Here is a 235,656-nt window from a genome sequence, read left to right as displayed (position 1 = left end):
TTGACTCCGTAGAGAAACAAGAAAAATGAAGTAGTAGCAGGTTGTTGTTTTTTTAATTCAAATATTTTTTTGTCAGTTTGAAATATCATCAAAGCTATGGAAAACATTTGTTTGATTTAAAAAAACACAACAAAAGGGTCAGAGATGTTTCTGTTGTTGATGTCGCGATACATTCTGAGTGGAAGTTTTAGTTTGAAAGTGAAATATTGCCATATCCGGACTTCATCTGCTTCAATCATTTGATATACTCCCTCTTCCGTGAGGCTCATTGCTCCGCCATACGTTTGAAAACAGCTGTGAACTACACTACCCATGATGCTCTACAATGGTAACGGAAGACAGCGCACATCTTGATGTTGTCTTTCTGCAGTTCACCACATCAATAGACCCTACATAGCCCGCGGTACCACACAAAGCCACCGTGGCGCCAGTTAAATTGTTCCTCTTTGTAATGTTTGGTCGTAAATCAGTACAACACAAAACAGGAAATGATTAAAGTAGAGTCAGAGGCCAGTCAATCAAGATGTTTGTAGCTGGATGATTATGAGTGTTTCGCTTTGGTGTGTAAGCAAAAGAACATTTTAGCTAAACTGTTTTATGAGTTCATACAACATTTGAATAATACTGTAATTATTTAGAAGTAATCGAATATTTTGTACCACATAATATTCCACTGCACACATTTTCTTTTTAAGACACTTGAGGTTTTGTCTTCAGACCCACAGCTATAATGGTTATATGGGCATCTTAAAATCCGAGCACATATAGTTTGTGACCTTCATAAATTCCTGTCTGGGCCCAAACATATGGCAAAGGTCAAAGGTTTGATTTCCATTGGTACTAAAGGGACCAATAAAGCAAAAAAGGAACTACTGGCTTAAAACAATTTAAAATGAAATGGATTCATTCTGAATATGCAAAAGAAGAACCTAATGGTCCTTCTTGACATTCGTGTCCATCATTATGCTTTGTTTGAAGAAAGGGGTCGGAGGTCAGCCTTGGTTGTCTGCTATCAAGATCACTACAACCACCCCAACATAAAAGAGCTTTTCCACAAAAATGATTGAGATCATCTTGATATAACCTCAGGAAAACCTTGAAACAAGGATGGTTGTAACAAAGAAAATAAAGAACAAGTATAGTGAAATAAAAAATGTACGTACATACATACTAAATGAAATTTAAAACATTATTAGTTTTTTTTTTTAAAATAAATTCAATAAATTGAATTTGGAATCATGAGACATTAAAAAACTATTTAAGAGACTGCTTTCATGTGCCCAAAATTATAATCTGGCCCTAGGCTTTGATTTTGACACTGTGAGTTAGAGTCTGTGCTTCCAAGGGTTGTTCCAGAATTGGAGGACAATTTAGGCAGTCTTTTTTAAAATGGACTAAATTTTAATTACATTTGGTTTTAATATTTTAAACAGTAATACACCAGGATATAAACTCGATTATGTGCAACCCGTTTTTCTGTGGGTTTTTGTTTTGGTTTGTTTTTTTGGAGGGAATGGGGTGGGGGTTGTACAACAGACTTCAATTAGCTCGACTCCACACATTTTACAACTTTTTGCTATTTGCTCCCCACTCCAGGCAGAGGTGGAGCCTGACTGCCCTGTTCAGCCCACTTTCTCACTTTATCGCCACAATCACACATGCAACAGCACTGACACATATGTTCATACTTGTCACACACCGAACCTATAAATCACTTTTCGAACGCAACCTGAATTAGTGGTGAGAGGAGAATCAGCTATGGCCAGATCAAAAGGGCAAGTATATGCATGTTGCGCATTGATGCTGGTGTTCTGCATCATTGTCGTGTCAGTGTGCATTTATCAACGTGGGAAACGCAAGTGTCCACAAGATTCCTTCTTCCACGCTGCAGTGGCTGCAGACTCTGGGACATGTTCACGAATTGGACGGTAAGAGAAATTTTTGTTTACTTTCCGAATGGGTCTGACTGACCAAGAAGTGGACCGAGACTGAGCTGATTGTGGCATTTAGGGCAGGGGTATACTGCGCAGCCATCAATTCAAATGTAAGCGGCATTACTTGCTCAGAAGACGACTTCTATGAGCAAATGATCATTCTCTCACAAGCTACCGCTCCTAAAAAAACGGTCATTAAATAACTAATACCCAAACTGTCAAACAATAACACTGAATGACAGCTAAGCATAAGAAGCCAGATAATTACATGCCTAAGGACAAAACTAAACACAAGAATGTAGTGAAACGTTGTTCTTGACAGCATGCTTGTGACACACACACTGGAAAGAAAGTGGAGTTGTTGTAATCTTTAAAAGCCCTCTGATTTCAAACTCTCAAATGTGGACTAGTTAAACTTTTGTGTGGTTTTAGTAAAGCCAGACCAACAGATTGGACTGCCTGACAAAGTTTTTAATCAAACATTAACAAATGCTTAATTGTCACCTGCGCAATGGAGCAGGGCGACCAACTGCAGCTTGGACCAGAGTTTATTGAAGGGAAAATGGTGGTGGAGGACAGGATGGGGGTGAACAAACGGGTAGGAGAACATGGCAACGTACGGCCAGCATCGGACCTCGTCCTAGCGGCACCGGACCCGCGATCCTCATCACCTGACCCCGCACCGACTGCCGTATGCTTCTGCGCGTGGCTCTTACTCATGCCACTGCGCGTGGCTCTGACTCCCTCTATGTCGCGGTTCTTACTCACTCTATGGCGCTGTGCGCGGTCCTGACTCCCTTATGGCGCAGCCCGTAACTCTGACGTCCCGTATGCTGCTGCGCGCGGCTCTGACTCATGCTGCTTCGCGGCTCTGACTCCCTCTATGCCACTGTGCGCAGTTCTGACTCTCTGTATGCTGCTGCGCGCGGTTCTCACTCCCGGTATGCCGCTGCCCGCGGTTCTGATCCCTGTATGCCGTTGCCCGCGGTTCGGACTCAGACACTGCCGTTGCCGCCAGTTCGGACCCTGCGTCTTCCCACGTCTGGTTCCCATCCGTTTCTGCTGCCCATGTTCTCCTCCGTGTTTGTTCCCCTCATCCTGTCCTCCACCATCCTTTTCCCGTCAATAAACCCTGGTCCAGTTTGGTTGGTTGGTCTCTGTGTGCCCTGCGATTGGCTGGCAACCCGTTCAGGGTGTCCCCCGCCTACTGCCCAATGACCGCTGGGATAGGCTCCAGCACGCCCGCGACCCCCGTGGGGACAAAACGGTTCAGAAAATGGATGGATGGTTTTCAGACCGCTACTAGTATGAGCTCTGAAATGTTGAGTAGTCACCAATACCAATTTTAAATGCCGATACCACTTGTATTTTTTATACATAAATGTTTTTCGTTCAGGTGCAGTGTGATGGTTATGTTTCAGGGACATGCTTCAAAAAGGGGGTTCAGCAGTAGATGGCGCCATCGCTGCTCTGCTCTGCACATCTCTCCTGAACCCTCAGAGTATGGGCCTTGGGGGCGGATCCATATTCACAGTGATGGACAGCACCGGTGACAAGTCACATTCACTCACGAGTCCAAGTTCAAATTGGCCTAACTCAGAACTGAAAGAGATGAAAACAACTCTTGTTTCTTCTTATCCAAGGCAAAGTAAAAATCATCAATTCCAGAGAGCGTGTTCCTGAGAAGTTTAACGCTGACACGTTGAAGTCATGTCCCGATCCTCACCATTTTGTGTCAGGTAGCCAGTCCATTTTTGTTGAACACTTTTGTTGAGCACCATCAGTAGATACGCATTTCAGATTCTTTACAGACGAGGTGGAGATGGACAATTTAGTTATCACACAGGAATAACTTTGAACTCTTCTGAATGTAGTGATTCCAAGTCCTTTCTCTGCTGTATAAACATTTCTCTAATCTTCATTAAGTAGGGGTGAGCAAAGTGTTGACTGCGGGCCAAATACACATCTGTTCTCTAATTCAGTCCATGAAGTATTTACATAAGACAATGTCCTGTTATATTTGTTGAAATAGTCTGGCCGTACTTTTGCTACTCCCAAAAATTAGTCTTCATATATTATATCCATCCATATACTATATATATAATATCCGTCCAACCATCTGCGGATGAGGAAAAGCGGTTCACATAATGGATGAATCAGTCCCTCAAATATATAATATCCCTCAAAAGGTGACGACAGACAAAGTCCCACATGCCAAGAAGAAATATGTGACGCGGGTGTGTGGCCTTTTGATATTGAGCTGAAAGAGGCCCAGGGGTTCTTTGCTCAGAAGTTCTCCTGTGGTGCCTCTGTCACGGCCGAGGACAAGGGAGATTTCACCGACATCTTGTCTTTAAATAATTCATTATATAAAATACGAGTAAAAGAAACATTTGTAATATATTTAATATGAATAATAACATTTAAAATAAAATATGAAGGATTTTTTTAATAACAAATACAAACTTAAAACACCTTTTAGTTATTATTTTAGGAACCAAATTTTAAACAAATGGACTGGGCCATCTGTACATTTTTATAAATTAAATTTGACTCTTGAACACAAATATTTGCCCACCTCTGACATAGAGTGTGATTGTGTCCAGGACATACTGCGGTCTAGTCATAGAAAGTGAGCCAAGCCCACGTGGACAGTGGAAAAACAATCGTGTCAAATCATGGTTGTAGTTTGCAGTGCTGATGCTAAATGTTGTGGCTGATTATTGCATGCATTGTATTTCAGTTGCTCCTGATCCAGGTCACCTGTGGATTGCAATCCCAGGAGAACTCCGTGGTTATGAAGAAGCGCACAGGCTTTATGGCAAGTTGCCTTGGGCAACCCTCTTCCAGCCGAGCATTCAGCTGGCCAGACGGGGGTTTCCTATTCCACAGATCCTTGGTGAATACCTGCCTGTTACCAACAAGTCACAGCTACTGCGGTACGACATGCCCCAACATTCAGCAGCAATCGCACATTTACACACTTGACACTTGGATGCGATCCAGAACGAAACCTTCCATCAATTTTGTCCTGATGTACCGTTACAATCAAGAGTTTTATTTATGTTTTTTATTATTGACCATTGTGCTCGCCAATATTACTACCATTTCACCAGTTATACAAAAGGTAAAGTGGTAACTGAATGCAGTCTTTTGTACCGCTTTATTTCTTTTATTTAGTCGAAACATCTCCCATCGTCTTAGGTTGTGCAGCTGTACCTACTAAATGTACAAATGTGTCAAACTCAAGGCCCGGGGTCCAGATACGGCCCACCACATCTTTGTATGTGGCCCGCGAAGACAAATTGTGCATGGACTTCATGTGTCAATACTAAAATTACAAACTGTCTTCACTTTTAAAAAATAGAGAAGTTGCTAGCAATTTCTATTACAATTCATCTTTTTATGTTTTTACTAGTCTGTGATTTCAAAACTTGTTATTCATCAGTTTGTTGCGTAGCCTGTACTGTCTATGGAAGACGCTGACAGTCATAACGGCCCTCCAAAGGAAACTATGACTACGATGTGGCCCGCGACAAAAATGACTTTGACACCCCTGCTTTATTCATTGTCTGCATAAAGAGTACTACTGTATTTATCCTCTAGTGAGCTTTTCTCTGATAAACATGGAAACCTGCTGAAAATAGGAGATTTGGTGAAATTTGAGACACTAGCCAACACACTGGAGACAATTGCAAATCTCGGAGCAGATGCTTTCTACACTGGAAAAATAGCCGAAGATTTAATCCGAGACGTACAGGAGGCAGGTATTGTTGGATGAATTCAGTCATGATTTGTTTTCCAACCCTTTATGTTTGGCAGACACAATGATGTCATTACAAATGAGCAAATATAATTGAGGAATTCAAATGCAAAAGCAGAAAGTTGCCATTTCAACAAAAAGTAGAGCCACGGCTGCAAGCATGCTGCCTATAACAGCATCTTTCAATGCTTTATTTCCTAACCCTGCAAAATGTAAACGTAGGTAAAAACCGTCGCAAAAAAAGGATTAACCGCCAATGGCTTGTAGAAAAAAATTGAGAAAGAAGGGAAAGACAAAAAATAGCGACTGCTTTCATCATTTACTTTAAAGAGCTGGCTCTAATGAACCATTTTGTTTATGACAGGCACTAATCCTGGCTGCCGCAGGAAATCATATTAAGCGGGACCTGTCCTGCTTAGAACAAAAAAAAAAAAAAAAAAACAGTGGTGGGGGAATGTTTACGTGGTTTTGAAACTGCGTGGTTTTTTTTTGTTTTTTTTTAAATCTGTGGTATACCATCAAACCAGTACCCGTAATCTAGTGGTTGGAGAAATTCTGAAGGATAGCAAGAACAAAAAAAGATAACTGCAGTCTTTTCAGTGATTTGTACCTTCTTTTAAAAGATTAGGGTTAAGGTGCAATATGAATTATTATTATTATTATTATTATTATTAAATTCATAGAGTTGTTTGATTTTGAAATTAACTGACATCAAGGACTTCTTTTCAATAACAGCTAGATTCCCCCCTAAATTAGCCTCCTAATTGATCAATAGAAAACCCTACATAAACATTTTAATCATTGACTTGGACCTACATATACAAATAAGAAACCTTAAAACCTTTGCTCAAGTGAGAAAAAATGGAGATGTCTGCTTTTGCGTTTGAGGTCTTCACTTGCTTTTAAAGCAGTACAGCGAATACGATCCCTGAGTGTGGGCTGCCTTTATCATTTCCAAATTACCATTTTTTTGCCCAGGAGGGTCGCTGACTTTGCAGGACTTGGCATCCTACAGAGCAACAGTGAGCGATGCATGGACTATTCCTATGGGAGAATACCAGATGTATATTGCTCCACCCCCTGGAGCTGGAAACATCCTTAGCCTCGTCCTCAACATCATGAAAGGTTGCTTCAGCATCCAAACCACAGGGGTATTCCAGTTTGCAGGTTAAACGGAAACTCGGAGGAAATTGACCCTAAAATGAAGGAAAGTCCAGATTGTCCATTTCAAAGAGCTGTGGTAACTGACGCAGTGAAACTACCCTGCACGTTTGCAGGTTTTGTCTTAAAGGCTGAATTCTTAAGTGTCCTCCTACCATCAGCAAACATTACTTGTCCGTTTCTCCACAATCCCGTCAATACTGAAGCGAAATTACATTTAAAATTATACACTGCCACATATATTACATGCATAACATATATTGCTAATCTCAAAATTTGGACTCAGTTAGATGCACAATTTAAACATTTATTTATGTATTTATTTGCTTGCGGGATGTTTGTGTCAATGCAGAGCATCCCTCTTGAAGTTTATCTTAACGCCTTTTGTAATCCTGTAGAAAAATAATCTTTTCCTTTTAGGTTGTCTCGTTAGATGTTGCCACAGCATATCATTCTTTTCCATTAAGCCCATCTTCCGGTTGTTCACCTTCTTTCCACACTCAACATTGCTCTGGCCTTAAATATTTAAAGACCTCCACCCTTGCTATCCCTTCTTCCTTAGCCTCACTCTTCTTCCTGCTAATCTTTTTCTTCCACTACTCATCCCAGAATTTCTCTTTCTCTTCTAATTCACATTCCACATTCCATTAAATATCCTCAATTTTTTATTTCATCCTCATCACTCAATCTGACTCTCTTCACCTCCATTCTAAACTATTGATACATGTGAATGATACTTGTTCCATGTTCTACCAGTATCCAGGGTGAATCGACATAGTTGGGGTGGATCGGTGATGTCTTTTACCTCAACGTGAGAGTGATTTAACTAATTGCGTTTAACTGTCCTGGAACTGACTGGTACTCTGGTTTAAATGAGGAGTGAGTTAAATCTGCTTTCTGGAATAACCCTCTCACTGTATCTAATTTTGAATCACATACTGACTTAAATATACTGTGCATCATATTCATGAAGGCTTTACTCACATTAACAGTTGAGATTGAACTGAATTGATGTGTGAGGAATTTTCTTTTTTTTCTTCAGGATATGATCTGACTCCGGCATCCCTGAGAGGTGAACAAAAGACATTGTTTTATCACCGTTATGTTGAAGCTTTCAAGTTTGCTAACGGATTAAAGAAACATAACCGCGATCTTGTCAGTTCAGAAGTAAGTTCATACAATGAACCTTTTACAATATATAAAGTACAGTCTTTATTAGTCAGAATTGATTGAGTCACAGTTAAGCTGTCCCTAATGGGACAAGATGAAAGCCTCAACATAATAATGATAATAATATTATACATTTGTATTGTATCTTCTAAGGGACACATTGACACTTAACAACTCTTAATAACTCATAGCCACCAGTCCCAGACTAAAAACATCCTATCACTGTTTAACTGTGACCAATTGAATCTAGTTCAGCAATCTGATGATAATAATAATAATAATAATAATAATGACAAAAAAGTCCTTCACAACTATGAAATCAAAACGGTAAGTAATACACTTGATGTTATAACTCAGTATATCAAGTAATAAAATCTTCATAGAAATTACAAAATAAAATCCTGTCCACACATTCTGTGCTGCCATTAATAAGGTTTCTCATCATAAACAGTCAGATTAATAAAAAAGAAATAATCCCCACATTTTTAAATAATTAGGTTTTCTTTTTGGGTGGGAAATTTTCCATGTATCAAATTTTATCATTTATATTTTTCCGCACTGCATTTCATTGGTAATGAATTAAATTCAAATTCTGGCTATTTGTGGGCTGGTCCGGCCCCAATCCCCCATGAGTAGCGATGGTCAACTGTAAAGTAAATAGACAAGTTTTTGAATAGCTCTTCATCTTCTGATCAGATCGGTTATCAGTTTGTTTGGTTTTTACACTCACTGATGGGTGATCGGCTCCAAAATCCTGATCATGTAAAGCCAACAATGAACAGGAAAAAAAAAAAAAACACTGTAAAAAACATGACAGCATTTTACATGTGCACTTTTATAACCTTAGTTTTCTGAGATGAAGATTAAAGGTACATATGCAGTATGATGGGATGACAAAGAATGCAGCAGTAGAGCATGTGTATCCAAGAACTTATTGATCCAAAGTCAAAATGGGATGGGTTTCATCCAAAGCCATGGCTAATGAAAACCAGCCAGTGCTGACGTAACTCCCCACAAAGGAAGGCCGCCCAACAGTGAAGCGCAACGTAGGGCACACAAAAGAAGACACACAGCTTCAAGTATGGTTCTTGTGACTCATGCAAAATGTTCCATCTGTCTTACAGCTGACAAAGAAATTCACAGAGGACAGCATCGCAGATCATATTCGCAGTTTAATAGATGACAAAATGTCCCATGAGCTGCAGTATTACAACACGACGCCATATCTGGACAGCGTGGGGACCACACACGTGTCAGTGCTGGCCCAAGACGGATCCGCTGTATCCGTCACCAGCAGCATCAACCACATGTCAGTATTATCCGCCAAATTTCATGCGTTGTCTACCTGTGAACGGTTACTTCATTTGCTTTACAGATTTGGCTCAAGAGTCTTGTCTCCAAGCACCGGAGTCCTCCTCAACAGCCATCTGTGTGATTTCTGCGGAATAGCTGACAGATTATTTGCAGGTAGGCCAGAGTGGTGTAGTCTGCCTGAGAAGAATAAGATGTATAAAAAATGTTCGGAAATAAATGTGGCTATTTTTGTACAATATTAACATGTTCAAAGCTTTCTATTTTGGGCACATGTTGATACCAAGTGTTTTGCTTTTTTTTTTTTTCTGCCTCCTGTTGTGATGTTTTAATTGTAAACCAACCACAAAAAGTTGCCAGTAATGGAAAAACTAGATATGCAGTTGAAGAGACAAAATTGTCGTTGTGCTCATGGATCACTTCAACATAAAGAGAACCCCGAGATTGTAACCAGGGATCCTGTAACGAAGGATTTGCAAAAAATCACATATTGGTCATCCGTATCTGTCAGTAAAAAAGAAATCTGATATGTGCACTTAGTATATTTGTATTGTGTTTTCAGATCTGCAGTATAAATTCAAGCAAAAAGAAAAATAGAATAATGGGCTGTGGAGCAGAAATGGAACTTACTAAAAGCATTTATACGGCTAGGCCAACAATGAATATTTGACAGAGGCTATAAATATCCCTCCTGCACTGTTGAGCAGCTGTGATTCAGAAGATTCAAAAGACCCCTGCTGATTACATTTCTAACCTTTCCTCATGCATTTTCATATTGATGAGTCTGAATAGTGACTGCCGAGGCTTTTGTTCTGTTGGCAGGGGAGCATCCTCCTTCATCCATGGCTCCTACTGTGTTCAAGTCTAAGTCAAAGATGCTGGTTATTGGATCAACTGGTGGCTCTATGATCACCACTGGAATGGCCTCAGTGCGTGTCCATGCTAAGTCACTTTTGTCACATCATGTTCTTTGTTCACAAGTTTGGCATCTGGCAGACACATAAATAATCCTGTTTCCCTTTCAGGCAATCATAAACAGCCTTTGGTTTGGAAAGAGCCTTAAGGAGGCCATTGCCACTCCAATTCTTTTTGTTAACTCTGAAAATGCAGTGCAGTTTGAATTCAACTTTGATAAGGTAAGGAACTGAACAGAGGTGTCAAATCCAGGTTGAGAAAGAAAAAAACCTGCCACATTGGCTTTAACCGCAAGTGCTTCGAATCACCCGAGTCGGCCGTGTTGCATTCCGTCTGAATCTTTTTGCATTGTTTTTCAGAGTGTAATCGAGGAATTGAAAGCTCTGGGACAAAAACAAAAACCTATGAAGAAGTTGTTCACTGTGCTTAATGCTGTGGAGAAGGAGGGTAGATGTATCCGTGCAGTGTCTGATTCAAGGAAACTGGGTGAAGCAGCTGGTTACTGATGGAATGATTTGTGGAGCTAAATTAATGCAACCTAATGAATGTTACCTTGTAAATACAACCAAACCAGAATATGTAGTATATTCAAAACTGAAGAAGAAAAAAAAACTAATTATTTTGATGGAGGTAGTGGTTCTCCACCTTTTTTTTTTTTTTTTAAATTACATAGTGGCATAAAATAAATTGATACTACTATTTCAACATTGGACAATTGCACTATATTGCAGCTACACACCTTTTTGTCAAAATTTCAATAAAAACAAAATGCAATTACAAATTTCACAAGATTCATTGAATTATTTTAAATTTGATATATGGTGCAGAAACGAGATACGTATTCACAAATATATCACTGACCCATTTTCAGACTCTCTGTCAGTGAATCTTCTGATCTGAAACTGAAAAAAGGCCCAGACTTCAATTACTAAGTTTGGATCAGTTTGTTTATTGGTAGAATTTGGCTTTGGAAAATACAAACAACAAGGAAGAGTTTTGTGAAGACACGAAACTGAACAGTGTTCTCCCCTACTCAGACTAAAGGAACATAAAAAGTGCCGACTCTCAATATAATCACGATTTACATTTGCTAATGTAAAATCTTTTGTCACATCCAAGTTCCTTTTTAATTGTTTCAGAATACACAAGAAGGCCACTGTGCTCAATTTGATGAAATTGGAGCCAGATAGTCACAAAATAGGACAAGACACCAAATCACAAATAATTACGATAACCAGACATTTCAGTGAGACAAACATATATATTGCACATTTAGACATATAGTGTACATAAATTCTAACGGAGCAGCAATAATTACTTTGTGGAGCTTTCTAACAATCTTGAGCCATTTGGATCAGCATTGTAACGATGACAGCTTATACGACGTACATGTATAATTTAAACAACTACCCACAGACTGCTATATGGTGAAATACAAACAGAAAAGTGCATTAAAGTGCATTGCACTGGCATTGTCTGACCATTATGTGCTACTGCAAAGTTTCATCACGAGGTAACAGTCATGACATTCTAAAAGCAGGGGTCGTAACGCATATAAAGAACTACTAACGACGACAATGAATAGAACAACAGACAACTATTTCGGGGGCTGTGTGAATTCAAAAGCCTATTTTAAAACTTGGTTCAGTTGAAACGGTGGCGATGGCTACGATACGGAGGTTAAGTATTTAAGCAAGTACATACAGTAAACAATTAGTCGCAATGTTTATTCCTACTTGTTGTCATCTAAGAATGCCTTGCCCACCAAAAGTGGAAAACAACAGTGAGTGGTAATACAACAGAGTCACGATTGGTCTCTTCATTACACAAGGGCAGCATGGTCACGATTGGTCTCCTCATTACACAAGGGCAGCATGGGTATTCACAAGTAGACATTAGGAAAGTGGGGGGAAAAGTCTTGACCTAGCAGTTTTGCCAGGGTCACGTGACAGGGCGGCGGCTGTGTAGTCTGTTGAACTTGTGTCATAGCTTTTGTTGAGAGATTAACAGAGAACACACAATGTGGAGAGAGGCTCTGCCTACCGTTGATGGTCTCAGTCCCGGCCGAGAACTCGAGGGGGGATCCACTCGTTCCAAGCGGATGCGCCTCCCACTCGAAATACTGCCGAAATGCTGCTCCTCCAGCCTAGCAACTGACCCGAATCTCCTTGCTGCTACAGTCAGACGGAACTATAGAAAAAGGGTGTGAGACGGCAAGAGAGAGATGTTTCTCCAATGAATCCAGTCCTCCACTCTTTGTTCCAAAGAGCACCATCTACCAACACAGTAAGTCTGCCACAATGACCCTCGCTCCACCATCAGCTCGTGCAGGTTCATTCTGAAACGTGGTGGTATTACAAGGTGTCTGGGTGAGTGTGTGTTCTCCCTCATGCCTCAAAGGGGGACTGGGCCGGAAGGTGTGAGGTTGTTCAAGCTAAAGAAGTTTAACAGATTGCTGCGTGATACCTTTTCAGCTAGAGTTGAAAGAGCCTCCGAGACAAACACCTGATCACCTCTCACAGTAGTGAAGGGTGAAGTCTTTGGAGAGCTGCTTCTCACCTAAGCCCCATGGTTCCAGCTCAAATTTGTTCCCCACATCATCTGTGTCGTCCTCTGCATCTTCCTCTTCCTCTTCCTCCTCATAGTGGCTGGGTTCCTCGATAGACGTCTCCAGCCGGTAGCAGTAGGGTTGACCTTCGGTGTACTCGTAGATGGTAGGCAGACTGCTCTTCAGGCTACAGCGCCGGCGCAAAGCTACCAAAAGCGGTTGAGGCATGGTGAAAATATCAACATTGTTACCAAGGTCTATCCAGGCCAGGCTGGAGAACATCTTGGGGTCTTTCAGCATCTCAGTCAGGTCCTTGAGGATAGTCAGGGTTAGACGGTTCCCGTTGAGAGCAAGGGTGTTGAGTTTGGGGAGTGAAGCGAGAAGAGGGAGAAGAAACTTCAGGTTTTCATCTTGGAGCTCTGTGAAGCTGATATCCACAGCTACCACACTGTCTCTGTTGTTTTGGAGGTAGAAGGCTACTTGACGGACATCTCGGGTGGACAGAGGAATGCCTGACAAGTCCACAGTGTCATTGGACAGTTTCCTCTGCAGGGTTGTCTTAAGACTATATGGCGAAAGGAATAGAAAGAACATGATTAGAGCAAGGCCTGGTCCACTTTAAAAAGCACAAACTGAACGAGGTGTTAGTTGGGCCACTGATCTGGAAACATGGGCCTGGCTTTGTGTTGTCTTTTCCGTGTTGTGTAACAGAGTGTGTGAATGGACAGCTTGGGGCAAAAGGCTGACTAAGACTGCTGCATGGCCACTGACTAAACAGAGGAGCCAAAACATCCGCACCAGCCAAGAGCGCAACAATCGTTATAACAGAGCAAAAACATATTTTTTGTTGGAGTTTTTTTTCTTTTCCTTCTGGAGGGTCAAGCTCAGAGGATGTCAATAGATTTAACCGTGGCCATGTGAGATGTTTCTGTGATTAAGTGCAATATAAATACATGTTAGATTTGAAAGATACAATATATAAAATGTATAAAGGACACCTTAGCAATCAATCTGCTAGTTTCCAACCATTGGCTTGTAGCCCACACAGAAAATTCATTTTTTTTCTTTTTGCTATTTCATGTACATTTTGTTTGGAGAAATGGCCACTTCCATTTGAACTGGAGCTATCTCGGATTGTTGATTGCTCTTTTGAATTCTAAAAACGGCAGGCACCTCTATTAATCACTTTGCTGTCACCTTCTGTTGCGTCATAGACCACATTGACAGGGAGGGAGTGCTTTACAAATGTGCCGTGTGTGACTCACTCACATTCAAAGAAAGAAAATGTAAAAAAAAAAAACGATGAAAACATGTCATAAAAGTCAGTTCAATGTTTTTAGCACATGGACAAATTGAACCAACAAATGAACGACTGAATGAATGAATATATACACCATTGTAGGCCAACCAATTTTTACATTGCAAGCTCTTCCACTTCCTACTCTCAACTGTCTGGCCTTCACAACGCAAAAGTCCTGATGTCCATGGCCCGGTGCATACGTAAATTGGGTTTAATCACACAGCTCCCTTTCCCCACACAACTGTCTTTCAAGCTCAGCAAGCATGAAAAATGGATGGCAGCCTGTTAGAAAGCAATTTTGTATCTTTCCTTCAGATTAATCTGCAGATACGTTTTTGAATCTCTTCACAGCAACGCTGCAATGCAGTTTCTGTCAAACGATCAAACTTGAAATGAAAAGACATTATAAAACTACCGTTATTTTCGGACTATAAGTCGCGGTTTTTTTCATAGTTTGGGTGGGGGGGCGACTTATACTCAGGAGCGACTTATATATGTTTTTTTTCACAAATTTTTACTTGATCATTAACACATCACTTACTTACAAGTATAGTTGACCACTTCACATGTTATTTTTAGTATAGTTGATCACTTCACATGCTTTGATATCTTTATCTTGAACATATTCAAAACATGAAAAATAGAGAGAAAAAATCAAATAAAGTAATTAACACTTTAAAGCGCCATATCCTCTGGACATGTCCTCTGTCACCAGGATGACATAAAGGACGAGAAATTTGATCGATGGATTTAATGATTTGGAGTGACACAAATGGTTTGATAATATTGTTGTTTATGTGATAGTTATTTAAAATATAGTTTATATATCGTTGTATGGGCCTGTGGAATAATTTGAACTGCGGCGCGGCACACGGCATTGTTGACAAAGGACGATCGATGGATTTAATGAATTAGAGTGACACAGATGGTTTTATAAACGTGTTATTTATGTAATAGTTTTTTTTAAATAACTGAATGTTACGTCAGGCCCGTTCTCAGCTCCTCGTTTGTGTTTGTCACGTTAGGATACCGTATCGTTTAGCCTGTTGTTGCTCGTTCATGTCTGTTCTTGGTGTTGGATTTTGTCGAATAAATTGCCCCCCAAAATGCGACTTATACTCCGGAGCGACTTATATGTTTTTTTGCCACATTTTTGGGCATTTTATGGCTGGTGCGACTTATACTCCGGAGCGACTTATAGTCCGAAAATTACGGTATACAGAATTCAACTCACAATCTCAAGGATAGGGTATAATCACCAAATTGAATTTAAGTGAGATTAATGATGACATAATTGCTATCAGCAAAATTACTGATGCTCCGCAAAATGCTCATTTTAAATCCATTACATAACCATGTTTTATGGTTTTCAATCAACCTTATATGACATAATGAAGATATCAATCACTGTTCGGTCATGATTTGATGCGAGGGAACATTGGATTTATCATAATCGCTATCAGCAAAATTACTGATGCTCCGCAAGATGCTCATTTAAATCCATTACATAACCATGTTTTATGGTTTTCAATCAACTTTATATGACATCATGAAGATATCAATCACTGTTCGGTCATGATTTGATGCGAGGGAACATTGGATTTGTGGATTTATCAATCACATCACCTGTTACGGGAATTGTAATAAAAATATAGCGGACCGGCGGTTGAAAAAAATGGCACTCCATTTGGTTCAAACTCAAATCTCAGCAAAAAATTAATAAATAAACAACTGCCGTTTAAAAAGGCTATAACCATCAAACAATTAATAAAAATGCTCTCAACTCTAATGGCAAATGTCAAGTCAATCAGTCTTATAGTAGCCTTCCTTTGCTTTCATAACAAGTGAGTGTCTAAGATTCGAGCCTGAGGTCTTCACTGATGTCACGTCATTTCACACATGACTGATTTGTTATGACCTTATATATGACCCCTTATAATATTTCATTGCATTTCCATCGCCATGCAGTTAGAATTGAGGGAATCTATATTTTCATTGCATGCAACTTTTTCACGGACATGAGATGGCAATCCAGTCTGAAGAGATCTTTTTCGACCGGACCTGAGATTTCTTCTATATGACAAATACAAAGTGAGCTTTGAATGGATCTGAAACATGACCTTTGCACCTCAGCATTTTCCTTCACAGTACAGGAAATCTATCCCCAGTGTCATAAGATGACTTAAACATTATATATCAATAGTAGACGGAGAAGATTTTTTTTCACTATTTAATATAGCTGAAATCATTGTTGTTCTTTAGACTACAAACGATAAAATCCCCTCATATTCAGAAATGAATGTTATTAACAGTAGCTAGCAGAAGCTTTAACACAAGCAAAATACCTGAGCGACACACGCACAAAGAAAGCTTATTTGGTATTCACGATTTGCAAGAGAAGTGTTGAAGTGGTATTTTCCCCCCATTGGACAGTTTGCAAATGCATTGCGGTGCCACTTTTGAAGAGAGCTCGAGTGAATGCGACAGAGAGCGGCAGAAGCCGGCGGCTATAGACAAGCAATGCACGTAATCAAGCACTTAAAAGGAAAGATGATTGACAGCTGTGGTTACCATGGCTTCCCCATCAGGTCGGCCAGTGGCCAGTTCCGTCCTAATCCAATGTCAGCTACAGAGAGGAAAATGTCTACAGCTCGACATGGAGTCGTGCCCTGCTCTGTGTTGTGGTGGGCTGCAGATTTATGACTGTTATTACGAGTGGATGTCTGGACACAAGGGCTTACCATGCCTGGGATTTCCGTCTGGACATGCTCTGCCTCAGCCACTTTGAATGTGGGGTCAGGTGGTAGATCAGCTGTCTGCAAATTTTATCGGACGACTTTATGGTGTCGGAATCCTGGAGACCAAAATAGAAGGCATCTTATCATAAAAACAAAATCCATTAAGCCAATCCACCTGATCTCCAGCATTTTTGGACTGATCTTCCAAAAAAATTCAAGATAACCGTTACATCACAGACAATTCAGCCATGTTATGATAATAAACAGATGGTAAAATTCACCACCTTGAAGCTGCAATTTAGATTGATGCATTCCTGCTTTAGGCTAAGGAATCTTCAGTAGCTTATGCAACATCTGTTGTACTACTTCCATCTCTCAATGAGGACGGTGCTGAAGGCAACTGATTAAAGCCACTAGACTGATAAAGCTTTTTCACATTTTTACTTCAAGTGAGAAGGATCAAGAACTGTAATCAGAGCAGGAATTTGTTATACTGTACTTAAAAGAAGTTAGAGTGCAACATACTGTGATTGGTGTACTTTTGCATGGTTTTCAAGTGCTTTTTGGACATCGTGTATTAGTGTAGTCTTTTTTTAATCATCCTTATAAGCAAAAATCAAATCTATACCCTTGTTATTGCACTGGAACTTATACTTTGGTAGACTATCCGTTGATCTGTTGTCTAAGTGTCAAAGTATGAACAATGGGAAATCAATATTGGATTCTCAAAGGAAACTCTTGAACTATAATAGGAATTTTTATTGGGTATATTGCTTTATAGCAGTCCTCATATATTGGACGTGATGGGGAACGTGCTTATTTTGATGGTCTAGAAAAATGCTATAAAATCTTTCTCAAGTTAAGTGTAATTGTACACCCACTACAGCAGCAGCAGTACACTCTTATTGTCAGTGTGTGCAAGAATTCTGGTGGTGGGTTAAGGCAAGGGGGAATTTCAGGCAAATCCATTTTTTTGTCAGACTTAAAGCGGATGTCAACCTAAGATGTCAAACCTTCCTGATGAATCTAAAACTGCCAAATTTACTAAACAGTTTCTTTTTTTTAACTTGAGTCCACCAAATATTTTTAAAAAAAATATAGATGTTCAAAACATGGCATTCACTCACCTAAAGGAGGTGCCATTTTTGCTCTCTAATCGCAAGAACATGATGTACAAATTATCTCGCTCAACCGTTTTTGTTGCACTCTGATTTTCCGAACGGCAAATTTGAGCAATGTACTGAATTTCTGAACGACCGGGATAAACCAGTGCGTGGTCTGAGTGTATTTTTTGAATGAATCATTGGGTTCCGACTTTGGTCACGTGATGTTACACAAAAAGGAAGAGTGACTATTTTTCGATCGACAACAGGATGGAATGTCCAACAAGATGCGAGGTTGAAGAATTCTTATGTTTCACTCTTATTCCAGATATGGAATGTTAAGCAGAATTCCAGGTTGTTACTGTTGCGTACACATACAGTGTATTCTTAAAAATAATTCCTTAGGGTTTACTAGTGCTTTAAAAATAGTTTATTTTTCTTCAAATGTTGATCCATATTTCAATGTATATTTTTTAATAAGGCTAATAAAAATACAATGATATGCAGGGGTGTATTCAGAACAACAAATGATACTGTTGTTGAGTTAGTTACTTAGTTAGTTGGGTATGCGCAAAATGCTTTAGCTAACCTTCTTAGGATTCTGCATCTCTCGGGCCAAGCTCAGCAGCAGCTCATGCGAGATTGGATCCACCAGATTTAGGAAGGCAGCATTCTTGTACAAGATGTCATTGAGTGAAGTACCTTCCAGTCCCAGATCCTAAAAGAAAACAGAAAAACAATTAATGACATCAAAGATTAATAAATAATAAAACAGAAGCAAATACGAATTTAGCAGTGTAATTGTCAACCTCCGATCAATACGTATTGATCAGAGGTTGACAATTGCAGTACTGCATACATGAAAGTTTATAAGTATTAAATCTATTGGACACTCTTTTTTTTGTGAGGCTTTATTATGCTGGCATGGCAAATGACCAGGCCACGGACTCTTGACATTCAAGAGCCTGACCCTCTGACCTTGACCCTCCTGCACAGCACATCCTCTATGGCTGCTTATGCCGCCCTCCAATTTCTTGACACTATTCACGATGACCTATTTGATTATGCACTTTTCTGAATTCTGAAGCGAGGGGCTAGGTAGTGTGACCCACAAGGGAGAGCCAGTCACCAGGAACCTATAACTTTGAAGGGTCGGGGGATGACCATGTTTTTGGGTTTTAAGCTGTCAGTTCAGTGTGGGTAGCAAATGGGACAAAACTCGCCTTCGTCTCCTCTCAATATTTAGCTACTGCATCTCCACATGTCCATCTTAAATTACAAAATGGATGGAGGGGTCTTAACTTGTTTTCATTATACACTTGTATTGGATCTTACATCGTGGAGGTATATGCAAACTCCACCCAAAACTAATTGGAAGTATAAATGGAATGCAAGATGAATGCAATGAGTAAGGCAAGAGCAGTCAGCATGTAAAACAGGTTGTGCACTAGGCCTTGTCAACAAGTCCACCACTGCAGCCCCAATGAAGCAAATTACAATGACAAGCACTTGGGCGGCGCATGCAACTTTAATCAGAGGTAAGCCTTCGAGACACAGATACATGCCGGCACAAACAATTGTCTTTTTCGACAGCACAATGGGCATTGATTGCAAGAGACAGCTTGAAAAGTCTGCGGCGAGAGGCTGGCAGTTTCACGTTACCGGCCCTCTTCTTTTAACAAGGGCAAAAGGAGACAGACAGAACTTGGGGAGAGTTTGATTATTTAAAAAAAATACCATTTTATGACACCAACAGACTAAAACTCACAATTACCATATTCTTGAGATAGGACAGACAGAGCTCTAGTTTTGCTAAATCAATTAAGGCTGATTCACTATGAAAAGAAATGTGTTCTTTTTTATGCAATCAAACGAAATGGATTTGGAAACAAAAATAATAGTTTTATTTTTTTAAATGTGCAAGTGGAGGTAAACACCATCAGCTGGCATCAAGGACTGCATTTGATTTGAAGTTTAAGGGGACTAATTTAATAGCTATTTCAAACATATCTCAGATGAACTATATGGCTGGATTCCCGGTTGACTGCTGGCCAAATAGGCCAGCCAAAGGAAAAAAAGTGGAATGCGACCTCTGGCAGCAAAGATGGAATCCAAACACTAAACTCATTGGGCTCTATCTTCATAGCGTGTGCACGGGCACTCGGGCGTAACTACTGGTGCATCTTGATTTTCAAGCGGATGCAAGCTTCATTGAGCGTGTTTGGCAATTTATCTCCTCGGTTCAATTAAGGAAACTTGGCTATCTTCAGTGTCAAGACTTGAATGTTAATTAACACACAATTGTCTGACAAGATGAAACCAAGCGAATGATCTTACAATGGGCTCGTTTGCTCCTACGAATACTTTACACAATATGCAGAATAGTCCTTTATTAGTCCACCATTTTCATTCAAAATTACAATCACGCTTCTTGATGCTAGTGAAGCCTTTTAGTGTTGATGCTCGTTGAAGCCAACACACAAATCATGACTAGACTCAAAAGACACAAAGGCTAATTGTTTTAACGTGCTACAAGATGTCACGAAATGTTGACAGAAACAGTGTCCATAAAGGTCCAAGCGTTTGATACTTTGACGGATTATGCAGATAACATGTTTCCATTTGGTGGAGAACTCGATAAGTCACCACCAATGACAATGACTTCACATCACGACATCACTGTAGACAGCAGTATAAAAGGGTAGAGACAGCTCCATATTTCCTTGTCTGTGACCTTCTTTTCAAAGAGCGCAGGCTATTATGGAGCGTGTATAGTGCTGAAGTCTGCTCTAATGGGTATGTCAAAAATGGCCAACAAGAGTGGAAAAAAATAGGACAACACAAGAGAGGACAGGGGAGGTATGATGGTGAGGGAATTTTGGGAAACACCTGTCCTCAGTTAAAAGCAACTGGTTAAAGGCCAAGATGCATTTCTTGATTTGGATGGCAGGTTTTCCTTTTTGAAATCAACATTGCACATTTGATGAGAGTGGGTGAGAGTGAAAGTGACCGCCATGGTGAGTCACATGCTGTGTCTGCCACTTTGACCATGTGTCTACTACACCACACTCTTGTCAGTGACCTACTTTGGATAACAATAATCACATCAGGAGGTGGCTATATGTGCACAGTACCGTATTTTCCGGACTATAAGGCGCACCATTAATTCATCATGTCAGATTTTTAATCCAAATCAAACCATTCTCCATTTTATCTTTTTTATTTCAACTTCAGACGCAACAAATTACTTTATAATCACAAAATAATGATCCACAGTCTTTTTGATTCATGATTCATAGTCTTCAGCGGGCCACTTATGATTGATTTCATGATACAATGCTTTGGGCCAGTTTAAATTTAGGAATTTGGTCCATACATATAATATATATGACTATAAGGCGCGCTGTCGGCTTTTGAGAAAATGTTAGGTTTCTAGGTGCGCCTTATAGTCCGGAAAATACGGTACATCAGATGGTGACACTGGTTTCATACAGCTGGGTTTCACCTCAAATCAGAAATTTGGTTCCTCACCTCAAAACACAAAAATACACCTTACATTACCGTAAGGCCAACAACATCCATCCATTCGCGTTCTACAGCACTTGTCCTGGGGCGAGCTCCAAAAACAATATATCACTCTCATTCACTGCTATCGGTAATTGAATATCTTTCATTAAAAACACAAATCCAGTACATGTAAACAAATTACTGCAGACATGAACTCATATAGCAAAATTTAAACTGTGCTGTGCCTGCCTACAATAAACTCCACATAATCAATGAATTCTTAATGGGCATTTAAGCATGTGATCAATTCCGAGCGTGGAGTCCGATTGTAATAATAACTAAGGTCATTCTATCAATGCAACATTACAGGCCAAGACTGGTGGCCGGCCATCTGTTGCTTTTGAATTGCATCAATAACATAGCAGGCCCAAAATGGGACAGCGGCAGGCTCAGTCTGCGAAAGTCTCCCATGTGTTTCACCTCACCTTCCTCAGTAATCTGAGCACGTCGGTGGCCTGCTCCATCCTGCGATCGCGAAGCAGCTTCTGGATCTCCCTGATCCACGCCACCCGTCTTATGTAGGGGCTGTGGTTGGTCCGACGTAGCATCCCAGGTAGTTTGTCTGTCTTAAGCATGAGGGCGAAGAGGAAGTCCCCGCCTGCCCGGCCGCTTCGACTGTCGCCGTCCGCCGCGACATCGAGGAGTCTGCGTCGCTTTTTGGAGAAATTCTCATTGTCCAAGCTGTTCTGCCGACTCAGTCTGGAGCCCATGCCGAGGTTGCCTTGTTGTTATTCTTCCAAGTCAGACGGGATTAGCAGCAGGGCTGACCCATGTTCAGCAGCACCAGCAGCAGCAGCAGCCTCCTTTTTGCACGGCGTCGTGCTGGACGTCTGTCTCTCCTGCCGACAACAACAACACTTTCTCCCCCACCCTCGCTCTTTATTTTTTTTTTTTTTTTTTTTAAACGTAGATTTGTCTTGAAGTTATACTCTGACGTGGCCCACCGTCCTAAGGCGTAGGTGATGACGGCGATGATGAGGATGAAGGAGGACACGACGCTCTGGCTGCTTTATCACGAGCAGTCTGCTGTTTTTACGCTGCTGTTTAGGTTTGAGCAGCGTGGAACGTCTGACCAATCGCCGCACGCTTACCCCGATGCGTGTCCCTCCTACTTGCTTGCATCCCCCCCATCCCGCCCCGCCACCACCGTGAAATGCAATTTGAAATGGAAGGATTATGTTGTTGAAAGATTTACCGTGCGCACCCGACACAACTGTCATCACAGACAGAATAAAAAATGCTATATTATTTTACTTTTTATTTTTCCGCTTTAGTACAAAGACGAACCAAGTCCATAAACAAACATAGTGCTGCTCAACCTCTGGCTCTGAGAGGAATGAATATATGCAAGCGTCATACAGGAGATCTAAGTCCAGACTTGCCCCAGACTGGGTAACCACCACTCTTATTGCCCTGCAGATATATTTAAGTATCGTTCTGAAGCTCAACACATGGCGTCATACAGGAGACACAAGTCAAGATTTGCCCCAGACATGAGCACTCCAAATTGCCCCTAGGTGTGAGTGTGGATGGTAGTTCGTCTCTGTGTGCCCTGTGATTGGCTGGCAACCAGTTCAGGGTGTCCCCCTCCTACTGCCCGATGACTGCTGGGACCTATCCCAGCGACCCCCGAGAAGCGGTATGGAAAATGGATGGATGGAAGTTAAGTATAATCTGAAATTCTGTTCAGCTCCACGAGTCTCAGTGTATCCTTTACATACAAGTACGTCATGGAAAAGAATGAAATTAAAGCAAACTTCAGACCTAACCTTTGACACTGGTGCATGCACAAAGGCAAATGAGATTTTTGTCACTTGTAGCAAAGATGCAGAATTCCACTCGTCTACTGTGAATGATTATTAGCATGTCTGTGGCAGACTTTGAACCTGGGAGATTCAGAACAGGACCATTGTGATTAGATTCAGACGCAATCAAAGCAGCAAGAGCAGGAGCCCGCAGCAGCAGCAGCAGAACTATTAGTCTTCCCCAACAGCAGTCGCAGCAGCATGAGAGGAGAGGCAAACAGGGAATACAGAATATGAGGTGACCCACAAGGGAACGTGCTGTTGAGAAGCTTGCGTCACAAATACAGGCAGGGCTGTCTAACATATATCAATTGGTGTGAGATAAGAGCAGAATAAGCGAAATAGACCGTGACATTGCAACCATGGCTGAGAAAATAACACAACTCTTCTGCTATCATTTCACACGTATTAATGACAACCAACTTCTCTTGGCCTGTCTCGCTCACCAAATCCTGTCTGACAACGGTCTTTGTTGAATTTACATGGCAGGAAAATGGAAGCAAAGTCTCTAACTGCTGGTCTGGTGGTCCTTCTGCTGGTTATTGTGGGCCTGTTCCTCTTCATAGGAATGGGGAAGAAAAACACGACTCCCCCTCAATGCCACTTGTTCTTAAGGGCTGCTGTCGCTGCTGATGCTGGAAAGTGCTCCGAAATCGGAAGGTAATTTGGTGTTTTGTGCGCTATTTATAGTCTGTGCATGCATGCGCACACATAACGACAAACGTGTTAAATATCCGTAGGGACATTTTGAAGAAAAACGGTTCAGCGGTGGATGCCTCTATTGCTGCCTTGCTCTGTGTGGGCCTTTTTAATGCACACAGCATGGGCATTGGAGGAGGGGTCTTCTTTATCATCTACAATGCCTCTTCAGGTGAGTCTTCCTCATTATTTAGAACGCCCTAATGAAGTGGAATGAGCAAAAGGGTCCCTCGCTCACATTTCCTACTCAACAGAGAGCATAGAAACCATTGATGCAAGGGAAACAGCACCCAAGAACGCCACTGAGGACATGTTTGGAAACAACACACAACTTTCTCGTACAGGTACAATCACATTTCCACAAGGCTGTTTGCCACGCTTTATATAGGGCGATCCTTTGGTAGGATGGATGGAAATTAGAAGAAAGGACAGCCGTATGATATCCAACACACTACTAATGCTTGTACATGACAGGTGGACTGTCCATAGCCATCCCTGGGGAGATTCGCGGCTATGAGATGGCACACAGGAGACATGGCAGGCTGCCATGGAAAGAGCTGTTTGAGCCAAGCATCGTCCTGGCCCGTGAAGGCTTTCCGATAGGGAAAGCCTTGGCTCTCGCCATCTTTACAAACAAGGATTTCATTCAAGGAAATGCAAACCTGTGGTGAGGAGAAAGCATCAGCAACATAAACGGTGGCACGCTAATTCAGGGATGCTGCATTTTAACATTTCGTAGAGAACATAGTGTGTAATAACTTGCGATACCAGCATACTTGAATATTTAAAACAGCATTGAGCAAACATCCTGTAGTTTTCATTTCATATTCAACCCACACATCCAGTTTTACAAGTAGCCAAAACATGAAACTATCACGGTGGCGCCCATTGGTGGCACCGATCCTAAACTTTGGTCCAAGCTGCATTTGGTCGCCCCGCTCCATTCATCCATGACTGAAACTACATATTCTGTTCATCTTTTTGCATAACTTCCAAATACTAAACACATTCTCTTCTCCTCTCATCTTACAGTGAAGTGTTTTGTGATTCACAAAAAAACATTCTCAGGGAAAATGAGATTATAAGATTTCCAAAGCTGGCAGACACATACCAGAGAATAGCAGAAGAGGGTCCTAATGTGTTCTATAATGGCTCAATGGCACGGAGAATCGTGGATGACATCCAGGCAGCAGGTCTGGTTTAATTATCTATTCCAAATGAAAAGCATTCATGTACACAATAAAATCAAAATCAAACTAGCAAAACAAGAGGAAGGATAATTATTCATAATCAATTGAAACCTCTATCAATATTCTAGGTGGGATCATCACGTTGGATGATTTGTTGGAGTACCAGCCAGTACTGAATGAAAATCCCCTCAAGCTGAGTGTTGGGGAATACACCATGTATGTCCCAGATGCCCCCTCCAGTGGTCCAGTCTTAGCGCTCATTCTTAACATAGTGAAAGGTAGGAGCGGCCTGGCCGTGCTTTCGTGTCATCGTGCACAAGGGAAGATTTCCACGTTCCTTGCGCTCGATTATTCCTGTAATGTTTCCAAACCTGCTTTGATGACAGAAAATCAAGCTACTGCTCGAGTCAGCGCTTGAATAATACTCCAGATATAAACACTAAGTTAAATTGAATATATTGTTCACTGTTTTGACCTATGTTGAAGGAAACGCACGTAGATTCCTGATCATTCATTTGTTCATGTGATTTGATTGAACACTTTCATGACCTGCCAATTCTGTGCATGCATCTGGCTTTTGGAACACTGATAAAGTAGCCTCATTATAAGTTTTGACCAAAATGAAGTTGATTTCACTGCAGACTTTTGTCACTGTGGATGTTTTGCAGGGTACAACTTCACAAATGCGAGTGTTTCCACAGCTGAGATGAAGACCCTCACGTATCATCGCATCATTGAGGCTTTCCGTTTTGCTTACGCCAAGAGGAGCAAACTCGGGGATCCACATTTCCTCAATATCACAGATGTAAACCCCCAACTAATATCTCAAAACATTGACAGTAACCATTGTTCACTTTAGGAGAATATAGTTTCCTCAGCCGAGTAATTTTTACCAAATTGATGCTAATACAAAAATAGCACGTTGCATCATGATGGGTGAGGATGAGCATAAAATAACGAGATAAGTTTGCAAAGAAATGGCACATTTTCACTTCGTTGAAGAAAACCAAAAAAGATTCTACGGAAATACATCGACAGAGCAAACGCAGAGTTCCACCAGTCACCAGTAACTTTTAATTAACCAACATTTTTTGTTGTGGGATAATAGAGGTGATGTGCAATCAATTTATACATCAATTATTTTGATAAAATATGAAAACAAAATCTAGTTGTGTGCTCATACTAGATGTCTGTAACTGAAAATTGTTTGGTCCTTCTCAGCTTATCCAAAACATGACGTCGACCTTCTTTGCTGAAGGCATAAGGAGGAAAATTACAGATGACACCACTCATCCAGTCATTTACTATGAGCCGGATTATTTTGTCCCAGACAGCCACGGTACAGCTCATCTGTCGGTGATAGCTGAAGACGGAAGCGCCGTGGCAGCCACCAGCACCATTAATCTATAGTAAGATAATTATCTGCCTTACCAAAACCAATCCAAACATTCACTTCTGTTTGACCTACTTTACATAATCCATCAGAATTGTGGAACAACACATATAGATTCAACAAGTATGATTAATGTTGTTGATCAATCTATATGCTTGTTTGTGCTTTCAGCTTTGGTTCCAAAGTCATGTCTCGATCAACTGGAATCATCTTTAATGATGAAATGGATGATTTCAGCTCTCCATACATAACCAATGGCTTTGGAGTCCCTCCCTCGCCAAACAACTTCATCCAACCAGGTGAGACCCGTCCGTCCATCCACTTTAGGTCATAATCATGGGGTGCGTTGTTTAAGGAGGATTTAGGGTGGAATAAATATGTGTTTGTGTGTTACAGGAAAGAGACCTCTGTCCTCTATGTCCCCCACAATAATCTTTGATAAAGACAAAAGAGTTCAAATGGTTGTTGGAGCATCCGGGGGCACAAAAATTACCACGGCTACTGCCTTGGTAAGACTACTTCCATGCGGTTACATTTATTTCGTTTCTTCAAAAGCCATGTTCTTCTTTTTTCGTCCTGTGAACAGGTCATCCTGAACTCTTTGTTCTTTAAGTACAATTTGAGGAAAGCGGTGACCGAGCCGCGAGTGCACAATCAGCTCAATCCAAATTTGACAGTGGTGGAGCAAGACTTTGACAAGGTGAGAGACCATGTTCAGTTCTAAAATGGCACTCGGATTATTTTGATAGCAATACAACTAAAACAATTAAAAGAAAAGTATGACATGCTCAACACGGCATATAGAATGACGGATAATGAAATATGATGGCGGATTTTGCTCGCTTGCTAAATTTGCCGTTATTCCAATACCGCAACCACTTCCAAGCACTTGCTCAGCCACACATCTTGAGACCTACTGTGCGTGTGATACCAGAGAATCCTGGAAGGCCTAATTGAGAAGAACCATTTAACGCGGCTGCAGAGCAATCCAGATTCTGTGGTTCAGGTGGTGATGCGACAAGGAGAGCATCTCTTCGCAGAATCAGACCCCAGGAAAGGAGGATATCCTGCCGGATATTGAATATGGTTCCAGACCCTTTTATGTCTTTCTTTTTTGTTTTACTGTAAAGTAAGAAGTTGCATCTGCTATAAAATGTCTGCATTGATGTTGTTATGGGAGAGCATGGTGACGTTTTTCAATATTTGGAACAAATGAGTAACGCTTGTTTGATTTGAAGAGTATGCAAATCCATTCAAATTAGTTTCAAAACTATTTTCAGAATATGCATCTCATATCCTGATATTATATTAAATGCAGTTATACAATATGTTCAAAGTTGAAATTGAAAAGTTGTTTTAAGTGTTGAATGTTGTATAAATTACTAGCCATCTAACACTGCAAGTGTTTATAAAAACCAGACTTGCAAGCAGCTGCTTTTTATAAAATAAAGACATCTCAGGTTGTTTGCCTGTTTCATGTCTGCCGATATTTGTTATCTGTATTGTTATTCTGATTATGGAATAACCATGTTGTTTCTTTGCCCCAAGCAGAAGAATTAACTTATTTACAATAAATTGTACATGTTTTATATGCAGTTGAGTAGCTGTTAAGTTTATGTATTGTTGATTCTGAAAACAACTACATCTATTTTTATAAAACATCCATTGTTTTATGCTGTTAGCGACCAGATTTGTCATTAAATAAATACATCCAATACCCCTTTTTAGATTGTGAACAATCATTTTGTTATCTCATTTTGATTGGAAAAGTACTAAGCAAGAAGAAATTATGTTCTTAAGCACATTTTATTTTGACATTAGGGACTGTTACGGGGTAAAGCCTCAGTAACTAGCTAAGGCAGCATCGTCGCATTGGCTTGGTTTGATACGTTGTAATTGTGAGGCCTTGACTTGGAGAACAACTTTGAAGTGCATGAGCTCATTTGTTGAGATGTTTAATCAAAGAATTTCAGCACACCATCAAAAATGGTCTCATTCCATTTTGAAAGCATCGACAAACCGTGACAAAATGGCGCTTTGTTGAGCCAATTATCCACAATCATGTCATACTGTAACATGAAAATGTATATTCCCCATGTTGCAAGGATCTGCCTGCACACAAGTCATGAAAGCTGCAAACATCCCAGTCTTGAATGACCAGCATAGTCACCGGATATCTACAGTAGGTCACCCATCGAGCACGTTTAGGATGCTCTCGACACAACAAACATGTTCTTTGCAAAGCCATTGAAGATGAACGGACCATCTTTTTGACAGCCCACAATCTTCAATATGACTTACTCTAGGCGAAGGAGGCAAATGGTGGCAGCACCGGAAATTGTCACAAAGCAGACATATACCAACCCCAAGTCCAATCAAGTTCTTGTGTAAGATGTAAATAAAAACAGTTGAGTTCAATACACCACAAAGACGAAATATGTCATGTTCACACTTCTTTGTTTGCACAACACCCAGACATAGATAACAAGATCATTATTTATGAGCACTGTCGAAATGCCCTACAGCAAGGTACCATACCCGCAAATTTCTGCTTTCCTGCATGTCTGAACTGATTCTGTGTGATTCTACCGACATAAAGTATATGTTGAAAGTAGGATTCAAACAGAATTTCCCTTCAGGGATGAACAACATACCTTCTATGTTGCTTATAGCTACTCACTCAGGTCGTGGGTGTGCTGGAGCACACCCCAGCTGACTTTAGGTGAGAGGTGGGGTACACACTGGACAGCTCAAATCACAGGGAAAATCGAGACAAACCATTAACACTAACATTCACACCTTGAGATAATTCAAAGTCTTAAATAAACTTAAGGGGAATGTGGGATTCCACCTCCGACCCTCCCTGTGTGGAGTTTGCATGTTCTCCCCGTGCCTGCGTGGGTTTTCTCCGGACACTCCGGTTTCCTCCCACATCCCAAAAACATGCATGGTAGGCCGATTGAGCACTCCAAATTGCCCCTAGGTGTGAGTGCGAGTGCGGATGGTTGTTAGTCTCTGTGTGCCCTACGATTGGCTGGCAACCGGTTCAGGGTGTGCCCCGCCTATTGCCCGATGACTGCTGGGATAGGGTCCAGCACGCCCGCGACCCCCGTGGGCACAAGCGGTACAGAAAATGGATGGATGGAATGTGGGAAAATACCAGAGAAAGTGCACAAACACAGGAAGAACATGGAAACTCCACGCAGGAGGGGCCAAAGCTGTGAGGCAGATGTGCTAACAAGACTTCCACAGTGCTGCCTGAACAAACATTAAAATGAAAGGTTAACATACGTACACACATTGTTTTCCAATGACAACGTTCTGAAAAGTAGAAAGCATCTGTCATGGTGTATGTTGGTGCTGCTTGACTAATTGCTTCAAATACGTTGATCACTTGACATTTAACACGGAGCACGGCAGAGTGCAGTCACGTTAGATGACTTCAGAGCAGGAATATTTTATGCATGTCGCTTATCGACAGGATTTTGATGCTTATCAAAACTCGAAACTAACAAGCAATATTTTACTGTCTGCGAATACATTACCCACCAAAATGTCAGCCTGCTTCTTTCATTAGACATTGGAACAAAGAGACTATTTATTGCACCATTATAGCTGGGAGTTACTACAGGTAATAGAATTTTTATTTTCACTCATGGAAGTGCATGGGTGCACTAAATGAATGAAACAATAACAACATACTCAAATGAAAAGCTACCTGCTGTTAACTGCCCCCGTCTCAATGATTTGCTAACCAATATTAGTTGGACTTAAGAATCAAGACACGTCTCTAATCAGATGCTTGATTCCTGGTTCCCCCAGAATCTTGAATTAAACAAGTTCTAGACAATTATATGCTCCCAACATGGGAATAGGTCATTTTGTGTCCGAGCAAGACTGAAACTGCAAATGAGCCATTAAAACAAGGTGGTCTAATTTTTTCCATGACTGCAAACAGTGTTGTAACTCCTACACGTTCAACTGATTTGCTTGTAAACACCTCTAATTAAAAGCTAAAAGTCTGCAGTTTTGTTTCATTTCAAATCCATTGTGTTGGTGTTTAGAGCCAAAAAACTGAGCATTGTGTTAATGTCTCAGTATGTATGAGTCTGACTGTATGTGTGTAAGGCAATCCCAGAGAAGGTTGGGAAATGGTTCACTCCTTAAGTGATTGATGGGTTTAACCTGCAGGTTCTTGAGTAGTTCCATATCAGACTCAACCAAGCATCCCTTAATGGATCATGAATTTATGCACTGTAGCACAGTCATACATGAATAAAAACGAGGTAGTCCCCAAAACTGTGACCACAACATTTGAAGCAAATAATTTTTCAAAATTGGTAAGATGAAGTACCTGGAATTAAAGGTCGGCCACAGTATTTGCATTCATATAGTGTTGGTTAAGAACTCCCAGTGGTCTCCAAATCTTACAGATGAGATGAATAAAAATGACAAAACGACATCTTTATTTTTTGGGGGGGGGGGGACAATGTCTAGTCAGAGAATATAGCTGATGTTATCAGTCTTCACACAGCGAGCGTGTCAAGGATAAGTGGCAACCAGACTGTGTCTAGTTATGTCATGGCAGGTTTTCTACATTGCAAGTAGAATCACAATTTATTTCTGCGGACTCATCATCGGTATTTTCCTGGTGGACTGTGAATATTATCCGGGCCAGTGAAACAGTAAGATTACCTCCATTCATCAAAAGGCTGCAGCTAAAAATCACAGAGGAATGACAGCTCGTGACAAACGTTCACCATATCTAACAGTGTCTGCCATACCTGGGCTTACGGTTGCGGTGCAAGCTCTGAAACCATGTTATGTTTAGCATTGTGCCATTGTTCCAACCTACAAGGACACTATTTGAACACCATAGTGGTACAAGTGGAGGTATAGTTTGTTTCTATAGAAAGGTTAATGTATTTGATTTAAGCAGGAATACAACAAAAGGTGATTCACATTCTCCTTTAGTTGATATAAATAAATTGTTCAAGGTGAAGGGGCTGTGAGGAGAACCAAGCATAACGGGGCCTTGCTGCCATCTAGTGGCCAATTGAGGCTACTTTCAAAGCTCAAACGTCATTTGTCCAATGGGAGTTAGAGGCGCATAGAGAGAGACAGTGCCGGTGATTGTAGTTCCTGGTCCAATAGGCGAAAGAGCATGGCACTTTTGTTGCGTTGTAAAGTTTGTCCCAGAGAATGGTAGAGCTGAGCCTGCAGATAGTGGACCTCTCGTAGTTGGCCCTTGCAGTTCAGTTTGGAGAAATAAACTGCAGCCTCATTTAACATGTCCACCGCTGAAACCGCAACATGCAAATCTGCTGGGAGACAGTCAGCCGCTTAGGGAAAACTGTTTGGGGCATTTATTCCATACACTTGATATCAAGCTTAAGGTCCACGTACTAGTAGGCTCTGTCCTCACTCGTAGGACATTTCAGCACACTGGTAGAATAATTGTGTCTTACTAGTAAGGTTTCTATTTCCCACTACTCGTGCCACTTTGTGCCAAGTAGAATGCAATTAAATCTTAATAGTAAATGATTGTGCTGTACTAATAACACAAGGCTTAACTAATAGGTATGTGTTACACACCAGATGTCCTTGCTATGCAGCTACAGGTCCAAACACTACTATACGCTTTATTCTCAGTAGGGGCAATTTTGTATAATTGTAGAATAACAAAATATGACTAGTGAGGTAAACTAGTTGCACTAGTTGATATCTGCACACTATGAGTACTACTAGTGAAGTGTTGGATTTAAATACGAGAATTTTCTTATGTCACCAGTAGTACTTGACTAGTACTGTAGCTAGAAATGGAAAAATGACGCTTCATTTTTGTCTCACTAACCGTTTGTTGTATTTTTTGACTCCTCTAGATGGCACTGTTGGTTTAAAAAACAGGTTTAAAAAATGGCAAGTCAGTGTGCTTTCTGCCCTACGTCGTACCATCTAGAGCGCTCAATAAATACAACTGGTTCATGAAGCATCATGAAGCTTCATTTTCCTATCACTACTGGTAGCACAGTTATCAACAAGCGCAGATTTGCCCCATGAAACACGTACTAGTATGCCAAATCTGCGGCTTAAGATGGGCATCAAGGATATTGGAGGAAAAGAGAGACTAAAGGTGAAATGGGGTTGAATATTTTCTTGACAATAATCAGGTAATGGCCATCACGGATCACCTGTTTTCTGGGTTTGGTCATGTGATGTTGGCAAGCTGAGTACTGTAAAGTCATTTTCAGTTGACAGCAAATGAAAAAATGACTATCCAATGAAATGGATCAAAATAGATGGTTTTTGCTGCTTAATTCATATTCCACAAACGCAGTTTTAATTGTAGAACATATTATGGTAAAGAACATTTTTCATTTGACTTCACCTTCAAATGACTTTCAATACGGTGTGTGAGGCAGAAGAGAGACTCTCACATAGGAATTTGTGTAAGGCACAGTGTTACCTGCTTGCCCTTGTCTATTTGGCCTAAATCCAGCAACAGCCATGTGACAGCGAGCTGCCAGCAGCAGGGCGCGCCCTTTGTCCACCAGCGCTCCATGGGCCAGAACAGTCTCGATGGCTTCATGCAGGACAAGAAGAGCCTGCTCAGGTACGCCCAACATCAACTGTGATAAGGAAATAAAAACAACAGTTGTATGCTAAGATGACTACAACTTGGGGGGAAATGAGTTTGTGACCTACCTGCGTAAAGGTCAGGTGAAGGAGGGTTTCCGAGGCCAGCGACTGTAGGTGGTGCTGTCGGGCCAGAGCTAAAGCTTGGAAGAGGAGCGGAAGGGCTGTGGAGAAGCCAGAGGACTCCCAGTGGAGCTCAGCAGTGCAAAGCATAACTCTGCATGAGACAAAACACCTGGTCATTCCTCCGACAAATGTATCACAGAATTTCTAAAGATAGGAAACGTTAAAGCCACACATTCCGTTTATAATTTGCCATTGGAATAGGGTTTGTGATACAGCAGTGTCTTTCTACCTGATGATCATCTCTGTGCATTTGGTCTTCTCGCAGTGCACCTGCAATCGCTGCAAGATGCTGTAAGCCTCAGTGGTTCGATTAAGAACTTTTAGAACTTGCACTTTCCTGGCAATGACAACAAAAAAAGAATAAGACCTCCATCTGGGTAAAATAACTTGTCAATCATTCGTGCCCCTTCATGTTACCTGTAGAGACCCTCCGTTTTGTTTAAAGCAGAAATGGAAGTGACCAGTTGCTCGGCCAAATTGTATTTTCCTTCAGTCATGTGCCGCTCAAACTGGATTTTTAGATCACAAAGCATCCAGAGCTGCATTGGAGAAAAAACAAAACAAGCTGAATGCACGACATGATTTGTGGAGAAATGATTTATGGATGAAAGGACACACCTTGGCATGCTGTGTGTGAGCAGGAAACTGATCTTTCAGATGCTGGAGGATGTCTGAAACTGCGGCATACAGGCCCTGTAGCACAAGTCAAGGTAGTGTGTGAACCACTACCAGAGATACAACAGGACACAAATGACATACAGGTACAGTATACAAGCTCCACGGTGCTACCTGCTCAGCATGCAATTCAGCCAGATGGCAGAGAGCCACAGCAAAAGCCTCAGTGTTGTTCTGCTGGACCCCGTAATTGACCGGTTCCAAGCTGCTCATGTGGAGAAGCAGTTGGGCCTGCTGCAGAGCCATGGTGCTGCACATAGAATAAAATGATTCGTCTTTAAGGGTTGGAATGTCATTGAGGTCTTTAAATCATTCGTACTGTATCTGTTACATACAACATTTCAAATGTGTATGAGAGCCCTGGGTAATGTAAACCCATGAGTACAACTTGAAGTCGGTAAATCAGATTTCAACAATATGCAAACAAATTTGTGGCTTTATCACGTCAACTTATTATTCAGGAAACAATGATATGTAAACATGGACACACACACACACACACACAACTGTGCCTAACCTTTTGCCGTACATCCTCCATATGGACGTAGTCTGAGCCAGGCTGATCTCAATCAGCTCCGACAGGCTGTGCTTCCAGTGCAGGATGTCCGTGTCCTTCAACGCATCCATCAGCTTGTGCGCCGTTTTACCTTGTGTTGTCCCCTGCTGTACCAAAGACTGGATGCCCAGCGATGCCAGGTACTGTAGCAAAGAGAAGAGCTCATCATTTCTTCAGCTTGGAACAGTCTTATGGTCTTGCGCTGGATTGCAAAGGCATACATCTCATTGCTTAGACCAGAAGCCCTAACCTTTTTCATCCAGTTTTAAAAATGCTGAGTGTTCAAATCAATAATCAGCTCGTCTCAGAGGGAGCCAAGGGACATAAAACAGTGACGGCCTTTGGATAGAAGCTGATTTTTACTCTGCCTGCCCTGCATCACATGAACCAGTAGCTTCTATATGGGAGGTGGGAAAACAAACCCTAACAGTGTGGATTAGGTTCTTGACAATGCAAATCATTTCAAGCACAAAAGACTGAATTTTATGGTTCTTGTCTAACAAATGCAAATCCCCATACCATGTCTTTCTGATAAGACACTGAACCTGGGATCGTGTCATCAATCTTTGTTGACTTTTAAAAACTTTCAAACCGAAGTTATTTAAATAGGGCTGTGTTGGGTTCAGTTGCTTTCAAGTGCTGTGTTAATTGCATGTGCAGTAATCCACTGGAATAGGGACAGAGCACTGCCCCAAATAGCGAGAAAAAGAAAGTATTTAATTGTTCAGAATTTCCTATACATGCAATTGGGTGAAAATATGGAACTGTAATTACTGTAGACACTAAAAATAAACCAGCCCCAAAAAACAGCCGCTTTATTCACTTATTAACAGCACTGTTCTTTTCCAGTGGTGTTCCAGCCATCAAATTCAGCATAGGTGAGGATAATAGAGAACAAACATGGTATCTCATGACCTCAATTCTGCAGAATTTATGACTGTACGTCCTTTGTGGAAGGGCCTGGCGTGGGGGAGCTTCAGTAAGAGCTACAGACTGATAATGTTTCCGAAGGAGGAACCCATGTATGCCTACATACAATGTATACTTATTGCCAGGTCTGTATCACAAATGAGAATTGCCTTAACTGGACGAATTAAGGTTAAATATGTTTTGATTTTTCGATAGAAATTTTCACAGTACCTTTTACAGTAACGTAGATCAGTATTTTTTTTTTTACTCATTGCCGTTAGGTTAAATACCGAGTTGACCAAAATTAAATCTCCCGTGCTGGAAACTGTTAATTAAAAGTAAGCCCCCAGACACTTCTCATTTGCACTCACCGGCAGGCAGAAATGAACGGCCATTTTGACAGAATCCTCAGTTAAAACAGTGCTTTCGCATCCTTTCATCTGCTCTAGAGTGTAGAGCCAACTCTGATGCAGGGAACGAGAAGAAAGAGACGAAGAAGCTCATGTTTAACAACTGTAAAACAACAAACTGTCATGTGAAATCATAAACGTTGGTTTTACCAAACAGTGCTGCAAGCAGACATGATCGTTGGACTCTTGAGCAATTCGGATGGCCTCCTGCAGGACCAGACCAGCCTGCACGCTATGGGACAGAAAAGGGAACATTCAGATAGTCCAAAGACCTGTCTGCTGAGTTCAACTGCTCTTGTACTCACTAGTGCCCAAAGCGACAGTGAAGGCTGGCCAGGTTTAGAGTGGCATAGCGAAGATTTCTGCCGTAGCCTTCTTCCCCGTTGCTTTTCCCTTCATTCCCAGACAAGATCAGCCGGTCGAAATAATGTAAGAGACTGTGGGTGGTGAGGAAGATGTCCTGTACTCTGATGCTGTTCAGATAGTTCAAGTAGTGCTGAGGATAGGAAACATTCATGAAATCATCCAAGGGTCGAAATTGTAAGGTTGAAGAAGATGACTCTTACCGCTTCAGCAAAGTCTGGGTTGAACTTGAGCATGTTATTGAGCTCCTCTTGCAGCAATGCAGGCTTTAAGGATTTGTTCTCGTCGTTCTTGAGAAGGTACGCCTGAGGACACCGGACACGGCAGATGCGCATCACACAAATGCAAGTTCACGTCAAACAAATTGCTGAAGTGAAAAACACACCTGTCTTGCAAGAAAGTACTCTGCTTGTTTTTGTGAAAGGGGACCTCGGCTTGGAGTGTTTTCAGGCCTAAAATAACATCCGAGTAATACAAGTGAGCAGTCAGCCCCCCTCATCAAAACAAAATTGTTACTTTGAATAAAATATATAAAGACATATACTGAATTTCTCTGTCTAGTTGGTCGCCGATTGTATCCTCAGTGCTGGTGAGATCCATATCAGAGTCATCCATTGGCAGTGCCATCAAACCCACTTGGCAGTCGTTGCTGGGAAAGTAGTGCTGCAGGGACTTGTACAACTTGTACACTTGACTGAAGGAAAGCTTGTTATAGGCCAGGAGCATGTGTCTCATGAAAAGACCTAAAACACACGAGACGCAGAGATTAAGTCTTGGTAAATTTTTTACCTGATTCTTTTTTTTTTTTTTGCGCACTGCTACCCACCCACAACACTGGTTTTATACGCCTCTGAATCAAAAGCTGTGAACGGAGTGAGCAGAGTGGAAAAGAAATGTTCCATGTCCTTCAGCTCTCCATCTACAATTTCTTGCAGCCTTTGAATTTAAAAACAATACAGAAAGAATATGAGATATAGATTTCCACAGATTTTCTGCTTTGAGCAGACCTTGCTTTGACGGAATATGCGGTTTCAGGACAACACTCTTCCACAAGCTTGAGGAACTGGCCAAGAGACAGGTCCGAGCTCTGAAAGAAGCAGACTCAGTCACTCCCGGTGGTACAGACGGCAATGTGTAATTTAAGACTACCTGCTGTAGGGGTAAAATGAGCTTATTCAGGCGTCTTCTTTCCGGCAGAGTGATCGTAGACGATGTCATCTCGTACAGTAACGCCAATACAGAGATTTTATACGGAGTGACCCAGTCTTTAATCCCAAAAACATTAGCATGGACCACTCCGTTGGTCATCATGGGGTTGAAATAAAAACTTTCATGTACACTTGCCATCCTTCCAAAACTAGCCGCGGTGTCTCTGCGAAGAGAGACAAACAGATCGCTGTGGGTAGCTTGCTAGCAAGCTATCAATGCGAGTTCTTCCTAACGGTAGATCGCGTGAAAGGCATTTCACAATTATAGTTGATCGTTAACTTTAAAAATAAATCACCGCACCATTCACTTCCATCTCGGAATGTAATGCCTCTATCGCCTGGTAATAATAGTACTATAAAAGTTATTTGATTTCAAACCTTCCTCCTTCAGTCTGCTTAAACATACGTCACAGTGACGTAATTTTTTTTCAAATTTTGCACAACTTTATTTTGAGCATACTCGTTGACAGTACAAAAATACCTTATCATAATGCTTAATTGACAAATTTACATTCTAGATTTTATAAACAAATTTTGATCCGATGTACATAAAAAGATATTCTGTTTAATCAATATTTATTTTCGTCCAGTAATTGCAGTTTGAAAAGTACATGCACCAGGGCCGGTTCTAGGAATGCACATAAGAGGGGGCAGTCAGAAACGTGAGGGGGCATGTATTTTTTTTTTTACACATTTTTAACACTGTTAGTGTTTTCTTCACGGCAGTTGTTAGCTGTGTGTCCAGAGCTCAACCTGGAGAAGTGGATTGCACTCTGTCAGGCCTCTACACTAAGACCTGTCCAGCTTGGGTGTCCCACCTGAAGATTAAAGCTTCTGCTGGTATTGCTCTTAGGGTCACTGAGGCACGCAAACCCCCTGACCACAATAAGGTGGCAATCTCTCAGGGGGGGGAACATATAATATGAATTTTATATTAACTATTATTTGAGTTGTCGTTAATCATTAGTTATATCACGGGTCATTACGACGAGTTGGGTGGACTTTTTACTGCTTCTTCCAATTCCTACCGCGCTGACTGTAACTTGACACTCTCTGGCTGCGTCTTGCCTCATTTGCATACTCACAGTGATTGGATGTTTACGGAGGGGCGCGGAGTCCTGACAGCAGGCTGTGTGAGGACACACACTGCACCGACATGAGAGAAAAGAGGGGGCTGATTAACGTGTGTTTCTATCAGCGGATTTTTCACTTCTAAAAGTTTGATTCGAGGGGGCAGGACATCTATTTGAGGGGGCGTTGCCCCCTCTTGCCCCTGCGTAGAGCCGGCCCTGACATGCACACTGCATACTGCGGGTAAAATTGTGCATCACGTCAAAGTTTATTAAAGTACTTTGCTAGTATTTTGAAGGGAAAAATACATCTACTGGAAGAGCATTTAATTGTTCCATCGATTGATCAATGCAGACCTTCAGACCATCCATTTTCTGAACCGCTTAGTCCCCACGGGGGTCGCGGGAGTGCTGGAGCCTATCCCAGCTGTCATCGGGCAGTAGGCGGGGGACACCCTGAACCGGTTGCCAGCCAATCGCAGGGCACACAGAGACAAACAACCATTTGCACTCGCACTCACACCTAGGGACAATTTGGAGTCTTCAATCGGCCTACCAAGCATGTTTTTGGGATGTGGGAGGAAACCGGAGTGCCCGGAGAAAACCCACGCGGGCCCGGGGAGAACATGCAAACTCCACACAGGGAGGGTCGGAGGTGGAATCAAACCCGCACCCTCCTAACTGTTAGGCGGACGTGCTACCCAGTGCGCCACCGAGCCGCCTGACCTTCAGACCAATTAAGTAAAATTTGATAATTTCATGTGGAACCCCAAATGATCTTTCAGGCCAGACTTATGTGGTTCTGCACCTTGGTTGGGAATAACTGTCTTAGATTCAGATGTAAAAAAACAATATTGATGGATAGTAGTAACACTATACTAGATAGTATAATAAGGAAAAAAACCGAACCATTTTTAATTAAATAAGTACATCCTCAACTAAATAAAAATCTAAAATCACCAAATAATGTTAATTTCTGGACTATCTTAAAGTTGTCATACATTTTGCTTTCTGTCAAATAATCAACACTAATCAGGTCCAAAGCAGCCATAAAGTATATAGCAAGAGTTAGACAAAATTAGAATCTCATAAGAATGCCTGTGTGTATGCTCGACAGGTTTGGCGTCATGACAGGACGGTAATTATCCAGGAGATGGCACTATGGCACTGCCAACTCAATGTCTAGATTTTAATTGACTTTAATGAGCTTTACACACACGCAGGCACGCGCACACACACGCACGCACGCACGCACACACAGGCATTTATCCTTCCATTTCTCTGTGGCTGTCGAGCACACAGTCGACTAGGCTGACACCTGTCAGAGTTGACATTCTTTGCAAACTGTCTGTAAATGCTTCTGTCAATATATGAGTCACAGTGAGCTAACAGTACCAGCTGCAGTTGCTAGGGTTTGATATATTAAGGATTTTGCTAAATTGTCCCCAAAAGTCAGTGTATTTGCCCCCAAAAGGCCACAGAATATACAATCATTCACTCTTGAAAACTCTACACATGACAATCTTTGAATAACATATAAATCTTGGAATTTTAATACCTATCAAGAGGCAAACAGTATGTACTGCAATTTCTGTCTGATGTGATTAGTTTGAGACATTTTGAGTGACTTCTGTTTCAGGGTGCATTTGGATGCTTTCAGATCATCTTTAATTTTATTGTTAATTCAATCAAATGAACAACATGAGTAAATCATCACAGTGGAGCATCATAATTAAATGATACAGTAGCTTAAGATCAAGCAGTTGAGCAACATGCAATTTGCTAAGATATCATTCGGTATAAGTAATATCGAATAGCATTCACTTACCAGATTGAAGAAATTCAAGTGCTGTCCCACTCAGCAGTTGAGTCATTGTTTAGGAGTCTTGTCGCTTTTCCACTCATTGGTGGACACAGATGTTCTTTTTTTTATATCACGGGCACACTATTGTAAAATGTATTGCAAATGTCACCTTCCATTTCACCTGCCATGGTAATAAGAAAGTCCGAGAGACCACACTAACCTGCGCTGATCTTTTGCCTGGTTGGAACATGGCCTTTTTAATTAACATATTGAACTGCTCCTTTTTTCAAATGTCAACTTATCTACCTTTCCCACTTGAAGCATTTTGCATAATTCTATCATGTACGTACTTTCCACTCTTCTTGGTGCATTGTTCCTGCGGTTTGAAAATGGGCAAAACATCTGCCATTCTTTCCAAGCACTTGTTGTGTGACCTCCATCTGTAAGCGTTTGTATGCCGGCTGCTGGGCCACCTTTTAGTCATCACGATATCAACAGGATGATTGCATTCTCCTCCTGCTGCCTCTCTGCTGTTTGTATCTCAAGTGTGTTTTATAGATTAACAGAGATACTGTAAAGTTATTGTGCCTCGTGTGAGAAATGACAGACCTCTGTGTATGCTGACCCTGACTCAGCTTGCCGCTGCTTACTCAGAGACTCTAAATGGATTAAGTCGTCAGTTGGACGGCCCATCTGAGATTTTTTAATATCCAGCCTGAGGTGTATCAAGCCACCGTCTGCCAAGCGGTATCAGAGGGATTTACTTTGCTTTTATTGCATCTTTCTTTCTCCATTTTCTCATCAAGGACATGGTCATGCCCTCGCTGATTCCTTAAGGTGTGCATAGGTAAAAATAGATTCAATGAACTCCAATGCCAAAATCATCTTTTATAATGTCAATTCATAGCAGATGGGAGATGGGCCAATTAAAAGGCCTGGTTTTATGTCTTGGCAGTTTTCCATTGTTGACCAGGGTAAACCCACTCTGCTTTGGCCTCCACACAAAAGGCTGATAACGGAGAATGAAAAACAAACACTGGTGATTCTCGGTGACTTAATGGGTTTGAGAAGAGACAGGAAAAAAAGACCACAAGCTTTTTAATTTAAATGGAGAGGGGAGCACATGAGTGACATGCCCCTTTGTTTTAGAGTTTGACTCGAGATCCAGATCTTTTCGACCTTGATCTCAATCACGTCTTTCACTGTGTTGGTGCACAGCGGCTCTTCCTGAAGTCACTTTCAGGTTGGAGGAGCATCGAAATAGTCTGACAAAAAACATGTCTGTTGTTTTCTTGTTTGCAGATTTTCTCTTCTGGGAAGAGAGTTTGGTTTGCTCAGTCTGCTTATTTGCGCCTGTGTTTGTGTGCGCGCATAACCCGAGTGATGAGGAGTGGGTGTTTTCATACCATGAGGTTACATTGGAATTTTTACTGTTGTTTGTGACAGAAAAAAATATACCAAAAACATCAAACAAATAGAGACAAAAAAGTAATTACAGTTTTGAGTAGTTTGAATGTAACTTTAAAAAGTGTGGCGCATTCCTGGCTCATTACATTTATCTTTAGAAGAATACTTTATTATAGAAGTTGTGGAAATTTATTTTCTTTCATTTTTAATATAGAATAAAATGATAATTCTACAATCATCTCAACCATTCATTCATCCACACTGTTTACCCAATTTGGGCTCCTGGGCAAGCTTGATTTGAACTCTGGTGACCCCGGACTGGCCACCATGTTTATAATAATAGATTTTATTCATAACCACAGGCAACAAAGAACATTGATATTCACATTTACACCTACAGCATGTGGAATTAGTCTTCAATTAACTCAGCACACATGTTTTTGGGATGTAGGAGGAAGCGCATGCAAGCAATAATTAAACACCACAATTTGGACCGCAGTGTAAACATGCTTTTGCGAGTGTGAACATGCTTTCCTTCTGACTAGCCCTTCTAATTAAAATTGAGGAAAAGAACTAATTGACTCACATGTCTAATAAAGGCAAAATTGAGTTTACTGCTGCAAATTATGTTGAATGAATAACAAGGAATTGATCATTTCCCCCTGTTGTTAATTGCCCATCCCTACTTCACAATGACTTTCCTGGTAGCATGTACAGTTTATAATTTCCTTAGCTTTGTCGAAATAATAACATTTGATAACATGTCTATTATTTATTAGTTGTATACTGTGGTTAATTATCTTACGTTGTTTCTCCAATCAAAATACATTTGATAGACAATGTTAACAACCTCCTCAATACTAAACTTAGGAGACATTATAAAAAGTTCAGGGTGAATGTTTCAATCTATATGCTGTAGGTACTAGTAACTGAAGAAATGAGATGAGTGGTTTGATTATAGAAGCCTGAGACTCGGTCAGGGAATCACGTTGGCCTGTTTGCCAACCCTGTAAAGTGGCAGACTTTGTGGCTTTATGTTATATAACATCACAAATCCTTCTTGTTAAGATACAAGCTGCACTACGACATTGTGGCTACTCAATAAATACAGCATCTCCCGAGTTGACATAGGCTGCAGCTAAAGTGTCAGGTGTAGCTCAGATGCATTAAAGGGTCTAAAGCGAGATTGGCATGGACGCTCACAAGCAGCAGATTTCAAAGAACTCATAAATAGATCTTAAATAAAAGATGAGCACAGAAGACTTTTCTGAATGGCTACATATTTTTCACTCACCCTGCCTTCTCCTGAACGGCTTATCAAACTAGTGGCCTACTTGTTGATTGTACACTCAATGTTCCACTTTTATTTATGAAGCGCTTTCACAACAGCTATAGTGGAATCCCTTTCCAAGATTTGTGAAAGGATTTGCCTTTTTTTACTTTGTGGGGGAAAAAAACTGCAAAAAAAGCCCAGCAACAATCAACCACTTGCTTGTACTTTTAACAAATGAATGGATGAACGAACGAATGAATGAATGAACCTCAATAAGCAGCAAGCAAACGCACTCAAAATCTGAATTTGAACATTTGTCTTTGCTATGTTGAACATAGTCAAGACAAATTTCTCATCAGGTTTGAGAGTGGTGAAATTTCATTGATGATGACTAATTAATCAATCTATGCTTTATAATGAGACTGAAAAACAGATAGGTTTATAGAATTCTGCATATTACAGGAGTAGCCTCAAATCATTCATGTGGAGAAACATCACATCCTTTTCATTTGCGTGTGTTTTTCTTTTGCTCTCTGCATTCTTTTGTTTCTCAATTCAATTCATCTGGCACGTCACCTCAAGGTCAACTTTTTGTGATGCAGTAAAGTATATATACATTTCTAAACCTTAGGCATTTCCCCCCCAACATTCTTCCTGTTTCAATCCCATAATAAATGTGAATTGTCACTATTCCTAATCCATATGGATCAATAAACCCGTTCCATATGATAGATCAAATTACAGTGGTGACTTGAAATACAAGTGACCAGACTTGGTTATTTTGGAGATCCGAGCCAACGATGGAGTGATTTTTTGCTTTGGCTCGTGAGCAAAAACTTAAGATACAAGCGCTCTATAATGGCAGGTTATTTAACTCACTTCACGAGAAGCAGCAGTTTGGCAAATTTAATTGGTACATATTCTTCAAAAATGAGGCATTGAGCTGTTTATTACCTGTTTCTTCTGAAGGTTGCTGTCAGAATAAACATAACACAAAAAGGTGTGTATTTAAAACAACCTCAGCCTCCTTAATGCTACTATTCAGTAGTGACCGCCATCTTTGTGGAATTTTCTAAAAAACATACTGTGACCCTCATAAGGATAAGCACTTTAGAATAAGGAAGGATGGCTTTTGTTTCCATGAGCAATAAACCCTTTCCATGGTTTATGGTTGAGTTTTAACTAAAACATAATTAGACAGCGGGTAACTAAAGAGTTTGAAAAATTGTAGCACACCGAATGTTTGATGAAAATCTTCTGTTCAAAATGGTGCTATTCGTGCATGGCATATTTAAAATGTGTTGCTTACTTTTCCCGCAAATAAAAAGTAATTAGTTCTCAAAGTGATGAAAATGAAGCAGCCAAAAAACATGCCGCCACAAGGAAATCCTGAACAAAGGAATCTTTTGATAAAAGAAATGGAGAATGGAAAATTAGGTGCGCTTCTAAATCAGTTGAAGTCAAAGTTATTCCAATTCATACTGTACTCTTATATCTGAACAAATTAATCAGATCCAATATTCTCGCAGTATAAAAACCTCAGCTTTGACAAAGTTTTGAACTCTCAGAGAGAATTCATCACTTGCTATCGATTATATTCTTTATTATTTTGGTATTGCTGAAGAAATAAAATGCATTAACCGGAGAGCTAAGATTTTTAATATGTATGTATTTACATAGCTACTTCGTGAATAAAGGAAATCAGAAAGAGTGATTACCCCCCCCTCCTCACATATCTTTACGTTATTTACATTATTTAAAATGGCTTATCTTTGTAAATCTACAGCCTTTAAAGGAAACATATATTATGCATTTTTTCACAACGTAAAACAGGTCTCACTGTGATGAAAGGTCTTCATTGTTTGATCAAAATACAAAAAGGATAAAGAACTACAACGCACTTAGTAATCACTTGAAAGTGTGGTTGAAATTTTTTTAATTGAATCTTGGCAGGGGACGATTCGGTCCCACGTAGAGCCACTGCTCATCCCGACTATCTATAAAATGGAGAGTACGACTTTTGTTACCATGACAACCGGGGTCAGAGCTGAGGCATTGCTACTACTTGTTTTGTAACTTTTTGATTTATTATTTTGCTACATGAGCATTGTAAAGAGAAGGTCAGTGATTTGACTCCAATTTGACAATGTAGAAGTGAAGTCTATTTGCTATTGCTCATCCTTTTCTTCAGCATAACATGTCAAGAACTCACTGAATTTAAAACAGTCTTCATTAAAGCATTTCATCATGCTGTAACGACGTGAAAAAAAAACACATGCCATCTTTTTATTCTATTATATGAGACATCCTGAAGTTTGAATATATTATTCAGTTCCACAAACCCAATGCACTCTTGCATGTAGGTAAATAAGCATCTGAACAAGCTTGGTTAACAGGAAGAATTGTTTTATCTCAACCCCCGCCTCCACCCCTTATGCTACTTCCTCTCAGCTAAAATCGGTGCACCTGAATCACATTTTTCTTCCAATGAATGCTCATCCTGTTCCCATTGTCCTTATGTCAGGATGACATACTGTTTCACCTGTCCAATTTCAAGTTGACCCATCGGATATCATTGAGGTGTCCCGATAAGCGTGAACCTGTCAAAGGTATTGATGTCATGGGATATAGGTAGCGTGAAAGCTATATATCACAACAAACTTATGCTTTTATGACATGACAGGAAAGAGCACATCCCGACTGGAAGGAATGTTTATGGTTACAAATATATGCAGCTAAATCACAAATTAATTTGAGAGGTAGTTCATAATTCATGTTTTCAATGAAAAAAGTAGCACAAGGGCTTGAAAATTAAGCAACGGCTGGCTCACAGGCTCATTTGTCATGTAAATATATTTGAGTTCAGCATTCCATGCAAATTTTATTCGTAGGTATCTTGGCTTTTCAGGTACATTGCACACAGTTCTAAATAGCTTATGGTTTTAAATGTCATCCACCTGATGCAAGGTGTTTTTCCTGCAGCACCGGAATCCTGCTATTAAACAGAGTGAGGATCAACTCCTTGTGATTAACTAATTGTGCTCGCATGCGGTAATAGCATAATTAAAATGTAATACACTTGGGATCATTACTTGATGTTTGTGGATTGTAGGACAAAGAAAAAAAGGGTTGACTCTTGCAATTAAGCTCACGTTTCAAACACATAAACATTGATCTCAATGGAGTACACAAATGTGTTCTCCGCTATTTTGGTAATGTTTATCTCCGTCTGCAGTCTGCACTAAATGATCCGATGAAAGAGTGAAAGAAAAGCGTGCGGATGAGCATTAATCTGAGGGTGATACGGAGGAAGACTCATCCATCTGTATGAAGTGAATGATGCGGCACAGTCATTTCACACATTGGATGAAAGCTCTTTAATTTCTGGGCCATTAATTGGAATGATCCTTTTCTCAATAAAGTTCTCATTTTAAATTAACTTTAGCGAAGGATTTATAAGGATTTTTCCTGATAAATTCCACACGTACTCCTCCCCCAACATGGGCACGGAGCTTTAACACATGCTTCATCCATAAAAATGTAAACTTCATTGATCGCAAGGAAATTTCTCCCTTTCAACGCTGTAGTTGAGGCAAAAGGTCTCTGCCAAACTTAATGAATTCAAATGTGAATCTGGTTTTGACTTAACATACGGGTAATTAGACTAGATGCAATAACACAGCGACCTTGGAGTAACACACCTGGATAACAAGATATCAAACAGCACCATCCATCCACACTTTGAAAGCCACCACCACTGCTGCTCCCTGCTCAAACAGGCTGCTACCTTGAAGCTGAAGCTCATTAACTCTTCCAGACATTGTTATGTACTCCCTCTTTGATAACTGACAAGTGTGTGTGTGTGTGTGTGTGTGTGTGTGTGTGTGTGTGCCAGGCTGTGTGAACATCTTAACAGCATGCCATCAATTGTGTTCACTTAGAGGTGATTCAAACGTGTATCCAAGTACGGATCTATGGCGTCAAAACAAAAAAATGACCTGCTCATTATCTTGACCACATTATTCAACTATTTTAGAGCAAAAATATTTTAATACCTTTGGATAATACATACAGTATATGTTTTCTTAAAATAACAAGGTATTTTATCGATTACATCTTTTCGTCCGTCCGTCCGTCCATCCATCCATCCATCCATCCATCCATCCATCCATCCATCCATCCATCCATCCATCCATCCATCCATCCATCCATCCATCCACCCTCTTCTGCTTATCCAGGTCGGCTCATGGGTTACGGCAGCTTGGGCAGGGAAACCCACACTTTCCTCTCTCTCTCCAGCCACTTTCTCCTGCTCCTCTCAGGTCATTCCCAGGCCAGCCAGGTGGCATATGGCTTTATTTAGCTGGAATGGTGCCCATATTCTCAGTGTAAAAACAAGTATAAGTCTCGTCTAATGTGTCTGGGGCCGTCTTGCGCTCTTCTGGGCGCGCAGTCTCGCCCCCCACACACCTTTTCTTTTTTTTACCTCCTACACATACATTTATGATGGTTCAAGTGATTCTATCACATCTTTGATAACTTTGATGCTGCATTGATTGTGTTCAGGATATTGTTCTTAAACAGCCGCTCACAATTTGCAATTCCTTTAAATGATGATGAGAGAATAGTACAACTCTTCAGCATATCCAAAGTTTCATTGACTTAAGATTTATTGAATCACTTGAATATTATCTTTATTGAGAATTGTTAATCATTTTTTGTCTTTTATATTTGCATGTTTTGTTGAAAATTTGTATTAGGAATTCCACAATACATAACAAAGGCAAGCATGAAGACAAAACTCTCCCAGAATCATGTACAAAAAAAATAGATCCAAACCGTCAATAATGCCTTAGTTAGTTACATAATTAATGGAAGTCTTGATTGTCACTGTCAGAGAGATCTACTTTAAGACACAATCTGTTGATTTATTTAGTTAACCTTTATTGAATTGAAAATTGACCAAAAAGTAGCGCGAACGTCGAATAATAAGGTTAAATATACTGTTGCAATGCAGCATGGGAATGGTGGTATATATAGTGAGCAGTGGGCGAAAAGGTGGTGGATTCTTTCCAACATTTGTGTAATGGATAATCAGGAACCGAAAGTGGTCAATTAAACAGGGAGTAGAGTTCGCAGTGGTGAGTGTTAAAGGGACAAAACGAATGACAGCTATGTACATGGTGTCCTGCCTGAGAAGGATTTTTTTTTTACAAGTTTATCTACCGTAATTTTCGGACTATAAGTCGCACCGGAGTATAAGTCGCACCAGCCATAAAATGCCCAAAAAAGTGAAAAAACCCCATATATATGTATATAAGTCGCTCCTGAGTATAAGTCGCCCCCCCACCCAAACTATGAAAAAAAACCGCGACTTATAGTCCGAAAATTACGGTATATACAAGTCTATATTTCAGTAAGGTTGGGAGGACAGTCATGTTAACCAGAGGGCTGTTTAACAAATATGTTAATGAAGATTTATTGTGGTAGACTAATGGCTTTAGATCGAGAGTGTTTGTGTGTTTCAAATGTAAGTGAACAATCAAGCCCGATTTCCAGGTATTTGTAGCAAGTCATGCATTTTTGTAGGTATAGATCTGCTTATATTTAGTGATAGCTCCAGACTGGAAAGTGGATTTTGAATCTTGTCAGCATACAGGTGCCTTTAGCCTGAAAAGCTAGTGTTGGACCACATATAGAACCCTGCGGGACATCTTTGAGAAGTGGTCTGAGAGAAGGTTAAACAAAGTTGGAGGCCAATATTCCACAGTTTTTTGATTAGTATGGAATAATTAACAGAGTCAAATACCTTAACTAGATCCACAAAAATAGCAACCCAGTATTCTTTGTTGTCCATGGCACACACAATCTAATTTATTGCCTGTCTGATATACAACTGTGCATAGTTTTATAGTTATAATGGTGTTGGACTAAACAATCTGACGGCTGAATACGAATGTTAATATTTGGTTCCTCTCGTTCAGTTAAATAAAGAAAGTCAGCACATTTTTAAAATATCTCTGCTGTTGTCTCCTTTTAGAGTGGGTAATTCATTCATTTAGTTAGTCCTTGCTAATCTTTCATTCACAAATCCACACAACGATACTGTAAAAAGGATAAGCCTTCGTTGATCAATTCACCAATATGAAATAAATACATGGACATGGCTGTAATAAATTCAGACTAAAATGCAATTTATTTTGAGCTCTTTATCATCTGAATTAATCTGGTTTCTGCTCAGAGAGACCAGGTGCAATCACCGAAGGAGGTTGGAGTAAATCTGTTGCTTAATTTATTTATGTCAACTTGGCAACCTGCCAGTTGCAGCAGATGATTTCATTTATTAGCAGAGAGTGCCTGATATAACTGGATTACAATCTAAAAATTTTCTGTGAACCTCAGCGTTTGTTGAACCCAAAAGATATCCTTCTCCATATCAACGCATGATGCATATGCAGTGACTTGGTATTATTTATTATTATTATATGGGACATCGATATTGAGGCACACCTACTCTCAAAATCATTTTTATAGTAACTATTTAGGAAGTACTAGTTACATATGCTAGTTGTTTCATTTGTTTATTGGGCTGTAATTTGTTCTGCACTCACTCTTGAGAGCATTATGTCCACCAGCTTGTTGAGTCTTTGCCAGCTGTTTGTTTGTTTTGGATTTTTTTTTTGTTATTTTGGAGGGGAAAATAAAACTACTGGAAGGAATGTTGATGGGAGCATTGGGAACGAGTAAACCGTGACAATAAAATGGATTATAAAGCTGAGATACTGCAACCGTAGTGTATTTTTTTTTCTTCTTTCATAACCATTTGATTTACTGGTGACTGAAACTTTTGGGGTCCACATTGTCCATGGACTTTAAGCTCTATCCATATCATCATTAGTATACTGCTGTGATGAAATGCAGGTTCATTCATACTGTCCAAATTATGCAATTGAATAACCGCTCGATAATAAATATAAAACACAAACTGGAAAGAAATTGAGCATGCCACTCGGTGCCTCCAGAGTCCCTTCTGATGTGAACAAATCACAGTAATAGTTACATCACCAAATTTCAAGGGTGTTATTTATGTGGATGACACACAAGGACACAAACTGCTCCTGTGTTAGGAATTTCCAATTTTTTCCTCCCGCCTGAAAACGTTCACGCTCCTGAAGCCTGGGAGAGTGGACGCTGAGCGTCAATGAGATTTTATACCATGCTGTCTTAAATGTCCGGTTTGTCAGGCCCAAAGCAGACTGCTGAATTTGCACCGGATGGATTCATTGGACAAGATCGAGCTACCTCAAAATCCCTTGCGGCATAACGTATTGTTGTTGACACAGAAAGATTAGAAGCAGCTTTCTTCCTTCGGGTCTTGGGAAAAAGAGTTCTCAATGTTTCAAGTTGCAAACACCCATATTTGCTGCTTGTTTTGAAAGGCCTTATTTGTGTTGTGATAATAATATGCTCATACCCCAATAGTTTTAAAATGATCTCAAATAGTGATTTCCTGCAGCACACACACAACATAGCAAGGTTGAAGAGTATTTGCTGCAAGACTCTCCATTCTGCTAAATTATCCTGCAAATATGTTGTGGTGTTTTGTTGTCATTTTGATTAAGTTTGGGTTTTACTCTTTCTGTTTATGCCGATCTTCTTCCTCAAAATATTCTGATATTAAGACAAATTCCCTGCCTTTTTGACATAACAAAATTAGAGTTTCAGGTAAACACAGAGGAGCACGAAGGGCAAAGTCCTTGTTTTATCTTAGTGATGGGACGCTTCTCATTCATTTAAGAGATTAAGGTGGATTGATGGAAGAGAATCTTAAAGTGCCTCATCATTTGCTACCTCTCCATCTTTGAATCCTCTACTCCCATCCTACTAACCAGGAACCACAAACATATTTTCAGCCAGCTGCCAAGGCTGCAAAAGACCACAAAAGTCAGTGGCAACAAAAATAGGACCACATAGAACATCTATCCAGCAAAAAATGACAGCAAGTCATTCTTGGACCCGACCACCTACACAAGCCTCGCACTTGTGTGCTGAGTGTAAGAGTCCATCGAGACCTCGTCAAGGACTTAGCCTTCTGGAAGGACGTCAAATATAATGTTGACACTTAATGTGGTCATTTGGTGCATGTTTCGGAGTGATGGCTTTTCAATTAATACAGCTCACAAGGCAAAAATGCTCTATTAATTTTAATGTATTCTACAACGTCGATGTACCCCGTTGAGTACAAGAGACTGAAAAAGTTATGTATATGCTGCATATTACCTTTACTGACCTAAAGTTGAAATGTTCAGAACTGTACAGACATTTTTCGATTTACGATTTGTGTTGCTCCGAGTCTTGGACTTGTTCACTTATCATCCGATTGACTCACCCTTGTAACGTGTGACTCCATGGTCTTTGGAGAATGCAGAAAGATAGGAACCCAGGAGAAAAAAAATCACAGAGACACAATGGCTGAACCCAAGTCACCTTTCTGGTTAGAATGTGCCAAAGAGGCCTAATTTGTCATGTTCGATATTTTTGGTTATGTCAAAAGTTAGAGTCAGTGTCAGGTTTATTTCTGTAGTTAGCTAAGGTATAGAGGGAATGCTAGGTTTGCCTCTACTAATAAGTGGCTAAGAAGCAGAAATACGAGTGGCTGGGCAGCTCTTTGGTGGTTAGTCCCTGCAGGCGTATTTTGAAGGTGCATCTGCAGCATGCAAAACATTCGCTTTTATTGAGTTACATTGAAAATACTATAGACTATAGTATCTTAGGGAGTCAGATTTAATTGTCACTGACTAATTATTTAAGCTATGCATATACGTCCGTCTTGGCATTGTTGTAGTTGACTCTTTATAGCTGCACAAATGCTGTCATTAATAATAATAATAATAATAATAATAATAATAATAATAATGATGAATTTCTGTGACTTTATATAAACTTGTATTACGATGGTACACACTGAACTGGTTGCCTGCCAATCGCTGTGTTTGTCTGTAGTTGCAGTTCATTTTTATTAATACTGACACACCAATTAACGATGTATGAAAAAGTCACTTACTCGAGACGGATGGACAGGCGCTCTGCAGCTGGTCCTCAAGCTAGGTACTGTGCAGGTCAGCTTCATCTCTGATGCACTCAAAGCTCCTGTAATAGGCGGTGAAATTAACATTCTCTGTGCACTTCTTGATGGTGCTGTAGTTTGCGGAACTTTTACCAAATAATTAATCTGCAGCAGTCGCTATGTTGTCTGTACTTGCAAAATGAAGAAAGTGGGTCTTCTTCCCTTATTTCCTTCTTTTAATGCCATGCTACATGTGGTGCGAGTGACATGAGTGACGCTCGAATGCACAAATGAGCATCTGCGATCAAACTCACGAGACGCACGAGGCGACACTTCATTTTGATTGAACTGTGTCAGACTGGATGCCATATAGAGAGGTTTGAAATTCCTTGGCCACATATTTCCCAGGTGGGTGGCAGGAGAGTGTAAAGCAGGGGTCATCAATGTGGTGTTCTTATGCACCCACAGGTGACCCAAAAGGACCACATAAGTAGCTCGTGGGCCCGTTCCAAAAATAGCACATCAGTGATGGGACATTGTGATTTTCTAGTATTATTGTAGAAGTGATCAATGCTGTTTTAGAAATAGGGCCCAAATGTTCATTATCAAAATATTCATATTCTGCTCATTCTCTGAGTCAAATGCATTGGTGGGCTTTTCACAACAATGACCGGCTCACTCCAAATTCTCCTTTAGTTGTTACATTGCCTAATAAATTGTCGTCATTATGAACATTTTTCTCAATTTATATTTGATCAGCTCTGCTGCAATGACCAGCGTAATAGTGTACGTCGAAACATCTGCCATGTGTATGATTGCTCGTCAGAGCACCACAGTTTATGATGCTTTCAAGAGTAGCTCAGAAATCCACGGAATGACATATCATAAAGGAATTTCATTGTTTCAATGGCTGTAAAAGTGTGTGTGTATTTTAGGGGTAGAGGGGACACTGTATTCGGGAGAGCCTGGTTTGTATGCCCTGTAACAGTGCGTCTGATTCTGACAATTACCAAATTTTAGCAGTCTTAAATCGTACTTTTTGCACAGCTCATGCTAAGACACAAAGAGTCAGGAAACCGAATGAAACCATGGCAGTCTCATGAGATGACTGAATAAAAAGAAAAACTGTTTGACAGTGAGGCTTGGTTTTCTTACGTGTTTGCAGTGTTGCTTTCTGGATGCATGCTGTCAAACAGCCCACCATGAGCGATTGAAAACACTCACTGACACACAATTTTATAATCATCTCCACTCACGCTGTCTAGCCAAGGGCGAGCTCCTTTTCCTAGTCACGTCTGTATTATTCCTGCAAACATTTCCACTTTTGTGGTTGTGGTGCAATATTGGGTGAACTAGAAATTAAAGAAAATAAAATGTGCGTCTCCACCTTGGGAAATTGTGAGCAGCAGCGCGGCTCTTGCATATCTCATCATGACTATTGTGCTGGGCTCACTATTTTCTGTGTTTTATTTTGGGCTTTATTCTCAGATTTAATGCATTTGTATTGGACATTAATGAAAATATGGAACAAATCACATCCCATATTCATTGAATTCGGGACATAACATCAAATGTCCAAGTAAGGAACCATTGACAAATATGTGTATGATTTTTTTTTAATTTTAAATGGCCAACTCCCCATTTGAACTGATACATAAAAACATTTAATCAGCACACAGTCGAAATATAAACAATAACAAAACATCTTAAGCATTAACAGGCTGTTAAAAGGCATGATGGCAAATCCCACAACGGCAAGTGAATAGAACATGGTGCCTGTTATGCACTGAGGTCTTTCTAGCAAAATATTCTACTATTCTTTCATCACTTCAGCTCTGAATACGTACGTGTGTTGAGCACAATGAATCGTACAGTACAGGTCGGACCACAAAATCGCTTCCTCTCATTCCTATTGATATGTTTTTCTGCCGTCTCTAGCCAAAGCAGCCAAATGTTGTCTGAAAGATTGATGCTAGGTAATCCTTCAATTGCCTCTGAGACCAGTCTTCATTCTTTCAGACTGAGCTGGATTAGATGGTGCTAACAGGATTGCCTTGGAAACATGTTATTAATTTTCAGCCTCTAAAGCTGGATAGACACATTTGAAGCTTCATGATTGAGAAATGCCCATACTGATTTGAAGTTCTTCCTCTCTAATGTACTTAATAGTTATTCCATGGATGGGGAGGTAATTCAGTAAAATGAGAGAGACTCTCCATGAACATTAGTTCCACATGTTGGATTCACGCTGATATTTTTTTCATGTGCTAGTGTCTGTATAAGAGGATATTAGTGTGCCTCTCATCGGGAAGCCCAGCTGAGTGAAAGCCAACAGCAGGTGTGGGATTATCGTTTCCTACTGTTGTTTTTCAAGGTGAGCAGATGTATGGCTTTTGAAGTCTGATGTGAAACAAAAGCTGCTCCTATACGTCAATGTTACTGTCAGTATAAACATATTCCCGCACTGAGCACACTGTACACAATTATAAGGATGAGACATTGTAATGGCTCACACGCACGCACACACACATATTTAGGCGATAAATTAGGAAGACCAGGAGGACCAGATTCTGACCAAATGCTATTTCTCTAATATGTGCACTGATGAGAGAACTGAGAGTGAAACTTGGCTGCAGATGAAATGAAATGAAATGAACCAAACCAAACCAAAACACACCAAAATAAGAAATGGATCAGCAATCTGTCTTGTCTCTTGCAATGAGATTAAAAACACAACAACAACAACAACAACAACAACAACAACAACAACAACAACAACAACAACAACAGTAACAACACTGGATTTTCACTTGAGACCATTTCAAGCCGAAAAGGTTACCAACTGCACTACTAGGTTAAGGACGAGTATTACAGATACTTAATTTTAATATTTCACAATTGAAAAGATCAAGTCCAAGTTGTTCGAACTACACTTTTTCAATCCAACACTCATATTACCTCACAAACAAGATGGTGCACAGTTTTGCACCACGACTGAACCTTTTAAAGTTGACTCCTTCAGTGGCCTGTATTTCCCCCCTTTCAGATGAAATATTTTGAAACTGATTGATTCCCAACTTGATCCTGCTCTCTCCACCTGTAGTCAACCGCTTCCATCAAGTTGGCAGAAATGCCACCAAAGAGTTATTGATTTTTGTACCCCTCGCATAGACGGGGGACATAGACTTTACTCTCAAAGTACCAAATGCAATTCCATTATACGAACATGGTGGATACCATGGAGAAATGCAATCAACAAAAGTTTGCAAAAGGAGCAAGACATTAGGGATTTCTGCACTTTCTAGTTCATGTAGTATTTAGATATCTGCTATAGGCTGCTTCTCTGCTAGATTAATGACATTATATGAGAACGATTTATTTCTGCTCCCCGTAAGGAACCATTGAGGAGTAAGTATGATTAATAGTATAGTAAAATTATGATGTTAAATGATAGCCTCATGTTCTGGTAAAAAGGCTTTTGAGAAGAGTCAAGGAGGCTGAACTCTACACAGTACATTTATGATTTGTGAAGAATACACTAATATCCACCTCTATTTATTTCACTAAATGTTATAATGCTTTTCCATAGTATGACTATTCATGCGCTTACTGCAATAAAAAAAAGATCAATCCAATTTAATGCTAACATGTCCTCAAACTAGAATGCTAATAAGTTCAGATGATGAAAACAAAAGAAGAAAATACAACAATTTCCTGCATTGCATTTGTCTTATTATGTAAGGGGCAAACACATTAGGCCTGTATTAGTAATTTTAGGGTGGAAGATTTGAATTTAACGAACGTACATATTTCAAATTTGAAATGATAAATTCCCATTCTAGTTTAGATGAGTAAAGCATGTGATTTTGGCTTGTATAAAAAATGGAATTTAATTAGAATTTACCATATTCAAATAGTGCTTTGTACAGGTATGTTGTAAATTACTACAAAGTTAGTGTAGTAATAAACCTGAGCTTATATACTTCTAAAACACATGTTCCTGCAATGTACAGCAATCACCTAATTTAACAACCAAATTCATTTGAAGACCCAAGCAAAATAACCCCAGAGTTTTCGATGGTTCTTTCACGCTGAATGGGGGAGAAAAGCCCCGCTTCCACATGACAGGGTGTCACAGCTCAAGTCTTCCCATCAAAGTCACCTTTAGTGTCACTGCTTCATGGAAAGCTGCCCAATCATGGGCCTGCCAGGTATTAAGCATTTTTAATCTCACTTAATCTCCCGCGAGTTTCATCCAGCCTTCCTCTTCCAAGGAGTTAAAACTTTATGATTTATGGTTACGATTTTCCTCTTCCTTTCCGTTACATTTCCCTTGATGTCAGAAAGTTGCCTCAAGGTTATCATCGTTGTTATCCTGGAAGAAGCCATGGACAGTCTGCGAATCACAACTCTTGTGCAACAATTATGCCTCCCTGGTAGAAGCGGTGAAGGGATCAGAGTAAAATTTATTGGTAAGGAATCCCATTTTCAGGAGAAAACCTGCAGAGACTGTCCGAAAAAGCTTTGCTGGGTTGGATGCATGCATGTTAAAATGCTGCAGCACGCTTATGTCACCTATGTGTCAAGGTGTCAAGGCAATTGGTAATTCTTAAAATCCACTGAGATTGACAAGTAATCGTGAAACACTAAAATGACACTTTTCACAGAAGTCTGGCAGAAACTGTAGCCAACTTTGAATGCCAACAGCGGGCAAATTAATAATTGTCTGAAGAGAAAATTATTCACAGAAATAGGACAGGAAACCAGAAATTAATTGAGTTTGGAAATTTACTCCCGTGCACTACACTAAGAGTAATTGTTGGTGTGTATGGAAAGGATGAGTGCGCTTCCCTCTCTTGAATTTCCAAACGCAGCCTTTGTTCTGAACCAATTAGTAGCTCGTGCTTGAACTGTTTCCATCTGTACTGCTTGACGCCCTGGCACACCATGTCCCCCAGTTGGAGTGCTAAGAGCACACACGCTCACCCCGATTATAGGGCACTCGGAATAACCGAAGGGCACATTTCAACAATGCTTTGCGTTTATGAAGTCTAAGACTTTGCGTGAATCAGTGCGCGCTCAGAATGTACCAAAAGTGCCCTAAATTATGTTTGAAAATCAATCAATCAATAAATCAATAAATAATAAACTGTCCTAAAGTTTGGATATTATCTATCTATCTATCTATCTATCTATCTATCTATCTATCTATCTATCTATCTATCTATCTATCTATCTATCTATCTATCTATCTATCTATCTATCTATCTATCTATCTATCTATCTATCTATCTATCTATCTATCTATCTATGAATGGTGTCTTACACAGACTGAATGTTTGAGCTCTTTTCGCAAATGTTCAAAAGAATTTCGATCAGGGCCCCTTGAAAGCTCCTTCAAAAAAGTCCAATGTTTTGTTCTCAGCAATCCTTGTGTATCTGTGTTATTTTTTTCCCCTCTAGGGTTGTGGTCATTATCCTTAAGGTCATTACCACGCTTGCTATGATGGAAATTTCTGACACTGGGCAGTAGACTTTACTACAGAATAGATAGTCTTGAGTTTTAAATGTACCTTGCACCAAGTCAAGACACCTGATGGAGCAAAGCAGCTGCAGCTTCTCTTCTTTTCATTCCCTTTTTAAAATCAACATAAAACTGACTTGACAAAATCTCCCGTTTTGCCTCATTTCTCCAAACCATATTCTCCCAGCCGCTTTGCTCACGATAATAAGTAACAAGGTATTTCAGTGACAATTGTGGTTTTTATGTTTCTTTAAAAAAAGGTTACCAACAATTTTCTCCACGTGTGTTAACGCCCTGTGAGATCCTTCTGAGAGGCTGTGAGATTTATGTGTGCGGGCTGCCTGGAGGTTAACTCAGTCTCAGATGCAATTGAGAACGTGGCTATGGTGCTGGCAGGGAAGCCCAGCTTGAAATCCCTCTGAAGATGAGTAAAATTATCAGAGGAAAGGTGACCTCTCCCACACAGGTAACAAGAAAAACACATTTGAGACAGATGAGTTTTGTACATCCTAGATGTATTCCAAATGCACCGTGACGCAAGTGTGGAATATTATCGAGAGGGAACGCAGCATATTCCTCTCCAAGAAAGAAGTGCTGCTATTTCAGTCGCTGCAGTACATAATTATGATGGATGTGCATAGGTCTCGGTGGCCGTGGAGGCAGAGTCACAGCCTGCCACGTAGCTGTTGAGCTGTTAGTCAGGGCAGACAGACAAATGCACATATTGTGTGGGTGATCTCTGAAGCTGGCAGGTGTGAGAGTGCAGCTTGTGTGGGAACATCTTAATAGATTATACAATGCAAGAGACAAAGGATTTTCTTCCTCTAGCTGAGCAGAGGGTTTCTTTTCCGAATGGACTTGAATGGACTTTCAAGTGAAAATGGATTTTGTGATCTAGTTCACATAAAAGGCATTTTAAGAACACGAACAACGTGTGCTGGCAAACTCATACAAAAATCCCTCAGATGAAGAACTAGTTTGCGTAAATATTTGGGGCCGTCAGATATTTGGGACTTTTTTTCAGCTAGTGATGAATAATTTCAAAAATACTCGTCTTTATTTTTCCAACCATGTCACAGGACAGTCACCGAAAAGAAAAAAAAACATTCACCCGATGAGCAGATTTGCATTTTAAGTTACCCAAACATGCATGCTTATAAAATGTGGGAGGAAGACATGGAGGGCCACATGTAAACTCCACGTAGAAAGACCTGGAGTGGCAATCAAGAAAAACATTGACACTCACTTTTACATCTGTGAGAAATTTACAGTTTTCAATTGAACTAATATGCGTGACGCCAACATTTTAACAACATCCGTGCCTGACTTAAATTCAAGATATTGTTTCATATCTTAATCATGTGTCTGGTTTGTGTGTCACGTCTGCATGTGTGAGAGAATATGTTTCGCTTTGCCCGATGCAATTCAGACACACTAAATACAGACTACTATACAGCATTGGATTGGATATTTGTAGTGGTTGTGAAGAAAACTATTTAATAAATCAGTTTTCAGAGCCGCGCACAGTCTGCCCCTGGGCCTTACAAACAAGCAGCACACTCCAGCAAAGACAGATGAGAAAACAAACATTTAACGGTCTTAAAGGAGACCTAATATCTGCACAGTGCTTTTGGAGCGGGCTGGGGCTGAGGAAAAGTGCAATTAAAAAGAAACAATCTTTTGAAATGAATTAATTGTGTAGCTCATGTCAACACAGCAGGGACGTAGTTTAGCAAAATATTAATTAAATGAGCAAATAATTAAAATGTAATACAAGTACAATGAGGCGAAACATTATCATGCACAATGTAATTGAAGCTTAAATGACACCTTTTATTGTGTGGGGGGGGAGAAATCTAAAAGCTTTCTGTGTTTATTCTTTTTTGCCTTTTATTTTCTTTATGTGCAGGCATGCACCGGTTACATTACAGTAAGATCGAATCACATAAATGTAATTTACAATAGTCGTATTTGAATGAACTTTGACATTGTTTTTAAAATAACGTTGCTAAATGGACCCAGTTGAAAGGGTCAGAAGCATTAAAAATGTCCCACGTCTCCAATAGCATAGTTATACTCTAGCCCGTCCCCCATGAAAAAAATAAAAACAGACAGACAAACAAAAAAAGCACACACAAAGAACTTTCATCATCAGATTCCGTTCTAATAGTGGCATCCCGTTTTAATCCATCTGCTTTTCAATCCATTCTTGATTAAATGTACACACTGACTGATTAAACTTGATCAAGGGGAGACTTCTACTTAAGCTTGAGGTTCTTGATTAAATTTCATATGATGGATTCCCCAACATGTTTTTTTTTTTTTTTGGGTTTGAAAATAATATACAAGTGAACCCCCCTCAGTCATACTGACTCTTAGTCCGTTAGATCTGGTGTTATCATGGACACAGCTGGATAAAAGGTCTGTTTCTTTTTTGATGCCTATTAATGGTGCTTATGTTGACTTCATTGAGCTCATCTCCCAGGATACGAGACAAGAGGCTGTAACATTAGCCATCTCTTGCATGCGGCTCATTGAGATGCAAGGACAGTGCTGTCAGAGTAAACTGCGCCTTGGCAGAGATGTGGTTGGGCTGCCGCTGCAGGGACATGACAGCAAGTCTCAACCTCTCCCTCCCTTCTCATGGCACATGCTCCTCAGGGCACATAGCCACACCTGTGTATTCAGCTGAAAACATTCCAAAGCTAAATTCACTCTTTCCCGCTGCGCCAAGTCGGTGGGAGTTTGTGGTCAAGTGTGAGACATTAGTGCTGTTACGTCAACATCCATCTGAGGGGAAGAGGGGAGTGTGAGAAACCAATCGGGCCATCTCCTTCACATGTCCTGCACAGAATCAGTGCAGGTTATTTGCCATGTCGTGTCCTTTAGTAAACTGTGATGCCTTTTGAGATTTCCAGCCCAAATTTGTATAAAACATTCAATCGATGACTAATATAGAGTGAGGGATGGAACGGATTAAATGTCACCTGCTCGCTGTTGACAATAACTTGCAGCTATGTCTAATGACAGATTGCAGAGAGCTTTACTCGGCCTCTCTCATTCTGCTTCTCAGCTCAGCGTGATACGGCTTTCATTGTCAACTTGCAATTCGCCCAGCAACTGCCGGCATCACCATGTCTCATACGGACCTTTTCTTAGATCGGAATGGATTGCCTAGCAACCTTTTTTCTTGGTCTAACTACCTGCCTGAGCACCGAGAAGGATGGGCTCGGTGTATCATTTATTTATTTGTATGCGTTGAATCTAAATGTAAGCACAACAACATGAACGCTAACAACTATTTCTTTTTGGGTAAATACATTTTGAAAATATGTGACTACATTAAGGCATGAAGGTGCACTGGTAAGGGGCTTTTACATCATATAGAGCATTTCATGTGGATGCAATTTTGAATACTTCACGAACATGCATTTTTGCCAAATTTATTCATATTTACAAATGAGTCACGCAGAGCCAGATTCATGAAGACGCCACGAGAGTTGAGACAGTAGACTGAAATTTCAGCGACTACAACAACAAACAGACTCTCTAACATTTTCTAATGCTCATTGAAAGGAAACAACGCTTGCGATATTGCACCGATCCCAAATGTGCATCATTAATTCTGCTTTTCTTGGGTCGACATGCCTTTCCTCTTGTACTCTGTGTTCTGTACAGGAAATCTGTGGGTTGAAGAAATATAATTGTTTGTTTATTGGCTTTTCCTGATAAACATCAATCCTGCTTAAGTGTGGCAACGACATGATTACTGGGTTACAGGGCTCGGTGTCACTCTTTACTAGAAAGCGGTACCTTTCACTTTGGGAAGTAGGTTGTGGACTACAAAACGGACTTTTCAAACACAAAGATACACTTACTTACCAGCTAAGGCTCACCATCTGCTAATCACTTTTAATGTGACCTTAAAAAACACCCAAACAGTTTACATCATCCAAAATAGTTCATTGTTAATAATGATAATAATACATTTTATTTGTAAGGCGCCTTTCAAGGCACTCAAGGACGCCGTACAAAGATAAAATAGCATACACAATCAAATATAAAACCAGTATAAACAAACTATGTTAGCAATCTGCTCTTTTGTATTTTTATTGCACGTCGAAACGCGAACGGTTGTCACTTGCATGCTAATTGGGCATTCTGGGGGTGTACATTTATCGACCTTTTGAGGACAGTCTATCTCGATAGCTGCATCTAATGAGACAAACAGAGCTTTAATTCATTGGCACAATTAAAATACCAGTCACAATAGCTTTGATCCTGAAAGGCAACAAGAAATAGGTCGGTTGCTTTGAGAGTGATTTGAGCGACAGCTTTTAGAATTATAATATTGTCGAGCTCGTAAGATGCTAAAGGTGACTCTCAGGGGAAATAAAAAAAAAACTTTCATAGCTCCCTTGCATAGCGGCTGAAATAAGAGCACAACTTGATTGTGAGCCTAAATTGAAATATTAGTTTCACAAAGAGCTGATCTGACTTGTGTGTGAGTGGTTGTTTGTCTCTCTATGTGCCCTGTGGCGGACTTCGGACTGCCAACCAATCAAAGATGTAGTCTGCCATGATGACGCCGATGTCAACTGGGATACGCTTCAGCTACCCGTAAACCTGAAAGGAATGAGCAATAAGGAGCACACACTCACACACACACACATACACATACATACAGGCATAATTAACTTTACACACATGTCCAACCGTTCAATGAATTAGCCAATGGATTTTTTTGCTTCAATTAAATTGGTATTTAAACATCAAAATCATCCTCATAATGCTGTTCACATTTTGGCATCATGAAACCAAGGCAACATCGAAGAACCGATCAACAGTCGTCTACCTCCCAACTTCATTGTATACCTGCTGTACAATGACAATAAAGGCACTCTATTCTATTCTATTCTATTCTATTCTATTCTATTCTACCTCACCATTGTAAAGGCCTTAGACAGGAAATGACTAATAAGCATTAAGAGTCACAAGCTGTCTCCAAATTCATAGGCTGGGCCCTCTGAAGGAGCACTTAATTAATTTTAAGAAATCCAGCATTAGCCGAGTTCTAGCTCCCTCTTAATGTAACATACTGGTGCTGTAAAGTGCATCAAGAGTCAGTATTAGACGAACGTAAGGGGGAAAATATTGAAATCTACAAATGCATACAATTTGGTGCTGATTCAAATTTTCATTGTCAAGCCTCGGTACAAAATTGTGCTTTTATGAGTCTTGCAGAGTGCTCTCTTGATGACATCCTAAATTCCACCAAAATTCGTTCATTTGATAAAATCAATGGAGCAAAATGAGCAAACTTTCCCTTAGATTTTAGAGTGTTTACAATGTCCTGCTCAGTTTAACGGCTCCACTGAGGAAGAAAATAGTTTGTGTCTGCTTCCTAAGAATGTGCCAACCTTAAGAGTAAGAAGGACCATTATAGATAAAATGTCAAGCAAATAAACAATGCAGATGAGAATAAGATATCTCATATTGTGACACTTTCATTTTCAGAAATCCAAACCCGTGAAAGACACAGACAACACAATAATGCGTCAGCCTTCTTAAGTGGCACAGCAGTTTATTCCTTTATAAAGTTTGACAGTTCACAGCAACAGCATCTCTTGATTACCTCTAAAAATCATTTCTCAAACTCACCTGGTTCAGGCAGATTCCACACAGAAACTATCTTGTCTATGAGTCACAGAGCTGATTGGAAAGGAGCTGTGGGAGATGATTATGTCTCATTTTGTGGTTAAAAGTCAGTATGGCTCCAGAAGCACTTATTGACTGAAGTATCATGAGTCACCAGCCATTCTGCATAAATGCATTTAAACACACAAGTCTCAATGCAGCATCTGCTGCTTCTCCCTGTCCTCAATTTCTCAGCCAACACTATTCTGAACACTCCAAGTGAGTGCAGCATGCAATCTATCAGTGTCGTTAAACTGTTCAAACTGCTGTGTACGGCGATAGTTCTGGCCTCCGAGCACTAAATCCTCAAGCAGCATGATTGTATCATGTATCAGAACACTTTAGCCATTAGCAGATACTGCTTTATGGTTTTATACCAAGCATCCAGGCACTAGTTTGCATTTTGACGATGATGATTGCAGGCATGGAAATGTATTTTTTAATTTGAACTAATATCATGGGAAGCGAGGGAGAGAGACCATGTTGTTGTTATGAGACAGCCACTAACTACTCCACTTGGGAACGTTTTACCTTGGAAACGCAGGTCCTTAAAAACACAGATCATCAAAAAGTCAAATTTATTGGAACAAAATTATTCAACCTTGGAAATGCAAAAAGAAACATTTGTTACCGCTGTAGACCCATTGACAAAAATATTCACAATAAATGATTCATTTGGGAGGACTGCATTGCTTAGCCAATGAGCTGCAGCATGGTCCTGTTGCAGCAGTAAATTACATTCTGTTCAATCCAATTCCTTGATATCGTGATTTTTACATGACCCTCTTGATTCCTTAAATGCAGAGTACCAATCGCAACCACACACTACTCACTCAAACATGGAAACAACCATTGTCTTGCATGCCCAATGTGTTGGATTGCTACTTGGACAAAAAATGAAATCAAATCAATCACAATTATGTTTTATTCAGGTTCACCATTCTGAAATGCATCTCACCGGGGCAATCTGAGAGAGACAGTAGATTTACGTCTGTTGCTTTTTTGTGCGCAGCGCGGTACTTATGTTTATTAAGAAATAAGACAAATCGTCTTCACTTTCAATGACGTTACGAAGTGTTCCTCATCATGATTGAAAATGTCAGAAAGATACTTAAAAGACGTGTTTGTTCTGATCTTACTATTACGAAATGATTGTTAGCTGGAAAATGTTTTTTATCTGGTAATTGCTTTTCTATTGTCAAGGTACACAAAGCGTTTCAATGCTGTCCTGTCTGATGACGCAGCATCGGGTGTAACTGCGGCTTCGATATCTTGCTCAAGGACATTTCAAGATAGTCACAGGGGCTCCAGATCAAATGAACAACCCTCGACAGGCGAGACAACTGCTCCTGACCAAAGGGAATGAACGTTTCCTGAGGAGAAAACTTTGCATTTTTTCGAAAAGGAAGAACATGGTGATATCCAAGACAATAATTAGCATTTGATTTCATAGAAATCTCCCTTGGCACTCTGAGGTCTTTCCATGTACTCACTGACCACGACCACTTGCATACATATTTTCATACATCATCAAAGTGAGCATCATTAGTGCTATCAAGTCCAGAATTTTTGAAACATCTCTTATATTTTGTCGCATCAGATAGTGCAGGTGTATGCTAATGCTGTGTCTTTACCTCACGTAAACAGCAGAGCGGGTGCCCTTTAAATGTTCAGCGCTGCTCTTTAGTCTCAATCATCTCTGCAGCAGTCCAAATAGAAGAGGGTTGGAGTTAATGTCACTGATCATAATGAATAACACTAAGATAGTTGATTTACCACAGTTTATTTTCCATAGAATATGTAACATCCCGTAAAAAGTTCACGTATGTAGATAGTATGTGAGCACACGATAAGAACACATCTGGGCAGGAAAAATAAACATTTCATACAGGAATGCATTAAATGGATGATGAAAAGCTGGCTCGATATATGAGTGTGCAAGTGAGACAAGGTCTGCACTTGCTATTTTTTTTTTTTATACATGTTTACTTTTCTGTGCAGTTAATCTAAATGCAATGGACTTCACAAATGAAAATCAAAAGTCCGTCTACTATTTTCTGGCACGGTGTGTGGCTGTACATGTAGCACTTTTGTTCTGCTCTTTTACTTATCTACTCAATTTGATTGGTTAGTTCAATATAAATGAAAATCCTACAGGGACATGTGACTGGCAATAATCATGATAACAATATGCAAACCCAAAGAAGGCAGCAGAAAACTTGGGAATCGGCAGTTCTTCTCGTTGTTTCCCGGGCTCCGTTTTTTAGCCATTGGATTATTTTCCCTGACACAGCAGAGGTACCCAGACGAGGAGAAGTGACAAAAATACAGAATGCTTAATAGGATTAACAAATCATCAAAGTATTACCTCTAATACTCCTCAACAAGCAGAGCGGAACATTGAAAGTCAAGCTTGCTGTTCAGCCTCCTTGGCTAATTGAGGATATTGAGGCTTGGGTGGGTCCGAAGCTCATCAATCAATACAATTGTACCCTTACACTGTATTTCCATGGAGAAATATTTCATCACCATTACCCTGGGTCCTGGGTGCTCTACAGAAGATCGACTGCCTCTGTTACCATTATTACCAATTTCCTCCAACAGAGTCTGTCTTGTGTTTTGTAAAGTCTGTTGACTATTTAATAGTGTGTGCTGCTCACTGGCGGAGGGAATCGGTACGGGGGAAGGACGCTCACTGGGCCCCGTTGGTACCCGCTTGGCCTCAGAGCGTCCATCTCCTGATTGTGGGGCTCCAGGTTGACGTGCAGGTGAGCATGGCAGTAGTCCAGCACTGATGGCTCACAACCGTACGTCAGGGCTCTCAACTGCAGCGGAATCTACAAGAGTAGACAAAGCGCAAAAAGAAGAGGAGCACACACGTGAGCTTTCTAAATCAGTCCATAAGTCCTCCATTCCAACATTTTGATCCGCTCCAAGAATATTTGAAATTGGCTTCATTTGCTCATGGCACTGTGCTGTCATTAATGCAGTCTTGGCTGGTGATACGGAGCACGCCGCAAGACTTGAAATATGTGCCGCTCAAACACCAACTTTCAACTGGAATGATTTATACGTAACATGAAAGCCTTGTGCAAGAGTGCACACATACTTTTTTGCCCTCTTTTAAATGGAATCAAGGCTCCATTTAGAAGAGAGTGCTTATTATATTAGCACTTAGCTGATTCCTGCATTGGGGGTATTTAGGTTTACCTGCAAGTGAGGTCAGGCTTGTATCAATTGAATGGCACAGAGGTGTCTGCCTAATGAATGAATGAACCATTCTACTCACCTGCACACCATGACATCTAGTATAGTTTTATCTGCAAGTCTTGGGCTGCCATGAGCTTTGATGTCACACTGACCTTTTTCGTAGCAGATTTAGAGCAATCGAGGCTTCCGAATTGTTGCTCAGATGTTTTGTCTCAACTTTCAATTTTGCCATAAGTCTATGTGTGGATAATATTTAACTGTGTCATCCCATGATCATCTCATGTACGTTTCACTGCATGCTACACAAATATTCGCATGCCTTGTATGATAAGCTTCTATTTTATCCAGAGAATAAATGATATGGTCCTTTTGTAACAACATACCTAAGGGTGCCCAAGACTTTTTTCACAGTAGCGCATATGCAAATTTCATTTTAAAGCAGAGCACTGTACTGGATTATTTTATAATACAGGCACATCACAGACTATACAGCACAAAGTACATCACAGAATGATAGACAAAGGGAAACAAGCTGATAATCAGACTAGAACAACCACAGACACACAGTAATAACGTATCATATAATTTTAAAAACAACATCGGAAGCAATGTATCATTTCAGTCAGCCAGCCACTCAGTTATTAAATACATAGCAGTGTTTCCTTTTATGAAGAATGATGAATGTACCACGCATTGTATTGTTTGTTCTTTGTCCTGTATTATACTAGTACACGTCTCGAGAGGCTTTTCAAAGTCCCCTCATGTAAAAATCACTGCTCACTATCACAAATGTGCAGAGGGACATCTATTATTAAAAGTTCTGTCTCTGGATTATTTGCTCAAACCACAAAAGGATTGACTTAAAACTAATTTGATTCCCTATTCTGTCTGTATCTAGTGTTGGTCAAGATTCACAATGCCATCAGCAGTCCAATCTGGCTTTGTTTGTTCACTGCTTAAATTGGAAGATTAGTCAGAAACACCTTTTTGTCTACGTCTGAACTTTGCACACTCCTTCCGAAGGAGTAATGAAAAGTAAATACGCAGATGTAAAAAATAAGGCAAGTCTCTGCGTGTCTTTATCTGGGCTTCCTTTGTGCAAATTGCTGAGGAAACATTTAGGCTTGTTTTCTCCAATTAATGGGAACCGTAAAAGTCAAGGCTGTAAGTGGTCAAGTCGATATAAATGTGTTTGGTCGAGGCAATCGCCTTTTTCGCTTGCTCTACAACTGTAGTTGGCTATGCACTTCCAGCCTTTATCTTCTCGACATTTTGTGCCTTGTCTGTTTCGCTTCTACATTGCTAGCAAATCCAAAGGGGCCATAAAATAACCTGAGTTGACATTACTGAGACAATAAACAGTTTTCCCCCCATCACAGCTTTACACAACTGTAAATACATGACTAAAAACACATTGAAAGTTCAACTGCATTTTCATGATTATGGTTTAAAAAAACCTTCGAAAACAAAATTAGATCTGTAATGTAATTTTTTCACTTTCCCCCCAAAAAAATAAAGAGATATACACAAAATGAGTTTTTGTACAGTTTGCCATCTCTTTCCTTATTTGCATGCTTTAGCTCGTTAGCACTACTGAATAAGTACAATTGAAGCTTAAACTAGAAAACCACTGGCATGCTGTACCTGGGGTAATGTCTGGATTTTTTTTAATGAGTCAATAAAACAAAAATGATTCCATTTCCAACCTTGTACCTGTTATGTTCACTTGTGTGACACTGCCCAATGGAAAAAGTTGAGGGTTCGCACAGATGCCAGGAATGGAAGAAGTAAGCGCAGTCAAGCTGCCAAATGCTATTAGAGCGTGAGTGTACTCTATATTCAATGATCTCTTGACACTTGATTTCTTAGAGCACCTCTAACTGCGAAACATGCCCAATTCGCACTTGCTTTTCACATCTTTACCTGATCCCCTTTGCACCGACTGAGTACTCAATATTCCAGGGTCTTCTGTCGAAGCCCAAGCGATTCTCCTAACTTGTAAATCACCTTGGGTACGGATGTTTGCCAAGTGAGAGCAGGGAAATGCACCGCATATATATCGGTGACTGACTTTCAAAATGCCTCGATAGCGTTTAACATTCAATTGACTTGGGAAGTCGTTGAAAATTGGTCGACAACTCGCTTGTGTTTTCTTTTCCTCCTGTTTCTTTTAGAAATAGTAACTGTGGTTTTGTCAGTAATATCAACACTTGGATGCCATTGATTTGCCTTGATGAGGGAGCATCCTACAAAATGTCAAGGCATTTTCAATCTTTTCAAATTAAGATGAGGATCAATAAAGAAAAAAAAAACGTTTTATACCGCATGCTCTCCAATTCCCAAAGGAGATTGTTTTGTATTTCTTATAAGGCGTCCGTTCTTAAGACGACAAAACGTGTACATATCTGCAAGGCTCTTCTGCATCTTCGTGCAAGTAAAAGCCTTTTTGGCCAAGCCAGCAGAGTGTGCATTTAGCTTTTAATTAGGAATAGAGGGGAATGTTGGCTGTTATAGGAGGACCTTTCAGAGGTGAGTCATTCACTTCTACAGTTGGACAGCTGCCAACAGCTGCAAAGGGCTTAAGGATGCATGCATTCAATTTTGCCCGGGGCATAATCGACATATCCACAACTTTAATAGTTGAGGAGGATCTACCCGGTAGAGGTGTAAGGTACAAATGCATATAGGATGAAATAAAATCTCTTGCCTGCAATAGCTACAGCATCAAACAATAGTTTTTATTCCTCCTTGTAATGTGTGACAGTGATGGTTTGTGCGCAGCACCCCTGTATGGGAACCCCTACTTTGTCTGTCTACTTGGTGTCTCCTACCTGACAACAATTAGTATTTTGTTGCAGAGGATGTCGAGGGATGGTGAGTGGTGAGGGTGTGTAGGCACAATTTTCTTTCAACTTTTTCTCCTTTTTTGCACAGCTGCCCAGAGTAGCATGCTGGAGCTTTTCTTGTTTTTATTTGGGCTGGTTACCACTGGTAGCCCTATTAAGTCTTTTTTTTTTTTTTCTTTGTGGTCAATCTAGATTTTTGCCCAAGCAGGATACGACAGCCCTGGATTTGGGCTGGTCCAGTGTTGGCCCCGCTTATTTTACTCATGGTGGGGGTCTCTAGTCCTTTTTGTTTGTTGGAACTTATTTTTGCTTGGGCAATATAAAGCTGTGGCATTTTGACTTCACTCCTCTTTGTCTCTGGTGTCCTTTATGTGTTGTGGACTCTTCATGAGTCCGTAATACTCCAAATAAGTCATTCTATAGTGAGTCGTTGGCTATTAGCCAAGGTAATAAAACAGACATCGGACCCATTGTTAGGGTTGATAGATTATTTTGATCGTATGATTATGTTGGAATATAGACTATAATGATGAACCAAACTTGTCCTGTACTCACAACGCAGTAAAATAAAGTGCTTGCACCCTCTGCTTGTTAGATCAGCTGCAGAGAAAGCAATCAAAGTTGTTCTGTTTACATTAGATCGTAAAACACCCCCTGCTCTGATTTGACCAGAGGCCGGGGGGTTCACCAAACCTATCCACTCTCACCCCCACCCTGCTTCTCTCAATAAATGCTAAAAGAGCATACTGTGGTTCTTGCAAATAAGTTAGACCCATCTTTTCTATATGAGAGCAACATCCCCGAATCTTTTTCGGGTGCTGTTATATACATTCAGACTGTACAATGCCATTATATCCCCTTAAAATTTTACGACGCATGTCTTTGCTTCTGCAAATGCCCCTCACCTCCAATAAATTTTGTATTGCTGGACTTTCATTACCTGGAGGTGAAAGGTTCTCAGAAATCTTCATTATGCATTTTTTTTAAAGCACCTAAAACCTTGTTAACATAATTTTGGTACATCTTGTTGATGAAATGTATCTACGCATTGCTGGTGGGAGGAAATGCTTTCGCACGCTGGGCACTTTCCCTCATCATTTGCGATCACAACTCACCCCCGCAGGCACTTGCTACTGACATCAACATGAAGTGTCACAAGAGGCTTCCAAGACATCAATGCCACCAACGTAAGTACTCTTAAGGATGATTTCTAAATTAAGAACAGTTTTGGTACATGCAAGAGAACAGCAACTGCTTATCCACGTACTTATGGCCTTGATTTGCGCATGCATGGAAAAATGGGCAGAAACTTGACTGCTCATTCAAACAGACGTGGAAGCTGAGCTAGCAACTGGCTGGATGCACTCAACTGCATCTGCTAAACATGCAAAATTGCCATGCAGTTGATTTTGTGTGTTTTGGGGAATTATTACGGCAGACTAATTTAGCACTTGCACGTGGGCATATTCAGGCATTTGAGGGCAGACTCATTCATGGGGTCCTCCACATCCCTTTCCTGCAAAATAATCAACTACCGTGTGAATGTGAGAAAATGATCCTATTTCCTCAGCTAGATACAGTCCTTCAAATATTTATTGAGAATTGAAAGACATGTTTCACTGTAAGCTTGTTAAATATGAATCTTGTATTTTATTGCGTATACATATGGAGGAGCACTACACCACTCCGTATGTGACATTAGGTGATAATGGCACAATAAATTATTCTGAGCAAAAGTGCAACCCATTATCAGAATACCCTAATGAAGACAAAGGATTTCTGCCAAAACATGTCAGGTAAATAACAACCTATAAAACCTCTGAGATAGAAGAATTATGAGACTAAGAATACCTTGTGGAATCAGTGACACACAATGTTGTCTAATGTAATACATCATGTGCTATAATGTTCAAAATATATTTTACTGACTTTAATATTCACTATGTAATTACATCTTCTTTCAAAAGCATTTGTCAAAATAACCATAATCCCGCAGATGTGGGGATTTATCATCCCCTAATGCTGCTCATCCTTTTTTATGCTCATCAATGCACACTGAGAAACAAAAAATGTGTTTTTTTCTGGTACAGGTAGAAATAACCCTGATACTTTGCCCAAAAAGATGAGTAGATTAATTCACAATGAATATCATACAATATGTTGATAATTCAGGTGGTTCACTGCTTTTTTTTGCAGTTATGTGACGTTCAAGCTGGGACACTCGTGCACAAGGTGTTTAAATGCTTACCTCATAAATCTGTTCGTCTGTGCCTACATCTGCACATAAAGGTGAAGGGGTTTCCGGTTGAAACACCTTAATATTGTATGTTTCGAATAATACAAATCAGTTGAATCAGATTTTGCTTTCAAACTATAAAACAGGTGGCACAGTGAGCCTGAGTTAACACGTCGCATCACAGTTCAGAGGTGTGGCGTTCGATTCCGGCTCTGGCCTTCCTGTGTGGCGTTTGCATGTTACACTCTACTCTGGTAGATTCCAAAAACATGCAACTCCAAATTGTCTGGAGTTGTACTTGTGAGTGCGGATGGTTGTTCGTCTCTGTGTGCCCTGCGATTGGCTGGCAACCAGTTCAGGGTTTAGCCCGCCGAATGCCCAAAGTCAGCCGGGATAGGCTCCGGCACGCCTGCGACCCTCGTGAAGAAAAGCGGTTCAGATGAAGGATGGATGAATAGATGGATTGTTTTCTAACATGTATAAATACAGCTGTCGTCGATGCCATTCTGCTAATCTTTATGACAAGAAAAATAAAACTGCTGCACGGGCTTTTTGCCTTTGGAAGGAAACCGACATTTATCCACTTTGATCATATGCCAGAACATGTTATCACATACACAAATGCATAAAACCATCTTACATAAAATGGGTAAATTATTTCTGTCTGTTTTCCGATGCAAACATGACTGCAAAAAAGTGCAGCATAAACCGTGTTGGATTTCCTTGGCACCGTACTTATTTATCTTTGACTTTTACTATTAAAGCAATAAAATTAATCACGGAAAGTGTCACTTCTTCTCTTTAAAGTGACTATAATCACAATTTACACTCACTGGCTACAACATGCACACTCTAATGAAATCCACTACAAGAGCTGAAAGTATCATTACATGCCTAGGGAAAAAAAACTGCATACAGTGTTGATGGCACTCAGCTTCCAACCTCCTGAGATGTCAAATACTGGACCAGAATTTCTTCAAAGCCATCTGGAAGTCGTACTACATGGCCTCGCCGAACTTCTCCCATGCCTGTGGGAGCAACCTCTAGAGCTGAATTCCGCTTGGCCTTCTAGTATGTATCAGGAGTCCCACAAGCCAAAAAGGCAGGGAGGACTCCTTCAACTTGACGACATCCCTCACTGCCGGTGTCCACAAACGGGTTTGGGGATTGCAATCACAACACACACAATGCCCACTTTAAGGCCACAGCTTCAGTTGGCCGCTTCAACAATAAAAGTACAGAACATGGTCCACTAAGACGCAACCTCCCCCATCTCTCCCGGGGAAAAAAAAAAGGTGTTAAGGAATAAATAACATGTAATAGAAAGTGACGAAGAATAAATTGTTTGGACAGCCATCTTAGAGAATTTTATCATATATCGCACAAGGCCAAACCATTACATTTATCAGTCTCCTTCATTCCACAAGGGGATAATGTTGCAAATCAAAAGATAATGCAGCAAGCACAAACGTATTATGAGACTTCGACTGACAAACTCATGCTTAATGATAATACAGTACAGCATAATCACCGTTGAAACTGAATAGTCATTGTTTACCCGCTTGGCTGCCTTAGGAAAAAAGGCATTATTATTTTGTTTGACAGGCAAGATATCAAACCGTTTCTGCATACTGGTTGCACAAGGGTTTTAATAAAGACTGCAAGTGGTATGCTGAGGTGAGTATTCTGCCTTATCATGTCAATACTGGAATACTGACAGAAAGAATTTGATTTTATTTTGTAACAAATATTGTGGTTGTAGTTTACGGTGGTAAGAAACTACGCAGCATCTATCTAATGCTGTATTCTGTAGTGATGGGAAAATGAAGCTTCATATTGCTTCATGAACCCGTTTCTTTAGTCTTCTATATGGCACTGTTGGTTTAACTTTTAAGAAATGGGTTTCAGAAATGACCATTTGTGTGCTTTGAGCCTTATGTTGAACAGAGAGTGCCATCTAAAGGGCTCAATCATCTCATGAAATATTTGAAAGGTTCCTTTTACCATCACTAGATAATGTACAGCGCTGTTATTTCCGTAAAAAAGTCTCTGTAAGTGTTGACCATTATATTTATGTGAGAATTAACTAGAGTGACAATCCAAATTTATATCCTTACCACCGGGGAACATGAAGATTCTGCTGCCATTATCGCCCGAGACCCAATTACAATAATGCATCATTTATCGTTACATTCCAGACCACCACCGTAAGAGACAAAATCGGCAAAATAGTGACCAAATATTTATTACATTATTTATCTGTATTTTTAAGATTCATTCAAGGATTCAAAGAATTCTATTGCCATACCGGCATCACACGATATGGTACCAATACAAAACAAAAACACGTATAACACAATACAATGTACAAACTAACTAGATAATGTTATGGTGTTCATACATGAGGTAAATTCACAGTCTTTGCAGGAAAGAAGTATGACTTGGTAAATTGGCTACGATAGACAGTCACTTGTGGGCTTACTCGGGTGAGACAAGCAAAGTGTCGAGCAGACGTACCTCCATTTTTCAGAATTAAATAGCTGGTGGATGAGATGCATGTCATTGGAATTATGTTTTTATTTTCCTTTTTGTTTGCGATCCGAGTCCAAATGATCTACGGCTCACTACTGGGCCGCGGGACCGTCATTGGGGACCACCGCAACAAATATGTTCTCCTTAACCTTGAACTAAATTCCCAAAACATGAGTCAAATTAAATCACTTTGTTCCAAGTGGGAGCAATGGACAACGCTCTGAGAGCAAAATAGCCATAACCGTCCCATAAAATAAAACCACTTAGCCATAAATACTGAAGCATTCATTTGGAGTCTAGACATCAAAACAAAGGCAGGTTAATATTCACTCTCTTTTGCGTTCTGGTCAGATCAAATCATTAGAGGACTATCTGCATTCCAAATAAATTCATACTAGGGATGATTCACATTTTATATTTACACTTTAAGCAAGTATTTCATACGACTGCACGTGATAAACTGAGGTGGTCTATTCACGTGCTCCATGTGTTTTCTGCTGTATATACAGAACATAAATCACAACATATATTTAATATTAGCTACAGGATGCACATACAATATTCCAAGAATGGGAGGATGTTCAGATGTAAAGAGAGCTCCAACAAAGCGGCAGCAAATTGAGTCAAATTTAGAGACTAAATGGCGCCCGACACCAATTTTGTTACTTTATGTCATAAGTAAATATGTCAACTACCTTTGAAACTAGAAAATTGTTGCAGAGATGTGGTCCTTCAATCACTAATTAGAGGTATAGAAAATAGAACTGACATTTATACTGATATGACCTTTCCTCTCACGCGCACCTTGTCTGTGCTATTCAAGCTGCTCCAAATAACAGAAATATTTTGATCAGAATATTTATCAAAATGAGAACATGTAATTTAATGTCTTATTATCAGCATTTTGGAATTTAATAGAAATAGGGGCGGGAAAAGAATGGTAAACTGTTTTTTTTTTTTAATAGATATTGTACGGTTATTTGACCTTTCCCCTTTTACAAAAAGCATCTTGAATCTGTTTTAATCCAATGTAATCCCAAATAATCCTAAAGATTTTCAAGAATGATGACTGAAATGGGGTCACTGAAAAGTGCTTGCATGTACAGATGTCCATCTCCCGCTGTTGAAATATACAGTATCAAGCTATCTCTAGTTCTAGAACATGCAAACTCCACACAGGTAGACCGGAGCTAGAATCAAAACCCGCACCTCAGGACTGAGAGGTGGCTGTGCTAACCAGTGCCACACCATGCTGCCTCAGATGACAACATTATGTAAAAGAAAAAAACTTCTTTAGTGTTCTTAAATGCCTCAGGTGATTGTTTTTTTCACAATATGAGCACTGTTTACAGAGCAGGTTTTTACATACTGCCATGTTATCAACCTTGGCATTGTATATAATTGACCGTAAAAATATATTTTTTTCCTTTCCCTTTTTCTGCTGAAGTATATTTCAGACTCTAGATTTTTAGTTTTACTGATAAAGTACATGAGTTCAATCATTAACTGTATTTTTTACCAATCTTTGCCCCCCTCTTTTTCTATACCATCAAACCTGTATTAATTACTCAGTGTCAATACTTTTGCCACCTTTATAATAAGGATACAATAAAATCCCATTAGTTTAGAAGAAACACTTTTAAGTGTATAGCATTAACAATATAGTATATATTCAAGGATTCAATGATATTATTATATATATTATTATATAAATAAATTATATTCAATGATACACGTGTTCTTAAATTTGCATTCATATATATATTTTTTATTGTTATTTATTTAATTGAAATATTTTCATGCTGCATAAATGTCCCCTTGTTTAGAACTGCAAATGTTGTGTAGCCACTGCTCTCAGCACCAGAGTGCGGGCTTTTCATTCCAGTCCAGTTGCCATGGCAATAACTGAAAAGAATGGGGCTGTATGTCCAACTCTTCATGCTGTGGAAGACTGTGTGTTGAGGATGCGCTTGTATTTTATTTGTTGTACTCTTTCATTATGTGGGCACGCCGACATCAAATCTTTACTATTGACCAGATAGCACACGCTCTAACAACTACACACATCAATGTCCTGCTCTAAATCTGATCTCCTCTCAAACATCGGATTAGTCGAAGAACCAACATGCTTACGTTTGGTCACACAGTACAGCCCAGACAATGAACTACACTGGGGAGGATCAGATTTGTGTGATCCCTTTCGGACACATCGTCTACCTTGAAGGGGCCAAGAGGCCATCTATTTACTCTAGTGCCACTGTATGAAATAGCCTCTGACACTGAATAGCATTTCCATTACAGGGCTCCTCGATAGATAGAAGATAGATATAAAACATTCATTCATTCATCTTCTGAACCGCCTATCCTCACGAGGGTCCAATAATAATAATAATAATAATAATAATAATAATAGAATGATAGCATATATACATCATGATTAGTACTAAAAAATGCATGCATGTAAATGAAGCTGAACAAGTACCTTACTGATAGTTGCAGAGTGCAGCAAATGTGAGCAACAAGACTGAAGGTAAAAAATATTTTGTAGTAGTACATTTCATGGAAGCACTAACAAGAAAACCACTTTGCACCCACTAATGGGTATATTTGCTGCTGTCTTAAATATTAGAGACGAAGCAGATGGTGGCATGAAGAGCCACAGGTAACACTCAGTGCATCATTTTTTTGGCCATGCATCTCTCTCATCACTCACTCAGTATTCTAATCATTGTGGCTTTCAGCCAAACATTGTCATTGCTGTAGTGATTTTGCATGGCACTTGCAAGAGATTAGTTGTCAACAGTTTTTCCCCCTTGGATTTCCTCATTGCAATTAATTGTTAGACTGTGGGCGATGCTATTGTCCTTGTTTGTTTCATGCCTGAGCCAACTACATGATTTTTATTCTCGACAAACTGCTGGCACCTTGAAATGCATCACTACCATGGCAGATGTGATGATGGCATTTCCAAAATATGTCACATCACAATAAAGGACATGTAGTAAATCTCCAAATCAAATATAGTCGCTGTTATGCACAATATTTGGGTAAGAAATGCTTTGCAGCTTTCCTGGTCATCTCTCTGTGTTCTCATCAGAGCACAGATGACCATTTTGTTTTCAGCTAAAATGCGTTTCCATGGGTCCCTGTGCTCATCTCCTCTGTCTCCTTGTATGCCTTCCTCTGCTTAACTAGTTACTCTGCAGTCACATCAGTTTGATGGCCCACTTTATTAAGATAAATGAGTCTTATCTAGCCTGTGTGCATGTCATATAGCCTACTGTAGGTAGGTTCATCAGCTATCACCTTGAGAAGTCCGACAGCATGTCTCTGGGGGTCACCTTGGAGAACAAGTTCCCACTGCCACTGCAAATATTCGGTTAATCTGGCAAACAAGGATGTCTCAGTTAGTCCGTCTGTCTTTTTCGGACAAATCTCACCTCTACGCATTTCCGCTCTCGAAGCCCTGCAGAATTGAGAGACACTAAATGATTGCAATATCCAGTGAGCTCGATTTGATAATTCAACAATGCTCACTAGAGCAACGATAACAGGCAGATTAAAGGCTGACTATTAATCTGCTACATTCACCAATCACATTAACTCCTAAAGAGGTCTCGCCTGAAAGCCGCTGGCTTATTTTTAGCCTGGACAGTGAGGAGACTGTAAAAAGAGCAACTTGTGTCTTAGTCAGACAAAGCTGATTAAAGTTCCTGCACTAATAGAATTACATTGTTTGTTTTGTACGGTTTTAGTTGACTCTGGCCACTTTCATCAAAGCAGTTTCCTGCAGGTCACATTTTCCAGTCACCATGGTCTTGTCAGGCCGCCCCTGGTTTTGCTATTTTTTTTGCCTTTTGAAAAAAGGTTAGTAAAATAAAACAATAAAAAGACAGATTCTGGTTGCAGGAAAGGGGATTGCAGATTTACGATACAGTAAAATTTGAAAGTGGGTTGTGCAAATGCCAAAGGGAGAAAACTATTAAATTTTTGTGAGATCTGGATAAAAATGCAAATAGTTGTAGTCAATATTGCATGAATGGAACAGCCCGTCCTCCAGGATTACAATGACACCTTCTGTTAGTCATCCTCCACGTTGCCTACTAACTGACTGATTTTACGTGTTGTTAGACAAAGAGAGTTTTTCCACAGTGCTTTAGAAACGTCAATCACATCTTTTTTTTTTTTTTTCCCCCTCCCAGTGTCCCTTTGATTTGTAACATGTGACTTGTTTAATCCACATTTTTGTCCGAGTTCCTCTGAGTCACACAATCAACAACCATCAAAGATCAGCACCTGATTTTAGGAAGCCAAGAAAAAGATTGTTGGTGTTAAAAAAAAAAAGAACGCTAAAAAAACCAACAACCACTAAAATGCACCATAACATTCTGTATGGTCATGCTTTACGAACTACAGGAGAAATAGAAAGACTCTTTCCTAATTTGTAAGTACAAAATATATCCTACTGGCCATTGTTGTCACAAGGCATTGATATTCTTAGACACCCTCGTCAAGCAGTGTTCGATGCTTGCATTCTAATTCATGATTTATTTTTGTCTGACAGCTGACATATGGATGTCACCTGCCGAGTGACGATTGTCTCTTCATGCAGGAGGCATGGTGCTGGAGAACTTTGGTTCAAATAAGGCCACCGATCTCATTTCATGGGGCAATGAGATGATTATGGTGGCAGGCCACAGGGGCCTCTGAGATATTAAATGGCTTCCTCAGAACCACAATAAAGACCAACTGGATTTCAGATGAACGGGGAAAAGTGGAGGGAATGAATCGTTTAGAAAATGAGGCAGTGATGACAAAGAAAAAGAAGGATCCAAGTATTATTGAAATTGGAGGAAATTATACCCTTATTTAGACACACATAGATCGACCAGTGGCCGTGTAGAAATGATTGTCAAAGCTAATGTGCAAATTTGTGTGATGTGAAAATCCCAGTCCACTTGAACTGACTTGTCGCTGTGACAATTGACAATATGGTGGACAAATATCTAGTAACCAAATTAATTTTGATTTTGAACGTCAACTTTAAGGCAAATTGTTGAATATCTGGGTGAGAAACCGTTTTCAAGTAAAAGCTACTTTCTTTAAATGTGGAATTTACGAATCCTGTGAAATCAGGTCTTGGGTGGAATTAACATCTCAGATGTAAAAGCATTAATGATGTGAAAGCAAAGAGAAGATTGAAAAATGGTTTTTCTAGATTACACTGCTGAAGGTGATGCACCATTATTCAGAGAGATGTTATTTGGTAGGCGGTATCATTGCAGCATGCGCACACCTTTTTGAGGAAGTAAAACCTCACACCTATCTGCTTCAATTTCAAACTACACTCTGTGGAAAGTGTTGAAAATGGAAGAGGACATGGTGTTCTCAAAGATTTGAGAGTGAACTCATCCAAATTTTTGCCTATTCACCCAGAAGAGAATTTAAAGTCAGACTTGGCTCTTAACGCTCTAGTTATAGGGTAAAAGGACTGAAGTCAGGATTCTCCCAAAAAAAAGAACCTTTCTCAACCATGCTTTATTGGTCCTTCTCCTCCAGAGTTATGCTTGGACACAACATGACCTTCTCTAAACTGTCCACTCAGTGTTGAAAGCATACAATTATCTGCAAAATAAGATTAAGGGGGAACCCAGGTCAAGCTGACCGCTTGAATAATAATACTATTTGGCTATGAGGTGTGTCTCAATAATTTTGTCCACATACGCAACTCCCCCTGAAAGTTTTGTTATGCCAATTGATTTCTCCAATTCAGCAATACCAGTTGAAGTTATATTATATAGTCGTAGAGCACAGCTCCAGTAAATGGGTGGGATGCTGAGCCAAGAAATTGCTAACATTTCCTGTAATATTGCAATAGAGGAATTGTATTTAAAAGAGCAAAGAGGAGTTTCACTTTTGAGTTGCACACTCCAAATTCCTTACAACAGTCACTTCTGAAAGACCAATTAGAAGGACCCTGGAGTCTTGGCTTGACCACAATATGAGGTATGATTCGCCCATTCTTGAAGTTTATTCACTTACTCCTTCACAGGTTAAGCGATTATAGTCATAACATTTTTCATCACTTGCTGGTTTAACTCCATCACCACAAACAGCGAAAAGCATCTGCGGAGTACGTGTGTGCAGGACCCTACACATGCCTTGTTTTCATCAAGTGGCTTTCCTCAGGACGCTCTGGTCTGCTCCCCAACTCCCAACCTTTACCACCCCCGTCCTCACACTAGACCTCGAACTAACCAACTCCTCAGTGGGACTTTTTTCATCCCAGGTGAGACCTCACCACTAAGGCATTCGAAAAAGATATCGGAGCAATTTCAATTGGCTCTTATGGATGTAAACCCCCTGTAGGGATGAGCGCCGCCACCATGCAGTGAAAACTATTTTCACCCAGCAATCTTGTCCTTTCGGTCGAAGCTCATGACCACAGGAGAGAGGGGGAATTTACATCGACCGACTCGCCCTCGGCTCTCACTTAACCACAACAGTTTGCTATTATACATTCACTCCACTGCATTAACTCAAATAACCTTTAGGATAAATTGTACTTTTCAGACTAGGTTTATTGCAACAGACGTTTTTACTTTTATTTCAATACATGTGTAAAGAAAAACGCAATGTTTACCAGCCTGTGTCATAAATAATATTTTCTTACTGGTGGAGTACTTTGCTTACGACTCAGATTTTGCAATCCAGCATTTTTGACTAAGAATGTTTAAATGTCAAAACTGGAAAGCTGCACTGTTCACACAGCCTTGCCCACAATGTACTGTTTTTGAGACTAGCTGTTTGTTTTAACTTCAAATGGGACCTAATTGTGTGAGTGAATTAAGGATAACGACCTGTATGGCTTGGTACAGACAGTAGAGGTAACAGGGTGAAGGTCTTGTGGCTTGATTTTTTTTTTTTTTATCCACAGTACTGTCAGTCTACTATTGCTCTTCAAAAACTCTTTCTTCCTATAATTGCTATTTCTTTTTACTATAAGACCAAGCTTCTTGATGCAATGCAAAAAAAATTGATCTCAATTCGGTATTTCAAATTGCAAAGCTATTAGAAAGATTTTTAACATTGATCGCGCTTCCATATGTTTCATAATGTGGCTTTGCATTAATTTCAGCCGCCACACTGTTCCCATTTCCTTGTAATTGCAAACACACTTGTCTTGGTCTCCCACAATGACAATAAACATCTGCTGTCATTGTCCTGCATTCTAAATCTCATCCATGTCCAATGACTGGAGCCATTCCCAGTGTGCATTGGGTGGAAAGCAGGGGAATCACTGTGGACACACACGCACACACACACATTTGTGTGGGTGTTTTGCTTATTGTTTATCCAGCCCATGTATAATATCAACCAGGTACTTACAATAAGTGTGGGTGTAAACATGTTTAGGTGCCATTTGTTATATGTATGCTCATTGTGAAATCTATTTACATAATGAAGTGCACTTGGAATTTAGACTAGATGCGTGAAAACGGAAGTCAATGAAATTGGCAATATTCTGCACCTCTTGTGGGTTTGATCACAATATTCTCAGAAGTTACAGGAAGACAATATATGTACAAAGACAAACACCCATTTGTACTTCAATCCCAAGGCCTTCATAATTTATCAACAACAAGCATGTCCAAAGTCTGGCCCGGGAGCCTATTGCAATGCGTGTTCAAATTTCATTCATTAAAATAGTTGCTGGAAAACAAGACAACCGATAAAGAAAAATCTATAACGAGCTGAAAGTTGAGTACGGATGACTCAAATGCATACTTGTTGTTCAGTGTGCGTGTGGGCAGGCGGGAGATGCAACAACCACTTGTCAGCACCAAACAACAATGTGGGCTGTCTGTGATGTGTCAGAGTTTTTAAACGGGAATAAAAAAAAAAAAAAACAGCCCAATAATGACAATGATGTAGAGCAGGGGTTTTCAACTGGTTTTGTCCGAGGGATCACCATTATAACCAAGAAGCAACTCAGGAACCACTGCTTTGGCGGAATATTATTATCTTTTGTAGCGAAGAAGGATAGACCTATACAGGCTATTCTTTGGCATCTGTATGTCTATTTTGGGAATCTCAGCTACATTTGACATTGTTTGGATGCGTAAATGGATTCACAAATTAGTCTATCTATCTATCTATCTATCTATCTATCTATCTATCTATCTATCTATCTATCTATCTATCTATCTATCTATCTATCTATCTATCTATCTATCTATCTATCTATCTATCTATCTATCTATCTATCTATCTATCCACCCCCCCTCTCTCTCTCTCTCTTGATCCCTCCCTCCATCCCTCCATCCATCCATCCATCCATCCATCCATCCATCCATCCATCCATCCATCCATCCATCCATCCATCCATCCATCCATCCATCCATCCATCCATCCATCCATCCATCCATCCATCCATGCACCCATATGTCCTTCTATCTCTATCTAAAATTTCTAAAATATCTATCTGTTTAAGTGATGCAGCTCCTGTATGAGAGTTCCAAGGCAATTTGCAGGTGGCCGAAAGTGAAGTGTCCAATGAGTGTGTGGCTCCAGTATAAGTTACTTATCTTGGGTCTGGTAAAATTTCAGGCAACATTAACTTAATGAGCTCAGGCTCAAAGCTGTAGCTTCAGCACTTGATCCTCCCTCTAATCTGCTCCTATAAGGGACCAAATCGGCACCATCACTGACACATGTAGCCAAATGAGATTTCTTTTCAGAGCTTCAACGTTCACATTGCATAATCTGGTGGGAAAATCAAAGATTAGTGTTGCACTTGAACGTCTGGCTGCTATTTTGCCATGTTCAGACTGTTGACTCATATTAACAGGGACTATTTTTCCTGCCCTTCATCCTGTTCAACGATTTTGCCGGTAGTTTTAAAATGACAAACAAAATAATGACCTTGTAAAGCAATTAGTGAACTGAAAGAGAAATTCACGAGTGAATGATCGCTCGTTTAGAATCTGCCATTTAACTGAACTGAAAAAAAAATGCTGCCTTATGTGGAAATTGCTCGCGAAATATAATAGTGGAAATGTTCCTCAATTTGCAATCATTACCACCTTGCTCAAGCACATCAACAGAAATAGTCCACAAAAGTGACTTCAACTGGGTTGCAGCACTGAAACAAAGAGGGAAACACATTTCAAACCGTGTCACCAAATAGTCCAAAATAAAAAAAAGATGTATATATACACATTATATTAAAAATGTATTGTGGGTAACAAAACGTACTGCAGGGAAAAACATCCTCCTTCATGCCAAAATATCTCTGTTGGTAGGACATTACAATCTACATGTACCATGAACTACAATTATCTTATTTAAATACCTAACATTGATCTTGATCAATCAGAATAAGGGGCAAAAAAAAAAAAGGAAACAGGATGAATACTACATTTTAAGCATTGCAATCACATGACCTCCTCGGCCCTCCACAATGGCAGGCTCACACCTATGAGCTCTATGGAAATTGCAATTGACTGTGATACCAAAAAAAGCACAGAGGTCTCACTCTTGTCAAACACGCATGGGTTGCAGGATCAATACAGACTACTGATCTCCAATTGATGAGATGTCTCTGCCCGTGGCTTTGAAAGAATCTCCCCCACTGATTTATTCCTCCAAGGAATGTTGTGTAGAATCCTTGAATATTCGTTCAGACATGTCTCTGTACGTTTATTTTTTTTATTCTTTGTTTAAATTATATCAATTCCAGCACATTCGGCAGCCAGAATAAATGAATACATTTCATTTCTAATGACATCAGGTATAACCAAGGAGACATGATTCCAGAAATTTCAGTTGACTAAGATTTTTCAGAACATTTTAATGTTTTTTTTATTTACTTTTACTTTCGTAAACTATTTTCAAAATAAAAAAATGACTCAAAATCAAGGAAGACTTTTTTGAGGGAACTACGTACCTGTGAAGTCCACCTTTCCATAGTTTTATGATAACATACAGAGAATGAGGAGCTGATTTCCCAGAAAATTATCTTATCATGTGTTTTCCTGTGTGGTCATTTTCAAAGTATACTTTGTGATTTTATGTAAAGGTCCAGACCGTCCAGTGCTTCAAAAGTCATTGTGTTTATGACCAAAACAAGACAATCATGAATTTTCTGGCCTATTGGCTTTCTATAAATTGATTTGTTTTGTTTTGCTTATTTTTCTACTCGGGAAAAATGCCTAGAAGAGATTGTGATTGGAGAGGAATAGGTAGCACTGTGAAACACAGAGTGGGAGTATAAACGGAATGGAGAGTTGAAGAGACAAAAGCCTGAAATCTGAGGTCTGTTTAAATTCTGCTCAGTCATTGCACATCTAATTCTGCCTGGATGAGCAGCCTCACATTCTGTAAACACTATTGTTTTTCCTCTGTGATAGCTCAAATTTATTTTCATTTCTTTGCCAGCACAGAGCTCAGGCTTCTGATTTGCCTGATGTCTGCTCAGTCAAATCTGCTACATTCTACATGTTTGTTACGGAAACACTTCAATGATCAGAGTGTATTACACTTTTCCGAAAGAGGCTTGCAAGAGAAATATTGTCGCTGAACATAGGCGTGATGTTTTTTCTTTGGGTTGAAAAGGTTACATTGGCATCCTGAGTGAGAAAGTTGGGAGATAATTGAAAGAATTCTGCCTGTGCACACCAAATTACACATGCAACTAAAACCTCAACATTTTCCAGCCCAACATTTGTCCTTTTCCATCATTGAAATGATCTTTGTTGCTGGCAACACTTCAAGGAAATACATATAAGAGAATGGATCAGCTCAAATGCAGCAACAATGTGGCTCCACAACAATACTGTTCATAAAAAAACGACTAGAGTTTGAAATTGCCTCAACAGTCTGGAACCTACAGTGTGAAGTTCAAGTTCAAATACTTTGCCCTGGGTTAAACTTTTTCTTTCTTTCGCTATTTTGACTGATGATGGTGGAGATTTGTGCTTCTGTGCCCTCTGGTTCCCTGCTTGTACATGCATCTTTAACTTAACACAGCACAATATTTGCAATTACTAACACTGGCAAGGCCATCATAACAAGGAGAATGCACTGGAGCGCAACAGTAATGCTGCTTGCACTTACACTGCCATAACTGGGAAGGATTTATAGCCCTTTTGGGCTAACCTTTAAGTTCGCTCATCTAATTTTATAGACGTGAATCATAACAGTAGTTATTTTCTGACATGTTTCATATAGAGAAGCTTTGGGACACCCTCTTAATAAATTTACACAGTCTCATTTCCCTTGTGCAAGTGCTCGGTGAATTATATTTTTTTTATTTATCAACACGGCACCTTAGGGTTTTGTGCTGTGAAAATAATTAACCATGATGAAAATGATGTGTTTTGGACACATTTTGAAGGTATCCTGATTGGAAAAAAAAAAGAAGCGAGTAGTAGGAAAGGGCTGGTGTGATTTATCTTCTTCCCCCCCGCCAACAGATGCATGAAAGGATATGTTGGAGCATTGTAGTCTGTTGTCATCTCTTTGCACATAGTATCCTGTCAAATGGGTTTAAAGGTTTTCTTCCTCAGATTTACAACCTTTCTTAGCTGACAACTTGTCGCTGCATCTACAAGAAAAACGAATAGGCTAACATACAGCATATCGATAAGATGTCGATAAAACTGCTACACTGTTTAATTATGTTTCTGTTCTTATTGTCATTTTTCTTTTAGAGAGGACATGTTATGGACAATTGACTTTTTAATGTTTGTTATAAATAATATTGTCTCTAGAGTGTATTCTTACCCATCTAGTGTGAAATTAAACAACCAAGTACTGTCATTTTTTTAGTTATTTTCTTATTTCTAAAAATTCGTCTGAAAGACGTTATACTGTAAAAATAAAACAGTTGGGTGAACTCAAAATTTCAAGGCAACAAAACATTTTACCATTCTAATTTGGGCATTTAAATGAAATGTTATGTTTTTCTGTTGTGAAAATGGGCTTTCCTGCATTTCACAACAAAGAAATAAGTGTTTACAGAATGGCTATTGAACCCCAACCTAACCCCGATAAAAGTAAAAACAACATGCTTACTCCGTCACGCTAACACAAGTGTTGCCTAAAAAAGCAGTAATCTATCATTTTTCTAAATTAAATGATTAAATTATACATTATTTTTTCTACAATTTATGAGACTGTGTAGCTAATTAACTAATCACTCTGAGTTGAATGAAATGACCTAACACATGTCGCTCAACACCTGGAAACTGTTTACATTTGTTTAGAAACTGTTTAGAATTGCAAATTAAGTTGCTGTGTGCCAGTCAATCCTCCCATTGTTTATTCATGCCCCTCCAACTAACTCTTACAATTTGAGAACCCCTAATGTCAAATTAATTGGGTCCGTGTAGTTGACTGCCAGTCATCTTTTTTATTGTGTTAGTTCTCCTTTTATAGTCTTGTGACACATGCATATCAAAAATGTGTCTGTCCTTCCATATACGCGGGTCACCATTTGTCTCGTCCTTCCACTTACACATAAGGAAAATTTCTTTCCGAATTTGGCCATTGAAGTAGACAAAACAATTCCGAGTGGGAATTGATTGAATTACAACAGAAGTGTAGTGGTCTTAAACCCACAGTAGAGACTTTTGCAATTCTCAGCCTCTTCAGATGCAGTGAAGTGTAATAACACTTCACTTTCCTGCTTTAAAATGAGTCTGCAGTACCAGTAAGTGAATGGGCCTCAAGAGGCGGAACAACAGCCGCTTTGTCATATTACTTGAATAATTCCAATTCAATCAATCATATGGATCTGAAGTAATAAGGGAGGAACAGCAGGAAGTGCTTCAAGATGAGTTGAAAAATGAATATCTAGTGTGAACAAAACAACTTCTTCCAGAATGCAGAATATTTTTAGGTTGCATTATTAATTCTGTCTGTGAAGGAAAACTTGTCGTTAAGTGGCAGATAAGCTGTCAAATCCCATTAAAGATGAAGAATCAGTAGCTTAGTGAACACGACTGTTATCAGGGGGAATCCAGGTCATGTGATTGCTGACTGATATGCGAGCTGCGACAGCATAATACGTGATATGGGATCGGCATTTTTGGAAGGTACACATTTTGGCTGAAAATCCTTTTTCAATCCTTGGCCTTAATTTACTGGGGGAAAAAAGCCACCTTTAATACTCTTACTTAGTGCGTGCCAGATGTGATTTCCCAACATCACCGCATCTGTTTAGACTGCAGTCGGTGAGTGCCACTGTTTGCCCGAATGCATTTCATCAGCTGCCAGAAGAAGAAGCAAGCCGCTCGCATTCGGATGCAACAGCAGCGTGTGAGCGTGCGAGAGCCCTCGCTCATTCCGCCACGTATCAAGGCGGCGAATTGCATTACACTCGATTGAGGCCCCTGTCAGTGGACACATTGGTTTCACTGCCTCTTCTATAATGCATTTCTCTTTTAAGACGGATCGTTGAATTGCGTTGTAAAGCTGCGAGCCAATCTATCAGCATGCCTGACACCAAAACTAGATGTGCTCCCTTGAAGTTATTGCACAGAGGAAATGTTTCTGTGGATGAGACATTGGAGCTTCAAAGAGCAAAGCCAAGTGACAAAAAGTGTCGCAAAGTTCAAGATGTACTTTCTTATGGGCAAGTGGATTAACTCATTTGCTTTGGATTGCCGCCATTTGATAAGCAATGGGGGAGGACGTGGAAAGACGTCGTAGTGCATCAACTGGTTGTGGGAGGCGCTAGTTGAATATGTGATTAGCACATTTCTGCTACTGTCACAGATGACGTTCATATATGCAACCTTGTGAAGCTTTTTGTGTACTAATGAGGCGGGCCTGAAACGACAAATACAAGAGCTGCATCAAAAACATGTCTTTGCAAAGAGTAGCCAATCAGTCTTGGTTTTACGAGTTGTATCATCATATTGAGATGTGTTTTAATACAGTAGTTGGACAGTGACTGACTGAAATATTCACGGTATGGACCTCTTTACGGAGTCTTGCCATGGTTGACATCTCAGATGAGACATTTAAATTTTTAGGAATTTTGCTATGACAAAGAACAATTCATTTTATACACCTTCTATTATAAAAGTGTGAAAACATTTGACCTTAGCCCTCAATTATTTTGGTCCTATTGCATCGTACAGAGTTCAACATAAATAAGTTCACTTGAACTGATCTGTGAGATGGTGGTAGTTGCTCATCTGTCAGGAGTCTGGCTTTGGAGTTGGAGAAATGAGTCCTGCAGCTGACACACTGAAAAATGGCAACTAGATGTTGAGAGATGCAAGTCTCTTAATGTTACGGTCCCCTTGAGCAAGGCACTGTCTCCAGCCCTAGTTGAAAGTTTGAGTTCATTTGTCATCATGTTGCTAAAATGAATAACACCAAGGACTAATAAGCTTACTTTTCAAAGGAACTTGACTTGAGAACTATATTTCACTCGAAATGAATTGTATTCTCCTTCAGACAGAAGGCAGTAGGTGCTGAAAGTTTGGAAAATTGTGAAGGACTTTCTCAGTAATGACGCAGATGATCGAAGGCTGCGAAACATTCCTGTTGCACTTGACGAAATTTTGTTTTTAACCTGAGTCAAAGCAAACGATAAAGTGAGCTATGTAAATCTGATTTGATGATGTAGTGTTTCCTGCAGATAAGAGGCGATCGGGAAACATTGTTGTTCTGCGGGCAAATTACAACTCAGCCCTCTTGATGTTTCATTTGAGGGATGTGCCCCCCCCAGCACATCATCCACCTGATTATTGAAATCCTCTCTTTTCACCGCCCGGGGTGTCAGATTTCCATTATCAGAAAATTGGTGTCAGCTGATTGGCCAGTGTCTTCACCGTGTGGCCTTGAAAACTTTGCACCAACGCAAACGACAGACTCACATGATTTGTTTAGAACGGACAGCTTAATTTGATCTTGGCTTTAAGTGAAGGACTAGGTAATCGTCTAATATCAATTGCTTGGCGGAGTTAATGATGTTGTCAATCAGTGCTGACCTCAATTTCACATGGCGGTTTGGAGGTTAACAAAGCAATGACTTTCATCCCTTTTCTCCTTTGCAGCAAAAGGCGTCCTCGGTGATCCACCTGCGACAATCACTTGGCTGCTCGAGTGAGTAATGATCGGTCTGAGACACCGACGGCATCGCATTGTACGAATGCTGTAAACAAGCACATCTAACCTGGAGCGAAAGAACACTTTTATGCGCTGAAGCATGGAGTAACTTTATTGCATATTTTATTACTAGAGACAGATGTAGTGTTTATCACCATCTTATTAGTTCCAATATCATTATAAGAATACTATTGGAACGGATGAGCTTCATGAGTGAAGCTTGTGGTTACGCAACAGTCTTACATTAGTTTGAAACATATTCCACCTCCTCAGAAAAGCAGACATATTAGCGTGAATCATACACATCTCAAGAGTGGGTTTGTTTTGGGGGAGAGCTGAGTTCACACACAGCCATGTATGTGAGGTGGTGACATCTGATTACTGCTAATGACTCCCTCTCCAACAGTTTTAATCAAAGGCTCATCATTATTTCCTGTGTGTGTGTACAGAAGATATTTCTTGTGGTAGAAAAGTTGTTTTTTTAAAGCAAGTAAATGCCGGATGAGTTGATTTGAGCATGATTTACAAGTGGGAATAAATGGTAAACAGGCTAAATGTGGCTTTCATAACACTGGACCTCCTGCCACAATAAGATACGGTAGTTCTCATGTAAATTTATTCAAATCTGCACTGAAGAAAGAGAACAGGTTTTTGTCGTTTTATATGTTTCTTTCCTTAAGCAACAGTTCCTGTGGAACAAAACATCTTGTACTTTTTCACTTGAGCATTCTTTATAGGTGTCTTTTTTATAGCAACACATGACAAGATAGTAAGAACAAAAGTTTGCAATTTCAGAATCAAATGAGAAAGTTGAGCATTAAACTGGTCTTGTTTCTGCAGTTAATCGGATCCTACATTTTGTGTTTCATTAAATTATTTGATGATGTACTAGAATTTAAGCACAGCCAAACTCCCAAGTCAGAAATAATCATCTTTTCAGTGACAGTGGACATCTGTTTTATATATTATATGTCATTAGTCGGGTCATGTTGAGCTGGAGCCTTTTCCAACTGACTTTTGGGAGACACCCTGGACTATTTGTCAGCCAATTGCAGTGGTTCAATTCCATGTTCAAATTTAACAAAATTAATGTAACATGTAATTTGTTGAAGATCCAAACAAAACATATTATTTTAATTAGATATGATGTTATATTATATTATATTATATTATATTATATTATATTATATACTCCACAAAGAATAACCACCTTAATAGATACGTATGTTGGGTTTTATTTTTGTAGACAGAGCATGTGCGCTCTAGCGTAAAAACTGGCACATCTTGATTTTTGGGGTGGAACGTGCTCACATCACAGGGGTGATCTTATCAACACACTTTGCACGCATCTATTTCCTGCATGGACCCATACGGGTCAGTCCTGCGCTCACCATGTAGACTGTGCTCCTCATCTACGCTGAATTTAGAGAGAATGAAAGGAGTGGCTTCCGTTGACCGGGAAGCAAATCAACCCTGTTCACACCCTCAACTAAATGCGTACATCTACAAAAAAAATCCTCAACCCATGCTCACAGTTACACCGCAATTTAAAAAATTGTCTCAAGACCTGTCTGACAATATCTGTCAAGACTCAACATGAGGCATAAAACTGCCTACTAATAAGCTGTGAATTGCTTCTCATTACACGGGCATTTAAAGGCTCTGTTCTCACCAAGGTAGGTTGTTGATTAATCGATTTGATCAATTTACGGGTTAATTGCTCAGGATATTTTTTCTGGAAACTAATTTTGTTTTTTGTTTTTGTATCATCAAAATTGTGTCCCCGCTGCAGAGAGGAGAATGCTTACAAAAGCACAGCCAGTGTTGTCTCATTAACTCCTTGAATAGACACATTTTCTCTTGTATTTTTGTGCATGACAAGGAAGGAGGCAGACGAAAGCAATCACAGGGAAAATGACAAAGACACAATGCTCATTTATTGTATATGTTGGAAACTTTTGACCCGAGGTACGTGCTTCGAAGCCTTGGTGGCTGTACAACTAACTCTCCATAAGACAAGAGCTTGAGTGGACCTGTCTAATCATGCTGTTTAACTGCTTATTTAGTCAAAATGTTCATTTTTCGCAATTTAAATTTTAACATTGTCTTTAAGTATATGTATTGACAAAAAAAAAAACCAAGTATTTCTATTATTTGTGGGGAAGTTGATGTAAGTAAATGCTCATGGGGACAAAACTGTTTTGGAGCTTGTTTGGTGTCAGGAGATATAAAGTAAATCCCACAATGGCAAAAAGCAACACTTATTTTGAATAATGTCTCCGTCTATTGCTTTTTCCCCAAAAACAGTTTAAATTCAGATTTTTCTGAATAAAATCAACTTCCCCCCAAAAAAACATTTCATTTCAAGGACATCGCTGCGCCTGAGCTCAAGGCCACGTAAAAATAGTATATTTCCTCGTCGTCTTATGAGTTTTGTGAAACTAGCAAAATCAACTTAAATCTACCAAGTGACGAGGATGCCTGCCCTCTGTGGATTTTTGCAGTGGCCTGTACAAGCTGCTGTCTGGGCGAGTCAGAGCAGAATATTGTGAAGGCTGATATTTGTTTCTCATTCCTGACATATTAAATCATCTACAGCTTGCATCTAGTGCCCAAAGAACAACAAGCAAATACTTGGCCAATATAACAGGCACACTGCTGCATGTTCCAGGCAAACACTCCTTTTTTTATATACCCAAAAGAAGGACACGTGTTGCCACATTTATGCCCAAGCTTTGGGGCAGGGATAAAATAAAGTATTAGAATTATATTAGAGTTTGTTCCCTGCTCATTATGAGGTTGCATAAAATCACGCGCACACACACTCACACGCACGCACACACACATAAAGTCATGCTTGAGATGTCTGCAAAATTGCATTACCAAATAGCAAGTTTCATTTGCATAGGCTGACATAGTGCTGAGATGGAATGATTGACTGGTAAATGGCTACATTTGACAAATGGAACTATCCATAGTTCTGAAACCAGAACACATACTTGTAAAGCTTTTATGAAGGTGGCATACATTAGCCGACAATTCTTTTTTTTTTTTTGGAGATTGGAGTAATGGCTACTATTTTTGTATGACAAGTTTAACTTTAGAACTGGGATCTCAGACATTTTGGAGTTCCAAATCATTCAAAGCAATAGAAAGGGAAAACAATGGAAAGCATGTTGAGGCATGCTCACTGTTTCACATCACTGTTTATTTTGTCACAGCCTTGACATTTCTCTGTGAAGTCAATTTGAGTAAGGCTTTGCTGTTGAATCAGACAGCATTCACGACATTCGATTTGGCGTTCAAGAAATTCTCACTTAAAATTGAAAGAGGTCCACTTCAGTATTTGTAAGTCGCGGTCATGAACATCCTTATATAAATTAATAATAAATAATTATAGACAGTGTATGTCTCAAAGTGCCACAATAGGTAGAATTGTAAAATACACAAACTAGATTTATTGATAATATTTGTACTGAACTTAAAAGACGATGAACACTTTGTACATTTGTGTTCATTTGTTTTTTTTGAACAAAAGATCCGAGTATCACAACTAAATTCAGTAAACATTAAAGGACTCGCTGCATCCTTTCTTGACAAACTACAGTTGACCTCAGCACACTGAGCTAATGTTCACAACAAAATATATTCGATACCTCATTTCTTGACTGTTCATCATTTTAAAAGCGCAATGTTTGTTTGTTTACCAGGAACTTCCTCCCTATCCTCTTTCCTGTTTCTCCAGTCGTAAAGTTACACTGAGCAAACAATTTGATTGGCTGAATCGTGTCACACCCACACAGACCGACGATGAAGGTAGTGCTGCTTTAGTCCATTAAAATGAAGATACTGAAAAGCTTCTACTTAATCAATAAACTTGGTCAACGGGAAGCTTCTTCAATCTGTCTTTTTTTTCTTCGGTTAGACACCACTATATACATGTGTTGTTTTTAATGTCTCGGTCTAGTGCTGACTCTGTTTTAATGAATAAATTCCTCGAAGCCTCATTGATATTTTGTCTGTCAACAGAGGATCCACCCCTACAAGCTGAAGGAGTACACTGACTGAATGAAATGCCACAAAAAGCAGTTCTCCTCGAGTGAATTAATTGCATTGTTGTTTTTGAACCTCTTTTCATATTTTAATAGTTTTATTTAATGTCGTTGTTGGACAATGACTGAATTTGCATAAACAGCCAAGACCGTATTTTGTATGCCCTAATGAAATTAGTCATTCATCAGTTACTCAGAATGTTTTTTTTCCACTGAATACTTGTTTACTCTTCCTCAAGTACTTTTTATCTCTACTTGAGTCCTAATAAACTAAAGTAAGAGTACTCTTATCTTGAGTATAGGGCTGAGCGAGTAATTCCAATAATGCGATCAGAAAAATGCATCGACTCTGCCTCGATGATTTAAGAAGCTGCGTAAACATATGCCTGGAACTATGTATGGTGTTTATCGTATGTTTCCGCCTATGTTTCAGGATAAACTTTAATTTACTCAGGTATTTTATGTTTGAATTTTTAATGGTCAGCTTTTACAATGTTACAGTGTTGGTTGTGCAGTAAAGAATACATACAAGAGTACAAAATCTTGAGTAATGTCTTAATTTTCTAAAAAAATGACAACCGATTATTTGATTAATTGATGTAAATAATCACTAGATTACTCAAACACAAAAATAATCAATAGCTGCACCCTTTGCACTTGAGTACAAGTCTACCCACCTCTGTGGACCAATCTCATTACCTTTCCATATTCAGTTCCTTTTATTTTAATGGCTGGGCTTCCAAATAGTTTTGTTCACAGCATTCCTTTTTTGTCATGTAAATTATTGTTGAGCAATAGCTATGCTCACTCTGTTGATGAATGCCGTTTCTTTTCAAGCCTCCAAGCACCTCGCTGAGTGAGATAAAGGTTTTTTTTTCCTATAATATTATCTGCGCTACCTTTGCAGGGGTTGATCTGTGGGTGGACATCAACGAGACTGCAGCTGCTGTTTGAGCGCGGGAGTGAATGTGCCACAAGACTGTGGATCTCCGCGGTTCAAAGTGTTGATCAGATTCAACATTGTTCAGTTTGAGCTTACAGTGTGCGGGTCAGCCTGCTGGTGGAAATCCATGGCAACGTTTAAATGAGAATGCGAGTCAGGCTTCAATTTCAATATCTACACTTTGCCCATCATACACCAGCTATGCGTTTGACAGGAAAAAAAAAACAAAGAAGAGGAGGATTATTTATGACTCGGATGCACCCTGTCTCTCACTTTCATCCATTTTGACATGCTGTGTGCCATTTGATTCCTGTGAAAAGTCATCCTCGTGGGTTTTATTGTGACACAGACCTTAAATGCACTTTGCATGCTGTCATACAACACCGTGTTCTGATGCAAGTCCCAGTGGGCAAAAAACAGGAACCTCAAAGGGATCGGAAGGTTTCGATGGCCCTGGATAATGCAGCATTATATGGTGACCGTGTAATTCCAGCACAAATCCTGACCACGTTAAGACAGTCTGTCTCTGTTGTGCGTTGCTGCATTTCCAATAGTTGGTGCCAAATGTGGCGATGGGAGAAAAAAAAAATCCCATTACATCTTTAACAGCTTGGGTTGCTCCCTTGAGCTGTAGAGGGCAAGGAATAACAAAGCTGAGGGAAGTCGCGGCTCCTTACCTCTGATGGGCTATTAGTTATTCTAGTGAGCAGGAGCCCCATTAGGTCTGCCATTTAATGCTCCCATGCCACAGTCACACATGAAAGCTGCAAGATTGAAAAGGTAGCCATTTTACCTCAAGCATCCCTTGTATTTGGAAAAATGCTTTGCCACAGATATCTGACATGGAGCTGATTTAGCTGCTTGTGTACTTATGCGTCACCTGTCATATTAGTGGAAGCCACGATGCACAACTTGACTGGATTTACTCTGCACGTTTTAGTATGTGATTTCATTTACTTTCATGACCCATCAGTGTGTTTATGTACATATATTGAACGCCTGAATCTATCCACACACACACCCAAAAGCCAGATACTGCACTCCAGTACAAAAACTTAAGTCAACTTGCTGGGCAACAAATCATGTCTGGCCATTGACTGTTTTGGATTTCAAATTACATACAAAAGTGGTGTTTATGACACAGTATACCGTTACTGTGTACTGAATACGTGTTTGTGATGAAACTCGAGGAGGACACAAGTCGATCATATATATGCTCAGCCATGATCCTAGCGATATCAATCATCCCTGGCACAGTGTCTCTAAATACCACTCAACTCAATGATGATAAAACAAAAGAAGACAGATGTGTAGAACATGCAGGAAAAAAAAAACTAAGCATGAGTAAATTGAAGAACTTCAGTCTCGATCTCTCGGTGCCAGATAGTGATTTAAAATCACTCACCTAAAAGAGCCGACCGAGTCTTAGTATCCAAAGTTTGTGCAGTGTATGCGATGGCATATACGAGTTCATTCATCAAGGAAACGCATCTGGTGATGGTACACAAGGGCACATCTTAAAGGCCAAAATGCAAATGGCACTTCTCATTCAACTGCGAGCCTGCACTGACTGAATTTAGTGAATCCCTGGCAATAGGCAATGACATAAGTAGGTGATTGCTCGAGTCATTACTGGAGAATGCAATCTATGCTGCCAATAAATGTGATTATACTTACTTTGCCACTTTGGTCTTATTTACATATGCAACACGACAGAAAAATGGTGTGGATTTACATGGCAGGTGTGTTTGCCACCGAGGTAACAAACACACTGGATAGCAGAAGACCACCTGCACAGTGACTCGATCTCATACATTTTCATTATTCCATTGGGGGACAGCAGCCATTGGTAAATAAATAACACACTGGCTGACAAGATCAGGATACATCAATTGCCTCTTGATGTCAAGAATGAAGGATTAAGATACTTTGTGTATAATTTACTTTGCGTGTGGCCCAGGATGTGGAGCTGCTTCTTGGACTGCCACTAATTGGAATGACATTCTAGCAATAAAACAGCTTGACTCGGAATCACAGCTTGGAAGAATTTCAAGGATTGAAAAGCAAATCACAGTGCACTGACCTTTACTTCCTTATCCCAAAACAGACAAGGGCAGGGAGGTGTGCGTGGAGGGGTAGGGGAAGGGGTGTGTGGGATGTTTGTCTCCACAGATTGTTAGAAAATTTACCTCTCATGCCTCGCAGTGGAAATGGATTTTTGGAGGGCAACGGTCATACCTCGCATTCCCTGGAGCCTGAGATGGTGTATGTGTAAGGTCCTGTCCCATTAACCAGCACATCCATTGTCTCAGAGTGTGAAGGCTTGTAGTCCACGTAATACTCTTGCAGTGGCGAATTAAAGGAGCGCTCAGTCTCCCGAGCCTTTTTCTGCCGCTTTTTAACCGTGGAGCGTTGCTGAAGCTGCTTGATGCTGCTGGGATAGCGCTTCCACGAAACATAGATAACAAGTAGGATTATAGCCACCGACAGGAGGAGGGCCACAGTACCAGCAATGATTTTATGGAAGGACACATACTCAGAGTCTGGTAAAGGGATTGTCGGAGAGGCCTGCGAAGGAGTAGGAGAGGCTGTCCTGTTTTCTGCCAGCTTCTTGACCACTTCAGGCCGTGTGGGAAGGGGGAGCAGTTCTGTTGGAAATGCAGTAGTGAGAGGCGCCCTTGTTGAGGTAATGGGGCTTGGCGTTACTGTGCAAATGTTGTAAGTCTCCACCACATCGGTGACTTTCTCTCCTTGTGCCTCTTTAGGGCCTGTGCAAATCATTGTGGACTCCTTGTTTCCCTTGAAAGCCTTGAGCCAGTCCACTAGGGGGCATATGTTGGGGTTACAGTGCCACAGGTTACCCGCCAGACTGATGGTGGTGAGGGAGATCCAAGTCTCCACCGTTTGCTGAGACACGTTGTTCAGTTTGTTAGAGTCCAAGTTGAGGGTCTGGAGGTTGGGCAGGCATTGAAACGTGCTCGGATCCAGCGTCTGGAGCTCGTTCCCGGACAGGTCTAGCTTTTGCAGGGAGGTCCACATCCACGACAGGCCTTGGGTCAGCACTTTGATACGGTTCCATTGCAAATAGAGCGCCCTCAGATTAGTCAGGCGGGGGAAGTGAGCAAAGTTGATCTTGGAAAACTGGTTATGTTCCAAATGCAGCTCGACGAGCTTAAAGAGTCCGGCAAAGGCGTTCCGTGTGAGGCTCCGGAGCCTGTTGTAGCCAACATCTAGGAATTCCAGGTTGCGACAGTCAAGGAAAACACGCATTGGGACTGTTTTTAAAGAATTTGACCTCAAGTGTAAACTGAGTAACTTCCGTAGGCCCACAAATTGATTTGGTTGGAGTACCTGCAGTTTATTGTAGGAAAGGTCAAGATTTCGCAAGTTCGGAACATCGTGGAAAGTGTTATTCTTGAGCAGGGTGATTTTATTGGAGCTGAGAATCAGTTCTTTGAGTCTGCGTATACCGTGGAAGGCTTGGCCGTCCACGGCGCCGATGTAGTTGTGATCGAGGTACAGCCAAACCAGTTGACCGAGACCCGCAAACTGGTGGGCTCTCAGGTTCATCAGGCTGTTGTAACGCAGCGAGAGGCCCTGAGTTCCCACTGACACGTTGCTTGGCACGTCACGGAAAGCGTTGGATTCACAGTAGATTATTTTGCCGTCACATCTGCAGCTCTGCGGGCAGGGACGCTCACGCATGGGGTTCGGAGCGGCCAGCAGCCAGGCAGGCACCACCGCGATGAATACAAGCCATCTGCAAAGCACAGGAAGTCCTGCACACACACACACACACACACGCACACACAAAAGCTGATTAATAAGAAACTGCACATCGAAAAGTGAGAGGGCACTTCAAATGAATGTAATTTATTTATTTAGTTAATTTATTTCAGAGTCAGATGAATGTTCATGGGTGTTTGTTAGCATCAGATTAATTAATTTGCACGCTCTGTTTTTTTCACGGCACAGGCATTTTTTTTCTTTTTCTCGAGCATGAAAAACGATTGGTGAAAAAAAGCATCAGGTTATCTGTCAAATGGCTGATGACGGACCACCCCCCCCCCCCCCCCTCTTTACCCCCAAGTCATCTAATAGAAGCCTTGAGGGGAGCAAAGAAGACATCAGCTGAGACATCACTGGTTGAGGTGAAGTTCAAATAGAATGGATAATTAAAAATGGAAAATTAAAAATAATGTATAACATTAAGCCACAAAGACAGCTGACATACCCATACTTGCGCGGTGTCGGCTCCTCCTCATGTTACAGCTTTCTGTTGCATGCGTCCCAGCTCCACATGTTCCTCGAAGCCGGTCAAATAGTGGATCACGTACCCAGAACGCTTGTTTCTGTTTTGCACTGGGTGGGAAACGCGCACTTTTGCGTCTGCAGACCCACACCTGCCAGAGACGGCAGCGTCTGCACAAGTGAGACTTTACTTTGCGACGTTACCGCAAAGGATCATCTGGATGTTGCCCACTTGTGACGACCACCTTGCAGAGTCCTTGGAGTGGTAAAGACCGAATCCTCGCCGGGGCTCGCAGGGGGAAAAGGGTTAAACATCCGGTGGCCAATTGTTGAATCTGGTTTAATTGGGTGGCACGACGCAAAAGGATAACTGAGCGCGTGAAAAGAAATGTTGCAGAATAAAGTGTGGTCCTAGGCTGAGAAGTTGAGATTATCCGCATCCGGCGTCAAAACGCAGCCTGGCGCGGATCAGAGCTGATGACCGTGTCATCAAGAATGGATCAGTTGAGTAGCAACAGGAATTGTGTCGGCGGAGTCCCCGCGGAGAAAAACTCGTGCACCTTTTTTGGCCCTGAAGTGCCCCCTGCTGGTCTCTGTTCATTTTCCACACTTCCACACAATCAAGAAGTCCGATTGATTACTGAAGGGCTATTGAAAGCCGCATTGACTTTTTTTTTTTTTTTTACGTCCTACTCTGGAAAAAAAAAAACATACAATGAACAACAAAAAATGAAGTCATCTGTCACACTTAATGTTTGACCTTTGACTCATGTAAATTGCGAAAATTTTATACTAACCTAAACTAATTTCTTGAGGCGATATCATCCAATTTGTTGATTGAACATTTTGAGCTAAATAGCAAACATTGCACTCAAGTTTATTTAGTTAATTGAGTTAAGTTTAAGTTAATTGCGATGAACAGTTCTTAGTCCAATCTCAAACATAACATTGCTCTTTGTATATGGAAGTGAGGGGAGGAAAGACATTCTGTTACGGATCAGAATAGAGTAAATGCAGGTTGGACCAGGGTTTATAGAGGAAAAAGGGAGTTGGAATGGAGGATGAGGGGACAAACCAACAGAACCGGCAAACTAAAATAACTTCCTAATAAAACCAACTACAGGACTGACCGACAGACTGGATAACAGAAACGGAACTGACCGACAAAGACGTGAGACAAAAAGACATCAACGATCCAAAAGGGAGCGACACGCAGACAGGACTTAAATAAGAGACAGGTAACGAGAGGAAGGTGACTGTGATTAGTACATTGATTGTGAGTAGACACAGGAAGGGAGGGGCGAGTACACAGACGCGGACAGAAACCATGACAACCGACACATAAGAATCGAACCGGGGACGAGTCGTGACGTGCACAAACATGAATTTCCTCCCCTCACTTACACAAGTGACATACATAAACATGAATTAATTCTTCAATGAACAATAAATAAGAATGTCTTCAACCCCATGCATTCAATGTCAAAGTGTGTAAAAAAACAAAAAATTTTGTCAAAGGCCATGTGCAAATATTTTATTTTTGAAATTAAAGGCCAGAAAAAATATTTCTGTTCAAATAATATTACTTTTTTTTTTTTTATTATTAAAAGGGATTGGTAACAAAAATGATTTCAATGTCTCAATATCTTTAAAAGTAGAGACGATTTGCATTTTCTGTACAGGTACATGTAATTTGCTTCGGCATTTTACATAAATTGATGATGTGTGCCAGATTTGGCCCACAGACCTTGAGTTTGACACCCGATTTGAAGCCTTCTTATTTAACTCAGTTTTATAGATGGTGTATTGGTAGCAGTTTATTTAATCTACCTTACATTTCAGAGGTTCTGGGTCCAAATCCCACTCCTGGCCTTCCAGTGTACAATGTTCACTTTAACTTTCAGGTTAAACTGCAAGCATTACTTTCATGAAGTAATAAATATAGGGTTTGAAGTTCAGTCAACTCGGAAGGGGGTCAGAGTGGAGCCTCTGCTTCGAGAGGTGCCAGATGAGATGGCATCCTCATGCCTCCTTGACACTTCCCGGGGGAGGTGCTCCAAGCATGTCCTGATGGAAGAACACTCCGGGAATGACCCAGGAGATGCAAAAAACACAAAAAAATACAAAAACACAGAAGGCATAAAAAACAACTATCCCAACGCTCGCTCCACTGCCACCACACACACATGCACGCGCTCGCACACACGCACGAACGCGCACACACACACACCTATTGCTACCTGCTGCTAAAATTGATCATGCATAAACAAAGGTTGCTGTGAATGACTCATCATGAGGATTTGAGTCGGGGTTAAAGTCATCGCTTCTAATGGCTCCCTCTGCCTCCATACTTAATGGCAAATGTAATTGCCAGTAATGAACATTAACGAACATTTATGTCCAAACTGCATATACTTCATAGTCAGTGGAAACCAAAATAAAAGTGATATATGTAACACATCAGTAGCAGCCACTGATTTAATTTCCACTGTCTAATGTGGAGGCTCAGTAAACACACTCGCACACACACACGCACACACACGCACACATTGAATGATCACACAATGAAGACTTGTTTCACTGTAACCTTTCTGTCACTACAATTTCATTGATGGCAGCAGCACCATATGTGGTACAGTATCATCACAGCAGCTTTTTCTGATTTAGAATACATGCTAAAATTTCATTTCACCCTCATATTTGAGTGGCATGAAATGTATAACGAGCAACCAAAAAATGAGATCTGACTTGTGATGTCTGAAAAGGCGCACAAATGGAAATTGCAAGTAAAGTACTTTTTTAAAGTATTGTGCCTTATAATTATTGAATCTATAAACTTGTTTATTTCCCAATTTATTTAATTTCTAATTGACTAGGAAGATGGCTTGTTCCAGCACAATTCTCCTGTTGCTGCAAATAATAACCGAGAGGAAGAGCTACATGGTCTACGCTTTGATGTATAATAATATCATATACTGTTTCATTCAAGTATGTGTCAATGCCAAGATTACACCCCCCTCTTTTATGCACAAATCAAAGCATTCAATATTTCCCCATTTTTAGTGACATATTGAAGAGAGCAGTCCAAGATTATCATCCTTTGAGGTAATCCCATGTTTGCGGATGGTAGCATGCCATCGCCATGCAGTCGCAAAACGAAGCGCCTTCTTCTCATTGCATTTCTTCTCATTTATGTTGTGCAATAAATCTGCCATGACCCACTTTCACATCAGAGGTTCTTTTTTTACAGTACTGTGATTGGCAGATGTGGACGAATGTCTGGATCATCAAGTTTACTGTAGTGACATTCATAACAACCAATAAAGGAAATGATCGTGATTCCTGACACGTTCTAAATTGTTATTTTGGGTTTTTTGCTTGCGTGACCTGATCTCAATCCATGCTTATTGCTCTCATCTTTGATGATTCCCCTAAGGGCCTATCAGATGAAAGTTCAGCACGTCAGATACATATGAGCACTGCCGCCTCCTCTCAGCATGAGAAGAACACAAACTCCGAGCACAACAAACAAAGGTGTGGCAAAACTCAACCACTAAATTGCTTCCCATGAAACTTTAATGACTGTCTGTGACTGACTGAGCCCTGAATAATAGAGCAAACAGAGGACCTGCTTTTTTTGCAGAATAATGACTCCCACAGAAACAGGGAACACAACTGTATAAATAGCGCAATAATTAGATCAACCACAAGAAAATCAAGCACGGTAGCAGCGGGTCTTATTTACTCTAAATTTGGTTTCTAAATATGTAAACTAATTATCCGCTGAATTACACTTACAAAATGTGTGCACAGCAGGTAAGCATTTCTGAGACAGGGTCACACCAAAACATCTGTTCCTTAATGCTTTAATGAGAAGAAGAGAGAAAAGAGTGCGGTTTCACTTTTTTGAGCACTTTGATGCAAAGCTTGGACTTTTGACTTGATGCCTTCAAATTGATCCCAGTCAGACTCACCTTTCTGTGATCAGCTTCTTAAAGTTGTTGATGCAACTTCAAGCATCAGCGTGACTAAACTCAATGAGCTGATGAGAATGACGCTAGGGTTTTTTTTTTTTTTTTTTGATGACGGAAAGCTGAAAAATCATCCTGTCCTGGATACAGACCATGTTCTGTTTTATTTTTGGGAGCCTATGATTAGCATTTAATCTCTTTTCATGAAGCCACAATGCGGAGGCTCCAGCACCAAAGGCAACTCAACATTTATTAAGCTAGTAATGGAAATCTGGTTTAAATAACATTTAAACACCTTTGTCTAAGAAATCGTTATTTCTTGCCTCTTTGGATCAAGATGAGGCTGCTAAAACTTGACGTTTTCCACTAAATAACATTTGAATGGATAGGAAGACACACCTCCACCCTGGAAGGAATAGGTGTAAATGATAACAATTGACCCTGACATTTCAATTTTAGAGTGGAACAACCATTATAACACTGAATAAACACTTCCTTGTGCCAGAGAAATCTACTCTTAGATTTATTTGTGTTAAACCTTTACATGCAAAGCATTGTAAAAAATGTGTAAAGGGCAACATAAAAAGGACCAAGCTACTTTTGACTTTTGTAGCACAGATAATGAAAGGAAGTGCGGTATATTGTAAGTGTCTGTTATAACAGTTGTCTAGGTAACAACAGAATTGTATCCATAGAAAGAATGTGTGCAATAAATGTGAATGAGACTCTCCTTCATAATGAGGACAGAAAAAGACATTTGAAGCATTGAGAATTTGAAAAGAACAATAGTCACTGAGTCACGATATGAAGCCCAAAAACACCCAACTAAAACTCCCACAAAACATATGGCACGATTCCGAAATGGACAACTATGTGTCGTACTTTAAATCTTATTAAACATCTGTGGAAGGAGCTGAAATGCGCAGTACCCCTCCAATGTGAGACAGCTGGGGCAACAGGTGCACCTGTCACCTTGAGAGTTTCAGAAATCATTTCATTTCAGCTCTCATCTTCTGACATGTCAGTTTGAGCTTCTGAAGGGTGACTGACTTCTATGGCCAAAGGTACTTGGAAAGAAGTCATTTATATCAAATACCATGGCGATCCTCAATTTACCAACATGACCATTTCACACTTAAGTCATGCACTGCTCCTTGTTGACGTTTGACTTGACCTTACTTTACCTTTACTTTCATTCCTGTTCCTAATATATCGTTCCATTATAAAGTGACGATTATGCATTTTATAATATGTGTATTTTAGTGCTGTCTGTCCCCAGTACTGGTGAGCCAAAGACAAATGTCAAACTCGGTGGACAATAAATAATGAGTCTCTTCTATTCAATTCTGTTTTACATGTATAAAGATCTGGCTAGGCCTTGCTTATTACACTTAATACCCTTACTTTTGTTGTTTTGAATGTTCACGAGCATTTTTGATCGGATGGAAGGATAGCAAAAAAAAATTTTTTATGCTTGTCACATTTTGGTCAAAATCATTGGATTGCTTGTTTCCCTTGCCATCCATGTGAAAGGGATTATTTGAAGGGCTTGACTTGCACCAAATGCACATTCCAATTTAACTTTTCAAGAGGTTCTTCTGTCTATCCACTGTGTGACATTGGGATGATCTACATTAACATCATTTAGTAAAGGTGAATTCACCTCCTGATCTCACTTAATGGGGTTGAAACAGGTTAATTGTGCTACATATCAAAGAAGTGTGATTTCTTTGCTCTCTCAGCCTTCTGTTATTGGCAGTTATAGATAGCGGTTATCACCTCTCTGAAGATGATTGCATGGTAAATTCCCCCTAGCAGTCTCTGATGTGCACACAGTCAGTTAATTTGGGATGTTTTCACTCAAAAGATGAGATGCCATTGAGAAAAAGAGGGATCATGAAAGATTTTTAAAGTGATACAGTGTTCTTCTGTTTGGATAGTCACAAAGGAACACCTTCTTTTGTCATCAAAGGGGAGCTGATTGGTCTTAGATTGCCTCCCATTGTGGTTTTCATGAAGGACTGCTCATAAATGCATTTGCACATAATGGACACCGGTATCAGAACACCTACCCACCTACTCTAGCCCTGCTGGATGACCTTTTGATCTATTTTGGCCAAACTCACTTAATACTCGATCGAAAATGCTTTTACTGAGAAAAAAAACGAGGACTTCATAAAATAAAAGTCATGGAAATCGATTATTTCCTCAGACGTCTCCTATTGATTTGACTCAGCCATAACAGAAGTTTTGGGTGTGTTCACAAGGTGTCGCTGTTACCACATAGCACGCCATTGCTGCCTGCTGGAGCCGATATCCCAACTGTGGCTTCAAGCTAAATGAGCCAAGTATGGAAAAAATAAACATGAGATTAGCACAAATTCCCTCTCACTTGCCTCTTAAAATTGATTCCACTCCCAGGGTTCCCCCCTCTTCAGGCTTCAATGATTGTGTATTTATGCCTTCTCCTGATGCCCGGGCAGTGCAGCTTGATGGATGTGTTGTCAGCATCACATTTAAGTGGACACAGTAATCAACTAACACACACAATTTAAGCAATTATTCATAAGTGAGCTAGATAATTGGTGGATTTGAGAATACAATGCTGCTCGCTGAGCAAAGCATTTCCACGTATTACAAATTTAACACATTTTCAATCTGTCTCTGAGGAATGAAATAATAATAACAACTCAGTCATGCAAACACCAAAAGTAAGTTACTAAATTGATGGTATTGCAGGTGGTCCGCGAAATTGGAAATGGAAAATAATTGTAGTAAAAGTATTATTTAAACTGGATTTATTTTCCAACTAATTTTGTGGATCCATTTACGCATCCAAATTATGTCAAATGTAGCTGAGATTCCCAAAATAGACATACAGATGTCCCTGAAGTACACTTCTTCACTATTGTAAACTACATAACTGATTTTCGACTGTGATGTAAAATAATCATTTTACATTACATTAATGTAACAACATATCCCCCTCCAAAACAACAACAACAAAACACATAAAGCGTGTATGTTAGTTTTATATTGGGTCACTTGATGCAGTCTTTCCTGAACATGAATAACAAAACGCAATTCCGAGGTTGCAAACGGTGCGCAATGAGAGAAAGAGAGAGAGAGAGAGAGAGAGAGAGAGAGAGAGAGAGAGAGAGAGAGAGAGAGAGAGAGAGAGAGTTCCGCGACCCTCCATCGGCGCGCCACAGAATGATTGCGCTGCACACAGACGGCTGAACAAGCAACGACCCACCTCGCACCAGAAGTGAAAGGGTTCCTTTTCGTTTTGCTTTATTTCCAACGCTGCATGTAGGATCAAAACTTCCCGCTGCGTTTCTCTTACTGTGAGTGAAGACACAGGTGGTGCTTCTAAGTGTCTCATCTTGCACGAGCTGCCTTTTCTCCACATTTGCGCGCAGATTAATATGCTCTTCATCCATTTATTTCACAGCATTACTCCTTCCCTCAGAAACCATGGGTAAGTGAATACCTTTTATGCTCACATTTCTTTCAATTATTTTTCATTAAGGTTTTCTTCAGTGACATTTTCTTCCCCTGCATATCAACCATGACTAGTAATGACGTTTTTCTGCGTCGGTAAATTACCTGGAAATAGTTAATGTTAGGCTGTTATAAATTCTTCATGAAGCAGGTCTGCACATCACACGTTTTCTCACTTCAACATCTTCTGCATTTTAAGGATAAAGAACTTCTTGTCTTTACTTATTTAAATGTCTTTGGGCACAAATTCTCTAAAAGCAAGGCGCTGTTTTGATTGCTTGTGCCCCACTTTACTCCTCCAACAGGTTCTGTGATGTTGGGCTGGAGGTTTTCATGTCTTCTGGTGCAGGCGGCTGTGTGGCTGCTGCTCAGCAAGGGGGAGAGGATGTGCCCAGCAAGTTGTCGCTGCGAAAGCAAGCTGGTCTACTGCGAATCAGGCGTTTTCCAAGACATTCCGGAGAATATCACCACGGGATGCCAAGGTCTGTCGCTACGCTATAACAACCTTCTGGTGCTGATGCCCTACCAGTTTGCGCATCTCAATCAACTTGTCTGGCTCTACTTGGACCACAATTCCATCAGTGCCGTGGACGTTTTAGCCTTCCACGGTGTGAGGAGGCTCAAAGAACTCATCATCAGCTCAAATAAAATAGCCCACCTGCACAACAACACATTCAGCGCCATTCCAAACCTGCGCAATTTGGATCTGTCTTACAACAAGCTCCAATCCCTCCAGCCGGGACATTTGTTTGGCCTGCGCAAGCTCCAGAATCTGCACCTTCGATCCAACGGACTAAAACAGATTACGGTCCGTACGTTTCTGGAATGCCGTAGCCTCGAGTTCCTGGATTTGGGATACAACCGGCTGCGGAGCCTCACCCGCACAACCTTTTTGGGACTGTTTCGCCTCAAAGAGCTTCATTTAGAGCACAATCAATTTTCTCGGATTAATTTCTACATTTTCCCGCGCCTCACCAACCTGCAGGCTCTTTATTTGCAATGGAACCGCATACGAGCCGTCAGCCAAGGCGTACCTTGGACCTGGCCCAAACTGCAGAAACTGGACCTTTCGGGGAATGAAATCCAAACGTTGGATCCCTTGGTTTTCCAGTCGATGCCAAATTTACAAACACTCAATCTGGAATCCAACAAGCTCAGGAGTGTGCCCGTGGAAGCGGTGGCGGCGTGGACTTCAGTGACCACCATCGGTTTGGCGGGGAACGCTTGGGACTGCAGGCCGAACATTTGCCCGCTCATGGCGTGGCTCAGGACCTTGAGAGATGCCAAAGACATCAGCATGATATGCAGCAGTCCAAAGTCTACGCAGGGGGAGAGGGTTGTGGACGTTGTGGGGAATTATTCCACCTGCGTAGACATCATGCCGACCGTGGACACTACCCGTGCTCCGGTTTTATTGACTTCAAGCCCCTTTGTGAACGTCACACCTCACCGTCTCTTGCACGGTGTCACGGAGCTAGCTCTCAGTGAGTCTCCTGGTCGGACCTCACCGCCTTCAGCCATCTGGCCTGATAAGACAGACATACAGACTGTGATGCCCACAGCCGTGAGCTCCTCAACGCCTGCCTCCCTCGCCCCTTCAACTTCATCCTTCCCAGAGATACCTTTTGAACATATGGCTTTCCATAAAATCATCGCAGGCACCGTAGCCCTGTTTTTGTCAGTGTCATTGATCCTGCTGGTTATTTATGTCTCCTGGAGACACTACCCCAGCACCCTGAGGCAACTGCAGCAGCACTCAGTCAAACATAAGCGCAGGAAAAAAGGCCGGAAGCAGGAGCAGGACCTTAACTCCCAGTTGCAAGAGTACTACCTGAGCTACCATTCAAACTCGGAGACCATGGATTCGCTGGCGAATGAGGCAAGACCGTGCACGTGCACCATTTCAGGATCAATAGAATGTGAAGTATAATGTTTCACTCGCCGTTATGAAACCACAAGTGACGTTTCCGGCCAAGTCTATTATCAGACGACCAATTTTTTAATAAATGGCTTCATGAAATGTTCCTTTCCACTGCATGGAAGGACATTTTCAGATAAATCTATTTGTGTGGACAGAACAGAGCATCGGGATATTTTTGGAGCTCATTATTACTGTGATTAACATGGGAGCTGTGGCATGCCAGCATTTACCACGTTACCCAGTCTACAAACTGACCACAAGTCAGCGCCGCCAATATGTTGACGCTTTCTGGACCGTACCGTCTGTAAAGGAACAGAGACATGTTTTTTTACTTGCCTGTTTTTATCGTTCGATGTAAAATATGAAGCTGTAGGGGCTTATTCTTTATGTATTTGAATGTGTACAGTGTTTGGCAAAAGAATCAGTTTATTACTCTGATGAAAGACTTTCCGGCAGATAAATATCGTTGTTTTAATACTTGGCTAGTTTACGCTTTACCATTGCATAAGGTACGAATAGCAGTGTCACATTCATTTGGGAAACCGACCCATACTTGTTTCATCCTTTGTGTGGATGATACTCATTTATTCCAAAGTGAATCCATTTTAAAGCTGCGTTCTGTCTCATTTTCGTGTAGGAACAAAACTAGTCGGCAGTGGTGGAATCCAAGTGAAAAGTGTTTCTAATTGCGGTTACCCCAGTTCGAGCATAACAAAATAGAGCTCCTAGTGTGTTACAATACTGCGTAACACGTCATTGCCCACAACTACAACTCCAATAGTAGACACACGTTGAAATGAGTACTTCTATGGCAGGCTCATTCAAAAATGATTGAAAACATTATTATCATTACCTCCTGTATTGGAGCTCAATACAGTGTGTAATTGATCATAAAATTGTTGTGTATTTGTTATAACTAATGTAATATTGATTTTGCATTGTTTGTGAAACGTGCCAACAAATATGTAATTGAAGGAAACGATGATGGTCAAAATGTGAGCCGGGGAAGGAAAAGAAAGGAAACAGGCTTTTTTTCTGCAGAGTTAAACATTTCATAGGATGTGAAGGGCGCATAGAAAATTAATGGCATATTTTCTTGTTTTTCATCCTCTTTTGTGACTCCTCTCTTGACTTTAATAACACTGACAACGGTATTAGCTGAATGTGGGTCACTGGTGTTGAAACAAACTGGTTTATAGAGCAAGGAGCCCACAATTCTACGACTTAAGAAAAAAAGTGACACCAAAAATAAAAGCACAGAAGAGGAAAAGCAAAATTGAGGAAGACCCCATGGGGATTGCAGTTGCTACGGGTCAAGTTTGTTATGCTATTAGGGAGACATTATCTGTCTTCCTCCTCTGCTTTCCTTCCACCTCCGCCTTTCAGTGTTCCCTTGAAAACTGAAGATAACCTGCACAGGGGACACGTGGGCATGTGTTGAGTCAGGCAGGATTAACCGATGCTCTGGCATGTGGAATCTATAAAAAGATGATATTTTCCCCCAAGTGTGAGCCACGACCTGTACAATTAATCGTTTTACTACAGATGTTGTTTTCGCTCCAGCCGTCATGCATGTCATTCTTTGTTTTTTGTTGTTGTTTGGTTGGTGTTGAAGGGACAGTGTTGCTGACAAGTCCAATTGTTTGTTTTGATTGATGGTTCTTGATCATTGACGAATGATTGCATTTATTATGATGAGTTTCTTTCAAAGACCAATGGGAGCATTTCCACATGCAAAAACAAAAAGAAAATACCGAGAACAGTATAAATGATTTGTTGATCCAACTTTGACAGATATTGTAATTACGCTCTGATTTGTCATATAATGACTGATGAAAAGCAATTTTCCTCATGTTTTTGTGCTGTGTGTAGCCAAGGGAGGAATGCTGATTAGAGAGTTGTGGTCTGCATCTTGCAAACCATTATCGGGGTTATTTGTTTGGTTGAAATATTGCAGCGGTGCACAGTATCGACTGAGAAACAACGAGGTACAAACACTTTTGCTATGCGCAAAGTCAGGCGGAGGAAAAGTCTATATGTTGTCAGCTGCTCCCTGAAGTGGAGAATGTCCTTCAGTTGACGGAGGCATCTGAGAAGCTGACAGCAAAAAACAAGCGGAGGACGAGGGAAAACAGAATTGCAAAAATCCTGCCGGCAGACGTCCAGAAATATGGTGTTCTGTGTGTTCCTGTAAAGTCAAACTGTGTGGGGCCAGCGCACACTTGACAGGCGTGAAATTTTGATTTACATCTGTCACTGCACATTCTTTTTCAAGCAGAACATGCGTGCAATGTTTTCCTTGCCAAAGGTTAGAGCTGAATTTAGAAGGTAAAATGAAGCCAATATGGCAGTGATGACATCCCATTAAAGATGCATCTTAAGGTTTTATTGTCATTGCTTTATTTTCCATTATATGAGATAAAAAAAAAAAAAATCGATGGTCATTTGTAACTTTTAACCAACCTTTTTGCACTCTTGTAAGAATTACAATCAATGTCTTTTCATGGTAATGTGGTACGTATTGCACCTAAGAATTGTCCCCATTCAAAGGCGATTACATTTTCAAGTGTGTTAACTCTAATGTCGCATAGAAATATTCATTATGTCCCAGAAATCGTTGAACTCCTGGGAGAGGACCACATTCTGCCACACACGACAGATTACATTTGTTTATTTATATGTGAACGTAAAAGTACAATTTTCATCACCTTCCAGTAATAAAGTTATTATAGTCACCCTGCCTATTGCTTTTTTTTTTTTAAATAGAATAAGTGTCCAGTGTCCAATTATGCTTTGGAAACAACTGGCCCCATGACAGAGAACGAAAATTGGAAGAAAAAAAATCTTCAATTGCACAGCCCATAAAATAAGTTTTTATATGTAGACTCCAGGTTTAATTTGAGTGCTTGAAAAATAATTCATGATCATATGGGCTCCATCTATCGATTTGAATTATTTGAGATCACCGTCACTCAAGTGGTTAATGATCTAAACTAGGCATACCCTTTGACCTCTGCATCATGATTCAAAATGTAATGTGTAATTTTTGGTCCCGTCAGACAAAGGTACGTATAGGGTCTCCACTCTTGAGGTTTGGTAAAAATACCAAAGTCAAGTCAAAAGAAGTCAAAGTGACTAAGCAAAAAATCTGGGGGAAGTGTATTTGACTCAACTTCCTCCCTTCGACTGCATTTGAAAAGAACACTTACAAGAACATTACATTACTCTAGTTTGGTCACATGACTGCAATGCTGGCAACCTTGAACTGGCTCCCATTCCACTTGAGATGTTATTTCAAGTTGTTGCTTCTTACCTATAAAACTTTACGAAGCCTTCCTATCTTGCCGACTTAGGGGGGGTTATCTTGTGTCCATCATGAGCCTTGCGCTTACAACAGGCAGTTCTTTTAACCTCTTGGAAAGCTGAAAATACATCAGCAGGTTATAAGTCATCCTCTCTTTCTGCTCCAGTACTCAGGAACGGCCCACCACACAAATTAGATCGGCTATCTCTGTAGAAATGTTTAAATCTTCACATAAAACCCATTTCTACATTCTTGCAGTAGGTTAAACCAGACTTATGGCAATGTTTTTGTGGCCAGGCAAATCTAGTGAAAAGTGTTTTCTACCTGTGCACATGGGTGGAATTTCATTTCTTTTGGTATTTTTGTATATGGGTGTATGTAGAAAGGGGGGTATGTGCCATTGTGGGAGTGAACACAGCCAATGAGAGTGAACACAGCCAACTTGTTTCTTGATTATTGAAAGTGGCTCCGCTCAGTCTTAGCCCCTGATGTCAGCATGTATTTTGGCCTATTTGACTGCCACGTCTCTTCTCTCCTCCCTCCTGTCTCCTGTTCATTAGGTGGAGATGAGTGAAACTAGGCTAGGCTCAAAGGATTCTGCATGGAGCAACCAAGACTACTACAGGCATCTACATACCTTTATGTAAAGAAACGGACTGTCAAGTTGTTCAAAGTCACATTGAATCGCGTTTATTTATCATTGTGATTAAAAGTGTGCACTCTGCATCTATTAGTCTTCCTGGATGCGGAGTCCCTACATCTGTGATCCCTTTCTGAAGGTTTTTCTTTTTTTCCCCTATGGTATTTCCTCTGAGCGTTTCTTTAGCTTGTGTAGCCCTTTGAGACGTTTTTGTGATTAAGGTCTACATGAATAGATGTATCCTAGGTGATGTTTACTTTTCCTGTTATTGCTATTTTCTTGTTATGTTCTTATACCAGTGTTGGCCGAGTTGCTGCATTAAACATAGGTAACTTTTGTGTTGGTGCCAAAGCCTGGAGTCTTTTTTTTGTGAAGACAAACTGAATGGTTTCTTTGGGAGACACGCTGGTAACACACTGAAAAAAAATGTTTTACCCGATATGACTCAAACATAGTCTTTTGTTGAATTTGATTTTTCAGTCATAGCAAAAAAAAACCCCCAAAAAAACCTAACCTTGACAAAATAATCCTAGGGCCTATTATGAGATGCATTATTTTAAAGTTTTATAATGTGTCGAGTGCGTCGGCTCAGGAGAAAGAAGGTCAGGGTGTAGAAAATATCACAGACTGATTCTAGCAATAATAATGGCTACTAATTTACTGGAGAAAATGTTCAACAACAATTTTTCATTTTCAAGCAAGCTTGTAGGCGCTGCCGTCTGCTTCTAATTCGTCATGAGATAACGGCGGCATCCACCCCGTCATTAGACAACACCTGATTCTAACTAATCCGAGTTATTCTTTTGCTATTGACGGAAGGTCTGTCAACCAGTCACTGATGACGCACTCTCTCTTTCACTCTCAGATGAACAGGTGCAATGCATCAGCCTCACATGCGTAATACCTAAATCCAAGTTGAGATGCCACATTCAACGTGGATTCGTATGTATTGAATTATTTCTTGGACGTTTGACGTGGCAACTCGACTCAGATTTATTTATCATGCGTGCTGGGCTTATTATGTGGTGCACCTGTTCATCTGATACAAACAGAATGACAGAAAGAGCACATCATCAGTGACAGATTGACGAACCTTCCGTCAATGTTGACGCTGCAATATTGCGAGAATAACTCAGATTCATTAGAATCAGATGTCGTCTACTGGCCGGGTGGATGTCGGCAAAATCTCAAGTCAAATGAGGAAGGAGGTGGTGGCGCTGCCTCCGAGCTTGCCTGGGGCTTGCCTGGCAGGCAGTGGGCTGTTTTTATTTTTTAATTTTTTTGCAAGGCGGCTTATTAAGGTCACCTAGTGATTAGAAGAAAACTATTTCTATCCATAGTCAAGCGATCTCTCTTATCACAGTAGTGAACAAAAGACGGCCCCGTCATGGTCATGACATTGTCCATTCCAACATGGCGCCGTACGTTAAACGATAAGTAAACACAAAAATGGGAACAGCAGTTTTGTGCCTTTTTAAACTTTTTATCTTTTTTAACTTTACAATATTGAACCATTTCCCCATAAAGACCTCTGTGTGGGATCTCCAGAGGTACACTTTAATTAGTTCAATCAGAGTCAAACACATCAAACATGTCTCTCAGTATGGCTGCACCACAAAATCAAATACTGATTAACATTTTCAGGTTAAATGTTAATGCTCTGTGAAGGCAACATATTTAAAACTGTTCTCATTTTGTGGCTGTAGGCATCATGCTATTTGTGTTATGTGCACACAAATTAATACTTGTATGTCTGCAAAAGAGTTTGAGTTGAACTGTTCCTTACTGTTCCTTAATTCTATGACAGGCCACTGCTTTTATCATTGCTGCTTTTATATTACCATCCACCGGAGGGTATTTCTTCAAGGATGACTGATTCATAAATTCCACAAAATTAGTTCACAAGATAGACAAGATGTCCTATTTTCTTCATGGCAGTAATAGAATGGCAGAGAGTCTTATATGAATGTTCAAACACTTCCTTCAAGCTACCTCGCCAAAATAATGAGTACCTGGCTGTGAAATTAAAATGATTAAAGTTGGCTGAGAATAGAGTTACTGAAGTATGAAAAGTATATAATGTCCTGTGTCCCTCTTTTGCAAAACACGATTTCTTTGTTATGCCACCTTTTGTGTCGCCTACGTCACCTGTGAAACTAATTTGAATACTAATGCTTTGGTGCCATTGTTAGTACTAGAACTCACCCCCCCAAACCCGCCAAAAAAAGCACAAAGACACTGGAACACAGGTTCTGGGTTTGAATCTTTGCTCAGGCTTTCCTGTGTGGAGATTGCATGTTTTTCACTGTGCTTGCAGGCATGTACTCTGGCTCTTTCCCACATTCCCCAAAAAATGCACCCAAGATTGTTCACTGAAAATGGATGGATTTCTTCCATTTTGTGTAGCGCTTACCCTCATGTGGGTCAGTCCTTGCCAGCTGGTTTTGGGCAAGAAGAGGCAGGGTACATCCTGGACTGGATGCCAGACAATCACAGGGCACATTTAGACAAACAATCATTCACAGACACCTACAGTGAGTTTACAGTTTGAAATGAACATAACCTCACATTTGCTATTTTCCTTTTTTATGCTATTACAGAGAGTACACAGTACAGAGGAGGACGATGATAAAAAAATATATATATAGAATGTCCTTCATTCTAGCTGCTCAGTGCATAACTGCTTCCAATAAAGGAAGAAAGTACACCAGAAAATGAGCTTCCTAGAGGCCAATAACTGTTGTCTGCTTTGGAGGTTCTGTTATTTTCCAGTGTCATCATTTTGGGTCTATTACTGAACATCATCAATCTTTAAGTTCCTGGTAACATTCCAGAATCAGACTCATTATAGCCCCTTACATGATCCATCGGAAATAACAAGAGCTGTGACTATATGGCTATAATACATCTCTGTTTGTAAAACATATTATAGTGAAGGATGTTTTGGCTGCAATAAACGATGCCGTAGCATCTTGGGTTCACTGAGATTCAGAGAAACATTTGCAGGGTGAGCAGTATTTTCCGCTGCCAGCTCCTGGGAAATGAAACAACCACAACAATTAAATGTACGTATGTGACATATAAGCATATACGGCGATTTAGTTTTGCTGGTTTATGTGCAGTCAAACGCTGGCTTTAATTAATACCTTTAATAAAATATAGAGTCATTTCTCAGATGATTTACTGTAAAGGTAGGAAAAATGTCAACATTAAATATTAAACACACACATAGATAGATACAAAGTGTCATACAGACATTGCACTTGCAGAAGTGGCTCAATAAAACTGCAAAAATAGCAAAAATAAAGGAGAAGAGTGGATTCTATCAAGATCATCCATTATGTTCTTTTATACCGCACACACATCAAATATTTGAACCACCAACCAACAGAATTTAGAAGGAAATCATGCAAAGCTTAATGCCTTTCACGGGGGACATTCAAATGTAAACACCATCATTTGATTCATGTAGATTTCCTCATCAAAAATAACAGAAATCCAGTAAAAGGCGGAATAAGACTGTTTATGGAATGTTTTCCTCCACTTTAATTGCATCTTTTGTCACCATGGGGAAAATTAACACTGCACAGTATTATTGAGGGACCCAAGATCAAACATATTCGTGGTTTATGTAACCCAGTGACATATTCCATTCCCTTTTGTTACACCGCATTTACAATTCTCTCTTGACCAATTACTAGACATCAGCTCACAATAGCCTAACACAATGTCCTGTCTGTGGTTGAGTAAATAAAGACCCTGAATACTAGAAGTTATTATGAACTCTCCAGCGATAACATTTTAAAATACCATTTACCAACATGAAATATATAAATATTGAACAGGTCATGATTAGATAACCACGGTCACAGTTAATCGTTAATACTTTTGTTCAATTTCAGATCCTCACATGGCGGAGCAGAGAAAAAAAAAGTCATTGTTCAGCATCGATTTTATTTGTCTCATCTCTCCCTCCATTCATTTTCTAATATGCCTGTGCTCATTAGGGTTGCGGGGAGCCGGAGCTCAAATGACTTCAGGTGAAAGGCAGATTGCCGGTCTATCCTAAGGTGTACTGTGTATACCCCACCTTGCCCAAAGTCAGCTGTGCTAGGATCCAGTTTCTCCCAAACAAGAACAATGGCTTCAGGATTTCATAAATATTGAAGGCCATTCCTTAATTTAGGACCAAGAAAAAAAAAAGGTTTCTTTGTATAAGCACAAAAATGTTCTCTTTTCTCCTATTGCAATTTTTTCTTTCTGGTACAACATTCATCTTGTTCAGTTTTGAGAGCGCCTATAAATGATTGCTGAAGGTGACGGACATTCCGAAAGGTCCTTGCTGGGAGCTTCACTGTTTCCATGTGAATGATGGCGGCATTAGAAGAGCTGTGGCATACAACAAGATAAGACGGTGAAGACTTATAAAGACCAAAAGTACCTATCTCGTCTTTATCGCTACACCATAGGGTGTTATAAACAAGCAAATAAATAACATTTATTGGGTGTTGACCCGCTAGGTCACGAATGTGCAAACATATTAACAACTTAAAACTTACAGCTGCGAGGATTGCTCTCTGGTAACCTTTGCAAAATCTGGCTATTAAAATATGTCTTGAAATAAAATGATACGTCCCACTGACTGTAATGCCAACTCAATTTGCGTGTTTTCACAGAGCTAATAAAATCCTCTCCATTCACAGAAAAGCTTCTTTATTTTTTTAATTAAAACAAATACTAATCCAGCAAAAAGAATCTGAATAATTAGGCCATCATAATTAGCTGTACATTTACTTGGGCATCTACTGGTCTAGTTTCCATTGATGCAGTGACATTTTTAAATCACAAATTGATAATGAATTGATTTAAATCATCATGTGTTGGCAACCAATGGTCAGGCGGGGATGTATGAGTTAAATCAGTGTTTTGATTTTGTTAATATGATGTATATCTTAATTAGCATGTCATGGGGGCAAAGCTCATTAACATCAGCATTATTTGCAATTTTTTCTTTTTAAACTGCTCCTCCAGTGTCCTTCCATAGCAAAAAGAAGAGACTCATCATTTTTGTAATTCAATACCAAATGACCTTCAATTTAATCAACATGAAAATAAATAGCATGCGCCGAGGCAGCACTTTGGTCTCGAGTGGAGTAATTAATGTCACATATAAAGCATGCTTAATTGACATCTACAACATTAAATCGCAGGTGGATGACAGCCTTAGAGCATTACTGTACCTCCGGTTTTCCCAAGTGAAGTTGAAAACTTTATTTTCTACTGTTTAAATGACTAATACACCATATACAAGCTTATTAATACAATGGTGACTTGAGATGCAAATGTTATTGGTTCTGTGAACACGCTTGTTACTCAAAACATCATTTTTCCTCAATGAAATGAAATACCCTTAATCTGTTCCAGCCTCATGTATTTTTTAATGGAAAAAATGCTTTCTATTTTATACTATACTTAATAAAAAAACATACAGTAATGACATAATTTACATAAACAGTTTTCATTACTCTTTTTCCTGCATGGCACATTGGCCACACAGATCAGATCCTCTCTCGGTTTTTGGTTTTGGCAGGGTTATTAGTTGTTCTTTGCAGATGATACCCAATACAGCTGAACCTTGACTTTACGCATTTTGATTCTACGTGACCGCAATTTTTTTTTTCGTTGTAAATACATTTTCTTTTGAACTGTGAGCACTAACCTCAAAACATTTGGAAAACAGCACGCAACCATTATTGATGCCCCAAATGTTGGGATATAGCTATTGTTTAGCGGACACTTCAATCTACTCAACTGATTTTGAAGTAGAGACAATACGAAGCTAAATGACTGGCTTGTAAACTTCCAAGACGTTCCAAATAACGACCTTTCAGGGTTTACGCAATTCCAAAATTCTGGATCCCAAAGCCCGCGTAAAATCGAGGTTGCACTATATATGTCTGGGCATGTTATAATATCTATCTACATGTGTTGCTCCAAAGTTTGTGCTCAGCTAGCGATTGCTTAAAAGATAGAAACATTGCCACAAAGATGCAATTTGCTATGTGTGTATAATGTTTCCCATTGTATGCTGGGCAGAGTCTATGTGGTTGTTTTGAAGACACAATGTCCTCTTTGTTTCATATTCAGCAGTAACATTCAGCTGAAAGAGGTAATGAACAGCTTGAAGTGTCTTTATATATATATATATATATATATATATATATAAAATATTCACAAATTACTGTATGTCTGCCAAACTGCTTGTTTTGAAGTGAGTTGCGTCATCTGAGACAGTTAGAGAGCTTGTATCTCAAATATGAAGTTGTAAGTCAAAGAAAAACAACAGGCTGATATACAGCTCACTCCTCAAATAAAAAGTCAGGTCACTCACATCTCAAGGCACCACTGTAATTTACATAAAACTTTCTTGACTGTCAAAATAGTCATTCAAAAGGACTGATCACCACAATAGATTTTTTTTTAAATAATTCATTACAAAAAATATTCTTATAATGTGTAATCTATATGGATAACTTAAATGTACAGACAGTGATAAATGTTCTTGACAACTTTGGTCCCTTTGACATCTCTCAAGGACAAAAGTGCTTTCAAATAGCCCAGAAAGTTAACCATCAACCCAGGGCAATATCGCTTGTTTTCTTCCTTTCAGTGCCAATACACATTATCCAACATCAAGCTCGTTAAGAGCACTTTACTGTGCGCTAAATGCCGGAGAGGGAAGAAAACAAGAGATTTATTTTTCTTTGGCAAATATACAACTTCATTATTATCATTGGTCACAAAAGATCAAGTTTGTACTTTTAACTAGAAAACACCTGGACACAAGTGGATAGCAAAAAACAATCACTTGTTTATTTGTTTATTTTTATAACTAATTTGTGCATTCAACGGGCAAAATCAGCAATAAGTACTGTATTTATGTCTACCCTTTTATCACACTGTAAGTCACTACACTAATATCATAAGGGATGGTGGCAGCGTCACCATCCAATTATGATAATGAATTGTGTGTGATTACCATACAATCTATTCATTGCTGTAAATTAGAATTCATCAAGTGATCATTATTAATCTCATCAGCCTCACTACTTCCCGCCACATCATATGACACATTTCCTTTTCTACTCGACTCCACTCTCAGATTATTCGGAAACACAAATTATTTGGAGCGAAGATGACAGTATTTTTCTGTCTCCCGCCAGTCTTATGAATGTGTTTAACTGTATAATCTCATTTAGAAAACCCATCTAGAACCTGTTTCCTTTTGTGGAGGCAATGTAAATTTCCATTTACATAACTTGGATTTTTATGCTGCGAATGAACAATGCTAACTATTGCCACGATTTGGCAGAGAAAACGCACTAATATAAGAGTTCATCATTGTTCTATGTAAAATCCCGTTGAATACATTTCATAATATGCAAATACATCTATCATAATGTCATTTTCATGTACTTGGATGGATTCTAAAAAAATATGAAGGTAGATTGCTAAGTCATCTGTGATGAAAATTGTGTTTGCCCGATTTAATAGACATTTTAAATATTTTATTTTGTCTAGGGGGGTGTTTGTCTGTCTGGTTGTTTATTTATGAATGTATTCTTCAAAATTATTACACGCAATATGGTTTCTGTTTGCGTTTTGCAGTCCAGGGTGAGCGTGTGGATGCAGCACGTAGTATTATGTTAAGTCTTCAGGGCTACTGTGGATGTGCCCGTAAATGTCGAACATTTGACTTGGTAACATCCTATTATCAGCTTTTCAACTGTCTAAAAAAGATGCATAGTAGAAGAAGACATGCTCATGTGAATTCATGTATTCATTCATCACACAGCACAAGAAAGAAACAAAGAGCCGCTTTGCCAAGTGATTTGTTGACAGCAGAAAAAGTATTCCTTAAAACTTTAGGCAAAGTCGAAAAGTGACTAACTTGAATACATTTTGCTCATTATCACTAAACAGTAACATGATAGGTCATTTTCCCCCTTATGCTAATAGTGACACAGAAATGTATTTACTGTATTGTTTGTATCCAGTTATGATTCCCTCTGACAATATGAATCCAAAGAAGAAGACTTGATGTGTAGAAGTTGTAATAATTTCAGTTTATCTGCAGAGAGGCATCGCAGGTCCTTCCTCCCTGCTGCCATCAGACTGTACAACCAGGCCGATCACTGTAGCTAACGGACAAAATAACATGCAATAACGTGCAATAACCATATGTGCAATCACACTATGCGCCTTCATCCATCAGCTGATAAAGACGCGTCACAATCACATCAGTGACACTCTGATGAAGGCGGAAGGATCCGCCGAAACATGTCAGGTAAATGAACCTAAAACAAATTGTTTGATATAGAAGAACCAGTGAAGTAATTGAAAAAGAAAAAACAAGATGAACTTAGTACAACTAACACTATGTGCAATATCTGTCTACCTCACACTCTTTTACCTGCTTTTTTTGCACTGTTTTTTTTTTTTTCTTCCCTTGCACTATTTTTTTATCTAATATTTTTTTATCTCCACCGTATATTGTGTATTGTGTATTTTGTATATACTGTCCATATTTTTTAATTATATATACCTTCTACTTTTTTAAATCTTTTACCCCCTTCCCCGCATGCGTGTGTGTGTGTATATGTTAAGTGTACTGCTGCTAACATAGGAGTTTCCCCATTGAGGGAATAATAAAGGATTATCTTATCTTATCTTATGGATAGGCATGAAAAGCAACATTCTGTTCTTTATCACTCCCGAATGCTGAAATTCTTTGCAACAACTGCTGCAGCATTCAAACAAACAAAATGAAATCACTTTATATGCATTTGTCAAATCTGATAATATTCACATGAAAAAAATGAATCACGTTTTTCATCTGAAAAAGTTAACCTCCAAAGCTGAATGATTCTGAAATAAAACAATTGCATCAAAAGTCTGCACTATTGGTTTTCTCTCTGTTTTTTGTGATGAGTAATGATGACAAAGAGAAGAGAAGGACGTATTGCAAAATAGGAAATATCTTTGAAATTGGAAACATCTTTGTCTTGGGTACTCGGTGTAACACTGTACCGTAAAAATGCCAATTAGTTAAAATATTTATTAGGAAAATTATTCAACGAAAGAATGAAATGTGTAGTGCAAAGTCAGTTTTGTGGAGGTATAAACTGTCTCAGGAGCTGTTCAGGCACTTTCTCATCGAATCACATCCGTGTCCATCCGTAACAGTCCAATTTGCTGTTGCAACAAAGTACAGAAACAGCCTGGCTGCAACGAATGTAATGTGCTTTTTTTCCAGCATCTTCCGTTGGCTCATTCGTCCTCTCTAAGCACCAGTCCAACCGGTTCCAAAAAAATTACTGTGTCCTCGCAGCGACTACGTAATACAAGGTGTGTGGCAGCCACATGGGGTTAAGTGGAGTTTTGAGTGACCCAGCTGTCTTACTTACATGTGAGAAATATAGCCACCAAAATTACTAAATTTTCATAATGCCTGAACTAGTCGCCAGCCAATCGGAAGGCAAATTTAGACAACAATCTTCCACAACCACACCTATGGACAATTTGGAGTGGTCAATCGGCTTACCATGCATGTTTTTGGAACTTGTAGTACCCACGCAGGCACGGGGAGAACATGCAAACTCCACACAGGAAGGCCAGAACCCTCCATCGGAGAACTCCAAAATGCAACAAATTCCTTGTGCTTTTTACATTCTTGGCAAATAAAGATGATTTGGAGAGTCTCATGAGCTAGGAAACAAGATTTCTATCCCTACGTGTTTGCCACCATCAGCCAGTAGCATGGAAAGAATTGCCACTCTGTCAACTGTGAAGGTTACACTCCAACTAGACATTTCTAATCACAGACACACATAAATTGCACTTAAGGTCTTAATAATGTTTGTGCAGCCTTTTGCGACGAACAGCAGCAATCCTTTGACAGCCTTTGTTCTATTCCTGTTTGTTTTCTGTCTTGTCTTCAATGATGCTTTTCTAGATCTTGCAAACTACATCCACATGAACAAAACTTCAAAAACAACACACATTGCAGAAATGAGTTATGCATAATGCATTAAATACAAATGGAAATGTTCACATCCTGGAGGGAATGGATGATTAAGGGTCATGATATGAGTATTCCACAAGGCTCAGACTGAAATAATGAAAATACAAAATCATGAGCAGATAATCATGATTTTTGGAATAAGGCCAATAGTTAATTTAGCGCTGGACAATACCTAGTTGTCGTTTTTGAACAAGTAGCCGCTGACTGAATCACAACGAGCTTGTGCCGCTCTTGGTTGTTACGGTAACCAAAGATCTCGGCAAGTGTGAGTCACATGATTGTTAACCACCAAGCACCTTCAAACCCTTCCACAAACCCACCCATGCCCTTTATCTCTCCTTTAATTACAGTTCTACCAGTATAGCAATTTGATGTTTCTCACTTTGCCCAATGTACAGATAAGGCGGCACAGCTGGAAACCATTATAAAGTGTCAAAATAATAACGTAGCAATCGGAGCAATATATGGAAAGTGATTTTGTTGTAACTACAACAAAGAAATTGTAAGTTCCACACAGGAATGGCAAAACCGGAATCAAACCCTGCACCTCTGAAATGTGAGGCAAACGTGCTAACCAGTGCCCCACCCACCGCACCGTCTCCTCAAGACTGTATTTATAAATTCAACAATTTAACATCATACAGTTCACATACGTATAACCAGATGTTTCGATAAGTCCATACCATGAGTGCGAGGTTATTTGGTGAAATGTTAAAGGAAAAATGATCCAGACAGCCAACAATGACTCGAAATTATAATCATAAAGGCAACATTTTCTTGGAGTTGGGCTCTGTATCAATAAATCCTTTGGACAGGATGAAGTAATTAATCCTTAAATAACATTAAGATAATGACTTTGTAATAAAGTGACTTCTCAGTTCCATAAAAGATATAGCGCTCTCATAAAAGTCAATTCCATACATATCTTAATATATTTTAAAAAGAAAACATGCTGTAAATCAAATTTCTTTTTGTAGCACTCCTAATAATTTTTCTTCCATCCTCACCCTAAACAGACATCAAATGATTCCATCGTATGAGAGTTTAAATCCCACTCCTGCAAGCAAGGCTTGAGATCTGTAGTCTTCATGGACTCTCGGTGTGTGCCAAACTTGGTTTAGCACGAGAAGCACAACTTATTGGATTATAGGGGTCTATCATATATGCTCACATTGCTGGAGGCTGTGCGTACAAGCGGGGATGTGTGTGGGTGTGCTGCAGGAGAACCAAGAGAGGAATGGAGCCGTGAATACGCAATAAACACACACTTTATTTTCTGTTTTGGAAATGTATTATTGACTCCAACCTTTTAGATGTTTTTGAAGATGGAGCAGCCAACTTTTCTTTTTCTTTCTTTTTTTTCTTTTTAATGTAATCCTTGGTGGTTTTAAGAGTCTACTGTTGCTCACGTGAGGAGAGAGAGTAGAATTGACAGAAAAACTGTCAGTGTCCCTGCTGCCTATTCAATTGTAATAATAACTCTGTTCACCCTTTCCACTATTCAGTCTAGTTAGTGTGTGGGTGTTGCATTTTCCTGCTGATAATAACAACAGTGCACAGCGCCTTGGTTTGAAATTCTAAGCGCCACATGGGTTTTTGCAGTACATCTTAGCATAAATACACTCTGCTCATAGTGTGGGAGCAATCGTACTGATTTGACAAAGCACAACTGGCAAGATGATGATGATAATTAAATAATGCAGTGAAAATTTAATTTCGTCACGTTGACTTTTTGTTACGCCACGATTCTCAAACGTGGTCGTTTCTGTGCATTAGCTTGCTTAGTGCCACTTGTTAGCAAATGAGGGATGGACAGTTCTTTTTTTATTTTACAGAAATAGATGTTCTGACATAGATTCAGAAAATCTCCTAAAGCAAAGTGTAAAAGGTCAGTACAAAGCTCAAGGGCACAGCAAATGAATGACAAATCATCGGTCATGCCTGCTGTCTCTAACTGGTTGTTTTTCTTAAATAAGAGACTGCTTGACTGTACTACAGAGGTGGTAACCACGTCACAGTTTTCCTTTACTGTACATTTTGTGTCATTCTTTTGATCTATGACGTGATAACGTTTCTGCAATGTTGCAATTTTGGAATATGAATCTTTGCTACTAATTTTTGATTGTGCAAGGCCCTACAGCCTTGGCTTATACTTGTTATGATGCAAATACATCACTCTTGAAGCAAATCTTTCTCGAATTTAAAGTTATCACTTCAATCTGTTTTAATAAGCTACAAAAGAAGTCTTGTGGAAGCTCGAGTGTGCCTTGACATCTACAGCTTCCAAAAGACTTTTTCTTCAGGCGAGAAGTGAGGTACACCCTGCACTGGTTGCCGTCACAAACGAACATCAGCGCATATGAATGGTTACAAAATTTCAATGAAGTCATCATGCAGAAAGAGAACACGTGAACTCCACTCAGGGAGTCCAGGGCTGAGATCTGAATCCCAACCTCAGAACTGTTGGGCAAATGCGTTGACTGCTCCTGTGCACTGTGCCGTCCAGATCTATTTATATGCAATATGTGCTGTATATCGTGAAAGCTAAAGCTGAGCATGTCTTTGAAAACGGTGCGGAACTTAATTGTACGTGCTTCTCTCTGCTCGCATCGCCATTCCTGCAGCAAGTCCTATCTTATCTTAAAAAGAACATGTTTACCTGTCTTTCTGCGTCGAGACACAATGAGTCATACTGTCGTGCTATTTCGGTATGCCTACCGGCAAGTCTAGTTTCTTTGTCACTTCTCTTCTTGCATTGGTCATTTATTACCTCCTTTTGCCAACATTCATAAGTCATTTATTCCAAAGTGCCAAAACGAGCATGATAGGCAGTTAAGACATGAACTCATATGATAGTGACAGTTGGATTTTACAAAAAAAAAAGGTTCTTGGCCTGGTCGAGTCCAGCTCCAAAAATCATTCTTGTCCATAATGGGTCTTAATGGTGTAATACAGTCTGTTGGTTCCCACCATGATCCTGTCAGACCGTCTGCCTCTCCGTGCAGTTGCCAGGTCGCTATCATCCACCAAGGCAATTAACCACCTGCTGATGAAGCAGTCATGCAGTTCAACATTACATTCCTCTTGACATTTGCAGAATCACTCACGGACACATAAATAGATAGATTTATCGACGTGTCCCCTCATCCATGACCTCTTTGTGATGATCAGGTAGCTACACAAGGGAAGTGGCTGTGATTCCTGACGCACTGATGGAGCTTCCCGCTGAGTGTTACTAATTTCTTCATCTCCTTAACGAACATTATTGCATGAATCACATTTAGCCGGCACTCCATCCTTAATGAGTAGCGCCATGCTCATTGCTCACGTCCCGCTTACTGCTCTCTCCTCTCATGCGATCGATAAATTCAACTTAGTCTTTTAATTTCGATGTCATCGGCCACAGTGAGTTTGAGCCGACTGTAAAACTGAATATGCAAACCAAGGCACCAACTCATCCGAGCTCCTGTAAATCATTCACGGAAGTTGAGACTAGACGATAAGTCAAACACGGAAACAAGTGAGTTCCTTGATTATAAAGGGAAGGCTTCATTTTCCGCCTGAGTGCTGCAGATATTCTGGGATCTACATGTGTATGCGTCTCCTTGGCACTGAGGCACACAAACGTCTCATCGTGTTTTGTGCATGTGCATAGTGACACCAGAGTGTATTCACGAAAAGGTGTGTCAGAAGGGTGTGTTGGCAAACGTAATTGTAATTGTTTACTGTCTCCTCCTTGAATAATCTACAACTTGTTGCAAATTTCCCAATGCTAAACTGCACACAGTCAAAAATACAGAGCAATAGTGAGTACAGAAATCATTTTGGATTAAAAGGCATGCAGAACTTTGCTGTGAACGAAGCTGTTGACGTACACACAGAACTTGCGTAGCAACATAGTTGTGCGCGTGCACAACGTCGTGGCAGGCAATTACTCATCCCAGCCTTCACCCCCTGCTCAGGATACATTTATAGGCAAGAAACACCGACAGAAGACAAATTAAACTCATTTCAGACGCTGCTTTCTGATTAATAGTTTTGATTAGCTTTAATAATTAAGCAAGCACTCACTGTATTTTAGCCCCATTTCAAAAATAAGCCTTCCTCGGATATGAGTGTGGGAGTGGCCACGACCTGCCCTATGGACGGAGAAGGTGTGGTTCTAGTTACTTCAGCTGAGTTTCACCTGACAGCTAAATCAGCACATTTCATCAGAAGTGAACCACTGTCAGGATTACACTAACCAACATTAATTTTGGATTTCCTCCTGTCTTAAAAGGTATGTTAGTGCTCATGCCATATTTTATTTTCCATAACCTTTCTGCATCTGCTGCAGAATATAACACAGTGTGTTTACCTAAGAGGCAGTTTGTCTCACTTGAGTTTGATTAGCATTACCATTCTGGTTTATTCTGGCTTCCAGGCGTAGAACAACAAGGCAAATAGTGGTTGGAGCTTGGTTGTAATGAGGATTCTTAAATCACAAGGACAATGTCAGATGTTACTTTGAAGTCTGATGGAGCTTTTAGGGAGCCAGAATTAAATGAGTGAAACAACAGGCATGAAAATATACCACGAGGATACTTTTTTAAAATCATTTTCCCACTTCTCAGGTTTATGATGGAGCCGGGGCTGAAAATTTGTGTTTTTTTTCTGGCAGCACTTCACCTAAACACAGGTGAGTTTCTCTTCAAACTCATGAGCCAACTCTATTTTTACCACTATCTGCCTTCGAATCAATAACAGTCAGGATATATGATGACAAACACAGCACGTCGGTAATTCACACACTCGGTGGTCTAAAAGTAAACATAGCATTGTCTGCATTGCAGATGTGCAGTGAAGCCTGTTGGTACAGTGTCATGTTTCAGAATATCCAGACCCCCTTTGCTGCTCTTTAATAACAATTAAGTGAGCACTGAGCAAAGAAAAACAAGACTCCAAGCTATACCCCCCACAGGTCTTCATTTTGCACCACCTCATTCACTTGTAATATATGTATTCTGAATTTACAAATGGAGCCGGCCTGTCGCCTGGTGTGTATGAATCCTGACTTAATTGCATTGTGTGACAAGTTTAGCCCCCTCTGTGCTTACTTGGACAACACATCATCTTGAGACGACAGCATTTTGCCCAAAGCGGGGAGAGGTGCTTTTCCAGCTATAAACGTTTGACTGACTAATCAGAGGTTTTCCCAAAATGCCTTTATAACATTTGTCACTTTCAGCCTCTAATGAATGACTCAGTGTACTTTGTTTGTGGCGATAGCATTAAGGTGCCTTCGGAGTGTTCGTGAGGAAAATTAACAGCGAGGGCTGTCAACAGCGGGACTGACTGGATTTATAAGTATTCTACATTGAGAAATTCAGCCAAGGTCGAAACATCTAAAAGGGAAAATGGGGCGAAGATGAATGACAACATTACACGTTTAAATGTGCTCAGTGCCATTGTCTCTGCCTCCATAAAACATTCAATTAAGATGCGGGCTGCAGGGCAGGCTTTGCGAGAGCCACTGAGACAGGGTTTTTAAAATACACTCATTTGTGATTGTTAGGCATACTGGACATGACAAAGAATGCATGCACTGAGACGGTATAGTGTAAACAGAAACCTCCAGCAAACTTGGTATGCTGTAGCTTTATTTTGGAGGCCAATTACGTTAAGAGCAGCACTCTTTTTAGGAGCACAGGCCCTCAGCTTGAATGTCATTAAGCACAAAGTGTCATGCATTTGAAAGCGATTTTCTTCTATCTTGTTTTACATGATTACTGTTGGTTTTGGCTTCTACAAACTGTAGAACAAGAAATGTATTTCATGGTGTATAAATAAACCAGGGTGGCTTGGTGGTGCACTGGTTAGCACGACCGCCTCACAGTTAGGAGGGTGCGGGTTCGATTTCACCTCTGGCCCTCCCTGTGTGGAGTTTGCATGTTCTCCCCGTGCCCGCGTGGGTTTTCTCCAGGCACTCTGGTTTCCTCCCACATCCCAAAAACATGCTTGGTAGGCCGATTGAGCACTCCAAATTGTCCCTAGGTGTGAGTGCGAATGGTTGTTTGGCCTGCGATTGGCTGGCAACCAGTTCAGGGTGTCCCCCGCCTACTGCCCGAGGACTGCTGGGAAAGGCTCCAGCACGCCCGCGGCCCCCCGTGGGGACAAGCGGTATAAAAAATGGATGGATGTTGTTTGTGTGTTTGTCTTGTTTGTTTAAATTCAATTTGTCGTTAAAATATGTACAATAACATGTGTCCATGTGTGCTGGAGCCTACCCAGTTGACCTTGAGCAAGAAATAAACTCTGGAATGGTTGCTAGCCAATCCAAAGGCACATACTGCCATTCACACATAAGGAAAATGTAGAATCTTCAATGTACCTAACATGCATGTTTTGGCAAATGGGAGAAAAACACAGAGTATCCAGAGAAAAACATAAATGCATGAGCCTAAAAATTTGTAACAACAACGAAGCTTTTCGGTGGATTGAAGGTGAAACGTCGGCAACTGACAAAAACGAGTTCAGTTGCCTCAATTCAATCTTTGCAGATCACTTGCGCATACGCAATACCATAATGTGATGAGGTGATAATGCATATATAAATATATGAATTTTGCTATCATAACAGCCCTCCGAGGGAAGCCGGAACTACACTGCAGTGAAAATGGGTTTGACGTCGGGGGTCACCACCGAGGTGCCTGCGGGCAGTAGGTGGCCCTAAGGAGTAGCCCGTGGGCCTGTTCTAAAAATCATTCTACAGTGATGGAACAATTTTAATTTCCCAGGAATATTGTTGTGGTCAGCATTTGAATATGGAAACACTGGCAGTTATTTGAAGAAATAAAATGTTGCATACTGATATTGTCAAGAATCGGATGGAGCAGGGCGACCAAATGCAGCTTGGACCAGGGTTTATTAAAGGGAAAAGGTAGTTGGAAGCGAGGATAAGGAGAACGAACTGACAGAATCGGCAAACTGACACAACTTAACAAAACAATAACTGGACTGACTGACGGTAAGACAACAGGCGTGAAGACAACAGGCGTGACGACATCAATGATCCGTTTGGGAGTGAGGGGCAGACAGGACTTAAATACACGACAGGTAACAAGAGGCAGGTGAGAATGATCGCACTGATCATGGGCACACAGGAGGGGAGGGGCAAACACACAGCCACACGGACAGAAACTATGACAATATGCACATAATAAAACAACCGTGGACGAGACATGACAGATATTTATGTTTCCAACTGTGAAATCATTAACATGACCAGTGACTTCATATAAATAAATATCAGTAATTGAAAATTGTAACATATATTAATAACTAGGGCCCGAATGATATGTATTTTTTTAGCCAGATGTTAATTCCGATATTAGGCTGAATCAAATAAGCAATTGACCAACCAACCAAAACCGAATGACTAAAATAACTTGTCAAGAAAAAAATGAATCACAGGCAGAACCTTTAACTGTTAATGTGTAAAATAAAGAAATAAAATAACATAAAAAAATACATAAAATAATCAGCCCATATTAGTATTGTATTAATGTCGTATTGACTGTGTTGAATCACATTGTTAGCACTTGGCATTAATTAGTTTAAAAAAGGTCGGTGATCCCTCATCTAGCAAGTGTAATAATGTCTGCTACCTTTGAGGTGTACTGTATATTTTGAATGGCAAAATGAGTCTTGAGTTGTTTCAAACTTATATGAACACGCAGATGTGACACAGGCCATGCAAATTACATCCTCGGGCCCGCAGACCGTCCAGAAGGCCAAGGGTGAAAAGGTTCTACTCGGGTGCACCTACACCCCAGGACTCGAAGACACCGGGGAACTCGACATTGAATGGTCCAACCTCAGCCCAGACATGACGCAGAAAGACAAACTGGTAAGTCTCCCATGAAATTAGAGCGAGGAATGTTATGTGTCTTTGCAACCGCCCAACACCATATTTGAGCTGTATGAGTAGTAAAACCTGCTTTACTCTTTCATCATTATTCCATATTTGTTTGTCAGATCTTGGCCTTCACAGAAGGGCGTATACACAACTATGACCCCAGCCTCTCTGGCAGGGTCAGCTTTACAGGAGACCCCAAGCAGGGGGACGCGTCTATCGCTCTCTCTGATTTGAGGCTCTCAGACACGGCCACCTACCAGTGCAAAGTCAAAAAATCACCAGGCGTCGACATGCGGAAAGTAACTGTTGTCGTAATGGGTGAGAAAGAATTCTCCTTAACTGGTTTTACCGGTTCATTTACTCAGTTCTCACTCTAATGGAATGTCCTTCTAAAGTTCTGTCTACCGGCTCCCAATCACGCGTGATTTCCTTTTCTTGTTTTCACTCCAGTTCCCCCGTCTGTTCCAAAATGTTGGATTGACGGCAAGGAGGAGAAAGGCACTCCGGTCACTCTCCGCTGCAAATCAGACCAGGGATCCTCTCCTCTTACGTATACATGGACGAGAGAAAGTTATCTTGGAAAACCGCCCGCGGTTGTGCCACTAAGTATGGCACTTTCTGTAAGCAGCCAAAAGCACGTTAGCTTAATTACATATTCCTCCGGGATGTCTCTTATTCAGACACACAGAGTGGGGAGTATTTGATCAAGAACCATTCGGACAGCTATGCTGGAAGTTACTTGTGTGAGGCAAGAAACCCTGTGGGCAAAGCTCAATGTAAACAGACGCTGGAGGCACACAACCGTAAGTCGAAAAGAACATCAGTCCTACTTTCTGAACCTTTCAGGAACATCTCCCATTCCAAAAACGATGTCTTGTTCCATTCTGTCCTTTGATACTGTCAGACTAAAATGACAACCTGTGTTCCAGCCACCAATCGAGTGGGTGTCATCGTCGGGGCTGTGATAGGTGCTCTTCTCCTCCTCCTCCTCCTTTTGCTCACCATCTGGCTCTCGGTCTGCTGCTGCCTCAAATTACGTTATGAGAAGGAGGTGGCCAATGAAGTCAGGTATTGCATTAGCGAGCATATTGAGAGCGTTTATTCATATTCGCCGAGTGAGACTTGTGTGTTTTTCAGGGAGGATACCCGTGCCCCAGAGAGCCGCCCCCCCAGTAGGAACTCCAGCTACCGCTCAGTGCTGGGGTACCGCACCCACCAAGGGGTGTCCTACAGCTCAGTGGGGAACCGCCTGCCCAGTGTCAATGAGTCCAATGCCAGTAACAGTGACAAGGGGTCAAAACATAGCTCAGTGAGGAAACCCCTCCCGGCACTCAAATACGACCACCGCTACGGTTACCCCGTGTAACTACAATTTATACACAATGGACTTCTGAAATGCCTTAGAAAAATCCCCATTTTTTCACTATAAGTGTAAAACTTTTTTATACTTTAAATGTAAATATTTCAGAAGGAATAATGCCAAATGGTGCCATACAGCCTGTTGAACACAACCTCGAAGGCATACTGAGAATAAGCAGATACATGACTCTAAAAGAATCGGACCTCATCTATCGGACTGGATGTCCTTCGTGATGCACTGTCTAAGTTTTGTATTACCTTCGGCGGGGTAGACATCTCAATATTAATTTAATATAGCTTTGATTTATACAACTTGTAAAAATACAGTTTGTTTGAGTGCTTCCTTTTCCATGTTGTAAAGCTAGTTCAATCCAGTTTGTTTATAGGTAAACATAATAAAATATCTTTTTAACTAACAATCTCAAGAGAGGAATACTGTACGAGTTCCCACTTTTGGTTCACTGACCTAATCGCTCAGAATTCCAAATTAGGTTTAATGAACCACCAGAGATGACACTTAGACTGGCCTTTTCTAAAACAAGCTATTGAGGAGCGTCTGGAGCAATGCATTAGCATGCAGATGTCATTTTGCTGTAAACAAATTACCAACTAAAATTCTGACGATGCACATAAACAAGGCCAAACAGTCATTTTCCTCTGGCCTTGTTAATGCCTTTTGGAAGATTTCCTTTGCACAACGGCATGTTGCGCCATTGCCTTCTGTGTTGGGGTATTTTTGCGCAGCAGCTACTTTTTTTAATCTAACGGCTAGTTGGGGCACCAATGCTTAGTTGCCACTCAGTTAGGGTCGAGTCAGCGCTTTGCCTACAGGCCATCTTCTCTTCAAAAAGACTTCATTTAGCCTGAATACTTTTCTTTTATGTGTATGTTGAATTAATAATAGCTGCAGGATGGAGGGCACACGTGCACCCTCGGCGACAAATTCTGCCCTGTGACACCTCGGCAGCAGTGGTGGTGGAAGAATCTTTTACTTGAGTGAAAATGTGAATGACGACAAGACACTGCAATGCACTAAAACTCTTATTATTTTCATTCTTGATTCTTAAATGTAAAATCCCTGTTCTGTGCTTACTTAATGAGGTGTTAAATGGAAAAAAAAGCACTTGGTCTACGAGCAAATCACTTGTTTGCAGCCATATTCAAATTTCAAAATAAGCACAAGGATTCAATTTGCTCAACTTTATACCTGAAGCGCTGTTTTGCTCTTGTTGTAGTTACTTTAACTTTAAGTCCACTTCAACCATGTCAACTTCTGTATTAGTTATCGATTTTAAACATTCCTCTTTCTGTTAGGCCAATTTAATTGGTAAGAGACGTGCATGTTAGAAAGGCGACGGTTTCAGAGCTTCAATGTGCACACACTTAAGCATGTCCTACAGTAATGAACCTGACAAGAAGTGCTGAAATGAACAGGATGGCTTGCAAATATTTGTCTGGCAGGTTCAATCAGAAAGCTCATTTCCTTTTAATTTCATTCTGTGGTGGCTTAACTGGGGAAAAAAAAAACCCGCTGCTTTACCTTCTTGATTTTTTATGTGGAGAAAATAGAGAACCGTTAATTTTGGTTTTCACTAATTTATTTTCTGTCAGTACTTTTTGTGAGGAAAATTATCGCTTTCCTGTGCAATTTGATGATTTGTTATTATGCAAAAGAAACATTAAGAGATAATAAACCGAGCTGGCTCAACACCTTGTTAGGATCTTCCTACCACTCGGGTACAACTGCATTGACTTAACCTATTCCTCAAGGTGATGGAAAGGTTATGCTATTTTCTTATCATGCAAATAGGAATGTGAGAGTGTGGTCTGGTGTTTGTAAATGTGTGGCCAGGAAGCAGGAATCCGCTTCCATGAGGAGTCCCATTGAGCCGTCATGGCGCACTGATCAAACGACGGCAAAGTCACCGGATCAATCACACTAAGCACATATACTGTGCGTGCCGTGTGAATGCAAATATACCCTCATCACTTCCTTTGGTCACGGCTGATGCAAATCACAAGTGATGCTCCAACGTATAAATCCCTGCCAGTCGAAGAGCTTCAACCTTGCTGTTTGCGTCCTGTAGACGACTTCAGGCGAGGATTATCACTTGGATAAGGAAAACCAAAATGTGATTCTGCAGACAGAGCCAAAAGTGTTGAAAAGGATTGTGAGGGAAATGTACGCAGAACTCTTACATCGGATTGTAAGTGATAATTAAAAATAAAAAGCTTTGCCCATTTGCTGCGATTTTTGGACTCCAAAAGAAGATTTGGACTAAGCTTGTATAATAAAGACTAAAGAAGGTGGCAGGCTGTTACTAGAGTGGAATTAATGTGAGGGTTTTTCCTTTTAGCCTGACATCAACAAAGTGTTTGAAGAGAGAGCTTTTCATCATGCTTGGGACAAACAAAATGTCCATGTGGCTCTTGACGGGCATGACAGCTGTTACCACGGTGTTCTTGAACCTCTATATTTTCTTGACGAGCGTGTCCAACTACAAGCAGAAGAAGCAGTGGAGCCCCAGTGAGAGCATCATTGTAGCTTTGTCCTTGGCAAACATCAGCCACCAGCTCATCTGCTACTTCTGGATGAGCATGGATGAAGTGGACAGCAAGTGTCACATCGCCCAGATGCCCTACGCCGTCATGCTGGTCATTACTTTCAGTCTCAAGTTCACCATCATGTGGGACAGCAGCTTCCTGACATTCTACTACAGCACCAAGCTGGTGAGCACGCCCAACCAGTGCTACACACACATCCAGGCCACCATCATCAAGCATGTGACACTCGCTGTGTTTCTCATCCCACTGAGTGGCCTTGGGACCTGCATGCCCATGCTGGTGGTCTTCCACAGGGCCAATGACACTTTGGGGGGTGATAAAGACTGCGGGGTGTTAATGCCCAACTCGAAGCCTGGAAAGATTTACGAGGCCCTCTATCTGATCCTTGCAGATGTGCTGCCGGGGATGTTCATGGTAAAATGCTGCATCTCCATCTCCGTGCACTTGGCGGTGCATGTGCGCCGCATGAAGGCCAGCACAAATGGCGCTCACGTCCCGAAGATGGGCACTCAGATGAGGGTGATCCAAATGGCTCTTTCTTTGGTGGCCGTCTTCCTTATCTTCCTCGTGGTCGACCTGTACGTCAACTATCAGATAGCCGTCCATCATGAGAACGCCATCACGCTGACGTTATTCTTCACATCCATCTATACCACGGTTTCTGCCATGGTGCTGATCTATGGGAAAAAAACTCTTTGGAAAGCTTTGATCCATGATTTTAACATCTGCATGGACCTATATCCATGTCTGACATGTCTGAAGGTGCCTGAGCAGAGGGACCAATCTAGCAGCACCCCTGCAAAGATCAAGAACTGAAGGTTTGATTGAAGCAAATATTCGTGCTATATTCCAGTGATTCGCTGACACTCGGCTGCGAGGAATCAACCAACTTCAGCGAAATGGTTGGAAAATTCGTATTTATTTACAACAAATAATGTGTCTTTGTTCATTGATCTATGAATCTTCTAATGTTATAGAAGTGCTTTGGCTCAATAAAGATTGTGGAGCATAATCCAATCATGACGTAACTGAAACCTACTCAAGATTTTGTATAGTTGTTGTGTAGACATTCAAAAACGGCTTTATTACATATTATACTATATGAATTGCAGCATGCCCATACTCCAAATCAAATTTATTAACATAGGCCTTAATCACAAAAGAGTTTCAAATCATCGCTGTGAAGTGGGCACTTCTTTTGACCCTGATTGCTCATTTCCATGTGTATGACTCTTTCTCTCCAATAGCCACACTACGACCCAGGGGGATATTTAAAGAAATGATAATAATGCTTTCCATGATACGATAATTTCGATGAACACTAATAACACTGCAAAATCAACGCGGTTTAGTTTATAGAATGTTTTATTACCAAAATAGTTCTTCAAAAAATATTAAAAGTACTCATACAAGCTTTTTTTTCTCTTTCTTAAATTTATTTTAGATTGTATTACCTGTCAATGGAACATTTGGCAAGTACGTTTGCCATGCATTTGTAGACCTTTTTGTTTGGGGTTTGCAAGTTCTCCTGGCGCTTGGATGACTTATCTCTAAATATTAATGCGTGCTTGCATCGATCTGAAGCCTTTCCTGGTGGGCGACAGCTCAAACAGGTTAAGATGTGTTGTCTTCAACCCGTGGGGGTTTGGGGGAGCGGGGGAATAGTTCAACCAGGGATGCAATCGGCCTGCAATGTTTTGTACAGATCTTAGGATTCTTTCTAGCGACTGTACAGCTGCTACTGATAATAACGGTTAATTTTTATTGAGATTGTCAGAGTGGTGTTCATTTCACGACACATTTATTATTGAGTGTAATTTGAAGTGGTGAACAGTTTTGTAGTAGATCTCAATAGGTTACTCAGATAGGCTCCAGCTTCACGTGACCTTCAACGAAATGATTGGTATTGACGATGGATGGATCTAATAAGCAGTCACTCCATATTTACGCAAAAACTTGTGTTTCATAAGTGATAAGTTCAATTACAATAGCACAAACAGTGAATGTGTGATTAAGAAATGATGTGTCTGTGCATACTTATTTTTGCTCTGTGTATGTGTCACCTCAGAATTTGCTTGAATCTTGACAAATACAATCTGCAGGGAGTAGATCTGCCGTGCACACATCACAGCCACCAAATTAATAGCTCACTATTCGGATCACATGCTCATCACACAGAAACTGTGAAGGTAAATATTTCATTGGAACATATAAGTAAGGCAAAAGCATGGTGGGCTGGACTGTGGTTGTCCCCTCCGAAAATGTTGAAAAATACATGTGACATTGAGGGCACAGAGCATATTAATAAAACATGAGCTACCCACAGCCTGAATAGTTGTTTTTTATTTGAGTTCTTTAAATCAAAGAAGGTTCAAAAGTCCTTCCTCGGGTCAGCAGAAAGCAACCTCAGCATAAACATATGTACACGTGCATATTGTTAAAAGTGAAAGCAGATGTAAATGTTCCATTATGGGTTAGTTTGTGTTGGTGTTGAAAAGTATGCTGAGGCAAAGTGAATCTAGCCTCAACAATAGGAAATAAAATATTTGCCATACTCACATGCTCTACCACCGTGGCATAAGCCAGTGGGCTTCAAAAATGACAATCTCACACGCACAACATGTCTGCAGTAAGCCAATGGACAAAATAAGGAATGCCATATTTTCTTTTGATGAGAGCAATTCTATCATTCCAGGGCCGCAGCCTTCATCATTTACTCTTTGTTCCATTGGAGTGAAGCTGAGCATCACTGAGGCTCAATAGAATAACAAACAAACAAAAACGTTTTCTGGGCATTTTCTGGGTCTTAGTGCAAATTTGCTGTTGGTGCAATGAACTGGTGACTTAAACATAAATCAAAACAACACACATCACTCAAACGTTTCTCACCAACCAAAATAAACATTGTTTGAAGAATCAATTTGTCAATATCTTGCTATTTGATACAGCGCTTGTATTCAGTGATAGGCATAATTTTTCTGAAATTTGTTGTCATATTATGGCTGGTTGGTGTATATTAACATTATGATTCATACAATTGTAGTTATTTAGATTTCACTACCATGTTTGGCTGCGTTAAAAACAATTGTACGTGTATACATTTAATACATTCAAAATGTAATGTAATGATTTGTTCATGATTGAAATAGTAAAAAAATACAAAAAGTTGCACATTTTCCACCCAAGTCATTCTAAGAAAAAACACTGCCTCTTTCACAGTCACATTTCCACAAATGGTGACCTTCAATCCAGCCACTCAACCAAATGATCCTTTCCGCCCTTGAGCTCAGACTGATATCCTAAGATTGCGAACAGCCTAAAACTACGAAGGCAATGGTATAGTAAAGAGGCGGTAGACTACATGGCAACGCTTCAGGCACATCGGGTTACAGCAAACCGAAGCAACATCTCTCCCCTGCATGGGTGAAATCGCCCCAGATAGCTGTTTCTCATGGGAAATGGAGCAAAGAGTGATATCCTGTGGCACTCTAACATGAAGGAATAGGCCATTAGCAATCCAGATTTTTGTGAAAAAAAAAAAAAAACTCATCAAACCCAACAAACAACCCATAAACTCCCCCCTGCAGACATCCTCCCCAGGAGCTGCTAGTAGATTAGTGTTAGCTTAACTGGCAGCATTTTCCATCACCTACGCTAATTGTATTTGAAAGACATCAGCCTCAGTGCAGAAGCATTTTAAATGCTGTAACCTTGAACAGAAATTAAAAAAAAAAAAAAACTCTGGAAAGGTTTGCAGAAAGTTCTTAATTTTATGCATTCAACAAACGTTTATAAAAACATGACATGAAATATTTGTTCAATTGTTATTCATTTGTGTGTGCAGTAGAAAATTGTAAATGCCTTTGAATTGAAACTCCTGAAAAACCTAACATTTCAATTTAAATACTGACAACCTTCGTGGTTTCCATGCCTTATTTTGGGCAATCTATAAGCACACATTTAGTAACGACATGTACAGCATGTTGAAATTAATGTTACTGAATAATATGCAAAAAAAAAAAAAGCATTTCTGTACACACGGGATGTGCAATACAATAGAGATATTGAAATTCAATGGACAACAATAACTTAATTTCTGGAATAAACAGTAAATTCATGGAGACATGAACACAAATTTTAACTTCAAAAGGCATCCATGATTGTACCATACAGTGTTTAAAATTTTTCAAAGGAATAGTTTGATATTTAACGTATGGCATATGTGCAGCGTCGGGACAGCTGGCTTTGCAAAATTGATGCGTAAAGAGATGAACACATGCATATTAGTATAATATGCTAAAACTGCAGGACTGGCACAACGGTATCTGGATATGTTTGATCCTTCCACCATCAACATTGTTGAATGAAATGAGAAACCGTATTGAATATTCACATGGCATCGGGAATTGTCCCTGCTTTCAGTCAAATGCTGAGCTACGCTTAGTGGACCAAGATAAATTGAGTTCTTGCTCCACAAAACATACCATACAATGTATTGATGTTTTCCTGAAAGACCCTTTTTTATTCAGAAATTTCAAACTATTCCTTTGAGTAAAAAGCACCAATGTGATGCTGCTGCGAAGGCAAACAGTTACAGTATCCACAGCATAAACAAACAACACATGTGCATCACATTCAATAATGCCATCCAGTGTCTCTAATATAAAGGCTTTAGCTCCAACACCCATACCGCGATTGGACGCACTAACTACAACAGTTACATTGTATTCCCTGCTCATGATTAACATTAATGCAACTTTACCTGTTAAAATATGGAATTAGTTCAAGCAGCAGTTTTTCTGTGATTGAGGAAATAAAAACATAAAATCCAACAATTTAATAAAATGTAGTGTTACCTAAAAGAATCTTCCACATCTTTCGTTGAGGGTTGTGGGGAATGGCCTCAAAAACTGGCATCTTGGCATGAATAACGATTTTGCATAAGCAACATCTCAAACACCCAAATGTGTTGTAAATACATGACTTAGATGATCCTGCATCTGTTGTTAACTGTGGCGTCCCACCGTCTCATAAATGAAATTGTATTTTATCACAGCGTGACATAAAAGAAGAAGCTTTAGGGTTTGTGTGGCCCTATTGGGGGCTGTGCTCATATGAGGAAAACATGGACTTCCGGGTTTTGGGAGGCGGCGGTGGAGGTTTGCTATCAATTTTCATTGGCAGCGGAGGAATGAACTGCAAGGAAGAAGACAGTGGTGTTATATTTCGGAATATCTCAGCGTTTATATGCCATTAAATATGCATTAGTGGGGGGGTTGGCATTTGCTTTGAACAGATGCACCTCTGAAGAGAAAGCAGCGATGTCAATCTCATGCGGGTGTTTCTTTGGAGGCATTGGTGGCGGGGTCCCTGGGGTGTCAATGGTGTTGGCATCATTGTCACTGAGCAGCGATGAAAAACCTACCACATAAGAGAGAAAAATGATCTCTATCCAGACGGCATGCATCTGTGAGCTTGCATATGTGTGAGGCCTAATTTGGGTTTTAGAGCAGAAGGCGCTTACAAAAGATGGCTATATTCGTCATGACTGACAGAAAATGAAATGACAGGCAGTGAGTGTGGTGTGTGTGTCAGAGCGGTGGCTTGTGTTCCATACTTGAGCTGCGTGGTGTGTGAGGCATGTGAGGAGAGGCAGGTAAAGGACTGAGAGGGTTGGACAGGCTGAGCTGGGACGAAACACCCTGGAACAAGGAGAGCGGCAGTCGTTTGTCGCCCAGCTGTAAACTCTTGGGCCTCTGCTGCTTCTCCGCAGGACTCTGAGATTCAAGTGTAAAAGAAAGATGAGAATTTTCATTAAACGGGGAACTTGAGCAACTCCCAATTCACAATTGGATAACACAATAATATGAATATGGCACTGGGTCAGAAAATGAAAAAAGAACACCAGTACTCACCTCATCTGCATCCGACTGTCTCTCCAGCAGGACCTGAGACTTGCTCACACTCCACTCTTTCCTGTTCTTTCTCGCGATCCTGTTGTCCTCCTCTGAGCGGGACAACATTGAGGTCCGGCGATCGCTGGGGCGGGATAACAACGAACTGGTTGTGAATAATAGGGGAAGACAAAGACATGCAGCAGGATTAAAAACTGTGGCGATAACACAATGAAAAATTAGCCACGGCTTGCCCCCATGATCAGTGAGAACGAACACAGACGCTGACTAAGGGAGACAAAAGGGGGCCCAACGAGGGAGTGCGGGGACTGACTCTTGGGAGGAAATGGCCGAGGGTCCATCGGAGGATGCAGAGCCGCTGGAGAGGGCTGAGGAGGCATTGGAGAGGGTTGACACAGTGGACATGCGACGCAGCGTGGAGGACAGGATGTAGGGCATCACCACTGAGCCCACGCGACTCTTCTTTCTCTCTGCGAGAGAGCAGGGCTGAGACACACAAATAGGATTAAGCATCATGAGGGAATGTTGGCAGGCGAGGGGCAGTGGAAAAAAAATCAGAGCCGCCAAGCACTGGCTAAAATGTATTAGCCTGGACTAAAACAATGTTCGCCGTGCTTTGAATGGGTTAGTGTGATAGGGCCAAAGGGTCAAGTTGGCGACTTTCAATATTGAGTTTGAAGCGGGCCACGCACCAAGGTTATGACGCCATAATGCTTCTCCACTTTCTCCCGAAGGTCTTGGAAGCAAGTAACCAGGCGATTGTGTAAGGGTTTCAACTGCTCTGTCATCTTCTCCCCATGGATGCGAATGCCATCTGCCAAGACGGGGATCTGGAGGGGCAAGAGTTAGTGTTACGCAACAATAAGACCTGTTTCAGTGACAAAGCCGGTGCAGGCAGTTACCTGCAGGGCAATGAGGTGTTTAAGGACCTCAATACGCTCATGGTCCTCTGGGTGTTCGTGTATGTAGGTGTCATTAAAAAAGGCCTAAAGAGGATGAACAAGTTGAAAGAATCATATACATGCACACTTCAAATGCTGCCGCAAGCTACACTGGATTCAAGATGTTTCAACATCGTGACAAATAAGCAACAGGAGTTCCCTTGTAAAGCAGGCTCGAATCTACCAAGAACTCATGGCACTTCTTTTCTTTTTTTATTGTGATTAGGAATTAAAAATACACTTGAAGTATATTTTCCATAAGTGGGAATACATATGAACAAGCCACAAGCAAGTCTAAAGTTGTAGCCTTCAAGTCTCAAGCAAGGCCCGAGTTGCTGCAGGGCAGAATAATTCAAGCAAACCAAGTAGCCTCCAAATTTCAAGCAAGTCAAATCATTACTTGGTTCGAGCAAGTCATAAATCGAGTCATATCATCTGGCTCAGTCACAACAAATATTGAGATATTGAGAGGTGCAAACCTTCTCATAGTTGGAGAAGCCACCCATGACGGCAGGATCAACGATGCCGCTGAGCATCATGGACAGTGGGTTGATGGACAGTGAGCGATCACAGGCTTGCTGCTGCACCAAGTTACTCAGCTTTTCGTTGGCCATCTCCATGGTCTCTATGGCATTCTCCAAAGGACTGATCTCCTCCTGCGCATCATGGGAATGTGGCTGAGTTACAAGGAATGATGGCAATTTGAACTTGAAAACAATATGGGGCTGCTTCTTACCGCAGAGACAGATTTGACTTCAAACCATTTCAGAATCCCAGGGAAGAGATAGGCAGTAATATAAGTGGTTCTCTCAATCCACATAGTCTATAGGGCAGCATATAAATAGAGACTTACTCTATGTGCAAACAGTGCTGTTTATACATTTCAGAGAAATTATGGACTTTTCGTATGTGAGCTTCAATCAGTCAAGGACAATAAAAGCCACTCACTGCAAACTCGTTGTCTGGATCCTTTTCACCTTTTCTAAAGGGCCTAGAGTACTGGAATTTTTCCACTTCATTTGTTCGGTAGTAACTACAAGAAGAGAGAGTTGGTGATTTGAGTTGGTGGCAAGACCTAAAAAAAATACTAAATGGTAAGAGGAGCACTTAATCACTTGAGTATCTGCTCTGGAACACCTTTGTCTTTGAACTGCTGTGGTACAATGAGCACAGGCTTGACAGTAAAACACTGGATGTCTGAAAGTTGGCTAAGGATAAAAACAAGTAGTACTATGGAAGGACAGTCAAATTGTGATGAATCAGCATTGTTTCTTCATTTAAAGAATGGCTGTCTTAATCACAAGATGGTTTGTTGTCTACATTTTGACTGAAAATAAATTATATATCCATAATAAGATTACCTAGCGAGTGAGCCCACCTTCATAGATTAAATCCTATAATGACATCGCGCTATAATGTTTTGTTCGTGCCAAGTCTTCCCGAGAGTCTGGGCTAACACACTTTTCATCCATGCGCATAGTCTTGTCCAGACTTCTGACACACCCACTACATGCACTTAAAAGATGAAAATACCAGATATAGGAAATGTGTTGTAGACCGTCTGGTGCATACACACTACAGTCTAAAACTATTTTTTTTGTATGAAATAAATCCATTTAAGAAACTTAATGATTGTGGTCATGACTGAGGTCCATGGATTGCGTGTCTGCCATAACAGATCAGCGGTGCCCAAACCTCCTGGTGCTGCAAACCGGGCGAGTCACTTTAAACATTGGCAGAGTTTGACAACCGACATAGAGGCAAATAGAAAAAAATGGAATAATTAACACACCATTACAATGACAGTAGTTGTTATAATAGTGGGTTGGTGAGAGTAGTTTAAATAGCTTTCGAAACAACTCCAAGGTGCCAGTAGCTTATCTGAAGTGGAAAAGCTCTTTGCAGAGATGAAAAAAAGTCTGCTAGCACTAGATTTGAAAGGAAATACCCACACTTTTGAGTTCCCTCACCCTAAGTGCTGGTGCACAAATGACAGATCTGAGTGGATGGAAGAATGCACACAGAATTGGGCCTATATTGGAAAAAATATTTTTCCCCCCAAAGGTTTTTTGCTGAGGATTCACAGCAATGTACTCCAACCAGGTCCTGGTTTCCTTAAGAAGAGCTCCCAATGAATTATTGAGGACAAAGATTTTGAACAATTGAACAAGTGACCTCAACAATTTTCTCAAATTCAAGGATACACTGTCCAGGAGAGGTGCTGATGTTGTCTCCGGGAGGCGCTGTGCTGGTCATGCGAACGGCGTTTGGGAACTGAGAAAGCAATTTCAAACTGAAGTCTTCCAGCCACTCATACTCTTTGCCTCTGTAGATGAACATTTTGTTCTGGAACAAAATATATGTACGATTAGGAAACAGAGGACATTAAAAAATAACTCAAGTTTGCAATTTATGGAGGGGAAAAAGAAACAAACTGAAGAAAAGATAGAAGTCAATGTAACATGGTTCTTGAAGCATCAAAACATTGATGACATAAAGAGCAATATCGCAGAGCTTTTAAACAAAAAGTGTTTCATAGAGCCAGTTTGTGAATACGTACATAAAATGTCATGTTTGTTTATTAAATTAAGCACTCATTTCTTACTCACCCTGAGGAAAGAAGGAAATCCAAGGCCGTAATATCCAACAGCAAAGTATTCTGGCTGTGGTCGCATAGCATGCATGATCTTTTCATAGAATTCTGCTTGTTTTTTCTGCAAGACATAATAAATGTGTTGACATAAATTGTCTGTTTGTGTTTACCACATTTTACATTTCTACATTTACATTAAGGCTTGTTGCTCAACACAATTGAAAACATTTTTTTTTCTTCATTATAGAACTTACTACTAACTGGATTGTTCAAAATAAAAGTATAATAAGTACTTATAACTACTTATAATAATAAATAGTTGACACACATGCAGAGTAACTAGTGGCGCCACAGTGCTCAAAATGCTAAGTGACTACAATGATGCTTTGCTTTGGGCACATCACGCGAAAAATAAATTACATAAATTGCACTGAAGTGCTAATACTGATCAATTTATAACTGGATTCTTCTAAATACATTTGAATTAAAATTGTGTGGGTGCTTGCAATGACACACACGCATGCATACTTCAACTCCTTCATTTTTTTTTAAACTAATTGCCTTCACCCTTTGGCACATTACTCATCACAAACATTTACAGTGGTAAGAGGAAAAAAACATGCACTCACGTCTACAAATACATTTGCTATTTATGGATTTGTTTTCTGTAGCGGAGATAGCACTTTAGTTCAGGGCGGAAGTCTGATGTACATGTTCTTACCAGCAGCTGGCTGAGCTCCATGAAGTCAAACATGTGGCTCTCGTGCATCTTTGCCAGCTCCTTGCCAAGTTCAATAGCCTTCTCCCACATCTGGGAACATGTATACACAGTCACTTAGCAAATGGCTTCAAAAACTAACTATTGAGAAGCAACAGTGTGTAACTAGGCTGGACAATTTCAGAAAAAGATTTAACTGTGATATTTCTGACAGATGTTGCGATTTGGGTTCAACCGCTCCAAAATTAAACTTAAGGGAAATAAACGATGCAGAATCTGATTGAATAATGACACAACAAAGAACCCAAAGCCGATAAATGAAATAGTGAAACTTCAAGAAATTACGCAAAGACTAAAATTAAAGGGTGACCTTAGCACAGTGGCAGTACTAGCAATACTCACCTTGCCTTTGTCCAAATAACATATGATCTCCTGGAAAAGTCTTTCTTTCAACTCCTGTTGCGTCCACACATGCTTCCCATCTCGAGGAATCAGATGAGGTGCACAGGTTTTGTCAGACCACTGGTATAAAATCAATAGTTAAGATGTATAAGTATGTAAGCATGACAATGCTTTGAAATGTTAAAAGTGAGTTTGTAAATGACACCTCAAGTAATTCAGCATGTAGCAGCAGAGTGTAGGAGGCCTCTGTGTAATTTTCACAGTCCAGATGTAAATCCCGTAGCTTGTACAAGTACCTAATTATAAGAACATGTTAAAAGGCAGCATTTAATCAAAGCGTCAGATGTCATGCCTGACTTACCGAATATAAATGTCTTCCCTCTTTTTTTCCTTGTAGAAATTCTGAATCAGAAAGCACACTAACGTCATGTCCAATAACTGCTTACGTGCAAGCACAAACGTGTGAGGATTTTTTTGTGAACACACGAGTGGGCCGTACCAGCACATTGACAGTGCAGCTCATGCGATGCTCGGGACTTTCATCGTGTGTGATGGTGCGGTATGCCAGGAGATTCTCTAGCAGGCTGCTCAGCAGAAGCGCCAGCTCCTCACCTGACTGTGCCAGATATCTATGGCGTCTGCAGTGCTCCAGTAACCTGTTGGTCCACAATGTGATTTCACTAGATGGCCTGTAAGAACCCTGAACCCTCTATCTGAAATTTTAGCACATTGTTGTCATTAATGCAGGAGTCACAATAATTGCAATGTAATACAATATACAAAAACTAAAATAATACAATAATTACAATAAAAGGTTTTTGAGGGTGGGGTAATTCTTGGAGATTGCACCTTCAAAGAATATCTGAAAGCCACTTGTGTCGAGTTTCAGACCAAATATGTATCTATTCAGTTCATGAGCAAAATTGAGATAAGTGACCAAAATTACGTTTTCTCCAGCAGGACTTTGTACTGCTCATCCCCTCGACCTCCTTCAACTTCTTGATCCAGTCTTGTTATCAGCTCATTTTCGAACTGGAGTGAAAACACACACAGACACACACACACAGACACACACACACACACACACACACACACACACACGCTTTCTTGGTGAAAAGATAAGAGGATGGTGGATATACAGGCACTTAAAAGTACAGAGTCAAATGGACAACAAGTGATGTAACACAAATGTGGATGGTATTTAAAGAAACACACAGTGCATACGATTGGAGAGTGTACCATTTCAAATGTGCGCCCGGGGCTGAAATTGTGCTCACACTGCATCATATCGAAAAAGATGGGAATTGTAGCCTTCCTCAGCTCTGGCTCAGGCACCAGAGTGACCTCCAAAATAGGTCCGACCATGGATGGGATGAACTTCATTTTATGGGGACCTGAAGGATAACAAAAGATTAGCCCTCGGAAGAATACAAGTATGATTTGAGAAGGCAATAAGCTGCATCTTCATCTCACAACAAACATAGGGAAATTTAATAATGCTGTAAACAAAAAAAGTACAATGAAACCGAACAATAAAAACATTGTCTTATTACTCTGCCTGCATTACTGGCAGGCTCCAAATAAATAATTTCACACAAATATATGATGAAATATTAGATGGTCATAAATACTCACCAAGATTGTACCACATATCTCTGATCTTAAAGCCAACTGTCTTCCTCATGTCACCATATCTGTAGCAAATGTAAATCAGTTTAGCACTTGTTTTCCTCATTAAAGGTAGAATTGAACTCGTTTTCCGATAGACATCTTTTGAAATGGGCCATGCATTTCGATACATCTACGTCTTCGATCTACGAAAACAAAATTAAAGTGTAGTTGCTCTATCAGTGGTTGTCAATCACGCATTGATCAACCCATCAAAGTTCAAACCACTGACAGACATAAATGTGTCAAGATTAAAGAAAAACATTCTTCATTCGCACTTCTTAAAAAGTGTTTGAAGTAAACACCAACCCACGGGGAGTGGAACTTTTCTCCCAAAGTGTCGCTTGTTGTGAAGTGGGTTGAGTCACGCTGCTCGTACTTCCAGTTTAAAAACGGTTTAAAGATTCTTATACTCCAAAGGTATTGGAACATCATTTATTTTTTATATACTTTTGAGTGAAATCAAAATTCTGACATCAAAAGAACAATGAAAGAATAGCTGAACCAGCTCTTATTTCATTCAAGGCTATTTGATGTATATTTAATACATAACCAAGAAGCTCCATTTGTAAATATATACCTTCTTTTTATGTGTGCAAATAGGCTGGATCAGATAGACTTAAAAGAGACTGAAGTGAGTAAGATGTAACATTTACTAGCAAGCTTAACTACTCGTTTACCTACAAAGTAGAATATCTCCAGTGTTGTCTGTAACTTCTAATATACATTTTGTCATATCCAGTCTCCTCAGTTTCGAGTTATTTCAGTACCACTAGCGATTTGTATTTATTTATTAGCTCACAGTACAGACTATTTTGTCCCTGTGAGTAAAAGCGACATGGTTTATCACTCCTCTCATGTTTGCTGTCAAACCATGGTGTCATGTTTAATATTATCACCATGGATAAAACTATAGCAATGTAGATTGTGTGTCAGCCACTAAAACTCTGGTTGAAGTTGGGACGGGACTAGTTAAGCAAATTGCTTCCACCCGCTTCCCTTTTCAGCAAGTCATGTCAGATGTGAAATGGAACTGTAACAAATGTGTTGTGCACTTGCCGGAATAAACAATTCAAACAAAAAAAACAAAAAATGATTTTCAGCAAAAACAATGAAATTGGCGCACCGTGACAATGTTACTAGGTGAGTGTATATTTGCAATGCAATTGGTGAGACACAATCATAAACTGCATGAATGCAAAAATCTCACTTGTTTAATATCTTGTTGCGCTTCTCTTGAGAGAAGGACTCAAGTTGCAGTGTCTTATGGGTGAGGAATGCTACGGTCAAATGAAAGTAGCTATTCCACAGCTGTGCGGGATACAAAGGTTTAAAATATTATACCACACAAAGTTATACATTGTAAGTTTCTGTATGATGAACAAAACATACCTGTAGTTCAAAATGTGCTTGGTCTAAGAAATATGTGTTGAGGACGTCGGAATACTGGTTTATGGCCCTTAGGAAAACTTGCATCTGCACCAGGTTCATAATCATCCAGTCAGCAGGGAATACCTTTCCCATGAGGTCCTTGAACATGATGAATGTCTCCATGAGGAAGTCCTGATGATAAGAGCAGCTTCATTGTAAGCGCCAGGTGAAATTCAATTCGCTCAAAAAGACAGCATTGCTTTATGTATGTCGGGCACTCATCATGTTCCGACCACTAGCGGGCCCACTGACCTCATTGTGTCATTCCCATCAAGTGCATGATATGTTTACAATCAATATTCTCTCTAGTAGTTGAAAGTGGCCTGGGTGGTTTAATGTCCATTATTGATGGGTAGCTGTGAGGTGTACTGCAACTAACAAGGGCAACACCAAGACACTTACAATGATATCCTGTCTTGTCTTAAAGGTGCCAATATAGTGGGCATAATGCACGTCATCCATCTGCTTCAAGACAGCCGTCATGCAAGATAAATAGTGGCCCTGTAACAGACAAGGTGATTTGTAACATTACATTCATTCGCAGAAATTCCCCTGACAAAAAAAAAAATTCTGAGCACCGACTTTGTTCTATTCAAGCAAATGTTAACAAGTGTATAGGAGGGGTCTTTAATCCCGGGCCTCAGGGTCCTGCATGTTTGTTATGTCTCCCTGCTGCAACACACCTGATTCAAACACCCCAAGGACCAGAATTGAAGACCCCTGCTGTATAGTTTATCTTTCCCCTTTAGGAGAAAGCATTTAGTTTTACTAATGTCTGCACTTCGCAAGGATATATTCCAGCAGCAACATCAAACTTACAATGAGGGGGGATGATCTGTCCATGCCTATGACAGTGCGATTGACCCTGCGAAGTAGGCGCTCCATTATCATCTGAACGTGTCCCCTGGTTGGACCCTGCACAAATGTAATTTGTTTAGTATAAAGTACTGTAGTATTACTCAATACTCAATACTCTGGTATCCATAATAAATCAAAGTCGATCAATGAAATCCGGTCTTGGTACAAAGTGCGGCAATGGACACCCTGGCTTGAACATGTAGTACGTGATGAGCAATAAAGTCCAATGACAAAGCAGCACTTGAGTTCAGGTTGGCTATCAGGTATTCCTCCCACTCACACCACTCCAGATCTGAACGGCAACTCTGCAGCAAGAGCGCTCTTCAGAACGCCCTCCAAGGGCGGTTACTCTGAGCTGCTGTTTAATACAAATACGAGCGAGCCCGAAATTATTCATACCCCTGGCCTGGGGTATGAATAATTTTGGGCTTGACTGTACAAACTAAAGTCAAAACCTATAAAGGGAGACAAGGCTATCCTTTTTTTCCACCAGGCTGAACCCCATTGCACAGGTACCAAGCCAGAGGCCAACAAATTCAAACTCGCTCCCTGCCGTTCCACGTCTCAAGTTTTAAGACTGTGGCCAAAGACTGGGACCTTCAGTCTTTAGCCACCGCCCATCTCACCCAGCAAGGGATCATCCCTAAATGCTTCTCTCTCTGCATTCACAACCACTTAGTATGTGTTTGACGGTATAGCACAAAATGTGAAGCATCTGACTATTTAAGCTTTTCTTTCATCTCTTTTATCTGCATATCTTTAAATCCTGCCCATGTATGCCTGTAATCTTGTTTTGACAAGATGCTTCTGTTATTGTATCCTGAGGTGCCAGTCATTTTGATCTGTTAGTGTGACTATTTACCACATCCTTGCGATCCACGATGTCCAACACAGTGCTAAGCAGTTGAACACAAGCCTCATAGTCGGGTTTACTGGAGTGATCATCCAGCTGTCCACTCAGCTGGTCATTGACAAGTGGCAGAAGCACATCTCGACAATCTGTGGAAAGAAAGCAGAGGGATGTGGTCAGAGTATGACAGGCTCCATTTCGAGTCACGGTGGGGCCTGTGACAAAGTATTCTGAGCCAAAGGCAATCATTTGTGTTTTCAATGCCTTGTGTAAAATGTCATTATGTGGCTACCTGGCTGCATGAAAAGGTCACTCTCCACCATTTTGCACATACAGCCTAGCTTTTGACGCACAAGCTGAGAGTCGGGAATGCTCTCAATAAACTTTGAGAGCAGAATGCTGTAAAAGGAGAGTGCACTTCACTGTCTGTGTTGTAATTGGCACAGAAAAATACAGTTCACATATTGTTTTGTTAACCTTGCAGCAACAGGATTCTGAGAAAAATCGAAGAAATAATTCACAATGCAAAAAGCATTATTACAAGATGTGCAGCCCCCCGAGAGAATTACCTTAACTCCACAGGATCAAACACAGACTGGATGTCATTAATGATGCTGGGGAGATATTTCAATATTGCTCCCTGGAAATACATAGTGCAGGGTGTCGACAAGTTGAATACATTTAGCATTGTATTATTTTACTGACAAATTCAGGAGGTAGTGTATAGAACTATTTTGCAGATTATTGATTTGCTAAAGCGTCCGTGCATTTTGATTGGCTATAATTTTCAACGTTTGGAACCTATAGCTTTTGGAAGTAGTAAAAAAATAATAATAATACAGCTCAAACCTTTATTTTCACTCCTTCGTCAAGCGGTCTGTCCATGAGAGTGTTAAAAGACAGGAACAGAGAGCGAATTGAGTTGAAGAAAGCATCCCCGTCTTCACTGTTTCCATAGAACCTACAAAGGTGGATCATATTACAAGGTAATCTTCCAAATTCAAAGTAGGAGTGAGAGTATGAGTGCCTCTCAGATACCTTAGGTAGAGGATCCGAGATTGGACAATAAACCTGAACAAATACTTGAGAGCCTTGAGTGCCGCATAGAGATTCTCAGTAAGGACAGGCTCCTCCGCATGACCCACATAGTGGTTGAGCACCTTGGTAAGCTTCCTGAAAATGCAAATCAGGTTGACTTAAGGTCTTATGAAAATTACACTATAAGGTAGGTGGAGAAGCACACAAATCACGGGCGTCATTTTGCAAGCAATTCAAGGCGGTAGGGACTCACATATAAGCCAAAGTGGCACTGAAGTGCTTGTTAATGTAGGTTTCAAGGACTGGGTTAAAGTGCTGGAATTTGATGTCACCAATCAGCGTGATAATAAAAACCTAGAAAAAAAAGAGAGACCTCGTAAAAGGCTGGAGAAAATGCAAATGTATCATGATGAAGTGTAGCCTTGCCAAAAGGTAAAAGATGTCTACTTCAGCTCAAATACTAACCAAGGCGTTGAACACCAGTGTGTCATAGGTGTCCTTTTCTGAAGTCTCCATCATGATGTTGAACAGAGCATCAAGAGTATCCTGGAGAAACTGTAAGTAAAAAAATAAAAATCCCCAACACACATTGTAAAAATCTCGTTAAAAATGATCTTAAAATGGCTAGAATGAAATTGTGAATGTGACATAAGTAGCGCAGAGCACCCACTTTAACAATCTCTCCGCCTTCCACCTCCATTAGCCTCTGCAGTATCTGGTCAAGATCATCTGGGTTAGACCGCCAGTTCAACAGGCCGAGTAGATCAACTAAAGATTTGTGAACACATCAGGTTCAGCTGTTGAACTTGAATCACATCAAACCAGCAATAAATCTCAATCTGTCCACAGAATAGAAGTCACAACATCTCAAATGAATTCATTCAATGCGGCGTGGTGTGTTGCGGAGCGTTCCGATGTAAGACTAGTTTCACCTTCAAAATGACTTGTGAAAATCAAATCTTTTGATTCATAGACAGACAGAAATACCGTTCTGAGTGAGTTTCGTGGAGCAAGTAAGTGTGGAAATCTGAAAGCTGTCCTTAGTGACAGGGATCGTTCCTGAATGGTGGAACTGCTTCCCTGTTTGTTTCTCCTTCTCCTTCACTTCAGCCCAGGTCCCTGGCAAGGTCAGATAAACCTTTGCATCATCTGCCCTTTTCACATCAACCTACGAAATTCACAAAATAAGGAATGAGTCTTGAGGCAAACAAATCAATGGATATTTAATTGCATAGAACTTATCATGGAGCATTCCGTAATCAATCAATCAACAAACTGTCAGTTGTGCACCGACTATGCAATTTATTTACGCAGGTGTATCGATGTGCTCTTTCTTTTAGATGAAAGTACAAATTTTAGAGACCACCTTATAGACGATGGGTTCGTGTTTTCCGTCCCTGAGTGTCGTTCCATCTCCTCTCATTAGGCGGACAAATGCCATTCCAAAGGGTTTTTCTGATTTGTCCCTAGCTGAAGGATACATAGGAGCAGAAGATGAGCTCTACAGTATTTACCATGGTGGAGGGATTACGCGTGGGTGATTGTCATACAACTCAGTCACACAACAAGTCGTAGTGACTCACAGTCCTGGGAGGATCTATGTCGAAACATCACCCTCAGGTGACAGCGGCACACGTCTTCAATGGGAATTGTTACCTTGTAGAGAGCAGACAAAAGCAGAGGGATTACATTTGCAAAATACATGATTGTATTTGCAGTTATATTATCACCGCATTCTGGCTCGGCATCTCTCCTTTAAAATGATTTCATTGCACTGGGCTGTACTAAATCCTTTTCGCAAATTAATTTCAACCACGGGATGTCATGTTCATTGCTGCATGTGGGACCATGACATAAGCTTACCTACCTTCACTGTTTCATTCCAACAGGGTTGCTTCACTTGGTAGTATATGACAGACTTGTACTCTGTAATACCATCATAACCAGCCCCAGGAAATATGGCCTTCTATAAAATGAAAATTGGAATTAACATTTAGGCTTTGCATGTACATACAAACTAGTGTCACTTGCACTGATGCTAGAGGTACATATAACTCATAAACCCAATGTGTTGAAATAAACAATGGCATCTTTATATATTCCACATGAATCAATCCGATGTACTTAAAATACTTTAAAATGAGTGGACGTTAACAAGAATGACTCCAATGTTTGAAATACTGCACTTAAAAAGAGGTTCACGCACATTACGCTATTTAAGACAGGCAATATTTTGTTTTGCATTTCAGATGCTGAAAAAAATATTTAAAATTCTTAACCCGAGACTTGCTGCCTTTAGAGCAATTATGTTAAAAAGGACATCATTATTGGTACTGTAGTACATGAAAGTAGAACTTTGTATGTCTAAAAATTACCAACTTGCCTGTTTTTATAATGCATATGTAAAATGCGGCAGTGGTGTTTCTCTTCCATTATTACCCATTTTATGGACTTGGTTATTTTAACAATGACACACACATTCTCTCTTCAGGAGGAGGATGCAACCCAGGAGGAATCAGTGGCTCTGGTGGCAGTGCTCAGTGAAAGAGAGGTGCCTGCAAGAATTCCATTTATAACTCACTAAGTCTCAATCATCCTTGAGTGTCAGGTTGTAATGTGCCATAACTCTTGCACAAACTTGCTTGTTTGTTTGTTTGTTTGTGTTCTGTTCACACTAATCTATGAACCGCATTTGAGTTCCATTTGAGTTTCTGGGAGAAAGCAGCACAACCCCAAAGTGGAGGCCTTGAAAGTGAGCTCGTGTTTGGTTGTTTGTTTATTTAGTATGCCTGCAATATTTGATTTTTTTTTTGGTGGCTTTTTAATTCTTATGTCCGAACATGTGCAGATGTTTGCATTGTTTCTGCAATGTCTCACTTGTGAGTGTGCGGCATTCCACTTAATAAAGAGTTGAAGATGTATTTGTGTGTTATATCAATGTAACATAAAAGCATGAAGGAAATACTTTTTTTTTCTTAGATGAAATAAGTAGTTCTAAGTAGCTATGACTCCAGTGGTAACATTTGAGTAAAGGAGACAAGTACTTAATACAGACAAGTTGGTTTGAGTTCATTTAACTGAATTAAATTCAAATCACTTGTGTTACTGAAACAATAAACATCTGAGTCTCTTGGTGATCAGATATTTGCATCCATCCGTCCATCAGATATTTCTTTACGCTTAAATTGAGTGAAAAAGACAGATACTTCATTCAGAAGAGTTGTGTTGATTCATTTCAAACACATCGGGCTGAATGCAACATTTTAATTCCAAGTTGATTTCACTTGTGTTACTTAAACATTATGAGTTACCTGTAAGCTAATCAAACAGTTCTGTTCGCTTATGTGAATTTTTGCAATCGGTTTCCTCAAACCATTTGAATTGAAACAACTCATCAGGTTTTGCAGTGCCAACATATATATATTTAGGGGGACAAACAAAATAAAAACAAATTAAAAGGAATAAAAATTAATTGGTCAAAAGAGTCTGTGGAATATGTCATCGTACGTGGTTAATGACAATTACCAATAAATATTGTATTCAATATTGTAAATCATATTAGTAAAAAGTGCACATATTTCCCTGGCCAATATTACCTCCATGGCATTGCCTTCATCATCATGCACGCTCAGTATGACCTCCACATTCTTGGGCGTCTTCTTTTTACCACGGTCAAATTCTCCTTGCAGCAAGGTTACATAAATATCATTCCTCACGTTACCTGGAGGAAGGAGAATAGTTGATCAGGTAAATGTGCCAACAATTTATGTACCCTACTTGCTGCTCTGTAGGCAATTTGAATGAACATGGCCCTACAGTATGTAGAACAAACAAAGACAAGTCACCTGGGAGGATGATTTCTGGGAAGCCCATTTTTCTGACGATCGCTGTGCTACGGTCCAAAAAATGTGGATAGTCCTTCCTGACCTGTGCAAGATCCCCTGGGAGCAGTTTGAGGGTCACAAACAAGCCTGCCAGCAAACATGAAAAGAAAATCAATGAGGCAGACACCAAAACATATACTGTGGACATTCACACATGATTTATTTTACAAAATGTGAATTTAGCACAAACTCTAAAATCACAGGGGATAGAACCTATGTGAGCACTTCATTTTACCCTGGCCTTTGTGGTTGACCTCCCTCGTGGCAATGACTTTGTTAAAAACAGCAGTGAGTGGCTCATTCTCTCCTATGACTCGAGATGGGATGAGGGGAGATATGATGAGCTGCCTCTGACGGATGTAGGTCTCCATTGCTATCCTGAGAATGTGCAGAAAGTGGAAATAAGAAAAAAGGAGTAACAAAACCACAAATCTGATAGCTGACAAACAAATGGAGAGCAAAGTTTAGCAAAGGCAATGCTGGATAAGGCATCCAGTGGTAAAGGTTTGCTTCAAAATAGCTTTCTATTCGCTGACAGGAAAAAAACAGCATAACTATCACAATACAATACTACCTCAATGCAGTAAGTTAGGTCACTCCAAATATGCATTGCGTCAATTATGGGTCGGGCTTTAGAAGGGCAATCAAAAACAATCATCCAAGGTTAACAGTGTTCATATTTGATTTTATTGTCATCAGCAATAAAGCTGAAATTTGTAGCATTAGAGCTCTGCCACGTACAAGACTGTGTCATTCTGTGTTGCATGAACCAATGACATTGAGGAGCAAATGTCCTCATTATTGCACACAAAACACTTAATGAAATGAATTAACAAAAAGAAAAGCAAAAGGCTAATGGAACTGTTGAGTGTTTTTTTTTTTCTTCATAAAAGCCTCAGTTGTAAAATATCTAGAGATGGTTTACCCGATTTACACAACACAACATTGTCCTGAAATCAAGTTCAATCGATACTTAAATAGGCTAAAAAGAACTCTACCTACACTAATGTTGTATTAATATGGCACCTGTTGGCATTATACACAAGATTTTACAGTATACACACAGTATACGTATGAGATCAGGTGTAGTGGAAAAATAAGTGCAGTCCAGGTAGTTTGAAAAAATATTTAGAAAACGGATGGATGGATGGATGGATGGATGGATGGATGGATGGATGGATGGATGGATGGATGGATGGATGGATGGATGGATGGATGGATGGATGGATGGATGGATGGATGGATGGATGGATGGATGGATGGATGGATGGATGGATGGATGGATGGATGGATGGATGGATTTCAGACCTCTCAGTGAAAAGTTGAGACATTTTCCTTCTTTGTATTTAGCCTTTGTTTGATCAAACATTGTGACCAGAGCAGGGCAAAAGCTTTTCCAGAACATTTCCATCAACATGTGACGTTTTAATAAAGTTGACCCGGTCAAAGGTACAAAAAAAGCAACATCAAAAGACTCACTGCTGAAAAGGGATGAAATGCTGTTTGTCCTCATCATCTGTTTTGCCATGAGCGATATCTGTTACATCCATCACTGCAATGAAACCAAAGCATTAAAGACATCCCCCAGTAGCCTTTGTGGGATGCAAATAATTTCTTGTGTATAACACAAAAAAACAACAAAATATGGAAAGACTACCACACATGGTTGTTAGCGGCATTCAAAATAGTGTTGGTGAAAATCTCATTATTTTCCCCCATCAAAAAATCGTATTCAGATGTTTTTCTTTTTCTTCTTAATTTTTTATTTTTTGACACAAACAATGATCCAAGGGAAACTTTTTTTTATCATGTTAATGATTGCAAGACAGCCACTGTTAGAATTGTGAATGGAAGTAGTAGTGTGTTTGTGTAGGCGTAACATGACAAGCTAGAGTCTACAGAGATTAGGCATCAGGTTTGGTGTCTTTTTTTTAATGTACAAGATGCTCTAATAATATTATACATAGCATACAGGCATCAGGTTTGGTGTCTTTTTTTAATGTACAAGATGCTCTAATAATATTATACATAGCATACTTAACCTTTTTGCAACAATAATCAGAAATCTAGGCGGCAGCTATGAGAACTGTGACAGGACAAAATGTGTGTGTTGAATTGAAACTTCCGGCTGCACACACAACAGCTTTCTTTGCCGCCGTGGAGGATACATCAGGTTTTATGTGGGCTTTTTGGGCCGTTTACAGCCAACCATTCTGATGTCTAATTTACTGAGAAAAAAAAGCATAACTGTCACAATGAGTTACGCACAAAGCCAATGATGGATAACAGCCCAAGAAGCACAACGCTGATCTGTCTGCTCGTTTATGCTGAGACAGTTCGCATCACAAATCATGCACGGCAGATTTGGGGTAGTTTCTTAGCAAACTTGGAAAGTTTGTAAAAAGGATTGTTCGGAGACCATTGCGTTACAGTAGAGGTAATATAAGAGCATTTTGAATTATGGGGACTTATTTGGACAAACTGTTTCCTATTACTGATAACTTTGTAACCAAGTGAGTGGTTAATTGTGTCAAAAGACATTTTTAGATCAATGAAAAACCCCATTGAGAATTTTCTTTGATTAGTGCACGTTATTATTTCTTCCAGTAGTGCCATTAGGACTATAGACGCCAGAGCAGGAATTGGCGACTGGCTGACTAACATATTTTTTTTAGGTTTTTAAAAAAAAAAAAAAACATTATTTTTTCCCGAGTTTTTGATCATCTCACACAACTATAGTTGGATGCCGCAAAACCAAAGATCAATGTTGCTGATGTGAACTGCTCAAAAGAATACACATTATCGGACTTAATTTTGTTTCTGTATTTTTCGGTGTGCGTATTCTAAAGCATAGATAAAGAAATAAATACAGTGCAGCGCCACTAAAACGACTTCAAATACTGGCCAAAGGCTTGACCATAATTGACTCTCTTGCAGTTGCTCACCCCCGATGCCTTGGTAGTCTGTGTTGAGCTGTGAGGAAATTACATAAAATGTACGGCATTTGAGATACTGTTTTCGAGTGTAACCACGTAAAATGGAATGTTCTGTACTGCACAAAACAACATTCTGTGGTCTGTAGATGTTTCCAACAATTCCATACCTTGCATAGTTTATAAACATCAACAGCTTAAATACTTAGTGGAATTCCGTACACTCGCGGTTTAACATTCTTGTGTAGTATGTGGTAATATGATCAAAGTAGAGTGGCATTAGACCAGACATCTTAAATTAAGATCTTCTCTCAAAGGCTTCCTGTTTTACACATCTTAAGCCATATAGTTCACTCTTAACATACATTTTGACTCAACATCAAACAGTCTATATGACTCAACTAGATTTTATTCATGGAGCACTTGAGAAAAAAATATTTAGAAATAAAATTCATTATTAAAATATGTGTTTAAAAAGACAATCGGTGACATGAAAACACTCCTGCACTGCTTTCTATAAATCGTAAGACCAAGCTGTTACAGTTCTTATGTTGGTCACCTGCTTTTACACCAGTGTGCTGTTGATGGACTCGTGGTTTATCAAGTTGTGATTCGATTCCCCAAATGAGGGAAAGAAGAACCAAACTGTATTTTTCGCTCTGTGGCAAGTTTCATTGCCTTTTGTTTCAGAGTATACATGCTGTGTGGAGTTAGTAGATGAGAGAGGAGTATGATTGAAGTTTCCTATAATAGGAAGCCAGGGTGCAGGAATAAGTAAACAATCTTGCGAGTGACAGCATGCATGCTGGCTGCAGTTTAATGGTTGACTACACAAACAATTGCCTTTTTCTAACAGCCAATAACTTGTCCATTGGTGAGTAACCCCGTATCCTTACATACATTTTTTTTTTTTTATCTGATCAATGAAAGGAAAATTGGTCGTCCCGTACAGTCCTTTTTCTCTCTCATGCACTTAAGTAGCTCGTAGATTCCTTACGTAGATTCCTTTTTGACAATGGGAACCATCAGACAGAATGTTTTGAATAATCCAGCGGTTTCCAAATGTGTTTTTTTTTCTCCCAAAAGTATAGTAACTGCGACTGAGTGTGATTGCTAATACAATGCTAATGCTTACTTTATTTTAGAGTTTTCTATGCAGTCTTTTAAAGTCTGGTTAGTTGTAAAAACGCAGGAGATAATAATACACATTGTCAACAAGCAATAAACAAACGGACTGATCAATGAACCAAAACCAGAACTAATAAGGAGGAAGCCGCTTTGAGCTAAAAGTAGGACATCATTTTTGGCCTCTCTGTGAGGTTTTTCTTCATGCACAGCTCCACCTGTTTTCCTTCGATATGCATATTCATGTTTTTCTCCTCAAATTTGGAAAAGCATCCAGACAAAATATTCCACCAGACAGAGTTTTCCTAATCTCCTTTTAACGAAATTCTGATGGTTCATAAAACTGTTCATAACTTATAAATGTGTTTTATTTTCCTGGCAGAAATGTATAATGTGTCTACCGAGTTAGACACGTTTTATGTCCGTCGTTTCATCCCAATTGCTATGAAGAATGCATTTCACCACTAACTGTCAGGCCAAATGCAAAAACATGGTTGTCCAACTCATTTCCTGACGTCCTTCATTCTGTATTTTCGAGGTCATAAAACAGGTGTTGCCATTTAAATTCAGCACATGGTTCCCTAACTTTCCACATCAGTACAATTCCAAAGAAACTGCTAGACAAAGAAATGCCATTTTCATTGTTGAATGGTTTGTGAATTGGATAGATAGAGTAATATTAGACTGTATGTAAATGAGCCTCACCAGCCACACCAAATGGTCTCCTTAGTCCACCTGTTTGTTTCTTCCCCTCTTTGAGTTCCATGCTTCCAACTCTGATGATCTGACACACTAGGTAGAGACGCTGCCTCATCAGGTCACTTCTGCTAAGCTCCTGGATGTCAAAAAGTCAAATAATGCAGATCTCGGGGTATATTTCGTGGAAAACAGTATGTCAGCGAAGCTTATGTGCAGATAAGTAATATTAAATGATGAACGCAACAACAGTGGAACCCTTCCATCGGCGTGTGTTGTTTTGGATGACTTTGTAAGTCAAGATAGTCATGATTTCCTTTGAGAAGCTGTAAATAAATCTCTTCTTGCGATGTCAGGGTATAAAATACTTCAATAAAAATTCAATATTGTGCTTAAACAGCATTCCCGATAGTAGCTGAAACACGTATGCAAATATTTTAAAGTCATGATTTTAAAGATGAAAGATGTACTACAAGGAATGAGAACTCAGACAGCTCAACTTTCAGGAAACAAGCAGCTATTCTGTAGCAAAGTCTCTTTCGTGTCAGTTTTCACTAGGTTTTGCATTATTTTGGTTTGAAACTATAGTAATAGTAATACCAGGATGGGATTTGTTTACCGTGAAGAGTGCTGGTAAGTTGTTGAGTTTTTCAATTTCTTTAGGCATCCCCGTACTGCCCCACCGCACCAGGAAGTTCTCACTGTATGAAAACACATAAACATATGATGCAAATACAGTACGTCCTTATAGTAGGCTAGAACCTTTAATTCCCAAAATATGAGTGGCATTTATTTAACTACAAGCTATGGTGTAGTCAACGCATTGACAAGTTGACTAATCGGTTCAAACCCAAGTGCTAATGTGCCTGTGTTTTATGCGGAGTAGATTCACAAACAAATTGGTGTGTAATTTGGCAACTTGGTGATGAGGTGCCATTTTTATGAGTGGAAATACAATATATACTATTGGTGTTTTATTGGAGGCTATGATTCCTTTCACACTTGTGTTGTTCTTCAAAAGTTCAGATTCAGCCTTAAAACAGTTTTACCCTTAGTCATCATGGCAACGGAATGCTGAACTTCCATCAGCACCCTTTGTCACAACTGGCTGCTTTTAAGGGGGCTTTAAAAAGAGGTTGTTTAGTGTGCTATAGAAATTCTATTAGGACACCTGTGAACTGTTTTTATTTGTGATAAAAAAAAAAACGTCTCCTTTCAGTGAAAAAGTGACATGAGTCACAAAAAGCCATTTTCTCAACAGTCATATTGCAAAAAGATCTGCTAAATTTATTTCATAACGCTTTAGTTCGTATGAAAGGTCATCAAATAAGCTGCAATCTACGTGGTTATGGCCTGTGAAATCCTTATTCCCGTTTATACACATCTCATTTGCTTGTCCTTGCATCAAGTGAAGCGGGTTTAGTACATACAAGTATTGTAGTATTTTTTATATTTACTGCATTAGAAAAAATGAAACATCCTACTGATAATCTTCTGATATTTTGGAAGTTGACTTTTATCAATTCATGCGATGATACTAAATTTTTCAAGGTGGCAAGAATCTATAATCTTGAAGATGCAACAGTTTCAAGTCTTAAATTATTAACCAACATTTCTATGTCCATTGTTATATTATAATATTATATTATATTGTATGTTATATTATCCATCCATTTTCTATACCGCTTGTCCCCACGGGGGTCGCAGGCATGCTGGAGCCTATCCCAGCAGTCATCGGACAGTAGGCGGGGGACACCCTGAGCCGGTTGCCAGCCAATCGCAGGGCACACAGAGACGAACAACCATTCGCACTCGCACCTAGGGACAATTTGGAGTGCTCAATCGGCCTACCAAGCATGTTTTTGGGATGTGGGAAGAAACCGGAGTGCCCGGAGAAATCCCACGCGGGAACGGGGAGAACATGCAAACTCCACACAGGGAGGGCCGGAGGTGGAATCGAACCCGCACCCTGCTAACTCAAATTGCCCCTAGATGTGAGTGTGAATGGTTGTTCGTCTCTATGTGCCCTGCGATTGGCTGGCAACCTGTTCAGGGTGTCCCCCGCCTATTGCCCGAGACTGCTAGGATAGGCTCCAACACGCCCACAACCCCTGTGGAGACAAACGCTACAGAAAATGTATGGATGGATTATATTATATTATATTCCAGTCAAATTTTACATTACAGTCACTCTCGGTTTTTGACAAATTTTAGACCATTAGATGGAATCACTTTCTCCACCAATCCACATTAGGTCAAAATTAACCTTGGCGTTTCACGATACAGTTCAGAGAGAAGAGGAGAGGAGCCAACCTGATAAATTCTGACTGATCAGGGTCATAAAGAGACATTAACAGCTCAGCATCTTCTCCAATGTTGCATACAAAGTTTTTCAGGTTCATGAGGAGACTGTAAGTATGAACAGAACTGAACAGAGCCTGGCGCCTCATGTGCTGATTTTGTAACCGTGTCTGCAAAAAAAAAAAAAAAAAAAAAAGACATATTAGCAAAAACACAATCGCTTAACAGATATGGAGACAAATAACATATGACAATAAATTTACATGCCTTCTCCTCTTGTATCCTGTCATCAACGCTACGGGATGCAGTCTCATGAGCACGGAACAGACTGACAGTGCTTGTAAAGTCTGGATCCAGTGTGTTTCCTGCTTCATCTCGCACCACCAGATCCAAGCCCAGAATCCTGAACGGCACAGTACCACATGGGTTAAGAGATTGTCACATAGTTTACAATGGTGTCATAGGGCGAACTATGGTAGGGCAGTTAGTCAACAAGATTCATACCGGTTTCCATAGTCAATCTTGGCAGTGACTTTCTTTTTGAGTTCTACAAGGTCATCTTTCGGTAGTGTTCCTGACACTATCTGTGATCGATATTCTATAAGACTATAGGCCATCTGCTGAACACTCTTGAACAGGGAGGCTTTGTTTGCCTGTCACACAAAAATTATAAACAGGTAACGTTGCAATTTTCAAGGCAACAAACTGTTCTACTTTCAAGACAAAAAAGTGGAAAATATTATCAGACAAATGTGTGCAGAAAGAAACAGAGTAGAGTGAACCTACCACAAAGAGCTTGTGCCATATCTGTGCCCATTCCCTCAGAGTAGCCCCGAGCTCCTGCACCAGTGGTAAATCTGCTGGAATAATTATTTCCTGCTGGCTAACAGCCACAAAAGCAGAATAATAGGATATTGGAAAAGTGGCTCATTGCTCACTGAGCGTATTGTATCATTTGAACAGGCACAAGAGTATTTGTATACATGATAAATAGATGAATGGTTTCCTTTCACAGCCGAGAAAATCCTTTTTCAACCTACAGTTAAGATGATTATGAATGCACTTGTATGTCACTGGTGGTGCGGCAAAGCAAGGGCAAAGTGTATTACAAAATGACATTGATATGTGAGCTTACCCTATCCCCTCAACGGAAGCTTCCTTTAAGTGGATGTACGAAGATGGAAAAATTCCCTGAAGAAAGAATCAAACACTTTAATGATCCAAAAAAAAAAAAAAAAAAGCATTCAGTTTAAGATATATTTATTCTAGCATCTCCTTTTTGCCTTGTTACAAGCAGTAACATTGTATAACTTTACAAAAAAAAGTCAAAATAAACTAATATCAGTTAGTAGTTTACGCAATGTGCAAATTCAGTTTGTTTACAGCAGAAACACAGTTAACATGGCCTTGCAAATTGATTATTTTATTATTTTACATCAATGAATTGTTTCACTTTAGTTGGCATCATTTCCCCACTGCCTTAAATAGCTACCACTTTAACATGTGCAGTTGCAGTGGCCAAGTTACGTGAAATTTACTTTTTCATTACTTTATTCTACCAGAAAAATTCAACGGAACAAACATTTGTTTATCCAAAAAGGAATTATGAATCGTCAAGTGTCTGGAGGGATTCAACTTCACTACAAACAGACAACAATCCATCAATACTGATACTTGTTTTTTCCATGTGCTGTCAATGCACCATAGCGTGGGACGTTGTGTTCAAAGACCTGATAGGGAAAAAAATAGCTGCCCCGACATGCGCAAGATGAGATTGTTCCCCAAAAAGTCCCAATTTATTCAGTTCTACATGAACTCATTTTAAGTGAAAATTGAAAAATTGCCTTATTTTACAAAAGTTGTTCCCGATTTAACGACAAGAAAACACGGGGTGTAATTATTTGACCCAATTATGCAAAAGTTGCGATCGAGAGATTCCAAACGTGCTCGGGACCAGCTCTCATCATGTGATCTGGATGAAAACCAACTGGAAGATGAAAAAACACTTTCTTCTGCACATCAAAAAATGTATATATGGCTGATAAAAAAAACAAAAAAAAACAAGGACATCTAAGCAGAGTTGAAGGCTAATGTCGCAGAGTTGAAAAAGTCCATGGAGTAGAAAAACGCTCAATTGGCGGGGATAAAAATGGAGCTGTATGCTAGGGACCCATATTTCAGAAATAAAACCCTGGTGTAATTAATATTTCCAGTTTCACGGTCAATCTCTACGGCCGGGCAACTTAGACTATTACGAGACTTGTACAATCATAAACATACTTGTCCCTTTGATATGATCTTAAAACTTTAGGGAAAGATCTTCAGGAATATTTGGAAATGATAAAACAGTCCATTTGTGGCCCTTGTTAACTTCAGAAAAATGATGTGCTAATGATTTGCATACCTTATGTGATTTCTCTCGTAGTGTGTATCCCCGATACCAGCCTGAGGAGATTTAAATTAATAAAGAATCACATTGCACAGAGAGGACAGAGACGAAGGGAGTATTGACGGTGTTAGTTTCAGGACAATTTTCAAGACTACACACTCATTCTCATTATTACACAACATGTTTAATGACAGCTTAACTCTCATCTCATGCATCAGCTTGCTCAGACAGAAAAGACAGATGTGTTGTGACCTGCTGCGTGCTCAGACTCACTTACCTTCCAGTTTCTCTAGTATGTGCACAGTATCCCCAACTTGTAAACATAGTTCCAGTTCACCGTGGGGATCGTAATTGTAGATCGCTGAAAGGACAAAATTAAAAAATGAATCAAAGGACAACTGGCTGAGCCTGTGTAGTTGCGATCTTTTGATTTATTCTCCCTCGGTTTCCTCTAACAGCAAACTGTGAAGTTGAGGCCATATTTTGGAATTGAAATCACGCCTGAAGTTAACAGTCTTGTGAAGAGACTGGGTAGGTAGCTGGCAGCTTAAGTCAATGCTCAAAAAACTGTCTTTATGGCCTCATTTTTCTTTTGATCAATATTTCCACCCTGTAGTTTCTCCCAGCTGACCCACTGGTGAACCCTAAACTTTCCTGTAATCACTCTGCCCAACTATTTTCACGAAGGTGACCCTGTCTGTGCTTATTGAACCACCACCATTACAGAGTCATGGGCACGATCAAGTGAGAATGCATGCGCAGGCAAATATATACACGTAAGTGTATTTTAAAGAAAACACAATAGCTAGCTTGTCATAACTGAAGGGAGCTGCAGGAGCATGCAGCCTGTCAAGCACAGAACTATGAGCTGTGATATGTCTCAACTTGCATGTGCTGGAGGCTACATTTCACAGTGCACCTTGACTAATGTAATCACACTTTGGTCTGTAGAACACATTTTCACCAAAAAATGAATGATTCAATTTGTGTCTCATAGTGAGAGTATTAAAACCTTTACACAGATTTCCAAGGCAAATAAATTTGAGAGCGTCTGCATCCCCTACTCTGGAGCACTTGTAATACATCATATTATAATAATCTATTAGGACATTATAACTGACCCTTAGCTGTGAAATGCCTCCTCTAAAATAAATCCTGACTGGAGCATGAAGTTAGCAGCAATACTAACAATATCATGATGACATTTCTATCTAGACATTTCTAAAATGTCATCATATTTGACCAAGCCATTCAACACTAAAGCTTTAGGGATAACGGCACACTGTGGTAGGAACTGCATCCCACTAATCACATCTCCTTTAAGAATGTGTTCATTTAGTAAGTTCAGACCCACAATGACAATTACTACATTTATATTTGGATGAATACAAAAGTTCAATCTTTTCACTTTTTCGGTGAAGCCCTAATTTGGTACACTTGCACTGGGTACATTTGATATTTGGCAACAAACAGTTTGCATCCACTACACTAATAGCCAATGCTGCCGTCTTTAGCTCATTTTGCAGTGGGGGTTCATTAATTGATTCTTGCTAATTGGTACAGGCTGATTGATAAAACTGATGACGCTACAGCTCAGAAAAAAAACATATTTGCACAAAGATCTGACTCAGCTCCAGTGATACTGTGAATAATGTAGTTTCAGTCATACTGCAGTAGCTTTCACAAATCAAATTTACAGCGGTATTGCGATGTAGTCGGCAAATAAACTTAATGTGTTCTCATCTATGTTCAAGGTCATCTGATAGGGCTGCACAGTAAAATACAATGTCACTTTAACAGATGGCATATTTTACTACGTTTTTACCCCAAGTATGTACTTTGTGAACACTTCAGCAAATAAGAGGCAAAACATTCTGACTTCATGTATTTTATTTGTCACCCCAAGCTGTAGTTTATTGTCAAACCGACATGTAAAACAATTGATTAAACGACAAACCTACATGCTATCTGTCATACAGTAAAAGCCAGACATGCTAATCAAAATTAGCAACAATGTTACTGTAAATTTTAAATCTTCAAACAAAACAAGGAGCAGTCCAGGGGGATGTATACTTCTGTTTTTGTCCTATTTAATGAGGACGCGATAAACAATTGCACATCTGCACTGAATATAAAGGTCTTCAGAATGCAAACCAATGGGGATGTGCGTTTCCATAGCAACTATAACAACAGTTTGGGTGAAGGGCAGGGAGGGGTGGTCAGCTATGGCAAATCTGAAGGGACAAGTATGGTTACACACGACAATGTGTCACAGTGTATGTTATGCAAATGCACTCAACAACAAAAATACTCGTACAGAAAGAGAACACGTGTAAGAGAACAGATTGATTAGGACCAAGTGAAGAGTGTTGGTAGTAACTAGGTAATTACAGTATAACTATTTATTGTTATAGTTGTACAGTATAACGATTTATTTGTTTCTCTTTCTGTCATGTTTTACATTTTTTACGGAAAGCACTTTGAATTGTCTTGTGCATATAATGTGCTATACACATCTTTCAACTGAAAGTCCCAGCGGTTTAATTTGCTTTTAGTGACTGAGGTGCAGGGTTAGGGTTTTATTCCTACTCTGGCCTTTCTGTGTGGAGTTTGCATGTTCATCCCACAGCCATGTGGGTCTCCTCTGTGTACTCCGGTTTCCTCCCACATTGCAATTACATGCATGGTAGGCCTATTGACCACTTCAAATTGTTTGTAGGTGTGATTGTGCGCGGTTGTTAGTCGATAAATTCAGGGTTTACCCCGCCTAACACCCAAAATGGGCTTCAGCACCCCCGTGACCCTCGTAAGAATAAGAGGTTCAGAAGATAAATGAATGAACTTGTAAAGCGTCGCGCTCCCCACCGCACTGTACTACTGTGTGGAAATTGTGATCTTGTAGCAAGTTAGTTCACTTTCATGGGTTTGTTTAAGCTTCAATGGACATGGCTCCCATAAATCTGTACTAGATACGCTATGATAATATCAAATGAAATCTTTCTATTGATCTAAAAAGTAGTTTCCCAAAATCAGGAAAGATATGACGAATCAGACAGATGACAAGATGTTGTTCGCAGTCTGATGTCTTTTTTTAGGATTAAGAATGATTAAGTGATTCCGGTCTTTTTCTGATGCCAAAAGCAGGAGAACAGAGAACAGCATTGACTGCAGAATCAAGTGCAGTCAGTACCTTTGAATGTCACACCGGTTGAGATCTAAAAGGATTAACATGAAAATTCCTCAACGTCACCCATGAAGCACACGATGAGATCTCACCAAAAAGTCCTGATGTTTGTTCTTGCAGACCGCGCCATACATAAACATGCGTAAAATGTTTTGAGCTGCAATAGCAGGGATGGTCAGTACGGCAGAGGCAGGATGAGCAGTGACATTAAAGCATGCAATGTTTTGGCCTCCAAACCACACAGATAGATGCATGACACATTTTCGGAACATTAAGGACTCATGTGATAAGCAACACAGCTGCTGCACAGCAGACACTTTTTTTTTTTTTTTTTTTTGCAGAAGGGCGCACCTATGCACAAAGTAATTATGCCGACAGGGAAGGATTTCTAACTTGGACAACAGATGCACGGATTTGCCTTGAAGGTGTAGGACGAGCAGTCTGCACACACACACACACACACACACACACACACACACACACACACACACACACACACACACACACAGGTATCAAGGCCACACCTTAAACTAAAAGCAGTAAGTGGTAAAGTCCAAGCGATTGCAAATTCTTCCCTAATGTGTAAACGGTTACATTCCCACTTGTTGCCCTTTTGTTTCACCCTGCAGGAGCTCTAGAAGGTTTTCTAACGGAATATAAAATTCATGAGTACAGAAACTTCCATATCGGCTCAGTGAGATTAGAATTTAGAATGGTTGGCATGCCCACTGAAATCCAGAATCCTTTTCCATCGTTCGAAACAGCCTTAGGAAACTTCTCTTATGGAATTTATAAGAAGGAGTTATTTTCATCCACCACGTAAACAACATCACAGTCACCGTAAATCTAGGCTTTTTTTCCTCTCTTTTCAAGTGACTTTACTTTGCTGGGACTTGACGCGATCGAACTTTCAAACGGCACAACAAACGTGAGCCCCACTTGACTTGTTTGGAAAACTTACCCACACCGTACTTCTCTTTCTTGGTGGGAACCCAGCGTGTCATGGCGTTGTGGTGGTGGGAAACAAAAAAAGATTTCTCTAAATAAATAAATAACTATTTACAATGGGATAAACGAGGGTGGGTAATACACTTTTCCTGCTCGTCCCGAAAAGTCTACTACAGTATTTCCGCCATCATGCCTGCTGTAAGAGGAAGGGAAAGTGTGCAAGGAGGGGGCTGGACGGAGGGGCGTGCGCAAGGGAAAATATTCGGAAAACTCTTATTCATTTGCTCACTGGAGGGTTCACTAAACAATTGCGGTCTGCAATGTTGTACAATTAAATGTAGTGCATCTCGAAAGGGGTACATTTATTATGTACGAGGCTGGTCATTTTCATAAAACAGATGTCACTGGAGTTCCTTTTGAAAATCAAGTAATTTTACTGGGAAGAGTATTTGGATTTTTGGCAGTCGTTCATTCAAATGGTAATATTTTATTCTAAGGAAAAAAAACATGTTTGAATGGAAAGTTGTTGACATAGGAACGAGAAATGTCGACACGAAAGGGTGTCAAACCCAAGGCCCGTGGGCCAGATCTGGACTGCGACATATTTCTATGTGGCCTGCAAAAGTAAGCCAAGCGTGTCAACTTCCATGAAAAAAACTAAACCACAATTTCATCTAGTAACTTGAACAAGAGTTTAACAGTTATCCTTGACTCCTGATTTCAAAATTACTAGTTACCCCATTATTTCTGGTATATTGTACTGTACACATATGTCATAATAAGTCTTTCACATGCATAACGACCCTCAAAGGGAAACTATAACTACAATGTTGCCTGCAATCTTTTTTTCTTTTCACACAAAATGTTATCACAGATTACATCACAAATTAATTAGATGTGTTGATTTGATTGAAGAGTTTGTCCTTAATGACAAAGATGACAATAGCGAAACTTTGCACCCTATCGAAAACCATGATGAACACCACATTCGCTATATCCGCTAACACTTACAAGCATTGGTCGCTCAGTGATATATTATATGTGAGATATTATATTATATTTTCATGTCCATGATTTTTCTAATTATTGTGTGAAATAATTAACAGCATCAGTGTCTTAACATATTCGAGGTCATTTGAGTGAATTTGTTATTTCTGTGTATCAAATTGCGAGTCCACATCAGTAATCAGTTGTGATCCCTGATAAGGGGGAGGGGACTTCATTAAGTATCCTCACAATTAGTCCCCATAGTAATCATCCCACCAAGCAAATAATAATGTTGAAGACTTAAGTTAATGGAAATTTCTTTGAGGTTAAACGCTTACCTTATGCTTCCCTAGAGTGCAATTATAGTGGCACAGATTTTAGCAAAGACAAGAGTCATTTGAAGCTCTGATTGGTCATAAAAACAATATTGTATTTAATTTCAAATGCAACACCATCATAATGAAAACCACATGCATTTTCTGATATTTGGAAAACAGTTACCTGTTATACACAGATAGGCATTTCCACTGCAACACAGTGAAAAGAGCATGCAAGCATGGGCAAAGCAGTTGTGTTGCATTTGTCTTTTATGGTGCCATTTGCTTAATGCCTCCGCACCATAGCTGGAATTATTACAAGACACACTCGATAGTCTTTTCTGTGTTTCGTGAAGTAGTAATTTACAGCTGTTGGCAGAGAGCTGGTTGACCACTCAGCCTTTTGTTTGCGTGTGCGTGTGTGTGTGTGTGTGTGTGTGTGTGTGTGTGTGTGTGTGTGTGTGTGTGTGTGTGTGTGTGTGTGTGTGTGTGTGTGTGTGTGTGTGTGTGTGTGCATGTGTGTTTCCTACTGCCAAATGGTGCCATCAGTATGTTTAGTCATCCAATGCTTTCTTGTTCTCTCAGACAGGTCAGAGTTCTTTTTCACATCTATTGAGTGATCTGTTTTAAAATACAGCCAATGCAATTAGGAAGGCTACATATGTTTAAAAATGTGTGGATGCTGTTTTTGAATAGTTTTTTTTTTTTTTCAAAGGACAGAGCCAATATACTGATGGAAAAATATTGGACAAAAGTTAAGTCATAAGCACATATTTTAATACAGATTCAAAACAAAAACCTATTTTTAATTTGTACATTTCCACTACTCATAGATATCATAAGATGGAAGTAATCGTTTCAAAATGTTCTTGTTCCTGTCAATATTCAGCAAATAATACATCTATTTCAAAGGAACTTGGTAGACCACAGTTATGGCATAACCGCAGTTCTTTGGGTATTATATTTAGTAAGCTACGTATTTCTTTTAGGGTTTACTTCGAGACAGGATTTCTGTGACCTATTTCTGACTGATCTGAAGGTGTTTGCAAGTAGTGAGAATATATTGTGAGGGTATATAAAACTTTCTTACCCTTTTCACCTGAAAAACTTTTTTTTACCCCCAAATTTTATGTCTTTACTTGCACTAAACCTCAAATTTAAGGATGTAACTTCATAGAAGGTTATGGAGAAATCGCAAAGAGGATACAATATTGCCACCACCTGACTTATTTGTGCAATTGCAGATAGCTGATTGTTAGTGCCTTACTAACTGGCACTTTTGCTGCAGTCAATAAAAATACATGGTGTCCGCTGAGATGCTGATACTAACATGCCATGCATATTATGGGATGTATCAATATTTATACAATGTTTGCAATAATAATGGACATGTTTCATGTAAATAATAATTTTACTCATCTCTCATGAAGTGCTGTTTTAAAAATCATGTCCTAAAAGTTCTGTAGCACTTGTCCTCATCAGAGTTTTTGGTGGTCTGACATCTACCTCAGGGGTCACCAATCTTTTTTGAAACCAAAAGATCCTTCTTGGGTATGGATTCATGCAAAGGGCGACCTGTTTGATACACACTTCTGAAATAACACACTTTGTTCAAATTACCTTTATTTTATAAATCATAATACTCATTTATGTAAAAACTGAAGACATTCAACATGTGAGTGACTCCTAACAATATTAAGGAACTAAATCTCAATACGCAACACTATTTCTATATCAGACTAGTCAGTTATTGTAGCGATGATATATTTGTGTTGGAGGCTCTTGCAGGCAAGGTAAGGCTGAAGCAGACATTTTAAGAACCCCTAAAAAGTGAGGCAGACATCACATCCGTGTTACTAAATCTCAAAAATCTGCATGGCCAAAAAACAAAATTTAGAAGGTCAAAACAAAATTATCTTCAGCTAAATGAAATAAAACAAACCGAACGAATGAATTGATCCATAATGTTTTATGCAGTTAAGTGAGTGTTCAAGTATATTTGTTTCAAATCTGAATTATCGGCTGTGCCTCAGCCGGAAATATTTGAGAAAAAACACCACTTTTCTAGAGTAGTATTGCAAAATACTGCATGAATAAACATTTGTTTTTGCTTCCATGTTTCATGAGTTGAATTTAAAGTTTCAATCCATTTTCTATATAGTATACACACAAGTCCAATTTCTCTCAAATATTTTAATGAATTTCTCCGAATCTGAGTACTTTTCCATTGCGGACATAATCAATCTCCCTCCCAGGTGTGACATCAAGATGCTGATTATAAATCATCATTACTGTATTGCACTGGTATACCTTGGTCTATCGTCTGTGTACAATAAAAGGGCCATAGTATTTTTTTAATCACCTCAACACAATGATGTTCCAAGTTTTATCATTGTGTGAACTGTCCATCAGAACTGAGCCCTTAACTCACAGGTGTCAAACTCAAGGCCCGGGGGCCAGATACGGCGCGCCACATCATTTTATGTGGCCCGCGAAGACAAATTGTGCATCAAATTTGTGTGTCATTACTAGAATTGCAAATTGTCTTCACTTTTAAAAATATCTTTTCTTTTAAATATTTGACCAGTTTTTACTAGTCTGATTTGAAAATTAGTTATTTGTCAGTTTGTTTCGTAGCTTATACTGTATATAATATGAGGTGCTCATACATTTATTTGGGTTGACACTCATAATGGCCCTCCGAAAGAAACTATGACTAACATCCAACCAGTCGCAAAACCGCTGACTAAGTGTCACCACACCAGCCCAGTCGTCTTCATCTCCAAGATGGTCTGAGGTTAACCATGTTGTTGCAACAATCAAAAACAAAAAGATTTATATTTTTCTAGCGTATAGACACGTTTCACAGTCTGAATCATGCTGTTTAGGGGCAATTATCTTGAAATGCCTCAATTCTTTTCCTGCTCTGTGAAGCAATGTTCTACCCATCTCGCTGCCATAGCAGCACAGTGCACTAACTCGTCTGTTGTCTGAGGGTTTTTTTCTTGTCTACCAAGCAACAAAACTGCACCTGACAGCTTGATGTTAGTTTTCAGTTATGTTTCGTTTCAACATGATTGATGTTGACAATGTTTAGTGCGTGTAGAATCGTACATTGCAGTTGTAAGGCAAATTTGACAGACACAACCTTTTCCAATATGAAGTCAATTGAGTGGCTTGCAGTGGTCACCATTTGTAGCCTACGTAAAGTTGTCATTGATGTGAATAAATAAATAAATAAATACATACATACGTACATACATAGTACATACATACATACATACATAAAGTTCACAGTTTACTTGTTACTGTTATTAAATACAGATCTACTATCTTTCTTGAACATCGCAGGTTTCAATTTCTTCTCCCTCTTTGCCTGCAAGCGAGGAATTTTTTATTTCACGTTTAATTGGCACACAAGGGCCCTTCAAATCTGTTACAATGTGTGCACCATATAAAGCAAAATATCATCTTTAATAATGTAATTAATTGTATTTGAACATAAACAGTGTCAGTGCTCTTCTCTGTTTTACAGGCCAACAGAGGCTTGTCGGCAGAACAATTTAATTAGGCGATTCTCTGAGCTCAACAGAGGGAGCCAAAACGCTTATCAAAGACTTCCTTTTTTTGTGGAAACAAAGGAGGGCTGTCTGCAAGCAAGCAGCATTGTGAACATTACTCTCTGGACATTGTCTGGAGCAGTGTGCCACTTTTAGGGCTGGATACACCTAACAGCGGCTGGAAAAAAACACAACTGCTGAAAGTGTTGCTTTTGAAATGAAAGCTGTGTGACTTATTTGTGTGAAATATTTGTTGTTGCCATTGTTGTTGTTGTCATGAGCAATGCTATGTGCTTAAATTTGCACCACTGTCACTGCTACACTGTTGGCCTGCTTTTCCACGATTCAAGTCATCCAATTTCAGCTCAGTATCACCTTGATTAATAATTCAAATCTTATTGGGTGCACCAGACAGCAAGGCAACATAAGAATCACTGTTGTTTGCACTCAAGCTTATACAGATTGTATTTCCAACTACAGTTGAACGCATTGTATTTCTGTCTTCTGAATCCTCTTGTACTGTAATTGACACAATTCCCATTTATAGCTGATAAAGGTGACATTAAAAGTCTGTTAATGTCAGTTGACAATTATTTGAGTTTACAGAACCTGTAATTGTTGTTTCATGTTTTCACTTCTTTGTTCAAGTACAATTGAGCAATGATGACATTGCACACATGGGGGAAAGCATTATAAAAAGTTTAAACTGGTGCATTCAGAACCTACCAATGACACATGGACTACAGTATGAAACTCAATATATGAAGATGAAACGTGATCAAATTAATACAACCTCCTATGACACAAATGAGTAAATTTCTTTTTTTTTTTCTCACAAATCTATGCTTTTGGTCGATCCGCATTTGTGCATATCATTTTAACCAAATTATTGAGCAAGTGTTGACAATGGATTGATCTCTTTGCCAATACAATAGTATTAGTTGAACCAGCACACTGTTTGCAAAGTCTCCTGCAAAGTGATGATTTTGTTTTATAGGGATTCCGCCAGACGCCATCAATATGCAAATGGTACAAGGATCCGTGTCCCACGGCCCATATTACCTCACTTGCAAGTGTTATTTATCTCAATTTGTCCAGAACGACCTCTGAAAGCGTCTAAATCTTGAAGAGTTTGATGTGAGACTGTTCTTTCACATCATACTCATCAAAACACTCTTTTATCCCCTTTAATTGATACACTGAGGTACATAATACTTTATTCACAGTTGTGTCTCAATACTTCTGTTTTGTGTGCATACGTTTGGTTCAGTGTGTTTATCTGCGCTGAGAGCTTGGACCCCTGTTTCAGCACTATGTCTGTTGGATGCTTTATGGGTTTAGATCCAGTCAAAAGAACATCATTAGTCTCCTTGAGTGTTTTAATCAATAAGAAAACATTTACCATATTGCGATTGCTTTGCGTCGCGAAAAGTGTGGGCGCAGCCAAACACACTGAAAGTAGCATTTCTGATGATTAAAGTGAGTGCATTTTTGGACTGGCTCAAGCTGCATTGTAGCAAGGAGGCTGATAATGTAATCGGGCTCAAGGGTGGAGTGAGGCAAAGATGGGGAGGACACAGAGAAGGAGGAAACAATATTCAGTACAACTATGCTGTTATACATGTTGCTGGTGCGCTGCAGAGAATCAAATACAATTCTCAACATATCCATTTTTCAGAAAGTGTTTGAGTGTAATGAGAGAAGATATTGAGTGTGCGGGTGTGCTATTCATTTCACTGATATAGTGGAACTGGGCCTCTGCAGCTACCGAAAGGAAGACCTGGCATCTCTTTACTGGATATAAAACAGTCTGTCCTCTGTCAAGGTTTAATGCAATGAGATACGTCTCTGCGCTCCTCCCTTAGTCATTCCTCCTCTATCCCAACCTCTCTATCTCTGTGCCCCTCCTTAATAAAATAATGAAATTCCCCTGCCCTAGCTGTCTCGGGACGGCTGACACTTGGCCAGATTCATTGGTGCAGCACACTAGCTGAGTCATAAAGGTTTCACCGTGCTCTTGTCCATAGACGGGAATGTAGATGAGGGTGTGGCAAACCAGAGAAACACCAGCATCAGGACAATGCATGCTTGCTCAAAATAAACACAATACACGGCTTTATTGCTTTACACTCAGTCATGTAAAATATCACAGTGCATTACTGACAATTAAAGGAGAAAAATATTAAACACCATTTGATGAAATAGTGTATTAAAGTACTCTATATGCCATTAAGTGATTCTAATTAGAGTGGTACAGGAGAGACGACACCTTATTTGCTGATCATGTCAACGTTTTCATTTGCCTTTAGGGAGAAAATGACTGTTGGTTAACAAATGTAAAAGTGAAAGCAAAATTTACAATATATTTATATGTAGTAAATTCTGTATGTTGAATAAAAATGGCTTTTCTTGAATGCAACAACTATGCATAGCACTACAAATGAAAACCACTGCATAGAATCTCAATTGGTAAGGCTTCAAGGCTTTATTATTTCAGCACATCATGGAACAGCAGCAACCACTGTCAGGATATTAACCAATTCGGTACCAACCTTCTTACTAACATATTCTAGTGTCAAGCATAAAGATGCTGCAAACAAATCTACACTAAGCACAATTATACTGTAGTTATAATTGTTGTGAGATTCTCATTACTTTGAAAATGGTTCAAGTGTAGCATCCATGCAACAAGTTGAGACAGTCACCTTTACAATTTAACAGACGATATATATACGAGCCTCACAGGAGCGCAGTTGCTTTAGCTGCAAGTTACTAACACATTCATAAACACTACTAAGGTTTTCCATTTTTTCCATCAACCTCTGTTTCCACTTCCTTTTGTCTTCCTTTCTTTTCATCATCATGGTCCTCCCCTTCTTCTTTGTGATCAGATTCATCCGCTCCTTCCTCCTCATCCTCCTTTACTGGATCTTCTGCCTCCGCATCTTCAGGAATGAGTAATTTATTTATTGCACCAGCCAAAATACAAAATATGTGCTCCACTGTATGTGTGTGTGTGTGCGTGTGTGAACTTACCCTCTCCATCAGCTTCATCCTCACCCTCGTCATCTTTCTCTCCTTTGTCCTTGTCATCTACTTCCTCCTTCTCCTCCTCTTCCTCCTGCTCCTCCTCCTCTTCTTCTTCCTCCTCCTCCACCTCTTCCTGAGGAGGGCTTCTCTCCGATTGCTGTGCCATACTTGCTGATATTGTCTCCTCAGCGGAGATTGTTGATCCGTACAAGCGAGAGGTCAATAGGTACGGAGGATATGAATGCAGCTGAGATTGCATGGAGACTCTTTGCATGGATCTTCCATGAAGAGGTCCAGCGAATACAGCTTGCGAGTGAACAACAGGAGACATCTGGCCACAGCGGTCTAAGCGGTTTTCTTCTCCTTCAAGCAGCTTTCTATGATCGTATTGAACACGGACAGCAAGGAAACATATTCACGGCATTTGTTTCTTAACTTCCATGCAACATGTGCGTAGGCGTCAAACCTGTAGGCTGCAATTTCAATATCCAAAGCCATCTTCACATTCAAGAGATCTTGATAATCTTTCAGGTAGCGAGCCATTTCGTTCTTGTTTCCCCTCAATTCTTCCTCCAGATGATTTATGGCATCCTGCGAAGACAAATAAAATGACATTATTCGCAGAAATTGCCTTGTCCGGACACACATCAATGTCCTTGATTTGCTCACCTGCAGTGCAGAAATCTCAGCACTCTGTTTCTCCTCCACTTCCTGCAATTGGTTTTCCAATGCTTGGTTTATCTCTCTACAGGCATCAATCTCCAACATCCTAGTTTTTAGCTGCCTGCGGTATTCACCAGCCTCATCTTTGACATTACGTACATTCTCTGTATTGCGAGCGGTGCCCACCGACATAACGTTCATCTTATTGCAGAACCACTCCTCAGCTGACTGGCGATTGCGTTGCGCCATGGTCTCATACTGGGCTCGAATGTCCCGTAAAGCAACCGAGAGGTCAGGTTTAACTACATTCATCTCTACAGACACTTCTGCGCTGTATTGGATTTGGGCCTGGAGTTCTGCTATTTCACTCTCGCAAAGACGCTTCAGGAAGGCCAACTCATCCAGCAGAATTTCCACTCTTTTTTCAAGCTCACTTCTCTCCATTGCTGCCTCATCTGCCTCCTTTCTGGCATCCATAAGCCTGCCTTCTGCCCCCTCCCTTCCAAGAACTTCATCCTCATAGCGTTTTTGCAGGTTCTTCAGCACGCCCTCTATCTCATCCCTGTGGTGCTGGGCAGCTTGTCTCTCATATTGGGCCTCATCCACTGCAGCGTTTAGCTGGCGGATCTCGTGCTCGTATTGAGCCCGGAGGTTCGATGGCTCTGTTTGGCGCTGTCTGAGCAACAGTCGTTCAGTCTCCAGCAACTTGTTTTGTTGCTCCAGTTCATGAACCCTATCTATGAAGCTTGCAAAGCGATCGTTTAGGTCTTGTAGCTCAGCCTTCTCCTGCGTCCTTAATCGTTTGAATTCAGAGGTGACCTGTGCTGCTTGGTCAAGGCGTAGCTCGGAGGCTGCTGTATACCCTGGAGCGGAAAGCAGGAAAGAGCTGGAGGTACCTCGAGTGTGGGTCGGAAAACCTCTGTATGACGATGCATACTGTGTTGGGGCAGAGTGGCTCGGATATGCAGCCCTTGATTCGAGACCTCCACTTGATCCATATCCTGCACTACGCACAACGGTTCGCCTCTTGTAAGTAGAAGGAAAATAAAAGTCAAAGCCGGTAGAAGTCATGATTAAAGGAAATCTGCTTCTTGTGTCTTGGGGTACAGCTGCTTCAACTGCGCAGTGATTCTGCATTACACTGGCTTTTATAGAGCCTGTAATGACCGTGACGTAAGCTACTTTTTGCAGACATGCTGACAAAAGGAATTGATAATGGACCAGCGAGCCAGTCTCAGCCAAGAGTGAGAGGTGGGGTGAGGATGTTCAATATGTTGAGTGGCACTGCAACAAGCAGGGTCACTGAGTGCAGCTTCCTGCATCCACCACATTACATAGTACCTGCAAATTGCAACATGTATTTTTCAGTGTCTGTCATGTTATGAGTAACATGGTATGTTTTTATTTCATGCAACTAAATGCAATGGTGATGCATACAACCTTATGAAAGCATGTAAGGTTTATGAGGTCCACTTAGTTGTACTTTAAGCCCCTTTCAAACATAATAGTCAATGTCTGCCCTCTAGCGGATGTTAGATTGCCATACAGGTGGTTCCTTATGAGGGCAGACTTTGAGGGCAGATTTTTTATCAGATCTTCATTAAACGCCACATTTTACGAAATAAACTCCTCAACAGAATCGGAACCTTAAATTCAGAATGATGGAAGCTGTTACACAAGAACTCAACTGAATTAATCAAGATCAGTCAACGAATATGCATTCCCATAATGGGAATGTAATTGACGGGCAACTGAACATCGCAATAGATTTGTTTAATATGCCAATATGTGATTGGCCAGCCGAAAACAGCATTGGCCAATGAGCGGCAAGTTAACTAGTGAGTGGCGCACTCCAAGCCAGAGCGCTCCTTACACTAACAATAACAAAGGTAGGTGAATTGCGAACTTTAAAACTTAAATAGTAGGACATATTGACTCTCGCAGTGTTTTCAGACTATATTGCTCTTGTCCTAATGTTCAGTTCCCGTTGAGACGTAAATGAGTGGTAAGTCTCAGTTGCTTTACATCGATCGGCTCCTCTGAATGAAGCAATAGCACATCCAACTCACGTATGCTCACCATTACTCTGCTCAGGTACCTAACGGAAATTTGTCACCCTTATTATGGAGGACAACTAGCAGCCCGTTGAGTTGTAGAACTACCACTCTAACTGATTTATTGATAGCTGATGCTTTTCTTTTCAATCCGACTGTGTCCTGTGGCAGAGCTAGGCTAACTATGCTATACTTTCATTGACATTCTGAGTAAGGTTAAGCTAACCTTATAGGCAATGTGCTGAGTAATAGTTCATCAAAACCCCAAGGACTGTAACATACTCCTGCCAACACGCATTACTTATACCCGTACTTTCAACATACACTTGTCACCTGATGTTCCAAGTTTTTTCTTTCACTGCTGATATGTTTTATTCTCGTAAATAGATCCGATCAGGATATGAACCCAAAGGTCGATGGTCTGTTGTTATCAAATGCCACATCATTCCAGATATAAAAAATGGTAAGGTGATCTGATTTAATTTTTGTACATGCTTTGCCAATCAATCAAGTTGTGCATGGAACACCCGAGTGAGCAATGTGTGAGTTTCTCCTGTTTTCCGACTTGTGTTTCATAGATACGCATTGCAGCATTAAATGCAGCATCGACAGCTGCAGATGAGTCGCAAGACCCGTTGAGAAGTAAAAAAAGCCGAACAAAAGAGGCGCAGGTAGAGTCAATCTATGCAATGCTTATTCTCTCCTACCGACATTTCCGTAATGAGGTTTTCTTTTGTTTTCTTTTCTGTGTAGGAAGCTGAGGCTTTTGCTTTGTATCATAAAGCTTTAGATCTGCAAAAACATGACAAGTTTGAAGCGTCTGCCGAGGCATATCATGAGTTGCTTAAAACGCCACTCCTCAAAGAGGTAAATTACCATTCAACATCAATGTCTTCACTTATTATACAGTCAAGTCTTGAATTGCATTGAATCCATAAATCGTAAAACAAGGCCTTAACTGGCATTAAAATGTCTTAAAAATGACAGTCCATGGCTGTAATGTATCCTTTTTGCATAACTACAATAATATTTCAAATGTCATCTACAGATAATCAATGAGCTGTTAATATCCCAATTTGATTTGCTGTTTTAAAAGAAGATCCTGTTTGAAGTATTGTAATTCATTTTCTTTTCATGATTTAAGGCCATGCCCTCGGAGGATCAGAGCCTGGGTCTCAAGCATCCCGGACTGATGCTGAAGTATTCCACATTTAAAAACTTGGCTACTATGGCAGCATCACGAGATGATCTGCAAACAGCGATGGAATTTTACTTAGAGGTCATTAAACAAGCCTACACACAGCTAGAATTTTATCAATGAAAAAATGATTCATATCCTGTTTATAATACTGTGCATTTATGCAGGCCGTTTTGTTGGATTCCACTGATGTGAACATGTGGTACAAAATTGGACAAGTGGCTGTACGACTGCTGCGCATTCCTTTGGCTCGACATGCCTTTGAGGAGGGATTACAGTGTAACCCGGACCACTGGCCCTGCCTGGACAATCTGATCACTATTCTCTACACACTTTGTGACTATACATGTAAGTTAAACAATGCCAATATCGGTTTGCTGTCACTGGTGAGCAGGTCTGCCTCACAGTTCAGAGGGTGCAGGTTCGATTCCACCAACGGCCCTCCCTGTGTAGAATTAGCATGTTCTCCCCGTGCCTGCGTGGGTTTTCTCCGGGCACTCCGGTTTCCTCCCACATCCCAAAAACATGCTTGGTAGGCCGATTGAGCACACCAAATTGCCCGTAGGTGTGAGTGTGCATGGTTTGTTTCTGTGTGCCCTGCGATTGGCTGGCAACTGGTTCACGGTGTCCCCCGCCTACTGCCCGATGACTGCTGGGATAGGCCCCAGTACGCCCATGACCCCCATGAGGACAAGCAGTACAGAAAATGGATGGATGGATAGGGTTTGCTGTTAATGGTTTCCCAATACAAGTGTTAAAGTAATGATTGTCTGCATAAATATTTCCAGGGTGTTTGTACTTCATCAGTAAAGCCCTTGAAAAAGATCACTGTTACACAAAAGGCCTGGTGTTGAAGGAGAAAATCTTTGAGGAACAGGCCAGTCTTAAAAGGGACACGATGCAAATGTTCAAGAGATGGTGACTGCACTCATTTTTCTATTCTTCACTTTCTGTAAATTCTTTAGAAAATTCTTGTCACTTTCAAACGTCGTTGTGATGTTTGTTTGCAGTGACATGTCTGTCCACTACGTAGAAGTGGAGGAGGAGGAACGCAAATCCATTGTGGAAGAAGCTCTAGAATTACGAAAACGCAGACAGGCTCTCTCTCACACAGAACCAACCACTGACCTTGTCTTGGTTAAGCCTATCCGTTGTCTTTCGTGAGTACTCTTAACAGTGTTTGTAATTTATTTCAAATATAATATAAAAATCAAATATATTATTATAATTCTGACTAACACGCACAAACACATGAGGGCATATAACAATTGAATAGACAGATTATTGATAATACCAAGCTCTCCTTGAATTTTGAATTGATTTAAGAGGTGCGTTTCAAAACTTTTCTCTATTTTTTGTATTTCATTGTGTTGCGAGTTCTATTGAACATTTGACCTTAAATACATTTTTGCGATGAATTGATTTGACATGGGACTATTTTCTGAACACAGGTGGAAGCATGTGGGTGAAAGCCTTATTGCAATGTATAGATATCAAACCACGTGCGGGCCGCCACGTCTAAGTCTTGGTCGCAGGATCGACTTGTCTGCATACCGTGACCGAAGCTTCCTCCAAAACCTGCCTGAACCGGGCAGTCCGATCAGCACGGTCCAGACGACAGTGCTGAGCAGCAGTCCCAGCTCATCTCTGCCACCGACTCTCCTTCCTGAGCCATCGGCGCTCTCGCAACCTGCCATCCAAACCCAAATTGCCATCGTGGAAATCCCCGCAGCTGCTCCTTCTGTCGGTCAGTTACACCAAGCAAGTTTCTAGTGATGACTTAATGATGTAAAATCACATGTTATAACATTGTTTCTTCACCACCCATGGTTTCAGCTATGGACATTTCATTGATAGACAAGGCAAAGAAAACAACTAAAAGGAAACGTGCAGTAGAAGATAACGTCGAGACCGCCAAGAGACGTTCAGCACGGGTTCGAAACACTAAATGCAAAAAGGAAGAGAAGATTGATTTTCAGGAATTACTTTTCAAGTACCTTCCTTCAAGGTAACCTTGTTGTTATCTTACCACTTGTGCGCTCCGCTGTTGTACCTTATGAGATGTTGTTTGTTAATGTAAATGATTATTTTACACAGCACACCTGTAATACTCGTGAGCATAACCGATAAGAAGACAGGTGGATTGTTTGCTGTTGAAGTATTGATGCATCATATCATTCCCCTTCTTATAGGCTAAGGAAGTTTGACCCAGATAATGAAGATGAAAGTTTGAGTAATCTTGAGCCACAATGTGATGTGAAGGATGACATGCAGCCTCTACTTGGGAGCTGCGTTCCAGTTGACGCAGTTGATTACATGGAATCTGGTACACGCATACCTCCATGTATCGCTCCGTTCTTGACATAATCTTTCTTATTAACAAAAGATTTCATTTTCTATTTTTTGTAGAGCAACAGGATGTTCATATCTTCCTTCTCGGAAATATGAACAATGGAGGAATACTGGACCTGATGTTGTGCTATTTAAAAGCAGTGGGTCGGAAGTTCATGGAGGAGTGGCCTCCAGGTATGACCGCTGTGGTTCTGGAGGTGTTCCAGGCTTGGCGAAAGCACAGCTGCGGCCTTCCTAACCCTTTGTTTCGAGACTGCCGTAACCAGCACATCCGGGTAAATAACAAAACAGGAAATATTTGCTACAAATCCAATTGTTGAAGCATGCATCTATAACTTCCCATTGTTACCCTTTGCTTTTTCCTGCTTTTTCACTGTTAAATTTAGTCGTGGAATAATTTGAGTTTGTGTTTGGAAATACGCTGTGAGGCACGATAGACTTTCTTTAATTTGACCCATAAACATGCACCATTTTCAACAGACGAATACATTCTAATCAGTGAGTATTTCACTTCTCTTATTTCAGGAAATGTTGGAAATGAGCTTGGCATGTATGGAATTACAGTTGGAGCAATGGTTGCTCAACAAAGGCAAGACTGGTTGGTACCTCGAACACCTTTTGATGATCAAGCATAAACTTTTTTTGGTTAAAAAAAAAAAAAAAGTACAGTATTATAAAATGTCTTACTACTATTTTTCACTGCCTTTAGTGACCACTAGAAGAAGCGTGGATTCCTGCAATGACACGGCTGAAAATGAATTCCCTGGGCAGCATTTCCAGGCTGATGTCTTGCTCCTGGCTTTAGGTTCATCCCAGAAGGATCTGTTTGAGGACAATTGGTTGGATTTCACAGTGCGTGTCTACTGGCTGAAGGCCAGATCCCTTGCTCTCCAGGTAAATACACACATTGTTGTTGTTCTTGTTTATAGCAATCAGATATGACAAGAAAGTTTGTCTCTCTTTTCAGGGAGATATGGAATTGGCTCTCGAGAGTTATGATGTCTGTACAGGGCTGTTGCAGAGCAAACCCAAGCCCCCTGAAGGGAGATATTACACCATCAAACTGCCTAATTTAAGCCTAGATGCAGCAATCTCTGTTGATGAGGTCAGTGTTTATTACTCCAAATATGTTTGGCTTTCACCGATGAAGTCCTCGTTTATTTCATTCCAAATGTGTTTGTTTGATCAGATTGACAAAAGACTGAAGTCCCTGGAGCGCTGTCAGTCATTGGAGGAAATCCAGCATCTCTTTGAGTCTGCGGACTTTGAATCGGTCGTGCGCTTGTTGCAGCCTACTCTGAACTATGGCAGCAGCAGGAGTAAACATCTGGAGTTTGTTAGCTCAACACCAGAACGTCCTGCTCAGCTTCTGCTGCTGCAGGTCAGATGCCGCTCAAACTCACTAGTCAACAAGAAAAGGTTTTCGTCATGTGACGCTGAGTTATGATGTGTGATGATTGGTGCCTCTCATTCCTCCTGTGTGCAATTTTGCCACAGAATTCACTGTTGAAGCTCCAAGACTACCAGCAATGTTTAGAGACAAGTGAGATGGCTCTGAATGAAGCTTTGCAGCAACTCAACTCTTCCACAAGCAGTTCTTCACCTGTGAAGGAAGAATGGCTCAGCACCATTACAAAGCTGTTGGAGGGCATCGACGTCTGCTTTACCAAAGACTCCGAGCTCCTTAGCAACATCACCCACTTCTCCAGTATGGCTCGACTGGCAAACAATCTTATTCAGGTTAGCTGAGTGCTGACTAGTACTACTCATCATTACAGTCAAGACCCATGCATGGTTCTTCTATATGGGATGTAAAAAAAAAACGTTTTCGTTGTCTTTTCAGCTGATCGACCTCAGCATGACAATTTCCGACGATCCCAAAGAACCTTATTTCTTTTCTGTACTGCCGTGGATTATTTTGTATCACATCATCAAACACGAAGAAGCTGCTTTTAATGCTATGCTTCAACAACATATGTCTGTAGGGGACGAGGAAGGTTTGTGGACTCATTCCATGCTTGTGCCTTGTTTACTTTGCTGTTACACTGAATCACGGTTGTTAACATGACTTTTAGATGACTCAGACACTCCAATGCTGCCATCCTCCCTTATGCTTCTGAACACCGCTCATGAGTATCTTGGACGTCGTTCCATGTGCTGCTGTTCAGATGGTTCACTACTCAAGTTTTTCGTAAGCATGGGCATACTTTCAAACAGCTCCTCTAGACTCTGCATGAATTAAATTGAATGTATAACATTGAGTTTGTTTGACAGCAATTTGATATTTACCTTAGGTTGGAGTTTTGGAAAAAGAGTTTGCAACAACTGGTGCTGCCAACAATATTAGTCATCCTTACAAAGAGGAGTTGGAGATGGCTTTGGAACAGTGCTTCTTCTGCCTCTATGCCTATCCTAGTAAGAAGAGCAAGGCCCGCTTCCTTGAAGACCACTCCTCTCCACAGGTCAGATTCTTATCTTAGAAGTTAACCAAATTTTTGTGCTCCTCTAAGCAAATCTACAGGGCCACGGAATTTATCAAAATGAAACTGCTATTGAAACACATGAATTTGTCATTGCAGGTTCATGATTAGTGGCCACAATGGATCAAAGATTTTGCTGTAAAAGTGCAATAAATCAATATAACAGTATTTGTCAGATTTTAGGCACTTTTCCTAGCTAAGATAGTTATTACCTTAAGCCATACTTGTTCATTTGTCCAGGATCCTTTTAAGAATTGTAATTTGGTAGTTTTTGTGCTTGGCCACTGGGTGGTGCTGTGGCTATAGCAATATGTTTGACACATTTGAATATATTTTGGTGATGCGCTGATATCCTATTCAAGAAGTTTTCCCTTCAAATCCTATTACATTACTATACATTGAATGGGCTTTGCCAGCATCAAATGTAATAAAATACCTCTAATAATATCAAATACACTCATCTGGTCCCTAATAACTATGTTGCAGGTTGAGCTGCTGTGGAGAGATGCCCTTTTCATGTTCCAGTATTTCAAACCAAAATCAATGCCTGAGTTTGACAGCTACAAAACAAGCACCGTATCTGCAGATTTAGCTAATCTGTTGAGGAGGTTTGCAGGAATCGCCCCCCCAAGTGAAACTCCCACCCTCACCATGGATGAGGTTGCAGCCTACATTGAGGGCATGACAACAAAGGTCGGTTTGTGAGCCCACGCTGAGTTTATGGTTTATTTCAAACTTTCTAGAAGATTTAGTTAGCTCTCAATTTGTTCAATTTGTTTCTTTTTAAGACCCCAAGCCTTCCTGAGGGTAGTCCTCCAGCCCCTCCAATCATTAATGAGTTATACTACTTGCTGGCTGATTATCACTTCAAGAATAAGGAGCAGTCCAAAGCCATAAAGTTTTACATGCATGACATCTGTGTGTGTCCGAACAGGTAGGTAGTTGAGCTACTCTCAATCACTAATTTTAATTATTTGAAGATTTTATAGTAAATGTTATAAACCAAATGTGATAACTTTTGTTGTTTGGTCTGCTTTTTTCCCCCCTCAACTTTGCTTGTACTGATGCTCATGTGTGTATGTGGGCAGGTTTGATTCCTGGGCGGGAATGGCCTTAGCTCGGGCCAGTCGTATTCAGGAGAAACTCAACTCCAATGAGCTAAAAAGTGATGTACCCATATGGAAACATTCACAGGCTGTGCTTAACTGCTTTAAGCGGGCCCTGGAGATAGACCGCTCCAATCTGTCGCTCTGGATCGAGTATGGAACCATTTCTTATTCTTTGCACTCCTATGCTTCACGTCAGCTAAAGCAGTGGCGTGATGAGCTTCCGTCAGAGGTGGTTAAACAGGTGAGCCGCATGTTAACAAGGTCTTGTCAGTGAAACCGATTTACAATGGAGGTGTCACATGTCACACACTTGGTTCCGCCTTGTATCGAGAACTGTGGTAACGAGCGAACTTACCTCTTAAACCTCTGCTCTGTTTTTATATTCAGATGGAGGAAAGGAGAGAATCCATGTTAGAGACGGCATCTCAGAGTTTCCAGGGAGCTTCCCGTTGTGAGGGGGACAGTGATGAAGAAGAGTGGCTCATCCACTACATGTTGGGCAAGATAGCCGAGAAACGCAAAGAGACACCTGTGGAATATCTGAAGCTTTACAAAAAGGTAAGCCGGTCTGCACACCTCACTCTTTGTCCTCTCGTATCCAAGGACTTTTGAATATGGATTCGCATATTCGTGGATTTAAAAAAAAAAAAAAACCATTAACGAGTCACTGACGTTTGCAATTTGCTAGGGACGGGGCCAGGTCAGCGGGTGCCTGTTAGTCACTATTGTATAATAATTGTATAACATTAATACTGATCTTGTATAATCAGAAAACTAGGTAAATGTGATGAAAGTAAATGTTTTAATGATTCTAATAAAATAGGCTTCACTCTTCGGGAGATTGCTCGTTTCATAACCCACCTACAGAAACAAAGATTACTCTTTCCCCCCCCCCCTCAGAAGATGTTCTTATTGTGTGAGTGTCCCAAGAGGTACAAAACATACAGCATTAGTCATAGCGCTGTTATGATGAAATTCTTGGAGGCAGGTGAACTTTGAAATTTCAAACACTATGTCATGGAGTTCAGAAGCAGATTGTGGAGTGACTGGGTGGCTTGCTAAGCAAGAATAGTGAATTCTTCCATACCAGAACCCTTCTTGTTATTTCACCTGCTCTTTTATGCTACCCAATTGCTCTTTGTTGAGTGTCATCTGTTTGCATTTGAAGGCAGCACACTTTCTGCATGAAGAGGCTGCCAGGTATCCTCGTAAAATCCACTATCACAATCCACCTGACCTGGCTATGGAAGCCCTAGAGGTAAATCACTCTCAAACAGTATACTGACGTTCCAGCTTGAGTGCTGGATTCAGTAGGTCTAAATTATGAGGCACTCAATTTTGGGTTTTGAAAGCATTCCCGTTAAAAGGCATCGTTAACTATTTTTCTACCAGTTGCACTTCCGCCTCAGCGCCACCATCTTAAAGCTCCTGGAGGCTAATGAACCCAGGCTGGACCATGAAGTCTTGTTTAGTTTGCTAGTTGAGGCCGCGACAGGGCCATTTGCCATAGGGGAAGAGAAGAGTGTACCCAGCATCCCCAGATCTAATGAAAAGTGAGTAAGCGTCTTGACAGTCGGCCACCCAACAGGATGATGGAACCGAATCTATCATTGTAAAAATAATGTTTCCTTAATCGTTTCAGGGAGAAATCTACTGTGATGGATGAAGACTTTAATAGTTCTTCGGTAGGCATAGGCAACATCCTCGGTTCCTCCCTTCCGTCAGTTGCCACTCCAGGTGTGACATCCCCTCTCTACGTGGCCACGCCGTTTGACCACGATTACGCCAAACGCAAAACTCTCCGACGGCAGCAGTGGCAGCAGCAGCGGCATGAGGAACAGCAGGCTGATGGTACAGTCTCAGTCCTAGGCACTGTCTCTGGGCTTGGGCCCTTTGCCCTTTTTGCACTGGGGCCACTGAAGTTCACTGAGGGGTGCTCAGATTGATAATCACCATGTTGTGTGGCCTTGGTTTGAGTTGCAGTGGACCCTTTGCACTGGATGATTGGGATGCGGTGAAATGGGCAATATGGCTACAGTCGACTTGCTAGATTGCATTTCCAAAACAACGGTAGATTGAGATTTGCGAGGGGACACTGGCCGGAATGTGCGCATGCATGTGTGTGGCTTGTCTCAGCTTTGTCCTTTTAACTTTCCTGAGCAGTTAGTCAGTTTTCTTCTCCTAATATGGTAACTAATTTCAGTTTAAACAACGTCATTAGTACTAAAAACACTTGAGTTGTGAGCTGATCTGGATCCCTTTCACATCAAGAAGTTTACTCCTTGCTACATATACACTTCCACTGATGACCGCAACATGTTCTCCATCGTGTACAAGGGGACACAAGATCAAATGATTAATCCATCACTCAACAATTTGCCAGCTGGCACAATTCAATCACCTGCTGTATCAGCGCGCTGCTAGAGTCTTGTCTTCACTTCTGATGTGCAGCTGATAATGATTTCACCCAAACACTTCTTTCATCGATAAATTATTCGGTTTCATTCTTAATCTGCAAATGCAATATTAATTATATTTTACTCGTACAGACACATAGAAAGCATTCCAGCTTTGACTCCTTTAATCTTATCAATCATTTGAGTGGGAGTTGGGCACTACATTTCTTCTGGCTTTTGTTTTGGGAAGGGGCTTTTCTTCTTCGACATTAACATTCTCTGACCTCGCAAATGATCTGGTTGATTGGACAAAGGTTGCCATGGTCCAAAACCTTGTGGAATGTCTTTCCAGCCCCTTCACTTTCTATAATATAGTGTGAGTCTATGTATTTTTGTGTACTAAAATAATACACTTGACAAGCTCAGCAGAGCTTCACTTTAAGATATTATAGGTGCATTGTAAATATTTGTAGACATTATGCCATCCGAATATTATAGTGCATAGACATTTTTATACTTCTATATGAATTTTGTCTCAAATGTTTCAGTCTGAAAAGACCTTGTCCACAAGGAAAACCTATTATTAAAAAAGATGCCTTTCCACACAGCCTTTCCTTTCCATTTTCCACGTGAGCCTTGAATATGCTTATAAATTCAGCCATATTGCCCATGTTGCCAGTTTTGTCCCCTTTTCCAGATTTTTTTCCTTCCTCCCGACCTACCTGCCTGCTACCTCCTTTTGCCTGCTCGCTTTTACCACCTGCTTTGCCATTTATATGCATGTAGTTCCACTGAGGTCACTGTCTTTATTTGGTATTGGGTAAACTCAGATCTTTAACACAATTCACCTTTGTCTGGTGCTTCACATAGTTGTATTTTGTTCATGTTTAGTGTGGGCTTAACTTGACTAAAAACCCTGGAGATGCCTTGTCCTGTGTGATTCATATCTTCATCGCACTAATGGGACAAATTTGGAAACTTTATCCAATTAGTGCAAATGAGCAAAGTCAGAAAGCAGTGGGTGGTCTGTTATTGGCAAAGAACTGAAACCCAAGTTATGGAAATGTGGCACTATATGCACGTGTCAGCCAATCTTTCTGCTTCAAGCACATTCCGGCAAGACGTCTGTAGGACCTGGTTCAGACATCCAGAAAGCGTAAAGATTGTTGTTTGTTTTTCTGCAGTCATTTTCTCTCAATTTTTCATTAACGCAATGATAGACAATCTTACCTTTATTTTTGATGTCCTATTAATAGTGAGACCACTTCAAAATATTGACCATTTAGATTCAGGTTACAAGGCAAAAGGTAAAGTTAACTATTGTCTATTGGAGAAACTATTGTCTGAGAAGGTCTTTGATGGAATGAGATTGAAAGAATTCGTTTGTCTGAATTGGGTTCTACAAAGGGGAATGGCTTTCATGCCCCCATTTTTGTCAAAAATGTATTATTTCTTAACCAGTCTGCATTTTAAATGTAATGTATAAAATGCATTCAGAGGTACAGTTCTGCTTGATATTGTTGTAAAACCAGCTCCCCATATCTTCAACAGCCTCATCAGAGTTTGACCATGATTACTGCTTGCCCAGGTCTTCAATGTGGCTGGCTTCCCTGAATGGTACTGCTCTTCAAACCCACCAAACTCTCTCAGAGGCTATGTCTTCCGTCAGAAAGCAGCTCTGTGATGAAGTGCATTCTTAACAGAGGCACCCATTTGTACAGTTCTAACTTCAGTTACTCACCTACAGTGCCATAGGATGTTATCTTTTGCAAATTCCCGTGTGTGTTATCCTCAACTCCTCATTTGGTTATATACAGTTCTCTGCCAATGATTCTCCATATCTCTAATAACAATTTAGAGCGACTCTGACATAGTAGTTTTGGTTTTCTTTCAAAACTATTCGACCCTGACCATCCTACCCAACCCTCTTTGTGTTAGAAACTATTTTTATTATGTTTACTTAAAGTCTGAGACTCACTTTGGAATTTAGGTCATCAATATCTTGAAACAATATACAGTGTAGTACACTTGAACTTAAGATAAAAAAGAAATTAACTTTTGCATGTTTCTCCATTCAGCCGGTTAAATGATTTGTGTTGATACTTGTTTTGGCAGAACGGAGTCAGGACAGCGAGGTGGTGATGCTTTCTGACTCCAACTCCACTCAGGATGCTTTCACAGATCCCACCAGCTCGCAAGACAGTAGCCAAAAACCTGCCTGCGGTAAAGTCAGTTCTTCGTCATCAGAGAGCACAACTCCTGTGAAGGAAGGACAGCCTGCTTCCGAGGACACAGGTAGACCATTGACTCAAAGTGACTACAATATTTGTAGCCTGAAAGAAATGGCATAACATAATTTGAACTGTATTGTATCGTATTGCTCCTTTTGACCACACATTTTTTATCTTTTGAATAGTTGTACGTCCAACTTTAGTGTCACATGGACATCAGACTGTGTCCCAGACAGAAGAAAATCTGGTTGAGGAAATTGTGGAAATGGTGGTGGTGACCCTCCCTGAGGCTCCAACTCCCAAAATCTCTGCAGACCTTTGCCTTCCGCCCGTTCTTGGACCAACCACTCTGCCGAAAGCAGCCTCCTCTCAACAACCTGCTCCTCAAACCCCAGCCAACGAAGGCAAAAGGAAGCCAGAGCCTCCTGCTGAGGTGATGGAGGTACCCAAGGCCCTGCCTGCAGAACCTGCTGACCAGAAAAAAATGCTGGTGGAAATGTGCGTCCGCTCTCTTTTCCTCTGCCTTGGGCGGTTTCCTCAACACTATAAGAGCCTCTACCGCCTGGCTTTCTTTTACACCAACAGCAAAACCCACCAGGTCAGTTCACCTTGTTAACTCGTGTTCACTAATGACACGGTGGCTCATTGTGTGCTACTAGCACAATATGCCATTTAACTTGAGCCATACCTATCTACAGGTAATCAGTACTTCTAACACTTTCTATGTCAGGTGAGACCTGGCTGCTCCTAGCAATTACGGTGCTAGCCATAGAATTAGTTACCATATCAGCTCCAGTCACTGCCTCATTTTCCCCTCCACCTCTCTTGTTTGCATTAGACCTTATTCGTTGCACATTAGTTGCAGAAGACGGCTCTGTGCGCTCCAAAGCTCTGTGGGTAGAGGTATGCGTGGGTTGAGAACCATGCTTTTTCAGCCAGTTTGGCACAGACAGCTGTACTGTATGGGGGCATCATTGTCTCAGTTCTCTGATCCATTGTAATGGAGGCTATTATCTCTACTAATCATGGTTTTTCAAGTGTTGTTATGTTTTAAAACAGTTTACCTTACCTTTTCATAGCACTCTGCATATTAGGGTTTTTTTTCAAGGTTGTGGAAAATGATGTTGGCTTTGTTGATTGTAAGTGAGCAGCATTTCGATTTTAGCAGATGTTCACACAACATCCAAAGCAAGCAAACGAACTGTTTATGCATTACATCAGTACGTTGTAGTAATGAAAGGCAATTCGCATGGTGATATGTTGTGCATGTTAAAATGTAGATGTGGTTTTTATTTATTTATTTATTACCACAGAACCTACAGTGGGCCCGAGATGTGTTGCTAGGAAGCAGTGTCCCATGGCAACAACAGAAGCACATGCCTGCACAAGGACTCTTCTGTGAAAGAAACAAGACAAACCTGTTCAATGTAAGTTCAGTTCACAGTTCCTTTTATGTTGTCTTTCCCATGTCGTATCATTGCCTCACATTTCTTATTCGATGTTTGTAGATGCCAGGTATCAGTGAATCATTTAACACTCATCTTTCTAAATGCCATGCAATGTAATTGCATTGAATCTTCATTAGACATGTTTTCTTATATTTCAGCTCCATCTTTATAAACGGCAGGTAATGTAACCGCATTGAATCTTCATTAGACATGTTTTTTTTTTTATATTTCAGTACTTTATTTAGCGAATTTATTTTTATTTAATCAAACCAGGCAGGCAGACTGAGCACCATTGTAGTTATCTTAATGTTAAGTCAAATATATATTTGATATATATTTTGTGCAGCTCTTGTATTGGTGTGTGTATAACGCAGTAGCAGCTTCACTCGTGTTGGCAGCTAAGTCGCAATCTCAAGGGACATGCTCGTGAAACACTGATGTGGGTTCTGGCGATTTGTTGCTAATGATGTGCTCGTGTGTTTACTGTGAGTAGTACAGTATTGACATATCATTGGGGTTACCCTTTTCTACACCCTTGCCTCACAATTCAACTGGCTGCTCAGAAATCTGGCGTGAAAACAAATCATAAGCAGCTCCATAAATGGAATTTCTCAGTAGGTGATTGGTGAATGTCTTCACAAGGCTTGTGTTGGCTTTGATTTTTTTTCGCTTTCTCAGAAATTAAGCTTATAAGTATGTGTCTAATACACATCAGTTGTTGCTACGTTTTTCGGCGGTTGATATCATCTTGGACATTGTAGTATGCCATGTCGATGTAATTTCCTGGTAACAGGTTGCAGAAGCGATAATGTGCCACGGCTGAACAGGAGCTCTACAGCGAGCTAGTAGCTCCCATTGGATTCTAGCAGAGCTCCTTTTGGAAGCAGACCTGTTTATCTCGATATGACAACTGTCACAGCTTTACTGTGTAATATTTCAAACCAAGCACTATAATAAGACAACCTTGCAAATATGTTTTCATGAGTCACCAAATTGAGCAGGTATGAGTAACCTCACCTTTATCTTGAAGCATGTTGGGATTAAAGGTGCAATAAAAATCGATTAATTTGCAACAAATCCATTATCAAATAAGTCTGATTATTTTTGATAATTGATTAATCATTTTTTTATTTAAAAATGTCCAAATGCTCGGAATTTCCGGTAACTCAACAGTAAATGATATCCAATTTATTATGAAAGCAGACTGATTATCTTTGTGTTGAAGCAAAAGAAAAATATTTTCTTTTAGTTTAGAAAAAAATGGCCAATATTTTTGGCTATTTTCTGACATGTTACAAACCATACCAGTAACTGAAACATGATTAATATGTCAATTTGAAATAATAACATGTTTTTGAATAACTGTAGGAGATTAAAATATTTTTCAATTCATGCATTAGTCGACAAAAAAATCGACAGATTAATCGATTATCAAAGTAATTGTAAATTGCAACCTTAGTTCATTTTAAAACCCATTCCAGAGCACTGGCTTTTTGCTTTGTTAAAATGGAAGTCAACATTGTGGAGCGTCTAACTTCTCTTACATCTTAACTGAAGTCAGGATGGCCTGTCAAGTTTACTGACGGCCAGACAAGTCCTTACGTGTCCGATTTTAAGAATATAATTTTTTTCTTCATCTTCTCTGTGGTGACAGAAATCAAGGTAATGCACAAATTTACAAACTCAACATGGTGCATAACACATGACGTCATCAACATGAGGTGGCATGACTGTTGAGTTCCCAATGCTATGATTGCTTTGCATGCACATGCACGCACACGCACGCACACACACACACACACACACGCACACACACACACATTGTTTGCATAGTCCACCCACACAAGCATTTACTCTCTATGAAATGCCAAATAAAGTGTGTCTTTCCACCCTCATTTTGAACACAATGTCATTCTGATAGCATCTACTTTGTGCAGGTTTTGGATTATGACAGCTTCACTTCAACTTTACTGAAAAAAATATTATGACAATGTTCCACGTAGCAGTTACTCTTGAAATACTTCCCTCAATTTGACGTATGACTCAAACATTTTTGTACGTTCAGTTGTGCAGTGTGGTGTTTGTAGGTGGAGCTCCACTCGGGAGAACCTTGTTCTCGTTCTTAAGGCAGCGGACGGTGAAAACATTTTTCAAATGTTTTGATTTGCACATTGACGGGAAAGCCCTCACTGTCCGTAGGGATTCCGCTGTCTCTCGTGGCTTTCTTGGGTTCAGCTTGACATTTTGCAGCACCTTTTCCCTCTCAGCTCAGCACAGGAAACAGGATAAACAAGGTTATGCATGTGTAGTATGTTTATGGTGGCCATCAGGAGAGACACAGCCAGTGTTGAAAGGAAGCAGGTGAGGGCTCTTGGCTGTGAAAATATGATATATGCTGTGAATTCTTCAGGCATCTTTGTTTTGTTGCACTTGGTTAATAAGGATTTTGTTTCTAGAAACCTGTTCTTTCCCTTTCATGGTGTGCCAATCTTTGCAGTGTATACTTATGCATTGGGGCTGTAGTACTCAATTCCTTTTTCAGCCAGTTTATGTTCTCATGTTCTTTTCCTGTTGCTCTGACTTCAGCATGATCATGTTCTTCCCCTCCCCCTGACTGTTATATGCTCCACTCATCTCCTCTCTGTGTTGCTCTTGTTCAGCTTCCTCATTACTCTCTCGCTCCTCTGTTTGTGTGGGTGTGCATTAATAGGCGGGACTTTTCGCTGCTCATCTGTGATTGGCTGGCACAGACCTACAAGGGCTGGCTGAACACTCTGTATAGTGCAAGAGAAAGCACAGAAGGAGGAGGGGGGGGAGAACTCCAGCAAGCTGGGGTCAGGGGAGAGTGGAGATGGAGTGCGTGGGTGTTTTTGTTTTGAGATGGCAGGAGAGGGATGAGTCTACTGGTCTGTCAGCGGTGTCCTGAGCTCATAGGCCTTGACTTCACTGCTGGCTCTTCTCCTGCCAAGGCAGCTACCATTCTACCGCTCTTCTTCCGTTCCGGTTCTGCTGTGTGCAGCTGAGCTTCCTGCTTTTCTTCCTTTTGCGGCTCTCGCTGCCCTCGCACCCAAATGCAGCCCACCCCTTGCTCTCTGAGCATGAGCTTCTGTTAGGGTGGAGGTGCTGCCAGGGATGCCGTCGCTGCTACCCCCTGCAAGAATCCTTCCGAAAAATACCAGCGTAGGAAACGGGGAATAGCCTTCTTTGGTGATGGTATGTTGCTTTCTGCCCGACTTTTGGAAACACAGTGTGTTAGTTGTGGTGTTTGTGAGACTTTTGATTGATTCCATTAGGTGCGGATCAAGATGACTAATGGTACCCTGCACCTGCCAATTGTTTGTAGCATTGACAGCTAGCTTGGTTTAAAAACATACCCTAGTTCCTTCCTCAAGTTACACATAGATGGCTGGCGGAATGCTTATGTCGTGATTGCTTAACTGCAGCAATTGCCACTGGTTGCTATGAGTCACATGACAAACCAACTTTTTTTCTTGTACCAGGGAATATTTTGAGGCTTTGCTATTATGATTTTCATGTTGAGACCTGTCTCCATTAAGGTGTTACAAGATCTGGAAAGTTTCTCTGTGAAAGTACATGTGTTGGATTTGACTCGCATTCGCAAAGCTTGAGGGCAGCTTGCTCCACTTCTCATTTTTATCACGCACAGACAATGAACTATCAGTGCTGCTGCTTTTAATCTATACTTTTCTTAACATTTTTGACACACTATGCGTATATAGTTCTTCTTCTGTCTGCATCATTGTTGTGTGGGATATTGACCACAACACTGTTTATATTTTCTCCTGAAAAAAAAATGCTTGGAATCATTTTAGTCTTACAAATCTGCTTTAGCTGTTGTGCTACAGAATAATCTGTGTAAAGCCATGGCTTTGCGTTCACCGAAACAGATTTGTGTCAGTGATGGTTTGAAAGTTCTCTGAACAATCCTCGTCCATTAGAGATGCTGCCTCCTTCGCATACTCACCTTGCGTACTTGTAAACTGAGCAGGGAAAACCGTCTTACTTTCTCATGTAAGGCTACATGGAGTAATTTGGCTAATGTTGGTACCAAAGATTCAACTAGACTGTATTTTAAGAGTCGATGTGCAAAATAATTTGTGAAGAATAAATTAGGCATTAAATTAAAACCTACAAGGCAGCTGCTACAAATGATAACGGTCAAAAAATCGATACCGCTCTGTGCATTTTTGGTGGTGGCTTTGTTAGTTTGTCAGTAGGTGGGAAGTTTGTCATTGGATATGTAGAATCGTTTGATAGGTTTCCCTTGTCGAGCTTCTTTCACGTGCTTCATTTCCCTCTAGAGTCTTGGAAAATGCCATCTGACCATCTGGAGCTGTGTGTTTCAGAAGACCACCAGGCTCCCAAGTGCTCCATCTCATTTGTCGTGTTCCATCCTGACTGATATGATCATCTTTGTTTTGTCTCGCACACATTTTCAGATACCAGAATAGGCACAGTGTGCTTTCTGACTAACCTAGGCTACCATCTGCACTTGCATTGATTAAAAAAAAAATCGAGGGGAGATAGATGTCGGCCCATTTTGCCTGCCAAGCCAACACATGCTTACTGAAAAGGTGGATTGGTCCATCAAGGGAAACGTCACGCCTTCTGCAGAGAATAGCTTATGGTTGTTGGCCGCCGTTCTGTGGCCGTGTTGCACTGCTTGGCCACAACTGAGAACTAATGAGGCTTCCTATCATGTGTGCCCAGAGAACACCCTCTCTGTGCCTCCCTCCCACCTCCTACATGTCCAGGCTGTCTGCAAGATCTCCCCTGCAGCCTTTCCATTCCTCATTAGTGCGTCTTTGAATGCCATGTTTTTCACTCGCACTTAATTCTATTACTTTCTGCTCTGTTGAGTCTTTCCTTCCAAATATTCTCCTTGCTAATTGATTCCTTGCGCTTGGAAACCCCCCTAAGTCTATTGATTTTCTTACATCTCCAGTAGCAAAGCCACCAGTTACATCCAGGACTCTACCTCTAAACACCATTTTGTTTCTCGTTTATGCCTACTGTGTTTTTAAATAAAGCTGCAGTTGGTCATACGAAGCAATTGTTATTTGTAGCACAGTTGCAAATGACTGCTTTTTCTGCTCCGAGTTTCAATTTCCTTTCCACCCGCAGGGCATCTGGCGTATTCCAGTAGATGAGATTGATCGCCCAGGAAGTTTTGCATCTCATATGAACCGATCCATTGTCCTCTTGCTGGAGGTGCTATCACAGCTTAAAGATCACGACACCTTGCTGAAAGTGTCTTTCATGCTGCAGAGAACCCCTGATCAGGGAAAGTAAGGGCCAATTTCCTGCAGCGCTACTGTTTGTTCTAGACTTTATTCACAGTGCATTTCTTATGTCTTCTCTACTTCCCAACCCACTTCCTTCTTTCTTCCTTGAATCCATCAAGAAAATATTTACGTGATGTTGATCGCCAGGTTTTGGCCAAGAGAGCTTTTTTCCTCAATGTAAAAGTCCTGGAGGACAATCTGAACCGTCTCAGTGGGGTAAGAAAGAACACATCACGTGTACTTCCCCTTTGCTGCTTGTAACTGGTTGTTCGTTTGTATTTCAGGTGCAGCTTCCCAAAGCAGCGACCCCCTCCATGGGGGAGATGACCACGACGGCCGCATCCAGCAGGCCAAGTTCAGAGGACAGCAAAAATGCGCTGCCCAAGAAGCCGGTGCTCACAGAGGGGACTTGTACCACTGATGCAGGACGTAAGGAAGCCTCCCTACCACAAATTCCTCCACCAGCTGCGGATAAAAGTGGCCAAGTCGAGAATCAACCTGGAAAGGTGGAACCTGCTGGGAGTGAGTGCTACAGAACAGGGCCAGAGGAGCCAATGGATTTGGAATCTGGCTATTGGAGGAGACCATCATCAACCACAGATACTCAAGACAGGGAAACAGAGGCACAGATCTCTCTGGGTGTAATAGAGCCCCAGCAAAAAGTGACTGACAACAGCCGGACATCAGAGCTGTCTCTGGAGGAGCTGAGTATTAGCTCCAGGCAGCTGCAGCTCCAGTCTTTGGCCGGCAAGGTCACTTTGGCAGCTAGCAGCACCGATCAAGGTTTACCACGAAGACCCAGCAGAAAAAGGAAACTTTTAGAGGATGTTGAGTCGGGAAAAACCCTACTACTTGATGCATACAGAGTGTGGCAACAAGGCCAGAAAGTTATGACCTATGACCTTGGTCGCATTGAAAAGATCATGTCGGAGACATACATGCTCATAAAACAGGTAAAGCTCTTTCAGATGTGCCACAAAACATGTACCCTCATTCGGTGTGTCCTCTGCTATAATTCTTTGATTCTGCAAAGTCAGGTAAACTTTTATGGCCTTTCTCTTTGATTAAATGACTCCTCACAAACACCTCTTCTTGGAAGACAATGGCTATAAAACACTTTATAATTTACAGTTTTGAAAGTTTTGGATGAAAATACTGTTTCTATGTTGTCTCTTAAGCAATTTAATTATTTGGGATTTATTGTTGTTTTTTCTGATTCAATTCAATAGGCTTGTGACTAAGAAACTAATTTACATCAATAGTATTGATGTTGGTTCTTGTCAACTATTGGTGAATGGGTACTCCAGCTTCCTTCCACATCCCAAAAATGTGCATATTGAGTTAATCGAAGACTGCTTCTAGGTGTGAATGTGAGTGTGAATGGTTGATTGCTGAAATGTACCCTTTGACAGGCAAGGGGGATAGGCTTCAGTTCATCCGGTACTCCAGAGGACAAGTGGCATAGATAATTGATGGATCAAAGGGGTGCGTCCAAATGCATGGTGTGGTAGTCATGGAGAGAAACTGCAATGGAGTGTTTTATAGAGAACAACTATAAATTCTGCCTAATCAGTCCTGAACCCATCCAATGACGATGTACTGTTTGTTTGAATGTTACGGTTGTAGCTGCAGAACAGCCCGAACAAGCTTATTGAGCTGCAGATCAATGTCGGCTGTACAGACATTTATTGCGTCATTGCCAGAGCACTGGAGTGGGAAGTCGGTAGCCAGAAGGGAGAGACATACACTAACTACAGCAAGAACTTCTCTCGTACAACCTCAAGTGGGCACAGCACGCAGCTCCTACACAGTAGTCCATTATTTAGACAAGCCACTTTTGATGTTTTATACTCAAACCAACCAGACTTCTTGGTTTTAGTTTCCCTTGTGTTTGAATACACAATAACATTATTTGTTTGAAGGTGTTTTTTTCTCATATATAAGATATAAGATAAGCTACTATATTGGAATAAATAAGACACAGCAAATATTTTGAGAAATGATTGAAAGTAGAGGTACTGTTTATCTTCATTGAGACATGGAAAGCATTGGCAACATCAACCAGCCCTAAAAAAATAAACTACAAAATCCCGCCTTTTGGGGATAGCGCTTTTACACCCAACAGCTGATTGGAAGGAACATTATAGCTGTGAGACGGATCAGCAGCACCGGTACTGCTAATTGCACCATGTTTTGCCGTCGCCAAGCTCGACAACGCCGGCCTGCTAAGCGTCCACTCATAGCAACCGCTGCAAACAGTGCCTAACTCTGCTGGATCGATCTTACACAGAATTGGAAATCCATCGTGGCTGTGCATTTAGTCCATTAGACCCATGCAAGAAAGAGTACATTGAAAGAGAGAGGTTTGTGAAGAGAGGGAACTCTCACTGTCCCTAATGGCTATTCTTCCTCTTCTTGCTTCAGGTTGATGAGGATGTGGCTCTGGACCAGGCCGTGAAGTTTTGCCAGATACAGTTGGCTACTTCTGCTCAACGACAGGTACAGCCACCTCATCTCTCTTACTCACTGCGTATTCGCACTCCCGCAGGGTGAACATTCATTCCCAGCCGCACACTCACATTGTCATTTCAGTCTCACTTGAATCCACGCTAAAAAGTTATCATACCCTGTGATGAGTAGTGACATAGATGTTTTCTCGAAAAGTTAAAGCAACACTATGTGTCAGTGTGGATTGGTAGAACTGCTCCAAACAGCAAGAATTAAGGTTGCGAGTTAGGTTAATGATTTTTCAATCATCATTGAAAAATTCCCAGACACACATTTTAAAATCTTGTCCAAAGTATTCTTTGAATAGTGAATACAGTTTTCCCTCAGTGCCGTGTTGTTGTAGTAAAGGGAGCACCGGTTTACTTCCGTTTTCACTTTTGTTGTCATGGTGAGGAGGTGTTGGTGAAAAATATTTGCTAGTATTCAGTGCGTGTGTGTGTCATGAGGTAAATTGTGCCAAACTGATTAATAATTTGGTAATCCCCAAATTTAGACGCCAGCGCTAAATATAACCCAGTGAAATTCCCTATTGGCATTTGTGCCTTACTCACGAGTTCCCATTATGTCATTGATCTCAGCATAGCAACAGTTTGCCTGTCCCTTACCTGTACATAAGCACAGTCACTTGTCAAAAATGGAAATGGAACACCGGTACATTCATAAAAATCTAATAGAAACGGGATTTTTTTAAATTGCTTAACTTACAGTTCGAGGGAGGAAAAACATTGCCAATTACTTCTCTTCATCACGTCCTAACAAAAGAGGAGAGTGTGCATCTGGCGGCCGCCTATTTCCCCAGCCTAATCCACCAGCTGGCTACGTGGAATCATTGTGCTGCCTGTAGCAAATGTGAGGAGACACCTCTGTGCTCCAGGCCCCAATATGAACATTCTGTGCCTGCTTCTTTTACACGTCCACACATTTTTTCAAGCCCACACAAGTAGAGTGCCAAGGTGCCTGTGTAGCGCTAAGGATGAACATTGGCTGTGCTGGGGTTTTTTACTTTATTTTTATTTCATCTGTCAGAACAACGCCATCCAAATCTGATTTAGGCCAGTGTCAATAACTGCAAAGAACCTTTTTGAGTTCTGTCCAAGAATAATTTCCTTCCACTGTACCAATGATTGGGGAAAAAAAATCTTTAGTAATTATTGGGTCACCCTTTTAAATCTTAACTTAAAAAAAATCATACATAAATACTGTAGTTTTTCAGCAATTTTCAGTTGAAAAAGATTTGCACATTATTTTAATATATTTTTGATGTTACATTTCGCCTTCATTGGAATTGGGGTTTGTTCTGAATAGTATCAATTGTGGTGATGCTTAATTAATGAGTGAATCATCAAAGCTGGAGCATGCTTGAAGCTTCTGACACGACTGTAACGGTGTCATTTTTGTTCATGCTTTGGGAAGGTTGCTCTGCAATGTGATTCCCCAGACTTTGAAAATAATAAGACCCAGGGAAGAACAGGCTTTGGGCTTCTCTTCCATTCCTTTCTCATCCATTTTAAAAAAGAGGATGAGAGAAAGTATTCATTTCTGCTAAATGTGCTCCACTGTTGCCATGGCAGCAGCTCTATGGGAGCCAGCCCACTGTTGTCACAGGTTGTTTGTGCAACTCTTGTTTTTTGTTAGTGATCCTCTGAAGAAAAAAAATCAGGAATTGAACAGGGAGGGTTTCAGAGGAGCCAGCCATAGGTTGTTTATGCAACTCTTGTTTTTTGTTAGTGAAAAAAATTCAGTAGTTTATCAGGGAGGGATTCAGAGCTAGAACATCACCAGAGGGAAGTGACAATTCTTGCTAGAGGAGATAGACTCTGAACCATTGCTCATTTGGATCCTTTGACTGAGAGATTTGGATCAGATTCTCCCTCAAGGTCAGAGGATGCACATTTTTTAAGAAACCTACTTGAGTTAAGTTCTGCTGGTGCATCCCTAGTCAGTGAGAGCTTCTCATAACAACCCATCTTCCTGCAGCCCACGTGCGACGCTCCTACCACGCCTAAATACAAGGAGCACAGAGATCTCTTCTTCCCTGCCGCTCTGACAACGCCGGTTCTGCTCAGCCACGCCACGTGTCACCCATTGTCCAACCAGGAAGGTCAAGCCAAAGTGATGTTTGAGCCCCTGAGCAAGTTACCCAGACCTCAAACGTCGGGATTCCATGATCAGCAACCACAGAGAAGAATGGCATGCCACCCTGCAGCAGCAGCAGCTCTGTCCTTCCTACAACACACAGGTATAGTGAGATCCACTTCATTTGTAATTGTCCATCAAAGGATGGCGTCACTTAGTAGGAGCTCTTAGATGGAGCGTGGCTGGACCAGCAGAGGGCGCCTGTCAACTTCTGTAGCGCTATTACATAATAATAGCCTAACACTGTTTACTCACACGCTTCATTTTAGACCTGTAACTCAGGGGCTTGACTTAATTATTTCACTTATTTTGAACTTGAATTGAATTTATTCATTTCAAACAGGCAAACCACACATAACCAATCAAATGAAGACAAATACACTCAAGTGAAAGCCATTCAAACTATGACAAACAAGAGATACAAACAGAAAACAATCCACTGCATCATTTTCATCAAAGCATGTACAGATGAGTTCTGTCAAAAGTCAGCAATACTTACTAGAGCAGTTGCCTTATATTCAAGTTCGGAATTTCAGTTATGGTAGTAATGTGGCATTAATAGTCGCAGGAAAAAGAAACTTTATTGGATGGTTTTGTGGTGTTACCCACAAAATGAAGTTGACATGTAAATTTGGGGCCAACACAAGCATAAAGAGAACATACAAACTCCACACAGGAAGAGCGGAGCCGAGAGTCAAACCCCAAACCTAAGAACACTGAAGCGATCATGCTAACCACTGGTGCATCATGATGCCAAATAAAAACAATTGTAAAAGCAATACATGTGTTTTTAGTATAAAATGAACTGAGAAAGATGCCACTAGATGTCAATGAAGAGCTTCTTCATATAGCTTGATTTAGCTCTCAAGGCAAGTCTATTCCTCATTCTTATTTTAATGAGTTTACCCTTTACAGCATTAATAAAACCATTAATGGGTGTGTGCAAGTCATAGCTGTAAATCACACGTGTCTACATAATTTATGATTCACAATTCTAATGAAGCCTTAATATTAAGTTAGTGGCCTAACAGAGTTTCAGTGTTTGGGAGATTGTGAGCAGTTTTTCTATAGTCGCACAACAAAATTGAGGCAATTGGGAGTTTAGAATGTTTGCACAAATTAAAAGTTAGACCCTATTCATGCAGAAGCTTGAATATGTATTTGTTCGTTTCTTTTTATCTGTCACAGCTGCAGGGCATTTTTTTTCTTTTTAATAAAAGTCATCAAGTGTAAAATTGCATGGTACGATTCTTAGACTATTGACGTCAGTGTTTGCTATGTCCAAGAAACACTGTGTTCTTCATCTGTTGGTTGCATTCATTCAATCAATAAAATGATTCAATCAGTATTGACGTCAAGGATGTCTGAGTTTTGACAAAGCTGCAGCCAAGATGACATTTTAATAGATTCTGATTTTTTTCCAAATGAACAGAAATAATCAGTTTGATCTGATTATGGATTGTAACAAGTTTTTGTTATTACTCCCCCGCCCCCACCCCAGAAGAGCGTGAGGAGCCCACAGAGGGACTCTTGTACCGACAACAGGAATCGCACCTCTGTCAACAGATGAAACTGGCCACTGTGTCCCAAGCACGGGAAGCAGCAGCAGCGGCCGGTTGGTTCCGTGAGGAGACGGCCACATGTAGCAGCAGCAGCACGCAGCAGTGTCCAGGTCAGCAACACAGCAGGGCGCTTACAAGTTCAAGTGTACTTACTTTTACTACTTATGGATGCACAAGAAGCTGAAGCAAGAAGCATTTTATCGCAATATATTATCATTATATTTGCCTTTATAAAGTGAGTTGAGTGCAAGCTAATTTGGAACATTCTGACCGATTTTTCAATAATATGAATATTGGATTTTATGACTATGTAAACACAGAAATGACAAAATGAAAGATGCGACTCTATTCTTTAATAACAAAATAGTTTGTTTCTGCCTTATTTTTGGTAATCAGCATGGAACATGGGTTGGAGGTCAAATAAAATGAACACAGAAAAGCTTTTTGCGAAAAGGTATATTTTATGGCAATAGTGACGTTTATCCTAATAATTTTTGCTTTAGTGACAACTCATACATCTGAACAGTACTTTTCCTTTATAAAATAATAACAATAAAAATGTGCTTTTGAATGCAACGTAATATATTTAGAAAAAATCACCAGTGTAAGGATTTTACATTTGACTCGTAGTAGTATTTAGTATTGCATGAGCGTATTTGTGCATGTATGTACATTTGTGATTAAATTTAAATAATCTCTGTAATCTTGTCTCGTTTTCAACTCAAATTGTAGATTTAACGTGATGAACACTTCACGAGGTGCTTGTAACTTTTTCTTTCCATTCCAACGATTCACCATGTTTATGGGTTTCCGCATTCCATTTGGATTACATTGGGACATCAGTGATTTCATCCAAAACACATGCAAGGCTACCATCTACTGACGTCTTTTACCAGTACAGTTTAATTTTCAAACCAGAGTTTCCCAAAATAAACACGACTGTTCAAACATTGGGCATCATGCAGACAATTTTTTTCACCATGAAAACTCACTCTTGAATGTTACACAACTGTTCAAAGGTTCGAGTGTCACTTAGAAATGTCCTTTAGAAGAAAGAAAACACTACTGTGTCCAACTGTGTCCAAGTTCAGAGTAGCGTGACTTGAGAAGCTCCATTGTACTAAATAGAATTTAATGGTGGCCATTCATTTAAGTAGAACAATGACCAGTGTGGTGTGCACATGTTTCTCCCCAGACCAGCAGAACTATGCCAGCAGTGATCTGTCAAAGCTTCCAGACCCCGGTCGAATCCGCTCCCGCATCCCGCCTAACATGCCAAAGCTCTTCATCCCCTCAGCTGTCACCAAGTTCCCCCCAGAAATCACAGTGACACCCCCCACACCCACGCTTCTCTCTCCCAAAGGCAGCATTTCTGAGGAAACCAAACAAAGACTCAAGGTAGGATTCGGAACGCCACTTTTGATTCTGTGCGCGTGCTGCTGCGCTCATCTGTGACCCCTACTGTCTGATCCCGGGCAGAACGTCATCCTGTCGTCGCAGTCTGCCGCCACGGTCAAGAAGGACACTCTCAGCCAGCCTTCCCTGGAGGTGCAGGAGACGTCTAGCCAGGAGTCGTCGTTTGAGAGCGAGTCGGACGAGGAGGACGATTACATGGACATCTGAGCATCACCAGGTCGCCTGTGTGGAAACCCCTTTGAGCATTTATTCCATATCCGTCAAATCGAACTTAAGGTCCATGTACCAGCATTGTCCTCACTAGTTGGACAATTCAGCGCTGTTTTATACCGCAATTAAACCTAAACATATTGCAATGTGTTACAACTCAAAACCCCATTGTTGGCGTGAGGAGCTTTTGTCATTCAGTTGGAGTGCCAGTAACATGTATCATATTGACAGCAGAAACTAACGTAGATGTTTTCAAACCTTTTATACTACCTAAAATAATACTGAGTCCTAAGAGTATAAAAATCAGTTGTAAAAAGCTAAAACCGACTGAACTGTACTTGGCCAGTGATTTGCTCGAGTGATTCCAAATTTCAGAATCACTCAAATACAGTCGTACACAGTTTTGCTTCACAAGCTTTACCAAAGGTGCCATACTAGTGATTGTACTGAAACGTGGAACTTCAATGTCACATCAAAGATCAGGAGTACATAATTACATAACGGACTTGTACATGGACCTTAAGGTGAATGTCAAGGATATCTAAGAAATCCTCAACCAGCTTTCCTGTTTGAGCAGACCGCTCTCTGCTGGTGTGACTCTTATCAAGCCCTGCGCCACTGTCACATACTTGCAGCTTCAGTCTTGATTTCTGTAATTGTTCCACCTTGCCCATCAACCTCCAATTGAGAAATGCAGTATTCTAGTTGGCTATGACAGTGTTGCCCAGTTTGTTTGAATCACCACAGCTTTAGTCTCAGCAGTCTGAAACATGCCGTCTATGCATATCACGGCGGCACGCCCAAGCCGACTGTCACCCTTTTATGCATCATCACGGTCTGCACCTTCGTCCACCTCTTGGGATAAGGACCAATGCCCGTTGTGATGTATTTCAATGGAACACAACACAGGTGACAGAAGGACAGTTACCGGACGCCGCCGAAACTTGTAGCACATGGGAAATGTTTACATTCAACATTTTGTTCAGTAGAGCGCTCACGTGTGCTGCTTTTGTACTCGCCGTGTTCCTTGCAACACGATGTTTTTTTTTTTTCTTTTTCGGGAGTACATTAGTAGCCGTGAGGTTCTCACCAGGGAGACGCCCGTCACCAGCACTGATGTAAATGATGTTGAAAGAGGACAATTTGTACATATCGTAATCCAAATACCTTTGGCAGCCGTAGTGGTGTGTGCGTGTGCGTGCGTGTGTGTGTGCGTGCGTGCGTTGGGAGGTGAGACTGGCTTTCCAAACCCTTCACTAAATTTACTAGAATTCAACATGCATGCTGAAACGGTGTCTCTAAATTTCGACGCCTTTTCATTGGTCAATTTGTCGTGTTACTCAGTGGAAGACAACAGAATGTTTTTTTACTATTTGTTTTCTATCAAACTAAGGGTATTTACCGGGTTGTTTTGTTTTCTGGAAAAAAATAATGAAACTGTAAATGAAAACCTGTACATGATTAACCTTGTCAAAACCCCTTTTTTTTTTTTTTTTTAACTGTTATTTCTTTACATGGTTGTTGCAATGAGGCGTGAGATACAGTATATTTTTATTTTTTCTGTTGCGCAAATGTATCAGCTGAGAGGCGAATTGTCTGGCCTCAGTCCACTATGGAACTCTAACCAAAAATATATTTTAAAAATTTCTAAACTATAGGCTATTCAAATACATCCATATGTCATAGTACATGGAGCAATGCAGCAGGTAGGACAGTGTTTATATCTTTGGTGAGTTTGAGGCCTGCGGAAGTGTTGGGAAGACCAACGCCGAGCGCCAGTGACGCATGCTGACGTGTGACATCATTGTCAACCAGTATAATCTGTCATATGAAATCTACATGACATCTTACTGCATGTCTAAGCACTTCCTTTCTATCTTACCATTTTGCACATGTAAAATCAAATCTTCCATTCCACTGTCATAAAATGATTGCTACTGCTTGGCTCAAGGTACAGCTTAACTCCTACTTTATGTATTTGGCCTCATCTTCATTGGGAGATTTTTACACTCAAACACTTGAATAGGTTACGTTATTTAAACCTGACAGTATGAATCAAGCATTTGAAGGCATGTTCAATAAAAGATAAAGCCTCAACAACAAATGTTTACGGCTGTTTGCCTCCTTACATCAATACAATTACAAGTGGTCATATTGTCCACCGGATAGACAAAACAATTTCATTATCGAACTTACAATATCTTATTACTTACATGATCAGACATTGTTTTCGTGCATGCACTTCTAACCAGATGTATGATACCATTTTATATATGGACCTCGTTTGATCATACGTGCAAAACACGTGCTCTTAATAGACTTCATTTTTCCTAAAATATTTCTCAATACATGTATTCTGCCTAAATTACAAATCAAAATATAACCACATAGTACTGTGGGGGTTTTTTTTTTACAGTGCGAAGAGCTCATAAAAATTACCATTCAAGGATGGCACAAATTTGATGTACAACAAACCAACATGTAGTCCAAGAACAATTTTTGATTGTTTTCTTCTTTTTTATTGTCAACCTTAGAAATTCTTCAAAAAACACTGAAACACCTTTTAAAAATGTCCCTGAAAAAAATGTGTTTTGGGGGAAATTACTCAAGAGTTCACTGAGAATGTAGTCGGCAGTTACCCATCCCTGGTCTGAATGCGATAACAAATGCAATGACGTACCGCTGGCCATGACGCCCATTAGCCAGAGGCTGAGCTGCACTGTGGTTAGTTACAGACTAGCAATGCCATTTGCTTGCACTTACCTAATATGTTCATGTGGGAATTCTAATCATTAACTCCTTTGTATGACATTGTCTGCATTTGATTGTCTACCTCTTAGTAATTCTCAACATTTTCGAAAAACTAAATATGCAGCACATTAGCAGTTAAACTGTTTTTCCTGAACAGACCACCCTGCTTACCACTTTGGTGCTCAAAGGGCTTGTACACTCGGGTGTGAAGTCTGCGACACGAGGGAAGTCATTAGTCTTCATTAGCAACTTCCAGCAGTTTTTTATGAAGTGCTGTGAAGTTGTCATTTGCCCCTTTGCCCGAGTGAGATGTGGGCTTTGTTTTCTTATTTGGGGGACCAAATGTGAGCATAGCCGGCCCCCGTTTTCTGTATGGGACACTCAACTTGATTACAAATACAGATCTAACCTCTAAGGCTGCAGTTAATGTTGGATTCTCCATGGTGTCCTAAATCACCCATGAGGTTTTGATATATATATATATATATATATATATGTGCCACACACACTTGAGCTTGCTCCGTCATGGCGTTGCATCCAGCCATGAGGCTCCTATCTCTGCGAAGCCCTCAAAGTGGCCACTTAGGCATCAAAAGGGCATGTTGCATTGCTAATGTCAGCGAAAGGTGTGAGATTTCTCGTCAGTCCACTCCAGGGGCTCTTTATTGGGCTGCTAGAGAGCCGTCTGATCCTCAGCCCGGGCTGTATATCGGCAGCTGTTAACAGTAGAGCACAGGGGGATCCGTGCAGTTAAAGCAAATGGCCGAAAAGGAGATCTAGGCCCCTGGTCGTCTGACTGCGTGTGGGCGACGATTGACGGGGAGTAAAGATACCCGTCAGTCCAGCTTGCGTCTAAGTGGCCTTCTTTTACTCGGGTCTGATGGCCCAGTTTTGTCCCAGGGGCCACGCTGAGGACTCGCTAGTCCCCCCTGTAATCTCCAGTATGTTATGGAATTGCCACTGCTAAAATGCTTTGAGGGCTGATCCACCTTTCACTTCCAAATAAGATAAAAAGCTTGAGCAGCACAGTGAAGAAATTTTTACAATTTTGTACTGACCATTTCGTGCGGCCAACCCCTCACTTATTCCCGCTATTTTTTTAAATGTTTTTTTTATTAGTATTAATTCTGCATGAGTAATGCAGCAGGTGACATTATAAAAAGAAAAGTTTGGGTGAAGGCAACAAATGTCAATAAAATTTATGTTGGATAATTGAAGTTGTGCTGTTATGAAATTAGCTTTCCTGCATTTCACAACAGAGTTTTCAGAACTGTTCTCCCATCTATAACTACAACTTAAAGATATGTTTAAAAACAACTTGCTTGCTTTGATATGCTAACTAACATTGTTGGCATGAATTTAAATTATTTAGATTTTAAATACTGTTTTAGCCCAAAGAAAAGTTGCTTTCAATATGACTAAATAGGTAAGAAGTTAGGTTCATTATATAAACAAAAAAGACAGAAAAATAATTGTAAAATTCAGTTGTCTTGTAATGAGAAGGTACCAAGAAGACCCTAAAATAACATTTACCGCTCGCCCACAAAAAGTCACACACACCAAAAGGCCTCTCACTCACACCCAGAAAGCTCCCACACACCAGAAAGCAGCTCTCGCACATGGAAAAAGATCTCTTGCAGGGGAAAAAAATGCAATCTTTTTTTCTGTGTTACACCATTTCTTCTGTAAGAGATTTTATCGGAGCACTTTGCATAAACAATAGTTACAAATATTGTAAAGTAAACTAGTAAGACACAAGCCACCACCAACGACTTAAAATGCAGCGAGCAATCATGATAAGACAGATGGAGATTAAAACACGCATACTTAAATACATAGGGAAGCTATGAATTAAAACTGTGTACACTATATAAATAAAGTTGTATATGGGGCTAGTACCGAGACCCCACTTAAGGCAAAACATTTTTGACATTGACTAAGTCCTCCTCAGCAAGGAATTGGTGCTGTACTGCAACACTTAAACAACAAACTTAACAAACCTTAAACTTAAATATTTAAAAAATAAAAGTGACATTCTGGCTTTCTTGGGAAAATTTCATTGTGTGTACAATTATTAGGCAACAAATTAGTGAACAGAATTATTATGCAACTAAAGTAAAAATGGAAATTTTCCCATCTCACTTGTTTATTTATTTTTTTGCTAAAGTGAGAATAATAAACTAACAACTCAAAATTTATGAATTAAGATGTTTTCAAAAATCAGTGATTTTCAAAAATCTGTACTGTACTGCTACTTGAAGAAAGTGTCTTCTAAAAACTGGAAGTTGGTTAATTTGAGTTATTTTTTGTTTTAATTTTAGTTAATTTTAAGTCTACCTTTAACACGGAAAGTTCCAAGCAGCTCATCTTTAGTAATACCAGCCCATACCAGTACCCCGCCTCCACCTTGCTAGCGTCTGATTGGAAATGGAGCTCTGTGGCCGTTACTGATCCAGCCACGGTTCCAGCAAGTCTGTCAAGAGTCACTCTCATCTCATCAGTCCATAAAATCTGTCTACTAATATTTCCTCACCCAGTCTTGATGGTTCAACATGTATGTCTTGCTCAGTGGTGGTCAGATGTCAGTAACTTCCGTAACTTGACCATCCCTCATAACACATATCCACTTCTACAGCATGGAGTTGGAAAAGATGCATAAAAATGATCATATGGTCAAACTACGCACTTGCCTAATAATTCTGCACACAGTGTACGATACATTTAAATGTAACCAAGACTGTTTTTCAGTGTAATCCTGGAAGATACGGACTGACCTTCCTGGGTGCTCCCCTCAGGCCTTAGGGGTGGTGTGAGGAGCAGTAAACAACAATTATTAGACGTTAAGCGGTGTAAAGAGGTGTGTAGATGAATTAAGGTGAAAGTCTATTTACCTTCGACAAGATGTAAAAAAAAAAACCGCTGAGCTCGACCAATGACCTCTGACTGGGTTGACGAGGATGTCTACGCGGCCTTGTCCTAAGTGCTAAATGGTAAGTGAGGAGAGCCACACGCAACCTGTGATTAATCTAACAACTGGTTGCACATAAGGAATATAAAAGCACATAGCACTTCTTCAAGACCAATGTTGTGCCACTGCGGCGAGGAAGAGGGTGTTAGGAGTGAAGGGGGTTGTTCTGGGAGAAGCCTGCATTTAACGTCACTTGGTTGTAAAATGATTGCACGGAGCTCTCTGCATCTTTAAGTGCATCATTACGAGCTGCGTGTTCTTTTCCTTTTCATTCCTCATCGACCCGGTGCCAAAGTGTCAAACAAGACAGTCAATATTTTCACAGGGAATCTTAATGCACCCTGATATATCTGATTGCTCAGTGTCAGAATGTCCTCTAAAGTGCGCCTGTTGCAAGTGTATTAAATGTGTCCCTTTCCATACAGTTACTGAAGTGGCTTTTGTGCCGAGGTGTTAAGAGAAGGCTCTGTATGTATGCAGCACGGGAAAACAATGAGAAAGTTAAGAGGAAGTGGGATGACTGTGCAACAAAAAAGGTTGACAGAGACGTCAAAATCACTTCAATTCAAATTGTGTGGCCTGCATTAACATGCTATGACACAAGCCGAGACGGGGCCTTCGTATGACACTCGGAACTTCGGTTGCATGCAAACGGCGGAACGACGTCCGGGTTGTTGCGGCAGCTTTTTATTGTTTGTCCCTCCTGTCCCATTCAGGGCTGACTTTGGGCTTGTGGTGCTAACTGGTTGTTAATTGGCAGCCTATACACAGGCTTTCGGCACATGCAGAAAGTAGCTCCTCGCAGGGAAACTAGCCTAATGAGATTATCTGTCAGAGCGTGGGCCTGTCTAGACAGCCCCAATACACACACACACACACACACACACACACACACACACACACACACACGCATTGGTGGCAGTTCTGCAGGCACGAGAGGACGCCCTCAGGTAAAATGTACCTGTGGAAGGAGTGCTAGTGTTATCACGCCATTATGGGTTTACACTGACTTTCCCTCCCAGCGTTATTTCTTTGATGGAGAAGAAAACGAGTGTGTGTTTAATGTTAGCAAATGACAGGTCGGGAACTTGGAGTCACATGACTTGGTTAAAGTAATAAGTCGGCAATTTTAGGATTTAATGAGACTCAACTGAATTGATATTCATGAGACTTGACGTAGACTTGAACGATATTGTTTGACTCAACAAGTCTTTCCTGTTTACATTTGAAGAGCTTTACAAAAGATAGCCATTTGTTTTGTTTTTGAAAGACATTTTTGTGTAGTGCGCACAAAACTGACAAGATACCAGTCGATGTGACTTTATGAAGCAAGTATGAAGGGAGGGTAGCTCCACAGTTTGGCTCACCAATAGCCCGTCAAACATGCACAAATATGTTTATTTGAACAAACAAAAAAGTCATAGACAATATGAAGACTGGTTTGAGACTATTTTTAAAAAATAACTGTAAATTAGTACAGATAACACTGAGTGTGATGTGGCTAATGTGCAAATGTGTGTGAACGTGACTACATGGCTTGCCCTGGTTGAGTTTTGCCTTCAAACGTCAAGGTACTTACACCCATCACTGTCAAATAAAAATTGTTTGGAGGCCATTTTCCTGTCCTGCAATGGCACAATGTCAACCACCTCCTCCTCATTAACTGTATTCTGACATAATTTCTTTCTCTTTTGCAGGATGAAGTGAATAGGTCATTTAGCACACATTTTTGTGTGTGGTTGTGTCTGTGTGAATGATCTTTACACAGCTTTTGGTGCCGCTGTCCTTCCATTCCAGATCTTCAGGCAGGAAAGTACGTCCGTATTTGTTTAAAAGTCTCTTAGCAGTTAATAAAGATGCATTTCCTCCGACCTTCTTCCTGTGGGGACGGTATCAAGGCTCTGTTAAGTTTCTTTGATTTCTGCCACCTCCAATCACAGTGGGACACTGGCTCATCATTGTGCCACTTCAAAGCCTGAGAATGACTGTCTTGACCCCACCCACTGCAGAAACCCCCTTAAAAGTCACGGTCATCCCAGAGCCAGCGACTGAAAGATGCTCACATCAGCGATGGAACTTGACTGAATGACTGGATTTCCTTTCAACGCAAGAGAAAAAGAACAGTGGATATCATTGCTTGGATTTCTTATTGGCCCTCTCCGCAGGACTTGTATATATACTTATCTATATACACATTACCCGACTGAATCTTCAAAATGCAGTCCATCAGGGGTAGGTAGACTTTTTTTAGCATGATAATCAGGATGATATTTTTAAAAAGAGTTTATTACAGCTAGATGCATTTTATTTGTCTTCTAGACTTGAAGGCCAACTTCAGCGGGCCTCCTCCCTCTACCATGGGTTCTGGCGACGCTTATCTGCAGGGCAACATCCGCATGACTCTGGAGGACCCCGAACTCTGGAGGACCTTCTGTGAGATCGGAACAGAGATGATCATCACTAAGCCGGGCAGGTGAGATACGCCAAAACATCAACAATAATGTTCAAAAGTACTTCATGTCTCCTTCTTGCATTCTCACGTACTCACTTTTGTTTTCCAGGAGAATGTTTCCACACTGCAAAGTCAATCTATCCGGTCTTATTCCATGTGCCAAGTACATTTTGCTGGTTGATATGGTGCCAGAGGACGGCTACAGATATAAGGTGAATACAACCCCCCAAAAATCTTCTCTTATCGTGTTGCTCCTTAGTGGCAACAATAACATAAGTTTCTTGTTTAAGAAAAAAATATATACATTTCTCATGACACTAGTGAACAGCAAATTATAATCGGAGATGTGCCCTAAAAATAGTTCTCGCGCAGATTTAAAAATATTTTTTTATTTATTGAAGCAAATCTGTTTGTTGGAAACATTTTCATGTTTTCTTTAGTTTTTGTAGTATGACCAATAAAAGCTTGCGAAATATGTATTGTACCATGTTCAGAGTCAGAGTCAGCTTTATTGTCAATTCCTTCATGCTAAGACACACAAAGAAACCGAAATTAATTAATTATAGGTATGAAAAAAATTCAAACTGTTGCTGAACCGAACGAACCCTTACGTCATAAATATTATTAATAATATTACTATGTTACATATAATGATAGTATTATTATTATTATTATTATGAACATTTACAGGACTGTCTCAGAAAATTTGAATATTGTGATAAAGTTCTTTATTTTCTGTAATGCAATTAAAAACCAAAATTAAATTAATAAAAGGCTTGCAATACTTCAGTTGATTTGTAATGAATCCAGAATGTACGACATTTTTGTTTTTTTTAATTGCATTACAGAAAATAAAAAACTTTATCACAATATTCTAATTTTCTGAGACAGTCCTGTATGTCCAAGCGGACAGATTCGGAATGAGCACAAAAGAAAATATAGATACATCTGTTGGCCTATGTTTGTAAATTTGTGAAATGCTCCATTTTCATTTGTATATTTGCTATCATAAGCAGAAGTTACATGTAGGTCAATTTCCCCGTCATTATAACAGAAAGGTGACCCACTGAATTAAGACACATTTTGGTCAGTTATTTAATAGCTTTGCCTGTTGATTTCTCTCAGCCTCCCAGACAAGTTTGTCAACCCCCCTTTGCTAACATTGAACATCAAAGGGTGCTATCTCTTCCTGTTTTTCTATCCCCTGCCAGGAGTCCACTGTACTACCCCCTATCTCAGTGGGTGGCACAGCCAGCCATCACTCTCCCCTCTGTCGTCCTCTTCTCACTGTGGGAAGGGGAGATGAACTTCCCTCTCTGTCACTCACCTCGCTCTGTGTGACAGATTAGCCTTTAATGACATTCTGTCTCCGTCCTACAGTGGAATAAAGAGAAATGGGAGGTTGCGGGTAAAGCGGAGCCTCAGCCCCCCTGCAGGACGTACTTGCACCCCGACTCTCCCGCCCCGGGGAGCCACTGGATGAAGCAGTCCATTTCCTTCCTCAAACTCAAGCTCACCAACAATACTCTTGACCAACACGGACACGTAAATGGAAAACATTCGTTTGAGCTGATAAAATTGCAGAATTTGACTTGGTTTCCGCCCGTCTGCAGATTATCTTGCACTCAATGCATCGCTACCACCCACGCTTCCACATCGTTCAAGCCGATGACCTGTTCAGCGTCCGCTGGAGCGTCTTCCAGACGTTCACCTTCCCGGAGACGTCCTTCACAGCGGTCACCGCCTACCAGAACACAAAGGTCTGTTTGAGTTTCTTTAGGCTTTACGGCTGAGAAGACACCAACAGCACACTGATAATCTAATTTCACCCACAGATCACTAAACTGAAGATCGACCATAACCCGTTTGCCAAAGGTTTTCGTGACGAAGGCACGACCAAGAAGAGGTACTCATGTGACGAACAAAAAGATCAACAAGGTTTTTGATTTGATATGCTGAAACTGCTTTTATTGACGCTGGTGCTGCTCTGCAGGCGCGCAAACAAGAACCTGGGTGACCTCGACAAGAAAGTCAAACTCTCTGAAATGAACAAGCAAGCTGAGGAGGACAGTCCATCAGGTATTGAATCTTTTCCTCTTCAGAAAGTGTCCATGTCTTTCAGAAATGAAAGATCTCATAGTGTGAGGGAAATGAGCTACAATCTTAAAACAATCTATTCAAGTCTAAATAAGTCTATATTCTCTTAAGAACATCCCGGAGCATACTTACATAGATTTAAAGGGGAAGTCAACGCCAAATCACCTCAGGGTGCAGCCATTTTGGTTTTGTTGTCGACTGAAAATGACATCACGGTCACTAAACGCTCAGGTCACAATCGTCGAGCCTCACCTGTCTTTCTGAGTTTGGTCTTGTGACTTAAGCAAGCTGAGACCTTAAGCACTGTGATGTCATTTTCAGTCGCCACCTTAGGGCAAAACAGCTGTAGTATTTTTCTGCCTAAATATTAATCTGAATACCTTGGTGCTGATGCATAAGACATATTGGCAGGGAAATAAAACGTAAGCAAAGTCATGTTAAAAGGATTTCATGTTCTCTATCTTTCAGATTTTATTATAATTGTTGTTTAATAACTTTTTTTCTGAACAATAAATTTGAAAAGGTTCTGGACATATTAGTGAATCTGGCTCATAAACAGATTTCCTCAGTGTACTAATTGTGACCTTATGAATACTTCTGGAAACAAGCGCAACTGGCGAATCCATAAAAAGTAACGTCGTCGTGTGAGACCAAATGTTTTTTTTATTTGGAACCAACAAGATGAGTGAGAAAAGAGCTTTGCTTCTTTGGTTGCTTTCCAGATTTCTGCAGGTCGTCTTTTGAAGCTTACGAGGGAGACGAAGCAGAGGTGCAAAAGAAGAAGGAGGTCGACGAGATCAAGGAGGAGCGCTACTCTCCTTGGTCGACAGAAAGAGAGCACGGCGCCAGGAATGGCTCTCCTCCTGCGGCTGAATCACGGGACGTTTACAACACGGAGCAGCTGGTTCCTGCTCCGGCATCCTACCAGCCCTACAGGTGACTCCTGGCAAAGAACTTAAATGACTGATTTATGGCCCCCCACAAAATACAAGTTGTGTTACGTACAAGTGCATTAAGTACAGAAGTAGAAATGGAATTTCATGGTCAATTATGTAGAAAAGGGCTCACCAACCTCTTTGAAGCTGAGAGATACTTCTTGGCGACTGATTCATGCGAAGCGCTACTCGATTGTTACAACACATTTGTTCAAATGACTTTTAATAATGGTACGATTAGGGCCTGACCTATGGCAGCATCTCAACAATACTGATCTTCTGTCTTTGCTTGACAAGGTTCCACGAGTACGGAAAGTCTCCCTCCCCATCCTCCAGCGTCGGAAGCAGCGCCAGCGGTTCGGGCCGCAGCAGCTTCGAGTCGCGCGTCCCGGAGGTGGCCGTCTCCGATCACGACTCGTCAAAGCCTCGCACGCAGGAGGTAGTAGCCCCCTCCCCTTGCGCCCCCCAGCATTTCCCGAGCTCCCAAGACTATCCCGGAGTGCTCAACATGACTGTGGCCCAAGCAAGCAAGCCGGGCGTCCTCGGCCACCACATCTACGGCCCTTACGGCGCCGAGCAGCCCCTGGGACAGTGGAGCGGCTCTGGTCCGGCCCAGTACCCGCCTCCTCATCACCTGACCGCTGACTACACCACGCAAGCAGTGCATCACGGCTATCCCCATGGCAACGTGACCGAGTGGAGCCAGTACCCACTGTTTTCTTATTCTTGCTGGTGAGCGCCTCTCCATTGGAGACTGAGTGACTTCCTCCATGCCAACACAGTGTTGCTCACAGTGTCATGCGTGCACGTTTTCACGCAGTCGCAGGCCAAGGCCTGTGACGACAATACAATCATCGGTGATATCAAGTAATGAGCCGTCTGGCTGGACTGAGACTTGCCTACAAAAGTGTGCAATGCCATACTGAGGATGAGGAATTGCTTTATCGTTGAGGTGTCTATTTATTTTGTATTTCATTCCATCTTCTAATCTAGTGAGTATATTATTTTTGTAAAAAAAAAAAGAAAGTGTGCAATTAATTTTTGTCTCCTAGTGTTGATGTGATCTAAAAATAAAGACTAATATGGTCTGTTTGGCGTCTCTTTAAATCTTGGCCATTTGCTTCAAATGTCTTTTAGATTCGATTTTTCCTCTTATCACACTTCCCACAAGTACAAGGCAACAACAGCAGACTTCACATTGAATAAGCACTCATTAATTAGCCTTTATATTATAAACAGCATGTAAGGCACAAACATTTTATGTGGCCTATTAGCAAAAAAGTGTCTAATAAATGTTTTTTGCTAAAAATATCGATTTTATTTTCCATTCTGGCCAAATATCTAATAACAAATATTAGAAGCAGTTTGTTCATTTCACACCATCATTAAGACTTCTGATTGGTTGTTAACAATGTATCATAACTGAATGTGACCATTGATTATGTAAAAGATTATGAATTTCTTTCACATCATAACGCCCCTCTGAGAGAAACCATGATATTTGTGATCACGTTGCTGTATTGGCCTTTATTAGATGTGGACGGAGTGTAAGGTAAACACGCCGGCCGGTCTGTATGTCTGTCTGTTTTCGGCAATGTTTAATAAGCAGCACATCTTTCAACGGTGTTTATTTGTATTTCTCCATTGTGGCTCTAATGAGCGCCACTCTCTAGTTTCGACAGGCCCAGCATGCATTAAAGACTGTGTGTAAGTGCGACTGCAGCTCACCTGCTGAGGTTTACCCACTAGCATCATAAAGCAAAGCACGACTCTTGTTCTTCATGTGAATGGCTGGAAAAAGCATGACAATGGCAGGTTGTTGGCCACCCTTTCACAACTGGAAAACACAGGCTGAATACTGCGCCTCCACCCGAGAGGGATATGAGCCACTAATGACTGTTGTAAATGGGGGGGTGGGATAGGGGTGGGAGGTCATCCTCCAGGAACATATCTCATCTAGTGTACAATTCATTTTGTTGGAGGAGGGGGGATGTGCAAATCGCCAATTCCATCATTTTGACTTTGAAAAAAAAGTTTTTTGAAGGTCAGCTAAATAATATTATAGAGATTCTGTCTTTTGCTAGCTAGTTTATGTTTATCATTAGGAACATGGGAAATAAAGGTATGATAGAGAATAAACAATGGGTAAACAAAGTGAAGTATAAAAACTGGGTGGGAAAAAAGTGTGCAATGGTAAAAGTCTTACTAGCACATTTTTTCTTTGGACACTACTAGCTTGCATAGCTAAATGTATATTTAACAACTTATACTCATGATGAAGATGCATATGGTTGAGTAGCAGTCTACTGAGTAGTTGCAAAGGAGTCACAACATAGGAACATTCCCCTCCTACATAAAAAGAATAAAAAAGAAAAGTACTGTTTTTTTCTTTTTACAATTCCATTGGGTGTAATATGCGTGGTCTCGCAATAAGGTGTAATGTGGGCCTTTTAATTGCTCTGATAATGGTCAAAGAGCAGCACATCGACTTGCACTAAGATGTCTGTAAAGTTCGCTGGTGTGGTTAAGTGCAAGACATATGTTTTAAGTATCCCTTGGTGGTACTAGAGCTTTAGAAAAGAAGGATTGACCTATGTTGATCGTGGACGTCCACGGCTGGTGTCAGCAGGTCCCCCCAGACAAGCAGCACAATAGTGTGAAAGATAGCAAGTGGGGGGCTGTTGAAGGCGGAGGGGGGTAACAGATGTAGAGGAAACACCCTTGAGAGGAAAGCAGCAGTCAACCTTCATAAAGCTGATGGAGTGTAGGGCCAAATGGAGAGGAACTAGAAGAGACTGACTGGCTGGCTGGCTGGAAGAAAAGCAGTAAGACTGAAACGATTGCAGTCCCAAAAGTCTCAGTCCACCTGTGGAAATCCAGCTGCTTCAGAAGCTTTTAAACATTCAATCTGTGGAAAGCTACAAAAAGACCTCAGTCCCATATTGTGCCGTATTTTTACACGACTAGCCAAAAGATAACTGGTAGAGAACAATGATAGTTAAAAAGGCCTAATTCAGGAGAGGTTCTTCAGGTCTGCTTAATATTAAAAATAATGATGTCTCTGGTGATTCAACAGTATTGTGTGTACTGGTGGTTTTTACTGAACTGGAACGCCTTGAAAAGATAATCTTAGAAGCAAATGAAAAATGGATTTTAAAAATAAAGAGTTATGAACAAGACATCCTAGAACAGGGGTCGGCAAACCGCGGCTCTGGAATTTTTGCAAAAATGCTGAAAATAGAAAAATATGTTGTTTTTGTTGTTGTTGTTTTTTAAAATATGTTTTTTATATGGTAATCATGACACAACCATTCTTATGCTGTAAAAATGTATGAAGTTGTAAATATATTAAAAATACCGAATTTAAGGATGACGCCAAATAGCAAAATTGCGTCATAGCCTGCGACACAGCGCAGGTGTGTTGAAAACAAACAGGTGTGTAAGTGATGGGCCATGGATTCAAAAGGCAAAAAGAAAAAGATCGCTGATGAGAACAGAGGCTTTAAGAAAGAATGGACTGAACTATTTGCTTTCATTGCCAATGCTGAAGCATTGCCTGCATGTTTGATTTGCAATGAGAAGTTGTCAAATAACAAGAAGAGGAATTTGGAGCGACATTTTCAGCTAAAGCATGCTAAATTTGCTGCGATCTCCCAATTACAACTGAGAGGAAACGTGCAATTGCAGTGCTGCTGGAGAAATTTGAGGACCGAAAAAACAGTTTCAAGAAGTGGATTGCATCTCCAAACTCTACTACTGCTGCAAGTTTTGTTGCAGCCCGGGAGCGCATATTTTGGGACTTCAAAAACAAAACCGAGATCATTCTGAAAATTAAAGACATGCCTCTCCGCACAAACAATATCACCGATCAGCAAATCAAGGACATCAATTCAGCTCCAGCTTTTTCTCAATTGCGTGCGATGGATGAGTCGTGTGACGTGACCGATAGCGAACAGACAGCTCTGCTATGCAGGTACGTGAACTCTAATGGGCCGCAAGAAGAAATGATCAAATTGACACCATTATTATTTTTTAAAATTATTTTAATAGTAGGCATACAACTTATGTATTGACAGTCTATGTTGCATTATAAAAGGCTTTTAGATTTTTGCGGCTCCAGACAGGTATGTTTTTTGGGGGGCCAATATGGCTCTTTGAACATTTTGGGTTGCCGAACCCTGTCCTTGAAGATCTTTAATGGTGAGCAAAAAATATTTTGCTACGAATAAGTTGTTGATGAGAATTTTAGGTTGCATAACTGGACAGAAGCATGGTAAAAGGTATATATTATTGTTTATTCTTTCTTTACCACAGAAATACATTTGCATATCTTGGGTGACAGGCTTAACCTGTTACATGGAAGAGAAAAAATGTTTAATAACATTTTGAGCATCACAAAGAATGCAAAGCCATGCAGAAAAAAGAATGAACATTGTGCAACTTGTTTTTTTAGCTCATCTGGATCATTTAAATAAACGTGAGGTATCAAACAGAAGCAAACAAATTAAAAGAACAAAATAGGCTCGGTTTGTGTGGTTATCTAGATAATTGATGACTCTACAATTCTATGTGGGTTCCATCATGACATAATGTGCATAATAAGTCATACTAAAGAGAAGGAAGACACAAGTCACAGTAGTAACATTCGTGATTTGGTTTTCATCACACAAACAACAACGACATCACTTTTCTGATGTTCAGATTTTTATCTTGCTGAACTCATGATTCCATTATAAATCAATGCACAAGACAGCCACTGAAATCTCATTGCAATCCAGACGACCGTTTAACGTGCATTTTGCTGTCTAGGGAGCCCACTTTTATGCAAAATCGGGTAAGAAATGTTTTGTTTTGATGTATGGCGGTTTTGTTGTTCCTTGACCAATCTGTTTTGTTCCTTTTTAAAATATAGCAGGTGCAGCTTCTATTCAAGTGGGGACAATAGATGGAAAATTATGGTATTTAAATGGTAGTCAGCTGCTTTCTGCTCATATTGCATAGTCATTAGGAGTAAAAACTAAGTGCATAAAGACCGAGAGACAGGTCATACGTTAGCTTACTCTGCCATCAATTTAGAATGCTTATGAAATGTCACAGCAGATTTGTCCTATCAGCATTCTTCATTATTATTATTATTATTGTTACTTATGAATCTTATGAAAACCCAGTGAGCTAAATAAAAAAAACAACAAGGAAAGATTCAGAGCTCCAAAAAAAATAGTCTAGAAATTTTTACTTGCATCTGACAAATATTTAAAAAATATATATATTTGTTTACCAGTGTAATAATCAATGAACATTATTTCAAAAGGGATGGGAGAATCTCTGCTCAAAAGTTGTGAACTCCTGTTTTGTGTCATGTTTGACAGAATAACACTGCATATTTTAACTTTGTATTTTAACCATTGTTGGGAGCAAATATTACACTACCTTGTGATGTTTTATTTGGCTGCACTGTCCATTGATGATTTTATCCAATCAGGTTTCATGCCAATCAAAGATGCCCATGGCCTTCTGACGCAGTCTATATTAAAAATGGGACTTGTTACACTCAAGTCCCAATATACTGTAGCAGTCTGCCCAATACATTTCGAAACCAGCATCTCCGGTAGCATTAAGTTGGGTAAGTAAGTCCCCACTGAAGGGCCAAGTACCAAATGCACAGTCCAATATTGTCTAGTGTATCAAAGAGCCACTTGTAGGTATATCCAGCCCCAAGTAAGCTGGGATAGGCTTCAGTGCACCGTGCTATGGAAAATGGAATTCAAAGAATCCACCCTTATGCCCATCGCTAATCGGGGAAATAAAGTTTAATGCACACATTCAATTCAGAGGCACTAATAAGAAAGGGCAGCTAGCATGATGTAATGCTGCCACAAATACTTAGATATACATGACAAAAGGTACCTTAGCGCTCATTAATCATTAGTCTTCATCCGTGCTTGTGTGTGAGCTGGAAAAGTCATCTCCCCACAATAACTTGATGTGCTGCTCCAAGCTCTTGGCGAGTGCCATCACAGCTGGTGGCATGAGCGCCACGCAGGCGGCCAGGCCCGAGACGCGCTCCTTCATGGGAGCGTCGCTCTCCCACTCGCCTGTGTCGGTGTTGAACACGTGAACGTATTTCATTCGGTTGCCTTTGTTGTGGGAGCGTCCTCCCACTACGTGGATGCGACCGTCCAATACTGCCATGCCGGGTTCCCCATGGCCAGCAGGGAGTGGGGTCAGTAAAGTCCATGAGTTGTCTGAGGGATCAAAGCACGCCGTCTGAAAAAAGACAGTATTTGTGGTAAAATGTATAAAAATCAGAGGAATTCATTAAATGTAAAAATCTTTTAACCTACAAAGCCATCATTTCAATACTGTACTCTCAATTTTCGATGGTTAAGAGGGTGAGATGGCTGTCTTTTTAGATTTGTAAAATTGCTCGTTTTATTTTTTATGTCCAATTCATTATTAAGAGTCCTGTAGGATTCATTTAGCCATTTTTTTCCTTCCTGAAATTTGATAAAATATTCAGTTTTTTTAGATACATCAATGATTTTTCCAATAGGTTTAATATAAGTACAATACAAAAATATAATACTGGGAAGCAATTGAACAGTGACAATTAGGTAGCGGATTGCAAGCCAGTTGCAGAGCACATGTAGACAAACACCCATTCACACTTGACATTCACAGCTTAGTGTGTTTGCTTAACCAAACCTAGCTCGCATGTTTTTGGCTGAGTACATGGAGAAAAGCCACACACGTTATTGTACCTGTAAGACATCCCGCCGGTAGCCATGCTCGTCATTACTTCCACCAATGACATAGAGGCGTCTGTTTACAGCAGCCATGCCGTGCCACGCTCGCCCTGCTGGCCCGTCCGCACATGCCGTCCAGTGGTTGGCTACCGGGTCGTAACAGGAGGTCTCGCTTAGGTACGCCCGCTCTCTGCGTCCACAAGTGATGTAAATCTTGCCATCTAGCACCGCTCCGGCATGGGCGTAAACCTACAATTAAGATTGAGCTATTAAGACAAGGTTCGGGTAGAGTTCTTAAAATAGGAGTGGTGACTAAGTGGCGCCCTCGTGTGCACGCAGGTGGAGTTACAGCTCTTACCTCTCTAATGAGAGGGGACACAAACTCCCAGGTGTTAGTATGCGGGTCATAGCGCTCCACTGAGGACAACTCCTTGCTGTAGTCGCGACCTCCGATAGCGTAAATATGCCCGCCCACCACACAAACGCAGTGGTCCGCGTGCTGATGCTGCAAAGGTTGGATGGAGCACCAACTATTGTGACGAGGGTCGTATCTAGAGAATGGGGACAGGAGCAGATTATTAGGACTTCAGAAATAATGCGAGTGGATTGACCTCAACAAAAGCATTCATCATAGATTCCAGATTCCACAAGTAATTTGATGACCATTTTGACTACGTCAAAAATATTACGACAATTTACGTACACCGAGGTTGGAAACGAAAAAGCAGTAAATTGCTCGGTTATTTTGATTTGTTTTTTTAATGCTTGATTTGAGTTGTATTTAAGTCATTATTTTTCTTTGCATTTCATATGAACATGAAATTGCATGTAAAAATAAGAGAGACCCCTTTCTGAAGCCAAAATGTTGCCCTCACCTCCAGCATCGAGTCTCTGCACGAAATCCACTGGTGTTCCTGTCTCCACCAATAAGATACACAAAGTTGTTGAGCACAGCAATTCCCTGGTTGGACATCCGGGGAGTGTTCACTGAATTAAGAGCCCTCCACTCCTTCCAGCTAGGGTGGAACACGTGGAACAGGTGCTCGTTGTCCGTATGAGAGGGGGAAGCGAACATCCCCCCGAAGGCCAAAATACAGTAGAAGGTGGAACGAGGCTGTGTGAGAGGACTCTGAAGGACAGGCTGCCACATCTCCTGCTCATGGTAATGCAGGGCAGCAGACACGGCTTCCTTTAGCGGGCACTGATCCAGTTTATCGTGCAACCTCTGCAGCACTTGCTTCTCCATTAGGCAGAAGCGCACAGCATCAAGCATCTTGAGATTGTCCTGCAGTACGGCAAAATTAGCAACATTTAGACACGCAGTGAACACTGGTCAACACATTTTTACAAATCGGCCCTTTTTCAATCAGCACATCAAGATTTCATACTAATAATATGATAATGACAGCAACTAACCCTAATCCTCTGATACATAGCTATAAATTACAGTGCATGATAACATTGGTATTGCTTTTATAACTCAACCTTATGATGATCTGATGATCCTTGTTCTGAACTGCTGGAGCCTATCCCATCTCTGATTAAACTTTAGCTCTTGACCTGTGTTAACATACATGCTGTTTGCTTTAGACGCTTGCCAGGAAAAGAACATGGACACACCAGACTGACCTGCAAGTACACCTGGTCACTCTCCACCTGCTCAGGACTGTAGTGATAGTGAAGCGCTGCCTCGTACACCTCATTCTCACTTTGCACATCCAGCTCATCACTGCTTAGAACTTGGAAGACTTCTTCTTGGGGGAGTCGCCGGTAGACGTCTGTGCGGGACAAAGCCTGCAGGTTGCTCAGGATGTGGGCGTGGACTCTGGCATTGAGTTGCCGCAGTCCGTAGAGATCGGCGAGGTGATGCATCTCCAATAAGTTGCTCTCGTCCAGCCAGGAGAAGAGGAACTCGCAGCAAAAGCCTATGACATCCTCAAGCTGAAAGACATGGGTGGAAAAAATACCAAATGACATAAATTGTGGATGTTCATCTTTGGGGTGTCTTTGATTTATCAGTACTGTGTATCATGAAAAGGAAAGAAACCACACCTGCACCAATGTGGCCGCTATTAGGACTTCCTGCACACAGTCCAGGTCTAGCTCTATCTTTGAAGTGTAGATGTAGTCCAGTATTTTGTTCATGCCCAAATAAGACACTCCGTGGATTGGGATCTCATTCTGCTGCATCTCGCGAAGGCCTCCAGTGAACATCCCTCTGAGGAAAACATTGATAAGAAAAGTGTTGGGCTGAACAGGGAGATGTCAATGATCACTTGGAACGTTTGATCTGTTAAACATGCCAATCAGCTATCACACCACTAGAACCATCCATCATTACTTCCTTGGGCTTCTTCACATTGATGCAAAGATTTTTTTTTTTTTTGCACCTGTCCACTGGATGTACCTCCTCTCTGTACTTTGACTTATCATTGTCCCTGATCCACTTCCGCTGTCATCCACAAACTTCAAGTTTTGGGTGCACCCCTAGCTATGTGTAATTAATGTCAATATTCAGTTATGTAAATACAGATAACCTTGCTTATTTGCTGTCTTGGTAGGTTTTGACAGTAAAGGCTTCTTTACATTCCCTGTAAACCTAAAGTCTAGAACAGTATGTGAGGTTGTTGTACTAAGTTCATTTTAGAGACTCTGATGAAGGCGGAAGTACAAGCCAAAACATGTCAGGTAATGCAACCTAAAATATCTTGTTTGAGATAAAAGAACCAGTGAAGTGAGTATGTGAGGTTGATTATATGACGACTGGGTAGTTATCACACAGACACACACACACACAAAGTAGTGTACAAAAACACATGACAGGAAGGACAACTATTGATCTCACACTAAAATCAACGCATAACGTGACAGAGGAATGGTGAGTTGCAGGACAGCAAATGTGATGCGCCTGACGGAATGTTAATTGCAATTAGGTTCCTGGAAGTGTCATATTAATATCGACTTTTCGTAGTTGCCTTTACAGCTGAATGACTACGCGCTGCTTGGTGTTATTGGAAGCAGCATCATAATTCCACATCGCGTTTGCACTTTGACAAAACAGACAGTTAACGAACGATAGAAGTTTGTTTTACCTAAAATAATCGCAAGCAGCAGCGAGAAGCACGCGGTGGCCGTGGAGTGCTCGACCCTCCACCAGAAGCACCACGTCCGACAGGATGCCAGCTTGCCTAAGCCCCAGCAGGCTGTCCAGCAGGCTTTGGGAATGGGCCGAACTTCTGAACGTCTGACGACCGCGGCCACCGGCTGAGGAGCAGCCGGTGACCGAACCGCCAACCAGACTCAGCTGTGCGTTGGCAGCCATCGCAGGATTGTGTTGTTCAGATTTCATCACCTTAGATGTCTGGCGCTAGCATTATCTAGAAGACTTCCAGTAGGAAGTCGTTGAACAAACTACTTCTCCGGGAAAAACAACAACAGGAAGAGGAGGAGGAGTAGAGGCTGCTGTCAGGGTGGTTACAGTTAACCAGTCGCGGCAGTCACAGAATATTCAAATCAAATGTTCAAATTCAAGTGCATGCATTTACCTCGAATCGACGGTTAGATGTAACCTAAGGTCATCATTGATTAGGTAAACACTGCTAGCGAGCTAACGAGAGAACGCTTAAAACCTCACTACTTGAAGGTCGAAATAAACGTTTGCCAATAAAAGAACGACAGCAATAAACACAGAGTCGCGATATTAAAGCACGCAGTTTTTTTGTACAATTTAGGATTATATAGTTCGTTTTGTGGTTTTTGACGTTTGCTGATCTGTTTACTTTGAGGCGCTACTGTGTTGATCTGATGTCCCATTGGTTACGCATATTTTATTCGCCCGTCCATTTGCTCACATGAGCCTATCAGAAACGTGCAAAAAACGTAGCTCAAGCAATGTCAAAAATATTTGAAGATTTTGTAGAAAGAATTTGCAGTCACATATTTATTCGTTTTGTATTCTTGACTGGTTCATACAACTACACATTACGAATAAATCTATGTGCATTTCCGGGGTATCGTCCTGCAATTACTATTTTGAAACACTAGAGGGGGCTCTTGACTATTCAATAGGTGCGGGACGGGTTCAGTGGGTCGTGGTTGTCTCCCAACCCAGAGATGGTGGGTTCGATCCCCCAACCATTGTTTCCATCTCGAAGTGTTGTTGAGCAAAACATTTAAGATGTATGAGGAAGCAGTGTGAAGCGCTTTGATTACAAAAAAGAAGAAAATGGCTATGAAGGTGACATCCCATTTATTACACAATAATTTAGGTTTGTCCTATTTGTATTCTCTCTTGATCATCGCACAACACCAACATTAATTTGAAACACTTGCCATGTAATTTACTTTGTGCAGTGCAGTGAAGGGAAACTGAGGTTGGATCTATATCCTTCTATTTCATCTGTACAAAATGACCAAATTTGTGATACTGTAGCACAAGTCTTTATTTTGAACATGTCTTTATTCCATGACTGACTACCAAAAACTGAGAGAGCAACAAAGACAAGATGATGTAACAAAGGAGACACTTATCACCCCACCCCTAACTGCAGGCCTGCTGGGTGAGAGGCCTGGTCCTGGGGTCCACCACAACACGACAATCCAGACAACTATCCTTTGGACCTTTTCTCATTATTCCCTGTACAGTAAAATAGAAAATTGATCAAAAATATGTTATATGTTGGTCAACTCAATCCGTCTTGAACAGGCTTAATCCACATAGCCTATGTCTAGCCTAAGTGACGTACATAAAATCATTCCAAAACAGTACATGTAGTGTACAGGTTTATATACTGTGGTAGATTCAATTGTTGCTCTGCCCATTTACAGTACAATGCAATTACATGGTGACCAGTCCAGTTTGTACTTTGAAATTTACCCTAATCCCATCAATACAGAAATCAGATGGAAGGACATACTGCTTCTTACACAAGTGCACGATAAAGAATATGCTGATGATTCCCGTGTGGCAGATCATGCCGATAGATCTGGTTTCACTTGACCTTTGTGGAGGCCAATAAAGGTTGGGCTTGGCCATCATTAAGAGGAGAAAATTCCATCTCTCATCAGGAGAAATCTGTGCCAGGGCATCATATGGGAGTGCAGACACACACGGTTACTTATCAGTCCATCTGCTCTACAGACTTAGGATGGCGATGGCTTGTCAAAAACGGAGATAGTGAAGACATTTGACCTAAAGATCTGATATGATTATAATCTGATATATATGTAATGATGCTTACTGTGAACTGAGTAAAATGTTACTTGTCTGGAGTGTGTGTACGAAGTACACAGCTTATTCCCTCAGCCAATGAGGTTGTATGTCAACCATGATTTTCTTTTTATGAAATTAGTCAATTCTATATGAGAAGTTGCTGAGTCTTGTGTCAAAAGGAATTTGATGAGATTTGGAATGGATCTTGACACAAATCAAATAACTTTTTTGTCTCTGCCTAATGCTGCTTATTGTTAAAATAGGTGTTTTAAATCATTCTCTCCAAAAACTAAAAATATAAACTCATAAAAACAATGCAAATTAAAAAACTTTGAAAGTAGTTACTTGTGTCTACATGATTAAATAAAACTAAACAATTATTTGATGTAATCTCCAATACCACGAGGTTCATTCCAACGATTAGTAATTAAAAAATGCTTCTCAAAGGTTTAAACGAGTGTCCGTAATGTTGTCTGCGTTGGGTGTGTTTGTTGTGCTGTATACCAACACATCAGTTGTATAACAAGTTCACGTTGAAGAGCAAAGGAAAACAACTTCACCACTAATTATTTGGGGACAACAAAACTCCAATGCTGCCATTCATTTTTATCCCAAGTGCTTTCCACATCTACTTCCTGTCATTTTTTTTATATGGCCCAAAAGATTTTGATCCCAGCATATAAACATTGACTCTAAATTGACGACTTTTACTAAAAGCCTATCCATTTGTAGTCTTCAGATGCTTACCTATTTTTGACACCGTTAGCAGATTGCATTTCTAAACTTTTACCTTTTTCTAAACGGGAAAAAGGGAATATATCATGTTGGCCTTTCCTACTCCTCTCACCGTGATTTGTAGGGTGAATGGCAGGTTGTAAAGTTGCTACCGTGCATTCCTGGCAGGTGCAATTTTGCTGTTGCTGTTCTGTATTTAAGACCCCAGCAATCCATTTTCCTCCATGCCAATGACCTGTGGCAACTTGCTCTGCTGTTTGATGCTTTCTGTTGTCTGCTTGCTGCGGGGTGACATTTAATCCCGCACTTCACTGACAAATAATGGGGCTCGTGTAGTACTTCTACAGGATTTGGATTCCAGATTGATATCTACTGGAGCAGTCTCTGGGCAGAAGGTGAGGGACACCCTGACTTGGTTGCCAGCTAATCATTTTGTTGCAAATTTCACCTGAGAAATATATATGGCTAAAAAATGAAAAATGAAAGAGCCTTTCCTCTTCTGAATTGAGATGAGAGGCAAGGTCACCTTGGGTGGACCATCAGTCATTTTAAGACTGACACATTTAGATGGAAAATCAATTAAAGGGACAATGTGTGAAAGTGTAATGAAGGTTCAAAAACGACCCTTGGGATCAAGTTTAGCGTCGGTGAAGGATGTGGCAGTTTTTTTCAAATTCAAAGTCAAAAATTATTCTATTCTCCTAATCAGTCGCACTTTCTGGCTCACACTACCTGAGAGACAGAGGATGGCCACCTTTTTAACACCCAGGCACCCACAAATAACTGTTTTCATCATCAAAATCATATGTTCATCATGAACAATAATAGAAATAAAAATTACAATCATTCCACCAGCCATGTTCATGAGTCCTTAGACCGCTCAGAAACAATAAGAAATTTGCTTTCCTGCAAAATCCAGTATTTTGACATGATGGCTATTATGGTTGGCGGGCCAGTACATTGGGCATTTAAAATGAAAGTCTGCGGCATCTGTGCATGGAATCCATGATGTATATTTTATCTTGGGTGACACGATGCTTCTAACGAGACACGGGAAACAAAGTGGCGGATTGTCAGATTGACGTCACATGGGGCCCACACGTGTGGACCAGTAAGAACTATTACACAAGATGTCACGCAGACACTGCAGCGGCAGATAGCTTGTGCGGACCATGTACAGCTGTTCTCAAAAGGGGGAAGGTGGGCCTATATCATGGCCAACTTGTCCCCGCATCGTCACAGAATATCCCAGGCAACAGAAGCAACTTTATATCCCCGTCTGGTTTAACATGGATGGATGGATGGATGGATGGATGGATGGATGGATGGATGGATGGATGGATGGATGGATGGATGGATGATGGATGGACGGATGGAAGGATAGACAGATGGACAGAGAGAGAGAGAGAGAGAGAGAGAGAGAGAGAGAGAGAGAGAGAGAGAGAGAGAGAGAGAGAGAGAGAGAGAGAGAGGATAACAGGCAGATACACTATTTATTAAAGGAGTGACAGCCACAAAATAAACAACCACAAAAAAACATCTGTGGGTCCATTATGCAGATGTAAGGAGCCGTTTAGAATATGTTTGCGGCAGGATTCATATGCAGACTATTTATATAAATTAAATTGGGTGATCAGGTTCAATGGACACCGTAATGAATCTCCCCTTCAATCTGTTCATTCAGCTGTTTTAACAAGCCACATCTCGTCTCCATCTTCTGTTAATGGCATAACAATACATATGCTCAGCACCATGCACCAAAGTTGTATTCTCATTTTTTTTTGTTCGTTTTTATTTCTTACTAGACCTAATGGTCCATAAGAAAAAGTGTATTTCCAAGTGGATAGTGGTTTGGAAACATTAAGGAAGAACAGAATGGAGAAATTAAGTGTTAGTATTGTGCTTGACTCAGAGATTCAACGCTATTGCATGTGGTCCATTAATGAGATGCTACACACAGAAATTGGATTTGTTTAGAAAAAAAGGAAAACAAAAAAAAACAAGCGTTCATTAGCACATTGATTGTTCACAATATTGTACTCTGTTCTCTGATAATATTGTCTGAACGACCATCAAATTATTTGATTCATGTGAAAAATTGTCAATATGCCAAGGAAATGAATGAGTCGGATGGCTTCTTGGCAAAATGTGTTACTATTTATTTGAGACAGGGTTCCGACAATCAGTGGACAGGAAATCGGTTCGTCTGTTCCAAATTCAAAACAAGAGTGCTATGAAAATGCTGCCTTTAACTGTGCTCGTTTTTAAATATCGCTGTTATAGAAGTCCCGAATATTAATGCTTTATTTGTTGTTATTTCCAATTACGAATAATCGTCTGAATATTATCATTCTTCCAAGTCATTTCGTTCTGAAGGCATTGAATCGATCACAACTGGACAAATCTGTCCATTGTCTTAGAAGATTTTTCGTCTAGAACTATTGTGATCAATTTTATGGACTTTAATCAAATGAAAAGTCTGTTTAACATCATCTTGCAAAATCAGCTACAGTGGAGCCCAAATGTATTCATCCCAGGGTGAAGCTTTTTCTCTCTCACATATTTGCACACACGCAGGCACACACACAGAGTGTATATCATTTTATACAGCGCCTTCTAGTTTTAGGCCTACTTTAACTTAGTATCCAAGTGTAAAAAGAAACTTTTGAAAGTAAACTTTCAAGGGCAAAATCGATATGTTTTGCCTTTTTTTTTTTTTTATTTACCACTGGGTTCACGTCGAAGTAGAGTACCAATCGGGTGAGCTGTGTGTCAGACGTGACCTCGGCGACCGATCTGGGTTGTTTGTCATCGTCGATTACCTGTAGCATTTTGGCATTTGTTCTTGGCCGAGGTTATATAAAGCCTCCGGGGACTTAAACGACTGCAGTGATGGTGTCAAGGATCACTTCAAACTTCCTCATGAACAGGGCTGTAATAAGGCGGAGGATAAGATTGTGCTCCACTCAATCGGGTGCCGTGTGCACACAAAACACCGTCACTTGAGTGGTACTCAGAGAAATATTGAGCTCCATAATCAATGTTATTTTCCTCTCCTCTTTCTTATTTGACTCAATAGAAAGAATGGATTGTGCCCCACTTAAACGCTCATAATGACACATTTTAATACTGTACCTATGCTGTTTTCTGATTGTTTGAGCATATCCAATATAAGAGCTGTATCGAGTTGTCCGCCTTTACACGGGTAATAATGTTCAATTTCATATCAGAGAGGTGTTGAATTTAACAATTCTGTTAATGATGGTGGCGAAGATGTACTTTGCAGGAGTGTAAAACTGTAGGTGGTGCAGCAGACGGAGCACTGCTCCTTGAATTTGAGTCATGCATTAGATTTATGTAGCGCTTTTCTGGACACTGTTGATTCATCATTTTTGTGTTTAAAATGAGCTGACTGAGCAAGGAGTGTTACTAAATGTTTAAATAACTTGATACTGAAGAAAACTAATGAGATAAATATAGAATTGAATGTCTAATAAGTGAGTGTACACACTGACCAAAATCTTGTCTGATATTTAGTGTGATTTTAGTCAAGTGCTAAAATAAATCAAAATGCAAATGTATCAAAATGTCAAACTCTTTCTAAAATCCTCATCAGTTTTTAATACTGAAGTTTGTTCTAACACTTTTCCTTTATGTGTAAAAACAGATTTTTAAGACTTTTGAGGATGTAAACAAACATTTTTTCTTCATATCATCGCAACGTTGTGTGATGCAAGTTCAAAACAAATAACTGGGTCATGTGCATGATGCTCGCCTTGTGTTGTAGAAATAGAATCGCTCCGTGCAGCGGTGTTTCCTGACTATCAATGAGCCGAGGCACCCGTTTTATGTTGGAAAATTCTCATGGCATACTGCCAAAAAGTACAAAAATATATATCAATAGGGGATAGGTGAAAAAATGATCTCATCTCCACTTACTCACAAATGGACTCACTCAGTGTGAAGTCTGAGCTTGTTTAATTGGAATAAAAAAGATGGTATCACTCACAGGGAATCCTGACCTTTTCTGTTGGATGTCATGGCAGTAGGCGAATACACGTATAGCTTTATTCTACCTTCTGCCATTGAATGGACAAGCATGTTGTTGTTCTACCTGTCCTGATACGTTGAACAAAGATATTCCCAAGTAATGAATAATTTTCGGACAAATTAAGTGAGACGGGATAATTTCCCATATCATGCTTGATGATCACAGCATACAAATGTGCCTCAGCACCCTGGTTGGAAAGCACTGCTGTATAGCCATGCTGACATTTTACAGTTATGACTCATGCAATAATGTGATAACACCTTTGCCATCTGCAACCTCACTCATAGATGGAGCTTTAAATGCATACTTCTCTGTTAAAACCCAGTTGATTTAAGAGACAAGCCATACAAAGACTGCAGTGACTAATTTATTGGTTTAACAAAAAGACAAATTAACATCGGAACAAAATGTGTTATGCCTCACCCAAAATGATGTGATGCGCTAGAGCTAGCAAGTCACACTCAAGTAATGTTACCTTGGATTATATGGTCTGTGACACATTCAACCTTTATGAAAATGGCACCTTTGTGTAAATCTTGGCTTTTTTATCTATGTCTCCCTTGGAATACAAATAAGGCCATTTGTCTCATTTAAACCAATATGATGTTTTATGTAAGCGTAGACAGGGAGGGATGTCTAAACAGTTGAGTCAAGCGAATAAGGGAGTGTGCTATCAAATAAATGTTAATAATCTTTGACCTATTATGTTGTAAATATTTGTCCATGTTATCTATCCTTGTTCTCCATGAGCTCCCTGAATGTTTGTTTTACTAACCATAAGACACATTCCTCCTCCCCAGAGTACAAAAGTTTATCTGTCTTCCCTTTTTGAGCTGGGACAACTTTCCGCTCATCAACCTGTCACACAACTTTGTTGGCGAACCATTTCATGTCATCCAAGACATGAGACTCCAATGGGGAAAGGATTGCTTCTTCAATCAAGATTTTCAAGCAGAAAAAAAAAAGAGAGGGGAAGAGAACTGAAGGTTGTAGAAAGATGCTCATTAGGGGGATGTCATTTCCAAGCTTTTCTCCCTAAAGTCTAACATTGGTTCTTGAGTGGCCTGTCACCCATGTCTCAGTGTTAAGTGGACACCTACGGGGATGCTGGCGGTTGTTTCACTGTTCTCTCTTGCCAACAAAGAGCTAAGACTGTGCTCGCCAACAGCCTCCATTTGAGAAAGCCATTTGCGGGGACAGTGTGAAGAGGCAGTTAACAATCTGTTGCTCAAAAAGAGATGTTGAAAAAAGGAAGTCGAAAATAAAATGAGGTGTTACCATCAGTGGAAGCTAGACACCCATTGTAATCGAAATGATGTTTGGACGAAGAATAGAACAGCCCGTTTTTCTGTATAACCTGCCAGAGGCCAATTACAAGACATTTTGCACTGATAAATGACAAGCAAAAATGTGTAGGCCCTCTCAGAATGAACGCACAGCAGTTCTTAATCTAATATGCAAGGCAAAACATTCAAGAAAAAAATATATTTTAGTAGTGATGACTAGTGAATTAGGGACGGTGAGATAGTGGCTGACTAGATATTATGATTTCTCCATTATAGAACGATTAAGTGGAGAAACACAGTGGCCTTGTAGATAGAACTTCTGCATCACAGTTCTGAGGTTCAAATTTGTATTTTAAAGCAGGGGTTGTCAAACGGTGGTCCGCGACTCTCTAGTGGTCCGTAGTGGCATTACAGGTGGTCTGCGACATTGGAAATGGATTGTAACATTTTTAAAAATAAAAATGATTTATCACTCAGATTTGATTTATTTTCCAGCTAATTTTGTGAATCATTTACCCATCCAAAATATGTCAAATGCAGCAGAGATTCCAAAATAGACATACAGATGCAAATAAATATCCTGTATAGACCTATCCCCCATCGGTGCAAAACAAAATAATATTCCGCCAAAGTAGTGGTCCCCGAGTTGCTTCTTGGTTATAATGGCGGTTCCTTGGAAGAAACCAATTAAAAACCCCAGTTTTAAAGTAAGTGATGTCTCGGAATTACCCATACGTGCAAATGTGAATGAGAATGGTGGTTTGCCGACATGTCACCTGTGATGACTCATTGGTGTACCCCAGGGATAGGCTCCACCTCCCCTGCGACTTAAATGAGGACAAGCGCTATAGAAAAAAGACTGAATGGACAGTTTTTATATCAATCAATCAATCAATCAATCAAGCAAGCAAGCAAGCAAGCAAGCAAGCAATCAAACAATCAATCAACATTTATCTACATATTCTTGATTCATTATCATCACAATGTTGTGATTACAGTAATTTCTCCAGTTTGCATATTTCTGAATTTCTGTTCCTGCCAAGCAACAAAATCAAGCAGATATAAAGTAAACGTGGGAGTATATGTGCAAGATGGATGATGAACGAAAAGGGGCCCTTAACTCTGTCATGCCGGTGCCAGAACACGCTCGGCCGGCAACTTCCCTCAGCCACACCCCTTCATCACCGTAATGTCTGTCACCTGCTCCCTCTCGTTGTATTGTATGTATTTAAACCCTGCCCGTGTGTTCCTCCTTGTTGGTGTCTGCTGTTGTGTTCCATCCCTGTCCGCGTCCAGTGTTCCTGTCGTCTGGTTTTCCCCCGGTCTGTCTGGAGGCTCACGGTCAGAATTTTATCCTTGTCCAAGTCGACTGTCTGTCTGTCTGTCTGTCGGTCGGTCTGTCTGTTTGCTGGCCGTGAGTCTCTATCCCGTCTGTGTCTTCGGTACCCCACCTACCTCCCTTCCAACTCCCTTTCCCTTCAATAAACCCCGGTTCAAGCTGCATTTGGTCGCCCTGGCTCCACTCATTTCCTGACAAACTCCAGTGATCTGTTATGCTTCTGCAATGTTAACCATGTGCATCTCTTGTGCTGAATTTAAAGTGAATGAGAGGAGCCACTTGCATTGGCTAAGAATCAAGCCAGATGTGTTCTGTCCCACTACGGCGCAAACGCCCATTTGAACCTGTGCGCTTCGACAAAAATACAAGAAAGAAAAAAAACAAACAGGAATTTTTACATTCTTATTGGCCAAGGAGTGTGAAGCAGATTCCCATTTGTGTTGAAAATGATGGTATTAGTGTTTATTGCTATTATTGTGTTGTG

The 235,656-nt window shown here is 40.4% G+C and overlaps 13 protein-coding genes and 2 long non-coding RNA genes across 23 annotated transcripts; 9 read left to right on the top strand and 6 right to left on the bottom strand.

Annotated features, from left to right (window-relative positions):
* The first annotated feature begins 1,617 nt into the window (after window positions 1–1,617).
* ggt5a (gamma-glutamyltransferase 5a) lies at window positions 1,618–10,912 on the top strand. Its single transcript, XM_037257848.1, has 12 exons — window positions 1,618–1,928; window positions 3,356–3,483; window positions 3,578–3,673; window positions 4,678–4,873; window positions 5,541–5,701; window positions 6,676–6,822; window positions 7,901–8,025; window positions 9,153–9,337; window positions 9,404–9,495; window positions 10,162–10,268; window positions 10,365–10,475; window positions 10,614–10,912. Exons 1-12 carry the CDS (start codon window positions 1,759–1,761, stop codon window positions 10,758–10,760), a joined length of 1,665 nt encoding a protein of 554 aa, XP_037113743.1. The 5' UTR covers window positions 1,618–1,758; the 3' UTR covers window positions 10,761–10,912.
* A 273-nt stretch (window positions 10,913–11,185) lies between these two features.
* lrrc75ba (leucine rich repeat containing 75Ba) lies at window positions 11,186–22,557 on the bottom strand. The gene is made up of 4 exons (XM_037257861.1): window positions 21,936–22,557; window positions 18,533–18,661; window positions 16,844–16,956; window positions 11,186–13,367 (listed from the first exon to the last, which is right to left on the bottom strand). The coding sequence occupies exons 1-4, from the start codon at window positions 22,218–22,220 to the stop codon at window positions 12,764–12,766; spliced, it is 1,131 nt and encodes a 376-aa protein (XP_037113756.1). The 5' UTR covers window positions 22,221–22,557; the 3' UTR covers window positions 11,186–12,763.
* Window positions 19,108–28,319, top strand: ggt1a (gamma-glutamyltransferase 1a). The gene is made up of 13 exons (XM_037257846.1): window positions 19,108–19,481; window positions 23,805–23,975; window positions 24,056–24,186; window positions 24,269–24,358; window positions 24,489–24,681; window positions 25,047–25,207; window positions 25,333–25,482; window positions 25,873–26,009; window positions 26,426–26,613; window positions 26,769–26,896; window positions 26,994–27,106; window positions 27,184–27,297; window positions 27,532–28,319. Exons 2-13 carry the CDS (start codon window positions 23,809–23,811, stop codon window positions 27,676–27,678), a joined length of 1,719 nt encoding a protein of 572 aa, XP_037113741.1. The 5' UTR covers window positions 19,108–19,481; window positions 23,805–23,808; the 3' UTR covers window positions 27,679–28,319.
* Window positions 28,320–30,828: 2,509 nt separating this feature from the next.
* Window positions 30,829–37,899, bottom strand: anapc5 (anaphase promoting complex subunit 5). Of its 2 annotated transcripts, none has more exons than XM_037257833.1 (17): window positions 37,422–37,899; window positions 37,280–37,359; window positions 37,099–37,208; window positions 36,817–37,015; window positions 36,658–36,724; window positions 36,476–36,577; window positions 36,215–36,405; window positions 36,060–36,141; window positions 35,871–35,963; window positions 34,552–34,733; window positions 34,149–34,284; window positions 33,978–34,052; window positions 33,777–33,898; window positions 33,589–33,696; window positions 33,303–33,450; window positions 33,064–33,226; window positions 30,829–31,921 (listed from the first exon to the last, which is right to left on the bottom strand). In XM_037257833.1, exons 1-17 carry the CDS (start codon window positions 37,617–37,619, stop codon window positions 31,698–31,700), a joined length of 2,280 nt encoding a protein of 759 aa, XP_037113728.1. In that variant the 5' UTR covers window positions 37,620–37,899; the 3' UTR covers window positions 30,829–31,697. The 2 variants fall into 2 exon arrangements, with proteins under 2 accessions (XP_037113728.1, XP_037113729.1); XM_037257834.1 differs by having other exon boundaries at window positions 30,829–31,918.
* Window positions 37,900–64,229: 26,330 nt separating this feature from the next.
* Window positions 64,230–99,021, bottom strand: LOC119126601 (leucine-rich repeat transmembrane neuronal protein 4). 2 transcript variants are annotated; one of them, XM_037257843.1, is made up of 3 exons: window positions 98,502–99,021; window positions 96,506–98,046; window positions 64,230–66,159 (listed from the first exon to the last, which is right to left on the bottom strand). In XM_037257843.1, exons 1-3 carry the CDS (start codon window positions 98,530–98,532, stop codon window positions 65,962–65,964), a joined length of 1,770 nt encoding a protein of 589 aa, XP_037113738.1. In that variant the 5' UTR covers window positions 98,533–99,021; the 3' UTR covers window positions 64,230–65,961. The 2 variants fall into 2 exon arrangements, with proteins under 2 accessions (XP_037113738.1, XP_037113739.1); XM_037257844.1 differs by having other exon boundaries at window positions 66,060–66,159; window positions 96,457–98,046.
* A 6,661-nt stretch (window positions 99,022–105,682) lies between these two features.
* On the top strand, window positions 105,683–110,654 carry lrrtm4l2 (leucine rich repeat transmembrane neuronal 4 like 2). The gene is made up of 3 exons (XM_037257850.1): window positions 105,683–105,836; window positions 105,944–105,970; window positions 106,299–110,654. Exons 2-3 carry the CDS (start codon window positions 105,967–105,969, stop codon window positions 107,921–107,923), a joined length of 1,629 nt encoding a protein of 542 aa, XP_037113745.1. The 5' UTR covers window positions 105,683–105,836; window positions 105,944–105,966; the 3' UTR covers window positions 107,924–110,654.
* Window positions 110,655–126,097: 15,443 nt separating this feature from the next.
* Window positions 126,098–131,373, top strand: vsig8b (V-set and immunoglobulin domain containing 8b). Its single transcript, XM_037257868.1, has 8 exons — window positions 126,098–126,221; window positions 126,556–126,620; window positions 129,661–129,830; window positions 129,959–130,157; window positions 130,290–130,445; window positions 130,520–130,642; window positions 130,769–130,907; window positions 130,977–131,373. The coding sequence occupies exons 2-8, from the start codon at window positions 126,560–126,562 to the stop codon at window positions 131,203–131,205; spliced, it is 1,077 nt and encodes a 358-aa protein (XP_037113763.1). The 5' UTR covers window positions 126,098–126,221; window positions 126,556–126,559; the 3' UTR covers window positions 131,206–131,373.
* Window positions 131,374–131,744: 371 nt separating this feature from the next.
* On the top strand, window positions 131,745–136,090 carry LOC119126622. Its single transcript, XM_037257874.1, has one exon. The coding sequence runs from the start codon at window positions 133,596–133,598 to the stop codon at window positions 134,577–134,579; it is 984 nt and encodes a 327-aa protein (XP_037113769.1). The 5' UTR covers window positions 131,745–133,595; the 3' UTR covers window positions 134,580–136,090.
* dock5 (dedicator of cytokinesis 5) lies at window positions 136,091–167,842 on the bottom strand. The gene is made up of 51 exons (XM_037257804.1): window positions 167,651–167,842; window positions 163,783–163,866; window positions 163,521–163,561; window positions 162,252–162,307; window positions 161,903–161,999; window positions 161,621–161,769; window positions 161,384–161,519; window positions 161,129–161,286; window positions 159,435–159,516; window positions 158,825–158,954; window positions 155,541–155,613; window positions 154,297–154,439; window positions 154,023–154,148; window positions 153,774–153,898; window positions 152,045–152,143; window positions 151,761–151,833; window positions 151,544–151,647; window positions 151,165–151,345; window positions 150,848–150,945; window positions 150,643–150,732; window positions 150,431–150,531; window positions 150,178–150,312; window positions 149,989–150,100; window positions 149,709–149,779; window positions 149,432–149,538; window positions 149,152–149,288; window positions 148,251–148,346; window positions 147,834–147,932; window positions 147,393–147,563; window positions 147,211–147,311; window positions 145,968–146,026; window positions 145,572–145,726; window positions 145,279–145,364; window positions 144,832–144,988; window positions 144,694–144,734; window positions 144,538–144,628; window positions 144,333–144,452; window positions 143,934–144,023; window positions 143,229–143,333; window positions 142,824–142,965; window positions 141,735–141,816; window positions 141,568–141,652; window positions 141,356–141,442; window positions 141,099–141,275; window positions 140,581–140,664; window positions 140,371–140,508; window positions 139,992–140,164; window positions 139,679–139,823; window positions 139,381–139,540; window positions 139,066–139,184; window positions 136,091–138,959 (listed from the first exon to the last, which is right to left on the bottom strand). The coding sequence occupies exons 1-51, from the start codon at window positions 167,691–167,693 to the stop codon at window positions 138,858–138,860; spliced, it is 5,616 nt and encodes a 1,871-aa protein (XP_037113699.1). The 5' UTR covers window positions 167,694–167,842; the 3' UTR covers window positions 136,091–138,857.
* A 7,119-nt stretch (window positions 167,843–174,961) lies between these two features.
* On the bottom strand, window positions 174,962–177,326 carry neflb (neurofilament, light polypeptide b). Its single transcript, XM_037257855.1, has 4 exons — window positions 176,201–177,326; window positions 175,998–176,122; window positions 175,538–175,908; window positions 174,962–175,446 (listed from the first exon to the last, which is right to left on the bottom strand). Exons 1-4 carry the CDS (start codon window positions 177,263–177,265, stop codon window positions 175,295–175,297), a joined length of 1,713 nt encoding a protein of 570 aa, XP_037113750.1. The 5' UTR covers window positions 177,266–177,326; the 3' UTR covers window positions 174,962–175,294.
* A 686-nt stretch (window positions 177,327–178,012) lies between these two features.
* Window positions 178,013–206,704, top strand: cabin1 (calcineurin binding protein 1). 5 transcript variants are annotated; one of them, XM_037257801.1, is made up of 40 exons: window positions 178,013–178,083; window positions 178,636–178,711; window positions 178,827–178,919; window positions 179,002–179,115; window positions 179,393–179,527; window positions 179,614–179,794; window positions 180,235–180,364; window positions 180,457–180,606; window positions 180,898–181,193; window positions 181,283–181,454; window positions 181,639–181,772; window positions 181,856–182,073; window positions 182,324–182,396; window positions 182,508–182,692; window positions 182,766–182,903; window positions 182,988–183,179; window positions 183,296–183,538; window positions 183,642–183,795; window positions 183,874–183,989; window positions 184,093–184,260; window positions 184,765–184,971; window positions 185,067–185,212; window positions 185,367–185,628; window positions 185,775–185,945; window positions 186,556–186,645; window positions 186,780–186,940; window positions 187,030–187,124; window positions 189,335–189,400; window positions 189,899–190,078; window positions 190,200–190,612; window positions 191,328–191,441; window positions 191,621–191,641; window positions 196,608–196,771; window positions 196,888–196,984; window positions 197,053–197,721; window positions 199,193–199,267; window positions 201,254–201,515; window positions 202,914–203,084; window positions 204,170–204,372; window positions 204,454–206,704. In XM_037257801.1, the coding sequence occupies exons 2-40, from the start codon at window positions 178,709–178,711 to the stop codon at window positions 204,595–204,597; spliced, it is 6,606 nt and encodes a 2,201-aa protein (XP_037113696.1). In that variant the 5' UTR covers window positions 178,013–178,083; window positions 178,636–178,708; the 3' UTR covers window positions 204,598–206,704. The 5 variants fall into 5 exon arrangements, with proteins under 5 accessions (XP_037113696.1, XP_037113693.1, XP_037113695.1 ...); XM_037257798.1 differs by having other exon boundaries at window positions 187,030–187,238; XM_037257800.1 differs by lacking the exon at window positions 189,335–189,400 and having other exon boundaries at window positions 187,030–187,238.
* On the top strand, window positions 193,831–195,996 carry LOC119126642. The gene is made up of 2 exons (XR_005098669.1): window positions 193,831–194,675; window positions 195,785–195,996. It is a non-coding gene; the product is annotated as an uncharacterized LOC119126642 (long non-coding RNA).
* A 4,630-nt stretch (window positions 206,705–211,334) lies between the features above and the next one.
* Window positions 211,335–216,895, top strand: tbx16 (T-box transcription factor 16). The gene is made up of 10 exons (XM_037257853.1): window positions 211,335–212,132; window positions 212,260–212,551; window positions 212,639–212,792; window positions 212,881–212,983; window positions 214,152–214,316; window positions 214,385–214,531; window positions 214,607–214,677; window positions 214,765–214,850; window positions 215,591–215,804; window positions 216,101–216,895. The coding sequence occupies exons 2-10, from the start codon at window positions 212,536–212,538 to the stop codon at window positions 216,537–216,539; spliced, it is 1,395 nt and encodes a 464-aa protein (XP_037113748.1). The 5' UTR covers window positions 211,335–212,132; window positions 212,260–212,535; the 3' UTR covers window positions 216,540–216,895.
* Window positions 216,896–219,946: 3,051 nt separating this feature from the next.
* On the top strand, window positions 219,947–224,258 carry LOC119126645. The gene is made up of 2 exons (XR_005098673.1): window positions 219,947–220,003; window positions 224,140–224,258. It is a non-coding gene; the product is annotated as an uncharacterized LOC119126645 (long non-coding RNA).
* klhl22 (kelch-like family member 22) lies at window positions 221,015–226,377 on the bottom strand. Of its 3 annotated transcripts, none has more exons than XM_037257837.1 (8): window positions 226,095–226,377; window positions 225,642–225,968; window positions 224,602–224,767; window positions 224,179–224,490; window positions 223,425–223,834; window positions 222,908–223,100; window positions 222,565–222,798; window positions 221,015–222,070 (listed from the first exon to the last, which is right to left on the bottom strand). In XM_037257837.1, the coding sequence occupies exons 2-8, from the start codon at window positions 225,896–225,898 to the stop codon at window positions 221,729–221,731; spliced, it is 1,914 nt and encodes a 637-aa protein (XP_037113732.1). In that variant the 5' UTR covers window positions 225,899–225,968; window positions 226,095–226,377; the 3' UTR covers window positions 221,015–221,728. The 3 variants fall into 3 exon arrangements, with proteins under 3 accessions (XP_037113732.1, XP_037113733.1, XP_037113731.1); XM_037257838.1 differs by having other exon boundaries at window positions 225,642–225,963; XM_037257836.1 differs by lacking the exon at window positions 226,095–226,377 and having other exon boundaries at window positions 225,642–226,051.
* Window positions 226,378–235,656: the final 9,279 nt, after the last annotated feature.

Source organism: Syngnathus acus, chromosome 9 (genome assembly GCF_901709675.1).
Source record: "Syngnathus acus chromosome 9, fSynAcu1.2, whole genome shotgun sequence".
NCBI classification, from domain to species: domain Eukaryota; kingdom Metazoa; phylum Chordata; class Actinopteri; order Syngnathiformes; family Syngnathidae; genus Syngnathus; species Syngnathus acus.
Note: the sequence above shows the minus strand (reverse complement) of the source record. Positions and strands in the feature narration are given on the sequence as shown.

Excerpts from the sequence above, each read along its gene's own strand:
- neflb (XM_037257855.1), bottom strand. The coding sequence starts at position 177,265 with ATGACTTCTACCGGCTTTGACTTTTATTTTCCTTCTACTTACAAGAGG. Across the intron at positions 176,123-176,200 it reads CTGAGATTTCTGCACTGCAG|GATGCCATAAATCATCTGGA; the intron begins GTGAGCAAATCA and ends TTGTCTTCGCAG. Across the intron at positions 175,447-175,537 it reads GGATGAAGCTGATGGAGAGG|ATGCGGAGGCAGAAGATCCA; the intron begins GTAAGTTCACAC and ends TCATTCCTGAAG.
- vsig8b (XM_037257868.1), top strand. The coding sequence starts at position 126,560 with ATGATGGAGCCGGGGCTGAAAATTTGTGTTTTTTTTCTGGCAGCACTT. Across the intron at positions 126,621-129,660 it reads AGCACTTCACCTAAACACAG|ATGTGACACAGGCCATGCAA; the intron begins GTGAGTTTCTCT and ends ATGAACACGCAG. Across the intron at positions 130,643-130,768 it reads GACGCTGGAGGCACACAACC|CCACCAATCGAGTGGGTGTC; the intron begins GTAAGTCGAAAA and ends CCTGTGTTCCAG.
- LOC119126601 (XM_037257843.1), bottom strand. The coding sequence starts at position 98,532 with ATGAGGAGGAGCCGACACCGCGCAAGTATGG. Across the intron at positions 98,047-98,501 it reads CCGACACCGCGCAAGTATGG|GACTTCCTGTGCTTTGCAGA; the intron begins GTATGTCAGCTG and ends GTGTGTGTGCAG. Across the intron at positions 66,160-96,505 it reads CAGGCTCCAGGGAATGCGAG|ATTCCGCTGCAGTTGAGAGC; the intron begins GTATGACCGTTG and ends CTACTCTTGTAG.
- ggt5a (XM_037257848.1), top strand. The coding sequence starts at position 1,759 with ATGGCCAGATCAAAAGGGCAAGTATATGCATGTTGCGCATTGATGCTG. Across the intron at positions 6,823-7,900 it reads CGTCCTCAACATCATGAAAG|GATATGATCTGACTCCGGCA; the intron begins GTTGCTTCAGCA and ends TTTTTTCTTCAG. Across the intron at positions 10,269-10,364 it reads TCACCACTGGAATGGCCTCA|GCAATCATAAACAGCCTTTG; the intron begins GTGCGTGTCCAT and ends TTTCCCTTTCAG.
- cabin1 (XM_037257798.1), top strand. Across the intron at positions 183,180-183,295 it reads CTCAGCTTCTGCTGCTGCAG|AATTCACTGTTGAAGCTCCA; the intron begins GTCAGATGCCGC and ends ATTTTGCCACAG. Across the intron at positions 184,972-185,066 it reads TTGAGGGCATGACAACAAAG|ACCCCAAGCCTTCCTGAGGG; the intron begins GTCGGTTTGTGA and ends TTTCTTTTTAAG.
- LOC119126622 (XM_037257874.1), top strand. The coding sequence starts at position 133,596 with ATGCTTGGGACAAACAAAATGTCCATGTGGCTCTTGACGGGCATGACA.
- dock5 (XM_037257804.1), bottom strand. The coding sequence starts at position 167,693 with ATGACACGCTGGGTTCCCACCAAGAAAGAGAAGTACGGTGTGG. Across the intron at positions 153,899-154,022 it reads CCCAGAAATCATCCTCCCAG|GTAACGTGAGGAATGATATT; the intron begins GTGACTTGTCTT and ends TCCTTCCTCCAG. Across the intron at positions 144,989-145,278 it reads AAAGTCCTGCTGGAGAAAAC|GTTACTGGAGCACTGCAGAC; the intron begins GTAATTTTGGTC and ends GTGGACCAACAG.
- tbx16 (XM_037257853.1), top strand. Across the intron at positions 214,317-214,384 it reads CTCTTGACCAACACGGACAC|ATTATCTTGCACTCAATGCA; the intron begins GTAAATGGAAAA and ends GCCCGTCTGCAG. Across the intron at positions 215,805-216,100 it reads GCATCCTACCAGCCCTACAG|GTTCCACGAGTACGGAAAGT; the intron begins GTGACTCCTGGC and ends TTGCTTGACAAG.
- klhl22 (XM_037257837.1), bottom strand. The coding sequence starts at position 225,898 with ATGAAATCTGAACAACACAATCCTGCGATGGCTGCCAACGCACAGCTG. Across the intron at positions 224,491-224,601 it reads TAGCGGCCACATTGGTGCAG|CTTGAGGATGTCATAGGCTT; the intron begins GTGTGGTTTCTT and ends CATGTCTTTCAG. Across the intron at positions 223,101-223,424 it reads GCAGAGACTCGATGCTGGAG|ATACGACCCTCGTCACAATA; the intron begins GTGAGGGCAACA and ends CCCATTCTCTAG.
- ggt1a (XM_037257846.1), top strand. The coding sequence starts at position 23,809 with ATGGAAGCAAAGTCTCTAACTGCTGGTCTGGTGGTCCTTCTGCTGGTT. Across the intron at positions 23,976-24,055 it reads AAGTGCTCCGAAATCGGAAG|GGACATTTTGAAGAAAAACG; the intron begins GTAATTTGGTGT and ends AAATATCCGTAG. Across the intron at positions 26,897-26,993 it reads AAACAACTTCATCCAACCAG|GAAAGAGACCTCTGTCCTCT; the intron begins GTGAGACCCGTC and ends TGTGTGTTACAG.
- lrrc75ba (XM_037257861.1), bottom strand. The coding sequence starts at position 22,220 with ATGGGCTCCAGACTGAGTCGGCAGAACAGCTTGGACAATGAGAATTTC. Across the intron at positions 18,662-21,935 it reads TGCTCAGATTACTGAGGAAG|GATCTGGGACTGGAAGGTAC; the intron begins GTGAGGTGAAAC and ends GTTTTCTTTTAG. Across the intron at positions 13,368-16,843 it reads AGACGGAAATCCCAGGCATG|TCTTAAGACAACCCTGCAGA; the intron begins GTAAGCCCTTGT and ends TTCGCCATATAG.
- anapc5 (XM_037257833.1), bottom strand. The coding sequence starts at position 37,619 with ATGGCAAGTGTACATGAAAGTTTTTATTTCAACCCCATGATGACCAAC. Across the intron at positions 37,016-37,098 it reads GTATAAAACCAGTGTTGTGG|GTCTTTTCATGAGACACATG; the intron begins GTGGGTAGCAGT and ends CGTGTGTTTTAG. Across the intron at positions 33,697-33,776 it reads AAAACGGAGGGTCTCTACAG|GAAAGTGCAAGTTCTAAAAG; the intron begins GTAACATGAAGG and ends TGTCATTGCCAG.